Here is a 288,358-nt window from a genome sequence, read left to right as displayed (position 1 = left end):
TTATAGTATAATTAAGAGCAGAATATGTGTGTATAAAGATATTTTATAATTTTTTTTCTTTATATTATACTACACTCACTGTTATGTTATAGTGACTTTTTAAATTTAATATAATTATAATATTATATAAAATTAATGCCAGTTAATTATTACGCTATTCGCAATTATAATATTATAATTTACAAATAAAATAAAGTTTAAATTATATATCAGAGTTGAATTTTGCTGTTTTAATGCCGCACATTGTCGGAGCAATTGCGTAGCACGCGTTGCCGGTGAAACAAAATTTATCGGGGTCCTTGCTTCGAAGTCGAAGACCAATTAATGCTATGCGAGACACTTGTGTAAACCCGTCAGCGTCGGTGGTATGCACTTGTGATCCCGTGACGACGCGTGGACGAGCTATCCAAATTCGAATTTTTTGGCCGTACCGCTACGACTGTTTAAATAATCTTAATGTAAAACCCCGACGAGCTGTTCCACTTTTTGAGACTCCAGTGGTCGCTCAATAAGCGAAAAAAAAATCGTTTTCTTCTTATAATACTATTAGACAATTTATTCCCGTACGAATATGTGTCTATATTTATTTTTTTATACATATTTGTTTAAAAAAATTAAATAAAATAATAAATTAAATAAAATAATAAATTAAATTAAATATTTAATTGTTTTAATATTAAATATTTAATTACTCTTAACTGCACCTGAAAATGGAGTCTTGGTTTTGCGGAGAAATTACATGTCCGAAATGAACATTTTTTGTTATTTTATTTTTAGCATCGTGTGCTTTCTTTATATCCTCTCGTCTAAACCTTGACTATAAAACGATCTCGTTTTAACAGACAGATATTTTTTTATATATTTGCCAATAGGATTATTCATCGCGTATCGCTATGTGAATTACAGCGTAATAAAACGTTACGTAAGCGTACGTTTGGAAAGGGAGATATACTGTTTCTTCGTTTGTAATAGTTTATATCTCTAATACGTTTAACGAACCACCTTGTTATATAGAACGTGAAATCATTGGCGAAATGTCTTGACGCTCTTAAGGGTCGTAGTTTTCGTTTCCATAAATAACACGCTTTACATATAACATGTAATGATATTACACTTATCCATGGATTTCATTATCGTACATATGGGATGTCTCTATAAATTCTTGATACACAAAACTAAATTACTTTACACAAATCTACAAGCAGTAAGGACCTCTGCTCCGTTATTTTCAAAATTTTTATTTTATATAATATTGATAACGTCACTTAAAGCGAAAACAAAATGTTTCATTTCATTTATTTAATGTAAATCGGAAAATTCGCTAATGTAAATCAGTAGGAATAAAATAATTCAAACGAGAAAGGATAATTTTTTTTCTCGAAATAAAGTCGCGTCGACGTTTTCGGTCCACCCTGTATACACAGTCTCGCGACATACGTACATCGTCGCTAAATGTATCAGCCTTACGTACTTCGCGATATCTATCCTCTAGGTTCATATCCCACCCCATAAATACATTACCTGATAACGCACGTTGCGTCGCGCCGGCGATAAGATATCCCGGCGACGAAACATTCCGTGCGCCGCTCTAAAATAAAATTCGTTTCACAACGCGAGAGACGCGGGAATTTACATTCGCGGGCGGCATCGCGCGAACAACCGAGGTCCAGTCCTCTGTGCGTCCGGGATTTATTACACTTCGCGAAATTGTTTTTCTTCATTCCGTAATAACAGGCGCGCCGGATTTCCATGTCGGATGGAGAATTTACCGCCGAGATATTGCAGACATCCCTCGGCGCACGAAATTTATTACTTCGGAAAACAATTCCCGGATTTTTTTTTTTTTTTTTTGCTCCCCCTTCTCCCTCAAACGACAGCGCATATTACACTTTGCCAGGAATTTCGCGTGTTATCGCGATCGAACTTTATTTCAGGATGAAATTGATTTTTGGAGAATCTCCATGTAATTCGGGCTTTCGGGTATTTCCAATGGAAACTGGATTATGGAAGAGATGATTCGGGATTTTGTAATTGCGAATTAAATTTTTTTAAATCGATAGATTTAGTGCATTCGTACATTTTGTCCCGTAAAATGAATTATTCATGACGAGATATGTTACAATGCACATGTAATGATAGATATACGAGATATTCTCCGCATCTCTCATCTTTTTAATAATTTTAAGGAGTTTATTTAATTAAAATCAGGAAATAATAGAGAATTAAGTAAACGAGCGTGAATCGATTCTAATGAAATAATCAAGGATGAGAATCAATGGTCGTGGAAAAGCGGCTAATAGAAAAGATGAAGAGACACTAAGGAGAAGGGATTGGGGAAGGGCGAGGGGGAGGATTGCACGGCTTCAGAGGGCCGGGGTAGCTTCTTCGTTAATTTAAGAATTTGCCTCGTTAGTCAAATCACGTCCACCTCGTTGCCTCCATGGCAGTTGATACAATTAATTAGAAGCAGTCGCTAGATGTGCGCCGGTGGAGCAGGTCTCGCAAGATTCGATTAGGAAACTGCTCGAAAACTTCTTTTTCGCCCGTAGACATCGTTCCTTCCGGATATCGATGACGATTAATTAGCGTCGCAATTACTAAACACTTAGTCAAGACTTTACAAAATTGTCCCGATAAGTCTACAGGAAGACCTCGTGGTTTTATGGATATTCAAAAATGTTTTATTTCGAAATTAGATTTTTCTATTTTCCTATTTATTAGCTTCGTTAAGATAATGTTTTTGTTAATCTAAATTGTTAAAATATTTATTTTTATTTTTCTTACTTATTTATTTATATTTTTCTTACATGATTTAAAATCAATAAATATTTTTTTTGAAAAAACATTTGAATAATAGATAAAAATAATTTAATTATAAGAAATAAATTTTGTCGAGCAAACATTTAATTGATATTTTTATTAAGATATTTTGTTAAGAAATTAAATGTTTTTTTTTTTTTTATAGCTAAAGCTGAGCTGACGAAACGTCAATGTTCTTTAGTCGTGTTTAATTTTCCGCGACAAAATTCACGCCTGGCTTTCACGAGATACTGATAGGCAAGAAGAGATATGAAAGCTGCGGACTGATATTATAATCTCGTCAAGGCATAAACTGTTGTGAATCATCCTGGCGGGTCGTGGCTCTTTCTCTTTTCTTACGTACAAACGACACAACATTACGTTCCCTTAATCATAAAAAGTTCTTCCAGAATCGCTATCTATATCCCACGTATTTAACGTATCTACCTATATTTGCGCATTCGAAATAGTTCTAAATATGTAGATTCATTCTTTCGTATATATCTATTTACTATTGATAGAAAAAAATTGATATGAAACAGATATATATTGAGCAATTGATGAAGTTAATTGGAAAAATCTAATACAGATTATGAAAAAATTGTTGCATTTTCCGATTACTTTTTTTATCTCTGTCGGTATCACGTGTAGCTTTTGTGTTTCACAGATACATCGACATGCACACATGAATCGAGCTAAAGGGTATAAATCGCGGAACGCACTGCAAAATTAGCGATTCGTTCCGAATTGAAATAATGGCAGCATATTCGAGAATGCACATTCCAAACGTCCTTAAGCGTGTCTTGTGCGAAACGTCAGATCTTCGACCTTTCTTCTCTCATTTTTATTTAAATATTAAAGTATCAAGATAAATTTTTTTTTAATTATATACATATATAAACACATTCTAATAATTTATTTAATGAACAGAAATAGAAAAAACAAGAAAGAATAAATAATAATGAATAAAATATAACATTTTTTTTAATAATATTGTGAAAAAGAATTACATATTTTAACTCTCTCTTAAAATACAAAAAATATATTATAGTTTTATTAAAATTAAATTTATGTTTATATATATACTAAATTGAGTAAATTAATGTATTATAATTATTTATCGTTAGTGAAATTATTTATTAAATTTATTAATTGAACTTTTGTTTAATTATTATTTAAATTTCTTTGATCAAGTCGACATAATTTTTTTTTCCGTCAGTTGAGCCATGTCGACATAGTCTCTATGCAACGTGGAGGAAGACGGAGGATCGCGCCTTGTTGTCGACTTTTTTTCGCATTCTCATTACGTCCGGTCGTCGAGTGCGTGGTAAGAGCACCTAATTACACGGGGCTCAGCGATCGATTCTTCGGGTGAGTAATGAATTTTTTACGACGTTAGTCTCCGCGCCGGGAGGAAGATTCATCCGCGGACGATGAGGGCCGTAGCCGATCGGTCCGAATTGAAATGACGTTACATACGTGAACCCGCCTCGTGCCGAGGCTCCTCTCGCTCGATTTTTCATTCACCCGCAAAAGCGAACTCGCCAAGGTCTCGTTTTTAAGAGATTCGTAAAGTAAAATTTATCTTAAAATTTGATTGAGGAAATAGGAAGAGAGAGATATAGTGTTTATTAAAATGTCGACAGAGCGTGGAAAGTGATGAATTTGCTGAAAAATAATTTCTAATTAGCCAAAAATAAAGTTTTGATTTAATTACAATTTAAACAGCTGTTTTATAAAAATGTAATTATAAAGAGAGATATGTATCCTAAAAATATATATTTTTTAAGAGTGGAGCTTAATTTGTGTTTTTGATTTCTTTATTCAAGAACCATTTATAATAAAATTCTAACGTAACACAAACAAAACTAATTAATTTTCAGTTTGTAAAATGTAACTGCTACTTGCTCAACAATGCTTCTTCGTAAAAATTAATTTTGTTTATGTAAAATTAAAAAAAAAACATTCCTCTCTTTTTTTTTTCTTTTTTATAGTTAACCGCATTTAAATCGCGATTGTGAAACGTACGAGATCACGAGAGACGTGATTTTAAAATAAATGAATTCAAATAATCTTCCCGCAATCACGCGTAACGGCAAAGCTTGCAAGTTCACGCGTTTAATTTCGCGACCATTAGATTCTTACGCTTCTTCACGTGGGCCCGTGCGAAAATGATGCTCAACGGCAAGCAATCGATAACCAGGCTGGTGTACTCAATAATCGAGGAGGCAGCTTTCTCATTCTCTCTCTCTCTCTCTCTCTCCCCCTTTCTTTCTCTCTCTTTTGAATGCCGTACCGCCGCGATCGTGTCGAGAAAATTCAGAGGAGTCCCTTCTGCGCTATAAACGCCCTGTTTGCTCAATCTATACCACCTACCTACCGACTACCCCTTACTCAGTCTTATTCGCCCTTACACGCGCCCTTACACCTTGAACCAGTCGAGCGGAGAGGGACGCAGAGATGAGGAATAGTATGTACATGAGAGAGAAGGGGAACAAGAGGGAGAGAGATCTTATGTACGTATATACAATATATGTGTATACGCGACCAGTCAGTCATCCAGCCAACCAACCGAGCGACTATTATCGATTGGACCTTATCGGTCCGCTCTAATATGCGTTTATCGTTTCATCGGCTAAGGAGAGCTCAGCCAAACCAAAAGAAGAATGGAACTCCGCGACCTCTTGATATATCTTGATATATCTTTTCTGAGATATTAGAAGATTCTTTTTTCTTTTTTTTACAGCGGGAATAATTCTTTTTGAGCAGTCGCGTCTCTTATTTTTCGAAATTATTTTTAACGTATGTTTAAATATATAAAGATAATTTATTATAAATTATATGAAATTTTAATAGTTGATTTTAATCGTTAATTTTCATAGTGTGTATTTAACGAATAGAGAAGCAAATTGAGATTATATATATTTAAAAAATTTTTTGATGTGAGAGAGAGAGAGATTTGTTCAATTTGCATATGACATTTTTAAAAGTTTGACACATTTAAAATTAAATGCGTGATGAGTTCAATTCCTGTTTACTAGATCTCAATATAAAACATCGACATCGGAATTAATTCTCGCTGTTTTTAGATTGCGTGTTAATTCTTTCATGTTATCATCAGCTGTTCGTAGAATTGTATAATATTTTTGAGAGCCTATTTTTCCTTTTCCCGTATTAAGTTTTGAACGCAAACAAAAGTTGTTGAAGGCATCGGTCTGCTTTCGGACGTTTCAATTCTTACGTCATTTCGTGAGCGGTTGAAGCGTTAACCCTTCACGCTGGCATCTCGATCGTTTTGTGTACCCGCGTTACACACGATGTTGACCCCTTATCGCTTCAGGAATAATCGAAACGCAAGCAACTCACAGATTGGTGCATGCCTCGAGGCATATGGCGCGAGAGACGCGATGTTGGCGTTCGCCAGGTTGACACGCCAAGGTACCTTGTGTACCTGCCAACCTTTTTTACGACCTTACGTGGCGCACGAAAGCTCGTCACGTTGTGCATAAGTTAGATGGGCGACACGCCGGATTATTTAACCCCGAGGACGCGGCATATGTTGTGTCACGACCCCCTCGGCTGCTACGAGGCAGGTTATCGCAATTAAGCCACGTTGCGATCGATATCGCGATCGCGTATATGAAAGGTCATTTTATTTCGTTTCTATCCGGCCGAATCATCGAGCGCGAGTCGAGAGCGATGCCTGTTGTGTCCCGTGAAAGCGGCAATTTCCAGCTGGCAGCGTGAAATATTTGTTATGAACAGAAACGTCAAAATATCCGAAAGCCCAGCGACGCATTGATGGAGAATGAAAAAAGTTCGCCGCATCTCGTGAATCATTAATGACGTGGATCCCAATATTTCGATCGAGCCAATTGTCACTTGGCGATAATAAACAATAATCGTAAGAAGCGCGAAAATATTTGATTCGTGAAACTTGGAGCAGCGATATCGTGCGTTCGATGATGAAATATCTCACTTTTGTTTAAATAGCACGTTTAACGGCAAAGCAGGGGATATTTGTTAAAATGTTTGTGGTACAGAACTCGATCAATTTGAAACTCTTGACGTAATATTGACCGTTGCTCCTGGCGCGAGTAACAAAAAAATCGTATTTGCCCGCACGCTACTTTTCTTGCGGAAAGTATCGATTTACGTTCATTAAGCCGACTGCACCAGCAATCGTTGAAATAAGAAGGCGAGGATCTCGTTGGTTCGATCCTTTTTCGCGACGATTTCTTCTTTAATAAGCTGCATCTCGCAAACGTACTTGTGAACGTTTCACGGGATGCTTGTTGCTTTATTTCTTTACAAGCTGTACATAACGTGAAAAAAAGTGCTTCTCGTTTTAGATGGAAACATTTTATTAAGCTTTATCTTTTTGTGTTATTTTAGCTTATAATATTAAATATTAAGATTAGCGAGATACATCTGTTAAATGAAGCTCTTCATCGTTTTTATTCCAAACACGCTTCAAATTTTTCTTTATTTCAAACTTCAGCTCAAAACTTACTGTATACAAAATTATTTTTATTACTTACGAATATTTGAGCACTCTGTAAATTGCAATAATTATGGTGTATCGTAAAAGAATGCATGCATTGCATGCAGGATGCTGCTCTGACATTTGACAGAGAGGTAAATCGCATATTTTTACATCTCATAGAAATAATAAATGTTATCTATTAGTTTACACGTATTAAGATTTTTATTTCTGGCATTTTATATATCGACATTTAGTACAGTTCTTTTTCATGTCAGATAAAAAAGAACCGCTCTTATTATAGGAGCTGAAAATTGAGGAATGAAGATAGAACTCGACGGAAGAGAGTTAACGAAATGACAGTTAAAAATGACAGTTTAAATTACCGAAAATTACCGGACATCTCGTTCTCGCACATTTTTTCCTATTTATCGAAGCCGATCGAGCGCGTACACGCCCATTATGTTCTAATACCGAGGAATTGATTGGCGCCTGGTACTCACGTCCGGTATTCGTGTTGCCCTCGCAAATGGTCCTCCCTCGTGCACGGAAGGACGGAAAATCCCGTAGCCTCGGCGTTGCACGCAAGTTTCAGCAGTTATGGAGGGCGCATGCCTGCATATTTCATGAGCAAACAGACTTCAGTCCCCGTGGCATGCGCTGCAACCAACCCCGTTGCGCTGCCATTCGGTGTGACTAGTGAAGCTTGCACGAGTCGGCTTCGGAAAGATTTCACGCGAATATTCCGATTTCAAGTTGTAGTATCCTTTACTTTCGAAAAAAAAAAACGATTTTGAAAAATTAAATCTTTCTAGGCATTTGGAGAATTAATTACTTCTCAAACTTTTCAATTACAGTTTAATTATTTTTTTCTTGCAATATGATATGCACGATTAATATTAGAAAATTATAGAAAAATATGTGAATTATTTTTAATTTATATGCAATATTTATACATATAAATTATAGCAAATAAAAGATAGATTTTCTTTTTCTGCGATTTTTTTTATTCTGCGAACTATATTTTCAGTTTGATAACACGAGATGATAAGAGAGAAAGGAACTTTCCATCATGCAGAGGGATTTAATCCCAGTCAGTAGTAAGGAGCAATGAACAATTATTTGCTTTACAATGTTAGTCCATTATCATCGAGATTGCACGCAAGAGTGACCGATAACATTACGATTTGCAGTTTAAACATTATGATATTTAGGTTACATACATATGCAAACACTTTGTTTTTATATATCTTTTTTTTTTATATTGATTTTTTAATTTTTTTTTATTCCCGATATTATTTGCTCATGAAAAATTATCAGTAAATTATTATAATTTGTTTGTCTAAATTTCAATTAATTATTTTTAATAATGTCGAAAAAATTCTAAACGTAAAATAGACGCAATTGATTTTTCTTAATAGAAATTTCTCTCAATAAATTTTTAATTCGATATTTTCCCGGAAACCAGCAGCCATAACATTTTGAGTGCAATCACAAGGAAGTACATATATCGATAAAAAAATCTACACTGAATAATTTCAATAACGGCGTTTGTGTACATATACGAACGTATTTTTTACAGCAGATGATTTATTAACTGAATATTACGTCAATATGCCTAGTGTACATTTTATGGATGATAAATTTGCGCGACTTCGGTGAATTTTGCGTAGATCCGGGAGCGATATTTCGTAGATTGCAGATAAAATAAAATTTCATTCACATTTGTGAATATTCTCTTACGGAAAAAAGCTATTGGCAAACATTTGCGAACAAATGCCACTAATATTTCTCAAATGTTTCTCTAAAACTATCGATACAATTCATCAGCTAATTATTTATGACTGATGATAAACTAACGAACTAATTAAATATTTTCCTATAATAATAATAATTTATGTTTAATTCTGCAAACATTCTATTCCCTTTTTTAATTGCTTATAAGTGAATAAGTATATTAATAAATCTAATTAGCTTTGTATTAATAAATCTAATTAAATACTTTGTACGATATTTATAATCTATTATCTTTTCTTTGATATGAAGAAATCGTCATATAAACAATGAATGACGTGATGACGCGATGGTGAAAGAAAATATAAGAAAGAAATATTATTCTAAAATGATTACATGTGTAAATTTCAAATTTGCAACTTTATTGCATCATATATTACGTAATAATTATTATAATTATTAACTAAGAAATATCGTTTATTTAAAAAATTTAAAAAAAGATCATCGAATATTAGGTATAATATTGATAAATTTGTATCGATAAATTCGTCCCGTTCCGTTTAGTGACGTCAAGGATCGGAATTTAGGGTCGATGGATGGTGAGTGTATTTTTCATTCTCGTTTCCTATCAACGTTAATTATCGTCGTAAGACTCCGAACGAGTTTGATTCACGGCGCTCGCGGTGAGCCGCGCGGCAATTTCTTGTTTGTCTATTTGTCCCGTGTAAATAAGCGCTCGCGCGTCCGCGGGTCCCTACTTTCGTCGCGCAAACAATAGGGACACGTAGCCGTCACGTTTCCGCTTCTCGTCAGGGATACTGCCTACCACCCCTTTCGTTGCGTGACGATTTGCGATACTCCACGAATTACGTACTAGCAGTCGCGAACTGCTTTGGTCCGCGCGAATCGCGCAGATTATACGCTCCTATCATCCTGCTTATCATGCTGACCGATTCTAAAATTTGCCCCTTGTTCCCGAGCAATATCTTTGTTTTTTTTTTTTTTTATATTCTCATTAGACGCGATGTAAGCCAGGATAACATAAAATGTCATTTATTTTAAGTATTTGATTTTAGGCTTTAAGAAAATTAGGAAAATATATCTAACAAGAAAATAATATAAAATAATATACAATCTAAAAGAAAATAATTTTGGTTCTGAAGACAATTTTTTAAAGCTGTATATTGCCGAAACTGATTGCTTGAAAATTTAACGCATTAATAAATTTACTCATTATGTTTTATGAAAAAAATAATTTAATTTTTCTTTTTTGTATGGATTTAAGTAAGAAGTAAATATAAAAAGAATTTGATTTTATAATTTTTGGAAAGTTTAAAGATGTCTTTATAAATTATGAAGACTTAAAATATCGCTTTTTCTTAAATATGCGGAATCGATTTTTTTCATATTTCATTAAATATAGAAGATATGAAGTCTTAAAAATACAAAAATATTTTTTTATTTTAATATTGTTTATTAAGAAATATATCCTATATATTAATAACTATATATTTAAATCTAAAATCTACAAATGTCGTGAAACAAATAATTATCACACCTATAAATATCGCAATAAAAAAAAAGTATATGATAATTTTTATTTCTTATCATCTATCGTCTTAATAAGCATTACAAATTTTTAATGGTCAAGTTATAAATATTTCTTAAATGAAGTTTCAATTTGAATGTATCGTACATTGCTTTGAATTTTTTTCTGCGATATATATATATATATATATATATATATATATATATCGCAGAAAAAATTCAAAGCAGCATAAAAATTTATAAATTATATATATAATTTATAAATTACTTTCCAGTTGAGTGCTCAATAATATACGAACAGACGAGGAAAATGAATAAGAGAAAATGACATGTTACGTTATTCGTTTATTGATAATATAATTAAAGTTCAAGAATATTCAGAGATAGAATATTCCCTATTAATTTAAATACATATATAGTTCATAATACGCTAAATATTTCATGATATCGACGAAAGAAACATCACCCGATATACGTACGACCCTTGTTTTTGCGACGTATACATACCACGTTATTGTTTATACGCAGTCACCTTGTTGTCATTCGCGCGGTGAGAGTCGAACGGGAAAGACGTATCGTGAACCGCTCCATACTTCGTATTATTCCTTGAGGAAAACACAATTATTCCAATCTATGCCTGTTACAATTAGCGATATAATATTTCGTGGGCGTATTGTAGGAAGTATCTCGCGGAATTAATGCGTCCGAAATATGTCTTACGATACTCAATTTTGACTATATTTTTTCGCACGATCGATTGTCTTAAATTACGTCTTAAACTAATCATTAATTCGATTTGCGTAATATCCGACGGTATATCGAAGTAAAGTTACCGATATCATTTATATGCGACGGTATTTTAATGTTTATCAGTCGCGTACCTTAAGTTCAATATTTGTATATCATTTTTAAAACGCGCATATATTTCGCGACGTTTATTCGGATTGAAATCGGTCATGCGAACAGTCGGCAAACCTAATTACGCCTCCGAACATTAAACAGTTCATGAATATTGGTTTATAAATCATATATTTATTCACACTTATATTATAATACACAAGATAGTAATTAGTAATCGTCCTAAAATTAGATTGTATACCATTTGTTAGCAATCCATGAATGTCAAGGAATGATTGACGTTTTCTCCTATATCGTAATAATATAATTAATAAACTAACAAAATAACATAATAAAACAATAAAATAAGTACACATGCGCGAATGACATCGGGAGTGCTGTGATAAGTGTCGTGGATAACTAATCGTTAATTCTACTGATTAATTTCGTTCATAATTAACCGTGTTTTCGCGAGTTAGTGTGCAAGTGCCATATTGGAGCAACCGAAGTTGAACAAGAGAGAAAGAGGAAGCTCAGAAAAGTATCGGAGCAACCTGCGAGGTAAATAATTTATAATTTATTTAATTCATTTTTTTGTTACTTCTCTTTTTGTTATTTCTCTGTTATATGCATTATATTGTGCAATGATATAATGCATATAAAATATTATCTAGAAATTTTTTTTTTTTTAAACGAAATATTTTTAATGAAATACAAAAATTTAATTAATTATATATATATATATATATATATATATATATATATATGAAATTAATTAAATTTTTGTATTTTATTAATACACATATATACATATATTTAGAATCTTTTAAAATTATATATATTTTTAAAAATATTTATGCAAAGGCAATGAAAAAATTCAAGGAATTACGTGCAATGTATAATAATTATTTTTTAAAATATTACAATTATACTTTACTTAATATACTTAAGCGCGCGCGCAAACACGGATTTATAATTTATTTTCAACATAAAATTTGATGATAAAGTTCGCTATTTTCTCTAACGCGTTTCCCGAGAGGCAAGACAAAACGGCTTGTCATTAGTCCGATCCTTCGTTCCCAAAAACTGCATCCGCTGCACTTGGGTAATTTCCCAGTGCCGTCCCGAGAAAAACGAAGGGCGGCACGTGTCTTACCCCATCAGCGTGGCACACCGGCACGGCTGCGGCGGTCGCTCGGAATGTTTTGACAGGGGGTGGGTGCGTCGCGTGGCGCATAGCTGTTTGTAAAACATCGCCGTCTCCTTTATCGGCGTCGATATTAAGCGGCGCACGGCTCGCCTCGGCCATTGTTCGCATTGTCGCGACTCGATTGCCGAGGAAGAAGGGCAGCAACGTGTGTACGAGAGGGTGGGCATTGTCGATCGAGGCGAGGCGCCCGCCGTGATTTCTCTGTATCCCGTACGCGCGCGCACGATAATCTAATTGAAAATAAATCCCCGGTAACTGAGACGTGACAGCGATAATCGCGGCGAATGACTGACTAGGATTCTTTGGTACAGGTCGCTACGCAGCCAGCATGCTTGTGAAATTTAAACGGGAACCGGTGAAGACTCCAGTTGTTTTTGTTTTGTTTTTATTCTAAATTTATTTAATTATCAAATTTATTTAATTTTATTAATAATAATATTAATAAATTTTACGTATATTGTGTCTTATGTAGATAAAATATTTTGTTCAGAATTAAATTTTCTTTAAAATCTCAAAATCTGGCTAGAGCCTATATATTACATGTAAAAAAATTGCGACCAAAGAATATATATTGCGTATCTTATATTTAAATTCAATGAGTCTAGTCTATCCTTTTCGATTTAGAACGTGCAATTTGTAGAATCGGGCGAAAATTTATGATATATTATTTGTTTAATAATAACTACTATAAAATAGTAAGCAACGATATCGATATGCGCACGTCTTTGTTTACATACATTAGTTTACATTTTACATACTCGGTATGTCGAAGCAACGTACTGGAACTCACTCTATAATGAAAAAAGATATTGAAGAAAAGAGAAAGACATAAAGACTGAGAGAGACGATAAGATTATTATTATTCGATCAACGTTCGAAGAGCAAGTGTATCATATATTGTTCATTAATAAAGCTCTTCTATCGTGACAGAGTCTTCATATTCTGATAATTTCATCTATCGTAAAATTAGTTTTTTTTTTTTACAAAAACCAAATGTTTTGCATACACTTGATTTATTCAATATTTAATATTTTAATATTTTGTTGAGGTAACGAATTATAATTTTGTCTCATATGACATTTGGCGGCTGTAGCAAAGTTATCTACATTTTTTGATAAACACTCGATATATAGATAGAATTATAGTTAGCAGAAATAAAATATAATATGAATTGAACTTTGATATTTAAGAATAAAATATTTATAGAAGATATTTTGGAATGATTTTTTCTAGTTTATCTCTTTTCAAAGTTAAATATTATTAATTGGTGCATGAAAAAAACACTGTACATTATCAGAGATTTTTTTAATATGCTCATGCTCAAGCATAAATACATAAGATAGTTATATTAATATTAATTATTTCATTATTACATAGCATATTTTAAATAACGCGTTAATCATAAATAATTTTATTTACTTTAACGTTATCTTTATAATTATAATTTTTTTTATAGTCTGCTCACGTTTACCAGTAACTTAACGTAATTCTTTATGCTATTTTAAACGAAAAGTTACGCGAAATTGAATGGATAATTTGTCGAAGCATGCGCGATAAAAATTTTCTATATAATTTTTTATATAAATATATTAATTATACATATATATATATATATATATATATATATATATATATATTGAAATACTTATTATTTACATTTAATATATATAAAAGACTTATATGTAATACTTATTAATATATTAATACTATAAATGTATTATAACAAATATCTTTAAACGCGAAATATCAAGATTACAAGAAATAATATAAAAAAAATAATACATAAATTTTTTATTTATTTGATAAATATAAAATAAAATTCTGTAACGTGATTTTTTCAAACGTAGAAAGGAAATAAATGTTAAAATGCAAAAACACGAAAATTTTTAAACATATATTTAAATACCTTTGAGTATTTTAATTTGAATGCAATTTTTTAAGGCTTTGACTATCGCTAAATTATTTATCTTCAATCTTTTTAACGAAATCTTAATTTTCATCTATTGTAAAAGAAAATTCTCTTAATTCGTAATGTACCGAATGATTAAAGGCATAATTGATTCGCGGGCAAAAACCGCAAGCTCGAGATATAATTTTATCGATCATAGAAGTGTTCCGACCCCAACGAAGACCCCATGAAAGACACGCCGGCGTAAAGCGTATGGGAAATTGTGGGAATGATGGGGGACAAGAGCCGGTCGCCTCGGGGAATTGGTTTGTAATATCCGCAGGACTTGGAGAAGCATCATCGAAGGATAGTTTACATCGACTAGTGCCGTGTCGCGATTAATTTCGCCGTGCTTGAAGGCGATTGCTTTTTTCGGACGCGAACCAAGGGAGAGTGACTTGTTAAACGCATAGATTATTGCGTGGGAACGCTTCAAACTCTCGAAAACATGGCGCGTGCACGCGCCTTTAAAGCCCCATCACCAATTGTGTATAAAGCTAAAAAATTCAATCATGCCTCTCTTGGTTTATCTTTATGATGATTATTAGAATTAACATATTTGCACAATATATAGAATTTGATTCATCAACATTTGCGTGTTTACTGACATGGCTGTAGTGGCTTGTCAGTTCGGTAAAGAGACGATAGTGTCAATAAATATTCGAATATGTTCGTATTATGCAACAAGTTTATACGTAAAATATTTTCTCTTTTATCTTTTAATAAATTGTTATTACATTATGTCATAATAAAATTTGTTGCATTTTACGAGATTTTCGAGCGTTCTGTTAAGGACGATAATTCGAATCGAATAAAATCGGCCTGTCAAGCATTTTTTTTCATGACGTCATCGGAACGCTGCAGTACAAACAACAACTGTTATCGGCAGGATAATAGTTGATAAATGATCAACAATTTTAGTGTTCGCAAGATTTGTTAAGTACACAGGCTGCCTGCTTCGCCGCAACGCGTCGCCAAACAAGCGTGGCGCCATGTCAAAATGCTGACACTCGATTTTGATAATGCCGATTTACGATGCGCTTAACGGCCGCTAATTATCTGATTTATGCAATGTTACGCTAATGCGATTAACATCGTAGCCAGTCTACGTCTATTTCGCGGCGATGCCGATTTGAAGTCTCCCGGTGCTGTGATTGCGCTAATTGAGATGATTTTTAGAGAGAGTATAAATGCGACTTTCAGCCTTAACACTCGCAAGCCCGATAAAGACTTTATGTAACATTACGTAAAAATTCAAAGTTGGAAAAAATTGTGTTATTTAGCATATATGTATATCGTATGTCCTAAAAGGTTCACACATTTTTGTGTTAATTTAACATAATATGGATATGTTGAATAGTGATAATAATATTATGTTAATATTTCAACGCAAAATGAATGCAAATTTCCAAGTAATTTGAAATAAATTTTTTATAAAATCAACACATTTTTAATGATAATATTAATTTAGAAAAAAAAAATATTTTTATAGATCTCACTCCTATTATGAAATAAAATCTCTGTAAATTTTAATAAATAAATCCTGTCACTAATAATACGGAACATATCTATTGTAAATTTAAAAATATCTGCACATTGTGTTATTTTTGCACTTTTTTTCTGCTGTTTTAATAATTTAACATTTGAATTTTAATCAACACAACAGCGATATGTTAAATTAACACACGAATGTGTTAAATATTTGACAAAAATTTTAACCGGCATATCGTTTAACAAGAAAACATAAATTCTCCAACTGTGTAGTTACAATATATTAATCTCACACACATACACACCCAGATTTTTTCACTTCTCTATTATCCATAAATCTTTTATCATCTTTTATCCATAAATTTAATTTTTTCTTTAACAAAGATTTAATTTTTTAATAATTCTTGCAATGGAAAAATGGCATTGAAATTATAGAATGTTTTATATAAATTTTGGGATGTATTAATTCATAACAAAATTTTATTCTTTATTCATATAAATTCAGGTTGACTTTAAGAAAAATCGTGATGATATAGAGACAATAAATATGATGAAAGATGATGTTCAATATCTGCATCAATTTCAAGGTCTTAAAAAAAAATCTAAGCGAAAAAGAAAATTATATGACAATATTTTGATTTTCATTGATAATGTTTTTATCGAAAAATGTCGCGTTAAAAAAAATATTCTAAATACGTGCTGCGCGGCACACATTTAGTACAAATATTTGCACAGTATTCTCTTTATTCGCATGTGTAAATAAATTCATAATACTTTCAAGGGAATATTTCCAGAGGCTGAACAATTTTCAGTTCCATAATACATGTAAATGCATAAATAAATCTGTAAATATTAATTGAGAGAGAACGAAACGTCAGACAAAGAGAGAGAGAGAGAGAGGGAGAGAGGGAGAGAGAATACACCGAAAAGGTTAATCTCCCGATCAACTTTAATCCGGCGTTATGTTCCGATTACATCAATAATTTTCCAAATACTTGTTTCTATGGTAATATCGCATTTAACCTTGTACACCGCAGATACACACGTAAGCGCGCCATTATCGCTGTACACTGTGTATATATTTGCGTGTGCGTCGACTACGGATTCGCACACATCCACACGCTGTGTTGATTCAAAATATTGTCGCTATGCATTCAACAATCTTCATTTATTCGGTTCGAATTATTAAGATTGCACCGCATTACGCACAATGATTTATCAGCATTTGCCCGGCAAATATTCTTTTAATGTTTAAAGACCCCCGACGATCCCCGCCCCGCCCCGCGCGCGGTGAGTAATTACAATGTAAATGTGTAAATATGTACAAAACATGTATCCTACAGAGAGCGTGGAAATGCGAAACAATTACACGGTTTCCGGAAATAAATACCGCGCGAGTAATATCACACGTGTTTGCGCATCGCGCGTATTCAGATTCAAGCTGCAGGTCACGGGCGAAAGGCGATTGCAGCTGCAGAAATGACGTCTCGATTCTTTGATGGTCAAATATTTTAACTAACTTCGCACAACCCGCGACAGATTATTTACTCGGGTTTGACATATGTAAGCAATCTTCTTCCCCCCAATTTCAACATCAGATTAATTGTCGCGTGTCATGTATTATGCATGAAAGACAATGTTATTAATTGTTATATATAATATATTTTTATTTTTATAATACAATTGAGAGAGAGAGAGAGAGAGATTAATGATATTATTAATGAACTGTTATTTATACGTAATACATTTTTTGACATATTATACAGGGCGAGTCTTTTTAATCTTACCAGGCAAATATTTGACGTAGACAAAAAATTAAAAAAGCATTTTGTAGCTTAAAGTTTCAGCTTTAACACGCTATCGGTAATTTTTAAATTTTTTTTACTTTTTTGTTCCGTATTTTTAAAAAGACTACATTGCTTTGTTCCTTAAAATTACGTATTTTCGACACTTTATATAAAAATTATCGAGATACCATAGATATTTGAATTTGCTCAATCTGAAAATGTAATGAAAAATATGGATTTTTATTTGAAAAATATTTTCGAAATATTTCCTCGTTAAAATTAAAAAAACATCCTGCATATTGCTCTCTTTGTCTTTCTATTCTAAAAAAAAAAAGAAAAAATTTTTTCAAAAATTTGAACTCCCATCTCATTTCGATAATCAGACCCTCAAATAATCGTAAGACGTCAACTGTCTAGCACGTATCTCTCTCGGTAGAGCCGCGAATCCCCGTAGATCCTAGTAAACGCGTTAAGAGTCCCACAAAGGTCCGCCGGCAAGAGGATCCCGAGGCCGCGTTCGCCGCAGGGGTTGCGTGTCTTTTTTTCGAGTAGCCCATACGGGAGATGCAGTTGAGAAGCGTTGGAGGGGTGAGTAGCCGGGCATTTAGCACGGTGCCCAGCTGTGACCCCATGGTGCCCCACAGTGGTGTTGTACACCCGCGGTGTTCTCTTAGAGATGGGGGCGGCTTTTGGGCGCGTGCTTACCCCATGCTGCGCGCTTGCCACCTGTTTCTCGACGGAGCAAAGGGTAGCGAAGTTTGTGGGTCTCTCCCGTCGTTTCTATTGTCTAATATACAGCCGCCGATAGACAGATACGACGCCAATAGAGACGATCTGATAAAACGATGTCTTGCTCGACGCCGACCTGGACAAGGGTCAGTGATAATCGGACGTGTTGCTTCTCGTCCCTGACTCGACATCGTTGTAGAGTTTAGATAAGATTATTTTTAGATAGATGTAAGTGTGTGATGAGAATTATTTTTGATATATAGTTGATTTAAAAAATGAAAATGTAGATGAAATAAATGGACGGTTTTCCGAAGCGGCAAAAATATTTTAATTTTCTTTAAGCAGAGCTTTCTTGAGCCACACATAAAATCTTTTTAAATACATGTCTTTTAATCGTTGACAATTAATATGTTACTTATATTTTTATTGTTATTCTCTAATTGCTGTGTTGCTTTGTGTAAAAAGTTAAATAAAATAAAAGCGAATCGTGAATTAGCATTTCTTCTTGTAAGAAAATTAATATAAATATATTTAAAAAATTTTAAATGATGTGAATGATGAGAATTTAATGTTATATTGCTTCACTAATTTTTTTATGCATTCTAATGGATAGAAAAATATGTGTTATGTCATATTTTGTCATATACATATAATTGTAAAGAAACAAAGACTGTTGATATCTGTTTATTTTATTCTACATTTATAATGAAATTACAGCGTGCAAAATATAAACGTAATAAGCTTGTAAATATTTTAATTAAAAGTAAAAACATATATTTTACCTACTAATTATAAAAAAAAAGTATAAAATTAAATAAGATTGAGATAGTCAAGTTTTAATAAAAGAAAATAGGGAAGAAGTCATTTCTACAAAATGAAAGAGAGAGAGACGCATGTGTGCAAATTAAAATTTCTATGTTTGATAAAATAAATTTGTCAACGGATGTGTAAAATAGAAATTGCAGAGCACGTGAGAGAATCAATCAAGCGTATCCCTCACGAAAGTGTGAACATTCAAAATGATGAAAGGAATCGTACGATTTACCTCACGTCGCGACACGTCGATATAATTTTATGCATCGCGCATCATGGATCATTCGCATCCGATCTTTTTTCGAGGCTTCGAGTCGCTGATGCGCGACTACAACAAGCAGAGTCACGCATCGCGCCATCTTCCGCGACGTCGCGTACATTTTATTCCCGTTCGGTGGAATTTTTCGTCACGGCGACACCTCGATCAATATTTGCGCAGCCGGGACTGGGGACGTTCACGTCACTCGACCTTCCGCGACCATATGCGAACGCGGCCACGTACGCCACGACGGCTCACGCGTGCTCGACACGGGGACACTCGGCAGTCCGGAGTCTGTGGCCTATGTGGCACATCATTTGTCCCGGTCTCCTAATATTCGATAAATTGAATAATTAATAGTCGATTCTTTTGTTTTTAATTTTTTTTTTTTATATATATGCCATATTTTTAATTATATAATTATTTATAATTATTTATCAACGGCTTATTTTATACTATTTATTTCTTTTAAGTGTAAAAAAAATATTTTTAATTATTTTTATTTTTAATTGATTAAAAATTCATGTATATAACTTAAATATATTTGAAAACATTCAATTTATTAAGAATACGCGGATGATTCATCGCGTTATAATTTATCGTCATAATTAATTATATGAAAATGAATGCGCGCTAAAAGGGATTAGTCATAAAACTGAATTTTATTTAAAACATTTCAGCGATCGTTTCTTCGTTCAATCGTTTCAGTTATATCATAGCATATCCTTTTTCTCGATTCAATGGTGATTCAATCGAAAATAAACGATAATCCGTCCGATTGCTTCGCAGTCTGCAATTTCCAGCATTACGTCCTAATTTTTGAAATTCGTTTGCCTCCGATAGGCGATTACGTAAAACCGATAGTACGACATCAAACACTCGGCGATAGATTTAACGAGTCGTTAATGATCGCCGCAGATTAATACCGCGGAACAATTAATAATGGATCAATAAAGCTTAATGACACGAGGTGGACGGAGGAGCGTTCATCGTTTTGATGCCTTGATCGACACAGATTTGTAAATGTTTATCGTGTATGTAAATACTGTATTTATCCACTTTCTTTCTGCCGCATGCAGATGTTGTCCTCGGAAGGGGAGTACGTTTATTCAATCGCTACGAATGAGGGTGGGGGGAGACATTTAGATACCTGAATATCTCACTGAGATCAGAGGAGAATCACGAGGCTCCGAAGCAAACAGAATGCAAATCATGACCGTGACTTAATAATTTTATAGAGTAATTTTAAGAGTCCGATGATTTAAATTTGCAAGATCCGTTAATATAATACCTTTGTTCTTTCAACGTAAAAGTTTAAGAGCAAAGATATTAACGCGAAATGTATCATTCTACTAATTATAATAAAGACGGGATGTATCGCAGAAAAAGAATTTATCAGTCGTACTAATTATGTTAATTTCATGAATCCCATGCTTATTCAAGAGCGAACCGTTAATTAGTAATTAGGCGAGACATAGTATCTCCTATCTCTACATGTGCTGAGTAAATAGACACGTGCGGACAAATTTAGCGTAACAGTATTGACAGAGCAATATGACAAGAAATATTATCGCTAATTTGATCATTAATAAATCATTAACTAAGTGTGTTTATCATTAGCCAATCTCACATTTCGACACAATGATTACATTAATCAAGCGAGATCTCGTCATCGGGATGACTCTTTCTCTTCTATCAGATAATAAACAAATATATTGTGGAAATTGTAATTGATGTATCTTAACCGATCATTTACGCATTAATTGTAATAATACTAACATGTATATATATATATATATTAGGGTGGTCGTTAAAAAAAAAAAAAATATTGCTGCTGCCTCCTAAAAGAGTAATAATTGATAAAAAAAAAGTTCTGTAAAACTCCAAGTCTGTAAATTAAAGGGAACAGGTGTCTCATGAAAATACAAGTTTAATAATTTATTTCTTTCCCATTTTTCTCAATTTTTCAAGATTATGTTTATCATTTTGAGTATGATAAATAGATGTAATTTTACAAGTTTCAATTTGTTAAATAACGTATGAATATTTATAATTACTAATTATTTGATTAATATAATTGATATAACAATTATTTTTTATTGAATAAAATTATATTTTGTGTGATTGACAAAAAAATTCATTAACATTCGATTGTCTTGTCACACTGTAAAAAAAGAATTTCTTAGCTGCTGATACAGCTGATTAACGAAATAACAAAAATAAAAAAACGTCTTCCAAACTTCTCTTTTCAAGATGCACTTGTTCACTTTAATTTACAGACTTGAAGTTTTACAGAATCTTTTTTAATTAATTATTACTCTTTTAGGAGGCGGCAGCAATATTTTTTTTTTTTTAACGATCACCCTAATATATATATATATATATATATATATATATATATATATATATATATGTATATTGTATAAATTTGATCTTTTTACAAAAATCTAGATTTTTTATAAATGCCAGTCTACATAGAAATTTAATTTTATAAACAGCTGATTGTTCAAAGAATTTGTGCAACATATATATTATTTTTAATATGTTGTTTTAATTCGTTTCTGCTTATTACCCTGCCCTATGATTTGTTGAATTATCTTTTCACTTATTATTAGATTTCCATTTATAAGTGAGACTTTTGATCGCGACGATTTAAACTCTATTCCGATCCATTTGTACGATTCCGTTTTATATAAGACACACGGAAATATCACCGTAGAAGTAGAGGCGCAATTACGTTTCTCTCTCGGAGAGCGTTCAGAAACAGAAAAGACGAAATAGATCGCGGTACTAACTAGAACGACCCGTTTGCGTGTTTGCGGTACGCGTTACTTCCACGTTACCGTAGAGCCAATGGGAAAAGATTGGCGACGCTAGACCTCGCTACACGGCCACGCTAAATGCTCGTAATGAGTGATTATCTCGGTTAGTCTGGTTAACACGTGGTACCAAGGTAGCGGCAAGTGCACACCGTCTATTTGCTCGCGACGACACGTGCCCGCGTAAGGATAGGACGCACTTACGCAATTGCTCGCGAGTCGAGTTATCCTCGTTCTCGCAATAACACGCCGCGCGACATGAGACGAGAAAAATATTTTTTGAAATCGACTGCTTTTATTCATTGGATCATATATTACGAGATCTCGCGAGGATTTTATGTCGAGGATCGCTCTGTAAAAAAGAATGTAGTTATAGGGTATAGTATAAGAGAGAGAGAGAGAGAGAGAGAGAAAGAAGGACGAGGGAATTATAGCTTACATCTACATTTTTTGCACTCGGTACTTTGTATAATTCGCGCATGAGTTTAATTTGTTTTTTAATTTTACGTGGAAAATGAAGATTGTGGAGAAAACGAGAATGGTATAGATAACGGATGTGAATAGATTATTTAAGAGAAGAAACATTGAAACTGTCACTTGTATTTATTGCAAGGTGTAAGAAATCTGCAAAATCATAATTTAGTAATTTCGAAAATACTATTAATGATAAATAATCATATTATAATGACAGATAATAAAACATGACACAAAAAAAGAGAGAAAACATGAAAAAAACCTAATTAATGATATTCTACATCAGACCTTTTAAATTAAACGCAGCTGTCGTACATTATCATCGCTTTTCTCGTTACACAATAGATTCTCGTGTATGTCACTATAGGTATTCAAAATTCATGTGTGCCAAATTTCTGAAAAATAACAATTCTTCAATTTTGTTTTCCAACATAATTTTAGAATTTTATTTGCAACAAATACATCTTCAATTTAATCACATTAATTTAAAAAACCATTTAAGTTTCTATCAAGATCTAAATCGATGAAAGAATTTCGCTAAACAGTGAGCGCTATTTATGCATGTTACGTGAAAAGTATTGCGCTGCAAACCCTGTGGCAATTGTCGGAAATGAATGTAAAGTTCATTCCGGTATGCCTACGCTATCGAAGTCTGAATTCCCCGGAATTATAACGGTTTCAATTCTCTCGGGTATTAAGTCAGGGGTGGCGTCGCGTTTAATTTCACGGCGTTGTTGTCATTCGCGGCGCAGAGAGAGAGAGAGAGAGAGAAGGAGAGAAATACTTGCTGAAATCCGCGTCGCGGCGCCGCGACTGGATGTGGCATAGGGGACTTCCAGGACCCGGGTGCTGTTTGAACGACAAATATTTTGTCGTCAAACTTCTGTCGCGCGGAATGAACGTGTCTATATGTGCAGGGCTAATACAAAGCATTTCGCGGGCGTCTGCTAAAACCAGATTACATGCTCGACCTCCGGATAAGCGATCTCGATCTTCCGTATGAATCGCGAATTGTGCCGTCGACGAGCTCTCGCGTCGTCGAACTCTTCATCCTCGTTACATCCTTACAGTATCTTTTGATTTTCATTTAACATCGCCGCATCTTCTATCTTGACGCGTGCGATGCTTTGAAATAATTAGCCTTCTGCGAAATGTCAATAATGTTTTTTCTCATTTAATTTTTATGTTATTTATCGATATAACGACTTGTTTGAGGAAAGACGCAGAAGTTTCGTAGGAAAATATCTTCAGCAGAAGAAGATATCGAATTTTAAATGATGATGTGATTTCTTCTCAGTTTGTTATTTTTTAAATAATTTATCTCGCGATTAGCTTTCGTCACTCGCTGAGTTTCCCGCGAGTACCTCGACATATGTTTAATTATATGCAAGGATATGTAGGTTGAGAGAACGCGGCTTTATACATGGATCATGTATCGTCGACTACTTCAGCGACGCGAGAGAAAAAGAAGCGAATGTGATAAATAAAGATACGCTGTTAATTTTAAAGTCGAGAAAACGGTAAATTAATTCACATCTAGTCCCGCATCTCGCAAGATCTACGTCGATGCCATAAAATCGACGGGCATTGCCGGATTTTTGAAGAGAGAATCACGTAACTTACTCACTCCGCGTTGTATTGCGGTTACTTGATCTCGACGTTATTATTTTTATAAATAAAAATTTATTTTCTAAATTATATATAAGAATAATAAATATGTTTTTTTGGATTGCGTAATGAATTTAAAATCGATTTTCTTATATAATTTTCTTTTACAATTTTATTCGAAGCTAAGAAGTAATTATTTCTTTTTAATGTTCATTATATGTCTAATTATAAATATGTATATTTTAAAACATTTCATCTAATAGAAAAAAATGTGCTCCTTAATCGTTTACCATTTTACTGTTAGTGGAGCTATCGGTGATAGATACACATAATACATTGTCGCGTGCAAGTTAATATTAATGCTCGCAAATGGTTCGCTGTAATGACAGAAATAGTGCAAGTACGGTAATGCATTACAAATATGAATTAGCTCGTCTGGCGCGTCAAAATATGCATATTTGCGGTGTTATGATCGTCACCGATTTATGTTATCACGATCAACAGTGGTATTCTTTTAGTTTTATCAAGAATGAAGAGTGTTTGTATGTATACGTCCCCTGTGGATACAGAGTATACAGAGACTGCGAGTGTCTATATAAGTAAAATTTCGAGACTGTTAACACGCGTCGTTTTGTTTATCGCTAATTATGCCTGATACCTTGCGAACACAATGTATTTGTTAATGATAGGTGAGATTCTGAATTATTACACTATCCACCATTACGATGTTTGACGCTCGTAGTTATTGATTTTACGCGTTTAGGCAATCGAGAGAAATTAACACAAAACATTGTCATTAAATCTATTATTGTCAAACAATGCCATCAAAACAGAAATCATATAAATACGGGTATTATTACATGAAAGGAGGAATTTATTTAAAAAATTAAATTTATTTTTTCCACTTATTAGACAGTATTTGATAATGACGTGTCAAAAAAGTGCGATTAGGCACAGAGAGGTAAAAATAGATGGCATAAGAATCATGCCATTCAAATATCCCACCATTCGTCTTATAAGCTTGAAAATAACTACGTCATTTACTTCTGTGGAATATTTTATCTCGCATTCCGGCGTGCGAAGGCCCGCGACTTTATTCCGTCCGACGATATACCACGCGCCGCGCGTCTCCTTTTATTTTTCGCGTCGACACTAATGGCGCGAGGTGTCGGCATTAATATTTCATTAATATTTCTACGGGATTCCTGGAAAAGCGCGCGACTCTCGGTACTGCGTTTTATTGATGCCGTTGCCGTGCCGTGTGCGTAGGATGTTTTTTTCGAGGCTCGACGATGAGGTATACGAGCGAGAGGAGATTTCTCGTCTCATCTCCGGAGACTGGTCGGGCCGGTGGTAAGTTAATTAAGTGCTAACAAGGAGAGAAGTCCGCGCCAAGACGGAGTAAAATCGTATGACGGACTTGGCTAAAAACTCGGACGCGCTGTGCCCGTTCGATCGTAGCCTCGTTTTAATCCTTAAAAGGTACCTTCGTCTCATGCGAGATTTTCGAAGCCAGTTTTTATTCTCGCGGAATGATTATATATGAATATGTCTGAAATCATTTATTTATCATTGTTTAATTGACACTGATTATTTTGCAGTAACTTTAAATAAAATTAATACAATTTTTTTATTTGTGAGAAGATATTTATTTTGAAAATATTTCATTTTTTATAATATTCTAATTTTATTATCTTTATAATAAAATTAATATTAATTTTTTATTTGTGAGAAAACATTTATTTTGAAGGTGTTTAATTTTTCACAATAATATAATTTCATTATCTTTTTATATTTACATTTTATATTTATCTTTTTCTATTTCGTTATCTTTTTATATTTGATAGTATTTTGATTTTATCTGGCTTTACGTAAACTAAATAAAATTAATTCATATCAAATAGACATACTCTTGTAATTGTATGATAAATAAGACAAAATATATATATGGACTGCTAATGTACACGAATCTATTTCCTCACATACGTGCGGACGTATCAGATTCTAAGACATGAATCATCTCCAGATAGCGATGATTATTTTACTCGAGATTTCGCCAATATTTATTATTTGTCCAAGACCCGACACGCCGCGGGCACGAATGGAGAAAAAGAGGCGAGAGTAACGCTGTTCTCTCCGTTGAACGATACTCGACCCTTCGTGGCCTCCCATCTCGTGCCTGTCTGCGAGATTTCACGAATACTTTGAGTGAACGAATTCCGGTCTCATCGGACCTCGAAAGCGGTTTACGCTGTTTTACAGTAATATAATTAGCGAATGCATATATGCCTTTAATTATAAAACGATTGCAATTACGAGAAGTGGTCTGCCGATCGTGAAAGAGACATTTTCTTAAGTATCTCAAGAAAGATTTGCCTCACGTATAAAAGAGAATATTATCACAATGTATTTGTTAAAATAAAAATTGCAAAACTAAAGACTGACATTTGACGTCTGTGACATTTTGTATAATTAAATCTGTCATCAAGGAAGATATTATCATTGTAATCTTTGCGAGATTTGTTTACAAAAGTGTGTTTATGATACAATTAATATAAATCCAGATAGAAATTTAACGTGAAGATAATGCTGACTTAAGCAATGGCACTTAATTAACGATGAACACGACAGACGGAAGCACTTTGTTGGTCGGCGATTGCAGTAACAGAGGCACCGTAGGCCATGGCATAGATCCAACCGGTTTTCGGATGGTAATCAAGTGGCTTCTGGACCAAGAGAGTCTTCTCTGCGCGATCTGAGGTAGCGATCCTCAGATCATTCGAGGATCAATCAACTCGTCGATGAGGCGGGCGGAGGCAGAATTTAGGGAACTATGAAATATATCGGGATGTAGAAATTAAAAATAAGAAAGAAATTGACAGAGTTAAATGTAGGAAATGAGAGATTATTGTAGTCCGTGGAAAGTGCCATAAGCTTTGAACGTGAAAGGATGCCGGTAGAAAGCCAGGCCGCGACCGCGAAACTCTCGCCGTGAATGACTCTCGCGGGTAACGCGTATATACCTAACTCGAGTCGCACGCCTTTGTTTTCGAGGAGCCGGCGATAATTCCGCCATGAATTTTAATTCGACGCCGCTCGAAGCGTTCATGAATTTTAATTTCCCTCTTCTCGCTGATTCTCCAACGAGCGTTTTCACCCACTCTCGCACTCACTCTTCCCGCGGCGGAGGGCTTACCTTCTCTCGGTTTTTCCGGCGCGTCTACACTTCCTTCCCACCGTCGTGAATCGCGTGAAAGGGGAAAATTGAGCTATACGAGGTCCAGTCGTGGAAAAGATGCTTTTCAGAAGCGTGCAAATACCTGTGGCAGGTTTTCGAAGTTTCGCGATAACGAATGCTTTATGAAAGACGCTTCAAGCGATTATAAAATATACATATATATATTTTTTTTTTCTTTTGCGCTATTTATATTTATATAATCGCGAATGTTACGTAAAAGATACGATCTTTACGTTAATAAAAATTTAATACTTTAATATTGAAGAGATAAAACTCGATTAAAGAATGCATTTAAAATGCAATGAAAAATTATGACATTGGACATCGAATAATTTGCCAAAACACTTAAGTTAGACATTTGATGCATTTCTATTTAAACATAAAATGATATAGGTTTATTGAGTGCTCATCCCCTTGATCTGATTTTCCTCATAATAAAATACAATCCTGCGGCAACGAAGGACGTGAGCGAAAAAAGATTCACGATTCGCGTGTCCCCCGGGCGAAAACAATCGTCCAGATTGGCGGTCTTGAAGGCGAGGGGAATCCCTGGTGTGGGTCGCGCGTGTTGCCCCCCCTCCCCCTCCCCCTCATGGGGGCGAGAGGGGGTGGGGATTGCAGCGGTTTCGCGGGGGTCCCGGAAGCAGAACCGACAACGAAAGCTCGCCATGATATTCGACGAGCAAATCAAAGCTGGTAATCCTGAGCGACAGCGAGGCTTAGCGCCCTTCCTGAAAATGGTACCGCGCTGCGAAAGGGAGGGAGAGCGAGAGACAGACAGACAGACAGAGCCGCAAAGAGGGAGGGAGGGGGAGGGTCGGCCGCGTTAAATGCGCACCGACGACCGACGTAGGGTGCTTCATACCCCGCTGGATCTCATTGTACCCGCTCCTCGTACCGATCATTGTGGCGAGAGAGAGAGAGAGAGAGAAAAATAGAAAGACACCGCGCCAGGGAGGGGGGAGCGGGAAGTTGGTTGTTCCATCCTCGGCGTCGGCTAGCCCCCGACGCGATCAAGGGTCGCGAATAATACCGGCTAAACGCTACATATTGCTCGGTTCACCCCCAATTTATCCGGGGATTTGAATAACGATTTGCGCCGTCGGTTTCCTACAACGCGATACGGACGTCGGACCTTGATAACGATCGCTTATGAGGGTGTATGAAAGTTTGAGCGTGCTGATAGTATTATTGTGCGAGTTTTATGACAACACGAAGGCTTAGCGCAAGCTTGAGAGAATATCGTTCTAATTAATTTTATATAGAAATTTATTTGTAGCGAATGTACGAGATGCTTAAAATAATTGCATATTTTTCTCTCTAATTGTCTATATAAAAATTATATATAAAATTATAATTTAATGCCGTTAATGTATCAATTAATATTAATGTCGATAAGAATATTTAATGTACACTTTGTTACATTAATAATTTTTTTAAATATAAATAATTTTTATATATCATTTTCATTTGACAGAAAATTAAGTAAGACAGTTTCTTATCTATACTTTAAATTATTATATAAAAATATATTGTTATGGATATGCATTGAAGGTATCTCGTATTAACTAAATTAAAACATTCGTTATTTTTAGAAAATAAAATAAATTTTCAGAAGATAAAAGAATATAAATATTGTAAATGTGCAGAAATATTATCAATATTGCGGGACATTTTGGTGAAAATGCACGAGGAATTGCGCGTATCGGCGGGAGATAGAGGGACGCTCGCGCGCTATAATGGCGACCAAAGTGTATCAATGGGACACTCCAGTTTCGATGTAAAACCGCAGCTTGGCGTGACACCGAATTACTTTAGGGCTCTCGAGTCCCCGAAACTCTAACGGGTCGTGTATGCGAGCGTTGTGCGTGACCCAGAGTGCAGCGAGGAACGGAAGGAGGCGGACGTCCCACGTGACGGGTCGAGGACCCTCGACGTCATCGCTACAGAGGCGTTACTTCGGTTTCCGATCACTCGAAAACATTTCGAAAAGAAAGACGAGGAGCTCGCACCTAAGCGTCAATGTTATGTGAATTTTGGACGAGCGCGATTTTAACGGACACACCTTTTTTATAGTGTCTTCTTAACTGAAAGATCATATATGTGTCTATTCTATTCTCGATTTAGCGCCGATTTAAAGCCCACTGTGTGAATTATTTGCATGGAAAGTATAAATAATTTTCATAAAATAAGAAAATATGTGATAGTTATTTGATGATAAATACTTTTAAATATAATATTTTATTTATGGTTTCTTTTTTTTTTTAAAGTAATTAATTTTCTGTTAAGTGAAAATGTTAATTTAAAAATCGGCATTTATATTTTAAAAAATAATTAATGTAACTAATTACTTTGCATTATTTATTAATTCGCTCTTTCTCTCTATTACTATAGCCTTCAAGATTATATTTATTACATTAAAAGGGAATATAATTAGTTTTATTTCTAAAAACCTTTATGGAGAAAGGACTTATTTGTCATCTATGTAGTTGTCTCTTCAAACAGAAATCTCAATAACAGCTACTCCACAGCATCAAACTTGCAGATAAGTGGAATAGAATAGCAAGACCGAGGGAAGTTTTGAATTATCGGCAAACTGTCATCGACAGAATGAAAGAATAAATGTGAAGCGAGAAGTCTGAGAGTTACGTCTATAGATGTTACATGATTCTTCGTTTTAACAAAATAATTTAGTTTGATTTTAGGTTCCATAAAATTTTAGGCAAGCAAAAAATTTAGAAAGCCAAATAAATCTCTTTATTGAAAATTGAAATGTTAACAAATATAGCATGATCTTGTCTTTATCTTTAGTTTTTCAATATAATATGTAATTATAATAGAACTGATATTGTTATGTCATTAATATGAATGTTTAATATATTTTTTTATTAATAAATTCTTATTAACATTCTTATTTTTTTAATATATTCTGTTTAATACAATCTATGCTTTATGTATATATTTTTTAAATATTTTAATTGATGTATGACGAGATGTATAATTATTTTCAGGTTGCAATAGAGAAAGGTCATTTTAATAATTATTATATTTAATAAATATGTTTTGTATATTAAAGTTATACATCAACTTCGTATCTATACAATTTTGGATAGGACATACTATGAATGACAAGATTCTAGAAAGAAATTAATGCGCGAATTTCTTTTTGAAAGAGACTCGTCGATAGAGTTTTATTCGCATTAAATTGGTAAATTCTGAATCTGCTTGCTTCTCTTTTTCGCTTTTCTCGCGAATCCTCCCCTTCAAAAGGATCCTCCCCACTATCTCTCGCGAAATTCCCCCTTGGCCTACCCTTGGCGTTCGTTCTTCCTGGGAGCAACCCCCTTATCCAACCTTCTCTACGTTTCTTCCTTGAACTCTCCTTTCTAAGGATGTAAGGTTTTACTTCCAAGAGTAATATAACAAGGGCAGGGAAGGTAGGTAGGGACGGGTAAAACGGAACGCGCAGACGAAGTTTTATTAATTTCGAAAGTTCCCAAACTGATAATTAGATCCCCGTGGACTCGGGTGCCAAAGGCGAAGGAACTTAATTTCCGAAACGACCGACGGCGGGGCGGTTTTCTGTTTGGCTTTTACAAGATTCCACCGGGACGATCTTGTCATCGGAGCGGGGATTACCATATTGTTGATTAAATCAAGTCAGCGATATTCTTCCGGCGAACGATTGTTGATATCAAAACTAGTTTTCTTCCAGTTGTATTGTCAAATAATTGCTAGATTTGATTTTGACCTGAAAAAATGAATAGATTTTCACAGATATTTTTAATATAAAAACGTTGCATTTTTTTTTTACTTTGCTCTTATTATTTTTATTATTTCACAAAATATATGTGTAAAATAGTTTTTTTTTTACATATACAGGGTGAGCTTTTTAAAATTGAGACATGTAAAAATTTCAAAAAAAAAAAAAAAAACGCACTTTTGAAAAGAAAGTTTGAAATAAAAGTTGTTTGATTTTGGGGGACAAACATATCAGCATTATTTATTTCTGATTTGGTGGATGTGTAAAAAGTTAATTTTATTTTTTTTTTTTAATGGAAACTTTTATTTTTTCTTATATTCTTATAGTTCTTCTTGAGGCCTTCTCAAAACATAATAAGATATTTTTTTATTAAGTATTTTTCGAGTCATTTTGTATCTTAATCTCACATATTTCGATATAAAATATAAAATATCTCTTAAAATATTTAGTTTTCAATAATCTCACCGTAACACTTTTATGTACAAAATAAAGAGATGAATTGATGTAAAAAAAAAAACAAAAAACAAATAATTGCTTAAAAAATACATTATAAATAATTACGTACTTTTTTTTCTAAAAACAATTATTTTTCTTTATACCAAATCTTTTAATTCGAACAGCAAAGAATGTTAGATTTCGAGGAATACCGTCGCTTTAATTCTCATTACACACGGCTCTTGGAGCCGTCGTCGCGATTCGACGACGTGCGGATGAGCATAATGCCGCGTACATACACAGGCATGCACGTCGAATCGCGTCTGTCTTTCTTTCACCCCCGTTCTAGCAGCAGAGAACACAATCAGACGTAGCTGTATTCGGTATTGCGAATGTTGACTCGGAGCATATTTGTCTAGCAATGGAGGAGCGTAGCCTGCAGGGGGTCGGATGCGCGCGCGCGCACGTGCGGGGGGAGGAGGGGGTGGCTCAAATATTGTGCCGTTTCATTGAGCACACCGTGGCGATCACAGTCGCATTATCTTGACGCCGTAAAAGAGAGAAAAAGGACGGCGCGGGATCGATGTCAAGATGAATGGCCTCTTTTCATCCCCCGAGTCGCGTCGCGCCGCGCTTTTCGCACGCTTTCCGCTCTCGCGCGGTTCTCGACATCGCCGTGACTCCCCCCGACGATTTCATTTTTTTTTTCTTTTTTTTCATTACACCCGGCATTAAAATTCTCCCGAATCAGAAAAATAATCACTATCAAATAATAATCAATCACGAGAGTAAATTACTTACAGGGAAATGAGTGTATAAATATTTAAGCGCGATATTCATAAATGACTCACCTTGACAAATATGCACCGCGAACGTGTTCGTAAATATGCTTGATAAAAACGATCGTGTAATATTTTGCGCGAAAAGTTATCGTTCGGTTGCCTGGAAAATTGTGACTTCGCTTGTGGCGCGATGTAATTTAAATTATGCCTGTTTAACTCGCGATACGCATATAATGTAGCTACACGATAATTTTGTGAGGGCAACAAATCGGCCACCGAATTAAATAATATTTAATAATATTAAGAGGAATATAAATCTTAATAAAAGAATGTTAACTCTTAAATCATAAATATTTCTCCACGATTAAAACCACGTTCAAGTTCATCCTCTTGTCTCGAAAATGCAGTCGTCAAATAGGGGGGAAATTTTAAAAATTTAATTTAAAAAAATAAAAGACTTTTTAAAATATATTTTAATTTTTTTTTCGCGTTTCTTGGAACGCTATTGTTGCAGTGATCGTTGAGTAATTTTATTTCAGTATCGTATGCATTTAAGGATCTTGAAAGAAGATGACAAGGTGCGAAATTATAGACGCCCGATTTGAAAATTTAAAATAGAGACGTTAGACGCGGCTGCCTTTAAGCTCGAATTAGATTCTGCGAATAGGTGTGCGTTTCGATTTGTTTCAGATTGCCGTCGTGTAATCCCGTCGTTAGGAACTTACGAGACGCCGCGGATTATACACCGCTAGGCAAACCCATAACGCAAGCCTGAATTCCGGGGCGCTACCAAAACGGCGAAGAGGACGACGCTGACGGAGGGGAAAGGGGAGAGCCCACTATTATGGGGTCCCGCGATTCTCAGCAGCGGCAAGCAGCAGCATACCCAGCTAGGTATACGTATCTGCTTAAACACCACATAGTGTAACGCACGGTAGTTCGCTCCGGGGCAAGGACGAAAGGCGGATCCAGCCGGATTCAACCAACCAGCGGCGAGAATTTCCATTTTAGCTTCTCTCGCAGGACCAAACGTTACGCCGGAGCGTTTCCTGCACCTCCGTAAAAGTCCTGCAGCTACCATAAATCCGTCACGGCTGCTTGCGCATTACGTCGCATCTCCCTGAATTCCACTGCGACTTCAGCTTCAGCAACTTTGGAGAAGAAGCGTAGCTCTTTGCGCGATGATTGCCAAGTATAAGTAAATTTGACGGATAATTTGATAAAGTAGCCTCTTTCTATTTTTCTGCGAATTATTTGAAATAGATGGAATAGAGTTAATTATAATTGTGTACCAATACGAATTTATTTATTTATTTTAAATCGTCTAAATATTAATATTGTTATTTATTTAATTTATATGCTAATTTATCGTATATGTATCTAATTAGATTATTTTAGTATTGCATACAATTTTATTATATATGTTTGTATGCCATATTGTTTATCTTTGTCTATTATTGAAATTATTTTGTTTAATTGCAAATTTACGGAATTAAAATTTAGCTTTACATCGAAATTGTTTCCAAGCTTTATTTGAGTGATTTCAGGCTGCGTCGAAATGTCGACAGATTCACGAAAAAGGTAAGATCCACGATGACATCGAATTTTCCCGCAATTATGTAGCGTTTGAAGGCAATATCGCGAATTCACGCTCGACGAAGCATACGCTCGTCTTCCCTTTCTAGAACCCCACTTCCTGGCGTCTACTTGTGCCTCTACCTCTTCCGACAAGAATCCACCGACTCAAGTCGTCCCGATGATTCAACTCGATGCGTCAATGTGTCGAGTTTTCTCCCGGGAATTCCGCCATCTTATGCAATCCTTTCGAAATAAAATGGCAAGGAAAGAATATATTTTGTGTAGAGTCTCTTCGTGAAATTCGAAAATTTTTAAAAATTTATTATGGCGGACAATTATTGGTGAAAGATGATGAATATTGAAAAGACGTCAATAAAAAACTAAGCGATTAAAAATTAATTGACAGGATTGATCATAAATGGAAATCTATTATATGAAATTTAATATTACATGTATGTGTATTAAACATTTTTTACATGTGTTCTTTTTACAGCTCTTACGCGAAATTTTATTTTAATTTTGAAAAAAAAAAATTAACATTACGAAATATTCATTTTTTTCTTCCTACGATTTTAAGCTAATTAATCAATATTGTATATATATATATATTGCACACATACATATATGTATTTCTTATATACTGGAGAGGAATTTTTGAGAAAGATTCGACTCGGCGTTTTCCGAAAGGTATAAGGCGCGAATGCGCACAGGGCATTATCATCAGGCACAGCCTGGTAACGTCGGAACTGTTGGCGGATGGAGGGGCCCAATCTCGCGCAAAAACCGGCCGACAGCTGAGTGTACACAGGGGCCCGCGTTGTGGCGTTCTCTTTCGTTCCTCGCACGATTCGGGTTCTGGGGATCCCCGATCTCTCGTTTCTCGTCGTCGGCGTCCTCCTCGTATCCTTCCACACATGTCGGCGCACCTCGGACCTATGCAAACAGCCGGCATTCATTGGCCAGTATTCACATATATATTGCCAGCATGCGATATTTCTCGTGCCGGGTACGTGATTTAATGGAAGGCACTGAGGCTGCGCTGCCGAATTATCTCTGTAATAAAATATAGGCGCCTTCGTTTAGATTGTCTTTCGTTTCAGTGATAAAATTTGACTGACAGGGCAAGAATGGAACACTACGCTCAGATATCATATCATTTTGGAATGTAAATAAAAAAAAAAAAAAAACTAATGATATTTTATTTAATGATGTTTTGTTAAATAAAAAATATTTGCAAGGCTTTTAATGACAATTAAAATACTTGTTTTATAGAATATTTTTATATAACACAAAATTCCATAACATTCACCATAAACTAATTCGAAAGAATTGTTGGCCGTAAACGGCAAGAAGCATAAACTTATATTTTGATCAACCCCTTTTACAGACGTGAATTTCGGTTGGAAACTCGACAGCGATACTTTATGGCGCTTTGCTGCGACGCGGGATAAAGCACCGCTTTTCGGGGTTGTAGGGGCAGAAGAGCGTATATAGGGTGGAGGCCGGGTTATACGAAGGGGTGACGGGGGCGCCGCGCGGCTATAGCTTGTAAGTGAATTTTATTGCGCGATTATATTGAATCCCTCCGAGCCACCAGTCGCTGTCAAGCCACCCCCTCGCTCTCGCAACCCCTGGAGAGGTTCCTGAGCGCGCGGTGCTCAAACATGAAGCACGGTTAATTCGAGATTTCGTCCGCGTCACTTCCTCGCACCGGCGTAAGACGGTGTTTTACTTCTCTACTTTGTGTTACGCGGTTACGCGGTTCCTTGGAAATGCGTTTCGCAGACTTTGTCGGAGATGAAGTGACGTCGCGTCTTCAAGAGGTTCGCGTAGTTCCTTAATTAGACCGTGGAATATTAGTTTGCGAAATTTATGAATTGCGAACGCGTAAAAAATATTGCTTTAACGTGTTTTACACATGCAATAATGCTGATAATTGCCAGATTCTGTTATCTCACTTTGCTTTTTAAAGAAACAAGAATTATTATTAATTAAAATTAATTTGCCCAGCTTTTTTTTCACAAAGAAATGATATATTCTCTCTTTGGTATCGATCTTTCTCTCTCTGGTAATATTATTTTCAAAACTATATGATATTTATTACGCATAGGAACGATATACAAGCTTGTTATTTTGTTTTGAAAAATACCGCCAATAATTTTCACAAAAAAAAAAACATAAACTACAGCCGAAAACATCGTTATGAGAGGAGTCGCGACCCGTTATTTCGTACACCATATCTCGGGGCTTTATTTCGACGAAGCGGTGAGCACCGCTTTTGCGCCCCGGGGGATGCACGATAGTCGACATTGGCGGATACCAAATCGAAGCTTCTGCCCATAGGGCTGTTTGCACGTTGGATCACGACCTCCATGGCAAAATTCACCATTGCCAAACCACGGAATTCCCAGCGGTACACGGGCTCCTCCTTACCACGTCACAGAGATTTCTCCTTCACGAGCGAGCACACTTCTTGCGATTCGCCTTGCCATCCGGCAAAAACGCCGCACAATTTCCACACATATTGTAATTTAGTAAAAGAAAAAAAAAACGGGATATGTATAACACACTACGTGCATATTTAATGATAATTCTTGAGCACTCTATAGGATAAATTGATATTTATACAAGTTTTACTTGGTTTTTTTTTTTTTTTTAATCAATTTTTCTATTATTGTATTAATTTTTTATTTTTTTTATTAATTTAAAATCTATTCTTCTTTAACGAAATATATTACATTTTTTTATAATTTCTTACATTTGACATTTTGATCTTTAGTATAAGAAAAGTATATATTTTTGTTACATGTATTTGTTCGTTTTGAATTAAATCGATAAAAAAATCTATTTTAATGTATTTTTGAGAAAGAATATTTTCTTTTAGAAAACGTATAGAAGACATCCATGTGGAAGGCGAAATCGTGTAATATCGCGTCGCGGTTATCTCGAAGGTTGAATTTATACCGAAATCAAAACTTGAGAAGGGATGGTCGGAGAATTAACTCTCCCGCCCCGCTTTGTGCTACCCCATCTTTCCGGGGGAGCAAGCTGCTGCCTCTTTCAAGAAAGACCAATAAAATCGTCGCAGGAAGCTTCTTCCTCCCATGTTGTAAGGATGAAGCTGACACTCCTCTCCGAGCTAAACTTTTAGCTCTTTTGGCGAATAGCTTCGCTAAAGCGATGTGATACATTTCGTTCGTGATTCATGCCATAAGTTTTGCATTCGACTTTGGTTCCTCCTGTGTTTTTGTATGTGTGTGTGTGTGTGTGTGTCTGCTCGGATCATTTCAGAGTTGGCTGCGATTGTTGGATGAACGCCCGTCTGTACACTGACTATTTGCTTTGTACAAGTGTTGGTAAGTATGCGCGAATATTGCTTTGTTTGTGACTTTACCTTCTTTGGATTGAATCATATAGAGGAAACAAAAATAGCTCATTTATTATTATTATCGTGTATTAAAAATTAAAAATTTTTATTATTAGTTTATTTTAAATTATTAAAGTTTATTTTATATATTTTATATATATTTATAAGTTTATTTTTATTTTTTATTTGCAAAAAAAATATTTGACAATGCTTTGGTATCTCAAATTTTTATTATATATTTTTCTTTTCCTTTTCGTATGTTTTTTTTTTTTGTATATATAGGTATTATTTTATAAATTATAGCCTTTTTTCAATATTGTATTAGCACTAACATGAATTTATTTTTAATGGAAAATAATGGAAATTAAGAATATATAGTAGTATTTATATGCACACACATACACGTAGTCTCTTTGATATCAAGTCTTTATTCGGTGGTTAACGGCCGCATCTAAGCGCAGCAAATCGGATGTGCGGGCGATTATAGTTCCGTATGATTTTTAATAAACACCGATCAGACAGCCAGATGTACCGTACGATGCTTGACTTGACCCGGTACGAAGGGCCACTCGTTCGGCTTATACCCGCTGCCACTCGTAACGTAGAAAACTTGACGGATGGACAGACGTGCTCTGTGCGTCGAACACATATTACGCGCGGGAGCGCGCCGAACAAAGCTACGCCATTGTTTCGTGCCGTCAATAATCCACTTGCCGCGACTTGGAGGACTTCACCGGGGGTGGCACAATTGGAAAAAGGCACGGAGGAAGCCGGGAAACCGGGACGCTTACCCTCCGCGAGGAAAGAGAAGACAAACCGACGGGGTTTTGAGGTCAACCTCGTTCAAGGATCGCGTTGCTCCTCGAACATCGCTGTCGCGTTTCATTCAAGTCACAGCAATAGTTTGATGTTCTCAAAACATATATTATTTGACGTTTAAATCAGTTTGAAGGATAATCTGTATTTGCACATTTTATTATATAATAATTTGTAATAATTTATTATATAATAATATATAATTTTATTTATTATATAATATAATATATTATATTTTTATATAAATATATTGTTAGCATAATTTTTTTCTATATGCTCTTTTAATAATTAATAGCAAAATAATAGCAAGATTTTTTTAGATAATACAACTTGAAGAAAAAATAAAACTTGAAATAAAAATGTAACTGTGTGTGATAAAAATGGATGGGCTTAATTATATGTTTTAAATTACTTTATTTTATAATTTATAGATTTTATTTTCTAGACGAAAAACTCAGGTTAACTCCGTTTGAAACTGCCAGCGTTCGTAATTATGAAAATAGAATGCAGTTATAGCGCCCTTTTAAAGGAGTCGATGTTTCCGCACCAATTTTCTTGGAAAGAACTTGCCGGAAAAATTGAGAGAAATCCTCGATCTTCCAGCAGAAAACTTCACGGGCTACTCAACGGGACGGAAAAAAGTAGTAATTTAGACCTAATATTTAACAATCTGCGCAAATATATGTATTTTACAGACGCTGCTAATACAATAAGGTCATCGTTTCCTTTTTGTTCTTAATTCTGCTACGTAACATTCAGTTGGTAGAAGAAAAGAAGGGAATTGGGAAACAGGAATGATCTTTGACATTTCGTTTTTCATATAAAAATATTTTCATTTCTCGCAATTATTTGCAATTAGAAAGTTTGCACTTTACAATTTAGTCACTTTTAAAAACGTTCACGATTTATAAATTAATAATTCATTAAAAATATTGTGCTATCAATATATTATCGGACAACGAAGGATCTTAGTCGGATTATAACAACTGTTTATTTTTGAAAAAATTAGGAAAAATTGATGCCAAAATTCTCTCTCGTCAAATTTCTATCTCGTGATACATCCGACGGTTTTTGATACATCTTGCAAAAGATCGCAATAAACGCTCGCTGGTGCCGAATGCGAATCTCCGCTCTCGGCAAAACATCGCGGATTAATCCGCCGCGACGTCCAATCGTCAGAATGATAAGCAAACAGTCAGCGCTCGCGGATGCCGCCGTATATCCTGGATATCGGCACCGTCGATGGACGGCGAGTGGATGGATCTCTCCGCGAGCGTCGGCAATCGAATGATTAAAGGCGGCCTCGGTTGTTCCGCTTCGATAGGGCGAAACTCCCGACGGAAATCAGAATCGACGACCATCTCCGAGCGGATTCTCTCTTTCTAGATAACGCGAGATCGCTCTTTTCTCCTCTTTCTCCGGCTTAGGCCTCAACCCTCCTTGCCTCAACCCCGAGCTCCTTCTAAACTCTCCGCAGCCCTCTTGGCAAATAGCGGGCTGTTCCAAGCACTGGAGAGTTTCAGAAGATGTGTATTATATATATATATATATATATATATATATATATATATATATATATGTATATATGTAAATACATATCATGTATGTGTGCACATATTATGAATTTTATATAAAACATATATATGTGTTCTGAGAACGAGTGTGTTACACACGGACGAAGGATATATTGATTTATATATAAAAACTCTCTGGCAAATACGCAGATCGATACACAAACGTCGCCATTTGGACATTACACACGATGCACGTGACGGAAATAATGATGATGGTCAATAGGAATTACGCTACTAATGACACATGACATTTAACGTTAATTAATTTTTCAAAGGTCCTTTTTATTCCTTTTATCACTTCATAAGATTCGCGTTAATCGAGCGAATTATTTTTCGACTTTTTTATAATATTTTTAATTTTAATAAATATAAGGATGAGTTAAAAATATTAATTTAAATAAAAATAAGGATGAATTAAAAAAAAATATATAAAAAAAGTCGAAAAATAATTTGCTCGATTAACGCGAATCTCATGAAGTAATAAAAGGAAAAAAGAACCATTAAAAAATTAATTACCGCTTTATTAGCAGAACTTAAATGTCACTTATATATAAAATTATGCTTTTCACATATATATGTGTGCGTGTTTTCGCGAACTTTGTCATTTATGACAGATGCATCAAACTTCAACGAGCTTCGAGCTTTTTATCTTTATTATGAATCGACTGGTTATGTCCGGTTGTTGCAAATATTCTCGTGATAAGTTACGCCGATAGCAAGAATGGTGCGTCGATCTGTCCTCGTTTACGATCTGCTTCGCACCGAGCAACCAGCCGCTGGCTTTTCTCAGAAAGAGATTATAACGCACATCAGTGAGAATTATAACATTGCGGCCGGCAAAACTCTTGAGAGAGACGTCGCCGTCGCTCTGCGCTGTGGTCTGGATTTCGGAATACTCGTTAAAAAGCGAAATAAATTCAGGTACCTTCGTCCACGCGAAAGTTTCAGTGGCAAATGATTTAAATAAAGGGAAAAATCTACAAGCGAAATTTATATAATTACGTTTACGAAAGGAGCTACAATTCTTTAATAAATTCCATCACGTGATGAAATTAATTCTTTATAATTCTTTAATAATTTTATTGTGAGTGCAAATTAAACTCGAGTAGTGTAATCATATGAAAAATCATGTTAGTATAGGAAACAATAATTTTCACATTACAAAAATAGTACATAAATTATTATTCTTAAAAATTAAAATTATTAAAAAGTTTTATTATATAAATTATTATAGAAAGAGACATTACTTTGTGTATGCGACAGCTAATTTATTGCGATATTTGCGCAAAAATTAAATCTCAATTTTGAATAATTTAAAATATCATTTCTTTTTTCAGCATTTTATATATGCACATTATTTTGATAGATTTGATCCCGTTTTTCATCAGACTACAAACTTGAGACACAATATTGCTAGGAGAAATACGAGGACAAAGAAGAAAAAGAAGAGTAGTAGGAAAAGGACGTCTAGCAGATCGAGCGCAACTAAAGGACGACGAAGGCAACGAAGACGATCTTCGACCCGTGGTAGAAATCGCAAACAATCGAATCCGGTACCGCGACCTAAATTGCCCGGACCGACTTCGTGGTCGCCGAAAAGACGATATCTTGCCGACGAACCCATACCGAAAGTCATTAGGCATTCTTAAATTAGAATGTGACAAGATTTTCTCTCTTTCTCTCTCTTTCTCTGCCATTCTCTTTATATAATTTTTAGAGACATAAATGAACAATAATCATGTGAAATGTATGAATATATTATATTGCAAATTGATAAAATATTTTTATATTTCTATTTTCATTTGTGACGTTTTGTATTTGTGACATTTGTCGTTGACACTGTACATTTGTTGCTGATATAAATTGTAATATAAAAATATGCTTGTATAAATAATTTTTTCTTCTTTCATATATTTTGATCAGTTTTCGTTTGCGAAGAAACTCTATCGGAATTAATATAATATCGTTTTTAACATAGAATTGTTTTTGACATAGTCACAATCGATAAAAAGAAGAGGGAAGATGAACTAGGGAGACGTATAATTATAAAGCTGCGATAAAACATCTGCTTTAAAAAATAATTTTTACTCCCACGCGATTGGTCACGCCGACTTCTTCTTCTTCTTCCACCATGTGAATCCAGTGCAACGTAATGCGTTGCAAAAGTGACCGGATAAAAGGCGTCGGTGCGAACAACCCCGAAAATCTCGTCGGGGAGAACCTAGAGGCTAGTTCACCGGTCCTTTAAATCCGAAACGATGCACCGGCCGTGGCTAATCGACGGACAAAGATTCTCGCAATACGCGGGTGCGCTTCCTCCCTGGATCATCCCCCACGAGATTACGAGATCCAGAATCGTGGTTTTAGTCGCATCGTTTGAAGCAGTCTCGCTCCTTAACAGGATCGCCATCTCGGCCGGCCGGAAGATTAATTTCATGGGAACGGATTTGTCGATCTCGTAAAGGAATCGGAATCGACGATATCCCGTTAATTGTATCTAACGTTTTGATTTTCTTTACAGATGAAGCGGGAGATCGGAATTTTTTCGCCGACACATCCGGCCCTGCCGTCATAATTGATTGCAGAAATAAAAAGGTATGGATTATTTTTGTTAAGTAATTATTATTTCGTAATTATGCGTATTAGAAATGACATTACCGTTTTTAATGAGCTTGATATATGTTGTCAAGGACACGCTCTTGGCTTTCCAAAATTTTTAGCTATCGTTTATTTATTAAAAAGTTATTAAAATAAGTTTAACGAATAAAATAATTTTTTGATTAATATTAAGAAGTATATACACAATCTATGGCATGTGTGTGTGTGTGTGTATTACGGGGAGGATCTTTGTCCGTTAAAATTATTTTGTTAATAACTTTTCAATAAAAAATGATCGATAGATAAAACTTTTTAAAAATTATTCAGAGCCTGATGTTTTTGACAACATATGTCAAAGTCATTGAAATCGTCCCTAATATAATTACCTATTATTTTTCTATTAATGCGTTTTTAATGCCGATAATTGTAGCTTTATAAATCTGATCGATGCAATAGACGTAATTTGTCGGATTTATGCAATAATTTTATATCGATCGATGTTTAATAATTCTTCAATCAACGAATACCTACCAACTCGCATTTTGATTTCCATTTATGTACGGCTCGCGTTTACGGTGTCCGATTCATCAGTAAGTAATCAGCCACTGTAATTTCTCACGTTCGCCTAACACCGTCGGCTCATAGAATAGTAATCCCAATGACGATGAATATTTCACCTAGCCGGTCGTATACTACCACGTCAAGAGCCGATGCATTGTTGTCGCACAACAATGAGCTGGTATATCATAAGCAGCGGCACAACAACGCGTTCTTTTGTTCGCAAATTACACGTTGCGTAATACACAAAGGTAGACGCGGTGAGGAGGGGGAGAAGGAAGGGTGAGGGAGGGGGGAGCCTTGCTCCCGTTTCGGACCCTGCGCGGATTAAGGGCGAGGCGAGGCGAGCTCTCGTGTAAAATCGTAAAGATGACCAACATATGTTCGACGACTGTCCTAAACTAATCAATTAGCGACAGGATAATGACACGCTGCGTCTGACGACGTGCGTGGGTTCGCTTTCGATCGAAGATATATCGACGGGGAAGGAAATCCATCGTCGATCCATCGGTCGGCCTTGCGTGTGGTTCCGATCCTTTCAGGGATTAATTTTGTAATCTTTCATGAGGATTACGTCTCCCCGAGAATTAAATTGGAATCCTGCAAAAGCTATTAACTACTTTGCTCGATAGAGAAAGGAATATCGCGGTGACGGAACGGTTCGTCTTCGATTTTCTAACGAGAAAATAATTCGACACGAAGGATAAAAATTTGGAAAATAATAATTAAGTTTCAAAATTTCAAGATTAACGTAATCGCGCGCTTAGTTAGCTTCCCTCCGGCTGATAAAAGAATTTGTACCGCTGTCACGCATTACAATGGCCCGGTAAACTATCCGTAAACTCTTTACAGTTATCACAACTTTAATATGCGCGAATAAATGAAATTCAATAGAAGAGGCGTGTGTAATGAATAAATGAGGCTTGACAGGACGGTGAGTCCGCCGGGGTTAACAACCCCGTGCCCCTCGTGCTTTCGATCTTGCGAGATGGAAAAGGTGAAACACAAAGGACAGTGTCGATGTAACGTCTTTCTGCCCTGCATTATCTCACCGGTTCGGTCTGTTATAAATATTTCAATGAAACAAGTGCATCTCGTGAATGGGACCGAACTCGAGAACGACGGAAGAATGCGGCTCATATTGTTCGCCAATCAGGCGCCATTTAAGGCATGCTTTCCGCCGTTTCTTTCGTCATCCGATCACCCGCGTGCGTATGGAATTATTATCTTTGTTGCTCTCCTCTCGATGCATTTCTCATGTCATCGCAACTCGGTAAAGGGGGCGGAAGGGGGAGGAAGGGGAGGAAAGGCGACGCCGCACGTGTGGATGCGTCGCGTTTCGAACGTCCGGGCGTGTGCCGCAGGTGTTTTTTCGATTCATATCGAGATGCTCTCGCGATCGTTCTTTATCGCGACACTCGTGTGGGTGTCGGCTTTCGACACGTGTCACGAGGCGGCGGCCACTTCCGGCGTGGGCGCTGACGAGCGATCTCGTCGCGAGATCTGTTTCTTCCAGCTGCTTTTTTACCTTATTACAGTCGACGTTTACGTTTCCACGTGAAACGCATGCTGATGGAGAAATAAATAAGGTAGAAGTCTGACGAGAGAGAAATATTTTACTCCGCTATGTGTAATAATTCGTAGGAAACTTAATCTGGGGGAACGTTAATTGATTCTAGTCTGTGCTAAATGACAGCGCAATAAATATCTATATTAAAAATAATTACATCAAACGGAAGAGGATTTTTCAAAATTGTGCTAGTTTAAAATTCACGATGAATGCCCGAAGCTCCCGAAATTCTTCAATATTTGAATGCCCTTGTGTCGAGAGCTTAACGAAACAACGGACGTGAGGTCGTCGATCGTAAAGGCCGATAATTGTCACGCTAAAGCCACCGTATGTATGTGTCACAGTGGGTCAGTCAGAGGAGACCGAGTGAAGGGTCGCGCAACAAAGAGCGGGCCCGCGCTTGTCTCGAACCAATTAGAGATCCATTGTTACGTAGAAGGTCGACTCGTTCTATTGGTGTCGACACATGATATATATCGCGAGATATATATCATGCCGCCCTCCCTCCGTTTTGGGACTTATGTGCGCGCGCGTCGCATTCCGTGGGAGTTAGATCTCGCCGCGTTTAACGGCCTCGTTAACGTGAATAAACGCTACGCGAGCTATGCGCAAACCCGCGCAAACCTATCGGCATCGTTAGCATCCACGGCGGGTAAATATCGAAGCGCCAGCCTGAAATCGGAATCAGAATCGCGTGCGAATCGCCATCCGCGAGTCAAGAGCATCGACGCGCGTCACGCATTCTGATGCATCGACGAATGTATCATCCAGTTCCTCGATGAATCATCGAGTTTATCAGTTCATTTCTATGTGACTAGGATGATTGAAAATAAGATAGAAAACATGATAAATGATAATTAAGGATATTTGACAGCTTTTGGCTACAAAATAGTAGCCAAAAGCTGTCAAAATTAAAAAAAGGATATATAATTTTTACGTTTATATTGTTTGGAAAATCAAATAAATAAATCTAGATTATAAAAAGAATTAAACTATCACATAATAACATAGTGTTTAACATCTTCATAAAATAAAACTCTCTTACTCGTAATTAATTTTTTTTTTAATTTATGATAAAAATTTTTGATCGTGAATGCCCTCCAAAATCATCTGCTAAAAATGAAAAAAAGAATAATTTATTATATGAAAAAGCAGGTAACAAATCGTTCATTACCTTTTTTCAACGAAATAATCGTGGAGCCTAACTATAAATGACAAGTATAATATTATAATCTTTTGTTTGTCCGATGGTCAGTGTGAATTTGACGACAACATGTTTCTTGTAACGGTCTCTTCTCACGTCCGGACTGACGTTATCTCTCCGCGTTATCGTACGAGATTAGCCTTCGTAGTCATGTGTTTATTCTGCACCGTGATACTTTTCCTGTCTACCCTTTGCGTCTTTCTCTCTTTGATCGCACCGAACTTCTTTTAAAGAATTTGTATAATATCTCAGAAACGCAAATAGTTTCTCAGTTTTCTTTTTTTTTTTTTTGATGACTTTATTTTTTCGATAATTTTTATATATATATTATTTTTATATCATATTATTTTTTTACATATATATTATTTTTATATTATATTATAATTTTATATATATTATTATATTATTTTTTATCGAAATTATTTTTCTGATCAATCCTTATTTTTATTCTAATTAAGTTAAGAGATGTTTCTATTGCTTATTGAGAAGTAATTTAAGCATTGCTTATGTTAAAAAAATATTACTTGAGATTAAAATAACAGGTTACGCTTCCTTATTTATAGAAATCAGATCAGATAAACTTGATAGATCGTTTCGTTTAAAATATATACTGTTATATCATTGAAAATATTGTTAAACGTCGACTCGAATGTGAAGTAAGCTTAATGATGGAAGTAAGATACCGCAAACGTGCACGGTCGCAACTGAAACCAAGGCTGAGGAAGACTATCTAGAAGATTTCTCGGCGTTGAGGAGGCGATAACGCGCGCCTGAATAAATAGTAACGCCTTTACTTACCTTAAGTTCTGGGATAACACCAATTAATGTTGAGTATGTATCTCTGGAATACTAGCTATGTGTTAGCAATATTAACCGCTTTAATATATCATGTATTTAGCCGGTTATAAACGGTGGCGAGCGATTATATAACGATATAGCATCCAACGATAACAATGCAATTATTACAGGTATTATATAATTATAATATACCGAATGCAAAAGATCTCTTAATAAAGAAGCAAGTAAGTTTTCGAGGATTAGTAACTATATAAATAAAAATGTCTCATCTAGTTGCCTTTTAAATATTCAAGAAGTAAACTTTATATTTTTGTTTAAATAAACTTTTAATTTTTTTATTATATATGTCATTATATTTTTACTCTGATGAATTAATTACGTTATTGTTAACATAACATTATAAAGAAATTTCTAACTTTTTCATCTGAAGACTAATCATTCGTGAATATATATTAACGAAGGGGTGTTTTTTCATAACTATAATTTTATGAAGCGAGATAATGTCACGAGAGGATGTTTGGTCTCATTCTTACATTATATTGGCAAGAAAACGATTGGCGGCATACGCGGTGGAAGATGAGATAAAGTGCGCGGGGCCCGATGCGAGAATGAGGGGGAGAGAGAGACAGAGAGAGAGAGAGAGAGAGAGTGAATGTACGCGTGGCCAGAAGAGCGAGATGACAAGGAGGTGTAGAGAAAGAGAAAGAGCGACACGGATCAAGGATAGATAGTCTTTGCCAAATACCAATATTTGCGACCGCCCTGTTGGTACCTCTGCTCGACTCGACCTAACTCAACCGACTTAACTCAACCGATCCGGCCACAACTCACCCCTCTCCGCCACCCCCTTTTCTTCTCTCCTCCTCCTCCTCTTCCTCCTCCTCCTCATCTCTTCATGAACTGTCCGCGGATTGTTTCGGAAATCCGCGATTGACGCTCGATTTCCAAAAATTTCGTAGTCTTAGCTCGTCAATAGGGAGAACTGAAGGAGAGTACAAAGTGACAATCAGCACATAAAATTTATAAGCTATCTTTAAAATCTCAGAGCCAATCATTCTCTTTTAGCTCGGGCTTTAAGCTTTAGGTAAATGCCAGAAAGAGAGAGAGAGAGAAAAGAGAGAGATGCAGGATGTAAAAAAAATTCAAGTTATGTCAGAAATGTCAAGTTAATGTAGAAAATTGATATTTCTTTTTTTTTGAAGATATGAATATGAGATTTTTGGCTCGAGTCAGGTGAAGAGGATACTAGAAGAGCGGGTAAAGGGATAAATGATCGCGCAGACCTATCGTAATCGGCTCTCTTCTGAACACCGCGCGGCGAACGTGGAGCTGCGAGATTGTCCGCTCGTTCAGCATTGACAACCCAGATTGATTTCGGGCGTGTGCCGGAATCGCGTACCCTGGCCCCGATTGGCTTTTCGCCCGAGGGCAACCAGGCGGAGAGTAGTGCCGGTCATATTACGTGGTATGTCGCAACGGTCGGCGTTGCGGCGTGTGGGCATCGGGGGGCGGGAGGGGGGAGGAACGCGGGGAGGAAGCGGGCAGGCAGGTAAAGGGGGTTGGGGAGGGTGAGTCGCGGGTCCGATGCAATAAATAATAATTAGACGCTAATTAGCGGCGGCCATGTTGGCCGCCGGCAGTTGTCGACGAGTGAGCGCGCGCCGCCGGGGAGAATAGCAGGGGGCAGGGGAGGAGGTGGCGGTGGTGGAGGAGGAGGAGGTTGGTGGCGAGAGAGGGTGGCAGAGAGGAACCGGGGGCAGCTGATGCGGCGAGAGCGGGCGAGGGTGGTTGCTCCCTGCGAGCGGCAGAGGGTAGGAAGGGCAGAGGGTAGAAAGGGGGAGGCAGGGAGGGAGGGAGGGTAGAAACGGGCGGTTTAATCACGTCACACACCGACGCGGTACATTCGCCTGGGCGATAGTACTCTCTCGCGTACCCCGAAGCATACGCTATCGCACACAATCATGCGCGCCTTCGTCGTGTTCGCCGGCGTTTGTTGTGTGTGTGTGTGTGTGTGTGTGTGTGTGTGTGTGTGTGTGTGTGTGTGTATGTATGTGTGTGGGATTGCGCTTGCTTGTTCCGGACATGTTGACGATGTAGGGGCTAGCCTGTGCGGCCGTACGATAATACAACGAGCACGAGGGTGGATAGTGGAATCGCAGGGAGGAACGGCGGCGACAGGAGAGTTAGTAGCGGAGAGGGAATCTCGCAGGAGGGTGATATGCGGAGGAAGAGGATGGAGCGGGGTGGAGGGTGGAAGAGTAGTGCGAGGTGGTCGATTTCACGCGGTCGATCGCTGGACCTGCAGCTCCACCCCCGGTGAAGGCCGCTTTTGGCCATTCGCCGGCATACGCTCCCAGCGTCGTCGTCTTGCCGTTTCGCCAAGAAGATTTCCGGATGGTCCGACCATATGCGCGCGCGCGATGATGATGTTGCGCATTTGTAGGATAAGCACGTGTTTATCTGATAAAAAAAGATTCATTAATTCTTAGAGATTCTTCAGCGATTTTTAGCCACGAGATCCGAAAAAATTATCATTTTTAAATGCTAGTTTGGAAAGTCGAGAAATCTAGATGAAAAAAAAATGCAAAACATATAAATATATACATAAAAAAGACATGCTCTTTAATAATTTTTAAGCAAAAGCGTGATCAAACGAGGAAGTGTCAAACGAGAAGAGAAGACTCTAAGACTAAGAAAAACGTCAGTCTCTGTCATTTTATGCGAAAGATGACTTTAAACAATTGACAGACTCTTCAATAGAATTTGTTTGAGTTTCATTATTTTCTATTCGCATTTGCAAGTAAGATATTGCACCAACAATATCGAATATTAGGCATTATCTGCACGCATGTCACTTGCTATGCGTGGGTCCTATTCTCGCGGCGCGTTGAAGAAATCGTTAAATCAACGCGGACGTTTCTGCTTTTACCTGTAAATCGTGTGAAACTTTCGTCGCCAGAGTTTCTGTAAATATTGGAATTGGCCGCGGTGCCCGATGCGTGCTGCATTTTTCTCGGAGGAAACGTTCGAGGTCTCACGTAAAGACGGGATGACGCCATTTGCGCGAATCCACGGTCCTCGCTTTTGCGTCGTCGTCGCGACAAGGAGCTACATAAAAAGTATCGAACATTGCTTGTGTGTAAGCAAAAATTATATAATATCATAAAGCGATTGATACGCGCGCGATTAAATTAAATGTAGCACTTGTGATTTTCATCTATTTAAAAAAAGTTATTCGAAAGTAATTAATCACGTATAGTCTCGATATCGCCATATTTTTAACATCGAAATAAATAAAAATATCACAATATTAACTCTATGTAAAAATTAACTTTATATCAAGATAGCCATCACAACTATTATCAGCAGCACAACTAACGTAAGTGTTAATGATTTGCCAGCATCCCTAAAAAACATTATTCCTCTGTAATATTTCTCTTTGTCTTGTCTCTTTTTTACTGCAAATTTAGCTTTAAATAATCGAGCTCATCAGAAATTTGACATCCTTTGCACGCTCGGAAACGGGTACACATTTTTACGAGCGGAAAACGTTTATTAACGCGTCCGCGATGACAATACGATGAGAAAAAAGGGGGTAGCGGGGAGATTGTGGATGCGTCGATGGACTAGGAAGGTTTACGGAGAGTGGCGTTGAGAGGGGGTGGGAGGGGAGGGGGGAGGGAGGAAAGCGAACAACTACCGGCCGCGTATCGTAATTCTGTCGCATTACCATTTAGATTAGTTAGATTTGCAGGTAAACAGGACGCGAGCGACGATCGCGGAGCACAAACAAGAGCGAGCTCGCCGTTCCCGTTGACATTTTAATTTCATCGCGATAATTACTTTCAAACGGATGGCTTTTTAAGTAGATTAAAATATTCCCGTACCACGCGCACGTCCACATTCGTATAATTAATGCACTTTCGGGTAGCGAGGCGGGGGCGCGGATCGGGCGACGGTGGGCGAGAGGGAGGGGGTGGGGTGGAAGGGGGGGGGCGCGAGGCCAGGGGTATGAGTTCGGGTCAAAACAGGATCGGGACGATATATCGTTATTCGTTGGACGAGTTTTAACGAACGCGCGAGTGATTTTAACTCGATTTTAATTTGGCGCCATATAGTTGGTCGCGCGAATTTCATTATCGTTTTTGTAGTCGCGAGATAAAATCATCTGGCACACGCGCGCCGCTGAACGCTTCTGACATTTCTCATATAATCTGGCAGATCTAGTTTGCAAAGGTAGAATGCGCAGAACGCGTGATTTTTTTATATTCTAAATACAGATTGAATTTTATAGATTAGGGGATATATATTTTTTTATTAAATTTATTAAATTATTATTTTATTAAATTTTTATTAAATTTATTGTAAGAAAATTAAATATTTTAAATATATTTTGATATATTCCAGTCTTTAAACATAGTTGTCATGAGGAATCTTTTTTTCATTTAATTTGATCGATAAAGAGAGTGTATTTTTAATGCGGAATATCCGATTGAGATAATACTCGCAGCGAATATTAGACACCGAATCATAGGTGGCTTGCCTGCTAGGAAATATGAGACAATTATTGCGTTTACCGGTAAACAGTTTTGTTTATTCAATCGCTGCTGTTTCCGCACTTCAACGATCTCCATACTCATCCACCGGGATTTGTATCTATTTTTTCACCGCTACCTTTTTTTCGCTTTGATGACCACGCAATGAAATGGGCTAGTGAGAGAGAGAGAAAGAGAGAGAGAGAGAGGAAGAGGAAAAAAATGAGAGAGAGAGAGAGAAAAGAGAGAAGAGAACTGCTTGATAAATATGCGCTTTTCGTCATGCGATTCTGTTAATGAAGATTGTTCGTTCATCAGCGAAAACATTCATCAGATTAAAAAAATATATTTTTTTATTAATCGTCATTAGATCGATCCACATTGTTTTCAACACTTTGATCACTAGGCTCTGTTCGAAAAAAAAGATTTAGAAAAATTTATTAACATTAATAAGGACAATTGATAATAATGCGATCTGCCTGCTTTTCGTGAAAGGCCCTCACACGCAAACTCGACAACTCGGCAATATCGTGGGCGATCAATTCGTCGCTAGCTATGATTCAAATCCGACAAATTGATGTCGTCGGTCGTGTGGCGGCCGTCGAACAGGGGTGGTTTAAAGCCAGCTCCCCCTCCTATCCCCCTCTCCACCCTCGTCGTCCTTCTCAACCCCAAGGGATATGGCGGAGGATGGTCGGAAGAGGTTTCGCGACAGACGGGCTGCAGCTCGTGTAAACAATGGCACCACCTCCTTCAGGGAGGCTAGGCGTAGGTGGACGGGCACGCGGTGTATACGTGAGTGTGTGTATGCGTGAGGTGCTTATTGGGTCCGTTCTGAGGGGTGGGGCGGAGGGGGAGGAATGGGGTGCGCAGAAACAACCCTCTGACCAAACATCGCAACATCAATCAGCACCAGTCACTCGAGCGCGGACCATTGGCGCCAACATTGCGATATTGCCTGCATTTACATTCGACGGGGAAAAAGATAATGACACAAGGCCGATGGTATTGCACGACGCGTTGGCTGTCATCGGGGATTCGATGTCGCGCTGGAAACGATCGGGCCCCGCCGTGGTGCCTGATTATATATCGGACAGAAGCGACGGGAAGAAGGAGATGTCATTGCGAAGAATTTATCGTTCGCGATAAATCGGATTGTATCGAAATTGCGAAACGCGACAAAGCGGCTCGCGTGCGAGAATGTAATTTTCCGTTCGCTTTTTATTCGCTTAATGGAGGAATAATGCGATCGACGTACGATGCGCGGCTATGAAGAATGTAAATAATGCGTATTTACCGAATGCAGGGAAAATGATACAACAACTAATTACGGATCGCGCGGCGTAAAGGACGTTACGTGGAACGGTAACAAATTGATATTATACGACACGCCTCCGTGTCGAGTTGACATTTACGACTCGAGACATATAGTAACCGCGCCCCAGTTACGCCACTGGCATTTCAAATAGCCTAAGGACATCCTCTGGGTGCCGTACAGATATTCTCCGAGGAATATCCCCGAAACATTAAAAGAGTGAACAATAGCGTGTACTCTTCTGTGCGCTCAAGTGAAATAGATGAGATATCCTGAAATTGCTCGTAATATCCTGGAATATTCTCGTACGGAAGATATATCGCATTTGAAAGAAAATATATGAAAAGTCATTATAAGAGAGTACTTTTATGTAATGAAGGACCCTGAAAATTTATTTGACATTTTTTATTTTTTTTTTTTTTATAAAAGACGCAAATTAAATTATTTAAAAATCGAGGGATCCGCTGAAAGTTTGTATCGGGTGAGAAGTAACCGTGCGACGGCTCTGTTTTGCATAGCATTGGCCCATATTATTGTAAGCCGACACACTTAATTCTCACCCTAACACGCGCCCTAACGATTTAAGCCCCTGCACACCCCTGCTTCGAGGATTCGCGACTGACACGCTACTCTATATGATACATTCTCGCGTAGGATAGATTCTCCATCTTCGGAGAAATTTAAACAATGCTTCGCTATACATATTTTTTACGTAAATGAATATTCTTTTATGATAAAAATATTGTAAGAGCCATTGGGGATATATCATGTTTAAGTTTCTCTCTCTTTCTTTCTTCCTCTCCTCCGTTACTTGATTATACCAGTCGATACATTACTTCGTCTCGCACGTGACAATAAACAATCGGCCGTTTCTTCTCCACGAATGATACCAGGCAATCAGCTGAGCCTTCGACCCCGCCGTTACGACGTAGATGAAGATAGTGGTAGTGATCCGCTGTTGTCGCAGTGAGTCAGTATTTGGACAAGAGCCCCGTGCTCCTTGCCAACGCGATTCAACTTTCACCAGCTTACACCCCAGACACATCGTCCTTTGCAACCGGCGTGCGCCAGATACGAGACAGTCGCATACATCAGATGTGCTCAACTGAAAAACACCGGGATTTTTGCATTAATCTTCGTAATACGAAGACATCGATTGACATGTAAATATGTGATATTCAAAATAATAAGATGCAAAGACTGCATGATGATGAACCTCCTGAGATTAAACAGGGTGAACTCAAACATTCCGGTCAGATTTTGAGCTTTTATAGGAAATTTAATTCTGAACAAAAAATTTCCCATAAACCGAATGTACAAAAAAATGTTTTTTCGATTATCGATGATAGAGCTTTTTAAAAATACTCTTCATTTTTAAAATACTGCCATTTTAATTTAAAAAGAAAAATTACTTAATTTTTATGAAAGAAAAAGATTTTTATTATTTTTTATTGATGCTTTTCAAGAAATTTATTAAGTTTCATTTTCTTTTCACTTTCTGCTCTTTATAAAATCTTTTCTGCTCCTATAAAATCTCAACGTCTAGCCGGAACGTTTGTACTCACCTTGTATAATCACAATCAAAAGTTCAGAAAAGATAAAGATGCATTAAAAAAATAAATTATAGAAGAGATTGTTTGATATATCTACAGTCTGAATTTATATTAACTTTGATGAAATATTGTAATAAAATTTTCTTATGCGCATATTCGGAAACGGAAAAGCATTTTGAAAAAATATACACGAATCGCAGAATTTCAATCTGAAAATTTAATGCATCGTCCACTCAGTATATTACCATTGAAGTCGTTCGAGAGAAGTCAACCGAATTAATATGTGTAACTACTTCCTTGCAAACTTGCATCTATCGTACCGGTTCCCTCTCTCTCTCTCTCTCTCTTCATTGGATATCCTTCAATGCTCCGATCAAAGACCCTCCGGGCCACGGTATAGATGTTGCAGACCGGATCGCGCAAGCTAGAGCTACACAGTCACATGCACAAAGCGCACACACACGCATGCGCAATACACCCACCGTCATCTCGCGTACCTGCCGGGAATAGATTAGCCGTGTGTTGGCGCATTGTCGTAGGGACACATGTAGGCTCTAAGTAGGTTGCGTGTGTTAGTTGCGCAAACATGTCTGCAGCGTTGTCAGGCGGGCAGGAAATTACGTCCGCCTTTAGCCGCTCTCTATATTACGCCACCCCCTGAGTACACCCGCTCACCCGCACACACACACACACACACTTGCCTGTCGTCGTTCTATCGAGGCTTATGTATGCATCTATGTATGTGCGCGGGAGTGCACAACACCACCCGGTCTGAGGACGAGGCGGCCTCGTACGTAGGTACCTCTATCTACCCTACCTACCTACCTACCTACCTACCTACCTGAGCCGGAGATACGTGTGTACACAAGCGGCGTGTGTACCGCGCGGTATGGCAGAGATACCTCGGGCTAACAATAATGCGACTAGTTGCAAATGGGACGGATACCCATATACCTGCCGACGTGTAAGATGACAGCGGCTGTGTGTGACGTCCGCCGCCTCCGAGATCCCGCGAGATCGCGGGCGCGTGGGCGTGAAGCGTCCATTAGCGTTGGATATCATTCCCTGATAAGCGCGAAACTCGCTGTCACGGCATCGAACGTCTCGCATGGAAGATGAATATTAAACGCGATGCCGATAGCGAAAATTAGACAATATCGGGACTCGGCTGGAGTAAGTGTCGTCGTTAAACAAAATGGAGATCGCGTTTTACGGTCTGCAAATAACGCAAGAATGCTAAAGAAATATAAAGAATTGCGTTTCTTTTTTTTTGTATTTATTCGATATCTCCAGTCTCCCCCTTCTTCGTTTTATTCGAATTATATTCGCGGACGTTACGTCTACGGATATTAGATATGCATGTTGTGTGTGAATATCAGATGTCATTATTAATTGCCTCGCACAATCGATAGCGCCACGGAAATTGCAATTTTTTTATTAACGCCCTATATACCTCGTTTTTGTTTTCCGTCATCGTGATATCGATTTATACACACACACGCATATTTTTTTTCAAGATCGATGGAGCTCGAATAAAATAATGTCAATTTAAGCTCGCGATGGCGATTGCAAATCACGGCGAATTTCTGCAGGTGCTCGAAAAGATGGGCATTCTCTCTCTCTCTCTCTCTCTTTCTCTGCGTGGTTCCTTTATATATCCGCCGCTGCCTACCATTCAATCATTGGACACTTATGCGAGCGCGCACGGGCCCGTCCAAACATTTCGGACAGCCTAAGGAAACACATTTGCCTGCGGGCAAACACAGCGCGGCGAGTCGCGTCTTGTCGCAGCAGCCTCCGGCACCAAAATGGAACGCGGAATGTGTCTGGGAGATCGTGTTTGCACTGCAGGACAATATTCCGCGTCTTCCAAAGGACGGTGCAAGAGGAGTGCGGTATTATTGCGCGAACTTCTTTCTTCCCTTTCGACCTATCATCTCCGCTTTATCTCTGCCTCCGCGAATCTAAGCGCGTTAGATGATTCTCGCCATTAATTTTATTGTGCAATCGAAGAGTTTTCTCTCTTCCTCCATTCTAGGTTCACGCGAAATAATTTCGATTGTTTTTTTTTTTTTTTTTCATAGATAAAAGAGAAGAGAAATATTCGATTTTTCACTATATCATGAAAAGTTCAATCGCATGGATGTTCCAAAATTTTATAAATAAGTAAGGACACCGCGACAGCTCGATTTCACGGGGAGAGAGAGAGAGAGAGAGAGAGAGAGAGAGAGAGTCGAGTTTTCATTTTTCATTACTACTACTACTACCACCTAATTTATTCTTGCGCACGCACGTGCGACACCATGTACCACTTGGTCGGTAAGCATACGAATCGCAGCGAGAAGCAGAAGGAGGAGCGCGTATGCAAAATTAAAGAGAGGAAAAGGGAAGGCGAGGGGAAGAGGATGCAGTTTTAACCGACGGCGAGCTTCAACCGGTGACCTCTCTCTCTCTCTCTCTCTCCCGTGACTCGTCGTGAATAATTCCCCTCTCGCCATCTCTCCCTTCCTCACCCACATCCTCTTCCCTTCCATCCACCGGCGACGACGAAATCCATGGTGCGGCGGGAAGTCGTTAGGCGTTTTCCGACACGAAGATAAAATTCTGGGAAGCACGTCGAAACGACTCTCCGCGCTCGCGCGCTACGGGTATTGTTTTAACGTGTTTGAGTCAAATATTGACGCAAGTTGGGCTCGCGAGGCGGCCCGGGAACGAAACGCTCGCCGAACGAGATGAGACGGAACGACCCACATAGTGTCCACGGGTCTCGGGGAGACCGAGAAAACGGAGAACGAGCCGCGCCACCTTCTTCTCTGGTAACGAAGGAAAGGCAGAGAGACGTGTAACGAGGGAAAGAAAAATAGTTCCCCCTCATCTTTTCTTCTCTCTTTTTTTTGTTATTCTCTCTCTCTCTCTCTCTCTCTCTCTCTCCCCCCTTCTCTCTTTCGCTTTCTCTCGACGTTTTCTACTCCATCACCGTGCGAAGTTACTGCCGTCGAGTGTCGTAATGCACACGTTTTCTCGATATCGCTTACGATCGTGTTTGACTTTCTATAAGCGGTAAGACTAAAGCCGAAGACTCTCTCGTGAGAGAGGAGCAATTTTTAATCTCTTATCGCTGTGACTTGGTCTTGTTGCATCGAACTGTATTCGATTATTGGTTCTGTCTTGGGGAATCTTGGGATCAGTCAATTATTTCACATCCTTCCTTGCTCATATCCTGTCAAACATTTGCGTCTTTCCTTCTCTCTCTCTCTCTCTCTCTGTCTTTATGTAATAACACACGACGAAGGGGAAATTACCGCACCTAGAACGACAAATTCCGCGAATGGATTGCACGTGCGCGTCTTTGGAAATTCCATGCGCGAATTCTGTGAGTGAGATCATCTTCCATTTTCAAGATTTTCCTCAAGTTATATGTATTTGTTCAAGTTTATTTAGATTAATTAGGATTTCTTAGTAAATTAATTAAAATTAAGACAAGAACTAGAAAATGTATGTACAATAATTAGGAAAGGAGGGTAAAATCGAGTACTTTTTGAATTTGTCCTCAAAATTAGAAGGCAAGAAAAATTCTATTAACTCTATTAATTATATTAATAATCTTTAGTGAATCTTGAACTATGAAAAAATGAGACTAGTTGCTGAAAAGAAAAATATTTAGTTGCCAAGGACAACAAGATTTTTTGAAGAAGTCAAAATACTCGGCTTTGTAGGGTAAAATTGAGTTTGAAACCCATTGTAAATCACAATGTAATATAAAATCTTGATTTATTTTAATCAAGATTATTCTCTATTTCTTTCTACTTCTCCCGTTTCTTCTTCCATATTATTCTTAAAAATTTTCTATTCTTTCGTATTACATTTCCGCGTAAATTAGAATGTTTCCGTAATAATATACATAATAGGCTTTAAATCTGTATTTCGTGAAATATCGTTATTATTCACGCGTTTCTTTTTCAACGAACTTGTCAATCGGCGTGTCGATGTTATTACTTGTTCAAGCCGCGCAAGTACATACTCTTGCGACAATCATTGCAGTTGAGAGATGAAAAGAAAAGCAGTTCGTATAGGAGATCCAGCGCAGTAAACCGCTTTGGCTCTCATAAAATCTCATAACCCCGGGGCGAGAGCGGCAATGTGTAGCTTCAGATTCGAAATAGAAGAAGGGTCGATAGATACGATGAGGCATCCCCGGGAAGAAAGCCGGAGAAACCTCGCTCTATGGCCACGAAAGGGCAGCAACGTCGTCGACGTTGTTGTAGCCTGCGGTGAATCTTCAATGGTGAACCCCCGTAAGGCCCCCGCGAGAGGGATATTTGTTTGGATTTCGGATCGCGCTCTTTTGCCGGCATCTCGGGCTTCCGTCGCGTGTACGCACGCGTGGAAATGCGTGTATTTGGTGCTTCCGAACAGAAACGGACTATATGAATGAGGCTTAAAATTAGATAAAAGATACAATATTTTATTTAAGCTTCTTCGATTTTTAATATTTTTTACAATTTCGATACAAAGACATTGAAAGCCGGATTGACGTCTCTGAGAAAACGAAATATTTTTCTATGAATTAATTTTGTATTAAAAATTATTTAAGTATCACACACGCAGTGCTACTGTAAGGCGAGATTAATCGGAACAGATGATGAGACGACAATTATATTTTATTTCGAAATTCTTTGTTCGTCGATTAATTCTATAATCGCGACGCGGCGCGTCATTGAATGAACTCATACCTCTGTCAAAGTGAGTAACAAGTTTTATGATGTTTGTTTGACGAGTGGCGCGACGGACGACCTTTGTGAATGAGATCCGACTGAGCAAGGGATACGCACGCCAATGAAATCCCCCGGTCCATTGAGCAATGAGTGCGACGCTAGTCGGCGGTCATTCTCCTCGGCTATTTCTTGACCATTGCATGGCATTTAGGCACCGTTTACCGGCCCGAACGTTTCCCGAGTCTCTGAATGCCCCGTGTAACGCATTGCAAACATTTTGCCGTTGGCAACACGCAGTCGATGAGGAGGGAGGGGGGCGAACGAGGGCAAAAAGGGGAAGGGCGGGGGGAAGGGAACCGGGGGGTGAGTTTTCGATGCAATTCTAAACCGGTAAAGGACATTGTACCTAATGTTTGGACATGTGTTCCGCCCCGGTCACGCCTTTTGTTACCATTTTCCATGCACGTTTTGTCCGCTTAAAATGTTGTTTTAGCGCTCGCGAGACGACGCAGTCATCTGGGGTGGCTGGCAACACGAGTACGACACGAGCCGTCAATGGGAAAGATTCCACCGTCTTGTCGCTGCTTGCGCAAGGAATGTCTCTTATCTAACATTGATCTTCTTTCGTAGTATTCGTTCCGGGGCATTTCGTGCTTCTTTTTCCCAAAGTGACACGGCAAGTTTTCATTTTGCTGAAAAGGAAAATTTCACACTGGATACTCTATTAGAATGTCCCGAATTGTGTCAATGTACGAATTGTGTCAAATTTTTAAATATATATTATAGAATTTTAGTTTTTTTTTTTTTTTTGGGAGGGAGATATTGACAAGGGCTGAAATTATAATTTTATTTCTCTTTAATTTTATTTTTCCCTCTTACTCTCTCTCTCTCTCTCTTCAAATTATTTAAGCCTTAAAAAAAAATATGTATAAAGAGAAAATCTTTTTTATTTTTCGGGAGAAAATTTAATTAGATATGCTACATGAAAAAGTTAGCACGTTAATAAGGTATGATAATATAATTAATTGGATACGTATTTTGCACATCACCTACACCATATCTACTTATCTATTTAAATATTTTGCAAGTTGTTTAGTTCGAGGAAACATTAAAAGAAAGTTAAATTAAAGTTGTACTCTTTATGCGTGACATATATAGCTTTTAAGAGTATTAAAAGTCTGCTCGCAATGATCGGAAGTGGACTAGAATTCTCATAGGTTTGCTCATTTTCTGCGTACTATTGCAGCATCGACGTCGATATATCATTTCGTAACGTACACATGCTTTCAGCCACTACGCCCCAACAATATACGATCGACATTAGTCTCGTAAGAGCGTTGGCGACGAAATTGCACGATCAGGGGCTGGTAGAGGCGTTATGCTTTGAATACCGACGTTTCCTGGGGGACGATTTGGGCGGCGTAAGGGTATTCACCGAATGGCAGACGGCAACGACAAATTGGCTGGGAAAGACTCTATAGATCGATTTTCAGTAACATCGCAATTTCCCATCGAACAAGCTGATCAAATTGTATCGAGAATTTCTATGTTGAAATTTATGTTGAAATATTTTCATAATCGTCCATATGTAACATTTTACGTATTATTTAATTATTATTTAATTATCTTTGGTTATTATTATAATTTGTGTATTATTATTAGTATTTAATTTTATGTTAATTTAATTTCATTATTTAATTATCTTTGATTATTATTTAATTTTATGTATTATTATTATTAATTAATTTTATTATTATTTAATTATTTTATCATGTGATAATGTTAATAAATTTCAGAATATGTCTTTGCAATCATTAATTACAATTAAACTATTTATTATGATATCATGATATTTATTACATATTTCACAATAAATTTTTTTAAACTTATATATATATAATGTTTTTTTTTTAGATAAATGCAGGTTAGTACTCATGACATTTGATTTGGGATTTTTAAATTTAAAACACTTTTTGGTTTTTCGGAAAAAATATAAGTTTACATTCTTTATTCCGCTCTCTTTCATCTCGAAGTTGCTAATTGCCGATCAAATTTGTTCAGGAAATCTTTTCGAAGCCCCGAGCTCCTTAGATGGGATGCGGCACATTTTTCGTCGGAAATAAATATTTTTCGCACAGGTACGATCACGTGGTTTCTCACAATCGATCACCGTTCTCATACAAACCTCGTACAAGACTCGCCCCCTCCTCAAAGGTCACCTTCTTGCCTCTCCCTCATTTATCTCGCGAGGAAGGTCCGAGGAGGACGCGCCCAGTCACGTTTATTGAAAGAAAATATGTCAAAGGAATTTACGAAAAAGGCACAACATGTATTTCATTCGGCGATTCAATCGCGCACAATGTGATCCTGTATCCGGACGCTTTGACTTTTGTCCGAGCTTCGACTATTAAGGTTTCCGCCGCTCTTTTCGCCCCCGTGCATCTTACGTTACAGGACATTCACATCGCCGGACGATCCTGATCTCGAAGACGCTTCCTATTTGCCATTCACGACGGAAAGTCGACCGGAAAATTCAACGTGTCCCAGAAGAGCTTTACATCGACAACGGAAACTGTCAAGTGGATTACAAGGGATAGTAAGCTTTTTAAAACATTATTATTTCGGTGCATTTCAACGTTTACACTTTTGCATGATGTAATTTGGGATAAAAAGTTTGCAGTTTTTAATTATAATAATTAATTATTAGATTGAAAGTAATGCAATATTTCATAGTAACATAGAAACATTAGAGAGAGAGAGAGAGAGAGAGAGAAAAAGAATAATTTTTTATAAAATTAATTTTTTTAAAACTCTCTTACTCTAGATTAATTTATCCATTTATAAATGTTATTCACTTTTTATTTATTATTAATTTTTTTAAATTTATATTTCTTCTTTTTTTCGGTTTACATACACAATTAGAAAATTTGCTTCCTTGTTAAAAAATATGCTGGTTAAAACTTTTGTGTTAAATATTTAACAAATTTATGTTTTAATTTAAATATTGTGTTAATTGAACTCAAATGTTAAATTATTAAAACAATTAAAAAAAGTGTAAAAATAGCACAATGTGCACATATTTTTCATTCTACACAGCAAATATGTTCCGTATTATTAGTGACAGAATTTATCTGTCAAAATTTACAGAAAAGAATGTTGATTTTATTTTAAAATAGGAGTGAGAGTGACTAGAGAGATCATCGATAACTTTTCTCTAAATTAATTTTATTATTAAAAATATCTTGATTTTACACAAAATTTATTTTAAATTATTATAAAGTTTGTATTTGTCATTTTGCGTTAAAGTATTAATGTTACTATAATATTAATATCATCATTTAACATATCAATATTATGTTAAATTAATACAAAAATTTATATGGATTGTTTGAGACATGCAATATTAAATTTGAGCCAAATTTTCTAACTGTATTATTTTTGCATATTGTGTTCGACATCAGAAATATAGACAACATGCATAAACGCGTATTATCTCTAGCGTTTCTAAATTTATGAAATATAAAGCATAATCTCCGCAAAAATTCATTTCGCATCTGTGACGAATCGCGGGGTCAGAATCGACGGATGTGAGCTTGATCGATAGGTCTCGACCTAGTGGCTGGCCAAGAATCTCGGTTTCTAATCCTATCGTTAAGCGTATCTCTCGTAGCCTTAAGTTGCTTTGCGCGTGTATGTAGACGTGTATCGAGATGTAGCGAGCGTTTCACCCTAAAGTTTTCGGCAGAAAGGGCAGAAAAGGGGCCGCCTGCCTCAGAGTGCGGATTGGATTGGATCAGCTTAACGTTGATTTAAGCCAATCAGCAAACAGCCAGTCACCAGTGCCCGAACCTCAGCATTGATCTCGTTAGCTCTTACAACTTCAATGTTGCGTTCCACGCACCGCTAGACATCGCCATTCAATTCGCAACGCTGCGCACCGTTCCTTCCTTTGGCCCTTCCTGCCCTTCCTTCGTCTGCCGTCTTTCCTCGGGCCAACTACACTTTACCTTAATTGCAAAACCTCCGAGCTACTAACCCTTTGTAGCTTTGAGTTACTTTCGTAAGATTGGAAAGCGCGATTAATAGTCGAGCTCTCTTTTGCCGCTTTAATAAAATTTACGAGAAAAATTATATAAATTGTTATATAAAGCTCGAGATGAGCGATGATTATAAATTAGATGAGAAAACAGTCAGTTTTTTAATAATTAGAAAAATAATCTCTCACACAGAGGGTATACTTTATCTATACAATTAAATAATATTTTATTTACACGAGAGAGAAAGAGAGAGCACACTCTCGTATCTTTTTTTTTTTAATAAAAACAAACAGACAGATTTATAGTATAGAATGTTTATGTATAGAATATCGGTTTACTTATCAGTATATTGTCGAGCTTCCTCAAACAAGGACGTAAAGAAAAATGGGTAGATGACTTGTTAAGTGGTTGTGGGGGCGATCGTATAATTCGGACGAGTATTTCCACACTAGAGCGACGTAAGGATACGCGCTCTTATAAAGTCGCATACATCGCGCGGATAATTCACGCAGCGGCGGAGGAGGCGAGATGGATGTTAGTATTTTAAGCCTATTTAAGTGTGTTTGTCGTATAATATTGACATCGTACACACAAGCAAAGAGAGCACGCGTACACCCTTGTTCGCGCGAGCGCCATTTATCTCCCTCTCTCTTTTTCTCGCTCTATCCGCCTGTTTATTCCTCTTTCGCTTCTTCCTCATGCCCGCGTGCGCGACACTATGACTCGTATTACTCACACATATACGTATATGCATAGCGCGCGCGCGCGCGCACACACACACACACACACACACACACACACACACACACACACACACACACACACACACACACACACACATATTATATATATATACAAATACGCGCGCGCGAAAACAGGAAGAAGCCGAGAGAGCGAGTGAATCAAATCGCGTTGTATGCTCGGCAAACGACGCTTGGCGTCGCGACACTTTTCTCCCAGCAACGAAGAATGAACGCAAAAGTTTCTTACTGTAGAAGTTCGCGAATTCGTCGACTCGCCGACTGGCTCGTCGCGATCGCGATTTTCCATGCAGAGCTATCTTGTCCATTAGAGACAGTACTGCTTAGGACGAAAGTTTTTTGAAATCATCGAAAGAAAGATTCAAGAATGCACTTTCTTTTTTTTTGGTTTTTGAAAGTACAAAATGTGTTTTTATCAATTTATATTTTTACTCGCAAGAAAATAAATGTTGTCAATTGTAAGGCAATTTTTATAATTAATTTTTAAGCATAGAATTTTTTGAATTATTTTATTATTTTTTGTAAGTAGTAAGTAATCATCATAGATATTCAAAACAAACTTTGAATTCCAGTGATTACATATTTTAAAATTAAAATATATAATGCAGCGCATATATCCTAAGAAAAAATTATTATCAAAATATTTAATTTCTAAAAATATTTAATATTTCTAAAATATTTAATTTCTTTAAAGAAAGAATTATATCGAAACATTTAATATAGCATGATGTAACTCGGATCTTTAAATAATTACTCCGATTTCTCCGAGTGAAAAACTGTCAAAATTTCGTGACGATTTTAAACATTTCAAATACATATATTACATATTACTAATTAAATCCGGTAATTAAATACTGAAATGTTAAATATGTTCGACCGCCTTCGCAATAAGTCATCTGTTTTCGCTTTTTCGATCCGCGGTGAGAGATGATCAGCGTGACATCCCTTTAATCCGTCGCAAGATCACGGATTTAACTCAAAGGGAGGAGTAGCAGCCGCGCTTGTAAACGGTAGCCAAAAGGCTGTCAACGACACCGATAATCTCCGGATAGTCATGACAAATTATGGACGTAGTTATGGGCCCGGCACGATCCTGCGCCAGGACCCGCCGGGATAAATGGGCGACCTGGTGCCAGGTGGGGCGTGCCCGTCCCATGCTGCGAGGCGAACAATTACGTAACACCACGAAACGCAGCGGGGATTCCCCTGGATGAGCCTCGGGTCGATTCGCACGAAAGGTATCTGTGTGCAGTTGGTATATCATTCATTTTATACACATAAGTATATCAAAAATTGTGTGAGAACTAGAACGAGAACCATCTGAAAAGGACATAAACGCTTTCGATTGAAATATTATTCTATAATTTATAACATAATTTTATTGCGGCGTTATTAATATTTTCGTGGCCGAAAGAGAGATTGAAGGAGTAAAAAAAAAAAAAACAGTAATAATTCGGCGCAATAACATTTTCATTAAAGTACGATAATATTTATATAATATGCATCCGCGCATAATGACAATAATAAAAACGGAATTAAAGTTTAGTTTTATTCGGCCGAGAGAGTGTGACGTGCACATGCACTTGGCGTAATGTTTTAAATAAATCCATGAGTGGAAATTTCTGGACCATGCTGATGCGATTTGATACGTCGAGCTTGCTTTTTGTTTGGCACAAATATTTGCGCGCTGCAAAATCGCACGGCAAAAATCGCGGTCCGATCCGATCCGAACCGGATCGGATCGGAAATCGGGCTCGTTCGTTTGTACCCGGGATCTGAAACTGTGCGTCGCGGCGGGTCGCAAATTACCGTGCGTCGCCGTGCCGATGTTTAGGTAAGATATTCGTCCTCGCAAATATTTGGAGATTGTCTACAGCCTCTAACCACTCGCGCACCACTCTATCGGCTCTTACATTTAATTAATGACGTGCACTAACGTCCGGGGCGTTAATGCGCCTTAACGCAAACGTCACTTTAGCCGCGCTGTTTACGCTCCGCGGATGTCGCTGACTTTATTACGATTATTCTTTCGATAATCCGCGAGGCGAAATGTCCATTTAAATCGTTCCATGTAAATCGCGCGTTTCAATATTGTGACGATTTGTGGTTTGCACTATAAGAAATCATTATTAACTTGTGCCAATAATATATAAAATAAATTATATAAAATAAATAATATATAAAAATATAATATAAATATATAAAAATAGAAATATTAGATAAGTAAATTTATTCATCTAGATTGACAAAAAACAAAAAAATTTGTAGCGAAAATTGTTGGAAAGGAATGATTGAAAGTTGATTAAAGTTTTTCAAAATTACTAAATATAATATTAATGGAGAAACATTAAAATTTACTAAATATAATATTAATATTAATAGAAGGTTGAAATAACATAAGCTATAATGCAATTATAACATTTAATAAAATAATAAATGCAATAAATTACATTAATACGTTATTTGAAAAACAATCATTAATTATAAATTATAATGAATACTTTTCTATTAAAAAAATATTTTTATTAATTCGTATAAAAATCAAGAAAAACAGCAATTTTTTTTGATGAATTATATTAATATCGAGAACTGAATTCTCTTAATGAGTTTTCTTATTAAAAAAACATATAAATATAGTTAACATTTTAATATCTTTATCATAAAAACTAATATAAGCAAAATAGACATAAAGACACACAAAGGAGATTTTAGTTTTCGGGTTAGTCATGCGTGATCGTAAACCGCAATCCTTCCGGGTAGATAGAGGCTTCATAAAAAGCCGCAAGTCCTTCCGTGGTTAACCATTAACCGGTTAGGGCTCTATCGAGAGCTATTATTATATATTTCTACGCCGATTGTCAGTGTATAATTTAATCACGTAGTAGCATTCAATACATTAATTAACTACAACAGATATATTCAATTTATTATTAAATCTATCTGCGACAAAATCAATAAAAAAAGGAAAAAGATAGAGAAAAAGTTCTTTCTTTAATTTACGTCGGTTGTGTGTGTTTTTGATTTAACCCTTCAATATTCCACAATAAATTTCTCTGACTTGTTTTTATTTATAAAATGCTATTTATCCGTGTACATATACATATACTTTGAATTTTTATCACAGAGTCGATTGCGTCGATCGATCTCGGTCTTTGAGAAATACGTGGAAATACGCGAAATCACAATTAATCCAAATTCACGCGCGGTTACACGGCACGTCGCGAAACGTAAATCGAAACCGTTACGACTAGGTAGATATATGTATACGGTTTTCCATTTCGGCGTGACTGATCACGGTTTTTGCTGGAAACGGAGTTTCCAGTTTTGGTCGGATGGAGATCGTGCGCGAAAGTAAACGTGACGCATGGTAGATGAACATCAAGCACAAGCGTATTAATTATATTAACCCTTTGATATATTAATTACGGAAAGAGAGTTAAGTAACGCAGATATTTTGAATTTACGAAGGATATGTAATTTAAATTTTTGAGAGATAAAAGGTGAGAATAAAGCATCAGATGAAAATCTGAAATGCACATTTAGAACATCACGTACGTATTTCGTGGAAGAAGAGGTCGTTGATTAAAACGATCGGATTTATCGGGGCTTATCTCCCAAGTTTACTACAGGGGGTCGTTTATTGGAATCGAGCGAGGAGGTAACGGCAGAAATAAATAGTTGATTAGCGCATTACGTACGTAATGCCGCGACGCGGACCGGTATCCGGTCGCTTATAATGTATGGCCCAGGCAAGTTTGGCGCGGTCCGGTAGGGGGTTCGGTTGACAAATCATTAACTATGCATCGAGCCGGCCTGCAAATACTCGTTACTAGTGCTTCTCCGTACTGGCCCAATCCCTTCTACCTCACACCCCTTGCCACGATACACCGTCGTCCTATTCCTGCCTGCCCAATTCGAGCCCTTGCTTCCCCTGATCGTTCCGCCACCGTCACTGACCTCCGAGTGCAATCGCTCGATCGTTGCGTCGGTACTTGAGCTTGGCAACCCTAATTGATAACGTAGTATCGTGGAGAAATTGATTAAGAAAAGATGATCTTTATTTATTAAGAAAAGAATGATCTTTATTTTTACGATCAGGAATTTATCACGTGATAAAATGTGAAGATCAAAATTTTGATAATTGCCTGAGCATCCTTCCTTCTATTTCTCTCTATCGTCATATTAGATTTTTAAATCAAAACGAATAAAAATACTTGTGTTTTTCTAAGTTGATATATTGCGAACAACTCTTTCTAACTTATTTATTTTTTAGTGAAATTGACATGAAAATTGATTGATATGCTTCTGAAACAGCTGTTTCCAGATCCATAAATAATTTGTAAATAATTTTGATGTTTCTAATCATGAAAGTGATAACTTTACTTTATATAAAATATATAGATATAATTATAAATATTATAGAGATGATATATATATATATATATATATATATTTAAAAACAAAATAATAAAAAAAATGCTGTTAAAAATTAGAGATCGTTTAAAGTGAATTTAAATATTAAAACTTATGTGTGTTCTCTCTTTCCTAAACAAAAGGAAAACTCAATTGCTCTTTTGTCTAAAGCTGCTTTTTCTCTTTCATTTTTTTTAAAATCAAGTCTCAATATATACGCGAACGGAAAATCAGTGTCGCGACGAATCGACGCGGTTGCGATTGATTGGGATTTCCCCCGCGGGCTTTCATCTCGCTAATGACGCGCTGCAATTTGTCGGCCAAAAGCACAATCGTGGTCGGGTCTCGCGAAAGAAAGAAAGAAAGAAAGAATAAAAAAGAGACACGTTAAAAGCGCACCGTTTGACTGCGATCGGCATAGGTCGATTAGCGCGGCGGTGAGAGATTAACGGGAATAAACAGGGATAAAATAGGATCCGCGGGGGATGTGCAGCGGGGGGTGGAGGGGGAAGGTGGGGTGGGACGCGAAGCCGCGGGGCTCGCACCACGGGGGCGACTGATGATGCGGTTTGAAGCCACGTGTATACGGGAATTTGTTGTACGTTATGCGACCCTTCCAGGTACGAGGGGGGGAAGGACCACGGGGGTGGAGGGGGAGGAGGAAAGAGAGGGAGAGAGGACGGGGATACGAAGGGACAGGAGGACGATGGAAGAGGAGAAGAATCGGTGGAGGACGAGACCGGGCCGGGGTTTAGAGTCGGGTTTTCCGGGGTTGCTCCCGCGCTCACGGGATACCAGAGGGTGCGCCGCGGGAACGAGGGTGGCGAAACCCCCCTCGGCGAGGGTGAGAGCGAATTCGTGGCATTAAACATGGTGGACTCGCGCATTGGTTGCGCAGTAGCTGGGCGTTACGGGCCGCACCATCGACCAGCAGGGCGCACTATACCGGTCTGCTGTGTACCAACCATCTCACGGTATGTTTATCCCCTCTCATTCCATAGAGAAGAGAGAGAGAGAGAGAGAGAGAGAGAGAGAGAGGGGAGAGGGAGAGAGAAATAGATAGGTAGAAAGAGAGTTGACTCTTCGTCTCCTCTGTAGCTCTTAAGGTGATTTTGCGCGGTGTGCTTTTGGCGATCAATCCGGATACATCTTTTGGGAGATTTAGTGTAGTGCGAGAAAAATGTAGTAATCTTATATTTAGATCTCTAAAAATAGTCAGAGCTATGATAAAAAAATTAGATATTAAATAAAGGATTTAAAGTCGTACATACACAGAGAAAGAGAGAAAGAGAGAGAGAGAGATAAATTACTGTAAATTATAAAAATAAACTGGAGAATACATTGCAACGAGAGAGAAAATATTTAAAAAAATATAAACTGTATTAAATGTAAGAATTCTTTATTTTCTCTTGAACTGTGTATGTTTCTTATACGATTAAATCGATATAAATTTTATACATGAAGAAAATATCATAATTAAATTGTATGTTGTTAGAGAAGGCATTTTCTTTGTCACTTTAAATTCCTTTCACGAATGCCTATGTAGAGAAAAGCATCTAAACGTTTGTCTCTCTCTTTCTCTTCTGATATCAAATTTAAATGACTTATCGGATGACATTAGGAACACACAGTAGAAACTCGCTTTTACTTTGTGTAAATGATGTCTTTATACACTTGAGACAAAGGAGAATGTGAATAAATCTCTTCTAAGATGTATTCTTCATCAGATTCTGACGAATCTTATTAGCTCTAATTATTCAGGCCAGCCAAGCTGGGCTGTGTTTGAAGCATGGCGTTAAACTTAGCTTGGTTCGATAATACTCGAGATCGATTGTAATCGGTTTGGGAGGACATCTAATTGTGCGATACATATTAATAGGATCGCGTGCCTTGAATAGGGCGGCGTAGGGTTATCGGCCACTTAAGAAATATTTCGTTTCTCATTGGGAAATTAATGTCAGATATTAAATTATAAATAATGTATGCATGCATGATTGTAATTCTTTTCTGTCATTAATTTTTATATAGGAAATGTAAACTACAATTGACATTTGTATATACACACATACACACACACACACACACACAATTACATACTGAAATTGAGATTTACACGTGTGCACGTGTATGTTCTCATCGAAGGTGCGTCGTAGGCAACGAGCAACAGTACGTTTTAAACGTAATTCAAACAATATTCGCGTACAATTGATATAGCTAAGCGCGATATTCAATAAAGCGCGTAACTGGAAATATTTACTTTAGAAAGAGTTAGGAAATCGAATAAATGGCCAAAAATTAACTTGCAAATTTGCTTTGCAGTCTAGATATCCGTGCCATATAATGATTGACATAATAATAAATTGAAGACGTTATTGCAAAATGTAACATTGAAAAAAGATGCAAATTATGAAAAAGTCTGATTGTTTAATATTGAAATAATCAAATTTGAAGTTATAATTTATGGCATAAGACTGAATTAATTAATATTTAATTATTAAAGATATATTTTTATATAATTTAGATTTTTTGAGCAGAGAGGGATATATTAAATTTTACATTATATTTTATATTAAAATTTTACTTCTTTCCTTAGCAAAAGAAAAGAAATTTATTACAAGGATTATAATATTCCTTAAACATTAATTTATTTAAAAATTCGCAAAATATTTGTAATTGCTTATAAATAGCTTAGGAAAATTAAATCAAATTTTTTCGAATAAATGAGAACTTGATAACAAAAGGCTTGATACGAGAAATATTTCAGTTCCGTTTACATAGGATACCGTCTTTGCGGAAGAGCGGCGCAAAAGCTATAATGAGAACAGAAAGACGATAAAATGTGCATGGAAAAATTTGCGACCGACGAGAGAGATTCAGAGAGAGAGAGAAAGGCGACTCAAGAGGGTCCGATAGTCCAATCGAAGAGGACGAGGGCTCGGAGGAGAGAGAGAAAGAGAGAGGTGATGCGCGAGTATAATAAAGGGTAAACACATTCACCGGAGCAGCGGAGAGTCCTTCGCGATTTCGTGAGATTTTCAGTTAATTTTCTGGTTCCTCTCTCTCTCTCTCTCTCTCTCACGGACCACTCCATCAAGCGCCATCCCCTTCCAAGCTTCCTGGGCTATCTCCCGTCCACCATTCGGATCCTCGGCCCGCCGAACCCTACCCTTCCGTAAGAGTTTCCAACCCTTCCAGCGAGGTAGCCTGGTATAATATTCAATTACATAGCTGCAAGTAAAGTCAAACAAGCCCATAGGGCCTGCAAATCTTTCTCCTTCTCCTTCTCCTCTCTCTCTCTCTCTCTCTCTCTCTCTCTCTCTCTCTCTGTCGCTCTTTCTCTTCTTGTCTCTCCCTTTCTCGTTCCCTCTCGCCTCTTTCTGGGTTGAACGAGAGCCTGTGGAGAGTGGGAGGATGTATACATCCACCCGGTGTATATACGCCGCGTTACTCCACGTTACTTTATCGCAACGTTCGCGCAGTTTGCAGAGACGCCTGGCCGTCGTAACGAAGAGAGTGCAAATTCTTGTTTGGAAAAGGAGGGACTGTAGGCTACTCTCGGTCCTCGTTCGTTTCATCCCGTCGTCGCGCCGCGAAGGAGAAACGCAATGCCCGGCCTCGTGCTGCCGTTCGCGAGAGCCGCATCGTCTCGAACGTTAATTATGAGGCGGCATCCCTTTTCCCAAGTGCATGCTAATGCGACTGAACGATTGCTAGGTTGAGGAAGAAAAACATTAGGTTTTCTATGCTTTATATGATACTATGTGATGTGCCTGTTTGCGTGAAATACATGTAACTCTAGTCTCCCGTCTTTTATAATTCAAAAATAATTAAAAATCTTATAATTATTTTAAAATTAAAATTATTTTTAAAATTTATTTAATTTTAAAATTAAAATTAATATTATAATTGTTTTTAAATTTTTTAAATTATGTATATATATATATATATATATATATATATATATATATATTTTATGTATTGATTAATTTTTTATTAGTTACAAATTTGATTTTAATCGATTTTTAGTGTCATATAATTGTAGAGATTTTCATGAGCGGATTTTTATAATAATCTCTAGATTGTTTAAGAGAGATCATAGCTGAATATTTTTTTTAATTGATTAAAAAACTACTTAATATAAAATTCAGCCAATGACGTGTAAAATTAAATTATTTTGTTATTCAAAATAATTATTAAATTTATTAAATTTATTATTAATAAAAAACACGAGCGTACTTTTAATTTTTATGGGGAGGAAAGAAGGACTTGTGTCGTGAGAAATAAAAAAAAAAAGCCGACAATTATACGCAACATCGATTAAACAATGATAGTGCTATAATAGCGTTATACATTGAAACACGAGAGATGCCGAGGATTTCGAAGATCAATACTACAATCTACTTAAACAAGTAAAACACGTAAGTCCCGCGTTATACTAATTCGCAAACGAGGAGGGTGGTTTATACCTCGCTCCTGCCCTTCAATTATCGACAATGATGCGACAACAATGGAGCGAAGTCGCCCGGAAACGTGGTATAATATCTCACGTTTAACCGTGGCGAACCCCTACGCGATCGACGCCCGTAACTACCCCCTTGACGTACCGGGTGAATAAAATATGAATAGACAGAACACGCCGAGCGACTGAACGATTCTCATGGCTCGCCCGACCGATGAGACAAATGGTCATTTAATGGCGCTCGTATGAGGTAATTGGAAGAGAATCATCGTGCTCGACCCACGTTCGTCTGCGTGATGCGTTTTCAGGCGCACCTGTAATTCGATCCTGTGATCAAATAGATAAAACAATCATTCGATATAATACAAAAAGGCAATGTATGCAATGTGTATGTGAAGGTTGATTAAAAATGCACATTGATATATTAACGTAATATTTGTGTAACATATACAGGGCGGGCCCAAACTTCTGTCAGACTTTTGAGATTTTATAGGAAATTTAATTTTGAACAAAACGTTTACTACCAATAATTGGATATATAATATATATAATAAAATAATTCCCAATAGTTGCAAATTAGGCTTGTAATAATACAAATTCTTCAAGATGTGTGCAAATAAAATTAGCTCGACGAGAACAACGCATGCACGTGTTAGTAATCCACTCTTACGCGTCTTTATGCTGCTTCAACTAAAAGAAATCGTAATTATATCTCGAATATCGAGATAGTTGATCGAGAGTCGATCCGAGATTATCGGCGAGAAATAAAGGTTGTCTCGATTTCTTGTTCTTGCGTCTCTTCTCTCTCTCTCTCTCTCTCTCTCTCTCTCGCCTTTCGCCTTGATGAGAAATTCTCGCTGGCATTCACGAACCAGCCGCCGCTTAATTCCAGCTAATTAATAAACTTTTACCATCTCCGTGTTTGTGCCCACCCCCGCGAGCGCACTTGCCCACTTTCCTTCTCTTTCCTCTTCCGTAAAGAGAGAGAGAGAGAGAGAGAGAGAGAGAGCGAAAGCGTTCGAATTCATCTACTAACCAGTTCGCTTCAAAGGGTGGCTTTACTGTTCGTTCGCTCGGCCCTTTCCATCACATTCACCATCATCCTTTCCCGTCTCTCTCGCTCTTTCCTCTTCCTCCTTCTTCTCCTCCTCTTCCTCCTTCTCTTTTACTCCTCTTCTCTCTCGCAACTTCACCCTCTCGAGAGCGAATTCAATCCGCTTCAAAGACACCGTATAATCATCCGCCTTCTGGTATCCGACATTCAACCTCGAGATTTTCCACTCCTTCCCCGGGCCCTTCGTTTCGCTGTAAAAGAACCGGCTATTGTAGCCGCAACATCTCCAATCCGTTCGTCGAGTGTTTTTTAACTATGTATCATAGAGATGATCCTCATACATACACACACACACACACATACTTGCCGCGCGTGGTAATTGTTTCCGGTGATAGCAATGGAATTATGGAAAGTAATGTCAATACGTATGTGTGTCTATGAATAGAAACAAGAGAGACGGAAGTACATCTAAATATATATCCACTTGTTATTTTTTAATTTTCTTTAATTCTTTGCATTCTGTAGATTTTTGCATGACGTTGGTAATTATTTATAAGCAAATGTGTTTATAATATTATAGATTCCATATTTTGTTTATATTTATACTACATTTATATTCATTTACTATGTTAATATTATTTTCTCTGTTAAAATAAGTCAAAATTAATTAAATTATTATATATCGATTTTTGAGAACTTTTAGCCAGTAGGAGTACAATACGAGCGTAAAGAATTAATATAAAAAATATGACAGTTATGGAAATTTTTTAACAGAAATTTAAAGAAAGTAATTTTTTTTTGAATTTCATTATTTACACACATATATATGATATATAGAATATCTGAATAATAATTATTATTTAATTATTTAAATATTTAAAATTATTTTATTTCATTTTAATTAATTAATTAATTTTATTTTAATTATTTTATTATTTAATTATTTAAAAGTAAAAGAATGGTAGTTTGTTATTTTCGTCAATAGAAAAGTTAAGTAGTTAAAGACGAGCAAAAGTGAAACATATTAGCGACTAATATAACGAATTCGCTCTGTCTTTCATCCACACTCGCGATATCATTAGGCAAGCAAGAGCGGACGAATTCTGCGGTATAAACGTGCTTTATCTGCCGACCGAGCACAACGAAGGCTCCTCGGAGAGGCCTTTATTGGGGCATAATTTCTCTCGACACACAGCGCGACAGTTATTGCAGCGCGACTTTTGGGGGAGGTAAGGGGATGGGAGATCTTTAAGTTTCCGCCGTTGTGTCCTGGTTCCTTCGCTCATCTTGTGCCCCTTACCTTCCTTTACCCCTCGCTCTCTGTACATCGTCCTATTGTAGGGCAAACATTGCCAGTCGCTGGATCGCTAATAAACCCGGCTTTGGGAGACGTGATTTACACCATCCTCGCTATGAGAGAAAGAGAGAGGAAGAGAGAGAGAGAGAGAGAGAGAGATTGTACACTTACACGGTGCAAATTACATGCGTGCGTGTTTACGATCCGCTCTGACTACCTGACTGTGTGTATGCACGTGCGTAACGTATGTGTGTACTCGGTTATGCGGAGAGCGGCGCGAAAAAGTGCTGCGCAGCCGCTATTTGTTTTTCGGTTCAATCGAGCCGCCGGTTATGATCATCGGTGCGATGTAATTATCCGCGTGTTAGCTTTGAATTTGTTTACTATACGGATATACCTTAGCAAGATCTGGTCGCAATGTTCCTCGATACACGATGCCCAAAATGATCGCGATCCTCTTATCTGTGAAAAACGAGATAATTCATAATTTCCCTTTGATGAGTGAAGGTGCAATTTTTATTCAGATAAAAAGCATAGTTTAAAAGCTTTAATTCAGTTGTTTTTATTATAAATTGATGATATTATTAGAAACATTAATAAATATATAAGTTGTATTGAAATATTTACTTATTTGAAGCAATAAAAGAATGATTTAGCACTTTCTATATTTTATAACTACTTAAACAAGACTGTACTAGTAAATATTGTTGATACAATAAAAGAATTAAAAATAATGAGACATACAAATAAATGAGATAGTCCATCTTTTTAATTGGAACAAAAAAAAGAGACCGTGCTGTGCCGATCTTGTGCTGTGAATGTGAGATAAATTTCTTTAAATTTCTTTTTTATTATTTGTGCATTGTAGTACTATTATCAATTTTATTAATTTTATTTTGTGTCTTATGTAGTCATACACTATATGTGTAAAAATCTTTGTGGTACATGAATGCGTTTTATATGAAAAAAATGTGACCAAATGGTAAAAAAATAATTTCTCGTGATTTTTGAAAAATCAGACCTCAGAATGTATTTTTTAATATATGATATTAAAATTTAAAAAATATATTTGTATTTTCTAAGGCACCTCATATTTTCTATATTTATTAAGATATAAAAAAGAATCGATTTTTCGCATTTAAAAAAGAAAAGCAAACTTTTGAGCCAATTCAAGGCCTTGTGGCCACCCATCCTTTGAAAGATTTTTAATCCCTATTATTTATTCTAAATGTATATTGTGGACAGGAATAAAAATATAAATCGTCATTTTTTTCTTTCCGTCGCGATTTCCCCTTTCCCCTCATTCACTTGGCGCCTTAACGCGATATTTAATTATTGCGTAGCGTCGCTCGCGTTCCACGTGGCTGCGATGTCCTCGATGCTCGTCGTTTCGCTTCCGGTCACGTGGCCACCGCGGGAAAAAAGAGGGTCAAATGAGTGAAGGACCACCCTCATTAGGCGCCGTATATCAGGACATCGGCGCGTGGCGGTGACGCGTAATTGCGCGCCTCACCTGAAGCTACGTGGCGGTGGATCTCGAACATGGCATTTCGTGTCACTCGGTGTGTTATAGGCGGTTACACTTGGTCGGCCGTGGACGACGGACGTGTCGTTCGCGAGCATTAATTGCGCGGGACCGGGCCGCTTAATTTATTTGCCTCTTCGTGTGTCTCCTCCTCCCTCACCGACGTGTGTAAACCGCTCGCGACGGAATCTTTTGCGTTCCCACGCGACACGGTCCTGCTTCATTTGCCCAGCGCAAATATTTTGCTCGACTGGCATCTCCCAGGTTACGCCGTGACGCCACCCTTACGTGAACGCCGTGAAAAAAAAAAAGAAAGAAAAGAAAAAAGATATACAGGCCAAAATGGCTGTACGAGAGTGTTGGTGTGAATATACATTTCCACCCTTCACAATAAATATGACGGCTGATCGAATTATAAATTTGTAAACTATATAATGTTAATGTAAACTCGATAAATTAAATCATTATATTAATTTATATTTCATAATAATTTACATGTATGAGCAACGCGTCGATCGGTACTTAATATTGAATGAGAATATATATTCCGCTGTGATGATGTGTTAATAATTACGGGCTTTATAGTAAAATATAAACAATCAGATAATTATAATGTAAAGCTATTTTCACACATTTTCTTTAGAATATATTTTGCAATTTTAGGGGTGTTAAAGAGTTGTGATCTCCATCCACGAATATATGTGTAACAAAGTGATTACATCGATAATTTTAACGAAAAATTTTAATAAAACAATTGATAAATTATGTGCAAAGAGGTTGCAAAACATATGGGAGAAAAAAAAGCAATTAAAACACGTCTCTAGTATCAATGACACTTTCTTTTCAACGCTATGCAATTTTCATTTTATTATATTTTTATTATCTTCTGTGAACAAGACAAACTTTGAATTTACGTCATCGTTCGCAAAAGCCGCGAATTTTTTTTTTCCCCGGAAAATTTGTCAACTCTCTCAATCGGCCAATACATTATTCAATTCCATCCTCAAACACTATAATTAGCTGGAGTATCTTTGCGGAGCAATAAAACGATGGCACACAGTGGACCGGTTATACGAGCGAGAAAAAAAAGAAAAAAAAAAAAAGAAAAGAGCAAAAGAGCGAAAAGTGGAGCTCGCTCGCCCGATGTCTCGCTTTAAATCGACACGCGGATGTCTATGTGTATATCTAACGCGACAACTATGTATATTTGCCAGACATAAACGGAATGGCGCGGCGGAGGCACCATGGGGGTTGCCGCCACGGGTATCTATGCCGCGCCACTACCCTGTAATAATAGGCACTCAAATATTTCCCGATTAAATATTTGATCTCGTTTTTATGCCATTTATTAAAAGCCACAAGAGTGAAACCCGCGAGTGAGACCGCGCGTGCGATCAAAATTCGCGACATCGCGATTCCTTGATTTCGACGGAATTCGGTTATCAAAATTCGGATTAGGCCAGTCGCGCGATGAGATAGAGGGCCCGAATTTTGTATCAATCGATTGTATTTGAATTTTTTCTTTAATTTCTTTCCCCCCCTCACCGTCCGTCCTTCTTCCCTGCCATTTTCCCTCTCGTATACACGAGCATGCAAAATCATTCCTTACAAGACTCGGTCGAACGCGAAAGTTAAACTTAGGAAGTACACGATTAATGCACAAATTTGTTGAACGTTAAAGATTCTGCTAATTTTTTTTTTTTTTTGTCGACGACAGCGTTCAATATCAATATTTTTATTATCGCGCCAATACAAATATTCCATACGTTCCACTAATTCGCGATTAATAAAAACCGCAATTGATTGACCAGCCGCAATTTTTTTTTTCTTAACCATCCCTCTCCCCGCCGCAGTCGATATATACGGTGATTTCTCGATAAGTGACCTCGTGTGTATTATCTAGATTACCATTGAATTTTCTGCTCTTTCTTTCTCTCTCTATCTATCTACCTCGTTATCCGTGCGGATATTCTTGATGGTCAGAGTCAGTCAATATATTCGGGACGATAAAGAAGGGGATGAGAGAGATTCTTGGTAAAGGGATGACAGAGAAGGGTGCAAAACGGGTCGCAAGGGGGGAATGGGGGAGGGTGGCGAATGGCGAAGGGAATAGGAAGTGGCGGCTCCGAAGATGGAGAAGGAGGAAGAACAGGAGAGAGACGGGTTGTACGATCGAGGGGGAGTGGCGCAAACATTTGCCTGCCGCCCGGTAAATTAAAAGCACACAGAGAGGAGAGAGAATAGAAACGAGAGAGGAGAGTGAGTAAGTGAATGAACGAGCGAGCGAGGAACGGATCGTAGGTGGCCATCGTTTTCCCTCCCTCTCTCTCTCTCTCCCTCCCTCCCTCCCTCCCTCCCCTTCCTCCCCTCGCATCTTTCTCTCTATCTCTTCTTTCTCATCCGTGTCACTCGCTCCTCTCCTCGTCCAAAAGGATCTACGTGAATGAAGAGACTCACTCTCTTCCTACCTACGCGAATACTTTCCGTTCCCGTCAATAGCGAACGGGTTGTTTTTGGACACCGAGTTTGTCATGCATCTTTTATAGAATCTTTTTGTATTGTTATAGTTATAATTTTAATAATGAAATTTAAGATATAATTACATTGATGAGTGATATTAAACAAGGTATCTCTTTATGTAATGGAGATATTTTGTAGATTGCAGATATTGATGGATAAAAAAAAATTGGAGGGCGAATGAATGAATAGGATCTGTGCTTAACTTTAAATTGAACAAAAAATAAAACAATAAACAAAAAAAAATATATTTGCAATATTTGACAACTTTTAGAAGTATCTGCCATCGAACTTTTTATTCACAATTATTTCATCTATATGTCATTTATTTATTTAAATTTTGCAGAACAGAGATAAGTTAAAACTCTGAAGTATTCTGTACAACGTAATTACGATTGATAATGCAATCTAACTCTCTCATGATTTCTTATCCTTTCCACGATGTTCTGTTCTTGCCACTCAGCCACCAGCAACGCAAACATCCCGCTTATCGCGACGCTTTAGTACTCTGATAAACTGTCGCGATCGGGTCGGCGAACGCCGAGAATCGAGAATTCTTCGTCTTCTTATCTAGCGTCTCACCATCCCCTTCTTCACCCTTTTCGCACCGCTTTGTCTCTCAATCGGGCCCTTTTATGATTCGTTTGGTCGTCGTTCTCCCTCACCTCCCGTCAAACGGAACCTTCCTCCCTCGGCTATGCATGTCGTTTGCGGCGCGCACAAGGGATAGAGCGCGGGATTGTAGCGCGAGCCTCTCTGTGTTGACAGGCAAATATTTGTCGCGGCATACACCACCACCGTCAACCACCTCCGCCACCGCCTCCGTCTCGTCAACGTCATCCAACCCTTTCTCGCTCCTCCCGCTTAGAGTCGCGTTTTCGCACGACGACCCTGAAGATGTTATGCTCGGAAGACGCGCTGAAAATTCCTCGGTAATGCAACGATGACGTTTCGCTTTGAGAATCTCGGGTCCTTCGCTTCTGCCGCACGCACAACCAGGTCAAAAGTATTTCGGAACTTGAATATTTCATTACGCGCTTTGAGATCTCAAGAGAAAGGGTTAAAATGATTTGTCTCATAAAAATGTTGACAGTAATAAAAAAGAATGATGTGACATATTTTTTATATTTTTTTAATGATACTTCTCGCAAATAGAAAATTTAAATTGTATTATCGAAGAAAACGAAATTTTGAGATTAATTAGTATTGTTTATTTTTATTTCATGTTTGAAATGATTTAAAAAATGACGCGGTTCTTGCATGAGAGATTCCGCATAACACAATGGATATTGAATATATACGGAACCTTTCTCACAAGGAAACGCAGTGAATGAGATCAAAGCGACCAGGCACAAGCACTTTAAGCAGAAGGTTAAGCACCGTTTTAGGCTCCCTCAGGTACGCTCTCATATATTTATATCTATCTACTTGGATCAAGAGGGAAGGACTGGCGCCATATGTAAATTTCATCGTAATATACCAAGTCCATTAACATATAAAAATAATAATATTTTTATATGCTACACATACATGTAAGATTTTATATTTGCGACGAATTACTTTGCATATTTTTTCACTTTTATAAATTTTTTTTATAATGAACTCAGTGGACACATGTAAAAAACACTGGAATCCAATTTTTGTATTTATTTAAAAAGATATTTTACAAAATATTCTAAATATTTTCTAAAAGAGTATAATATTGTGTTTTCACATGTTAGAAAATTTTATACATAAAAGAGCCTATTTTATATCGATCAGTTATAAAAGCTATAAGATTCTGCGAGAGAAAGAAAATAGACAGATTATTTTCTGTTATTTTCTCTGGTTTTCCTAGTAGAATGTATACGGTTTACGAGATATTTCGGGGCAACATGTACAACGTAGATTGAGATGAGAAATCAAGTGTTTGAGATCCATTATGACACTCCCGTGCAGTCGATAACAATATTGTGATAGCGTGAAGTAATTTGATAGAAGGGTAAATGTGTTCGAAATAAGGATCAATAGAATGATTATCGAATATATGTTTTAATACATAAATAATTATTTTATAGTAACAAATTAATATTTCTGATTTTTTATAGCGCTCTTTTAATGAACTAATTGAATGATTACATTTAAAAAATAATAAACAGAATATAATCTCTTTTTTGAGTAAATTTTTATTAAGATTTTTATTTAAATGGATATTAATATATTAAATTATTATTATATATATATATATATATATGTGTGTTTTTGACATATAGTTTATATCTATTATATACAAATTATATAATTTTAAAAAATCGAAGCTTTTTGAAGTTGAATGTAATTTTTTTACGGTCACGCACCATCTCACGTAAATCTTCGAAATTTGCAAACTGAACCAGGACAATCGGTCGGCGGCGCTTTATCATTCGATTAGCGAGCGTGCGTGGGGGAGAAGGGGGGAAGGAGAAAACTGGGCCAGAAAAAAGAGAATTCCACGCGCACGGGTGGAAACGAAATGCAATTGAGTCTTTGTTGCGCTTTTGACCCCGAAGTCGACTAGACCGGCTAGTGTCTGCCCGTGTTTGTCCCGCGCAAACTTTGTTTTTGCAAATAGAACCACGTGTTCCTCCGTTCACCCTCTATTCCTCTCTTCCTCCTCTCCCTTGCACTTCTACCCCCCACTTTCTCCCTTCGTTCTCTGTGTCTCTTCTCTGCCCCTTCGCCCTCTCTTTCCCTCTTTCTCCTTCTCTCTCACATTCTCCATCTCCACACCCCTTTGCGCACACACGCGACAGGTGCCCGACCGGTAAACTATAACAAAAAAGCAAGCTCATTCAGACGATTTGCGCACGATTGGCTTCGCTGTTTGATTAAAGAGTTTATCCGCCATTGGAATCCACGGCGATTTCGCCGCCTCGATGTTCATTCTCGTTCGAGCTGTTCTCGTGCGTGCGAAATGGAGCTAATAAAATTCTCCTAATATAAGTATTGGCTATTAACTTTTATGAACATTTATGGAAAAGTAAATAGTCAATTAGGAGATAGTTTAATTGATCTTCATACTTTGGAAATTGCAGAAATTGATAATAACGTTGTTATTACAATTTATGAACGAGAGAAAAAAATGTATTGATCTTTTCAGTTATATATTTTACGCTTTATTATAAAAATAAATATCCAAAGATGTATCTAGTTAGATTTAGCAGCTAAATTTTCATCTCAGCGTGACTGTCATATATTTTTAATTTTTTTTTTTTTATTCTAAAATTCTGTGCTCGATGAGACGGAGACTCTGCATCACGTGATTCGAAACATGTGGCATATACTAATTGAAGGGCCGGTCAGAGGCAACACGGTAGCGAGCCAGGCGATTAGCACCTCCTGAAGACCACACGCATTTCGAGTTTCGTGTATTAGAAAGTCGTTCCTGCTTGAGAAAAAGTTGGATTCGGTTGCGACAGATTGAACGAAACGTATATCAGATACAATTGTCGCTTATTATATTCAATGTTTTATTTTTATCTGTCAAATCACACACGTGGATATTATTTTAACTAAGGTGTCTCCCAAAAATATTCCGCTTGAAGATTCACATAATTGGATTTATCAAGGTAAGGTAAGGTCTTTGGCTTTTAGGCTCTCGTTAAGACTCCTCTCGTCTATTGACCTACGTGAATTTATAAACTTTTACTGATATTGTTACTCATACTCAAAGTGCGCACGCTTCGAGAGTGCACGAAACGATCGTGCCGAGGATGGGAACGACAGCGAAAACGTGAAAAAGCGACGACTTTCGGAAGTTCATGAAAGTTCGTTTACACAACTCTTTCCCTCGCTGCAATGCATTATGCTCTCGAGACGTAGTGACCTGAAATCTTCGACCTCTGCCGCACTTCTCAGGAACAGCAGCGCGTCTCGTTATTCAGATGTACTTTCTACAGGTTTGCGTTATACAACGTGTTTCGAAAATTGTATGGAACGGGTGGGACTATTCATTGTTGGCGAGCGTTGATTCTAGAAAGTGTTTTTTGTTCTTTGGCGAAAGTACTGTGTTTTTGATGCATCAAAAAATTTATACTTGAAATACCGTAACGATGTAGTTGTATAAAAAATTTTATTATCATCGTTATTATCCGTGTGATGACGTTGAGAAACTATAGATGTTAAGCACTTTATGTGTCGGGTCTTTTTTCTATAAGTCAACTCTAAGATCAAATTATATATATATATATATATATATATATATATATATATATATATATATATATTAATAGCAAAATTTAATTATAAACAGATATAAGATTATTATATAAATTTCATTACACACGCTATTATTTTGTTATATACATTGTAGATAAAACTTCCATCAAATGCAGGTCGAAATAAACGCTCGTCGTTTACGTGAAAAGTATATATATTATCGCAAAAATGCGAAAAGGGAAAACGCGGTTGGCGTTTGGAGAAAAATTCGAGAGTTCGATCCGAAACGTGCATCTCGAGACTGGTGTCATTTTCTACCCGGTATGCTGTCCGGCCGACTACTTCTCCTGATGGAGTGCTTCGTCCGCGCGCGCAACCCCGGAGAGCACTCGAGGCCGAGTCGAGAGAGAGAGACCTCTCTACATGGGTGGTCCATTCTTCTTACGCATGCATTATATAAGTCTTGTAAAGTTCACACTAAGGACAACAGCAGCCGGCCAGACGGTAGGATATTCGTTAATTGTACCCGGTGGCCGACCCGCGAGGAATGCGGGGAATGAGTCCGAAGCAAAAATGCGAGATAAGAATTGAAGTCTTTTGTAACGCTTGGTTATATATTAACACGATCCGCTGAACGAACAAAGTGATGAAAAAATTTTTTTTTTTTTTTTTGGAGATTCTATCACGATCGCATTCACGAATGAAATACGAATAAATCTCATTCGAATTGTAAAGCGGACGAATTGTTGGGAAAAGATACGATTAAGAGTAGAGATAAAATGAAAACGTGATATTTTCGAGACACTCTGTATATACCGTGCAGCGCGGACGAATATGAAATCCGTTGGTTGTGGTCATAACTGATGCTAAAGCATGACTCGAGAATATAAAAGATACATATTCTCAGGGAATCGGTTTCCATGCGAGGTCGTCACGTTCGTATAGCTACTGATAAGGTGATTTGTCATTTTCTTACGATAAGAATCGCAATAATATTATAATTCTAAAAATTGCAAAATTTTCTTATCTTGTCAGACTTGATAGCTGTATGTTGGAAAAATATTTAAATTTGCAATGTAATTTTATGATAAAACTAATCAATCTTTTTTCCGAATTTTAATTCAAGTTTTACGAGTTTCAGTAATTTATTTTACTCGACACAGATTTGTTTTTAGAAAACGCTTATCATATATATATATATAAAATATAAACAATTTAAAGAAATAAAAGCTGAAAAGGTAGACTCTTCCCGAATATTTTTAAAATTAAATCAATCTTATCTAAAATCTTGCTGTCAAATAAATGATGCGATATTTTATTGTTAAATTTACTGTGAGATCTTTTTATTCACTAAAGACAAGAAGCGAGAATATATATGTGACAAAATAACAGTGAACAAGCAGGATTAACCCTCTTTCGAGAAACGGTCCAGGGCAATATGGCCGATTCATCATGGCGTATCCTATTCGCTCTCCTCTCCTGGACTTAGGACAACGAACACGAGGGACATCGAGTAAAAGAGAGTGGGGAGACATTGCCTGTATTTCGCAGATAAGAACAGACCCTATATCGTAACGCTGACAACCACCCCGACTCTTTCGGTGCGATCAGATTCACCCCGCTTCGCCCTTGAGTTTTCGCCCTGTCTTCGTCCTCCCGTTGGAATTTCACACGGCAACGGTCCATCCCGTGTAGATGTGATATATGAGACGCTTATATGGTCGATAACAAATCTCGATTTAACCAGGGCACACTTGACTTAGTCCATATTCGGTGAAATATTAACTGTCATGAATGTAGCGGTAATATCGGTTATTAATTTGTGCAAATTTATAAGTTTTTAATATAATTCTTTAACTATATAAGAAAAAATTATTTACATAAGTGAGAAAGAATTCCACTTATGTCAAATAATTTTGTTTTTGAAAAATGTGGATATTAACTTTGTATAAATTAAAAATAATTAACATATGTAATATTAGCTGATGCTAATATTAATCTTTATCAAAAAATTAATTTATTGTGTTGAGATTATATAATGTTTGTAATTGTAGTAAGATTATGTAAAGTTTGAGTAGAGCTACGAGCATCATGTATTTGAAAATGCGGAGTCATCTGTTGGCGGATTTCGTAAAGGATAATATGATGTGCAAGTCAGATTTTATATATACATTAACAATTATATATATATATATATATATATATATATATATATATAAAGACAATTTGCACAAAAATAATTATAAATACATAATTATAAGAAAAATTAAAAAATATAATATGTATATTGTATCTTGGCTAATCATCTAAATTTATAAAAGTTACATATTTAGCAATGACAAAGAATTGTCAAAAAATTTTCTAATAATATTATATATATTTTATTATTACATTATCAATAAATAGAGTTATTATCAGTCGGCAAATTTATCATATTTATCGAATATCTTGAGTTCACATCTCCTCTTATCACCGACGAGCATTGGATCAATAGTTTCACTAAAGTTGTTACCTTCGGTCGACGAATAACCAGCAGCTATTAATTTCTTGATATCATAAATTGATAAAAAACAAGATATATAGTACTGTTATATGTTATATAACAGTAGTATAAAATGAAATAAATTTTCTTAATAATACTTTTCTTAATTTTTAATCCATTAAAATTATTCTCAAAAATTATTTTCTAAAATAAAACATAAATGTTTCAGTTTTTAGTTTTTATTACATAAAATTTTTTAAATATTATAAATAAATTATTATAAATAAGTGAAGGTCTCTCTCTCTCTCTCTCTCTCTCTCTCTCTCTCTCTGATGTGTTATCAAAAACGAGAAAGAATGAAAGAGAGAGTGAGTAAAGAGCAACCGAGATGACATATCGTCAAAGAGAGATTTCAAAATTTTGTTAGGATGCGAGGGGCTTATTTCTTTATAATATTTTACGAATATATATATATATATATATATATATATATATATATATATATATATATATATATATGTATGTCACATTATCATAGAAAATAAAATATTTTATAAAATATTTTATATTTTACATTTTACCTGTTTGACAATAATTTTTATAGTTTAATGATTTTTTACGATTAAAATAATATCAAACATAAGGATAATTCTTAAATATGTAATCAAAATTTTTATTATTAATTTAGTATAATTTAAAAATTATTCGATTTATATGTTGCATTTGATGTCAATTTAATCACAAAAATCTCATTAATCCATTAAAATTATTCTTAAACCGATAAAATACAGTAAGTAAGAATTTCTCTTAAAGTAAGAATTGAAGTGACAGAAATCTAAATTATAAATTATTGTTTTATGTTGCGATCAATACGAAAAGAAAAACTATTTTTCTATCGATATTTAGAGTAAAGATATTTTGTCCCATTCTTTATCATATGATTATTTAAATTTAATTTAGATTAAAAACGCGCAATTAAACAATCGAGTTGCAGGATTGAGTAATTAGTATATCGAAAAAGGCCTCATGATACATTAATCATTTAATAAATAATTGATCTAAAATTTAAAGTATTTTTATACATTAATATTCCACTTGTATTTATATTTTATAGTACGCAAAATATTTTCAGCTATAAATTATCAATAACATGGCATTCGGCCTTGGCGACATAAATATCAACACGCTATTGCTAACGTCTTACGAGCCTTATCATTCGCATAACGACACTTGAACAGTAATGTAGTAGTGCGAGACGCTCCGTTAAATTTCTTTTCAAAACGCGATCACAAGTATCGGGAAATAAAATTTGATATAATTAATAAATAATTATCTCTCTCTCTTTTTCTTTCTCTCACTCTGTAGGCAACAATAATTAAAAAATATTTAAAATTAAATATATCATTCGCACAGTAACGCTCGAGTAAGGGAGTATAGCGCGAGACACTCCGTCAAATTCTTTTTCGAAACGCGATCGTGACAAGTATCAGGAAATAATTTGACATAATAATAAATAATTAATTATCTTTTACATAACTTAAATAATACTAATTAATCGCGTAATTTAGTTTAATACGTAATTATATCGCAATAATAAATCTCAAGACAAAATTTTTCTTTATAAACGAAAATTATTTTTTTTTTAAATACTTGAAGTTTAATTTTATTTTGTTAATTTTATTAATCCGATGCTTTATCGTTTGACTTCTCGATAATTTATATATATATATATATATATATATATATATATATATATATATATATATATATATTTGAATTGAGAACGCAAAATAAAATAATCAAATCTCAGGTTCGAATAATTAACATAATAATAAGTAATATATTAATCGTTTATTAAATAATTGATCAATAATTTAAAATGTATAATTTAATATTTTGCTTATATATATGTCATAATACGCAAAATAATTTCGACTGCGAATTATCAATAACATGGTATGCGGCCTTGGCGGCGTAAACATTAACGCGCTTTTGTTTACGTGTTACGGCTTTTTTTATTATTCGCACGGCGACCGGCGACTTGAACAGTGGGATGGTATTAGTGGGAGACGCTACGTCACGAATTCCTTTCTCAATATTTATTATCATTCACGCGACGACACTCGAACAGAAAAGTAATGCGAGATACTTTCTTAAAATCCTTTCTTAAATGCGATCGCACCAATTATCGGAGAATAATTTGATATGATTAATATGGTTAATAATTAATTATCCTTAACATACGTTACATCATACGTTAATTATATTGCGACAATTAATTTCGAAGCGCGTATTTCGCGTAATTAATTTTTTAAATTTAATTTTATTTATTTAAATAAGAGAAATGTAATGATAACAGTCCAAAATTTTAAGTTATACTTTTGTTGCTACTTCTCTTTGTGAGCAAAGTTATAGTTACTTCTTTAATAATATTTATTTAAACATAATATAAATTTAATTAAATTTAAATTAAATATTATAAAGTTAAATTATTATTTTTTCCTGAATCTTATTATTCGACTTTACGACAATCTAAATATAGTTCACATCGGGAATACATAATTAAATAATCGAATCTCAGGATCGAGTAATTAGCTTAAACGAAAGGTTTTGTAATGCACATTGATTAATAAATAATTAATTTATAATTGTGCGGAAATATCTTTTAATAAAAGTGCGGGAGTGCCGTTTAAAGTATCGCGCGTGTGAAACAACCTGAGAGGAGGAGGAAGCTTAGGAAAGGCATCTTGCATCGGCGGAGCAACCCTAGGGTGAGTATTTATTATTTATAACAATTATTAAAAATCACGTGCGCGCATTAATTCAGTCTTTTTATTGGAATGAACTAAACAAGAGAAAATTAAAAAGAAAGATTTTTACATAAATCCTATAAAAGTTTTTATTTGAAAAAAAAATCTTTATAATTTATAAAATTGTTACATCTTTATATAGTATTGCATGCATCGGATATAAGATATTCCGCACCAAATATTAATTATATTTCGTTGTTATAATTTGATTATATATTTTTATGTAATTATTTCTTTAAAAATATTTAAAATTAAATATATTTTGTCTGATGTTTCATCGACTTTTCGATGGTTTAAACATGATTTGAATTGAGAACACGTAATAAAAGTCAAAACGCAGATCCGAATAATTAAATCTTCAAATCTTATTTGTATCCTTTGGCGACAAAAAGAAATAAAATTACCATATCTTTAAGGGTAACGTACGTATGTAAAATATATATTACTAAAAATTAAAATATATATTACTAAAAATTATAAAACGTGTTTGACATTTCAAAATAATTATTTAATAAGAAATGCTTTTCTTAAATAATTTTTGTTCCATTCTGAGTGTTTCTCGTAAATTGCCATGAGAAAAAAAAATTATAAAATATTTTTAACAAAAATCAAGTCACCTTTTAGATAAAAAAATTTGAATAGATTATAAATGTACTTTTTTGGCGCGTTAATAGTTTAATCGCAAGCTACAGTAAAACCGTGAAACTCGGTGGTAATCAGAATTTTCTAATTTGCACGATGCTCTTATAGAAAAGGAACTCGTGTGTTAGTAACGCAATGTTTCATTCATGCATTACGTGATATATTAATTGTTAATTCAAATAATTGATCTATAATTTAAAATTCCTGTGTAATTTAATATAATTCCGTTTTGTATATACGTCACAGTACGGAAAATATTTCGGCAGCGATATTAACAATAACATGACGGCCTTGGTAACATAAACATTGGAAACTATTATTTACGTATCAACGGCGACACTGGAATAGAATTGTAGTGGGGTGAGAAGCTCGAATTCCTTTCCTACGTGTTATCATTCGCGCGACAACACTCAAAAAGTAAAGTAGCAGTGCGAGAGACGCTCCGTTAAATTCATTTCCTAAACGCGATCGCGACAAGTATCGTAACATAATTTGATAGGATTAATAATTAGTTATCTTTTGCTTATATTAAATGATAATTATAATTTAATATTAACTAAACGTAATTATATTGCTACGATAATTTTTTTAGCGCGTATTTCGAGTCATGTATATATATATTTAATCAAGACCGGAATCAAAATTATGAATTATTGTTTTGTTGCGTCCTATAAGCAATAATTATTTCTTCAAAAATATTTAAAGTTAAATATATTTCGTCTAATGCTTTATCCTTCGGCATGGTTCGAATTAAGATTATCGCGCAATTAAATAATCAAATCGTAAAATTGAGTAATTAACATAACAAAAGACTTTGTGATACATCAATTGTTTAATTAATAATTAATCTTAATATTAGATATAATTTATACACTTTAATACTCCGCGTATACATATAATATGATAGGACGTAAAATATTTCGGCAACAACTTTTCAATAACATAGTGTTTGGCCTTTGCCTGTTTATGTTTACATACATGGTCTTATCATTCGTACGGCGACACTCGAACAGTAACGTTGTGGTACGAAACACTGCGCATACTCTTAAATACTTTTCCTAAATGATAATCTATGATTATTACAATTAATGATTTACTTTGAATAAAAAAAGGAAACTGTATTGCGTATAGAAATAATTGTAAATATAAGTCTTTTTCAAATTCTTAATCATTCATTAGTGTGAATAAAAATCGAATTAACAGGGATAAAAATTGTGAATTTCGTTACGATCTTTTGATCATCGGTCGTATAATAATTATTTATTTAATTAATTCTTACAGTCAAATATATTTCGTCCGATAATTTTTTTCTAAAATGTGATCATAAAATAATGATTAATTAAAAGATTGCTATATTATTTTTGTAGCAATGCGCATAATTTTGGTCTTGTATAAATGTCAAGCGGCAATCGTATCTTCTATATTACTCTCTAATATAATAAAATGTATATCTCGTGTAATTGTTTCTCGATCGTGAGTGCCTTGCAAAGTGTTCTGCGATCGTGTGTGATACGATTATAAACCTTAATTAATTATGTTTTTGAAAGTGGCTGTGAGTGTTACGATTAAACAGCAAAGGATAAATAAGAGAGGAAAAAAGAGCCTAGAAAGGAATCGAGCGATGTACGGAGCAACAGTATACAGTGAGTAATTTATTATATATTCTTTTATTTTTTTTAACAACACATATCAAAGTAAATATTTCACGCAATTTATTTATTCAAAATCAAAACGATAGAAGTTGAAAATTATTAATAAAATTTTTTTAATGATTTTTCTCTACATTTCTTATTCTCAAATATAATAATCTCACGTTATATGTATATAATTTTGTAATACGATATATATCATATTGCAAAATTATATACGTATAATACCCTCCTAGGGTGTAACCTTGGCGTGGTGGGAGGGCATAGTACCCGGATGGTACCTTAAGGGCCTTAAAGGCCTCCTGAGGTTACTGAGAAGGGGAAACCAAGCACCCAACGCCGTCGTCGCTGTCATCGTGCCGCGGACGGCTCGTCGTATCGTTAATGCTGTCATCGTGCCGCGGACGGCTTTTCGCGGCGTCGGTTCCGTCAACGTGTCGCGGACGGTTTTCGCGTCGCGACGCCGATCCCGTGTCCCGTCATCGTGCCGCGGACGGTTTTCGCGTCGTCGCGTGTCCATACTGCATTGCCACGAGTCGTACAATGACTCATATGTGGCACGCACATCTGTGGAGGACTTAGTGCGTTGCCTTGTTGCTCGTCATCGGAGCGTACGAGCAACGAGAGAGTCGCGTAACCGCATAACCGCGTTTTCGCGTCGTCGCGTCTTCGCGTCGTACTTCTATCCCGTTTTCACGATTCGAGGATCGTACTTCGTTGCCGACTAACTGGGATATCTCTCAGCGTTGCTATCGGTAATATATTAATACCCTATTAATATAATTAATTTTATATAATATTAGGTAACGTTAATACAATATTAATGTTATATATATTATATAAATATTTATGTATTAATAAATTTAATATATTAATGGAGACGCAACGTTAAAACGCCTCAGTATCGCGGCTGAGGTGAATGCCGGCCGCGTAGTAACGTATGATCATGCATAGTATAGATGCGATGATCGCGCGGTTAATCAAGAACTTCGGTTCGAGAATTGGCTGTTGGGGGCACGCTCTGCTTCGACGAACGGTTCGGCCTGAATCGGTTAGAATTCGATCGATTTTTGAATCGTCGTTCTCTCATCTTGTACCGTCTATCAGCTGTACTGTATCGCATTGAGGACAGTTGGCTGTGTTTTATTAGGTTCGATCTTCGCTCGCTAGAGAAGCTGATTTCTCATCTTCTAAGTGATCTAAATTGTGAACACTTAGGACTTGGGTATCTTCATTCTCGACCCGTCTCTCAGCCTTATGATAAGCGTAAGTTTCAGTCTGTATGATAGAAACTTGGTGGTTCTCTGTGATCGTTCCTAATAAAGTTCGAGTCGGCCCTCGGTGAGAACAAGCGCGGACAAGAATTGAGCGTCGATTCCATCAATCGATTTCGTCTTCTTCCTTTGCTCGCTTAACCCTAGCTCGGAGTAATCGTGAATTCCCGACTTGTCGACTCGCAGTATGATTCTCGAGTGAAACGGGGTTCGATCGTGCCGAAATTCGAAAGTGCGGGAGTTTCGTTTAAAGTATCGCGCGTAAAAGTGCGGGAGTATTTTTAATAAAAGTGCGGGAGTGCCGTTTAAAGTATCGCGCGTGTGAATCTACCTGAGAGGAGGAGGAGGCCTAGGAGAGGCATCGGGCACCGGTGGAGCAACTCTGTGGTAAGTAATTTTTTATTTTTATATTAATTATCTATTAAATATCTATTAATTGTATTTAATTATTAATTGCAAACGTGCAATTTAAATTAAGCAATTAATCGCGTAATTTAATTTTTTTACTTATATAATTTAAATAAGAGAAAATTAGAGAAAAAGATATTTATATATAAAAGCTATAATCTTGTAAAAGTTTCTACTTTTAGCTAATAGCTTTTGTATGAAATTATTACAGTTATTAGTAGATTTTTCAAAATTTATAAAAGTATTTTATTAATCTGCTTATTATTACATGCATCAAATATAAAATTCAATGCATATAATAAATTTTTGGAAATATTAATTATTTTGAGCATTACTATAATTTGCATCTCCTATTTGTATGTTCAGATCAACGTAGCGACCCTGACATCCTGAGAGGAGGAGGAGGCCTAGGAGAGGCATCCTGCACCGGCGGAGCAACCCAAGGGTGAGTATTTATTATTTATATCAATTTTTAAAAATTACGTACGCTCATTAATTCAGTCTCACAAACAAGAAAAAATTAAAAGAAAGATTTCTACATAAATCCTATAAAAGTCTTTATTTGGAAAAAAGTTTTTTATAGTTTATAAAATTGTTTCATATTTATATAGAGCTTTTTAGTATTGTACATATCATAAGGATAAGATATTCCGCACAAAATATTAATTATATTTTGCTGCTATAATTGGATTTTATATTTGTATGTTGCAGACAACGTAGCCTCAAGACCAAATCTCCGCTGTTGCGCATCAGTGCCGGTGAGTGAGAAATTTTTATTTAATTTTAAAGTAACGGATTTGTAGAAATTGTAGATATAAATTGTAGCTTATAGATTGTAGATAAATCCGTTACTTTTAAATGGATGAGCTAAAATGGACTAGTTGAATACTTTTTGATAAGTTTAATATTTAATATACATTAATATACATACATTTAATATACATTACATCCATTGCAAAAGTAAATTAAAGTCGAAATTAAAAAGGAAGATTAGAAAATTAGAAAATATTTTTTTCAATTTGTCAGATTTTACCTAAGTTATTGAATAAAGAAGGCTACTAATTTTATCAGATACATGATGATAATTTATTCTTATGACGCGCGCCTACTTTAGCCTAATTTTTTGTAGCTCATTCATCGTAGAATTTGTTTGTAGATTGTTCTTAAACTTTGTTTTAATTGATGTAAGGCCAAATGCTCAATCAATTAAATTACTTGTAATGTAATAATAAATATTAATAAATGTTGTGGCATAAATGTTGTGTAAATTAATCTTATTTTATTATAAATTATATATTATTATATGAATTAATTTTATATATTATATTTTATATATTCTATATTATTATTATATAAATTTTATAATAATAGAAATTTTAATTCAATTTATATATTTATCATTATCTATTATAATATTTTAATTAAATTTTTGATTGATAATTTGGCTTTGTCTCAGTCAAAATAAAGTTACATTAAAATGAATATTCAACGAACAATCATCATACGATCATCAACAAGCGTGAAATATTTGCGCTTATCTGCCGGCGACAATAATTAGCCGCCAAAAGAGTTTATCTCTTTACAAACGCAAGAAAAATCTTGCATATTCAGCGGCTAATAAATATGAAGCCGTGATAAAAGGAGTATGTATCTCCTTTTTCCATCTCTCGTTCGAGATCAACTCAGCAAATGGCCAGGAGCAACGAAAGGTAGGTCCAACTGGCCCGAAGAATGGATATGCAAAATAAGCGACCAATACTGCTCAAAATGCGGGAGGTACATAAAGTAAATTTAGGATACGCGATTAGGACACGCGAGTAGGACACTCGGTTAGGAAACGCGAGTAGGGCACGCGATTAGGGAACGCGAGTAAGGTACGCGGTTAGGGCACGCGAGTAGGGTACGCGGTTAGGGCACGCGGTTAGGTCATGCTCTCCAAAATTTTGTTGATCCTGGATTCTCGCTGGCTTAGCCAGCAAAAGTAGGATTGTTGGAACTATCTTAACTTAAAATAATTATTGAATTTCTTAAGAATTTAATTTCTTAAAATTCTTGCGGAATTAAATGTTTACTAGAAATTAAAAGATTATTAAAACTTTAAATTTATTAAAATATTAAACAGATAAAAAAATAAAATATAAATAATTTAATTTAATTAAATTTAAATTTAAAGTTATTTGTATATCAGACAAATTTTAATAATAAAATTGAAATTAGTTTTAAGGATAATAAAATAAAATTTATTTTTAAGAAAATTAAAAGAGTGAGAATTAATAATAAAAATTCTATTATAAATTCTATTTTTTAATACAATTGTACAACATTTAATTGTAATTATAATTATGTTATGATTGTAATTCTATATAATTATTGTATACATATTATAATCGTATATATAGTATTTATAATTATATTAATAATATATAAATTATAATTTCCTTTTTTTTGGAAATTACACGAAAATTTATCGAAAGAACATGTATAATAAAAAAACAATATAATTAAAATGTTTAAATTAATATATTTATTAAATATTAGTTTTGATATTATTTATTTTAAAAATATTTATAAACATAAGAGCTTTGTGTTTTTATATCAAATAATTGCTAATCAATTCGGGAAATTATATTTTACATTTTATAAATATCACGAATATCGCTAATTCTTCAAGTATTTAATAGAAAAATTATTGAATAAAAGTAAAGATTCGATGTTAAACTAACGATTAAATATTAGTTTTTCACGAAATTTGACGATTGTTTTCAACATTGCAGAATCGCGAGTAAATTATTTTAAATTTTATGATATAATTTTGATTTGATTGATATTTATGAATTTTGTGTCGGAATATTTGCTAAATTAATTATCTACGTTGCAAAAACATCGCGTTCTTTCCACGTTCTTGGACGCGATCGCTGTCTTAACTAAGAGGTCTTATCATTGTCCCTGTCGTCAGATAAACGTTAATAAAGTTGTGTGATTCGTACCGGCGAGGAGTCGAAACAATCTTCATCGTGGAGAATTATTTCTTGTCGGTTCTTGTAAGATCCATCCGTGATGTCTAGTTCGGTGTTCTGTTGAAAATTAGGGACGTTTGTTGCAGGATTGGAATTAAATCCAGATTTTTCTGGCGGTTTCTGAAAGCAATGATTTCGGAAATAACTCAACGACAACTGCCTTTTCAAAATCAAAAATTAATTTAAATAGTATATTTGAAGAAAAAATATATTTCTTTTTCTTCGTTAAAAGTATTCTTTTATTATTATTAATATTAATATTATTTTTGTGTTAATGCTGAAAAGACTTAATAGATTAAATAGTAGGTTGAACATGAATATAACTACTGTGTATTGGTAACTTTTCACTTTGCAAGCAATTTCAAATTGTAATCAATTTATTCATTTTTAACTTTTTTGATACAAATATTATGGTTACGAACAAATGTATTTTATTAATTAATTTTTAATTAATATAATGTTTTTAGGATCTGAGAATATTAACATTAATTTTAGTTTCTTTTAAGAAATTATTTGCAGGTGTTGGACATCCCGCCATTTTAGGAAAATTCTGGATATTTATTTTTAGATATATCATTCTGTAGATATAATAAAGTACATGCGCAAATTAACATATTATTTTAAAAAAGTTTTATACCTTTTTATATATTTTGTTATAAAATATATATGAACGTAACATAAAGTGTGCGGATACTTAAAAACTTCGAGACAAATCTAATGGGTACCTCAATATCAGTAAAATATTGATAAATTAATTTATTTAAACGCTACAGAAAAATAGCTTAAAATTAATTAATTAATTAAAATTATGTTGATTTTTATTTTACCTTGCAAAGTGTTTGAAATGAAATTTTGCTGTTATTGGGTTCGATTTGTCTCGAACAGTTGGTACCCGAGAATTATTTGTACTCGCACATTTAATACCAGCTATAATAATGATGCATGTATTTTATTATCCATAAATATAATCGTTCGTAACCACATTTTCATAAAATCGTTATATTCATTTATTTTTCAATATAGAGATATATTTTTTTTAATAATAGAAGAACACATTTTCTCGCGAAAATATGAATTGAAAATGATGACAATGGTAACTGTAATTGATTCATTACTGAAATCATTGCTATTGGGAGCAGTCTGGAAGATCCGGGATTCGTTACTTCCTACAGTGAAGTCCTTGATATTCAACGGATCACTTAACTTTTCTTTGCGGATTGATTTTGTGCAAGATCTGATGTAGAAGTAAGAAGTTGATCGTTCTCCATCTTTAGGATTGTTCTTGTCTTTGTCGGATATTAATCGACGTGTTATTTGACGGAGGGACTTTGATCAAATTCGTTAAGCCAGTTATCCTCTACTGAACGATAACGCACAATTCTTTTTATATCGGTATTTTAAGACTTACATGGTTTTATTTTGTTTAGTCAATTCTTCGCGAAACGGCACATATATCTTATTCTCAATCGTGAAAGTTAATTTAATTTAATTTAATAAAATTACGCATTTAAAAACAAATCGCGCATTAGATTTTATATTTACAAATGTTCTATATTACAGATGCGATTATAAAAAGCGCTCCAAATGTCCGTCGAAACATTTTTGTTTAAATATGTAGTAACTGTATCATTTCTTCGATTGCATGTACATTGGAATCGCGAATATCGTCGATTTATTTATTTATCGCGTTTTTTTGCAAATAAATTGCGGTTTATCTTGTGATGTAATCGTTGATTTACATCGAAGCTTTATCTATCTGTTTTCGCGTTTTAAATTTTTTTCTTTGAAAATATGCGCAAAATATGCCAGTAGTTTTTTCTTTTACAATTAAAAAACGATTAATTACTTTATTAATGACTCTTTTCGGTCGCAATTATTCATATTATATAAAACTATAAAGCTCTTATATAAAAATATTAAACTCTATAATTGTATGTCGATTATTAATAATAAATATTGCATAATAAATTGCTAAAAAGCTTTGTTTTTTTTTTAAAAAGTTTAGTATTTTATTTTTATTTTTTATTATTTTTTATATTTTTATTTTTTATTATACGCATTTTTTGATATTTTCGTATAATTTCATATAATAAATTATTTTGTATTAAATTTCACATTAAATACATTTTGTAAAAGGCGAAAGATTTATATGTTATTTGAATGGAAATCAGAATAGATTATATTTTGTGTATTAAATTTATTTTGCAAATTATATTTATCATTCTATTTATATTAGAATAAAAATAAAAACAAAATAAATATTCTATTCTGAGAAATAAGAAAGAGGAAAAAGCTTATCCTCACACGTGAAATGAAAAAGAGGAAAAAGCCTATCCTCACACATTTTTCCTCCTCGATAGTATCTCCACCTTAACGAAGGCATTTGCCGGGTGAGGAGGTTTGAGTGCTCTAATGAACCTGAGAGCTATGCCGGCGGTAATGTATAGCGTTTTCGAGTGAAACAAGTTTTGATTGATTAGAAACATCATATATTCCGTCTTGGGTTATTAAGGGTACTTGAATTGTTAAATAGATTAAAATACTTTGAGTATGAATGAAATATTTTGAGTAATCGTTCAATTGATTAATCAGGGCAAAAAATCTTGTACTTTAAAAACAAAATAGCATAAGAACCGCAGAACGTACCTTATATTATTTATATTAATCAGATTCTTTCAAAACTTATTTTTTGTCATATATTCATGTGATAAATTGGGTTTAATCGCTCTTAAAGCGATTAATCTTGTTTCACTCGAAAATGTTAATAGTTACCGGTAGGGTCACCCATGCCGGACAGGTCAAAGGGGAAGAGTCAGACTAAAAGAGATACTATAGTTATATTTTTTTATATTAACGTTTTTAAATAAAATAAAAGTAAAAGACAATAATAGAAAAAAAGAGCTTTAATCGTTATTTTTTTTTTTAAATCAATGTCGTACAAATACTTATCTCCCGAGAAAAGTATTATTTTCATGGATAAATCCATTTACAATAGAATTTATAATTAGATATATTAAAATTTTTTATTTAAACTTTAACGTTTTTATGTAATAGATAAATTAAATATATGTATAATTTATAAATTATATATAATTATAAATAATGTATAAAATCAAGATTAAAAATTTTTATTTGTGTTAACATGTTATTAGGTTTTATGCTTTTTTATATATAAAAAATATTTTAATTAATTTATCATGAAAATATTAAAGCAAATGACTTCACTTACTGCAGTTGCACATCGTTTTCTGCTTATAATATACTTCAACAGATGTAGGATTAAGTAGTAAAAATAAATAGTAGGGATAATAGTAAAAATTAACAGTAGGGAAATATAAATACAACTTTTATTGCAGGCAACAGTTACTAACTGACTTATGAATATATTCTAAGGAAATTCAAATGATCATAAAGAAGAAGAAAAGATAAATATGGATATAATTTTGCATATAAATGGTACAATTATTTTAAACGATCAAATATTTTTATTCTTCTCTGACTTTACTTACTAACAATATCATTTTACATGACTTTATTTTCACAAAATTTTATGTCATAAAAGCAATATCTGAGAAAACTTTGCTTTTTATGATTGATGTAGAGAATATTATATCAGAGAAAAATAATTGCAGCCTGAATAATGAAAATCGTTATCAAAGAAGACTTTGTCGAGAAATCGCGTGACTATAGACATTTGTCAGTCTCTTAGAAAATTCTGTAGCGGGTTATACTACTATATAAAAACGATTCTCTAAATTTTCGCGATCAAAGACGTGTAAAATAAAATTGTTGACTATTGGCTAAGTGTTTCAATCCTTAATTTATACACAAAGTGGGGCATAATTTGTCTATAAAATTTATTTATGATTATAAAGTGTATATATTTGCAATCTGGTCTGTAATCTAAAAGAAGGAAACTATCGTAAGTTGAATAATTTATTTTTCATCAAAATTGAAAAATAGACAGTAAGAACTCAAAATTACAATGCGCGTATTAGAATTTACATTGAAATTTTAACGATCTGTGGTTACTGGACACCGGATTCTTGGACATCTTTCTACAAACGTCTCCTGTATCATGTATATGCAATTTTTATATTTGCATTAATTAGTACGTTTACACTGTCGCAATTCTTGGATCTAATATTAATCGTGGATAATCCAGACGATTTTACTGACAATTTCTATATGCTTCTTGCCATGATCGTTTCCTGCTTTAAAATGTCTAGTTTGTTAGTAAATCGCGGTAATATCGCGATGCTAACAGATATTCTTATGAAAAAACCGTGTAGACCAATCGATCCGGACGAGATAGAAATTCGACAGAAATTCGATAGACTTATCGAGTAAGTATTTGGCATAACTTTTTAATTATTATACATGTAATAATAATTTCTCGTATTCTTTGATCTAAAAATTTTACAAATTTGTTAGCAATTTTCATTTAATAAGATTATTAAAAAGAACAATGATTATTACAAAAATTAATATTATAATAAATATATAATAATATTAATATTATAATAATTAATATTAAGAAGAATACTAAACAACAATTGTAAAAGCAAATAAATAGAGAATGTAAAATTGCCAATAGTCAATTACAGAGTGAACACGCTGCATTATGCGATTCTAGTTGAATTCTCAGGCTTATACGCGGTGATACAATCATTATTCACGGACTATTGGGAAGGGAAGTTAACATTCAGAGCCTGGTTGCCATTTGATTACTCCTCGACAGTATTTTTTCATTTTATGTATTTTCATCAATTAATAGGCTTACTTGTTGGGGCTCTTCTACATGTTGCTTGCGACAGTCTGATATGTGGATTAATATTGCACATATGCTGTCAAATAGAGATACTGAATTTTCGCTTGAAAAGAGTCATACATGATCCAAAAGTTCTTCGTGATTACGTCGTTCAACATAATCTCATAATCAAGTTTGTTTCATATAATTAGTATCTTATTATTAGAATTATATATGTCTTTTGTTCTAATATATTTCTTTAAATTTAATATGATAACACACATATAATAGTATTTTTATTAGTAAGCTAAAAGATAAAATATAAAGGAAATTTTAAAATAATATTATGATTAACAATTTTGGATGTTAATATTTTATTTTTAATTTTTTGGAGTATAAGATTTTAAAAATTCTTTTTGAAAACATCACACATTTATACTTATAGTGAGAAAAATAATAACAATTTAATGCATTTAAAATTTATTTTAGGTTTGCCTTTATGATAAATGAGAAATTCAGATTAACAATTACCTTTCAATTTATAGTAAGTACATTAGTAGTATGTGTTACTTTATATCAACTGACCAAGACAAATGCAAACGTCATTGAATTAGGATTGTACATGTCATGCATGTTGACACAAATCTTTTTGTATTGTTGGTACGGGAACGAAGTTAAATTAAAGGTATGCTATTAAAATAAATTTTGCTTTTTATATTGTGCTCAAATATTTTCATTTTGTCATATTATATAAATTAAATATTTGTTAATATTTCTTTTATATTTTAATATATATATATATACATATAATTAATACACACTAATATAAACAAATTTTTTTCGGGAAATATTTATATTTATTACGTCAAAGAACGTATAGAAAATATTAAAACTAATTTATTTAGATTAATATCTTTCTTTCCTTTTTATATTTAAAATTAATATGAAGAAATATTTTGCATTTTTTTGGATGTAGAGTATACAATTGATCAATAACATATTTAAAATAGAATGGCTTATGCTGGAGGAAGATGTAAAGAAAGATTTATTGACAGTCACAAGGTGCGGTATCATTCCGATCGAATTTACGAGCGCTTATATTGTCCCCATGAATCTTGATTCGTTTGTGGGTGTTAGTATATGATTTATTTTTACAGTGTAATAACAGTCCGTAACATACTATTGACTATTGTCTGTAACATGATCCGAAAATATAAAAATTATAAACTCGATAAAATTAAACTTATAAAAAAATAAGATATAATTTGCTTATTTTAGTTGCTCAAGACATCATATTCGGCTTATAACATACTTCAGCGAATGCGAGATGAAAGTGTCGAAGATGAATACATGATCGTTATTTAATATTGTCATATATCTTATCATAAAAAATAACGCGATGAGAAAACACAGAGATTAAAATAATATTTTTTCAACATTGTAACAATGCTGTGCAATTAATATATATTTTATGTCATATAATATTACATATATATGTACAATATATAATAGGAAAACGATTTAAATGACAAATTTGCATTATATGTTTTTGTACATTATCTTTACTTACATTTTATAGTACATCCGTACCTAAATTGAGTTAGTTAATATATATATGTATAAATAGGAAGATGTTGCTCCATATTACATGATTTTTTTCAATGTGTATGTGAAGCTGAGAATGTTAAAATAAATTGTTTTATTAATAATATATATATATATATATATATATATATATATATATATATATATATATATAATTAGATAAAAAACAAATTATACAATTTATTGCTTTTTTTAGTATATGCAAAAATTTCTTTATTTACATCTTTTATTTTTTATTTACTTATATCTTTTATTTTTGTATGATTTTTATGTTATTACACACACACACACACACACACACACACACACACACACACACACACACACATGTATATATATATATATATTCGAGATTCTATATACATACAATGTGACTACATGTTAGAATGTTCGATTAGAAACTGATGTTGCAAGAATGAATAGAAAAAAGCAATAAATTAAATATTTTATATTAGCAGAGAATATGTGTGATACATTATCAAGGATTTTTAAATATTTTAATTTTTTTATTCTTTACACGGTTTAGTTTTCTAATATTTAATTTGATGAAGTATTTTCAGTTAACATCATTATGTCATCGCATACATCGTAGTTTATCATTAAATCTATATTTAACGACTACACTTGATGAAGGGTCGTTGATGTATGGAAAGGATATAGATTGCAATCTAAATAATAAAAATTTTGCATATGAAGGGGGAAGTTGTACGAACGTATTATTGTGGGACGATCGCGTGGCTATACGCATTCTATGATTGTCAGTCTTTTTCAAGATTTCTTTATAATATTTTCCAGAAAAACATTTTTATTATTCTGTTCTATCTGAGTTTGTGTGAGTGGAGAAAATTGCCGACTATATAATTTAACTATCGGCTCACTGTCATATGAATAAATCTGAAAACTTATTTATGTATAATTATTGTATTATACAATACTGTGACACATTTAATTATTTAAAAAAAGGAAATTAGACGCTGTAATCTCTGAGACACACACAATGCTTCATGATTAGTGCTTTTTCTGGAGAACGGATATCGATAACCTCGACAGAGAAGTAAATTAAAAATTAATGATGCACGTTTTAGATTTTACGTTTAAGATATTAATAATTTGCGGATGTTGGATACCGGATTCCTGGAGGACACCGTACAAACGATTAATTTATCACGCGTATACAATTTTCATAATGCTACTGATACACACGTTTATGCTATCGCAATTGCTGGATCTAATTTTAACCGTGGACAATGCGGATGATTTTACTGATAATTTCTACATGCTTCTCGCTATGATTGTCTCGTGCTGTAAGATGTTCACTCTGCTAATGAACCGTAGTAATATCGTGATGCTTATCGATATTCTCGTAAGGAAACCGTGTAGACCGGATCAATCTGACGAAATCGAGATTCAGCAGAAATTCGATAGACTTATACAGTGAGTATAAGTAGTATATTTATATGAGATTTAATTAAAATGTGTTATATATAAAGCTACAATAATTTATAATAAATGATAATATTTATGACTTTGAATATGTAATTTTTTTTATTATAAATAAATTATTATATTTTAAAAATTGATTAATATTACAACAAGCATTTGATTGAAAAGAGATATAAAGCAAAGCTAACGTCAAAGCAAAAGTTGAATGAAAATTGAAACAGGAAAATCTCTACAGTCATCTTACAGGACAAACACACTTTACTATGCAATCCTGGTGGAGACAACGTGTGTATGCATTGTCGTAACGTCATTGTTGACAGAATTCAGTAAAGGAAGATTGACATTCAGAGCATGGTTACCATTCAACTACACGTCGCCGTCACTGTTTCGTATTGCATACATACACCAGCTGATAGGTTTAACAGCCGGCTCTGTTCTCCATGTGGCTTGTGACAGTCTTATATGTGGTCTGCTGGTGCATGTTTGCTGTCAAATTGAAATAATGGAATGTCGTTTGAGAAAAATTACTCGCAACCGAGATATCCTTCGCAAATCCCTTCTTCAGCATAATACTGTATTCAAGTTAGCGTTTTGCAGTTAATATTATATATATATATATATATATATATATATATATATATATATATAAATATATATATAACATATATATATAAATATTTCACAATTTTTTTGGTATTAATACATTTTATATGACTCTTGTATTTGTATTATTCAGGAGAAAAAAAGACCAAGAGAACAGAGAATAAGAAATGTAAAAATATATTCTAGAATTTGAGAACTTTCGGTTAATTACAGAACCTTTGATTATTTTATTTATTTATGACTTTATTTTTTTAATGTAATATATTATTCATACAATTTTAATTAATAAATTATTATAAATGTTGAAATATTTTAAATATTTAAATATTTTCAAATTTCTAAAATAAATTTTATATTTATAATTTCAGATTCGCTGGCTTGGTAAATGAAAAATTTAGCTTGACTATCCTCATACAGTTTATTGTGAGTACATTGGTAGTGTGCTTTAATCTATATCAATTTACCAAGTCAACTGCGTTAAGAGCGAAATATATGCAATTAATTATGTATATGGGTTGCATGCTATCGCAAATTTTTTTATATTGCTGGTACGGGAACGAAGTTAAGTTGAAGGTGTGTATTTTTGAAACAGGCATATATAGATATATATGTATCTGTTATTTGTTATTATTTAAACATTTTATTGAAACATTTGATACAATATATTGCGCATAAGTTAAATAAATAATAAAATGTAAATTGTTAAACATTTAGAGTCGTCAATTGGTCAATAATATATTTGAAATGGAATGGTTTGAATTGGATAATTATACTAAACAATCATTATTAATGATCATGAGACGTTGTACGATACCAATCGAGCTTACCAGTGCCTATGTTATCTCTATGAACCTCGATTCATTTGTTAATGTTAGTATTAAAAATTGTGTTATGATATAATTAACAGTCGAGATCTAAAATAATGTTGTAATGTCAAATATGTTTTAATTAATTTTTCTTTTAATAAAAAGAAATCACAATTAAAAATAAAATATTTTGTTCATATCGAGATGTTTCATATTTGATAAAAGAAATTCTCCATTACATATTGGATATGAATTTAGACCTACGGATTATTTTTTGTTTTTTAAAAGCTTACTTTTCAAAAGCTTTAATATAATAGAATTAATAAAAAATTAGATACATATATTTAACTTATTTTGAATAACATTATTAATAATTTTAATTGCAGTTACTTAAGACATCGTATTCAGCTTATAACATACTTCAGCAAATGTAAAAATTTTAATGCAAAGACAAAATAAGAAAAAAAATTGTTGTTTATATTTTGCAATCAGAATAGTGTGAATTTATGATGCATGTATAAAGAAAGGTAGAGGCGGAAGAGAGAGAGAGAAAAAAGAGATTTAAAAAAATTGAAATAAATCGTTTTATGTGTGTGCGTGTATATAGACATGGTTGTTGCATTATTATCATTTTTTAAATATAAAAAAAACATTATATGAAAGAAAGTGAAATTTAAATTACTTTACATTACATAATAATGATATATACAATATTAAACACTTTATTGATGTTGCGATATTTTTACTTACATATTTTGCACGCTAATTCAGTTATATTTATATCATTTAGACATTTTTTTGCCGCCCGTTATATACGCATATTACATGTGTTAGGTCATATAGACCAATATTTAAAAATCAATACTAGATGGAAAAAAACTGTCATTCATGGTACGCTATGAAAATCTCACTCCTACATAAAATAAACATATTTTGATGAAGTATAAGATATCGACATAGTGCTCGATTTGATATTCAAGAGTTATTATTTTTTTGTAACGTATAATTTTATAAAGCAGAATTCTAGCGAAGCATTATTATGCCATAATATCGCAATATCAAGTTTGTGTTTAGGCGATTGCATAAAAATAATACTATCCGAGAAACATAATTACACAATCTGAATAATAAAAGATGTCAAAGAGGGAGAAGTTGAACGTAGTATATTATTATATGCCGGAAGATATCGTGAAGCTATAGACATTCCATGGTCAGTTTGTCATAAGATTTTTTACCTAAGTGCATCAAATTGCTTTACGAAAAAATATTTTTATTTTCATAACACTACTATTTGATACCGTAATTTCAGAAAATTGTCGTTTGAGATGTAATTTGGCCAACTTAAATTGTCGTCCACATAGATTTTTGAAAAATTGATTAAATAATTATATTGTATTATTAAATGCTTAAAATTTATTCTAATTAATTTTAAAAAAAAGATATGTATATATATAAATGTATTTTCAAAAATTTTTAAAAATCTTGAATGAAGATTGATACGCATGTATGTATATAGAGTATAGAATCTATCTCAATTTTTCTCAAAATATAGGCGAACAGATATAACATCGAGAAAGATACTTTATAAAAATGCGCATATTAGACTTTACATTTAAAATATTGACGATCTGCGGCTGCGGGCGACCGGAATCCTGGACAACGCCGTACAAACGGTTAGTCTATTACGTGTACACAATTTTCATATTGCTACTAATACACACGTTTATGCTATCGCAATTGATGGATTTGATTATAACCGTGGACAATTCCGACGATTTTACCGATAATTTTTACATGCTACTCGCAATGATTGTATCTTGCTGCAAGATGTTTGCTCTGTTAATGAATCGCAACAATATTGAGATGTTAATTAATACTCTTACGAAAAAACCGCTTCAGCCGATTGAATCTGACGAAATTGAGATTCAACAGAAATACGAAAGATTAATACAGTAGGTATCGCGAGCTAATCTCAATCTGTTTTATTTGATATATAATATTTGATGATCTTTGATTCTAATATATAGAATTTAAATTTAGATCAAAATTATCAATCAAAAGAATTTTTTTAAGTTTTTTTTTTATTTATGCAATAAATAAGATGCAATGCTTTAAGAAAAAAAAAGCATTAAATGAAATGCGAAAATGTCCATAGTCGTCTTACAGATCAAATACATTTCACTACGTTATTCTGGTCGAGACAACATGTCTATGCGTTACGGTAACGTCGCTATTGACAGAATTCAAAAAAGGCAAATTGACATTTCGAGCGTGGCTACCGTTCGACTATTCGTCACCGCTACTGTTTCTCTTCGCATACGCTCATCAATTGATAAGTTTTACAGTCGGATCTGTTCATCACGTAGCTTGCGACAGTCTCATATGCGGATTATTAGTGCACATTTGCTGTCAACTAGAGATATTGGAATGCCGTATAAGAAAAGGCACACATAATCCGAAAATTCTTCGCGATTGTGTTTTTCAGCACAATCATATATTTAAGTTCGTTTCCATAGAATTAGCGTTACGAATAAAAATACTTTTTATCATTAATATTTGCATAAAAAATTTATAGCACGAATAAAAATATTTTTTATTATTAATATTTGCGTAAAAAATTTATAGCACAGTTTTTTTTTGTATAAATTTAGAAGAAAGGAAATTCGTATGTTATTTTTTGGCAATATGAAATTATTTCTATCAAGTATATTCTACTGTATATATTGCATATTTTTATATACATTTATGTATTTTTATATTTTTCCAATATTCGAGAATCACGTTTGCGATTAATTCTAGGTTTGCTCATATGGTGAATGATAAATTCAGGATAACTATTTTTATTCAATTTGTTGTAAGTACGCTGGTAGTGTGTTTCAATCTGTATCAATTTACCAAATCAACTGCATTAAGAGCAAAATATGTGCAACTAATACTATATATGTGCTCCATGCTATCGCAAATCTTTTTTTATTGCTGGTGCGGAAATGAAGTTAAATTGAGGGTATGTGCTTTTTTTAAATGGCTATCTTTTTACATAAACATTTAGTATATTATATACGTAGATTAAATAAATAGTAAAAGATCTTGAATTATATACAGAGTCGACAATTGGTAGATAATGTGTTTGAGATGGAGTGGTTTAAACTGAATGAAGATGCTAAGAAAGTTCTATTACTGATTATGAGACGCGGTACAATACCAATCGAATTTACCAGTGCCTCTGTTATTTCTATGAACCTCGATTCTTTTGTGGGTGTTAGTATCGAAATTTATTGTTGCTTTAAATAATAGCGGAGATCTCGTATACAAAATTTTAATATCAGACCTGCTTTAATTCAGTTTTATTCGAATCAAAATTATTTTTTTTATTTTATTTTAGTTATTTATTCAGAGCAACTTTAATATTTAATATATTTAATAAAAAAAAAAAATATTAACGTATATTTGCATAAATATGTATTTTAATTTTGCTCTTAAGATTAAGAAATTACTTTTTATAAAATTTTCAAATGTATTTTTTTATATTGTGTAATAAAACTTAATCATATACACACCTGTAACTGATTTTACAATATAATATTAATAATTTTAATTGCAGCTACTGAAAACGTCGTACTCTGCTTACAATATACTTCAGCAAACACAAGATTCATAATATTAGACATAAAATAAAAAAAAAAGAATTGGTAATATCTAATATAAACATTGTAGAGTATGTTTTATACCGGTATTATAATACTGCTAATTTACTATATTGTAGTGTATATCACTAATGCTGCACAAATAGAAAAATTATAATTAAAAAATTGTTATATATGTATCATATGTTTTGTTAAAATATGGGTTTTACTTACATTGCATGCTGTGATTATATCAATTGAAGATTACATACATGTGAGAGTGTTAAACTAGAAATTATAAACGGATCAATATGACAACCAAATCAGTCATCTATCATTCAATACGGTAAATTTACAGCATTATTAAAGACCACGTGTAAGCGACATTTGAAAGTTATTTTTTTTTCTTTGACAACTTTTGCTAACATATAATTTATTTTGAATTTGTATCGACATACACTCACCTTCCTCGATAAGACAAACACTTTGTATTGAATATCCGTGTTGCACGATTATTTTATAAAAATATTATTTTATATATAGGAATATATAATTGCAATTTTAATAATAAAAATTATATATGGAGGGAGAAGTAGAATTGTAACTGTATTCGTTAAAAAATCGTGGATTTATAGATATTTCACGATTATTATTTTAGAAAATTTATTGTACAATTATTCGTTTATTGTATTGATTATTATTCGTTTAAGAATAATATCGCGCTTTTAGAATTTTATTCGAAAAAGTGGTATTGATAACTTTTTTATACATGTCTTAACACAGACATGTCTTAACACAGACAAAAAAATTAATTAAGCGAATTATATATATTTAGTTGACATATATTTAAATATAATTTTATAATTAAAACTAGCAATAATCGAGTAGTTTGGATGGATGAATAAAAGCGAATTAAATATAAACATTTCTTTAAATCTTTCTTTCTCTCTTTGTCACTCTCATTTTTTTTTTTTTTTTAATTACATTTTATATACTTTAAACACATTCTTTATTTACGTGTTATGGTAATAATCAAATAATTGTTTAATAGAGAGCTTAATATTTTGCAAAATTATTTTATTATATTGTATAGGCCTAGCTTATAATTATAAAATCTTATTGATTATATATATCCATGCACTTTGAATTATTTTAATAGAAATTGTAAGAATCAATATAGGAGAAAGAAAGATTTAATGCAATGTGACATGAAATTGTTAAAAAAATATTCTTATTCAAAAGAGAGAGTATATTTTGCCTATATGATTATTAAAATGACTTACATAAGTGGCTGTTTAATATTTAAACGTTTCCTCTTTTATTTCCTCCACGCTCCGCCTTGAAGGGACATGCGTTCAGAAACTGTCATTGAAAACATTGCAGCTGTACGCTGCATTTTTGATTCATGGGAATATTGCGCAAAAGACGTTGTTGCAAAATGAATATTGAAACTAATAATTACGAGGGGAAAGCTGAGCGAAAATATCACCCGAAGAAAAAAGAGCAGCGAAGATATAAACTTTCATCAGTCGTTATGTAAGGGTCGTATTGCGCGTTATACTTTTTTAAATTTACGTATCAAGAATTTTGACTATAATATCATTCATATTATTCTTTTATTTAAGATTGTTTAAATAATATCTCCTTAATAAAAATTTATATGTATACATATATTGTATATATTATCTCATATATAGTTTATAATTAATTAAAATCATAAAATATAAAAATATAAAAATATGAAAATTGTTTATTAGTATATAATATGTGTAACACACATGTATAGACAATCACTGATTATATTTTTGCAAGATGAATTAAATTGTTGCATTTAATACAATTAATAATAACATACTACGCAGAGTACAATTGATTATTTTACGAAAAATTTGATGATGCAAGTACTGGAATTTACCTTTAAAGTGTTGACAATATGCGGTTGTTGGAGACCGGAATCGTGGACGTCGATGTATAAGCGCATAATATATCGAGTTTACACAGTTTTAGTAATTTTCTTAGTAAATAGTTTCACACTGTCGCAATTTATGGATATAATTCTTATCGCAGACAATACCGACGATATTTCTGATAATTTTTGCATAATGCTCCCTATGTTTATTTCCTGTTACAAAATGCTTAGTCTATTGGTAAATCATAAAACCATTGTCAAACTGACTGATATTTTGACAAAGGAACCGTGCAAAGCATCGAGACCAAATGAAATAAAAATTTACTATAAATTCGATAAAGGCATACAGTAAGTATACTTAACAAACAATAATCATTACAATATTGACTGTTTGCTAAAAATAATCGTTGTAATGAGTTATAAAAATTTTCTGAATTTTACAATTTTTATATTTTTATATACTAGTCTTTTCCATTTATTTTATTTTAATAAGATTTTATTAATAAAATTTTCTCTCTTTGGTTTAATAAAATTTAATAATCTTTTTCTTAATTTTGAAAATATTATTGCAATTTTCGAAAAAAAAAAAGTACGGAGAAACATAAATTTGCAGTCACTTTACAGAGTTAACACTTTTCATTATGCAACTCTGGGCTTAGTGGCATGCGCCACTATTACGTTCATATCTTTGTTGACGGATTTCGGTGAAAGAAAATTAACGTACAGAGCATGGATGCCGTTCGAATATTCATCTACATCCGTATTTTATATATTATACGCTCATCAATTAATATGTTTAAATATAGCTGCTCTGTTGAACGTTGCTTGCGACGGTCTCATTTGCGGATTATTAGTGCACATTTGTTGTCAATTTGAAATCTTGGCGTATCGTTTGAGAAAAATCATGCTTTATTCAGATACTCTTCGTAATTGCGTGCGACAACATTGCAATATTTTCAGGTTAGTATAATACCATGTTTATGATACATGATAATATTTTATTTAGAATGATATATCAAGGCATGTAGAAAATAATATATAATAATTAGTTTTAGCGTGATATAATTAAAAATAAATAAGAGAGACATTCTATTTATTTCTCTACTTCAGAGGTAGAAAAATTATTTATTATCAATTTTTTTCTTTAGATTAGCTTTTATTGTTAATGCGACATTTAGAATGGTCATTACTATACAATTTCTAATGAGTATGTTAGTGGTATGCTTCAATCTCTATCAATTAACGCAATTGAAAATAGGCCCAAGATATATTCGATTAGCAATGCTCATGTCTTGCATGCTGACACAAATTTTCGTTTACTGCTGGTATGGCAACGAAGTCAAATTAAAGGTGCAAGTGCTTAATATATATTTATATTTATATTAACATATTAAATGTACAAAATACAAAAAAAAATTAATTTAAATTTTTCTATATTTTTTTAAATTAGAATGTTTGCAGAAAAATCGATATTTATATTTGTAAGCCTTAGATCGTTATTTTAATTTTTCTTAATTTTTTTAATTGGTTTATAAGACTGATTATAGCTGATAGACTTAAAATGTAATAAGACATATGTATGAACATATTTTTTATAAAAATTTTTTATAAAAACTTATATATAGATATGTATATATTTATATAAGTAAATATTTATAAGCAAAATATTCTATACATATTCAAATAGAGTCGCCAGTTCGTTGATGACATTTTTCAAATTGAATGGTTAGAGATGAACGAAAATTTAAAAAAATCATTAATATTAATAATGAAACGTACAGCAATACCTATCGAAATTACCAGCGCCTATACTATCTCTATGAATCTTGATTCTTTTATGGGTGTAAGTACAAAAATATTAGCTGTATGATTAAAGCTGATTATATCAACGCACTTTAGATTCGATTTTGCATAAAATTGACGATTTATATTTATAATAATATAATGTGTTAATCAGTTTGGAAAAAAAGGTTAAACAAAGAAAAATATTTAAAAGTAAAACATTATTGTATTCATTGTATTGTACATTTATTATATTCAAAATAATTATATTAATTGTATCAAATACAAAAAAATTTATTTAATTTAAATTTAAAATTTAATTATATTAAGGCTAATAAAGAGAAATATTGTGTAAAAATGTCACATTTTATATTTATTTTTATCGAATTTTATCATTATACTAAATCATCAAATATACTAATGTATAAATATAAATTGAGATTACATCTATATTTGTTGTAGATACTTAAAACGTCATATTCGGCTTACAATTTGCTTGTGCAAATGGAATAATAGAATAAAAATAGATGTGTTTATATACTGACATTATTGTTTTATTCAGCTGTTAATATCATGAATATAACAATCAATTATAAATCACGTATAACAATGACTAAATAAATAAAAAATCAAATTAAACTATCTAAAATGCTATATTTTCCATTACATTAATCTATCCCATCAGAAAGTGTAATCATAATTATAAAAAAATTTCTTTAGCGTTTGTGTATAAAGAATGTTTTATAATCTCCATACAATACTTAATTATTAGCCTTCTAGAGGTAAAATGGAGTTAAAAATTCTAATACACAAATTTTGAGCAATAGTTTTTAAGTTATAAACGATCAAAGTTTGCCAATGATATCACGTAAAACTCGCGCGCTCAGGCTCTACACGTATACTGATCTGTCATCGATTATTGATTTTTTCAAAACAAGAAGACAGAAAATATTCTGTTTAAATATATATTACAAAATATTAAATATATTTATTATTTAATTAAATAAATAATTAATTTGGAATTTATGAAGCAGAATATTTTTTCACATTTTGAAGAGATGTCTTTAATAATAATGATGGCACGTACAATAATGTCTATTGAAATCATTATCATACTTTGTAGGTGTAAATATTAAATATGTGCGACAGATTTTACTAACATAATTCTAATTTCAAATGTGTGCATATATAAAATTAATATTATATTTTAATAAAAATGTATTAAAATAATTAAAAACAGATGCAACAGTGATTAAATTTAATATAACTGATTTAATTATCAAATTTAATTAGATCAAGTTAATTTAAATATACTTACATTATAACAATAAAAAATTAAAATATTGCAAATTTCACTTGTTTTTGCATGTCATAATCGGATAGATATTAATATATCGATGCATACGTTTAAATTAGAATTAACTTTTTTGATTTATTGTAGGTACTTAAGATATCATACTCGGCTTGTAACTTATTTCAACAAATGAATGAGTAATGCAGAATAAAAGTCGTATTATGTAGAAATTAAGTATTATAGAAGTATAATTTATCTCTATCAATATTTGATAAAGATAGATTATAGAGCTAGTTATTCAATATTTAATGATTTTGCTTTATATTTTCTCCGCTCTGATTCTAGAAGGCATTGTTAAAGATATAATTACGCTATATGAATTTTGCTACTGAGTTGCATATTCGACTCATGAAAAAATTATTTGGCGAGAAGTACATTGCGAAGAATAGGGTTGCAAAATGAATAATAAAATTACCAGCTATGGTGGGCGGGATTGTGGCCAAGAATACCCACATCTAATAAATTCTATCCGCAAAGCTATAGACTGCGAATACTCAGTCTCCCTAAAGATTTTGTTACGTATTGTGTGCTTATCGATTATTATCCCGTCAAGCATTTCTTAGTTATAATTTAATTAAACTTATATAACAAAAATGTTTCTTTATAATTAATTAGAAGCTTTTTTAGCTAATATGGGATTTAAATAATATATATGAAAATAAAAATAGAAGCAATGCTGCTAATGACATTTTCCCAAAATATGTATAATTGATGCTATTTCAATTTAATTAAAAAACTTACAAGAAGTTATCAATTTTTGATGACAGACGTATGTAGCGTGATTCACAAAACAATATCGAGAATAATCTTTTAAAAAATGCGTATCCTTGATTTTACTTTTAAACTCCTAACAATATTTGGATGCTGGCGACCGGATTCTTGGACGTCGCTATATAAACGCATAATGTATTATATATATTCAGGCATAATGATTTTATTACTAAATACTTTTATGTTATCGCAATTAATGGACATAATTCTGGTTGTGGATAATGCCGACGATTTTTCTGATAACTTTTTTGTATTTGTTCCTATGGTTATTACTTGCTCTAAATTGTTCATTTTACTGTTAAGTCGTAAAAGAATTGTTATGTTGATTAATATATTGATGGAAAAACCATGCAGACCGTCGACATCGAGTGAAATGAAGATTCTTTATAAATTTGATAAAAGTATACAGTAAGTATTAGCAAATAATAATTATCGTAATGTGGTATTCTGTCATTGATTATAAATTATAATATTATAAAATTTTTCTAAATTGTATTAATTGTATTTATTAAATGTTTTTTATGAATTATATCAAGCATCAATTCTTATATTTTTGTTAAATTATAAATTAATAAATATAAGATTGGTTTAAATATCTAAATATAATAATCTTAATGTATTTTCTTTTTTATATTTTTTTCATATCTTTTGTGAAATGAAGACAAACAAAAACATATCATCAAAGTTAAACTGTTGAATTAATAAAATAATATAAATTAATAATATAAATTAATAATATAATATAAAAGAATAATATAAATTAAAAAATATATATATAAAATTTCAAGATTCATTTCAAGATCATTTTGAGATTATTGGGAAATCATGTTTATCATATGTATATACCTGTAATTATTTTACAGAACTAATACTCGGCGTTATGCATGTCTTGCACTGATAACAGGCTTATTTATAGTGTTGACATCTTCATCTATAAATTTCAAAAAAAGAAAATTAACGTACAGAGCATGGTTCCCTTTTGATTACTCATCGACGATATTATTTTTTCTGCTATACATTCATCAACTGATAAGCTTATTAGCCGCAGGTTTCTTAAATATTGCTTGCGATACTCTCATTTGTGGATTATTGGTCCACATTTGCTGTCAAATCGAGATTTTGTCTTATCGTTTGAAAAAAATTATATTTTATTCAGACATTTTTCGCGAGTGCATACACCAACATTACCATATCTTCAGGTTGGTTTTAATAATTTCGCAAATTTTTTGGTGTTTTATTTAATATGTTGTTAAAATAATTAGTGTATATTACTATAGAAAGATATGCAATAATTATTTTCATATGGTAATATTTGATGCATTAGTTTTACATGATCAAAATAAATTTTTATAAAAGCAAGATTATTAACTTTTAGACTTGCTTTTATTGTAAATGCGAAATTTAGGCTAACTTTTACCATTCAATTTACCCTAAGTATGTTGGTGATATGCTTCAGTCTTTATCAATTAAGTAACACAACAGCAAAAGCCAAATACGTTGAAATGATATTGTACATGACTTGCATGTTAACACAAATCTTCTTCTACTGCTGGTACGGAAACGAAGTAAAGTTAAAGGTACAGGTCTTCCATTTTTATATAAAATAATATTTTTAATATATTTCAATATTATATATTTCTTATAAAATAGTTATATATATATATATATATATATATATATATATATATATATATATATTACTTATTATAATCATATAAATATAATGCAAAATATAAATATTCAAGCTTTTATTTTTTGGCCATGTACAATATATAACAATAATACAAGTATTATAAAAATGTTTACGTTTTTAAATAATATCTTGTATTAATTTAATAGAATTTTCCTTCACAGTAAAATTCTGATAAAATATTTATTGTTAAAATACATTAATAATTAAGACGTGTCACAATAATACAAATATCTTTCCTGTACAAGCAATCGATAAATATGTTTTGTACATTTTAGTAGAGTCGTCAATTGATCGATGAAATTTTCAATATGGAATGGCTAACATTGGACAAAAATGTGAAAAAATCTCTAATAATAATAATGATGCGAGCAGTTTTTCCTATTCAAATTACCAGTGCCTACATTATTCCCATGAATCTCGATTCTTTCATGGGCGTTAGTATCAAAAATTTTGCCAATTACTGTCATATACGCTTAAATTAGCTTTGCATTTTAACAAAAATTTAAAAATCAAAAATATTTTATTAAGTCTAAGAAAATTACACACACACACATATATATAAGCAATACATGCGCGCGACACAATATATAAATATTTATATTAACTCTAGTTACTTAAGACGTCATACTCTACTTACAATTTACTTCAACAAATGCGGAAGACAGCGTAAAGAAAATAAATGCTCCATCCACATTATAAAATTAAACCTAGAAAACTGCGCAAAAAGGAGAAAAAGTCATCAAGAAATATTTGATGCAGTTAATATCGATAAATAATATCTCACATTATTAGAAGAACGTAGTTATTAGTGTTATTAGAAAAACGAAGAAAAATTATTTATATACACGATACATGCGTTATTTATTTTATTAACATTTTATTTATGTTAGAAAAGCTTATATTGTATAAGTTTTTACTTATCCTGTCTTTTATGACACTTTGCACTTGTATTGTAAATCGAAACGTTTCTTATGGGTCAGAAGTCGCAATGTCTTAAATCGATACAGAGAAAAGAGGAGAACTGTGCAGCGACCATTTAATAACACGCAAAACAGCAATGATAGATTTTTAAGGGAAGTATAATAACGAGTTGCTTAAGATTTCATGAAGATAAAGTAACCGATGATATTTAGTTCTTTCAGTTCCTATCATATTCGTCTCTAGAAACGATATTATCATGGAAATAAAAGTTAAATTTTCGAAGACTTACAATGGAAGTATTTTTACGGGATCAATAATGCAAGTCCTATATTATAATAATGATGTAATAATATAGATAAAGGAATATAGGGAGAATAGAAAAAGAAGAAGATTTTTGAAATGCTACAAACATTCTATGCGACTATCAATCATCCGTAAGTCATCTTACTATTTGTTTCTCAATTTATTTTAAAGATCGTGTTCTATATTGCAGCAATTTAATATTCGTAAAAAATTTCTTTTTAGCAATTATAAATAAAAAAATTTAGATAAAATTATAGATATAAAAATCACGAATTAAAATTTGGGATCGTAATATATGATAAGGCATATACAATGATATAAAAGTAAATTAATATAATAATCTTTCTCTATTTTAGGCAATTACAGCTCAGTCTTTTTAATGGAATATTAACTGTGAATATGCTATTCCATCAAAAGTAAAATATGTACATTAACTGTTTATATACTTATATACAGGGTGTCCGGCGACAATCGCATCACCCGTCGTGTGCAGGTAGAGCTGAGAAGAGAAGTCCTGTACTATTTTTTTCAATAACGTTTAATAAAAGAGTTATTATTGAGTTAAATCTGACAATTCAGCGCCGACCTTCAGCTGGACGCACGTCAATGAGCCGCGCGCCTAGCATGTGTGCGTGAGCGTTCAGCTGTCACAGCGTTTCACTGACGTGCATCTGGCTAAAGATCGGCGATGATTGGCCAGACTTTACTCAATAATAACTCTCTTATTAGGCGTTATAATAAAAAATGCTACAGGGCTTTTCTCCTCAGCTTTATTTGCATACGACGGGTGATGCGATTGACGCCGGACACCCTGTATGTAATAATTAATATTGTGTTTCTCTATAACTACAAATTTACAGATTATTATAATAATGACTATATATGTATATATATATATATATATTTTTTTTTTCTTATATAACCAATACATTTTCTCGTTTCTAAATGTATTTAGCATACTTAAAAGATGCATGTTCTACAATTTACTTTTAAAATTTTGACAATTGTTGGATGTTGGCGACCGGAGTCATGGTCATCACTGAGTATGCATATAGTATATGACGCGTATACAGTTTTTATGATTATATTACTGTATACATTTTTGGTATCTCAATTTTTGGACATTATTTGGAATGTCGATAATGCCGAAGAGTTCACTGAAAATTTCTACGCTACATTGGCGTCGGTCGTCTCGTGCTCCAAAATACTCAGTCTCTTAGTAAATCGGAATAATATCAATACGTTAACCAACATACTTGTCGAAGAACCGTATAGACCGTTAGACATCGACGAAATGAAAATTCAATTTAAATTTGACAGACTCATATAGTAAGTGTTACTGCATAAGAATACAGATTAACTTCAAAAAAAAATTAATTTCTCTTTAACATAAAAAAAAATCTTCCTTTTTAAATTAAAATAAAATCTCTATAATATTATTATAGAAGAAACAAGTATATGTATTTTATATAACAAAACAAAATTTCTTTGACATGTGGTATAATTATAAGAAATTTTATATTACGGACAGACTTTTCTTTGATAACGTGTCATTAAATATTAAGAGTTTAATTATTCAAATGAGCGTTACACATCTCCACAGCATCATTTTGCAGCACCAACACAGTTTGCTATACGATTTTGGTAGAAACGACTTGTGTATGCATCACCATGACGTCTTTACTGACAGAATTTAGAAAAAGGAGCTTGACGTATCGAGCATGGCTACCATATGATTACAATTCATCTACTATCGTGTTTTGTCTCACATACGCTCATCAACTTATTAGCTTAACAGCCGGCTCGCTCGTCAACGTGGCCTGCGACAGTCTTATTTGTGGATTATTAGTGCAAATTTGCTGTCAGATCGAGATTTTGGAATATCGACTCAGCAAAATATCCAATAATCATAATAATCTTCGCGACTGTGTATGTCACCATAACTATATATTAAAGTTAGTTATTTTATTAATTAGAAAACATCTTTGTAGATGTGTGTGTGTGTGTGTGCAATTTATTAAAAAATTTGTTTCCTTTATTTTTATATATTTGCATATTTATATATATATATATATATATATATATATATATATATTATTTATATTTTTTATTTTTAAATATAAAACTTTTTTATTTATATACTTTAATTTAATAATTTTTTTATATGTACATTTTTAAATATAAAATTTTTTTGGTGGAAAAGTGTTTAGTAAAGATCACAGTTTAACGTTTTATTGCAGATATGCATTCAGATTGAACAATAAGTTCAGAATGACTATCGCTATGCAATTCATCGTAAGTACGTTGGTGGTATGCTCCAATTTGTATCAGATGACGAAATCATCAACTGTAAATGCTAGTTATCTTCCCTTACTATTGTATATGTCTTGTATGTTAACACAAATTTTTATTTATTGTTGGTACGGAAACGAAGTAAAGTTAAAGGTGCGCGTAATCATTGTTTTATATATTTGCTTTCAAATCACAAAGTAATATTCATGCAGATCAATATAATGAACCTTTGTATAAAAAAAAAACAAATTTAAAAAATTGAATAATTTTAATAAGACTTTTTAAAAATAGAGCACTCAACTAATGTACAATATTTTTGGAATGAATTGGCTATCACTGGACAGAAATCTTAAAGAAAGTCTATTAATCATTATGAATCGCGCAATAATACCAATAGAATTTACGAGTGCTTATGTTCTTTCCATGAATCTTGATTCTTTCGTTGGGGTTAGTAAACAGATTTATTTATATATAATTTTCAAATTTTTCCTTAATGTGTGAAAATATGTTTTTATTTTTTTTTTCACAAAATATAATAATATAAATTATTAAACATTAAAAAATAAGGAAATGTACAATTGTTAGGATTATAAGATGAGATATAACGCACGAATATATTTTTGTTGCAGTTACTTAAGACGTCATACTCGGTTTATAATTTATTAAAACAAGTGTAGAAATATTGTAAGCAAAAAATCAATAAAATAGAGACGAATTATTACAATGCTTTCTGGGTTTTTTTTGGCTAATTACTAGATTTCATAATTAATATTTGTGTAATATATATATATATATATATATATATATATATATATATATATATATATATATATATAATATAATAATATATAACACTATACATATTAATGTATAATTATATATATTAATATATAATATGTTATTAATAAACAAAAATTAGGTACAACATATTCAATATTAGAAACGGAATTGACTAAAATATAAAGATGAATAACAGTTATAGCTAGATAAAAATTATAGTTACAGCAATGCTAAATATTTACTGATTGAATAAATTGATGAATTACTTGTATATACACACACATTTTTATAGAAGTAAAACGTAACTTATTGTTCCAGCGGGACTTTAGTATCCTGTATTTTTCTCGATACGTTATTTATATCGTAATATTCAATTGTCGCATAAAATTTGCATTTAAAAATTGGTCTCGTATTGTAGCATGAAAGAAAGGAGAAATAACATTACGACTTTGATATAATGATAATTATATAGTTGCGAAACGCGGAGGGGAAGCTAGACGAACAATAGTCGTGACATGTGGCTATAGACATTCTGAGGTTGGTCGAAGTTTCGCGAAATAGGTTTACGATATTATTGATAGAAAAGCAACAAAGGAAGCAGAGTGCTTCGTATGCGTATTTTATATATAACAAGGTATGGAGTTTTTAATTCTGATATTCATGGCATTATAATTACGATTCAATACTGTTTATGATTATACGTGGAATCTCTTATTTATCTATTCCATTTGAGATTATTTATATATATTATATTTTGTACATTTATCTGTGCATTGAAAATTGTATCAGAAATTTGAAATTAATTAAATGTAATTATAAAGCAAATATTGCGACGGTAATTTAACTTGGTAATTTTTGCTAGTTTTTTTTTAATAATTTTATTGGTCGAGAAAAAAATCTTTGAATTATTATTTAAATTAATGTGATTAAATATATTATTTATTAAATTATATTAAATAAAATAAAATTATATTAAATAAAATAAAAAATTCAATATATAATATATATTATCAATGTTTTGTTTGATTTAATCGAGGATGTAATTAAGAACTCGGAAGATGCAGGTTCTTGAATTTACATTAAAAGTTCTTATGGTTGCGGGATGCTGGCCGCCAAGTTCTTGGACATCATTCTATAAACGTACTGTATATAACATATATACAGTTTTTATAACATTATTGTTATTCACCTTTATGTTGTCTCAACTTATGGATATCATTTTGAACATCGATAATACCGACGATTTTACGGATACTTTCTACATCATGCTCGCCATGGTCATGTCTATTTGTAAAATGCTCGGTCTCTTGATAAATCGCAAGAATATAGAGACATTAACTAATACCCTTATTCAGAAACCGTTTATGTCGCTGGAAGCGGACGAAATAGAAATTCGACACAGATTCGAGAAGACAATACAGTGGGTATCTAATATATCATTTTCTTTCTGCAAATATATATAAAATGTTAAAAAAAATTCTTTGTGACAATAATGAAATTAGAACTCATAGCGAGGAAAAATGTTCATAACGAAACGCTCAGTCATTTTATAGAACCAATACTTTATGGTACACGATCCTGATCGAGACGACGTGTGCGTGCACCGTGCTGACGTCATTATTTACAAATTTTCGAAAAGGCAATCTAACGTATAGAGAGTGGACACCGAACAACTATTCCGAAAGGGTGTTTTGCGTGTTATACGCTCGCCAGTTAATAAGCTCGACGTTCGGGTCTCTGGTGAATGTAGCCTGCGACACTCTGATCTGTGGCTTACTGATGCATGTGTGTTGTCAAATCGAGATACTCGAGTGTCGGTTGAAAAAGATATCGCTCGGTCGGAATAATATGCGTGAATGTGTACATCAACATAACAGTATATTTAAGTTAGATTTTTTTTTAAATACAATCTCGCAAATTGTGTAAATTAAGAATAGAAATATTATAAAAAGCAGGACTTACGTGGTCGTTCTTTTAAATGATATGACGAATATATTATTATTAATTATCTATATATATTGGCATTAATTATATATTGGCATTAATTATCTTCAAAATGGAAAACTTGCACAAATATTTTTAGATAAACATGTTTTTCTCAAGATACTTTCCTTTTGCAGTTTCGCGCTTATGGTAGACAAGAAATTCAAGATGATTATTGGCATTCAATTTGTAGTGAGCACACTAGTGGTTTGCTCCAACTTATATCAATTGGCGAAGATAACGTTGAGCGCGCAAGCTTTTCCATTGATATTATATACATGCTCCATGTTGACGCAGATTCTTATCTATTGTTGGTACGGGAACGAAGTTAAGCTGAAAGTACGACATATGAGTATATTCCTTATCATATATAATATTTAAAAATCTGTTAGACAAAAAAAAGACTAAAAAAAAAATTAATATATTTAACAAAAAACTCAAATTGAAATAAGAAAGAAAGCTGTAATTTTTTTTCGCAGAAATTGCATATAATATTTTAATTTATGCACATGTCAAATTTTTTATATAGAGCATTGAACTAGCTGCTAATATCTTTAAAATGAAATGGCTGACACTGGATCAAAGCGGAAAACGGAGTTTATTAATTATTATGAATCGCTCATTAGTACCTATTGAATTTTCTTGTGCATATATTCTCACGATGAATCTCGACTCTTTCGTAAGCGTTAGTATCTTAAATTATTGTGTCACGTAGATAGATCATAATTATCATCATTTTTAGAAAAATTAATGAAATACATATAAAATCTTTTTGATGCATATATTTTTAATTAAATTATATTAGATAGATTTATATAAAAAAAAAATTAATTTTTTTATAAAATATTTTCCTTTTTTGTTATGGTAGAAATAATTATAATATTAATATTTTATGAAAGAAAAAAAAAGATTAATCTAAAAAGAAAATTAAAAATATCGATCACTTTATTTCAGTTACTTAAAACATCATATTCAGCCTATAATATAATGCAGCAAATGCGTACAACATAAGTATAATGTTTAATTAAAGTAGAAAATATATTTTAAAATGGAAAATATATTTTAAAGTGGAAAATATAGTTTAAGTGGAAAATATAGTTTAAGTGGAAAATAGTGTAACGGTTAGCCATAGTATTTTCCAATTAAATTACATATAATGTTAATTAATGGTTAATTAATATTAATTACTTGAAAGTTTTATCAGTTATCATATAATATTATAATACAAATAAATAATAATTAATTAATATGCATGATTATTTTAACAATGTGATAACGAAACAAGAAAATTTGATCTAAATAATCGTGAGAGAAAAGTCAATATTTTCACAATATTTGTTTCTGAAATATTTAATATACCACAGTACATACAATTTATATAATATAATTATAGATATAGAAATAAATTATAATATTAAATTTTTTTTTCAAAACGTACATTCCATATCTAAGAAATATAAATAATTACATATAATCTAGAAAAGTTTTTACTTTATTTTAATATTACTTACAGAAACTCACAATACATATAAATTTGAATGTGATTCTCTCCAAAGATAATAAATAAAATGCATTTTTGTCCAATATGATATTTTGTTAACATTGAAATAGCGACTGAATATGTATCACCGGATATATATTCTTGACGCACTAGATTTACTCTATCTATATTGTATATATATTTCATGAATTCTTGGAATTGCTTGTATTCAGACAGAATTGCGTACAGATCGATATAAGGGACAGAATTAACAATGATAGTCGAACATAAAACGCAATTGATGACAGTAACAAACTCCGTATTTTCTAAGTATATATTACCTGCATCAAGATTTCATGGCGATCGTAATGCATAGTTTATCAAGACTTTAGTTGTCCATAGGCTTTTCCTTACTTCTCTTTTTTACATTTTAATATTATATCGTTGGGTATCATGTAAAGCCAGTGAAAGAAAAGGAACACATAGCTATGCATATTATTTGATAAGGTTATTGTATTACCAATCGAAATATATTGCAAGAGTTCGGTATTACTATAATTATACGTCTATCCACGAAGAGTAAAGTTAGACGAGCAACTGAGTAAAGAACATCGCTATAGACATTGTGAGATTCTTCGGAATTTCGTAAAATTGTTTTAAAAAATATCGGTCTATATACAAGATCTATGAGACTTTGATATCTATCATATATGATTTTTTTGATATTATTGCACACAATATAACAATTAAATTATATTTATTTGACATCTTGTTTATTGAATTGAAATAAAAATAAAATCTAAATTTTCAACGGAGTGCAATATTTTTATATAATAATAATTATAACGTTAAAAGCTGCATTTTTTAATAATGTGAAATTTTTCAAAGCAATAAATTTATATAGATCTACAATATTTAAAAATTTCATGTATTGTTTTGTCTTTTATAATTTTTATAGCGTATGAATTATAGAAATACAATATAAAGCATTATAGGCATTTAATTTAATACAAGAAAAATCGAGTAAGAAATTATAAGAAATGCAAGTCATGCAAGTTCCATTGAAAATTCTTACGGTGGCGGGATGTTGGCCACCAATCTCCTGGTCCTCGCTATGCAAACAAACAGTATACAACGCATATACAATTTTCATAAGTTTATTACTGTTCACCTTTATGCTGCCGCAACTCTTGGATATTATTCTGAATGTTAAAAATCCCGATGATTTCACGGATACTCTTTACATAATGCTGGCTCTGGTGATCGCTTGCGGCAAGATGCTTAGTCTGCTAATGAATCGCAAAAATATCGAAATGTTAACAAATGCGTTAATCGAGAAACCATTTGGTCCATTGGAATCGGATGAGATCGAGATTCGACAAAAATTTGACAACATCATACAGTAAGTAACTGAAAGATTTGATGCATTTAAATGCTATGTGTTTATTTTTATTATTATTATTATTTTATCAAAGAAATACATTTTAATTTTTTAATGTATTTTATGACTGCATCAATTTCGTAATAAATTTGACATGTACTTAGAATCAATAAATAATATGGCAAAAAGAAATACAAAACATGATATTTTTAATAAAAGAAAAATAATATTAAATAAAAATAATAATAAAGTAATAAAAATATTTTTTTTTTGCTATTGAAATAAATAAGAATATATTTCTTCTTGCTTTAATTAAAGGAAAATACAAAGCAAAATCGTCGCGAATTATTTCAGCCCCTACAGTCATTTTACAGGACCAATACTATATGCTATACTATCATGATCGAGACGACGTGTGCGTGTATGACTCTAACATCCTTATTTACGGATTTCCGGAAAGGAGATTTAGCATACAGGGAGTGGATACCATATGAGTATTCATCCGGTATAATGTATTATATTATTTACTTTCGTCAATTAATAAGCCTGACGGCTGCATCCATCGTGAACGTTGCCTGCGACTGTCTGATCTGCGGATTGTTGTTGCATATTTATTGTCAGATAGAGATCTTGGAATGTCGGTTGAAGAAATGCTTACGCGATCGGGGCAATTTGAGTGAATGTGTACAGCAACACGACCGTATTTATAAGTCAGTTTTTTTATACAGTATATTTTAAATATATAATTTAATTACGCGGCGCATAATTTAAATACTTTTGGATATTAAAATATAATAATATTAAAAAATATTTTAACTGTTTTATAGCATTTATTTTTTAAATTATTATATTGTTATGAAATATAATGTGCATTTCTTAAAAAAGTATAGCAAGTCGGAATTGATTAAGATTATTATAAAATTAAAACATGAACTGTATAAACAATAGATTAATATATTTTTAAAATAATACTCTAATTTAATCAATTATTACTTATATCTTATCGTAAGTTTTGCAATAATATAATAATTAAAAAAATTAATTATTATATGATATTTTTTTTTCGTAGATTTGCATACATGGTAAATAAAAAATTCAGGACTATAATTGCCGTCCAGTTCACAGTGAGCATGCTAGTGGTGTGCTCCAATTTGTATCAATTGGCGAAGACGACGTTAAACGCGGAATATATTCCATTAATGCTGTATACATTTTGTATGGCTTTTCAAATTCTTATTTATTGTTGGTACGGGAACGAAGTAAGACTAAAGGTATTGATTAAATGCATAATCGCGTAAGCATTGAGAATATTTTGTCAAGGTATTTATGTGTGCAATAGAAAAATTGTAAAAGATTAAAGATTTATAATAAAAATACGAACTAATTTTTAAAACGTTACATAATGTTGCATATATGATAATTAAATTAATTTTTTATAGATATAAAGCCAAAAAACTTTGCACTGTATGTATTATTCCGATTTATGTTTATCTAACAATTTCCCTTGCAGAGCATTCAATTTTCCGATGAGATTTTTGGAATGGATTGGATAAAGCTAGACAAGAAAATGAAAGAGAGTCTTATAATGATTATGAATCGGTCTTTGAGGCCCATCGAATTTTCTAGCGTACATATTATTACAGTGAATCTAGACTCTTTTGTAAAGGTCAGAAATAAATTTACTTTTATGTAATAGTTTTTAATAATGTTATTTAAAAATTGACATCTCTTCCAGTTGCTTAAGACATCGTACTCGGCGTATAATATACTTCAGCATATGTAGAAAAAAATAATAATGTTTTTAAAGATAGAGACAGAGAGAGAGAGAGAGAGAGAGAGAAAGGAAAAGAGAAATAAAGAAAAAGTAGTATCCGAAATGTGAGCATACAGAACGTGTCGAAAAATATTAAATAATAAATGTAAAATACCTGCGATGATGGAGTTGTAGTTTCTTGCGCGATTGCATACATATATATAATCTATCTATATATATAATCTATATATATATATATATATATATATATATATATATATATATATAATATAAATAAAAAATATTATTAGTTTGTATTTTTCATATGATGTCTTTTATTTATATTTTTTATCAAAATGCTTTGATTGCTTAAAAATCGAAGTGATAACTGCGATTAAATGTATGTTGACCTTAAGTATAGCTAGATTTTATTTGTATTTAATACGATATTAATACAACATACATTAAAAAATACATTTCTAAAAAAATCAAAAATTAGAATGAATTATTAATAAAATAGAATTCCGCAGATATGAACAAGTATCAGGAACTGCAATGCTTTTTGTCATGACGGTTATAAAAATATGAATACATTTTTTTTTTAAGTATGTTTATTAGACATTCATTATATACAGATATGTCTTTCTATTTGTGCTTATCTTGTCTTAGTAAATGTGGAAATCAATATGAGGAGCAGAATAGATTGCGACTTGCAGCAGTACAAGATAATACTGAGCAAATATTTTCAGTAAAAGAGAAATAAAATAATTTTTAGCAGATATGTTACCTTCATTAAGATTGCATGGAGACAAACGATCGACAGCGATCTATAAGCCATACAGGAATGCGTTCGTCTTCTATCATATTTCGCGATATATTTCCCTCTTTCGCATCGAGTATTGCATTATACATTATTGTCGCATGAAATCTACATTCAACAAAAATTTCTTCCGACATGTCAATCTGAAATAAAAATGTTCTCTCAATAAATGCAATATTGCTAATTTCTATATTACGATAATGACATAACAATCAAATAGGGAATATGGACTGTAAAATGTTGTCTTAGGATTTCTATAGACACTGTCTATAGAAATTCTAAGATGGCCAGTCTTGTATAAAATACTGTTCGTTATAATTCATCACGCGACTGAAACTTGTTTATACTATTTTTTACAAAACCTTTCTCAATTCATTGTGTGACATGATTTTCTTTGACAAGTCACAGCAAATTTTCGTTCTTTTTCATAGCTTTTAAATGACAATGTATTTTACGTTACTGATGTGAATAGAAAAGATCAGTTTCTCACAACTTTATAGAAAGATTTCCTTTCTTTGTATCTGGCATCAGTCACTTTAGGCAAATGTTAATTTCCGATGATACTGGCGTTCAGAAGAAACTTGGCGTTACTCGGCACGATAAAGCCGAAGATAGAGCTAAAATGGATTTGTTAAAGATCACTCTTGTATTTTTGACATTCGCCGGATGCTGGCGACCAGTGTCATGGACGTCTTTGTACAAGTACAGACTCTACGATATTTACACGATAATACTGATGCTTTTATTGTACACATTCGCGATTTCCCAATTCATGGACATTGTGTTAAACGGCGGCAATCCCGAGGAATTTACTAGCGTTTTATACATAATGATGACTGTCTGTGTCGCTTCTTTTAAGATATCCAATATATTCATGAATCGTAGAAATGTAGTGGAGATTATTAATACTCTCACCGACAAACCGTTTAAACCGATGGTAACCGGCGAAATAAAAATTCGCCAAAATTTCGACAAAATGATACAGTAAGTATTATTTAATTACATTTTTATATATAAAATTATTAAGATACATATTTTTTAATTTATATATATATATAACAATCAAAAAAAATTGTCGGAAAAAATAGCAATGTGTCAATGAACTGTCAATTAAATCCTCGAAATAAATGTTGATTACATTCTTGGAACAAACGAAATGAGAGTGATCGGATTTCTCTAATAGATTTCAAAATATATTTTATGATCTGATTATTGATGATATTATTTTAGGAACAACACGTTATACTGTTTCGTTCTGGTCGGATCGACATGTGTATGTATAGCTCTGACTTCTCTGTTCACAAACTTCAGAAGAGGAAACCTAACGTACAAGGCATGGTTGCCGTTCAATTATACGTCCCCCGTGTTATTCTCCCTCACGTATGCTCATCAACTGATGAGCATGGCAACGTGCGCCTTGGTCAACCTCGCTTGCGATTGCTTCATCTGCGGGCTCCTGCTGCACATTTGCTGCCAGATCGAGATATTGGAACACCGGCTGAACAACAAGTCACATACTCGGAAAACCTTGCGTGACTGCGTACGTCACCACGACCTTATATTTGAGTTAGTTTCGTAAGCGGTTTGAGCTTTATGAATCATAGGCAAAGATCATGCTAATTCATATGGGACCTATTTTAACTTATTTTTTTTTTTTTTTTGATATTTAAAATGATCTTATATTAATTATTACATTTTTAATATTATTTATAATTTAATTTTTTAATGAACAGTATTTTCTGCAATTAAATTAATTCTTAATAAATTAATATTAATTCTTGGGATTAATTCTCTTGGAAAATATTTTTTTTATTATTAGTGTAACGGGAAAATTGTGAATGAAAAAATAGAGAATGCTTAACACATTGTTTATTTTTTAAATAAATTTTTTAATTTTTAAATATACAGAATGTCCGACAAGTAAGTGATCAAACAAAAAGTGAAAGTAGATTGGGTCAAATTGAGTTGAAAAGTTATGAACAATTTTTTTTGTATAACGCTTAATAAAGGAGTTATTATTGAATAAAGTCTAGTCGCTGATCCTTAACTGGGCGCATGTCGGTGAGCCGCGCGTCTGGTAGTGTACGTGAGCGATCAGCTATTTACGGCGGCGTACCACTACCAATCTATCTTCATCAATCTTTCTTTCACTTATTGGACACTCTGTATATTTCCGACAAAAAAAAAAGTGAAAAATACTTTGTTACCATATATGCAGATAGTTCATGATTATTTTTTTGCAAAATACAGTTTATTTACTAAATTGCAGCTTCGCCTCCGTGGTAAACGAAAGATTCGCAAAAATAATTGCTATTCAATTCATAACGAGCACACTAGTGGTATGTTCCAATTTGTATCAACTGGCCCAATCAACACTGAGCGCAGAATATCTTCCACTAGTATTATATACAATCTGTATGCTGATAGAAATTTTCATCTATTGTTGGTTTGGAAATGAAGTCAAATTAAAGGTATACGCACACAATCACACACAAACAAATATATATATATATATATACATACAATATATACACACATATATAAGAATTATTGAAATATTTAACAAAAGAAAATTTCAATAATTTTTTGAAAGGTCTTATAGGTCAATATAGTAAATAAGTATTGTCTTGTCATTTTCTTATATTTATAGAGTCTCCAATTGACCGATTGTATTTTTGAAATGAATTGGTCAAAATTGAATAATAGCTTCAAAAAAACTCTTTTAATGATTATGAATCGAGCAACAATACCTATCGAGTTTACTAGCGCCTATCTGTTTTCCATGAATCTTGAATCTTTTGTAGGGGTTAGTATTGAGAAAATTTATAATCTTCGTAGCCGATTATGTTCATGAAACATTGCTTATATTATTTTTCTTTTTTCTCCTTCAACACACATATGCATTTAACAATAATAATTAGAGATTTTAAGTTTTAATTTATATTGCATTTATATTGCTAAGAAAATTTATTTTGTGACTCTAAAAAATATTTTCTTTTTTTTTAGAATAATTCTAAATATATTTATTTATTGCAGATACTTAGAACATCGTATTCTGTTTACACGTTGTTACAACAGCTATAAAATCAATATAAAAAAAATGACGTATAAATGCGCAATATATGCTAAATATATAAATAGTATTTAAAATGTATTAATAAGCAAATTAAAATTAATAATGTACCTGTGAAAAAAATAGTTTATCATAAAATTATACGGAATTACAAATAATATAATAAAACCCTACATTTTTTAAATATTTTATATATTAGTTATGAAGTATTATGTGTCGTAAAGATCACGTATGATAGAGCAGATTATCCGATCTATTTGCTCCAAATATTATTTATGTGTTATTATTAATATTGTAGAAACGCTTACAACCAATTAAAAGTATATAAAGGTTTCTAGAAGAAAAAAGCCAAATAATATCAGATTGAGGTAAAGTAAAGTCACACAGCGACAGTAATGACTAAAACATTTTGCAATGAATGTGCACATACGACGTACGTATTAAGATTGTATATGTTTGAATTCTCATCTTTGAATTCTGTTTACAGCCTACATCATAATATACAATATGTATAGATTGGATTTTTACAGAAAGATGCAAGTTTGCATTGGAAAATACTCGCTTCTAGCTCGAGAATAATGCTACAGTATTAAAAGTTAGGCGCGCTTATTTTTTATTTCTTGCACAAAAATATATCACTATATAAAATACAAAATAGCATTCATACACTTTTTTTGATAACTATATCTTTTTATTTTTAAATGCAGAATGATTAGAAGAAAGACGTGAAAAAAAATCATATGGATTAAAAGACGAGAGTGTGGTTGGATCACTGTACCTACGGACACATAATGTCATAAGAAGTCGAGAATTATTAAGTCTTCATTTTTCTTCTCTTTATCATTCTTATCATTCTTTTTAGCAATATATTGTACGATAAAATCCGTTTATATTATAGAACCTAAAATTATCATGCATGTTTTATTGCAATTTTTCATGCGAAACTCTCGTATGATATTTCTTTGTCTCTATTGTGCGTAAGAACGGATAATGACCGCGTTAAGTTCTAGGTAGAGATAATAATAAATAAAATATTTCGCGTCGTATATCGTGAAGTGACATATATATATATGTCACTGTATATAGAGATAATTCGCATCTCGTGCTTTATTGATTGAATACTTTCCTTCGGAGAATTTTTCTTTCGTTTTCACTGTATTATAATATTATTTTTTATATAAATGTTATATGAATATAGAGTACACGAAAGTTACATGGCAAAGTAATCTTTTCAGTTAATTGACGTCAAGATTATTTTAGAGACAATTACTGTCAATATTAGAAAGATAGGTAGATATGCGGCAGAGAAAAGAGAAAATATCGCCGATGAAAAAACTGCCTGAATAGCATCACAAGTCTATAGACAGTTCCAAGTGCCTCCCCTTCTGAGGCCATTATGCTTATCTGATCTCACTTTCCGTGCAACGGAAATTCTGTCAGTTTAAAATTTTTTCTTAAAATCGATACATATACATTGTTTAAAGATTACCAAAATTATACAAAAAATATTACCAGAATTTATAATACACGTTTTACAATTGGATGCGAGTGTGTCTCTAAATATCTGTAAATTAAATTAGAATTGAAAATGCAAGTTCTGAAATTGACATGTACAATTGTCATAATCGCTGGATGTTTTCGACCACTATCCTGGAAATCTTTGTTTAAACGAACAGTTTACAACATTTACAGACTATACGTAATTAGTATGCTATTTCTTTTTTCAATGTCGCAGTTTATAGACATTGTTCTGAACGTTGATAATGCTGACGCTTTTACTGATAATTTAAATATGATGTTAACGACATCTGCTGCATGCTATAAAATATTTGTCATGTGGTTCAATTATGAGAGAATTTCAACTTTAATTAATTATCTTATTAAAGAACCGTTCAAGCCATTAGATCCAGGTGAGATGGAAATTCGACAGCGATTTGACAGAATAATACGGTAAATATATCTTATATTTAAATTCTTATTTAAAAAACATATTTAGGTATTTCAGTTTTTGTTTTAATTACAAATGTATTCTTAAAAAATACATTCAAGATTATAGCTTGATGTTTTTTCAATATTTGTCTTATCAATTAAATATATTTTATATTTTAAAATATAAAGGAAATTATAAATATATGTATATTTTAAATAACAAACATATAAACTATGTCTTCTTTAGTTTATTATAAAATAAAGTTTAATTGACGCTATTGTGTTAATAATACATATTATCTATTTTATAAGTAAGAAAAATTATGTTGAAAAATTCATATCAAAGTTCCTATTAAAAATAACACTAATATAACAATCTTTTTTCAATTTTTTAGAAATAATACGTTACGTTACACACTCTTGATCGAAACGACGTGCTCGTTCATCGCTTTAACATCATTGTTAACTGACTTTAGACATAGAAGGTTAACGTATAGGGAATGGGTACCGTATGATTATTCGTCTTTCTTGACATTTTGTTTTACATACGCTCAGCAAATGTCAACTACTTTCCACGTCGCCACCGTGAATGTCGCTTGCGATTCCCTTATATGCAGTTTCTTAATGCATGTTTGTTGCCAAATCGCGATCTTAGAATATCGCTTGAAGAAGCTTACGAGAAATCAAATTACTCTGGGCTATTGCGTACGCCATCACGATTTGATTTATGAGTTAGTTATCACATTAAAAAATTATTTGTCAGCTAGTATTGTTATTAAATGTGAATTATTGAATAATACTATGATAAAAGTTATATTTTCTTCTTTAACTTATGTAATTTTTGTGCCGCAATTATGAAGAAAAAAATATATATAAAGTTTCATGTGTAACAAAGCATAACTAGATATAAATTTTTTTAAATACGCATTATTGACTTTTATCATTATTTCATTTATTATATTTTATTAGCGTTTTATTAATGCGTTAATTTTTTTTCCTTAATCTGTTAGATATTTTATAATCTTGTTTATAATTTGGAAAATTGCAACAAATAATAATAATTAATAGGTGAATTTTTTTTAATTAAAAATTTTAATCATAAAAATAATAATGGCATTCTAAAAGCGAAAATGAATTACAGGTTTGCGCGTTTGGTGAATACAAGATTTACACATATAATTGGATTTCAGTTTACGGCGAGCATGATGGTAATTTGCTCCAATTTGTATCAACTGACCAAGTCGCCTTTGGACGCAGACCATATTCCATTAGTTATGTACACAACCTGCATGTTGACGCAGATATTTATCTATTGCTGGTTTGGAAATAAAGTCAAAACAGAGGTACATATATCAAGTAAAATAAGAATTGTTAAATATTATAAATAAAATGTTGTATTATATATATATATATATATATATATATATATATATATATATATATATATTACTACAGAGTATTCAACTCACGGATAAAATATTTCAAATAAATTGGCCAATCTTGAATAATAATGTTAAAAAAAGCCTTTTGATAATGATGAAACGTTCGACAATACCTATCGAAATTTGTACCGCATATATCATTACTTTGAATTTGGAATCCTTCGTAGGGGTTAGTATGTAATTGACTTATATAATTTATATAATTTCAATAATTTCAATAATTTATATAATTTATTAATTTATTTATAAATATAAGCGTATTTTTAATGGTCACAAAAATATTTTTTATCATTTCAGTTGCTTAAAACATCGTATTCTGCTTGTAATTTATTGATACAAGCATAATAAGAAGAATAAAAGTAGAAATACAAATAAAATAAAAAAAATTTTTATTTAGTAATGCATAATTAGAAAAAGAATTGTAATGTTTCAGTAATAATAACCAAAAACATATTGTTAATAGTCCTAATGTGTTCAATGTACATATATATATATATATATATATATATATATATATATATATATTTATTTATTAATATATATGTATATAATAATAGTAAAATATATATACATATATATATGTATGTATATTTTTTAACAATTATTTATCTTATAAAGGTATATATTTTTATATATATATATATATTAAGTTTAATATTAAAAAAAGCAATTGCCAACATATAATATATATTCTGACGTTAGATTTCTCTGATACAAAGCGTAAAATATTTCGAAAAGTATATTCATGATTTTACTTTAATACTTTCATAAGCAGAATGATTAAAAGTTTTGTGGAAAAAAGAAGTCATATAATACTATTTTTATTTAAAAAAATGCATCTATTTTAATTTTGTTACTGCATATGCATTTTGTAATGTAATGTCAAAAAAAGTTAAAAATTATTATGTCTCTCTTTCTTTTACTATTCTTCTATCTACTTGACAATAATTTATAAGTATACGTATACGTTACGATTTTTCATCTTGCTTGTGTTACGTAAACATCAATATTGAATAATGTCTTTCTAGGTCTTCTAGTCTTCAGCAATAATAAGTAAAATATTTTATCGTTGATATATAAAAGTAGACATACGTCAAGAACTTATGAAAAGCATCTCATATTTTATTGATCAATCTGTGGAAATTTTATTATTTTCTCTCTCTCTCTCTCTCTCTCTCTCTTTATTGTTTCATATTATTCTCGATTTGAGTGTCGAATATAACATATGATATTACATTTTCCGTATATAATAAAAATTGCATGCATACTATAGGCCTCTTATTGTTAGCTAATTTGCATAACAATTGGATTGGAGACAATTACTAAATAGGTATATCACATAAAGATAGAGATATTAAATATGTAGAAGAGAAAAGAGGAAATATCGTCAACGAAAAATACTTTCGAAAAGCCTTCTTGTAGAATTGTCACAAGTCTATAGACAATTCTAAGTGCATTTTCTCTTGTAAAATAATGTTATTTAATCTTATTTTCCGTATGATAAAAATTCTATCAAGTAAAGTAATCTCGAGAACAGTAAATATTCTTTAAAATTTTGTTAAAATTATTTAAACAGTACAAAAATTTATTAACCAACGCAATTGTATGTATTTTTTCTTTAATTAAACAAAAAAATGCATGTTCTAAACTTGACATTTTTTATTGTTACGTTTGTGGGATGCTTTCGACCGCTATCGTGGACATCATTGTTTAAACGTGCTGTTTACAATCTCTACAGATTATTTATAATTATCATTTTATATACTTTTGCATTTTTACAATTTATGGATATCGTTCTGAACGTTGACAATCCCGATGACTTCACTAACAATCTGTATATGATGTTAAATGTATCCGTTTCGGGATACAAGTTATTGATCATGTGGATTAACTATACGAACGTTGCAACATTAATCAACAAACTTAACGAAGAGCCATTTAAACCAATGGATTCAGGCGAACTGGAAATTCGTCGGAAATTTGATAAATTAATACGGTCTGATCTTAATTTAATATAATATTTAAATTTTTCTTTAGTAGTAATTGCTTTTAAATCTGTATATTTTAATTAAGTTGCAAGTAATTAAATATTTTTAAAAAAATATTTTGATTATTTAATTTTATGTGTATAATGTGTCTTTTAATTTTATCGACTGAGATTTTTAAAATCCTACGTAAATGTGTAATCGTAAATAGAAACTTTTGAATTGTTTTATAAAAGGCATAATTAAATGGCATAATTAAATGGTCATTCAATTTATAAATAAATAAGTTAAATATTAACAAAAAAATTTTAATCAATAGTTGTATTATCAAACATTAAAAATCTTTTATAAAGAAAAGAGATATATAAAAAGAATGCTTTATATCAAAGCTTATTTAGAAATAATAAAAATATTTGATCATATTTTAGGATGAACACGTTACGTTATACGATCTTAATCGAGACATCATGGTCATGTTCCGGCTTGACGTCATTGCTCGCCGATTTTAGGCATAGAAGATTAACATATAGAGAATGGGTACCATACGATTATTCGTCTTACATGGTATTTTTGTGTTACGTATGCTCATCAATTTCTAAGTACATTCTATTACGCTACTGTGAATGTCGCTTGCGATACTCTCATATGCGGCCTGTTAATGCACGTATGCTGCCAAATCGAGATCTTGGAGTATCGCATAAAAAAACTCGTGAACAAGCAAGATACTCTGGGCTACTGTATACGTCATCACAACAGTATTTTTGAGTTAGTTATTCTAATAATAACTATTGAAAAAAACATTTATTTTACCCAAATTTTTATGATATATGCTATGATATATACAAGATGTCCGACAAGTAAGATCATCCGAAGGATGCAGATAGATTGGGTCAAACTGAAAAAAAAAAATCCGGTATCATTTTTTTTCTTCTATAAATTAGCTTAATAAAGAAGTTATTATTAAGTAAAATCTGGCTAATCAGCGATCGGCTAAAGTTCGGCGATGATTAACCGGACTTTATTCAATAATAATTTCTTTATTAAGCGTTACACAAAGAAAAAACGATTCAGAACTTTTCGATTCAGTTTGACCCAATCTGCCTCCCTTTCGGTTGGTTATTTACTTGTCAGACACCCTATATATTTGATTCTTGTGTCTTAGGGATGGAGAACAGTGGTATAAGATAAATCTTGTTTCTGTAATTATAAAAAAATAAAATTTAAAATTGTCTTTCTTTTTCTAAATCAAAATAAATCAAGTTCCTTCAATTTATAACATATTATTTATTATTACTGACTTGTATACTACTGTTCTGTTAAATAATTTTCTTTTATATGACAAAACGCGCGTGCTTTTCGGTTCAATATGCAACTATTATGACATTAAAAGAATAAAAATTTGATTGTAGTTTTGCGAGTTTAATAAATGAAAGATTCTCGCAAATAATCGGATTCCAATTTATAACGAGTACATTGATAATATTTTCCAATTTGTTTCAACTGAGCAAGTCGTCAATGAGCGCAGACAATGTTGCGTTAATCCTATATACATGCTGCATGTTGACACAAATATTTATTTATTGCTGGTTTGGAAACCAAGTCAAATCAAAGGTATATATATATATATATATATATATATATATATATACTAATAAAATTGATTATTTTATAATCTTTTGCATAAAAATACGAGAAATCTTAATGAAACATCTTATCATAATGTTTTAATATTTTCATGATTAAGTGCATCCATTATTAAGTGCATCATAAATAAACAGATAATAAATGGCATTACAGGTCTAATGTAAATATTTCATAATATATAATTTAAATATTTAATAATATTTAATAATATATAATTTAAATATTTAATATTATTTAATAATATTTAATAATATATATTTAATAATATTTAAGAATATATTTTACACAATCATAATGCACACAAGAAAGAGAAAAAATTGCATATTAATTTATAGAGCGTTCAACTAGCGGATAGTGTTTTTCAAGTGGAATGGCCAATGCTAAGTAATAGCCTTAAAAAGGATCTTCTTATAATTATGAAACGCGCGATAACCCTACCTATTGAGTTTACTACTGCACATATCATTAGCTTGAATTTAGACTCTTTTGTAGCGGTTAGTATAGAAAATTCTATCATATTATGTATTTACAGTTGACTAATGAAATCTCACCTGTCTTTATCACATTTTATTATTCTAGTTGCTTAAAACATCATACTCTGCTTATAATTTATTAGTACAAGTACAAGAAGAAGAAGAATAATATACATGATTCCTTCATTATCTTGGAGTTGATGTTTTTGTAAATTAATAATTTGTAAGCAAGAGTAATAAACAGATTATCGATAACAATTTTAATATCTATTAAGCCTTTATATAATAATTATCTGCTAATATAATAAATTCTTAGTATTATTTTATGATGATGCTTTTATTAGACACATAGTAATTTGTTAACAAAAGCAATAATATGCAAAAAGTACGATTTATATAAAGATTCAATGTTTATTCATAAATAATAGTTAAAAAAAATAAAAATAATATTCTAAAAAAAGATAAAAATATATTTTTATCATGCATTACAAAAAGATTATTAAAAAAATGTTAATAGTTTCAATTTTAGGTGCTCTGCTCTAATTTTTATTTTAATACACATATAAAAAAAAAACTGATAATGCCTCAATATTGAATGTCTCGCATGAAATTATATACATACATATACTTGCTTGATTGCGTAAACCTATAGTATAAAAAGACAATATTCAACTTTTTACGAGTGGCAGATCCAAGAATTAATATGTGCACTCTAATAACATTCCAATATTATAGATACGACAAAAGAAAATAATGGCAGCAGCTTATAACCGAGTCTATGGACTAGCTATGTATTAAGGTTTTATACAGATATACACTACAGTCGTTAACATTTGAGAAATATATTTTTTCGTACGTCCGTAGCATGGCTGCGAAACATTGTCAATGAATAAGATATTTTATAAAAGGCATATAAGACAATAGAATTGGATGTAAGTATCTTAGAAATAATTCGAGACTACTGATCTATTAATGGCCATTTCAAGAATTTATTTTCTGTATACTTAACTATACACCAAGTTTCTCTTCTTTTTTCTTATTCCATTCTTCTCAGTGAAAATAACGATACATTACTTATTACATTTTGTAATAAAAGTTTTATTTTGAAAGAATATTACTTCTCGATTCATCAGAATATTATTTTACGAGAAATATGATTGCAAAGCTATCGTGATAGCAACAAAGATTCTTTATACAAAGAGAGGAGAATTGAACAAATAATATTATTAATATCAAGTCGGGAAACTTAGTCGGGAAAGATAGACATCAATAGATTGTTTCCTCGTTACATCATTCAATTTGTCACAGAAAACATCTAACCAAATTTTTCAAAGTATTCAGCGGACTATTCGAATTGATCGGAATATTTTCGTAAGTTTAATGTATAGAAAAAGAGTGAAACATTTTTAATGTATATTATAATAGAAATAATATATAACGCACGTCTCTCGATATTTTTTTCATTATTCTCATTATTAGTAAGTAACTAGCTTTGTACTTAACTATTAATTTATGGGGGTAAGAAATTAATTGCGAATTATTTATAAAAATAAAAAATAAAAAATTATAAAAATAAACAATTATAAAAATATTTCTTATAACTACTAATATCGTAATCATTATACATATTTTCTTCCATCTGTCATCGGTACATTATCATATAATAATCAAAATTTATAATAAATAAGTCAATATTTCAATCGACACAGTTATTGATGTTGGGCAAATGGATGTTGGGAAGTAATGTTGGGAGGAAAAACGAAATGCCTGTGTTGAAATTTTCGCTCACGGTTTTAGCGGTCGCAGGATGCTGGCGACCAACATCGTGGACGTCGCTGTTTAGAAACATAATGTATAACGCTTACACATTATTAGTAGTTCTAACACTATCCACATTTGCGATCACTCAATTTATGGAGCTCTTATTGAACATCGACGACGCTGACACATTCGGCGACGCCTTGTTCAATGTTATTATTTCGCTTCTGGCGTCTTACAAGACGATTGTTCTACGAAAAAATCATGAGAGTATTATAATGATAATTAATAACCTTACCGAAACGCCATTCAAACCGTTGGATGTAAACGAAAATATGATTCGAGAGAAATTTGACAAGAGAATAACGTAAGTATCGTGCTTAATATTTTATTAAAAACTGTTTATAATTAAATTAAAACACATGTAATTAAATAATTGCATGCGTATATTATAAACAATGTAATTTATCTCTTCAAAAAAAAAAAAAAAAATGTTTAACAATAATTTGTAAAACAAGGAAATTTCATAATCCTGATTTTATAGGAATAATGCGTTATATTATCTAGTCCTTGTCCTTATAAGCGCTTTATATATGATTTTACTTTCGTTATTCACGGATTTCAAGAATGGAACGTTAATGTATAAAGCATGGATACCGTTTGACTATTCAATCTCCGCGCTATTCTATCTCGCATATGTTCATCAGATAATGACTTTAATATTTATCGGTCTCGTACATCCCACATGTGACACTTTCATTTGCGGATTGTTATTACATATTTGCTGTCAAATCGAGATTTTAGAATACCGCCTGTCAAACATCGCTCAAGGAAGCTTGCGCGATTGCGTACGTCATCATATACGTATATATGAGTAAGTCCTTTTAATAAGTAAGTCTAGTGTGCTATCTATACACACGCATACGTCTTTGAGATTTATATACATTTTATTGGATTTTCTCGTTGATTCAATGGAAATTAAAAAAAAAATTGTTATTTATCAATGAGAAAAAGAAAGAAGCCAAAATAATTTTGTTTTAGATTTTTTGTTTTAGAATTAATTAACATTCATATATGCAATATTGAAATGGAATAATTTAATTTGAAGCATTTTTCCGTGTAATTTTTTCTCATTTTTTTCAGATATATGCTTCAAAGACATATGTTATCTTATATCTTTTATTGTTTATAAACAATTTTATCGTTTATAAACAACAGAAAAAAAGATTCTATAGTTAAGCAATTTTATTGTTCTTTGGGCTACGTATTTATTTAAATTTTTTTAGAAAACACAAAAATACCAATAATGTTGCATTGTAAAAACAATATATTAATTTTTAATATTATATTTATAATTAAAAATTTTATATTAAAAATGAATGTTTAAGCTATCTTATTATTTTCTATATAAAAGCGTAAAATATCCTCGCATTAATCTTTAAAAATCATAAAATCTATTAAAATATTTCTCAAGCCAAAAGAAATAAATTTCTCATCGTTCCATTTGTTCAAATATATTAAATCCGTCACAATTTATATTGATTAAATGTCTTGAAAAATCGATATAATAAATTAAAAATATTCTGTTTAATTTTAGGTACTCATATCTGGTGAATGAGAAGTTTGCCAGAATAGTTCCTAGTGAGTTTATAATGATCACGGTAGTAATGTGCTACAGTTTGATTCATATGGCTTTGACGTCGTCCACTATCACTTTTTATGTACAAAATGCCATGGTTATAGCTTGCACATTGGCACCAATTTTTTACTACTGTTGGTTTGGCAATGAAGTCAAGCTAAAGGTAATTTGTAACTAATTTTAATTTTGTAGCCAATAATCACAGTTTACGTGGAAAGAAGTATATAAAAAATGTTATATTATCATCTTTCTCTCTCTCTCTCTCTCTCTCTCTCTCTCTCTCTTTCACTCCCTCTCTTTTTATTGTCATGTATACATGTATATAAAATACATAGAGAATTTGATTACGCTTTTATTTACAGAGTTTGCAATTGTCGGATAATGTTTATAATATAGAATGGACAATACTTAACAACAACGTGAAGAAAGGTCTCTTAATGATCATGAATCGTGCGAGGATACCAATCGAATTTACTAGCGCAAACATTCTATCAATGAATCTCGAATCATTCGTGATGGTTTGTATGAGAAAACTATTTTTCATATAATAATTTATTTTAATTTATTTATTAATTATATAATTATTTAGGTGCTCAAGACATCATATTCGCTTTTTAATGTATTGGTAAATTCGCAGAAACAGTAATATGTAAAACAAAATTAGAAATTGTTATTTATATTTAATCTGTTACATTCATATAATTGAAAGAGAGAGAGAGAGAGAGAGAGAGACATAAAAAATAACGATAGTTAATTAATTACTACCAATAAGACATTATTGAGAAAATATATCACAAAGTTGTTAAGATATGTTAACTAAAAAGTTAACTAAAAAGTTAAAAGTTGAAACACTTAAGCTAGAATATAAAATTATAGAGAATGTAAATGTGACAACGTAAGAATATATAAATAGAATTATTGCAGATATTTTTGCTGCATTTTCATATTTTCTCTCATATATAATTTTGATCAATATATTAGTTATCTATTCTTTAATAATATTATATTACGAAAAAATATCATATATAATTAATTTAATACAGCGGTTAATATTTTTATCTAATATGAACTTACGCGTTACATTTTCGACGTATCTGACACTTTTCAAAGAAAGATTTAATATTTCTACGTAATGTTGAATTATTTTTATCATTTTGACTTTTAAAAAGAATTTTTAGGCAGGAATTATCAACTTAAATATATATGCAAATATGAATAAAATAGATGAACAAATCAAAATATTATTGCGCAATAGAGACGCCATTGTAATAAAGTATCTCTAGTGTCTCTACATTTCAATAATAATGCAAACATTTTATATGAAAAAAAAAAGATTAGTCAAGAATCGTCAAAAAATGGATATTGAGTGGTTACACATATCTTTAAATAAGATATCTCCAACTTTCATCATGCAATAATAATTTAGTCAGATATTATGATATATAATCGTTCGAGCAAGGTGACGGAAAAATTTCCGTAAGTTTAATATATGTTAAATTAAAAAAACAGGTATTTAAAAACAATGTTATAATGTGTTTGATTCTTTTTATTCACAGACATCAAGAGTAACGTTTTGTTGAAGATGGACTACTTAATCTCAATAAAAAATCTCAGGATATTTTATATCACGTATATATATTTTACATTACTTACCAGCTGATAGATACCATTATTCATTCTCTCCGTTTTTCTTGTTGATTGCTTCATTTTAGGTACTGTTGCACGTTTTTACTTTCAGATTGACATCCCGGGTGTTGGTTATTCGAGATCGCTAGTAATATGAAAATAAATAGAATTGCATAATTATAATTTACATAATTAAAATTTGCATATATATTTTTTCATATATATATTTCATATATATATATATATATATATATATATATATATATATATATTTATATTTATATATATTTTGCATATATATATTCCTTCTTAATACTTTTTTTTTGTATCATTGCCAGTGAAGATATTAAAACGTCATGATTAGATTATAAAATTAGTTTTATCCCGTTATTTTAATTTTTAAATGACGTATTGCAACTGGCGCGCACTAAGGGTATATTAATACTTACGTTTCTCTTTATTTAGGTCAACGATAATCTTCACAATATTCTTTTAATTTTTATAATAATCATTTAAGGAAAGAGACGATGTGTTTAAAAGCTAGTATAGCCAGCGACTTCTACAAACTCAGCGTTTGTGTTCAACCGACAATCACGAATAGAATCGATATGCAAAGCATAGTATGCGATAGCATGTCATTTAGATTGCGATCCGATATTTACTGTGAATATCGGAATGCAACTATAGTGAATAGCGAAAGTAATAAATAAAACATTTTCAAGTCAACAACTCATTTCTTTGTGAATATTTTATGAGAACAAGTTCAGCATAGATAATTTTCATATTGACGAAGTCACATCCACTCTGCTTTCCGCTTTATGAAAATATTATTCATCGCGTGAGAAAAATTGCTACTAAGCTTATCTACATATATATTGTCATGAAAAGAATATTCCGCATCGTTGCACAATCGATATGATAATGGTAATAATAGAGATGGATAAGAAGGGGTTCGATAGATAGCGCAGTTATCAAAAGATTGTATTATCAGGCTATATCTCAGTTGTGTCCCGCTTTCGAATAAAATTTGCTTCTTTTATTTAGTTTGCAATTATAAAATAATCGCATAAATTGTCCAAGATTTATTTGAACTATAATTATACGATAGTAATAAATTACTTTCGAAGACATTTGTGACAGATAAATGCAAAATTAAATGCAACGTTAAATAAACGTGGATGAGGAAATTTGTGATAAAAACCGTAAATACTTACAACAAATAATATAATCATATATTATATATTAGGATTTTTTAACATTAAAACTCGAATTATACAATTATATTGACCTAAAAATTTAATCTTTAATTAATCATTGTGCTTTACGAAACAAGGTCTTTAATTAATTTGATGATAATAATATTATAAATAAAATAAATAAAGGAAAAAATAAAATTAAAATTATTTTCTTAATGGGAATTATTTTACCAATATGTCTAATATATTAAACATACTAATAATTCATTTTTAAAATAATTTTTTTTTATTTTTTACATAACATTTGAATTAATAATAAATAGAAATGTAACACAAAAAATGATTTGTTTAGAGAAAATTAAATTAGAGAAAGCAAATGCAGGCGTTGAAATTCACACTTACTCTCTGCGCGATCAGTGGATGCTGGCAACCACTTTCGTGGACATCACCATCAAAACATATAATGTATAACGGTTACAGATTGTTATTAATCTGCTTAATAAGTGCATTTACAATATCACAATTTATGAATATTATATTAAACATTAATAACTCCGATGAAATCAGCGACAGCATATATATGACATTAACGGTATTCATTGCGACTTATAAATTAATTATTATGTGGAAAAATGATAACAATGTTATAGCAATAATCAATGCCATTGCGGAAAAACCTTTTAGTCCGTTGGAATCACAGGAAGTAATAATTCGACAAAAATATGAGAAAATGATAAAGTGAGTTATTTGTTCAAATTACGTGTATCGATTGTGATTCAATTAATTGTCGAATAATTATATTTTAGTTCTTTTATTACGTTTTATAATATTATAAAAATGGACATGATTTTTTAGACATTAGATATATATATGAAGTGTCCCATGCTACGTCACTTGCTAATGATTGTTGAAATTGCAGATTGTTAAAATCATTTAGAGAAATGTTTTTCAGCAAAATTGTCATCAATAATTTTATAGGAAATTAAAAAAAAGAGCTTTTCGCAAATTTTATAAAGTTAAAAAATTACCAACATCCTTCAGTTAATTTCAGATAGAGTTTATTTTAATTATTTTAATGGACTTTTAATTTTTGAAGCTTAGCTACAAGGATAAATAATAAGCATAAATTGGAAGCTTGCCAAAAATGATGATCTTCCTTGATATTTTCACTAAGTCATCTCCAAATGATTTCAGGAATCTGCCATTAGCAAATGGTGCGATGACTTTGGAACACTCTGTATAATAAGAAATATTTTGTAGGAAGTACGCATTCTCTTATTATCTCCTTGTGCAAATAACGGTTATATGCATAATTTTAAATTCTGTCTTCATGGATCTTCCGAAAGAAAACTTAACGTACAGAGCATGGCTACCATTCGATTATACGCTACCTTCTGTATTTTATCTCGTGTTCACTCACCAATTGATAGGCATGATGATCACTGCGGCCGTGAATGTTGCCTGCGACAGTTTGGTATCCGGATTCCTTCAGCAGATTTGCTGTCAATTAGAAATTCTGAAGTATCGTTTGACAAAAGTCTTACACGATCATCATATCTTGCGTGATTGTATACATCATCACAATCGTATATATGAGTTAGTTCCTAAAGCAATGTTATCTTAGCAGTTTCAATCAAATTAATATTATGTGTGTTTGTGTATGTTTTTTTTTTCATACACACAAAATTATTTCTTCTTAAAATATAATATATAAAAATTATTATATAAATCAGTGCTCAAGAAAAAAATTTTTATATAAAATATCTCAGATGAATAATAAATAATTTTAAAAATAATACACAAGAAAACTAAAATCTTTTGTCCAATTGTAGATATGCATATACAGTAAATCGCAGATTTAAGATGATAATTGCTCTCCAATTTGCAGTGAGCATGCTAGTGGTATGTGCTAATTTATACAAACTGGCTTCCATTACTGAATTGAAGATCAATGGAGGTCTTATTACATTGATATTGTATACGGCCTGTATGTTGTCGCAAATATTTATCTATTGTTGGTTTGGAAACGAACTCAAGTTAAAAGTATGTAATTTAATTTAACATTATGTATTTTATATTTATATATAATATTTTACAAATTATTAATTTTATACAATCCTAAACGTCAAAATTTAATATGTTAACTTTAAACTAAATTAAAAATATTATTTTTAAAAATAATAAAATTATATTTGTTTTGTAATTAATAAAAAAAATAACACAAATATAATTATAAAATTAATATTAATTGATAGCAAAATGTATTTTGTACAAAATATGCAATATTTTTTTTTTTTACAGAGCCTTACGGTAGCTGATGGCATATATAATATGGAGTGGCAAATGCTTAACAATAGTAGCCAAAAAGCTCTCTTATTAATTATGAGACGTTCAGTAATTCCAATTGAATTTAATAGTATAGTCATCATCACATTGAATCTTGATTCGTTTGTGTCTGTCAGTATCAATCAGTATGATTTTACTCTCTTAATTATTGTAAATATTTCAAATAATATTAAATGTTTTTATAGTTACTTAAAGCATCATACTCGGCTTACAATGTGCTTAAACGCACATCATAGAAACAAGATTGATAAATCAAACTGTTATTATTTATATATTTTGTTATTTACGGTGTAACATAGCAAGGTACATTAGAGTAAAAAAATAAATAATATGTAATAGCTTTATGTAACATGATGTTAAACGTATATTAAATAATAAATTTTTAACATCATAAAATATCAATTGATAAAACTAAAATATTTTATGCAGTCGTTTCCGCGCACGGTATCACATTTTTGAGTTAATTTTTAAATAATTATATTTTTAAATAATAATTTTTAAATAATTTTATTAAAATTGGATGTATGGTGCGCATGTGCATTGCAAAAATATTTGCGTGAACAATATGTATCCGTAAAAATTATAATTTATTTTCTAAATTCAATATTCTCTCTTTTTTTTCATTAATAAAGATAATCGAAACCGACTGTTTTATGTTAATGAATCAACCTATAGGCTCGTTTACTTTCCGAAAACGTTTTAAATTTTACGGCTACTCATCGAGAATAAACGCGAGATGAGAATAAGAGAAAATGAAAAAAAAAATAAATAAATAAAAATGAATAATTTCCAGCATCAAAACGTGAGTGATGTCAGATATCGGAAAGAAAGTGCACACAAGCATAGAAATAAATGCATAAACATTGATAAGAAAAGTTTGATTTGCTTTATATTATATTATAAGAGTTAAAATTGTTTTCCTTACCCGTAATATTTGATAAGAAGAAAAGAGAGCTCGAGAAAAACTGATTCTAAACAAAGTTCTAGCTATAATAATTCCTGGTATATCCCGACTTACTGTCAATATGAAATATAATGATAAAAATGTCCAAGCGAATATATAGACAACCAACATTGACTTCATCGAAGTAAATTACAGCTAATGATTCGTTACATTATACTAATGATTCTTAACATTAAATATATATCCGATAAAATTATGGGCAATACAGTAGATAATAAATATAATATCTTAATATATAGATATACGACGAGAAAGATGTATCAACGTTTCCTCATTGAATAATATAATAATCCATGTTAAGAAATTTATTTTCCCTTTTTTCTGTCTCATTGATTTCGTGAAAATATTATTACGTGAAGTAATTTTTGCAAGTTGTATAAATATTACAATAAGACAGATATTTAAACCACAAATAGACGAGTACGAGAATAATAATATCATTATCAGAAAATCACATCGTGAGTCTTTAGACATTTTCAGTGTTCTTTTCATTTCTGATGTTAACTTATCTATTGTCATTTAAGACGCGAGAAGGGAAAAGATAGATAATGTTTTTAAAAATTATACAATCAATTTAAATTAGCTTTCACAATAGAGAACTAAATTAAATATAAATAGTTTATGCAAGTGGATCAAAAATAAATGTAAGTATAATGTATATTATATGTTAAAAAATTTAACATTAAAATATACAACACTAAATAATAAAATGGTTTAGAAAATGCCATATATTCCACATACAATAATAAATGACATAAAGATGATAATTTTCCAACAGAAAAGCTTTTTAAAAATTTTTCTTATATAATGCCAAGTACAAATAATGTACAATTTTCACTATCATAATAAAAACATTTCATATAATTATAAGTTTAAATTAAATCAATAAATTTAAAACGAATAAATTTAAAAAGAATATATTTTGTGTTTTTTGTTCTTATATATATATTTGTGTGTGTAAGATACGGAAAATATATTTAAAACTAATCTGATAAAAGAATACTTTATTAAACGCATAAATATAATAGAATTTCTACTTTTATTAAAAGATTTTTTAATGCGTTTTAATAGATTTATATCATTTTCTGTATATAATTTCTATCTTTAAGGAAAAGATATTTGATGAGAATAAAATATAATTAATAAACATATAATATAATTAATAAACATATTAATAGCAATTATATAGGTAAAATTGCATTAAAGAACTTCTCAAATGCATGTGTTGAAATTTACACTTATAATCTGCGCGCTCGCCGGATGCTGGCAGCCGCTTTCATGGACATCATTGTTTAAGCATATAATTTACAAAGCTTACGCAACATTTCTGATCTCCTCATTATATGCATTTCTGATGTCCCAATTCGTGGACATTGTGCTAAATGTTGGTAATTCTGATGAATTTGTCAATGCCTTATATATGATGTTGACTGTGCTTGTAGCGGGCTATAAACAAGCTCATATGTGGATAGATCGCAAGAATATCATAGTGATAATAAATATTCTTACTAAAAAACCATTTGCGCCATATGAAACACACGAAGTGATAATTCAAGAAAAATTTGAAAAATTGACAACGTAAGTATATCTTGTTTTTCTTTTTTTTTTAGATTATGCATAAAGCATTATTATTATATTTTCTAAAAAACGGAATATTTTATTTTATGTTCTTCAATATTTTATAATAGCAATGCATTAATTTCTCTACATGAGATATATTACATTATGTGATAATTTTATAGAAATAACTAATTATATCTTACAAAATTTAATTCAAATTAAAAAAAAAAAATATTTCTACGCATATAAATAAAAAACTATTAAATAAAAAAATTATTATAAATAATAATCTGAGAGATACAATAAAAATATAACAAAAAATTAATTTTATAAAATACATAGCCGTAATAAATTCTTATTGTATTTTATAGGAACAATACACGGCGGTATTTAATCATTGTTACAATGTCAATCTTATCGATAATTTCGACATCTGTCTCTACAGATTTAATGAAAAGAAATCTGACGTATAAGGCTTGGTTGCCTTTTGACTATTCATCCTCAGCTACATACTTTTTTGTATATATTCATCAAACGATAGCCACGTCGACCTCGGGTATAGTTAATGTCGCTTGTGAAAGTTTAATTTGTGGATTTTTGCTACATATTTGTGGCCAGTTTGAAATTTTGGAGTATCGATTGTCAAAACTCTCACACGATCAAAACATTTTAGGCGACTGTGTTCGTCATCACAATCTTCTTTTCGAGTTAGTTTCTTAAATTATCTTGTCAAAATTGTTACAAAAATATTTGATCAGCACAAGTAATAATTTGTTTTACAAATGATAAAAATAATGAAACGCTCAATAAATAAAGAAGTACAAAATGTCGCAAATTTTCGCTCGTTTTTCTTTCCACTTGCGGATTCTTGAACCCTTATCAATCTTTAATAATAAATTTCAACGCTCAGATTAATTAGTTTTTACATAACAGTTGGAGAAATAGCAATAATTTCCAAAAACAAATAAAAAACGGAGGCAATTAGAAGATTTTTTAAAATTAAATATTAACATAAGTAAAGTTAGATTCCAAAGAAATTAGATAATGATGAGAATAGATTAATGCTTCGAATTAATTGAAGAATTCGTAACTATAAAACGTGCGAAAAAAATCTGCAATATTTTATATTTGTACGGAATTATTAAATCTAATAGTGCGTCCGCGCATGCAAATAAATTCAACAATTTATAAATAATAAAACAATAATAAATAATAAAACAATTTATAAATAATATCACAATTTATAAATAATATCACAATTTATTTGCGGGGATATCAATTCATTGTATCTTTTAATCACAGATATGCATATACAATAAACAATATATTTGCGAAAATAATTGCTATTCAGTTTGCGGTGAGCATGTTGGTAGTATGCTCAAATATGTATCGAATAGCTATGGCGACAGATTATTTCAGCCTCATTCCATTGATAATGTATACGAGTGCTATATTAATGCAAATTTTTATTTATTGCTGGTTTGGAAACGAAATCAAGTTAAAAGTATATATATGTTACTTAAATTGATCCCACTTAAATATTAAATATTATTAAAAAAAAAAAAATTAACTCATTAGATGACAATTAATAAAAGATGGTTAAAATTACTAAGAAAAATATGGCATTTTCTGCAAATAATATATATTATATAATAATTTATTGTGTTATATATTTTCATTTGTAGAGTCTTCAATTGGTGAATAACATTTATAATATGGAGTGGGTCGCACTTAGCAATAGCAACAAAAAAGCTCTGTTATTAATTATGAAGCGCGCAATGATTCCCATTCAATTTAGTAGTGCTCATATAGTTACGATGAATGTCGATTCATTTGTAGCTGTCAGTATTACTAAAGACGATACTAATTTTTTGTTACTGATTATTTAAATATTTTAAATAATATTATATATATTCATGTATTTTTACAGTTGCTTAAGATGTCGTACTCGATTTTCAATTTGCTGCATCAAACGCAAGAAAAGTAACGTGTATAATAACGGAAATTATTACTGTTCACATTTGTTATGCCATCACATTCGACGGATGTTATGTGCAAAATTAAATGCAGAAATAAATATATTAATCTCTCTCTTTCTCTCTTATTTTAATATGACTAAATAATTTTTTTAATATCTATAAAACTTTTGAAAGATTTTTTTACTAATTATTTAAATTTAAAAATTGCAACGCATAAGAACAAGTTTGACAATATATAAGAACGTCAACGCGAATATGAGCCATTGAGCATAAGCGTTCATGTTATAAAGTTTTACAAACAAAACAATATTATTTTTACATTTTTAAATTTTCTTTTATTTCTTTAATATTTTTCTATCGCGTAACAAACATACTTTGTGCTAAAATTATTAATTTTTTATTTAAGTATTTTGGACAGCTATTGTATTGTATTGTAATGTCGAACACAGTAATAATTATTAGTAGTGATATAATAAAAAAGGCGCACATACACATATATATAAATAAATATATCGATAAAAAAAATTTGAATTGCATTATATATGATTTTAGTATGACGTTTTTTGAAACACATTAATATTAAGAGTTAGAATTTTTCCTTAACCTGTTTATGTCCAATGAGAAACAAGATAAGAATTGATACTATAATCGAAGGAATATTTGTAATATGTTATTATATTCCGACATATGCCAGTACATATATATGATATAATCATAAAAATATTGTTGTATCCAGCGAATATATGAGCTAGTATTAAGGTTCCATAAGCTAATGATTCGTTATTTAACATTAAAAGAATATATTCGACGAAATTATGAACAATACAGTGGATAATAAATATAATATTTTGATGTACATATACAATGAGAAAGCTGTATCAGTATTTCTTATACAATAGACCAATGGTCTATTTCAAGAAATTTAATTTGTCGTATAACTCTTTTCTGTCTCATTGCCTTCATGAAAATAACGATACATTATGCAATTTTCTAATAAAACAGATATCTCGAAACAATTTCGCTTTGCGGTTCATGAAAATATTATTACACAAGGACTGTCTCGTAAGTTCGTCGATATGAGAATAAGAGAGAGAAAAAAATAGAGATAGACATAACTGGATGCGACGAGTAACATTATTATCAGAAAGCCATATTGCGCGGCTATAGACATTTTCAGAGTTTTTTTTCTCTTACGATATTAATAAATCCATCAACATTTAAGGCGTGAAGAGTTTAAACAAATGTTTCATAAAAATTATTAAATTAATTTAGTTTTAATAAAAAAACTGAATAAACGCAAGTAATTAGTGCAAGTGGGTAGAAAAGTTTTTGTAAGCCTAATGTGTATATTATATACGTTTAAAAATTAAATATTAAAAATATAATGTTAAACAATTAATTTTTGGGTAGATATCTGCTTCATATAATGTGAATAATATTTTCAAAAATAATATAAAAACATAAAATAATTTTTTCTTAATATAAATTTTATTTGCACTTTTACAATGTGCAAAATAAAGTAAAGTATATATTTATATTTATAAAAAATAAGTAAAATGTGTATACTTGAAACTTATCGAAGGAAAAAAGATATGATTAAACAAATAATAAGATAGTATCGTTTTATTATAAGCTTTTTCTCTTAACTCATTTTTTTCCGTAAATTAATTTTATTCCTTTAACATATAAATCTCTATTTTTGAAAGAAATATTTTAATCGTAAAATAATAATTAATGTAATTAATAAATAATAGCTATTAATAGGCAAAATTGCATTAGAGAATGCGCGTGCTGAAATTTACATTCCTAATTTGTGCATTTGCTGGATGCTGGCAACCATCTTCATGGACGTCATTATTTAAACATATAATATATAAAACTCACGCCATGTTTCTCTTCTCTGCATTATGTACATTTGCGATGTCGCAATTTATGAACATCATGTTTAATGTTGATAATTCTGATGATTTCACCGATTCTTTATATATGATGCTGACCGTATTCGTCGCAGGCTATAAACAAGTTTATATGTGGATAGATCGAAAGAAAATCATGGACGTAATCAACGTTCTTACCGAGAAACCTTTTGTAATATGTGAAACACGCGAAGCAATGATTCAACAAAAATTTGAAAAGATGGTAGAGTACGTATCATTATATCATTTTAAGTTTGCGTCAGTCAAATTATGTAATATCAAGTAAAGTGCATTAGTCATTTTTTGATCATTAACTTTTTAAAATATATTTACATTTATATGCTCGTATACTTTTACACGATAATTTTATATAAATAGTATCTCACGTGTATAATAAATATTCAAAAAGAGAAGAGAAGAGAAAGAAAGAAAGAAATACCAATAATTAAATCTTACAAGAAAATAAATTAAAATAATCTTTATTTTATAGGAATAATATGTTACGATATTTGTTTCTCGTCCTGATGGCCATCATATCGATAGTTTTGACGTCTGTTTTCACAGTGTTTACGAAAAGAAGCTTGACTTACAAAGCATGGATGCCGTTCGATTATTCATCATTTGCAGTATATTTTCCTGTGTACATTTATCAATTGATAGGCATGGCAACCTCGGGTATAGTAAATGTCGCTTGTGAGAGTGTAATTTGCGGACTAATGTTGTATATCTGCTGCCAGCTTGAAATTTTGGAGTATCGATTGACAAAATGCACGCATAGTCAACACGTCCTGCACGACTGTGTTCGTCATCATAATCATATTTTTGAGTTAGTTTCTTTAAGTATAATTTTATTATACTCTAAAAAATTTGAACTACGCACAAAACGAAATCGCGCCTTTATAACAATCGCTAATTGTTCGTTAAAAAATATTTAAAAAATAATAAGAACGATTATAATTTTATCTATAGATTTTTTAATCAAACTGATTCGTTTTTAAATGAAATAAGAAAAAAAAAAAACAAAAAGCTTATATATATTTTTGTCTTTAATATGTTAATAATGCGAACTTAATAATTTGCTGATCAATTTTGAGGCTACTCGCAGAGAAATCGATTAAAAATTGTTTATTCAATCGTAGATATGCGTACACGGTAAACGCAATGTTCTCGAAAATAATTGCTCTACAGTTTGCGGTGAGCATGTTGGTGCTATGCTCGAATTTATATCGAATAGCAACGACATCGAACTTTGTAGTCTTCGTTTCATTGATGATATATATGGGAGCTATATTGGCGCAAATTTTCATCTATTGTTGGTTCGGAAATGAAGTCAAGACAAAAGTATATAATTTATCTAAAATAAATTTTTAATACAATAACAAATATAAAAGAAAATTAAAAAAAGATTAAGATAAATTGATATTTTTTTTTACATTGTGCAATATTGCAAAATATCTTTATTTATAGAGTCTTCATTTGGCGAATAACATTTATAACAAAGTGGAATGGCCGACACTTAGCAATAACTGCAAGAAAGATCTTATACTCATTATGAAACGTTCAACGATCCCCATCGAATTTAGTAGCATGTACATACTGACATTAAATCTTGACTCATTTGTAGCAGTTCGTATCAATCAACATAAAATAAAAATTATTATTATCAATCACATACAAATTTTAAATAACTTTAAATAATTTCTTACAGTTGCTTAAATTGTCATACTCAGCTTTCAACTTGCTGCATCAAACTCAAGATTAGTAACATAATTAGATGTTATTAAATTGCTTTTACATTTAATTTGTTAAAATCGCATGCTTTAAAATATAAAAATTAATAGGTTAATTTTTTATTAATATTAATCAAAAATACTTTTTAAGATATAAATTTTACTAGAATTTTTTTTTTTAAATATAAGTTTTACTAGAAATTTTTTTTTCTCATATTAAGTAAAAAAAAAATTGACATGTCAAAAGAATATTATAATTGCAAGTAGAGATGTATAAATTAAAACATTATGTTAATATCACAAATAGCATAAAGATAACATATGATAATACATTAGTAAATTTTAGTAGTGAAAAATGTAGATAAAAAATTGTTAAAAGAGTTTTTAATATGTTTCCCTTCTTCCTCTCTGTATTTCTCCATTATAAACCGATTTCTCCGTTATAAACAGATTTTGTATTAAAATTATTAATTTTTTATTTGAATGCTTTGGGTTGTGAACAAATTATGTATTTTAATAGCAAAATCACATAAACATATTAAAACATATAAATCGATTATTAATGTGACTAATGAACTAGTTTTAATGAGTTAAAAAAAAAAAGTTGTTTCTAGAGTAAGATTATTTATTTAGCACAAAATTTTTTTAATACCATCGATTTTTAATTTGAGTAATTCTGATATCAGATCTTGTAGTAAGATTGACATCGTATAATATAATTTTGTATCAATATTCGCCACATATTTTTATTTTATAAATTATTGTATAAATACATATGATATTTTTTTAATTTCCGTATTATTTTACTAAATACAATTAATATATGTAATGTATAAAATATAATGTAAATATCTTAATATTACATTAATTCAAAAGTCTGAGGTACTTGTTTCATTTATAAGCTTTAGTCTTAATATAAATAAAAAAATATCTTAGATAAAAAAATTAGTATGTAGTCTTTGTTCGTTTTAGTAAATTCCTTTCAGTTGGAAGACAAACGCACTGTCGGATGCACGCACACATAAATACACACATTAAGATTAAACAAATACTGAGCCTCCGCGTAATAAAAAATGAGCGCTAATTATCGAGTCTAAAATTGTTTTTTCACCACATAGTGATCCATTATTGTATCGCATTTCAATCGTATCATTATAATTATCATTATTATTTTATTAATGATTAATAATAAATATATATACACTTACACTTTTTTAAATCTTGGATTTTCGATTATGAGAACGATTTTTTTTTTTCAAATATTTATTATGTCACTTTCTGCAAAATTTCCAATTTGTTATCCAGTATGAAGTGACGAAGAGCTCGTCGATTAAAATTTTTCTACTCTCATATCTTTGTATAAAATATGTTTCTTCTTCTCGTTTGTGCATCAGAGCAATTGTTTTTATTATCTTATTTATCGGAATGGTTTTGCCTGTCAATGCGAAACAAGATTTATCGTTCATAATCATTCATGTTCATCATATATGTAATGTTGTATTGATCAATCCCAGGATCATAAAGAACGATGTTGATGGATCACAAAAATGGAAGCATTTCAATCATTATAGCATCTGCAAGCGTCATCGCTCTTCCAACTTCGGGTTGTAGATTGGTCTATTACTGAGCGTAGTATTGTTCGTAGACATATTGTTAGTCCTGACTTGTATATACTTTGGCCTCTTATATCGCGTGCTCCAATGGAGGTAACTATAACATCCAGCTAACAAGATGCCTAATCCGTTGCAAGTACACGAGAAGATGAGGAGGATCGTCAAGATATCTTCTACCTCGGGACAATTAAGGTCCATATATCTGGTGAGATATAAAAAAATATCTTTTTATATGCATATCGTCGCAATATTAAACTTGTTGTGTTACACGATGTAATATGGCTGTTACGTTGTTTCTTTTGGAAAATGAAAGCGCATATTAAACTCTTCTCTTCTCTTTCAAAATTTTTAATAAGAAAGGTGATAATCGAAAAAGAGATATATAACTTAAAATATTTTTAAAATATAAAAAATATCTTATATTGTATTTAAAAAATTTAAAGTTTAATTATTCAGATTCCTGATATTGAAATGAGCAAAAATCTCTGAAGATTAAAATGAAAAAGGTTCTATGAGAGTGACAGTAATGTCCCCAAAAATAATTCGCGTATATCACATACATATTATAACTTTTCATAAATTTTTGGATGCTTTAAAAAATGTTATACAATTTACCAATATTGAAGACCCTAATTTTACGTGACATACCTGACTGCACCTTCGAGTGAATCAGGCGGTTCGCCGCGTGGTCTGCATACACACGTGGCGTTTAGTACTCGTGCCGGAGTGCATTCCTGTCCCATGAGTCGCGACAAGTGCATTGCGGAGAATACGCACGCGCTCACGCACGCAATAGTCGCCAGAACTGCCAAAAATACGCTAACAACCTGTTTGGCGTAGCAAAACAGGATATAGGTGCGATAACACAAAAGAAAAAGAGAAAGAGGGAAATATGTACACTATATATTATCCGATAATATGTTGTCATAAAAATCATAAGTTATTATTAATAAAATTAATAAATTATTAAATTTAATTAATTAATTAATTAATTAAAAATAAAACTAGAATTAAACTACTTTTTTTTATAATTAAGATTCTTGTAACTGACACAAAACATATATATATATATATATATATATATATATATATATATATATATATATATAATACATAATATATAATAATATTATATATAAAATAAATGCATATTGTATTTTAAACTATACTAAGAGAGTAAGAAATATCATTAAAGAAGCTGAGAATATCAATAAGACAGATTTTGCCTTGAATTTTTTTTTCGTACAGATCTACAGTGAATTATAAAGAATTCTTACATACCTTTGTGGCGGAAAGACAAAACCCAGGACTCATACCCGGATATTCTTTCTTGAAACAGCACAGAAGACCAATTCCGAAACTGCCCGACATCAAGAGCTAAAGATATCCAAAATTAAAAATATTAAATCGTAAATATATTATACGTAAACACACGTACAAAGAAAGTACTGTGAAGAAACATTACAAGATGTTAACATATACTTACGTGTTAGTAACAGATATAATTATACATATGCATATACATATATGTATATACATATATAATATATTAAATAAAAAGATATATATTATTGGATCATAAAATTGAAAAATATTGTCAATAAAATTTTATTGCCAGATATAATCTTTATTGCATACTTACCTTTAACTATAGTTAAAGAATAAAAATTGTTAAAAGTTGTTAACATATAATAGATACAACTAATAAATGATTATTAACTTAAAAAAATAATAATTGCTCTGATTTATAAAATTATATATATCATTTAAAAATGATAATTGTTTAAAATATATATCATGTTACTTTATATGATATATGTATAAGCATAATTATAGTATGGTCACGCGTTAGCGTATCTATTCCAGCAAAGAGTTAGCTTGTTAAATAAATTAAAAGAATTGCTATTATATATATCATTTTTGCATCGTCATGATGAAAAATGCATATCTAATTACTGTGCGAAATTATGACACTTACAGAGATGCCGCTCCAATAGGGATTGTCCGTGATGGGAAGATGCGGTGCCCAAAGCAGCAACCACAACGACAAAAAAGTTATCGCGATACCGAGAATGGTCTGCAGCGCCGCCAAACATCTTGCTAATTGTCGATGATAGATCAAAGGAGGTAAAAACTTTTCTCGATCTAAAAATAAATCAGGTTTTCAACTTTCGTATGTTAGAAGATATAATTTATATACTGCATGATTATAAAAAATTATAGAAATTATATAAAATTGTCTTTTATAACTGTCACTGATAGTTCAATACAAATTTCGGCAGAATTTACACTTGCATGTGTGTGTGTGTGCGTATGTGTGTAGAGATTTATTATAATTATATCCAAAATAATTAATATTAAATAAAAGAGTCAGGATATGTATGTAATATACATGCATCAAAGATTATTTTAAATATATAAATTTGATATCATTCTTACATCATCATGGTGAAAAATGCATATCTAATCACTGGCAAAACGAAAAAGCTAAGCTAAACTTTGCATTTTGCAGAAATCTTGCAATAAATGTAATACGAATTCGAATACGCGAAACACAGAGAACCTATTACCCTCTTTATTTTCCCCACGATTAATATTCCGCCTTAGTCATCGTGGAATTATTTCACGCCAAAGGGAAAAAGTCGATGTTTTCGCAATGCAACTCGCTACGTCATATTCTGAACAATCCTATAGATCTCCTAGGCTCAAAGCAATCGGTCATCTATTAGATAATTCGACATTGCGAAGCAGGCATGCGCTCTATTCGTCCTTCGTCGTGACACACATTTCCTCTGTGGCGTGAAACGGTCGATAACCCACGGTATCAAGAAACCTGTGTTGGTCCGATAGAAAGGAGAATTTCCTGCAATGCAAGACGGCCTCGTCGCCGTCCCTCCATACAAGGTGATCTAACCGAATGATCGAATGTATCGTCCTTGCCATAGTGAACGCAATTAAACACCACCCACTACCCGAGATTTGCAAGACTACTATATCCTTTCGAATAGAAACGCGAACAATCGCCTAAACCATAACAATATTTTGCAACGACATACAACGTTGCATTTCGTAGGCCCCTTAGTTCGTAGTTGAATATGATTATTTTTAAATTATAAAAAAAAAATAAAACTCTATTCCGTATATTGCAATTATTTTATATAAGAAAAAATGGAAATAGAAATAGAAATTCTTTCTTGACAGAAGCTTGTCAATTACATACAACTATGGTTCGGACGCCCTCGGTTCTTGATCAACGATTTTTAAACCCACGCTTTATCACCTTATTGTTAGATTTCTATTGGAAGTTAAAAAGTTTCCGGGGTAATGGTATATTGGAAAAAATGGGATCACACAGAGCGATTCAGAGTCGAGTGTATAGACAAAACTCTGTGATCTCTTTTTGTTGCGAGATCGATTGAGAAAAGAGATATTGTTGCAGACAATCTTTCCGGGCTTTTCAATCTTTTTTCTGGCTTGGAAAGCACAAAGGACTCCGCACGCTTTTTATGGGAAATAGCTGCCGGTGGATTCTATTTGAACTTTAGGATTTTGTATTTTATGTGATTCTGAAAAATCTCAATGGACACAACCTATAGTTTAGCCTGCAGAGAATATTAAAAGTTAATAATTTATAGAATTTTTTGACGAATCACATAAAATGATCATGATTTGCAGTTTTCTCTTAATATATTGAATAGTAAATGCAAATTTGTTTAGACAATTAAAATTATTGTATCTGTAAGTTTTATACCTAAAAATATCGATCAGAAATTAAAAGATCATTATATAATTATTTGGGATATAATTATGTCTTTTCAAATAATGGAATTAATTATGATATAAAAAATCTAACATTATTATCATGGCAAATCCATATAAATAAAATCCAACAGACACTGAATAAATTCAAAATCATAAATGAATTAGATAAATATTGCATGTGCGTGATTTTCTTTATGCAATAAATATAGTTTCTTCATAACATGATGACATTGGGATGGCAATTTAATATTTATGATAATTTTTCGAAAGATAAAAACTGGTGAAAATTTTGAAGAATACCATGAAGAGAACGCAAAGAAAGCGAAGTATATAGCCGTTATTGAAAAACCGCAAGATCCATAATGCAAGGATGAGTATATATACTATGTTTGCTGAATATATCGCGATTCAAATTGAAAGAATATAGTGTGCAAACTTGACTTGATCAAACATAAGTAAATTAAAGAACATTTTGCTCAAACAGAAGCTGCAAAATATTCAGCAGTAAAAAGAAAATAATAAAAAAAAACATTTTCTGATAATAGACTTGACTATTAACGATTTAGTAAAAGCACATCATTAAATCACTGTTATTTGTGCAAAAATTTTTACATTTCTAAAATCTTAAATAAAAATAGTACGAGGAAGTTATTCTCTTAAAAAGCATCAATGTATTACTGTGCGTTATTCATCGAAAACAGTCACTGATAATTTTAATTACAAGTTACATTTCAATCTCAATTACATTTCATAATTAAATAAAATTTGACACACAAATCATAATATTTTATATGCCGAATTCTATGGAATCTCATTATTGCGATGTGTAAATAATATGTACGCACCTGAGATAATCATGTTCTATAGGTATAAATCAGTGTTTCTCAATCATTTCAATGTTGAGGAATATTATTAAATGAAAAAAATGAGACAAAGCAATGTATATAAATAGATAATAATTATCTACTCTAATAGATATAATAATTATTGCAAGAGAATATTTTTCATTTATTCCTTTATATGTCTTTAAGAGAAGACAAATATCTCGTTTATTGATTTATTGGCTGATCTTGCTCGAGGCATATATCCATTTTAAGAGCAGTAAAAAGAAATTAAAGAAGATTTTCCAATTATAAAAATTATTGACTATATTTTGTAATCGAAGGGAACATTTTTTTATAGCATTTGCCATATTATATTGTCCCCTTTTTCTTTCACATTTTCCGTAAAACTATAAAGAATGTATGCATAAAAAAAATGCGAGAAATCTATTATGGAATCTGACTTTATAGAAATTACACACTAATACTTATGAATATTAAACCGAGAGCTATCAAATCAAGATATACAATGCCACATCGTAATTCAAAGTTCATACTCTCGTACTCTCGCTCTTATATGATTAACTGATCAGGAACTGTTTGCGAATGCATCTTACGTTACGTGCTTATACAGGAGAAATTCTTTTGCCACGTGATACTCGCACGGAATTTTAACGTCTCGTGATCATCGTCAAACGTCAAACCGTGAAAGGTGCGATAATTTCTCAGTCGGATATGAAAAAACTATTTTCACTTGCGCAAACGCAATGCACGCACTTGCCGCGCGAGAATTGCATCTCGCAGGAGCTCTAACTGTACTGGCAGATACATAAGCTATAACTAACGAGTAAAGGCAACAAGGTGCACAGCGCGGAACATAAGTGGTCTGTAGATGGATGGACCGTAAGTCAATGAAAATAAGAGTTGGACACAAACAGTTATAGTTATAGTTTCCGTGAGTAATTACTTTGAGGTGTAATATACAATAAAATTGTTTACTCTTTTTTAAGAACCATATACATTTTTTTAACTTTAACACACATACTATTATATTAATTCTAAAAATATGAATTATAATTAAAAAAAGTTTTTTTATAATAATATAAAATATAAAATAATATATAATAAAATATAAAATATATAAAAATATATAATGTAAAATATAAAAATATATAATATAAAATATGAAAAAAAACATAATATAAAAAAATATAATATAAAAAAATTAATGCTTTCTTTTAGTCATTATTAAATAAACATGTCATTATATTCTTCTATGTTAATGCTATTAAGAAATATTATTAAGAAATTTTGAAATAATGATATTTTAATTAATGCTCAGGAAAAACGAAAATTTCTTATTTCCCAGCGCGATTATCTGAAATTATCAATTATATTACTTATCAATTTATATTAAGATTAATAACTTAATTTTATCTTATCGTATTAATAATAAATGATTCAATATTATAAATCATATCTCATTTAAAAGTGTCTTTAATTAATTATTATGTGTTATTTTTCTCAACAATTATTAGTAATGTTACACGGATTTAAAACAGGTAGATAATGAGAGAATTATGCTAATTTTGTTCACAGGGCAGTAGGAACATATAATTAATTAATATATTAATATATTAATATATTAATACACACAGTGTGATTGATTTTTTTCGTTCGATTCACAATCATAAAAAGGATTTAAAAGACATGTAAATTATGTCTGCAAAAGCAAAACGTCATTTAGACACGCCTTTTAAATATGCGAGATGTATAGAGACATTATAAATACCCAATGTTTTCGCAAAAATAAAAAGAAATAAATTTCTGTTGTCATCAAAGAAAAAAGATTATTTTCTCATGATTCTTTCTCGTATTTTCAATATAACGAATAAATGGACACTACAGTTAAACGACAGATATTGCTGCTTCTTTGAGGAGTGGTTCGCACGATGCAAGAATGCGGGACATGAATACGTATCATTCGCATTGTGTACTGCCTCACCATATGTATGTATTTATTGCACAATGCGAAGATATACCGGTGCGAATATAAAAGGAGAAAGGGCCGTCTCAAGAGGTCAAATAGAGCGACAAAACGACCGACGAAACAAGCATCTATTACCTTTAATTTAATACTAACTTGCGCCGTTAATATATTCTCGTTGCAAAAATGCTCGGCGATCAAATGCATTTGACATTCTTACTGTTTCGGCGGCGATAAATAAAAATTATGGATGTTAACATTAGAAAAAATCATGTATTATTCATTATTAAAGTTGTTCGTTATAAAAGCCAAGTATCAGAATCATTTGACATCAATTACACTTGTAAAGATTTAAAGATAAAATTATTTGACACATACAACACGCATTACACATACATTCGTCGTGTAAATTCGATGTAATTATCTGTAATTTTTCTTCATTTCCATCAAGTACATGGCGCACATTGGCGTGAATGGTGACGCTTATGTGTGGGTGCGAATGTAAATGCATACGTTATAGGAGATAACAATAAGTAACGTAGTAGGTCGCGTTGTTACGTCCGGCAAATTCGCCGCAAAATATTACAACCCACATACACGCATACATGGAAACATAATGGATGGTACGTTTTCATTATCCGCTGGCCGTGTTGCATAGATAATGCCAATTACGTAGCTTGCGCAAGAAGAAATTGCAGGTAATTGAATAATTATGTGTTACGCCGATAAGTGAAATGACAATTGAATGACTCCGATCTGCCTCTTATTAATTATTCTCATTAATTATTATTATCGACAATTATTTTTCATCTTTGACACTTTAGCGGTAAAAAATTTGCTAATATACAAAAAAATAAGTATATTATGCATGTAAATTATTGTACAGTATCTAAAGAATTATCATAAATATATTTTGCGATTTTAGAAGAGAGGAAAGAGAGAAAATGATTAAACGTTAACTGCTTTTAGTGTAACAAAAAAATTAACATCGTTTGACTGTTCGAGGTTCTTAGATGAAAATTAAAGGCAGATTAACCGTGCGTAAGGATGCTGAAAATTGGGCGTAAGAATAGCGGTTCCATTTGTAAGTCTGTTCCGCCGCTCTCAAAATAGAGTTAGGGCCATGTTAAACGCGTGAGCGGCCCTTGAACAGAACAGAACGGAATCACGGTACGTTTCATCAATTTCGACCCTTCGGCGCTCACACGTGCCGCTTGTATTTCCTCGCAAGGGCACGAAAAAATGATTTTCATTGTTAACTTAATACGCTATTTCTTTGTCTTAATTAGTATTAGAGTATTATTATTATTATGTAAAAGTAGAATATAATGCAGTTTATATGTTTTAGATTTTTGAAATAATGGAAATTTTTTTTATAATTTTATCAGTATATACATCCTTTTTTGGCAAGAAAGTCTTACTTTTTGAAATTGTATTTATATTTGTCATATATTTATCGTATCTAATAAGTAAAGAGAAGTATTTTAAACTCAAGCATATGACAATTTGACAACTATAATACAATTATGAAAATGGCATTAATTGCGATGCAATACATGAGACAATTTAAAAAATATAATAAATTTTCCTTCCATTTTTGCCTCAAGCTGAAAATGTTTATTTCAAACACATACTAAGAAAATCACATAATATATTTCCGGCCCGATACTTCCGCTATCTGCGGAGAACCATGTGCATCCACTTTAAAGTATGTACGGTGACCAGCGAAGCAAGAAGCGTTTAAAACTCACAATCAGTGAAATATTTACGCGAGGATGACTCAAGAAGAAAGAGAAGAATGGATTTCTTTCCTAGCTATAGACAAAATAATATGTTATATATTAAAATATATAATGTCAAATGTCCCATAATTTATTTTGTATATCTATTTTATATTTAAAATATCAAATAAAGAATTGTTAGTATACTGCAATAATTTTAATGCAATAATTATTTATATTATATATATATATATATATATATATATATATATATATATATATATATATATAGTTTGTGTTATGACTTTAAATACAAAAAATCATCATTTTACATGTATTTCAAATAAAAAAAAATATCTATAATATTTAACACAATAATCTATCTCTCTCTATCCGTTGAGAAACATCATTAAAATTTATTTAATATTATATATGCAATTTTTAATTTAAAAAACTCTTTTTTCCTATTACACTTTGAATATTTTTTAAACACATTTTTTAAAATATTATAACGTAAACGTTATTTCAATGTAACGGCTATCCTTTTTAAGGATATTATCATTTTACACATCGCACTTTTGTCATCTCCGACGTCTCTCATTAGCTGCCATTTGCCGCGTGCACTTTAAGCTATCTAATTACCGTGGTGATAAAGAACCACCGCACTTTCCTGTGTCTACAATGTAGCACTAATTATAATCTCCTTGTCTGCCTTGGCAGCAACCTCAATCCTGCCAACCGACACGGTGCAGCGTGCATTAAGAGTGACGCTAATTAGCACAGGAAGCGTAATATGTTGCGCGAAGCAGCAACGAAACGATTATTAAACGAAATCGAGAAAATCGAGTAGATAGCGACCTGACCGGTCGCATTCCACGGCCAAGAAATGAAATTTCTGAGCGCTCCATTCCAATCTCGCTCTCAAGAGAAATCGATTGCAAAAAAACGTATAATCACATACGCAAGATTTCATCGACCGAGTGGAAGAAATGCAATTACCGGTGCTCACTTTACGATACTTTGCCAAGTGCATATGTTCTTAAACAGACCCAAAAGGCCTGTTTTGATCAAATACTTGTTACTTTCTTGTGATCGTATTTTCGATAATATGAGAGATAAGCGTTTTCTATTAATTGAAAATCGTCAAATTGTTCGGCCAGATGCATCCTTTATCGCGCACCGCAAAAATACTCACAGTTTGTAAATTACTTGGAATGGAATTAAGCAGAGTTTTTTTTTTCAAGGCTATCGAAAAGTATAAAAAAAAGATACAAGAAGATCAGGTAATAGTTTACTCACGATGACCGGTCCGATGCATCACGATCATCCTGCTATGCCTCAAAGAATTTCTTGTAGGCGTATGTCGACCGGCTATTTGAGATGCTGCCAGGTTGACAGGAACCGTGGTTGACAAGCAGTTGGCCATCGATGGTGCTCGACCAAGCTCCTTTTCTTTATCGCCGCGGGAGATTCGTCCGATGTTCCCGGTTGATACGGCACCTGTTAAAATGTCTAGTAAAATATCTAACAAAGAATTCTGCCTGCATTTTTTTTTCTTTATTAAATTTCTTTATTATTCTATATAAAACTTAACATTTTGGAATTACATTTGTTTATAAGAAAAATAATATTGTGCAAGTGTAGTTAAATTTGTTTTTATATATAACATAAATAATTATAAAAATAATTATAAAAGACAAGTTTTATACATATATATATATATATATATATATATATATATATATATATATATAATCATAAAAATTTTAAAAGACTTTTATAAATTTTTAATGCAAAGCTCTAGGATATTTAAAGCTAGAAATCAGAGTTAATATTTAATTTAATTTAATTTAATTTTACTTGTCACTAATTGTGTTAAAAAGGGACAATCAATTTATAATGTTTTAATTACATACTTATATATTATAAAGAAATATATATTAAGATTATAAGGAAATAAAAGCAAATACTTTTTCTTTTGATTAAAATTTTTTTTTAATTAAATCCAAAAAATTTTAAATAAATATTGCATTATGCACAAGCTATGAAATCATAGCATATACAATATATCTTTTTTCTTCTTCTTAGAGAAAGTTCATATTGTCTCGTTTTCAAAGTTTAAATTTTGTTTCTTCGATTTAACTTTATCAAATTTTTTAGAATTGATATCACATTTTCGACAAGAATACTCATTTCTGTAGAAATATAAAGATAATAGATTTATGACAGTTCAGTCATAGTTCTAACATGTGTCACGATATTTTTCGTTTATCTTTCTTTACTATGTAAGCAATTTTAAAAAATATAATTCACTTTATCGTAATATTGATTTTAATGCTTCAAGCCATCAAATGTTCGGTTTGATTTTGTATATAATATATATTACTCTCACATCCGTATTTTTTAAACATCAGCTATTACTACAAATTATTATTTACATTCCTTTTATTTTCCAAGAAAATTTTTATGGCAAGAAGTTTTTTAAAGTTTTTTAAAGTTTTTTAAAAGAAGCGTGGTATCTGTCTAACATAATATGTGTGTGCAATTTCTAACTCTATATGTATGTGTATAAATTATAAGATATATTTATATAAAATAATATATGTTATATAAAAAAATATTTGCAATTTTCCGTAGAAAAATGTATCATTATTAAAATAAACAAAATTACTGCAACTGTTGCACATTTCTTATCTGTTTCAAAATATGCAATTTGCTTAATTGCACACATGATTTTGGCACACTTGAGTATCATTTCTATGAAAAGCTAGCACCGCGGTTTATAGAATTTAGAACGATGAGATTTCGCGGTGCTAAAAACACCTGAAGTAGAACGAACAGGTGAACCTGTCTCGAAAAAGATTAATACTATACAATGTAGATAGGCAAATATAGGGAGGCAAATTTAATTCAAATTATTCAAAAGTCTATTTTTGTTTGTAATTATGTTTAATTTTTTAGATTTAAGAGATAAATCAAACTCGCGATCACCGTCTCGATAATATCATTCAGCAACAATACAAAATTAAAGTTTGTATGGTAATGATTATTATATATGCAAATTACATATAATAGCGTTTAAGAGTAATGCTTATGTTTATGAAAATGCAAGTAAGAAAAGAGGCGGAAGCAAGTCGTTTGCGATCGCAAGAATTATCTTATTCCATTTTTATCATCACGGATTAAAACATTTAATTAAAACATGCAATTAAAAAGTGAACACCGTATACATAAACACACCCAAAAGCACACATAGAAAGTACATTTAACTCACCGGTGACTTTGGCAGTATGAATCTTCGATACGTTGCCCGCGCTGACGGCGCTACTGACCCTGTTATTGTTGTTAATGTTACTATTATTAATGTTATTGTTGTTGTTGTTGTTGCTCTGAGGCGCGGCGGACGTGCCATTTCCGTCACGGACCTGATTCAGATTGCCCACGCTCATGGCGGAAGTGACGCAAGGCGGCATTACCGGTACGACCTGTGGAGTTGAAAAAAAAAAAGAGGTGAGTTATTTTGCCAAATGTTTCTGATCATTTTAAAGAGAGGCACAACTGGATTTAGGTGTCCGAAAAATACGATAAGACAGTGTATAAGAACTACTCTTAATGTTCTTAATATTAATATATGATTCTTTGAATAAGTGATTAGTTTTGTGTGAAATTGTCTTTTTCTGGAATTTAAAATTAGAACTATTTATAGACTATTGTAAGTGATGTAATTTGACTAGAGTTGATCAATAATTAAATGTACTTAAAATTTATGAATATAAAATATTCTCTCTGCGTATAAAGTTAATTGCAAAGAATTTCTTTTCTGCTTCTAGAAATATAAAAGATGTTTCTTATTTTTGAAAACATGGAATGTACTAATAGTATTTTATATTTTACAGAATAGCATTTTATTAATATTTTTTAAATATTATACAAAGTTCTTTAAAACACACAAAAATTATCGGCTCGATGATTAATCACTGCTAGTCATATCGCGTTGTCACGCAAAATTTCTTCATAATATAAAAGGAGACAAGACACGCACATATAAACAAAGCCACGTGGATAAAACCGTACCTTATAGTTGTCGTAAAAGCTCACCGGCCGGCTTCTCGGCGCGTACTGAATATCCTCGTCGAGTTGCATCGTGACCGCACCGCGCGAGTGTCCCTAAGGAATGCGTGCGCAGCTCGTAGGACATTCACTCCGCAAATCACCCTCCTGTCTTCCTCCACTTCCGGCGGATCTGCTAAGGTGAATACAGACGGCATGACCACACGTAGCGAGAACATAACTAAGCATCGTAAATTAGCGATATAATTACGCGGTACTTGACAGGACGTGAAAACCGATTTGTAACTATGAGTAATCATGTCTCGAATCTTTCAGAAAAATAATGTTACATAAAAACTATGTTATATAAAAACTTTACATTATTTTTCAGCTTTTTTAACTATTAAACTATTTGTGTATAAATAGGTAAATAATTAGAAATAGAAATAGAAATAAATAAATAGATATAAAAATAAAAAAATTAAGTAATATACATATATATATATATATATATATATATATATATATATATATCACACATTTTTATAAATTTAGTCTTAAAAGCCTTTCTATCTCTAAATTTTTAATATTGGTAGAATTTTTCTTCTTGCATAAAGAAATAAATTTAAATAAATAAATGCTTAATGTATATTTTATGCATTTACATTGTATATATATATATATATATTTATTTATTTATTTATATTAACATCGTTTATTTATACCTGAATATTTTCGTGTCAATTAAAACGATGATCTATGATTCTTATCAGAATGTCATTTGGATATGTTGTATATTGTATATGTTTTCTTGTATTGCGCATAAGTTCCTTCACTTCTTCTGCGAAAGCGTATCTAAGTTTCATTATCGATATACATCTTCCATATTGGATGTGGTTGATGACTCACGGCTTGCCAATCTGCCGGCAATTTCGACAGAGAATTTTCTCCTAATCCTATCCGACACGTCGTAAGTCACGTTCGAGGGATGCTTTGATGCATAAAATAGGGATGATCAGACGTCTCGCGAGACGATAGATCGGCGATTTCCCTGGCGTCAGCGTCCACGTGTTCGCACACGTGCGCTGCGCATCCGTCACTCCATAAATGTCTGGAAAATTGAAAAAGATTGCCTGCGTGAGGATAGCTTTGATCGGCATCGTTTATTTGAACAGATCATTCATCCGAAGCATGACTGAGCTCTGCTCTGAAAATATCTCAATTACTTTCCTCGATATATTTAGAATAAAAATCTCTTTGAAGATAGAATCAGATTACATAACGATTGACATATCGTTAAATAAGAACGAAAATATTCTATTCAACAGTATGTTATAAAAATAAAACAGAGCCGTAAAGAAAGCGCATATGAAGTAAAATGAGAAAAAAATCCATGTGAAATTCGTGAAGATCATCTCAATTTTATGGAGATCCGCCGTTCCCGAGCCATTCCATCGTTCTCGCAAAAAATGGAACGAGTTTTCTCATGGAAACTTCGACGCGAATTATGTTAAGGCAGTCTCGACATTATGGTTTCTTCGGTCTCGCGAGACGCTTAAGTGCTGATAAAACTTTGATTCCAACTTAGCCGTATGATTTCCCAAGCCATTAACGCGAGTGATATCACTCCATGTGTGGTTAATGCATTATTGAGAGCTGCTACTTTAATTTAAAAATACGACTTTAAAATAATTATAAAGAAAAATCAATTAAAAAAATATTTTAGAAATTGTTTTATGTCTGTGCTTATTTTTTTAGGATTTTAAGAAAAGATATAATATTTTTTTTTATTCATATCGGAATATCAATAGAAAATCTGGTATCAGTTTAATTATAAAAATAAACCGGAACAAATGTTTTTGTTTTTATCTATTAAGAAGAATATTCCGTGAAATAATTGATTTTTATACTCTATATTGTGATAAATTTTGTATTTCTTCTGTTAGATCGGGAAAGAGTGAATCTTAAAACTTTTTCTGCCTACCGATTCATACGTAAAAGAAAGTAAAAGTGCGCCACGTAAGAACTCCGGCTTTATGGCGTCATACTTTGGAATACAACAACTCAACACTCGATTACATTCATAGCTAAAAGTCTGTCTATTTTAATGTATTCAGCTCGTTTTCCTACAATTAAATGCAAAACAATTGTCCTCGACGAAACACAATGTCGATGATACTTGATGAAGGTATTCAGGATTTCACTTCCGCAAGAATATTGAAAAGGATTGGAATTATTAAAAGTCGGATTTTATAGCAATTGTTGTTACGCAATGAAAAAAATAAAAAGAAAAAAAAAATTTTTCCATTGATTTTTACATAGTTAACAGTCTTTACCATTACAGTGTAACACGAAGATATCTTATGTAATGTATTACTTTTATTCAACAATTACGTGAAGAATAGTAATGCAAGTTTACAAATGTCAAAAAAAATCTATTAAATATATAATCTGTTAAATATATAAAATCTGTTAAATATATAGAAAAAAAAAACATTTATTAATACATGTCCATTTTATCCGAAAGCTCGAAGCTGCAATTAATTATTATTCATTAAATATCTAATTTATGTAGACAATGACATTGATAATTTATGTATACATATTTAACTTCCATTATGTTCTAAACTGTGAAATCTAACGAAGATATTTTTGCACGAGAAAAACTTGCAAATATATTTTAGTGTGCTAACAATAAGCATGGAGAAACAGAACGGAAAGAAATAGATTAAAACTTGAATGACATGAAAGCCTGATGTGAGCGTTGCCTAAGAGGATCTAATGGAGAAATGACTTATTTCCAGCTGTGTAATACGAACACGCGTCTATCGTAGGTAGGTCACCGTGCGTGCAAAAATCTAAAGAACCTCTCACACTATTATTGTCAGCATTATCCGACTTACTGCCGATGTGAAAATTCTGTTAATGATACAAAAAACCACGACAATGACAGTATTTGCATGGTTATTAATAGAGATCGTATGAGAGCTGACTTAATCTCCGCTATGTGACTTTATTGCCTTGCATATATTGCGCATTGGCGCATTTATTTCAGATCTTGCAAGCTGTGTGCGAAAGTAAAACCATGCTCATGCAGCTTCGACAAGTATGACGACGTTCGATGATCAGGAAAATGAAGAAAAAAGAAAGAGAATCTTGACGTAATCGCATGCTGCTGCATGTCGGGTGTCACCTGTCGATTATTTACTGCCAGATATGCAAAAATATGATTCAAAACATGACTATCACGATGACATGTCTGAAAACTCATATCGAACATGATTCAAGTATAAATTAAATAAATATATAAATTATATTAATTAAAAATATAATTAAATAAATATATTATGTTATAGGTGGTTTAAATAATTTTAAATGTATATTTTTTTTAAATAAATTTAAAATTATATTAAAATGTGCATAAGTAAACTTCCATATAAAGAAGATAAAATTTAGAGAGTTTGTATTTAATGTATACAGAGATTTTATTTTTACGATATGATTATCTTTAACCTTATTTTAAAAATAACTTACGTTTGTAAGAATTAATTTTTTTATTCACTAACGATTGTCTGCCAACTTCAAATATACCTTAAAGTTCTATTTCTGTATTACACGGCACCATAAATCTGAGTGCCAAACTAAAATTTACCCGAAACTAAGAGCTAGCAAGATCGCAAAATTACGTAACAGAGATATAATTTTTATTTGAAATTAAATGAAAATGAGATCAAATAAAATTTGATTAAATAAAACAGAGTCATAAATGATTAATTTATTTGGCGCATAAAAGTTTGAAAATATTTGGCATTTCTTGCATCATATGATCATTATGTGTAAACTAGACATGTAGATTACTAACATAATTATAGCGTTTGTTGCAAACATACATTTCCGATGACGCGAGATTCATAAGAAGAACAATTACGTAAGAAAAGTTTAATAGATTAAATATAGCATAAAGAGAACGACTCTTCATATATATGCGCGAAAGCAGCAAGAAATAATTGTGACAAAAATAATAGTCATTAAAATTATAAAGCATTGAGTGCCATTTTTTAGAGAACATACATGTTCTGAAGACGTAATTGTGACAGAACCATTATGTTTTCAATGTCATTGTTATGTGATATAACAGTCACGCACATGTCGTGACACTTGTCTATCATTACCTTTAATTTCGAAAAAAAGAGATTAAGAATGCAATTTAATTTTTCTCGCAGATATTGATGATTATTATTTGATAAAATGAAGCATTTATTTATAGGAACAAGAATATACAAATATTATATCTAACGTAAAAACAATTTTTTTTACTTTTTTATAATTTAATAACACGTCAATATATTATGGAAATGTGATCTTGAAATAATTGTCTTGAATATTATTCGTAATTTGCATTAACATGCAATGAAATTATGTTTGTCGAAGCGTTTCATGTGAATAATGCGTAGCACCTAAAAAATCTCGATAATATTAATTAAAAACCATTTAAAATATCGATCTTATCGTATCAGGCTAAGATTGTAAATTATTATGACGAAACGGAATTGACGCAATCAAATTAATTCATGATATGATAAATTTTTATATCTCTCTTAATTTTTTTAATAGATATCGATAAATTCATGATTAAAAAATTAAATCCTATATCCTTCTTTTAAATATTACAAAAAGTAATATTATTGTATCGTGTGTATTATAAAAAGGGAAGTAATATGAATAAGTTTTAAAAGAATTGTGTAATCAACATGTACAGGGTAACAAATTCTGTTGTGATATTTTTTAATGCAAGTAAAATTGCATGCGTTGCATGTACACATTAATCCGCATTAAATTGTTAGTAATTGTAGCTGCAATTAGCGGCTGCGAGAAAGTAGCAGTCGCATTTTATCACGCTCGATTTTCATTAAATATCCATTAAGCAATCATACTTTTCGCATTCACTCCAATCATTTGCGCGCGCGTAATTAATGTGCGAGCAAACTAATGAATATTTTATAATTCAACACATGTAGAACATGTGCGTCTACTAACCCAAATAGCACACGGCTTTCCTATTTCATCGTAAAACTAAATCAAATAATTCTTTCAGATATATTCTTTTTATATTCCACTTGTTCTATATGGAATTTAACATATATATAAAATAGAAAAATTATTTATTTTATATATAAGATATATAATTATATATATATATATATATATATATATATATATATATATATATATATATATATTTAGACGGTGATTATCAAAACAAGCCAAATATTGATAAAGCAATTTCCATTTATGTTTATCTAAGAAAATAAAGCGTGTTATTTAAACACTATAAACTATTATGAAAAAGAATAAAAGAGAATGAAAAGAAAATTATATGTAAAAATAGAATCATTGATTTTTTAACTATCCAAAACTAAGATAAACATATTGCTCACAATTATTTTACATTCATACTAAAATAATCAAAAATGCATATCAAACTACTTATGCATGTATTAATGATAACGGCACATTACGCGCGTTTATCTTTTAGTCTATGCCATTGTAGCAGGAAAGAATTAGATTTCAAGCTTACTTTTTCTCTATACTTTTTTTATTTTCTGATATTTTAAAAATTAAATAGATTTGCAGTAAATCTATATTATTATTATTGTAATACTGTAGTCTACAATATAAAAATTTATTTAAAAATAAAATATTTTTTTTTCAACTTTTTATAAACGTATTTCTTTCAATTATTTATGAAAAATTCTAATTATTATTAAAAGATATTTAAAAATGTTACAACACGGAAAAATATATGTTCAATGTATATATGTCTAGGTTAAAGCATCTATAAGATAATATCCGCAAAGTAAAATTTTGGTCTTGTCTCATATATTAACATGATGGAATGTCTTTTTCAAATTAATTACACAATTATGCAAAAATAATTATGAATTGTGAAATATCAAAGCAGAAAAATTTTTTCATTAAGAATATAAATGTGATCACACGTACTTTGCGATTTCTCTCATATTTCTCGGTTATAAACGATTTATTTAGCAAATACGCTGTCACGTTGTGAAAAATTATCATACTACTTTATTATATGTTTCATCAAATTTATCAAGTTTTGTTCAAGGTAAACTCCAAATGGCAATGTCGAAAATAATCGGTTTATCAAATTTCATTCGTTTACATTACAAGATCGCTCTTTCAGACGCGTCTATTAAATAGCGAAATCTGATATGTAATCTAATTTTTTTGTATGGTACGTGTAATCATATTTGATAAATAAAATGTCATGTAATGTATGTTACATAATATATTACATTAATTATAGAAAATGGGACATTATATATCAAGAAGTTTAAATTTTATGAATCAAAAAAGTTAATCAAAATTACTTATAATGTTTTTAATTATAATTACATTCTTTCTCAAAGTTTAAATTATAAATATGCATGTAAATATAAAAAAATTTCTGCAGTTTTATTTAATTAATATTCTAATAAAAGTTGTATTTAAACGTAAAACTATATGTTTAACACAATATAATTTTTGTGATACATTGATTAATAAGATATATTAATGTTGAAACAAATAGAAAATATAATTATCGCGATAACATAAACATATGCAGATACTTATTTTCTTTATATTATCAATGTTTTCGAGATATGTCTTTGTCCCAAAATATTTAATTTGAAGATATAAAACAATATCGTCGTAAAATAACACTCTTGGAAAAACATTTCAATCATGTATGTGCAAAAAGTTGTTAATTCAAGTGTGTAACAATGTTATACCCAATAAATAAAATACAGCTATTGTAAATTCTTCCATATAGATTGCTTCTTTCATATATAATGTATCCTCAATAATATATTTAATCTACATTACAATATTTCGACAAAACTATAAATTTTAGTTGGAACAAATTTCAAAAATAAAATCTTTCAATTTATAAGTAAAAACAATCAAAGAACTAAATTCAATTCTTACATGCAATTTATTAAAAATTTTTTATAATCACCGACGTACATGTACACTAAACAGAATTGGTAGCACGTGAAACCGAAATTAGATCTCAGGTTGATGCAGTTTCAATCTCCCAGAATACGTTCCTTCACTATTTTCACACCAAGATACGTTTTGTTTAGACACAAATATCTTTGCGAACAGATCCGTACCACTATAATAATAATAATTGAAACGTTCTCTAAACGTAGACCGGTAGCACGCCGGTTAAATGTACATACACGCAATATGATTCCGCCGACGTCGCGGTGACAACTGAAGGCCCATGTACATAATACATCGAGGCGAGGCCGAAGAGGCCCCACCAAAGCACGTTCGAACCGTAGTCGAGAACACCAGGTGTGTGTCAGACCGGGGAACTCCTGCCGGCAGGTGAGAACGACCAACTGATCTCTGGTCAAGGATAATCATTCGACCGGCAAGGATAGCCGACGTTCCGGATCCGTTTGCATTTCTCGAATAAACACTCGTCACAAAAATGAAGATGGGCAAAATAATAATTATCTCTCTAATAATTATTTACTCTTTACAAAAATTAATTTATTTATATTTATATGATTGATCAAATAAAAAAGAATTTAAGAAAAAATCGGCTTTCCTAAATAATTTTTTTTTATCGAAATAATTATAATAATAAAATAGCTAATATATTTTCCATTCGTCTCCGAATTATTTTCTACATCGATAACTTTAATGTTTAAAGTTTTTTTAACAAAAAATATTTTTTTTTGAATTTATGTATATGGATTTATATATATGTACTATTCATATTATTCTTTTTCATCAAATCTGAAAATATACAAATAGAATTTGAATGCATATTTTGATAATTAAACATTTTTAGCAATTTAAATGGATTTGATAATATTTTAAGTACTTATAGTTACAGTTTGTATAGAGAAACAATATAACAAACTTAAATGTTTTTAGCCAATATAAACTTAAATGCTTTTAGCCTGATATATTTATTATTGAATCCAATGGAATGTTAATAAAATTTTTTAAAGCTAAATACCACACACACACACACACACTGTTGTTTACGTTCACCGTCATCAAACGATTCAGGCCTGATAGAAGAACTTATGAAAAGTAATAAAAGGGACAAGAGAAGAAGGGGTTCTACCCACTGATTCTTGTCTACCTTGAGCGGTGCTCCTTCATTCTATCCTGTTCCTTTTCAAACATTTTTTGCTCCGCTGTTGTTCGGTTCTTTATTTTAGATTACTTAAGTTTTCTTTCTTATAATAGTGATTTTAATAAAAACGTTAATGTAATTTATATAAGATACATTCAATAACGTCCTTTTTTCATCTACGATTTTTTGTTCGATTTAAGATCGACTTCATTCATTATAATATATAATGATTCAAATAATATTATTTAATTCTTAATTATTACACAAATGAAAAAAATCTGTGATATATTTTATCATATCTTTCCGATACATTATGTATCCATCATAATTATGACAGTTATTAATTTCGTTTAAGAATATCCATATTACAAACTAATTGCTAACAAATAAAATAATATTTTTCATTTAAAGCAAAAACAACATTTGAAGCATGTTAAAAGAAAATATTTGTATGTGTAACATGTAAATAAATTTTTTTTATTTATTCAGCATTATATTAGCATGTTAATTTAATCGATCTTATTTATTCTTTCATGAATTTAAAATCATTTTCCTTTTCTTCCTTTCTTCATTGCATTAAATGAATAATAAGTCACAGATTTCGTCGAAAAGCATACTATGCGCGCGCGGTTTTTCCAACGTCATGTTTCACAACTCGTCGCGAGGTCGTCAATGAGAACGAGGATGTTCCTCATGCGACTCATTAGCGTAGTGAATTAGTAACTCCAGTTCAACGAGCCTCGGAGAAACATCCCAAGAGATAGAACGAAAAAACATGCCCGAACGAGCACGCGCGCGCATAAAAGGAATTTTGTCCCTTTTGCCTCATGCAAATGATCACTATTCGAGGGTTGGAGACTGGTTTCTGACGCATTCCAAACGGATATGATCCTACAAGAGAATCATAATTTTTTGTTTTATAAATTGACAGAAAATTTGCGTTCAATAAAACTTTCTTTACAAAAGTATTAATTTTACTGATTTACTGTCTCATTAAATTTATTATAATTATATCAAATTGTTGGACAAAATTCAAATATGTAATTATTATTAAATTTTATTTATATATCTAAATTAAATTTTATTTATATAAAATAAAATAGAATTAAATATAATTAAATTGGAAATTTTAGTATATTTTTTTACATATAATTTGATCGTTTTTTAAAATCCTTCATAAATTATTCATGAGCTTTTCAAATTAGCTTTCGTGTTTTATTAAATAAGCAAATCTTGCTCATCAAAAGTTTAAATTATTTATCTATATATCAAGTAGAAAATCAAATCTTTTTTTGAAATAGACTCAGAAAAAGATCCGCAAAATAATATGTGTTTTTGTAATATATTCCAGTCTTTATCCTTCGTTCTTTCAATATCAAGGATTCTTTAAAAGAAGAAACAAAAATTTGCATAAATACCTGCAGGAAAACCGGTCTAAATGGATATATATATAGAACAATTGCAATCGGCTGATTGGCAAACACTTTGCATGATGATAGCGTGTGGTCCTATTCATTTTTAACACTGGCACTGGTACAATGTCGTCATTGCTACTTTCGAGACGAAACGTCGGACGGTTGATTACTCATCATTGTCAGTTATGCACACGTACTTGTTTCGCATGAACCACACTGCAAAAATTAACTTGCGTTAGTTGTTGATATATTGCCAGTATGAGCTTCGGATTTGTTATTATGATATTTTTATGTAAAGTTCCAACGCATTTTTATGTTTATTCCGAATTTAAGAATATTTTATGCCAGAAAACATATATAGGATATATTCAATTTAATTTTATTTGAAAATCATCTCTACACACATACATCGGCTGTTCACATATATGCATAGATGATACTAATGAGTAACAAAGAGAAAAAATCTGCATATATACACATATAATACACACATATGTATATATTATATATATTATTGTGTGTACGTGTGTATATGTGTAATACTAAAAAAATATGTTCACATATATAAAATACTCTGTTTAAAAAAATAAACTGAAGTTACACGACATTAAAATAGATTAATTGACGAAAAAATAGTAAATATATCAAAAATTAAAGAAGAAAAATTTGGTAAAAGATTTTAAAAATATAGTTAAAGACATAGTTTGTACTTATTTGTTCGTCAATTAAGTGTATCACGCAATAATGATGGTAATTAATGATAAAATAATGACAATATTACTTACCAACAAATTCGACCGCATATTTTCGTTAATTTCTCTCGCGCCTTCTTTTTCGTTCCACTGCTACCAACTGAATTATATTCGTCACTAGGTGACTAGATACGGATTGTTAGCACTTTTCTCTGCCAACAATTTGTTGTTGTTCTAACAACATTGCAGTAGTGTTAAAAAAAATTAACAAAAATGTGTGGTCGAACCTGTTGGTAAATAATTTGTCATTAATTTATTATTAATTTCTACAATTATTGCCTAATAAATTTAATACATTTGAGCTTATTAAAATAAAATTTTGTCATTATTTTATCATTAATTACACTATAATTATTATCTGTGATATATTTAATTGATCAAAACTTTATAATTCATATAAATATCTTGTAAAACATTGTAATTTACAGTTCATTGGATCCAGATACTTTGTGTTATGCGTGTGGATATAAAGATGCCAATGGTAAACAACAGGAACTGACATGGGCTAAAACTGAACTAAAATATACTCCATCATTTAATATGGGCCCACAAGATATTTTGCCTTGTATGGTATCTGGTTCACATTTTGAAGGAGAAAAAGAAAGAGTTCTTTGTGCTATGATATGGGGAATGATACCACCTTGGCATAAGGTAAGTGAATATATTAGAGCTTCAGTATAAAATTTAATATGAAAATTATTTTATATGTTATTTCAGTTTGTTATTTCAATATCTTCTAACAATTTTTTTTTTTTCAGGGGATTACAAGAAACGAATAGATAAATTATCCACTCACAATGGTCGTCTAGAGAGTATACAAACCTCAAAACTATACTCTACATCGCTACGAAATCGACAAAGATGTATTGTGATCTGTGAAGGTTTTTATGAATGGAAAACTGGTATAAATAACAAATCTCCAAAGCAACCATATTACATATATGCAACTCAAGATAAAGGTATAAAAGCAGATGATCCTGCAACATGGGGTAATGACTTTACCAAACTAGATGGATGGAAAGGTTTCAAAGTACTGAAACTGGCTGGAATATTTGGAACATATGAAACTGAAGAGGTATTACAAGCTTTTTTCTATATCCTGTTTTACTATATCAGAAATAATTATTTAAAATATTTGTAATAAACTCTATTATTATTATTATAGGGGAAAATCATACATAGCTGTACAATTATTACAAGAGAGAGTAACAAAGTTTTGTCCTGGCTGCATCATCGCATGCCAGTATATCTGAGCAATGAAGAAGAATGTCAAGTAAGTATAATATCATTACGTATCATTTATAGAAAGATATGAAATTAGTATAAAGATATTGATATTCTTTCTATATTTTTTTTATATATTTTATAAAAATGTATTTTGTTTTCTTAGGCATGGTTAAATAACGATTTACCAACAGATGTAGTGATTAAAAGATTAAATAATATAATATTAGAAGAACAAGCTTTAAGTTGGCATTTAGTATCCACAATTGTTAATAATGTACTCCATAAAACTGCTGATTGTAGAAAAGAGATAAAACCACAGTAAGTACAAATCTTTTAAGTTAAAGATAAATCTTTTCAACTTTATTTCTAATTTGTTTTTAATATTGAATGATAAGATTAAACAAATTATTGATTGAAACAATTTATTGTATAGACAAGAGAAAAAAGACAATCGACAATCTTTTATGGATTCTTGGCTGTTAAAAGGATCAACTACTTTAAATAAAAGAAAAAGTATAGATAATAATAAAAATACGAACAATGAGGAAGATGAAAAAAAGATCTCAAAAATTCAAAAGAAAAATTAAAATTTGTACAAATTGATGCGCATTTTTAATTTGCGCACAGCACATATTTATTGTTAAATATTTATATATATAGAATAATTTATTTCATTCTCCTAACATTTTTTTAAGATATATCCCACTGATGCTCTTAGGAGCGTTGAACATAAGTATTGTTGATTAAAAAAACAAGTTATATTGTAAACACATGAAATTTATATAAGTTAATTATTAATTTAATATTATTTAATTAGCCTTTTTTCAGGAAAGACAACTACCTCACATAATTGTACTTTTTACATTATAATATATTTTTCTAATAATTGTATTTTTAGAATTTGTTCTTAATAAAACATTCGAAACTTTTGTAAAATTAAAGTGTACACGTGTAATTGTAAAATTAATTTAGATATTTATTTAATATATATATATATATATATATATATATATATATATATATATATATATATATATTAATACCATAAAAACTTGATTAGAATTTTTATACATTTTATACATTTTAACATATCTATACCTTTATAAAACATACATATCTTTTGTATAATACTTAAAGTATTAATATTTTATTATATTAATATTTCATTATATATATAATACATACATTAAAAGAAATATGAATAATTCGGATAACTCCTCCCATCATCGAGCAAACATTTCTCCAACGTCTATTCGAAAACTTGAAAATTGCAAGGTTGCCAACATGAAAGCGGTCTTGGGTGAATCTGCAGTTGAGGTGCGTTCAAAAATCATGCAATGAAGTAGCATTAAATTGACCAATGAAGAAGAAATCTTTGCTCCTTCTCTATCCTGATTGGTCAATTAAATACTACTTTATCCCACGGGTAGGATTGCCGAACGTATCTTTGCGCGTGCTACCTACGATGGACCATAGGTTACGTACGCAAGACACAAGTGCGTGTCCTCCGGGAAGAGAACATAGAACCGCTCTTTGAGTTGTGCGATTCTTTTTTGTCATCATTGTGCTTCCGTGGTTCGGCAACGCGGAAACTGCTATTTCGCCGACAAAACAATCGGCACATGGCACGTTAACTCGAGGTGACGTTAAATCGAGTGGCAGGAAAGCGAAAGGGATCGAAAGAGTGTACATATATATATATATATATGTGTGTATGTCCAACGCGCACGGCCCAGCCTCTTAACTGCGTGCGTGCATGCGTGCGTGCGTGCGTGCTTGCTTGCTTGCTTGTTTGCTTGCTTTTATTTCTACGTCCTGTTAGGAGCATCCAGGAAATTTAAGAGTCGTCAGGATGACCAGCAGTGAGCAAACACGCGAGCAAACAATCAGCAACGTCGAGACCGAGTATTACGAGATCAACTCCAAGGGCGCTTGGTCGACGCTTTTTCAGGTAAGAGAAGGAACGAGGGTGAAGAAAGGAAGGAAGGAAGGAAGAAGGGAAGAGAGAGAGAGAGAGAAAGAGAGGAATGCGTCGTTCTTCCGCTCGGCGACAACTCTTCCGCTGTCATTTCCGACGATTTTAATGGACAACGTTGCTCTCCGTTTGACACATCGTGCCGGCTACTCATCGCGCACTTCTTCGTCGCTCTCTTTCTCTCTTTTCCCTTCTCCCAGTCTCTCTCTCTCTCTCTCTCTCTCTATCACGTATACACTCGCTCTCCGCGAACTCTCGTGTCTTGCGTTATCGCTTTTCCGAGATCACTTTTTTCTCAGTCGCAAAATGTTCCTGTTATTGTGCATCGAGACTTGTAGCGACTTAAATGTAGAATATCACCGTGTTAAATCGTGACCGGTCTGCGGACTCGCTTCATTTTTACGTGAGAACGTTGCTGGTTCGAGAACCGCTAGATTGCGTATGAATAGGTAAAATTCCGTAGAAAATGAGGAATATTCAGGAATGTTCACACGCAAAAATTTATCGTACGCATTTTCTAAGGCAACGTTTAATCCGGCAATTTCGAATTGACCCTGTGATCTCATAACGAAAGTTTTATTTATATCCAACTTTTTTTTTGTTTTTGAATATACAATATATATACTTGCGTCTTTGACCTTTGCGATTTTTATATAATATATATAATATATTTGTGTTCTCGATTTATTCATTTAAATATTACATATCACAGTAGCCTTTAATATGCATTAGTATGATGTAGTGCGGCTGATCGAAATTGCTATTAAAATTCATTGGAAAAGCGTGACAATTGGCAACTGTCACACCTGACAAGCGGATTGACAATGTACGATTGTGCTCGGCGTATATACAAGTCGGCGTAATTGTGCTCGTCAAGGTCAAGAGTTTCCAACTCGGAAATATATGATTTCAGTATTTGTAATTAGCGATCGTACGCAATTTCTTCGAAACGAAGATGACGTGAGAAACTCGATGATATATGATACACTTGAATGTTATAATTATTCCGTTGAAGTCGTTATATCTTCCTTAATATCTCTTACTATTATGATTTCCTCTAGGCTCAATGAATTTTATCTCACATGATGTAATCTTTATCTGTGTCAGAAGTTTTACTTTTTATCAAAATCGTATCTCACAATAGCATATATGTATATATATATATATATAAATTTATATATAGAAAGTTATAATAGAAGTCTAAAATTTCTTATTTTTTTGCTTATTTTAATATAATGTGTCTAATTTATATGATTTATATTTAATTAGTTATTCTATTGCAAATCCTATTTGCAAATTTGTAAATCAATGATTTATTGACCTTCCAAGTCAGATTTCGATTTGTGATTGTATTATATATTTTTGGAGCAATTATATTTGGGTGAGAGATAGAAAGATAAGGTATATGATTGTGCTATTTAAATTAATTTATTTAGTCGTGGGATATACATGGAAAATTTAGATTAATAGTAAAAACTTTCAAAAATATGTGTACAGAAATCCATCTATGATATCAATTCATTATATATGATTTTCAAAATCTTTTATAGATTTTTAAATGTGAGATGATAAAAGATTATTTCTTTGTACATGTTTTATTTAATTTATCAATTTTTATCATTAATTACATGTGACTTTGAACATTTTTCAGCATATACGTAATGAATGTGGAAATTATGAGTATACATGCAATGAAGCAAGAAAACCACAGAACAAAATTCTGAATCGCTACAGGGATGTGGCACCATATGATCATACTAGAGTTATTCTTAAAAGAGGTGTATGTGATTATATACACGCCAATCTTATAAAAGTAAATATTAAATTATATAAAATATTATAAAATATATTTGTGTGATATAAAGAGCCAACAAATGATAATGTAATGTAAATGTATTATATCATTTGTTTGTTAGGTGGAACGTGCTAATAGGCAATATATTCTGACGCAAGGCCCTTTGTCAAATACTGCCGGCCACTTTTGGCTAATGGTATGGGAGCAAAATAGTAAAGCTGTATTGATGTTAAATAAGATAATCGAAAAGTATCAAATTAAATGTCATCAATATTGGCCTCTGGATGATTCAAAACCTATTATGACGTTTGAAGATGTTAATTTAGAGGTGGAATATGTCAGCAAAATAGAATCGTCAGACTACACTACTAGAACATTACGGTAAAGAAATACATGTACATATCATAAATTTTAAGTATCATAAACCATTCTCATCAAGCTTTGTTTTATAATTAATAATCATCCTTAATTCTTTTGCAAGCATTATTATAACATTTTCAATGTTTCTAACTTATCTATAGTATAACGGACTTGGAAACTGAAGATAGTAGAGAAATCTTACATTTTCATTATACCACTTGGCCAGACTTTGGAGTACCACAAAGTCCAACGGCCTTTTTACGTTTCTTGGCAGACGTTAGGCAATCAGGAGCATTAGATCAAAATGTTGGTCCACCTGTTGTTCATTGTTCCGCAGGAATAGGAAGATCAGGAACATTGTGCTTGGTTGATTCATGCTTAGTACTGGTATGTTAAATAGAACAAGCATTTTCTGGTCTGGATTTAACAATCATTAACAATCGCTAACTACTTGATTGCAGATCGAGAAAAATGGTTTAAACGCTGTGAATGTGCGCGAAGTATTATTGGAAATGAGAAAATCACGTATGGGTCTGATACAAACGTCGGAACAATTGCGTTTCTCGTATGCTGCCATCATTGAGGGAGCAAAACAATCGCCACTTGGCAACTCGGTAAGTAATTCATAGTAGCAGTAACATTATATAATACTTATATCTATACTTTATATATATTTCTTGCGAAACATATATATGATTTCATTAAACAATACTTTTTAAATAAGAGGATATTTATTTCAACTAAGATAACTTCGTATCTGGTTAAGCTACTATAATAAGATTTAATCACTGATTTTCACGAAATTTTATATTATAGAATACTGAAAACAACGAGATATTAAAGAATTATTATGAGAAGGTGAATAAAAACAACTCTTCGTTAGAAAAAGACGATGACCCTCCTCCTTTGCCTCCGAGAATAGCATCTTTGTCGCATAAAATGAGTGATATAAGCTCGGATGATGTAAGCTTGGATGATAATATAAGCTCGGATGGTACTTTTATCTTTTTCTATTTTTTTTTTATTTATAAAATTTTTTACATTAATAAAAAATAAATTGGCTTTTATAATGTCAATTACAGATGATTCAAGTACACCACCTGATAAGCCGTTACCGAGTGAACCACCGAATCACGCAGAATGGAACACGAAAGACACGGAGATTATATTCATAAATTGTACAACTGAACAAAGCAACAAAGATGTTTTGATACATGAGGAAACCTCTTTCAACGATATTGATAATTCTCTCCAGACAAACAATTCTCCGTCCAAATCAGACACGTAAGTAACACCTCTTAGCAATAGACGCGAATTATTTAAATATTTAATTTATTACGAAATGCATATAAGTTTTGTTTTCTGAACAGGAAAGGAGAAGTACGTCGGCGCAATCGGGAGAAAAACGAACGATTAGCGGCACAAGTGCGCGAGATGAAACGCCGACAGAAGGAAACGGAAGAATGGCAGAAGCTCAAGAGGTCATTATTTACGCCCCTTACAATAGGCATAGGAATTGGGATTGGTGGGGGTATCGTAGCGCTGTATTATTATCTGTATATGCGTAGCTAAATCTACCGTCTCGCGTTTAAGGATATCGTACATACCTATGTACGTACCTACATGTGGATTTTCAGCAACATTTGAATGACAGATCATCAAAAAAGGTTACTCTTAACACATGATATTCTCTAATGCAAGATTAGGTTTAGTTTTTCATAACCTGATCTTGGTTAAAATATCTTTGAGAGAATAATCGAAGAAGAGTGACCCACATTATAATTGCGCATTACCAGCGATATCGCAAACAATCTTGTTTTCACTATGGAAACAATAAGCGAAAACAAAAAACATTCAAAGAAAAAGAATATCGCTAAGAATTAACCAAAATAGTATATTGTTAGAGCACGCTGCTATGTTCGAGCAGTAATAATTGCAGAATCGGAAATCGACTAAGGCAGAAAAAGGAAATAGACTTTCGATTTGTATTTTTATATTGTGATTTATTCGACAAGTACCTAGAATGTTAGGACGTATCATATGTTCTCTTCACAATTTTTTTATTGTCCTTAAAACTACTATCAAGAAGCGAGTAGATTATTTGATATACGCGCTTACGGAAACGTTTTAATGAGAGCATAAGGAGTATATAGAAAGTTATTAGCTTTCTTCATGCTTTTTTTTCTAATTTCTCATAGATAAAAATATTTAGCCCAGAGATTTGCTCTAATTGTACAATAAACCATATATAATTATATATAATTATATGATTAGATTTACAATTCTGATTTATATTAATTCAGTCTTCTTATTCACACATTATAGCAATAATAATAAACTCATATAGCGTTACATATAACCATACTTAAAATTATGGTTATATAAAGTTAATATGAAAAGTCAGTTTTAATTTGAAAGACTATATTCTATATCTTTTGGAGGATGAGTGATATTGATTTCGTCATTTTCTGTAAGTAATACGTGAATGCACATTTTTATATTAGTACTCGATATTTTTCTTGTAATTCAATTAACATAATCGATAAGCAAGTAAGATGCAGATTAAATTTCTGCGATTTTTAATGAATCATTTCTAAATATGTGAATAATTAGGCTTATTATTAATAATATATTTCAGGGTATCAAAATCTTTCTGGTTCATCATCAGATAATTTCCAAATTAGATTGATATTTTTAAATTATAAAGTAATGAATTAAAAAAGCTAAAAAAGCTCGTAATGATAAACTTTTTAATTCATAGTAATGTTCATGTTGAAAAATGTGGGTTTAATTGATTTGGAAATCATTTAATTTCTTTAATAGCATTAAATAGAAGTACACTAATAATAGATCTAGAAAGAAATTGTTAAGAAGTTTTATTCTCTAGTTTCATAGATGTCTTTTTAATTATTTATTAATTGAAGTAGATTCTATTATGTCTTACAAAAACATTAATAAAAAAGTTTAGATTATACATATATATATTGATACTTTATAAACTGATTTTTCAAAGATATTTTTTACTTGATATGGTAATCTCACTTGAATTTTTTATTGTTGATCTATGAGTAAGATATATTTTCTTTCTTATTTGCGATCTTTTTATTTTATTTTTTTTTTTTTTTTGTTACAACAAAAATTTTATATTTGTATTTTGTAAATTAGTGCTGCTCTTTCTACTTGCAACTTTCGGCTAGATTTTGATTCATGCTTATTATTTCCGTACTTATTCATTCGTTGCAATGAGACGCTTGATGCGCGTATGTATTTACATATAATAATATTAACATATTACTATATATATGTGTATATATATATATATATATATATCATATATACATATATACATATATACATATATACATATATACATATATACATATATTGTTAATTATGCGCATCCAACATTTTGTTGCTAACGCGCGAGCAATAAGTGGAAATGTAGTAGAATCACGAAATCGAAAGTTACAAGTAACTAACAGCACTATTGTAAATTATCATCTAAGATGTCGTAACATTTGATCCAGCTATTCGTGTTAGAACTTGCTATTTATACGAATTCTATTATTTTACACGGTAATATAGAATTATAGAAATGATTATTTTACTCTGCAACAAAACATTCCTAATATATGGATATCAGCTTTAAATTTTTCTTACATTTTTAAATGAAATTATTTTGGACTTTAGAAACATGTGAAAAAATTGAATTACGTCATGTTTATCAAAAAATCCTCTCGTTATCACGTCCGATCATTATTATTTATTTATATCGTTAATTGAGTGACAAAGTAGATGTCATAAATTTCGAAATTACAAGAACGATAAATCTTTGCTAGCACAAAAAGAAAATAGACGCGGGAATATATTCTGTATACAGCAAAGTGTTGTTTCAAAGAATTATTAGTGATTTCTGTGTTATAGATTTTCATTTTCTTCGAGCATCGTTTTCGTGCATCTACTTCAATATTCGTATTAAGCTCCAAAAATTCGATAATGAAATTACAATAATCGATAAGAAACGAGGAAAAGTAAAAATCTTAGAAAATGTGTATTTCAGCTCATCGCCCAATAACATATATGTTACAAATTGTACGTTGGGCGTTGGATAAAGACTGAGTATGTCTAATGACTTCTAGAAAGATGAAAGGAGGAGGAAGTAAATGAACGGTAAAATAATGAGAGTTAAGCCCGCGTTTTCTTAAGTCGAGCTTTTATATAGATCATCCTGAGAGAAAGACTTGCCAGATCGTGTTCCATCCAAAGATGAAGCGTAATGAGAGAAGCGTATGCAGTTGCGATATCTTAAAACGCGCGTCAAAGCGTATTTTCTACTTTTGTACGTTACTGCCGTTGGAACACGATCTCCCAACGAGGTTTTAAACACGTCGGATTTGCGTATATTGACATGCTCTTCGCGTGATTATGGAACGGTACGCGGCAAAAGAAATAAAAAAAGAATTGAAATAGAAAACGAAAGAACAAACGAGCAAAAGTACTCCACGCGGAATTCAAGGGAATATGCAGTATTCTTTATTGTCAACAACACGTTTTAACTTTATGCACCTATAATATATAATAATATAATACTATTGTTATCTAATTTTTATCGAGATATTATTTATGTAAGTATATGTAAAACTTCAATCTCTCTTTCTCACTCTTTATCTCTTTCTGCAACGATCCGATCAAGCGGAAACGGTGCGATTAATTTCGCGAGTCGAGTTGAAATGTAATTTCGAGGATGACGCGGTTTCGAAATTCGCATTTATCAATCGCCGTTTTATGCCCGAGAAAGAGCGGAGAGAAATACGATCATAGACACTCATCTCCCCCGTTGTTGACGATCGCGCGAAGCTTCCGGAAGTGAGACATACGCTCACGAAAGTTCACAGATCACGAAGACACGGTGCTAATTGAAAGTTTCAAAACAAATGTGCGCTCCGAAGTGCATGCTTGCGTGTGTGTATGTGTGTATACGTGGATATGAGAAACGTGAAAAGCGCGCGTGAGAGAATGAATGCGTAGGGAGGATGGGAGCGGTCGTCGATGTTGATCGTGCAACTCAATCATTATTTGAGAAAATTGCGAGCGCAACTTTTGCTCATTATTATCGGAAATTGATTTCTTCATACAAAATATTTTCACACATACACACACATAGAATAGTGTATCTCTAATCTTTATTATATAATTTTATTAATTTTATGTCATTTTTACAAAAAGAAAAAAACATTATCTTTTTATCAATTATTAGGAATAATTTTTTTTTTCTTTTATGTACATGATATAATTTATTATTAGCCTCTGAAAGGTCTGACTGAGCTTCGCAATCAGCATCGGACAAGACACGAAAGAGCAGATCCGGCGACACATCCTTTTATATTACTCGTCGTGTGTACAATAGACATAAACGTTATAAAACAAAACAAGCAAAAAACACAGAAACATAGCTAAGTGCCTACTCGTACAAACAAGGGGAAGAAAGTGAAAACACAGCGATCGGTATAAATAAAGTAACGGTATCGATCTCTCCCCTTTTTGAAAGAGCATAGTCACCGTGGAGAAGCGAACCGTTCTTAATATATATCTGACAATATATAAGTAGATAATTATCTAGTAAATCTCTATCACACAGATCGTGTGATTTATTCGAAATGGTATTTTTTAAATGTTCTCATTATATTTTAAGTAATAATAAGATATCGTTCTCTTTTTTTAATTTTTCTCTATTCTTTTGCATATACAATTTTTATATAAATTTTATATAAATTGTTTTTGTAATCAAGAATTTAGTTTCTTTTTGGCAAATTTGTTTTTTAATCGAAAAAGATTAACATATTTCGATACAAATTTTAATAAAAATTTTATTAAATACAATTTTTCCCTATAATTTATCTTACTAAATTAGATATAATTAATTTATTTAGATTAGATTAACTTTTCTTGATATATGTATCGAGAAAGAAAGGCCATTTCGAATTAATCAATTTATCATAATTTCCGGATTGCCGAGCGTTCGTGCTTCAGGGTACATGCGTAAAATTGCGCGAGCAATGATTCTGAGCTTATATATCTCGAGTAGTAGTTTATGTTAAGAAATCGATTAAATGAGCGCGCTCAATTTTGCGCGAAAAAAGTTTGGATTTGAAACTCTTATCTCTTCAATTCAAAGCAATATATACGATTCGATCGATACGCTTGGCAGCCGGATTAATAATAATGGTAAGAATCAAGTGTATGCATTAGGCAGATGTAAGAATGGTAAGACAGGGAAAATTAATGATTCTTGATTCTCTCTCTTAGAAGCGCAATCAACTAGAAACATACACTTTGTAGATCACGCGATATCTTTTAGTCTACGTTATATACGACGGGGCCTTTTTACAGTTACACACTGACGATTAGCCATCGTCGAAATGCGAAAAGACGTGAATTTACCTCAAGATTAAAAAAATAGATAATTGTATGTGAACGTGCTTCGAAAGATTGAGACAAAAGTATGTGAGAGTAGAAAGAACTGGACGCTTATTCGATTAATCGGCTGTCTTTGAACAATTAGACATAAAACGAATGATTTTGCTCTAATTTTTTTAAAATTATATTTTATCAAACATTGCAGAATAAGTAAAAGAAAATCGGTAAAAAGAACAAAAATTCTGACAGAAAAATATAAATAATCTTTTTATTTTACTTGTGTGTATTAAAAGTATTTTGAACATTTGAGAAACAATGGTCGAATAATCGTATAGCATCGGCAAGGATAACATTTCTCTCTAGCCCATTCTGCATCCTGCAACTCGTACTGTAGTTAATTACATTTACGGTGTATCCTTGTAGGATTGTAGCGTTGAATGGTATTTTAATATATACAAGATTGGAATGTGCGCGGTAGAAAAAGGAAAACGGAAATTGGAAGCGTGTTTGAGAGAAAGAACTGGGCGAAGAAAAAAGAAAAATAATAGATGAAGAGAGAGGAGCGAAATACGCAACGACCAAAAGAAAGATTATTGAAAGACAATTGATCGCATAAGAGACTTTAAAAACTTTATCTGAAATTTTACTAACCACCAATAACTTTATTAAATTTCTTTTTTTTTTTTAATATAAAATTCTCATAATCTAATCTCGTCAGAGCTAATGACCACTCGTCATGAATGAGCGCATTTATCGAGAAGGCAAATTATCGAATATCATTTTAATTTTTAGAATTTATTTGCACACGTAATTAGCCAACAGGATGAAGTAATCTTTTTGTAAATGATATCGAATCGCTCTCTCTATCATCGTTTTGCTCCTTCGCCTGAATTTCAGGAGGAACGACAACTCACACGGTTAGGCATTGAACGATATTACGAAAGACTTGCATGCAATAAAATATTATTTATACAGAAATAAGAGAGCAAGATCGATGATCTAGCGAGCATACATATGTATCGGATCGAAATAATCACTTCTTACGAGATATACTTGGCAGATATTTTACGCAGCCGGAAGAAAAGCATTGTGAGAATAGAATAATTCGCATTGTAGATTTCATATCTTTTAATTTTGATTACGAGCCGGAAATACGTAATTCTTACAATATTATGCATTTGTCATCGTAAATTTTATTTTCGCAAAACATATTTTCTCTCTGTGGACAGTTGGGATTCTTGTACTATATGGATTCAGGTAATACAGATGTTTTTTACAAACCATCGATGCAATACTGTAGTGGATCCCAGACAATCACATGAAAAGACGTTTCAAACTATTTAATTGACTGATATTTTTTTGATTTTTATATTTGGCCCCACATAGAAAGAGATAGTTTATACTGAATTAAGATTATAGTGCGATGGATTGGAAATTATTTGTTAAATTAAGAAGGGATTTTATTTTATACTTTTTTAATTTTTTTTACGTCCGGCGTTTTATCAAAAAATTCGATGTTTACCAGGAGTCTTAAAAAAATCTTGATTTTTTATTAATAAAAATTTATACATATTTTACATTTCATTTGGATATATATATATTTTATTCATTAATAATATATTCGTTTTTTCTTTATATTAAAGATTGGCGACTCCTGGTACGCACATTATTTTTTAATTAGATTACACTTTTGACTGTCATTACTACAATAATAGCTGTACTAATATCAGTATATTTGAATATCATTTTTGGATTAAACACGAATCTCATTTTCGAAAATATACAAGTTGCCGATAACTGATGATAGTACATCTGTTGTTGATATCTTTCTCCATTGTAGAACCGATTAAATTGTTTATTTCGAAAATTCTGTAAATACAATATTAAAAGATTTATTTCAAAATATCGTCACATTTTAATAAAATTCACATTTTTGCAGAATTTTGCGAAGTTATATCATTTTCGAAATAAACGATTTGATTCGTGACCTTAATCCTGACCTATCGTAATTTTGAATCGAGAGTCGCATAAACCCTGGAATGTTTATACACACATTCAGCGATGCGAACCGTATATACAGCCGTATATTAAACTTATTACTTACAATTAGCGAAACTATTTCGAGCCTTATCATCTGTCGTCTTGTACTTAGCCTTTTCCGTCCAATGAAAGCCCGGAGAGATCCTTATCTGATGATTTCTTTCAGATCAAAAAAAACGAAAGTACGAATCAAGCGGCGAATCTGTGCACGAGGACGCCGAGTTCACGATGTAGATCGAAAGAACGAAAGATTCCTGCAATAATCTTTTGTTTTCGTGCCTTATCACGTTTTAAAACCAAGGGAACCAAGGGACGAACATAGAAATCTGTTTTAGTACAGTGGCAATGCTTGACAGAAAAATAAATCAGAATGTCTACACAAAAACCACACGACGTGTATTTGTTTCATATCGAATTCTCGAGTCCTAAATTATAAATTCAAGGGTGAGAGTCTCCCACAATTTTTATCCTCTTCCAATCTTTGACGATCTAGCACACGCTCGCACATACACACAAGCAAAAGATAAAATAAAATTGTTAGATAATTAATTTTAATAATATATTGCATTAAATATTAAATATTAATTTATTATATAAAATAAGAAACACAGAGAAAAGAAATATAATCTGAAATTATAAAAACTAAAAATCTAACAACACAAATGCATTCATTAAACTCTAATCTGGTTTCTTAAATAAATATATTTTATTACGAATTATGATAATTGATGAGAAAAAATAAATTGCTAAAAATAATTTTCTACATCATTATTATTATTATTATTTTATTTATTAAAAGATCAAATTGCATTTTTATTGCACTATTAGCAAGATAAATGTCTTTCTTTGTTTGAATAATGATTTATTATTTACTAATTTATTATTTACTATTAATAAGAACAAGATAAAATTTTCACATAAGCAATGATGTAACAACGTGTAACATCGCACAACGTTCTACAGACAGTTCCCTCTTATGTCATACATCACGTGAAAATCTCGGTTGCACCTTACAATGATTTTGCAACAATATATCTTGTGTATAATATTAGAATTAAATTATAAAATTCATTTTTGTTATTTTTTGATTAAAATTGATAAAAATAATCAATAAGATAAATAATAATCAATAGATAAATAATAATCAATAAAATATAATTAATTTAATTAAATATTAAAATTTTTATTTTGACAATATATATAACAGCTGTTTTCTCTCTTTACATGTGTTTTATATATTTTAATTATTTTGAATATTCTAACAATATTTTCCTATAAATAAAAATTTTTTTATTTGTTATAAAATGAAAAATATGAACTTTCTGGTGAACAAAGGTAAAGTTCAGAGTACTTTAAAATGGAAGAATTTTAATTTGTTCATTAAATGAATTAACGAGTAATTTTGGCAAAGTCAATAGAGTTTACTTGAAATTAAATTTTAATAAAAATATGACAAAGTGTGACAGATTTTAGAAATGTGACAAAGGTAAAAAATTTACTTCCTTACTTAAAGTAGAAGAAATAAATTAGAGAAAACTAAATATATGATAAAAGCTAAATATATACATATAATTTAAATATAATTTACGATCGAAAGCAAAATTCCAAATTTTGTCGCTTTATTTTAATTGATATACATATATATATATATATATATATATATATATATATATATATATATATTCGGAAATTTCGGATTTGCGTGAATTAATGTACCAAATTATCAATATTTTATGCGTAAGCAGAGTATCAAGGGAGCATAATAATATCGTTCGTTTGTACTCGGTAAGTTAACACCTGCGAAATCGGCAACAAAATAAGGAACAACGTAGTACGCCCAGGATAGATCACGATGTGTATCATATGCATTTGGTTTACCAGGTTAATTATCACCTATCGTAGAACGTCATTGTATAATTAGCGTGCTCTGGTTTGACGTCATTGTTTCATATAAATACCGAATGCTCGATCTCGGTCACCATAAAGTCGCGAGAGAGCTATCCTGCCGCGCCTATTATACTCTTATAGGAAACGCTTCGTGTCGGCTTGCTTCGAACAGAAGCGATCGTTATTTCCTTGCGAAGAATCGCCGATAATTCGAGATTTCCAATATAAAATGGTGAGTAGATTTTTTTTTTGCTGTTTGGACAGACCACGTAATTTAGAACCAGATACTGTATTAAGTACGTGATATTGCTTTCCTTCTGTTTTTGTTTTAAAAATCCAATAAATCTTTTCATGTAATTTCTAATATTTAATATTTTCTTTGTAAAAACTAAGCAGGGACAAATTTTTTAAATAAGATTAATTATGTAATATATCATTGTAATATATTTAAGTAATAAGTTCTCTAATTGAATCTGAAATTACTTTTAATATCAAAAAAAATTATTAGAAGTACTTGTTCTCTCTATTCTGTCAAATATATTTTATTTGCGCATTTGCAATGTCAAAATATATTTTTATTTATATCGGGAATTTTTATGTATTTCATACTTTTTTTTATTTTATTAAAAAATTATTTTAACTCTTCAAGTATAAGCTATATTAATTAATTCGCAAGCCTTTGCAGTTTATTGTTGTTAGATATAAAGAAATATGATTTTTTCTTTTTTCTTAGATGCCTGCCAAATTCATTGTCTTCGCTTTACTGTTTGTCACCTGCTCTTATGCCTCACCCCTAAGGATGGCGACGATGTATGGTTCTTTTTTTGCCGTACCAATATTTATTGAGGACTTCGATGCAACTCAGGCGGCGATAGACGAAGAACCAATATATCTATTAAATGACGATTCTAACAATAAGATTGAGAATGACACCGAGAACTCTTTTGACGTTGAAAAACGCAGCATCGAGGAAACAAATGATAATGATAATGATCTCGAAACTGCAGCTGGTACCAATCTTCTTCGTCCTCTATTCGTCTATCGTCAGCAGGTCGCGTATCGACAGCGCGCCAGAGATGCCATTCGACGAGGCAGGCGAATATAAACAAAGTAAGGAAGAATCAATTTGCAAAATAAAGCTTGCTGTTTGAAGATATTTACAAACACGTTCGTGAAAAAAGAACGCAAGTTTAATGACAAAACGGAAGTACGAAAATTTGAAAAGCGGGAACGTATGAAGTTGTACTCTTGCCGGACCAGCGAGATTTACAGTTAAAAAAAAAGAAAATAAAAAATAAAAAAAAAACAAATCAAAAAGAAAGGGGGGAAAAAAAACTCGTCAATGAGAGAAAGAAGCTTTCAATGAGAGAAAAAAAGCGAACGAACCTTTAAACGACGATTTGAGGGATATTGAACTCCTTAGTAATTACGCTAAAAGGTTGTGGACCTTGTTGTTTTATCGGCACGAATTAACGGATGTGTTGACTTAACGAGGTTCTTTTTAACGATGTCGGAAGAGTGACTGGAAGAATCAGGGAAACATTTTTAGTTTTTTTACGATCACGTATGATCTCTTTTATGAACTATATATATATGTTTATATATATATATATATATATATATATATATATATATATATATTTAAGTTAAATTAAAATTCAGTTTTTTAAATAGCTGATAAGTTGAATTTTCTTGTAATTCTAAGTCTAAGTTACTAATTAAAAATAAGATTGAAAAGGCTGTTTACCAAAGTTGCATTGCAGAAGAATGCAAGCAATTGAATTTATAATTTACTTAAATATTTATATAAAAATATTATATTGTGATATGATTTTTTTGATGAAATGTTGCATGTGTAATCGAGCGAAAATATGTGTGTATAAAATTTTATAGAAATATAAAACACCTTATTTATAAATTGTTTATTTTTTTATTCGTGTTTTCGAATATCGACGCATCATTTCATATATTTACAGATTTTATTGTTTTATTTGAGACTTATATAATATTTCATTTTTACACATTGATATTATTTGCAAAATATTATTTTCATTAATTATTCATATCTGTTGGCATTTGAAATAATTAATATTTTATTTTAATATAATGCAATTATTTGCATTTCGCATTACGCTACAAATAATTCTTATATCTAAAAAAGTAATAAATCTGTTGTTAATACAATATACGCAAAAATGTTTGTAAAATTATGTGAACAGAAATTGGTAAGTACGATAATTTATTATTTCATTTTATAAAAAATGTTTTACAATCTTTTCTTTTTTTTAAATAATTCTTTTTAAAAAGCTATTAGTATAAGTACCAGTTTTATAGGAAAAGATATTTTTCTAATTGAAAATCTATATGAAAAAGATGAAACGTAAATTATAAAACGCTATTACAGATTCGCTTTAGAGACAATCTTCTTAATCATCAATAAATATTACAATCGTAGTGCTAACTACAGTATAATAATTAAAAAATTATCTGCCTACATCTATATATTAATACAGTATTTAAAAAAATTCTTCTAAAAAGCTTTTTTTTCCATTACATTATTTTTTAAGATATATCCATCGTAAAAAGTTGACTATGCGAATATAATTTTTTTTTAAAGATCGAGAAAGGAAAGAAAAAAGAAAATTAATTCTATTTATTTTCCTGGAAATACAGGATATCTCAAGTAGTTACGATAAGGCTCTCTCCTATTGTTTGCCCGATACCTTTGATTTGCAAATTGTCCTCGATACCAATAAGGATATTGGTACCGATATCTATCTTCGGCTACGCCAAGATCACTTTCGTCCGAGCTTTTTTGCGAAGAACCCATATTTTCGTTCTCGATCGAGAGCTCGGCGCTGTTCTTGATCGATGAAGGATTAGAATAATCCATGTCACTCTTTTTATTCTGACGTGTCAGACGAGGAGATATTACGTCAAAGGGATTCAGTAATACATCGTGTGACAAGAGATCTACATCCGATCGGTCTTTATGATTCGACGGAGACGCATCGTTTCTTCGGTTCTCAATGCGTTTCGTATATTGTACATCCTTCGTAGAATTGTCCGAGGAACTGACAGTTGGAGTAGTGGATGCATCTGATTTATTATTTAAATACAGACTAGCCGCAGATTGTTCTCCAATTCGGGCCGCACTTTTCAAGTGACTCTGGTTCACCAAAGAACCTTGAGGATCGTTCCTCTTCAGAATATCTGCATGAGGTTTCTCGATGACATTTCTTGCGTCGTATTCATTGCTCCTCAAAATTTCAGTCGTCGTTAACGAGCCGGAGGGTATTGATTCCGTCAAAATTGCGAGAGAGCAGAGACTGAAGCAGAAGATGCTGAGATGTGTCATTCTGTCCTCAGATTTTCCGAATAAGTGTAAAGAGTATAATTCTTCGTCGCAGACTAGCGATTCAGGAAGTTGAAACGAGTCTTTTATAGCTCGTTATCCGGGACTCGTTTTGCTAAGCCGCTCGCTAAACACCACTGGGTCTCGGAGATAGTTAGGAATACGCTAACGATAAGTAAAATATTTGTTCGCTCCGCAGTTGCTGAAGTTACGTTCTCGTATTTGTATATTTCTATCAAAAATATATACAAGAAATTATTTTTCTCTGAAAAAATAAATGAAATAAATGTGTCTAGTTTTTCTTCTGCATTTTTTTCCATTAACTTTAATTGTCGATAAACTATAAGATATTACGGGACATAAGTATATCAATCAAGTAAAAAAAATAGTCATTTTTACGAAAGGAAAATATATGGAAAAGATACAAGTTTATAAATCGTTGGCGAAATTATTTACTGCATAATCGATGATTAATCTTCTTTATGATACAGCATCCGACGAAGGTATCGGTTTATCGCAAGGTTGATACTCACGTATATTAGCGGGGCGACGATAATTATTTCAGCACGTCGAATATAAAGCCAGTACGATCCGTTATACCTTGACAGAGCTGGAAAATCCTTGGCAAGGCAGACTCATCGAAGCAGCAAGAGAAACGTTTCGTCATCGCGATGAAAAACAATTCGCTGGTACGTTCTTACATCAATTGTGTTTGAAAAACCCAATTTTCACGAGACAATTAACATAACGTATATAAATAATGTACATAGAATATGTATATTTCTCTTATACGTCATAGATAATCAATACGAAATTTTCTATTTCAGAAAGATGAGTCATAAAATTACAAGAAACATGAAACATATTACTTACTGAATTTTAAAGCAATTTAATTCGCTCTTTTCAATCTAAAATAATATATTTAAATTAATGCAAATATATAATATCATGAGATATACGCACACATATACAATTAATTTTAATAATATATTAAAAAATATATATTTCACTTTCTTAATATTTTGTATTAAATATCTCGATAATTATTGACAATTAAATTTATATTAAATTGAAATCTTGCGAGAGTAAAATCTATTCGAATTTTAACAAACATAGCGTGTTTTATTTTTTTAATTACACTCGAATTATACATTAGAAGATCACGAATTTATCTAACAAATTAAATGCATTTTTTAGATGGAAGCTGTCATGTGTTCCACTATCCTGCTATTGTTTGTTGGAACATTGAACGCGAAACCTCTGGATTATGAAGACGTGGCGAATTTATTGCCGACGGAACCTCAAACTATAAACGATACGTTGGCTGCCATTGTACAGGATCCGGTGGTACAGGATGCTGTGCAAGACGCGGTCGGCAATGGATCCTTGGAAGGTTTGGTAGTGAAAAAGAAGGTCTTTGTTATGCCCGCCACTGAACCCAATAAGGTTCGTATAAAAACATCCTATACATAATTTTTCAGAAGTGCAATTAAAGAATGTAATTAATATAACATTAATACATATTAATCTAATTTTCATGTATTTTTTTTATTGAGAGGAAGATCATCATGTCTAAGAATGCAAATACTGCTGTTAGCAATTAGTTCGTTAATCATTAGGGTGATTAGAATTGTTAGTTTTCATTAACAATGACAGAATAATTTAAAGCATGATTAATCATTTATGTAACAGCATTTCGGAAATGTTGTTAATTAACTATCCAAATTAATTACATAATTATTCTATTGCAATATTAATTATTACTGCGTCAAATTGTTTTGGCATAGAATTAGATGACATTTGTTTAAGAGAGAAAAAGAAACAGAATAAAATAAACTTAGTACATAAAATATAATCGAACTCTTCGTTGCTGCTGGAAAATAAATTGTAAATCATATTCTTTTTTTTTTTAAGGTGATGTCGCAACGCGAGCAGGTTCTCGTCGTTCCCGTGATGCATTTAGAGGATGTGCGGAAAAATATAACAGAGACTGCAAATGAGGGAGCAGATGTAGATAGTTTGACATTTACAGATATCCAAACCTTTACCGAGAACAATGAAGATGAATATGAAAACTCGGTAAAATATGAAAGAATGCTAAAACTCCACTTTTTTTAATCCTTTTCTATTTTTTAGTATTTAAAATTTTTTTTAATATTTAACATTGTCTCTTCGTAATTAATTGATTTTCAAAAAGTATGATATATATTAAATTTCAAATAAACAAAAAAAACTTGCTTATTATCTCTTATGCTTAATTAGTTAATCAAATTTAATACATTGCAAGAGATTGCAAAAACAGAATTTTTTAAATTCTTGGCATTATATTTTATGTGTGAAATGTGCAATTTATTTTCCTTTCGTATGATACATAAATATAATCATCTTGATTCGACATAGAAAATTTGTTATTGTCAAGGGATTTACGAGTAAGCGTCTGCGATCACTTGCAACATTGCCGAAAATTTAATTTTTCAGAAAAAAGAAAATAATCCGTTCTATCCATCGCAGCACGGTGATTTCTACGAAGCATTAACCGAGATTTCTAGGACCACGCGGAAGCCGATATTTCCTATCGATAAAATACCGCAAGAAATTCCATATCTCGTGGCAAATCCGATTCAGGAAATAACGCTTCCGGAACATTCATCGCCCACGATATCGGTGCCTATCATAGCATTTCTTGATCCCGCAAAGGTCTCTGATGATAGAATTGACATGCCGATCGTGACAACATTATCAAGAGATGATGCCTTGAAGAATCAATTGGAGAAGGAACGCGACGAAATTCAACGGAACGTTCAAGATTACATTGATGAAAACTCGTGGAGCGTGGATCCCAATAACTGGCAGCTCACTTCTTCCCCTTTAAAGGTAAATCGTTTTTCGCTATTTTATTTTTTTTTAATGTAAAATTTTGAAGTAAACAAAAAATTGTAAAAAAAATGATAACTTTATGTATGTGTGTGTAATGATTTTTCTATTAAACCATTTCGCTAAAATAATTATAAATTCAAGTATAATAAATAAATATAGCATTTTTCTTATATTTTATATTAATATAAGTAAGAAAATATAACATTGAATAAAATAAAAATTTAAAATTATATCATTAAGATACTAAAATTTTTGCGATACGCTGTTATATGACATTTCAGAATTTTAATAAAATATAATTATTATTATATAATTAATTATCATTTACAAAATTCATTACATTAAAGATAGAAAAATAAAAATTAAGAAGATTAAAGAAAATTAAAAGATTAAAAAAATTAATATTTCCTCATCTAGATGCAAGTGTCTTCATTATATGAACCGCGTGCAATAAAGACTGAACACATAAACGAAAATCCATTACCAATTGCAATGCCTAGTCTTGATATTGCAACACCACTCTTTTGGACCTCTGATGCGGATACGAATTATCCTAAAGATCCATATGACATGGATGCCGCTGCAGATATCGTTTTCAGACCGCTTTTTAGATACCGACAGGAGGCGCAGCAGAAATCTTATAGAAGATCGACTTATCGAAGATACAATTCCTATGATTCTTATCCGAGACGCAATTATCGATATAGATCTCGATATTCGAACGATTATTATTAGCGTATTAATATTCTTAATAAATATTTTTGTTATCTGATATTATATACGCTTATTGTTATAAATATTTTATTAATATTAATATTGTTAAGTTAAGCTGTGTAAGTTGCGCTATGTAAAGCTAACATTTATTATATAAATATATCATTTATGTCAATTTTTAGATTTTTAAACCGATTTTCTCAAGTATGTAAAAAAAATTTAATACGATAAAAATAATAAAATATATACACGAATATTTTAACTGTTAAATAATTATTATCAATATTTATGTAGTATATACATTGACATTGTACAATACATTTTAATTAAATTAGTATGTACATACATATATGTATAAAATGCGCACTATATGCGCACGTTTTATTATTTTAATTATTAATTATTTTTATTATTATTTATCAGTTTTTACGAAATAATACATCAGCTGTGCTCACATTATTTTTTGTATGATAAAAAAATTTTTCTATTGAACTACAAAATATAAAAAATTCGTAATTTTAAGAATCAAGATAATATATATATATTTTTTTAAGCACAGAACAAAAAAGATAAAAAAATTTAAATTAAATAAAATAAAAAATTGAAAAAATTGAAAGCGCGTTGAAGTAAAAACTTCAAGTTTTAAAATGCTTTTTTAATTTATTCTCAGAAATTTATCAGCATAAATGTTAAAATTGTTAAATAGCATCTTTCAAAATGTACCATAATTATTACAGTACTAATTCTCCACATAGAAATAAAATATTTATTTTGTTAGTAGCGGTAGCGAGTTATTATTATTTCATCTGTATTTTCCAAAATAACACTCACTGTAATAATTAACGCAGTTAATTATACTCTATTTGCACATTACAATGAGCAAGCTAGAAATATCATTATTTAAACACTATTCATTTCTTCATTTAATAATAATTTATTTAGCATTAAACGTGTTTGTATAGCAGAAAGATCTTGTATGGAGTATAAAGTACAAGTTTCTGACGTTAAACGGTAATGAAATTGCGAATATTAGTTAAACAAGTCGCTTTTATTAGACGAATAATTCGATGAACGAACATTAGCGTTTCTACTGAGAATACGATCGCAGAAATTATTGCAATCTGTAGTAAACGTGTCATCGTTAATATCCTTGAGGGAAACAGTCACTAGTCCTTTCAGTCATCTATTCATTCATACGACGTAAGATAGCGGTTATCTAACTTTCCATGATGCTTCGAAACCTTCGGATTCGCGTGAATAAAATGTGTTTCCTGCTATAACTTTCTTCGATTAAAATTCATAAAATTCATAAAATTTTATGCTGCGCATAAAATTTTGCTGAAAAGAGATGAAAAAAATATAATTTATTGTTTCATAATTTTTATACCTTGCTAGTATAGCTTATTCAGTATCCATGTATGACAAAATTATCTTCAAACTTTGAGAAACACTGTTACGAATCATCGACATTAGGAGAACGGGAAAGCCGCTGGCGTGTGCGACATGTGTGAGTCGTACGTGCGAATGTTTAGCGATCATTAAATGGATGGTTAACATCTGCACAATTCACTGTCAACTAACAAGGACGGAAATATCAATGATTCTTCATTTACGCACAGATCAGAGATAGTCTTGCTATTTCTCAATCATCGCAAAATGATCAATTATTAATTAAATTTGCTTCTGAGGGAGCTCTCCCTCTTTCTAATTATTATTTTTGTTATAATAAGTAATTATGATATTATTATATATTATGCTCATGTACAACTTATTTGTAAAAGTTTTATATTCAATTTATTTATCACCATAAATTAATCCAGAACATATATAGTTTTTAATTTATTTAATTAATATAATTTAATAATACAATTTTCTTAAGATAACCACAGCATGCTCAGATCCTTCACAGAATGAAGTGCAACCAAAAGTCTGTTTCCTCCGACACATCCTTTTTTATTGAGGGCTTTCACTCGTGTCCATCTCGGAATAAAAAAAGCATTGCGATTTTTCGAGTTTCTTAACCCATTCGGTACGGTTCGTTTACAAAGATGACTCATTGCAAGTAACCCAAAGCAACGGCATCTTTACCAGGAATTAGACCGCGCTCCCGCTCCACAGTGAATCTGCATATCACAGACTCATGTGTGAGAGTAGCTTAAATGTGCGCGTTCTTTGAGATTGCTGGCCGCTTTAGGTATATAACCGGTGTGCGGTCGATCTTTTGCCTCAAACATCGCTTAAGAGTCCGAGCAGGAGCTAGAAAGTATCACAAGCAGGATATCCACGACAGGAGAGAAGAAAGCTACACGATGAGATTAATGTTGATGGTAAGAAAAAAATTGATATAATTTATGTATATACATAATTAATTTTCTTGTATTAGTTTCTATTTTTTCTCACCACTTTAAAAAAATTTTTTTAATTAGATGTTATTCGAAACGTTCTATAGTTCGAATATATTACGTCAAAATTTGTAATCTTTATTAAAACATTTATTCAATTCTTTATGTTTGCTTTAATAGAAAGAGCTTAATTTAATGTAATTATTATGTTAAGAGATAAGATTAATCTACGGTATAAATATAACTGTTTTTTGTCAAAAATATAACATATTAATTTCGATATCAAAATCTTGCTTTTAATTTTAATTATTTTTTTATTAATTGTCTATATTTTTTTATTAAATCTTGATTTCAATTTTCCGCTTGCTTCCATAAAGATTTTAAGTGTTTTTTAAAATTTAATTTGATTAATAACTTCCTGAACTATAAAGTCGAGAAACATTTTGACTTTGTCAATCATCAATAAAAGCAGAAATCATAAACGTTGATGAAATGTTGTTTTATTATTATTGTTGAAACATTGAGCAAACAAGTTATCATTGAATCTCATTAAAAGGCTTTTTCGTGAAATTTCGGACACGATATTTTATTCCAATTAAGTAAATGCCATTGGGACGCATAAAAAACACGTAATCTTCTGCGTTTTTATTAAGATGATGATTATCGTGGCAGACCACGAAAGATAACAAAAGAAAATATGTATATGTTCCGTTATATAGCAGAAATAGTTATCAAAGTCTACATAGAAGAATCTAAATACATAACAACTTCCTTAACTTAATATACAATACTAATTTATAAAGGTATCAATATTTTTTATTTATTTTTTTTCCATTAAAATTTATTTTTGTAGGAATAATGTCATAATATATTTAAAGATAAAAACATTGTTAAATTTAACATTTTTTTAAATGGTTAAAGCTAATCATAGTTAATATTGTCTAATATTATTATTAATTTACTTTTCAGTTATTTTTACTAACTGTCTTGCTGAGTTTGAGCACGGCTCGAGTTGGACACAGCACAAATGTTTTATCAGATTCCACTGTTCGAACAATCGGCGAGGTAGAATCCACTGTTCGAACAATCGACGAACCTGATTGCCCGCAATCACACAAATCTTCGGATAATAGTAAAAGCATCAAACGCCTGCAGATCCGCAGTTATGGAATAAACGGTAAGGTGCGAAGAATTCATTCGGGATCCAACGAGGAGGATAAACCTGGTATTCATGCATACGGTTTGCCGAAAAAAAGCTTACAAGATAATGGTGTTATCGAGAGAGTGAATCTTGGAGAAGATCGTATCGATGATGCCTCAAAAAATGGTCGATTGGTGAATATTTTCTTTGATTGGTCAATGTAACATATGCTTCTGAATAATTTAAATTCTCGACATTTTCTTGATATTTATTTCTTAATGCAATACGTAATAGAAATCATAAAAATAGTTCAATAAATATCATTTTAGAAATTATTCTATTATATTATCACAATAAAAATAGATATTAATTTAAATCAATCTGAAAATCTATTTTTATTTTACAAAGAAATACAATAAAATATTTCACATTGTGTGAGTGCATTATGCCTAACAAATGTCATTTCTGACAAACGTCATCTCTGACAAATATTATATTTTTTCAGGTGGAGGCCTATGGAATACCGAAGAATAATATGGAGACCAATGGCTTTATCGAAAGACTACCGTTTCCAAGCGCAGGTCGTCAGCCTGTCACCTTGGGGTCACGACGCGATAACGTCAGAATAAGGAGATCCGTTCGCACGGGATCAGAAAACAAGGTCGATGAAAATATCGTGAGCGAGGCAGAGGATATGGAAGCACAGGACGCGAAGGTCTTCAGGCCGCTATTTGTTTACAGGCAACAAGCAGCCGCCAGAGAAAGACGGAAGCACGCAAGGAACGCAGCGCACAAAAATCATTGGCACGCGATTCATCAACCTTGCAATCATGGATGAATAATCTATTGATTTTTTCAAGGAGAACATAAACATGACACGTTCTTTATTCTGTAGAAGTTGAGCTAAACTTGCATTAGATTTCCTAAATATAATGCAAAAGAGTGTGCCTTTATATAAAATATTTTTATTACAAAATCTGCACATTAATTTTTTTTAAAGATTTAGATTTAGCTTATATATTGTTAAGCTTATGTATTATCAACTGTACTTAAGTAGTTGCTTTAATTATAAATTGTTCTCCATCACTAGAATAATAAGATATTTATATTTTTTAAAAAGGAATTTTGCAATCAATATATTTCGTATCTAAACATGTGGTTGGAACTGATTTTGTTCTTTCCAAAAGACAATACCAAAAAGTATTATAGAAATAGTATTAATTTTTGATAGTTTATTTTTTTTGGCATATTTATATGTGTATGAAATTAGTACGTTTATTTTACACAAAGTCACGTATAAATTTACTATTGTTACTACAGCATATACCTAATCCTAATTATTAAACATATAAAAATAAATAAAAACACGTTTTTAATGCCACATAAATGATGTCTATTTACTTACAAGGTTTAAAATAATTAGATTGTTTATATTCAATTAAAAAAATAAGTTATATATAAATTTGTCAGAAAATGTCTATTAAAATCAAAATTAATAATGTAAATTAAAGTCACAATTAGAATCGGGCAAAATGGTAAATTTCGATGTTCAGCCATTGCTAATAAATTTGTACAATGTTTGACAGCATTTGACAGTTGTATAATAAATGGACAACAAATCGCACGTGTTATAATACTCGCTTGATAATATTTGCTTAGCCTCCAAAATTAAAAAGTTGATGAAAAGCAATTGTGCGATTTTAAAGACAAAAATGCTGTGAATTACTTTTAAATTATCACATCCAATTTCTCGATCATTATTTGACACAATATAGGCTAGAATTCAAGAGATCGCAATTTTACAAAATTGAAGATTGTATATTTAAGAGGCAAACGCATGTTAAGGAAAAAAGTACGAAGTGGAAGATACTTTATTTAAAAACTGTACGATTAGAAGAAATTAATAATCGCGTGAGTCTTTATTTTGTTATCTTTTAACGTAATAAATTACCTTTTTATACTTATACCAAACACGAATATAATTATAAATGTTTATTACTGTATTTAAATTACAAGATTATTTATATTTAAAATATTATAATTAATTCGATATAATTAATTTTATTTTGTATAATGTTTGTTCTATAATGCATTAGCATGCATAAAAAGGTACAGAGCATGTTTGATATAAGCAAAATCGTCTCTATGATTGTCATACATGTACTCGACTTATTATTACTCCTTGTGTTACTGCCATTCATGGTTTGGAAATGGATCTCGGCAAGGCATCATATAATAGCAATCTTGAGAGCAATTACTGAAGTAAGTTTAATAATAATTATTAAATATTACGGAAATATTAAAAATATCAAATGTAATTGCTATTTCTTATTTTTTTTAATTTGTAAATATTTTAATTTATATATATATATATATATATATATATATATATATATATATATATATCAATGTTTTAAATTTATTTAATTAATTTATATTTTTTATAGATTACATTAGAGATGATTATGTGGATCATCTTTGCTGGTGTGTCAATATTTATGACTGTGTTTTTCATATTTGACGATGTATATTGCAGCAAGATACATAACGAAAATCAAGAAAAATATTTACACGTTATGTTGCCTGATAATGATGATAAAAGTTCTCATATATCATAAAGTCTTTAAAATTTTATAGAAAAGATGAATATAATTAGAACTTTGTAAAATATAAATTGTTTTATGTTATATTGCAATATATTGTATTTATAGCGATAGAATTGATTTCTAAAAACGGCTGTTTTATGTTTTTTTATCAAAATTAAACCAGATATATAAACTGCAAATAAAATAGTGAAAAATGACACAAGAATGATGAAGTTTTTAACTAGAAAATAATAAAGCAGCAAATATATCTCGAGCAAGCCCACAATATATTCAAATAATTGTAAAATTTTGACAGCACTCTTAGATTTGTAAATATTGTTTCGAGATAAAAAAATTTGAAAAAATGTCATTATGAAGTAGATTAATGATACATAAAGTCAACTTTTTTTGGATGAATTTTGATACTATTTTTTAGATTTGACACATTATTTTGAAAGAAATCAAGTGAACAAAGTTACTTGTCGTCTCCGTAAGTTCTTATAAATTAAAATATTTTTTAATAGCGTATTTTACAATCAAAATAAAATTATGTAATAATACGGAAAAGAAGCAACAATAAACTTTAAACTACGGTATTCGAAGCACGCCTTACATTACGATTAATATACGTCGCTCTTTGTAAATTGGGTTGCTACAACAGAGGCGTACGCATGCTATTTAATCTTCAGTAACGTAACAAGAAATGACAAATTAAATAAATATTTGTATAGAGGACTCTCTCTTGTATATTATTCTAAATATATATTATTATAAAAATAGTTTTTATAATAAACTTTTTATTTCATACATCTATTTTAATTAAACAAAAAAAAATTTAATATCATTTAGAAACAATTAATTTTTGGACACATATATTTGCTATTTATATATTTATTTTAATAAGTACATATGAGGGTAAAATTCAAATTTTTTAAGATTTTATAATTTATGTTTAATGTAAATGATCAAATAATAATTTAACATTATTATTTATTATCTTTCATTATCTTTTATTGTATCCAAAAAATTGCTGCCTAAAAAATTAAATAATATGTTAAATTTTGAAATAACATATATTCATATGTAAATAGATCTTTAAAATTTTTTCAATTTTGTCCATGCACAATAATACTAATTAGCAAGCGTGTTATGTCAGACAGCATTTATCAGATATATATATATATATATGTACGTGACATCTGTTACATCATCTCCCATGTGAATAACAAACGTCATGCAAGAATTAAAGATCTAGTCTAGTAAAAGGCAAATTAAACTGATCTTGTTTTATAGATACTGAAGAACATAGCATAAGATGTGTATGCTATGCTCTTTTTCTTGAAGTTTTTTAAATTTAGAGCAGACTTTTTTAGAATATTCGATATTAAATATTTTTAATACTCAAAAAATCTTATATAAAAAGCATTACATCTGAATTATGATTAGATAATAATTATGTTCGCATCGAACAAAATCTATATTGATGATTAGATAAAATTACTATTGTAGTTTTTATATCCTTGTAAAACAAAGCTTCCACGAACAGTATATAAAAACGGCTTTTATCATAGAAGTAAAATCAATCATAATCGTGATATCTATGACTGCAGTAGTCGCTGCTTCTAATGATCAGATAGAAGATCGCATGGTAGGAGAAATCGATGATCAACGCAAATAAATCTTTTCGTATAATTTTTTAAAGGTGTGTTTCAGCCATAATGATCGACAAGACGTAGGCCCAACTGATATAGCGTACGCTCTGATAATGTGTCTCACGCCCCACTCAGTGCGGGCAAAATTGTCGGGAGTGTATCGCTTCATTATATGATGCCTGTTGAAGTCTCGATAAAGACCTCTTGCTAGAGCATGCGTGATGTATTACGCATCCAAGGACTGTTGTGTTACCATAAGCTAGCGCGTCCAAGTAGCATAAATTTTTTGTTATCGCGAGTCTAAGTGTGTTCCTTCTTTTTTCTCTTGTTATCGTTGTTGAACTCGAGGTACAAAGTACACAGCTGGTATTAATCGATATTAGTCGCTGCCGTACGCCGCGATCTAACGTTTAGTATTTCAAATTGGATTCGATCAAATTGGATTTGATAACGAGTTAAGAAAAGTGTGAGTGCGTATATAAATTAGCGCCGAAATTTTCAAATTTGCTGGAAAAAAGTGCAAATTAATACCATGAAGTACGTCGCGGCGCTCGACGTCGGTACCTCCACGGTACGCTTTCACATTCTGGATGAAAAAGCGGTCACGGTAGCTTCCTCGGCGGAGAAGGTTTGTCGCAACTTAATTTTTATGTTTTTTAAAAGTCACTTGCAAATCAATTTAAATCTGCGAGCGGAAGATCCAAAGGTATGATGTAACTAAAATTAAAAATCGTTACAGCAATGATTAATGCATAAAACTTTTTTTAATCTCGTCAGAGATTGTAAGATATAAAAAAAATAATTAAGATGCTATTATTGGAGAAAATTGCAAAAATTATGTACAAAATTCTTTTCTGCGATATATAGTATACTTTAAAAAAAAAGAAAACAATATTTTACTCGCGGGAGAGAGTAGAAATTATTGAAAGATGAAAATTTTTGTTGTTCTAATGATGCTACTGAAAAGATTTATAAGGCAGAGAAAATATTAAATTAAAGACCAAGCATTAATAACATGAGATAGAATAAAAATCATAATGACATTGTTGTATATTTTTAGAGATCGAGAAATAACACACGAGTCGACTTATCTAGTTTTTATATATAGTTGATATTGATCGAATTAGATACTCGATGTAGAAAAAGTGTGACTAAGCGAGTTAGATAACGTTTTATACTTTAAATTTATGAAGGACATACAATGAAATATCTTGGAGTAAGTTTATTGAATTTTAATAAATCATAAGGATCTAATTATTTTTTTTTAGTTAATTGAAAGAAACAATCTTGAGTCAAACATAAATAAACAAAAATGTCAAAATTACGACTATACAAAAAACATTTACTGTAATTAGCTATAATGACATATTTCTATAAGAAAGATTTAATTATTTAATTATTGTGATTCGTGTTTTACATTGCGTATAATAACATACTATGTAAATCAACGTGTTTGCAGCTTCATTAAAAGCTGTCATTAATGATTTTAATTAATAATTGTGATTAATGAAATCTATATATATGTAAAGAAGTTTTCGCACTTGTATCTTCATAATGCTACAATAGTCTTTGATATTTTACATAGTTTCAACATTTATGCATGCATTATTAAAGTTAATAGCATATTTTCCAAAGAATTGCACATTTTTATTTTTCAAACAAGAAATTACGAAACAAACGATGAGATGGCTTTTATAAAGAATATGTTTTGCAATGATATTAATATATAAATAATAACAGAATATAATAATGAACATATAATGTCATAATCAACATAAATAATAATAAAATAGAATTTGCATATGTATTTTCAAAAGCTGAAAAACGAAATTATAAATTTAATTTTGCTAATTGCTTATCTGTTTAATTAAGAAAAGTAGTAATATTTAGCGTTGAGCATCTATGAAAAACGCTATTTTACATTTTTTTCCGTAATCAGCTGATTATAATTTTTCTCAAAGCGTAGGAAAATTTAATCAACGTTGCGGATACAAAAAGAAACAGAAAGAAATAGTCGAGATCAGAGAGCCGTCTATAGAACACCTTGAAGTCGAGGTAATCAAGTTAACGTAAAGGTGCTTTCCAACTCGCGGATTAATAAACTCAGAAATAAGTTACTAGGACACTTTATACCGCAGACTGTATCCGTCGTGTACACTAATAAGCGCTGAACATCGATTTAACTATGACGATGCAAAAGTTGCATGACAATTACTTTTTATTTCGCACACATGCGTTATCTAAAATCTTGACTCGCAATTTTTTAATTTGACTTTTAATTTAATTTTTTTTAATTTGAAAAATTAAAAAAAAAATAGATATATTTAGACATTTACATTTTTTTCTATTATTAAAAAAGAGAGAAAAATGTGCTGCAATATTTTACGTTCAAAAATATTAATTAATATTAATTCAATATTATTATTTTATTCAATATTATTATTGCTTTAATAATATAGTTAATAAATTAAATTTAGTAGTTAGTATTTATAAGATTAGAAAAAATATAATTATTTTTATTAAAACTGCTTGCATTAATATTTTTTATTAATGTCCTTTTGCCACTAGCATTGAAATGGATTTATTAATTAAATACAGTTAAATTTTTAAAATTGAGTACAAACATTTCAAAATTGTTTAAAACAGAACCTTGTGTATAATATGTTAAACATATAAAATATATCTAATATATAAAAATGTTGTATAAGAACAAATTGATTACATTTAATCAACGTAAAAATACATATTTAATAAAGTTGTTTTTAATTATTACACAGGAGAAGATTAAACAAAAAGAGTTTAATCAAGCTATTTATTCCTATTTTTCCAATCGCTATTTATCATAAATAAATTCAAAACGTTTTATGTCTACATGTATGTGTCATTGAAACAAATTTATCTGGCCTTAAATTCTTCCATTACAGACTACATTTAATTTAAATTTATTGACAAAAATATTTTATATTTGTTTTGTTTCCTCTGTATTTATTATCGTTATCGATAAGATTCAAGCGATATTCATGTTATTTGTAATAATTTGCTTTTTATTTACATATCCACATGGCATTACACAAAAACATCTTTTTATTTTTTGAATTTTAAAAAATTTGAATTTTTAGTATTTTTATATAATATACATATAACAATATATTTTTTATATGATATATAATAGTAGTATTTTTATATAATAGTATATATACATAATATATTTTAATTAAAAAAAAAAAAATAATAATAAAATTATTTATAAAATTTATGTCTTACAGATTATTTTAATTTTCATGTATGTATATTAGAGTTATATAAATTCTACATTATATAAAAGTTCTGAAGATATAGCTCTTTAAATTATTTTTATTTTATCTAGAAACTTATGAAACTCTGAAAATAAATATTTCCGTGACGCATATTCTTTTTCATACAAAACAAGAAAGTCTATTGTCTATTTACTGTATGACACAAAATCATTTGCATATTATTTCCATTATTTTATACGGAAAATAAATTGTGCATAAAGAACACTTACTGGAAAGTATGAGATAGACCCAAAAGTTCAAATGTGAAAATGCATTGTAATTCGAAAATTGTCGAAATCGAAAAGGGAACGGAATACGAATAAAAATAATAATAAACTTTATTTTTTTTTTTTTTAATTTAGGTTAAACTGATTTATCCAGAGCCAGGATTTGTCGAGATAGATCCGGATCATTTATGGCAGACTATAGTAAAAGTAATCAAGGATACATTAAAAAGTAAGTTCTTAAAATGTTTTTCTAATCATAAAATATTAAATACTAAATTGTTTTTTATTTTAATGATGATAGGCAGAGTAAACTTTATATATAAGTTTATACAGCTTTGAAATATATGCATACATGTGTTTTGCGATCATGCATACATGTGTTATCTATAATTCTGCACGATAAGAATTAAAATGATAAGAGGGAACAAATATACAGAAGTATAAACATAACTGTGTGCAAAGCATGCGAATCTTTCTTCCGTAATCTGGAATGGATAAACGCAGAAAATTTTGGTTTCACGCATTTTCAATAGACATTTAAAGCTTCAGTTGAAACCGCGCTTGATCTTAATTTATTAATCATTTTGATAAATAAATAATCGATAACATTAAAAAATGTACTGATGCTAATGTGCTAATTTATTTTTAATTATACTCGATTTAATGGACTTTATTTTGATAAAAAAAATTATTGATAAAAAATTTGATTAATTTTTCCACATCGAAAGATCAGTATCAGTTTGAATTGAATCTTTGGTTACCCATTAAATGTGTGTCAAACCTCATTTCTGTATTTTAATCTGTTCTAGAAATGTTCATCGTAAACCGAGATGACAGCAATCGGACGTATCGAAAGTAAGCAATCATACATTCTGCTTGCGACACCCGATGCAATTAAATGCTTATTGTTTATATATTATTTCGCCGATTAAATCGTATTTTCAGGCCTTATGAAGCACCCAATTTGATTAAATGAAACAGTTTTTGCTTTATATATATATAAAAGCTTTACGAGTGACAGAATGATTTCTTTTTTTTTATAAAAAAAAAAGAACATACGGTTATTACAGATATCACGTATAAATATGTATCCAGATCATCTTGAATTTGTTATCTTTCTTCACAAAAAGAAGTTTAAAAATAAATATTGAGAAAAGAAAAAGGATAGATATTTTTAATTTCAGGAATTTTGCCGCTTATTGATTGATATCTTTTTTTATGTTTAGTTTGCCATTCGTGTAATTTATGTTATATAACTTATCTCGGGTTTAGACTAATTTGTTTCGTTTTCTGATTGCAGACAGCGAGATCGATCCGAAGTTTATCGCTTGTCTTGGAATCTCATCGCAACGAGCCAGTTTTATTACCTGGGATTTAAAGACTGGAAGGCACTATCACAGGTGAGAGCAACAAAGATGACGAAAGTATTTCGGTTAGAATATAGTTTCATGTGTGATATTGCCATTTCAGATTTATAACGTGGAAGGATCAACGCGCGGCTGCTCTAGTCGATGAATGGAATCGATCGATGACGATGGGAGGATTGCGAATAGCTTCGAGTATTTTGTACACTCTTACGAGAAGCAAACGCTTTCTGTCCGGTAGCGTGTTTAAGTTTATGAATATGCAGGTTGAAATGTTTTATCATTTATATTTTACACTATCATCTACATATAAATATTTATATCATCAATGGATGTTTTATCGTTCAATGATCGTTTCAATGATCTCTAAATCGTTCTTTTCTCGTCAAAAATAAATCACCGAGCACAATTTCGCTTTATAAAATTTTACGGAGCTTTCTAGCTTTCTCTGCTAATTGTTCTCTCAACTAGTATTCCTCTCGGGAGCTTAATCTCGGCTTTGTTCCCAGGTCACCTTGAAATTAGTATGGGTTCTCCAGAATATACCCGGTCTTCGAGAAGCAGCATCTAAGGGAGAAGCAGCATTTGGAGGCATAGATTGTTGGCTTTTATACAAATTAACAGGTAAAACAATTTTTAATTAAATATATTTTTTTTCTATATTTATTTTAAAATATTCATAACATTGTTAAAAGTATAAAATATTCCTTTATATATCTGTTGGCATCACAATGTGTGTAGTAATAAGTATTCGTTATATTGTTAATAGCCATGCTGATTAATACGTTTTTCATTCATTGCAGGAAAACATATAATGGATGTTTCATGTGCCTCAGCCACTGGTATATTCGACCCATTTACAATGGGATGGGCTAATTGGGCGTTACATATTTTAAAATTACCACGCAATATTCTTCCTGAAGTAGTCGATACAGTGGGCAACTTTGGAACTATACCCGAAAGCGTATTGGGGGCTGAAATTCCCATTTATTGCTCAGTGAGTAATGAAATTACAAAGTATTTTGACAAACAAACTGCCATTTAATTTGACGATTAATTATACAACAATTAGAATTACCCACGCGATAAATATTATAAGTATTATATGCGAAGCTTTATGAGAGTTGATCTTGCAATTAACAAACGTTTCTATTTTTAATAATAATGTTAAAATTAGATGGCCGATCAAGCAGCTTCCTTATTCGGTTCAGGATGCTTCAAGCCCAGTGATCTTAAAATTACTATGGGGACAGGTACTTTTGTGAATGTTAATACAGGAGGAGAACCACATGCATCAGTTGCTGGTAATTTTGCGAATTTATATTATTTATTTAATACGACTTTTCTATTTAATAAATCATAATTAATTAATAAATAAATATATGTATATAGAATATATTGAATGAAATAAATAATATATATAATAAACTTAAAAAATATATATATTCTAAACAGAGATATAAATTATCAAAATTATTTATAGGACTTTATCCAGTTGTTGGATGGCGAATCGGAAAAGAACTAATATATGTTGCAGAAGGATCTTCAAGTGATACCGGTATACTAATAGAATGGGCTAAGTCACTAGGTAATTTATTAGCTCTTAAATTGTTTTATAAAACAATAAAAATTTGAAAATTTTATATTATATATGAAATTTATGAATTTGTTCAAAAAAGAAGGAGAGAAGAAGACAAATTAAATTATCTGACTATATCTTTAATTATGTACATATTAATATTTTATCACATGATATGTAATGTAATCTAGTTTTACATGTATATTCATTTTGTACAAATCTAAATGTACTCTGTAAAAGTACTTTTTTTGAAAGAAAAAAAGAGAAATTTTATTTTTAGAAACAATTCAATACTTTATTGTCATATGCCAATTTCGATCATATGATTGCCGTAGGAATTGTAAACGACGTTATAGAAACAGCTGATATGGCGAACTCAGTTAATGACACTGATGGGGTATATTTTGTTCCGGCATTCAGCGGATTACAGGTATGTACGATTTATTACAACAAATAATTTCTTTCGATGTCCAGATATAGTAAAATTATTTTTTTTTCCGTAAAAAAGGCAAACATTTGTAATAATAAAATTTAAAAAATTATTTATGAATCTTTCTTATTTTTACTGACTTTTTATATATGTACAAAAATAAAAAACAAAGTAAAAATACTGCCTTCTCCATGGAAAATATTTATAAAATACAAATTTGCTTTAAAAATTTCTTTTAAAATCGATGTTTAAGGAATATCATTTTTACATATTTAAAAAATATTTTGTTTTTATTTTTTGTTTAAGATTTTAAAGAAAAAAAAAACATGAATTATTTGCAGTCCAAAAAGATAATACATTACTCAAAAATACACATATAACATATGTGCGTCTTTTATTGTTTCAGGCGCCTATAAATGATTATACAGCCGCAACCGGTTTCTTAGGAGTAAAGCCAACCACAAAGAAAGAGCATATCATTCGGTCTTTATTAGAGAGTCTCGTTTTTAGAATACAGCTACTTTACGAATGTTTGTGCAAAGAAACTTCTTTTACATATCAAAGAATAAAGTAAATATTATACAATAACACTGTTCACAATATATACTTAACAATTTATAGTTTACAATATTTGTGGCCATTAACAATGCAAGGGCTGATAACAATATTATAAAAAAAAAAGATTATTAATTTTTCTGTGTACTCAATTTCTACTTTTTACGCGATAATCAAACTTTAATATTGCAGTATCAAGAAAAAAAAACAAAAAAACATCAATTGACGCAAATATATTGTTTTTTTAGAGTCGACGGTGGAGTTTCCAAAAATGATTTTATTATGCAATCATTGGCTGACTTAACGGGGTTAGAAGTGGAACGTCCAGTATCTGTCGAGATGTCCATTCTAGGGGTAGCATTCCTCGCTGGTTTACAATGTGGTATGAACCAATTTTACTATTTATTATTATAAATTATTTTACATTTTTCACACAGCTAATAATTTAAAGAATTTTTTTTTAAATATTATATATAAAATATAAGTATTTTTATTATTTTTTTTATTCTTTATTTTATTTAATTTTATAAGATGCATAAAGTAAAAAAATCGATTAGGATAAGAGATTATTTTTTATCTGTGCTGATATAAGATTATATAATAACTATTAATGTTATACAATCAATATATGTGTTTATTAAATAATTATGCTTAGTAATTGGGATAATTTTGAATGTATCATTTAATCTTAGGATTGTGGAAGAGCAGAGAAGAGGTATCGATGCTACGTCAAGTAGATAGAATATTTAAGCCAAACAAAGAATCGCAATCATCTTATCAGCATGCGTTTCGTCAATGGAAACGCGCAATGGAGCGCTTCAAAAATTGGTACTGACAATAATTTCTGAATAAAAGACACATTTTTTATGAATAAATGTATATTAAATTTTAAAAACAATGTATTTATGCCATTTAACATCGCAATGATGATTAATATATTTTAAGTATAAATATATTTATAATTAATTAAACAATTTTGTTTTATATTAGGTTTTATAAATATAGAAAATTATTTGTGCATATATGTGTGTATATGTTTGTGTGTATGTGTGTGTATATATATATGTGTGTGTGTGTGTGTGTGTGTGTGTGTGTGTGTGTGTGTGTGTGTGTGTGTGTGTATGTGTGTGAAATTGTATTTTAATTTAAATATTATGAGAGAATGTACACCGATGTATTCGGATTACACAAGTAAACATGATATGTTTGTCTTTTATCGTTGATACTACGATATGATCTGACATTAAAGCGCGTTAAGACTTTCATTTTAATTGAGAGTCATGTTCAAACGCTACGCGTTTATATGTAATACGATGATACAACGATGCGTTAATACTGTATATATATTTCGTATTAGAAAAAAACTGTACTCTAATAAAATTATTTGTAATTTTTAATATTTAATTTTGATAGATATATAATATTTTTATATATTTAATTTCATATTTAATATATTAAAAGAAAGTAATTATTTTCTTGGAAATGAGATATAGCTATCATCGATAATAGTTTGCACATAATCAATTTGTATCGTTTTTCATTACCATGTTATTATTAATTTATATTTTCGCGGCGTGTAATCAATAAAAATTCTATGTAGATAACCCAAAAATAATATTGGATATTTGTACTTTTTTTTTTTTAATCAAGATCAAGACCGAGAGGGATATAATCATTTTATCGGGAACAGTTGCATTATAATAAAATGCGAAGAATGAAGTAACCGTCGGCTGCATTATTTATGGGTGTTAATAGTTAAACTCTTATAACTTCTTGGTAGCGTGAGAAAAGGTCGAAAGGCAAGCTATCATTACGAAACAAGTAATCGAAAGCGTTGGATGAATATTAGCGGCATGAGACACGTGTAATAAGTGAAATTGCATGACCTACGCAGGTTGTCCGGACGTATCGCAAAATAGCACGCGAGATCGTTTATCAGCTGTTTGTTGCCAGGTATAGAGTTCATTAACGATAACAGACAGGACTAGCGCCTCGTTCAAGTCAAATTTAGTCTTTGCAGATATCGAACACGTATAACACCTTTTTTTTCCAGTTCCCTACAATTTAATCGCTTGTAGTCGAAGAAAGGCGATTTTCTGACGTCTATTTTAGTAACATTTTGAGACTCATTGTGTATGTGGTTTATTGTTTTAATAAAATAAATCGTTTTGAATTGCGTGTAAAATAAAAAAAAAAACGTAAGTTTATTTATAATCTATTAATGATGCAATTAACACAAATACTTACTCTGTTTAGATTTATAAAAAGCGAATCCAAAATGACAACAGGTGTGAGAAGTTTAAAACAGGCATTGATGCCTATCATATGGCTTAATTGCATATTTTGCATGGGAATCTTCGAAATACCTACGAATCGCCCACGATTTTTACTAAGTGCTCTTTACGTTGTCTCGATGATAAGTGCATACTTCGCGCTGCTTTATAAAGAAATTAGCTTCTTTCACGAAAAGCTCTCTAACGACTTTTTCCTATACTATTGCGTCTTAACGGTCAATATTTTAGTTGCCATTATAGCTATAATTTTGTTCTGGCTCAAATCAGAGGTATGTCTATATATAATGCGTAACTATATTTCGCGTAGAATCAATACAAATAGCAAACAAAAGTTTTACAAAAATTAAAGAGAGATAATTTTTTGTTTTACATATTAAAAAAAAATTATTTTTTTGTAATTTTTGTAAAACTTTTGTTTAGAGGCAACTAAGATCTCTCTCGTCTTTCCAAGTGATTACCTTTGAACAAATTTATTAATTTATTAATTTAATTTTGATATTTCAAGAATATAAATAGCATAATTAAGAGATTCAGTGTAGTTGACAATACTATAGAAGTATTGGGCATAAAAAGGGATTACCAGAGAACTCACCGCAATATTCTATATATTCTGGCTCTTTGGATAATAGGCATGCTATTATTGAACCTCATGCATATAGTATGGATGTATGAAGATACTGCTCAAATGGGACATTTGGGCACTTTATATACTGATTTATGTTTTTGCATTCCGATTTTGGCAAATTCCGTAGTGGATGTCACCTTCGCCTCATTTATCAGGCAAGTAATAATTAATAATATGTTTCCCAAACAATATATTTTCTAAATTAATGATCAAATAGTAAGAAATTTTGTTTAATTAAAGTGTTATTTTAAAAGTTATCTTGTTAATTTCTAAATTATATATTAATTACATAGCGACTTTTTTTAATTAATTGGATTAAATAAAGAAATATATATCTTTGATTATACATATGAAAACAACGTGTGTGATGGAAAATTGCAGATGTCTTCAAATAAAATTTCAGAATACAAATATTCTGATTAACAATGTAGTAGTTTGTGCAAATAAATCAAATATCTTTAAGATTCATGAGCAACGCGAAAATAAACAACTTGCAATTGTTACAATAAACTATGAAAATCAAAAGGAGAAGATACTGCATCTCATACAGACGTTGAGGTAATATTAATAATAATTCTTATTTTCTATTGTATAATAGTCAGTAAAATTTTTTAACATTTGAATAGAATCTTATAACAATCTATAACAGTTAGAATTTTTTAAAATAATTATTTTTAACATTATACATCTTTTTGTGATATTTTACCATGTAGTATATTAATATAATTTATAATTGCCTTAGTATTAATAACTACATTTACTTTATACATAATTTGTCACAGAATTACATGTACACAGAATACATTTAAAAAATTAGAATGTAGAATATATAAGATGTATAGATTAGGCCAGAATATGTGATACCTAAAATAGTATGTTCTGTGGCAAATTAAAAAAGAATTTTTTAAAATTTTAATAATTAGTAATAATTAGTTATTTAAATATTATTTAAATAATTATTAAATTATTATTAATAATTATTATAATTATTTAAATAATTTAATAATTATTTAAATAATTACTAATTAATTAATATTTTTATCTCAAAGACATTTACACTTAGAAGTCACCAGAATAGCACGACAAATCAATCATACTTATTGTCTGCAACTTTTACTCGAATTGGCTGTTCATTTTACGGTAGTAACTACATGCGTTTACTGTATGTATGGTGCACTTACCGGCCAGGTTAAGGTGACAGTTCACAGTGAAAAACTCGTTGCCATGATAGTTTGGGCAGGAATTTATTCACTCAAAATTATGTTTGTCAACTCTCTTTGTACGGGTGTATCAGAGGAGGTATATTAATTTTTTTATTAAAATAAAATTTAATTGAATAAACATATCATGATAAACTCAGAATTTATTCCAGGGTACAGTTAAATATTTTACTAGAATTACATAATATTTATATGTTACTAAATTTGTTTATTACATAGTTAAGATTTATTTCAGGCATATAGAACTGGTGAAATTATGCAATCTTTTGATGGATCCGCTACCGACGATGATATGAGAGAAGAAGTAAGTCCCGTCAATGCGTAGTCGATGATAACATATTAATCAAATTTGATTTTTTTTTTTTTCTTGAAAGAAGACATTGACATTGTTCATATAAAATAATTAATTTTTTAAAAAAACATTGTGTTTGTCTATAAATAGTTTATTTATGTATATAATTTAATTAGAAAAAAAAAATAAATATGTGTCTTTATGTTGCAGATTAGGCAATTTACGCAACAGATAGTGCTTAATTCTTTACAGTTTACCGCTTCCGGTTTCTTTTCAATTGATAATACTCTTACTGGCAAGGTATGTATATTTAATTTATTTGTTTAAATTATGCAATTAATGAAAATTATACAATCTATTTAGAGTATTACTAATTTTTTATTTAATTATTTATTACAATAATATAGGCATAATTATTTATTATAATTGTAAAATTTGAAAAGAAAAAATAGAACATTATATTTATGTGTTTGTATTTCAGTTTTTCGCCACGGTCACGACGTATGTGGTTATTCTAATTCAAATGAACACGCCATTATAATATGATAATTCATAAAAGAGTTCGATCATATTGTAGATGAGTAATGCTATTTATTGAACCAAAAAAAAGTTACAAATAAATTAATAAAAACTCATTAAAATTATCTTTATAAAAATGGTGTAATTAATAGCATTTAAAAAAATTTTTTTATTAATAAATTTTTAGAAATTTCATCTATAAAATAAACAATTAGCTTGAAATGCTAGAAATACGAATAAACAAAAAATATAACTCTTTTAAATTTAATAAATAAGTGATCATATTTTTTCCAATATGGTTTATTTAAAACATTTATTTATATTATTTATAAACTAAACACAAAAACAATGATAAATTAAATTTATATATAAATATAATTAAATTTTAATTATTTTTATTGCCTATAATCTGATTGCAAAATCGTTGCAAATAGTAAAAATTTTAATTGTTTTGCTTAAAAATTAATATTAATATTGATGATAACGTATTATATAAATGTATTATATATATATTTATATCTAACAAGAAAGTGACAGAGAAAATATTGAAAATAATTGCTGACGCATTGTGCGAATATCGATTATCTCATGTACATTTATGTTATTATTTAATATTTTAACGCTGCTAAAGTAACGATCTAATCAAACATCTTATTACGCCGATATGTAATATTTAGCATGCTATATTACCTTCAACTCGGGTTCTAATAAATAGTTATAACACATGAAATTGTGACAGCTTGTGATCATGGTCAGCACTATAGACAAGGCTTTAAATCCTTTGTACTTACTCACTTGTTATCTTGGTTTTGGAATTTTCAAGAATAGCTTGGGTTATTCAAGACTATGCTTCAGCATCTTTTACATATTGACTGTGTGGAGTGTTTATGTCTGCGCTTATTATTATATGATGACTGTTTTTGCACCACATCGTATATTTACAGGCTTTTTGATCTTTTTTGTAGTAATGACAAATTTATTTGTGACCATAATGTCTATAATCATCATCACTCGCAAACACGAGGTATTTTTTCTTTGTGAGTGTTTCATTATAACTTTATCGGTGTGATCTCCGCCAAATAAATAGCACTACTATTTTTCTAAATTAGAAACTATATAATTTTTTGGTGAAATTAAATTTACTGATAAAATCACATTTAATTAAATATGAATAAAATAGTCTAATTTTTATTAATGTAAAATAAACTTTTATGTGTCTAAAATACTTTCGTTTATTTTCAATCCTTGGATTTTGTTTATTTTTAATCCTTGGATTAGAAAAATTAAAATTTTATTAATTTTGTTAATAAATTTTATTTTGTATCTTATACATATTATATAAAAAATAAATATATTTGAAAGATTTTTGAGAAAATTTTTATTATAAATTATTACATTATTATTATGCACATTGATATATGTTTATGTATTTATATTACGAAAGATATTTATAGCATTATAAATTTTATTGTTAGTGTCATTTTCTTAGAAATTCTTTAGCTGTATAAGAAATCTCAGTCTCATAGATGATACATTGGAACAGCTTGGAACATTCAAGGAATATTATAAAATGCGAAACTCGACAAAATGGATAGTGGTTATATGGTTTATGATAATGTGCTTAACATGGATAATCGATTATTTCTTTTATGTGGAAAAGTTACAGGACACAACAAAAGTCATAGTTATCCCTATCATTATAAATTACTCTTTTCACATCAACACTTTAATGGATATAATGTTTACATTTCTTTTAAGGTTTGCAAAATATATTTCGTTTTATTAAATTATATAAGCATTATTGAAAAATCTGAATAATTTATTTTTATCGATTTTTAAATTTATGAGTTATAAGTTTATGCCATGTTTAAAATATTATTTCTACAAAATAATTTATTAAGTAAATTAAATGAAAATTAATAACATGCTCTTAATTTGCGACATAAATAAAAAAGTTCAATAAACACTTCTAATGTCTTTTTGTTTCTCTAAATTACAGATACATTGGTACTAGATTCGATAAAATTAACGATCATATCGAACAGCTATCAGAGACTGAAGAGTATGGATTGAGAAGCACTTGGAAAAAATCTCTTGTTACTCGCTACTATATCCGAAGCGTTCGAAATCGTGAGCATGTATTGTGGACTGCAATGTAAATTGTAATGTAACTTGCAATGTAACTGCGGTTTTAAATATATTTACCCATTAATTTAATATTTTTTAGGCATCTTCATTTGGAACTTTGCCGAATAGCTCGCAAAATGAATAGTTTTTTCGGAATGCAAATGACTTTGCAGATGGTATCCTATTTTATTCTTTTAACAGGAGTAATTTATTTTCAATATCATACGATGTTATGTTTTAATAAAACTTCTAATGGTAATGGAGAAAATCAATTAATATTTTTAATTCATACCGATATCTGGTGTAGTATATATTTAACAAAATTCATAGCATTGAATTATATCTGCGAAAGCGTTAGCACTAAGGTGAGTTTTTAGATGGATGTTTTTAGATGATTTTTAGGTGGATTAAAAAAAAATTGATTTTTACAATATGCGTGTGGGATTTGTCTGGTATAATATAATAATTTAATCTATTTAATAAGAAAACTACAATAATTTTTCTCAAATTAAAAAAAAGTAAAAGATAAATATTTTTGATTTTTCTAAAAAAAGAACCTGAGAATTCTTTTTTTGTAATAATTGTACTTTTGTTTATATAAATGTACAACTCTCAAAACTCATATAATTATTATAAATAAAGATCAAATTGTTAGTTATTATAATTGTAAAATTAATTTTTTTTATCATTTCAGGCGGAGAAAACTAAGGACATGATCTATAAATTAACAAACCTTGTCTATTTTAACCAAATCCGGGAAGATGTACGATAATCTTCTTTTAAATAGTTTCTATTATTAATTTTAATTTCTATTAATAATTTTTTAAATAACATTTATGTTGTACAATGCAGATTTTCCAGTTTGTTTTGCAAATATCATTTCAGCCGTTAAAGTTTAACGGGATGGGCTTGTTTAACTTTGGTTACAAATTTATTCTCAAGGTTAGTTTTTGATATTACTAATATCTATATAATACAATTTAGAAATAATTTAAAAGTTAGACTTATGCAAGAAAATATTAAATAGCGAGATAATTATATTTAATATTTATTTTTAGTTTATCGTAGGAATTCTTAGTGTTATGATTTTTATGGTGCAAATGGATACTTCTCCCCTATCCCGAATTTTAATTTCTAGCGGAAATAATGCATCATGTTACCAGTAAACGAAGAGTTCTACGTAAGTGAAGAGTTCTACATAATCCTTCTAGTTTATTTAATATAACTTTCTAACAAATTTTTAATTATATATTAGAAAGTTGGTTGTACACACAATTACTGTTAATGATTTCATAAACAATAATTTAATATTAATTGTATTAATTGCATTATTATATTTATTGATTTATTTTATTATTTATATTATTTTAATATTTTTTATATTTATGTTTTAAAAATAAAATTTTTTTTAACATTTATAAATTATACTTTTATTCACTAATTATATATTATGTGTATAAAAATCATTATTTTTAGAAGAATTTTATTTAAAAAACGTAAATACCAAATTTTCAATATCATTTTTTAATTCATTAAAAAATATTGCTTATTTAATGATTTTTCACTTATCACAATTCTACTATCAAATATTAACTGATTGTTGTCTTAAGCTAAAAGCTGTTTGCCATCATCGGCGCTAATATCATCCAGCGATATCGATCAACTACTTTATTATATATGTTTATGAAAATAAATGATACATAACGCTAATGCATTAGTTCTATTATTATTTTAACAAATGAATAATATGTCAGATAAATGAATCCAAAGAGATATGTCAATTTACTTTAAGAATGCCAAGATTAATAAACTCATGGTGACTACCATAAAATAGGCCTTACAATCTTTACTTCCGACTTATTTTGTTCTCGACTGTTATATTTATAAATGTATTATATGGATAAATTTTGTACCTAATAAATAGATGGTAGAGAAAGTACAAAAATTGATGACACATTGTGCAAATATCGATTATCTCAACTGTCTTAGTGTTTAATATTTTAACAATGCAACGATCCAATCAAGTGTCATTATACTAATAAATGTTAGCATGCTATACCACCTTCAACTCTATCTAATAGTTAACATATGGAATTGCAAGAGTTCGCAATCATGGTCGACAGTATAGAAAAGGCTCTAAATTCTTTTTATTTAATTACTTGTTTACTTGGTTGCGGAATTTTTAGAGATAATTTGAATCATTCAAAACTTTGCTTAAGTATCTTTTATATATTAACTGTGTGGAGTGCTTATGCCTGCGCCTTTTGTTATGTAGTGATTATTTTTACACCAAACAGAATATTTGTAGGTTTTTTGATCCTTTTCGTAATGATCATAAATTTATCTACGACCATAATATCTGTAATCGTCATCGTTCGCCAACACGAGGTACATTTTTTTCTTTATAAATGTTTTATAATAACATTAATGGTGTGATATCTAAAGCGAAATAAATAGCATGAAACACAAATTCTCCAAATTAGAAATTATTTTACTTTTATATTTATTTGTCAAAGTCAAATTTAATTAAATATAAATTAAATAATCTAGTTTTATTTATGTATGTAAAATGAAATTTTATGTTTCTAAAATGTATTTTGCTTTCAATGTATATAAAAAAGAATGTTTAATGTATATAAAAAAATAATATTATATATTTTTTATATGTTGTTATTCTTAGAAATTTCTTATGTGTATAAGAAATCTCAGTCTCGTAGACGATACATTGGAACAGCTTGGAATACCCAAGGAATATTATAAAATGCGAAAATCGCTAAAATGGATATTGATTATATGGTTTATAATAATTTGTATAACATGTGCAATTGATGGTTATTGGGCCATAAAAAAGTTTAAAGTTATAAAGGCTGTAATTATCCCCCTTATTTTGAATTATCCCTTCCACATCGATACTCTCATGGAAATAATGTTTATATTTCTTTTAAGGTTTGTAAAATCTATTATTTTTTAATTGTATGAGCATTATTGAAAAGTCTAAATATAATTCAGATCAATAAATTTTTATATCTGTAAATTAGAAAAATGCTATGTTAAATATACACATATACATATACAAGGTGGACCATTTTAATCAATCCACGGAAATATCTCGAAAAATATGGAAGATATGGAAAAATATTGCAGACAAAAAGTTGCATGGTGTAAAAAGGACTTGATCTTGAGTGATTTTTTCAAGGCCAGATCAATGTGATCGATGTTTTTTTAAATCATACTCTCTTTTTTATTGCATATTCTTGTAGCCCTCAAAACGTTTTCAAAACACTATGATAACGTATTTTTTTATTAAGTATTTTTCGAGTTATTTTATATCTTGACCTGACATATTTTGATATAAAATATAAAATATTTAGTTTCTGACAATTTTACCGCAATACTTTTATATAAAAGATATTGAGATAAATCAATTGGTAGAAAGAAAATAATTATTTTTTTTTAAAAAGTATGTAATTATTTACAATGTATTTTATAATAATTATTTGCTTTTTTTACATCAATTGAATCATCTCATTATTACATGTTCCAAATATATTTTATTTTAGCGTTTTCTTCTTTTTCAAAATTACAGTTGTATCGGTACTAGATTCAATGAAATCAATGACTACATTGGACAACTATCAGAGACTAAAGAATATGGATTGAAATACACTTGGAAAAAGTCTCATGTTACTCGTTACTGTGTCCAAAGCGCTGAAAATCGTGAGCATATATTGTGGACTGCAATGTAAATTGATATATATCTTAAGATAAAAACGGCCAAATTGAAAATCTTATTTTAATAAAAAAGACAATTTTATTAATCTAAAAATGTATAAATATATTTTTTTTATTGTATTAAAATCTTATTCACAATGTTTCTACATTAATTTTTGTGTAAATTGATTATCTATCTATAAAAAAGATCTGTTTTTTTTTACAGATTTATTTAATTGCAAATTTTCAAATTTCATCTCACGGCGATACTCGAACAGTAAGGAAGCGAGAACGCGAGACACTCCATCAAATTTCTCTACTCAACGCGATCGCGACAAGTATCGGAAAATAATTTGATATCATAAATAATTAATTATCTTTTACACACTTTAAATTTTGAATAATACGTAATTATATCATAATGGATAAATTCCGAAGCGCGTATTTTGCGTGACGTTTTAATCAAGAATCGAAATGATTAGAATCAAAATTGTAAATTATTGTTTTATTGCGATCTTTCTCTCTCTTTCTCTCTTTATAAACAATAATTATTTCTTTAAAAATACTTGATTTTTAATTATATTTCATATTTTATCGTTATTCGATTTTTTGATAATTTAAATATGATTTGGCTTGAGAACGCGTAATAAAATAGTCAAATCACAGGTTCAAATAATGATTAATATAATAATCCATGATATATTAATCGTTTATTAAATAATTAATCTATAATTTAAAATACTTGTATTATTTAATATTCGACACCATATATACGTCACAGTACGCAACATATTTTCGGTCGCGAAAACAATAACATTGTATTCGGCCTTGGCGATGTAAACATTAGCGCGCTACTGTTAACGTCTTACGGCTTATAGCCTTGTTATCATTCCTACAGCAACGCTCGAGCAGTAAAGTAATACTTTTCGACTCGCAGTACGATTTTCGTGTAAAACGGGGTTTGATCATGCCGAAAGTGCGGGAGTGTCTTTCAAAATAACGCGCGTACAAGTGCGGAAGTATCTTTTAATAAAAATGCGGGTGTGCCGTTTAAAATATCGCGCGTGTGAATCAACCTGAGAGGAGGAGGAGGCCTAGAAGAGGCATCCTGCACCGGCGGAGCCATCCAAGGGTGAGTATTATTATTTTTATATTAATTATTATAAATCCCGCACACGCATTAATTCGATTCGATCATTGTTTGAATAGTTCAAACACGAGAGACTCATACTATAAAAGTTTTTATTTAAAATAGTTTTCTTTTTTAGAATTTATAAAATTATTTCATATTTATATACCTTCTTATTATTGTACGCATCGAATATAAAATTCGATGCGCACAATAATTTTTTGAAATATTAATAATTATTTTAAACGTTGCTATAATTTGAATTTTATATTTGTGTGTTGCAGACAACGTAGCGTCAACGTCAAATCTCCGCTGTTGCGCATCAGTGCCGGTGAGTGATAAATTTTATTTTATTTTGAAGTGACGGATCCATAGATATTGTAGATGCAAATGTAGATTGTAGATTGAAAATAAATCCGTTGCCTCAAAATGGATGGGCTAGAATAAATGCAATCAAATAACTTTTAATAGACTTTTTAAATATATATTAAAACATATTAGAAATATAATTTAAAATATAAATTAAAAGAAAAATTGAAAAAAATATTTTATATTTTTTTCAATAGAAATTTTATTTAATTTATTTAATGTAGAAGACGTTAATAACTTTATTCTTTATATGAAATATTGATGTTATGCCAATTTTGTCATAATTTTTCATAGCCCATCCATCTTTATTATCATAGCAATAAAAGCTTAGACAGTTTGTCACGCATCGTTTTAATTATAATTTTACTTTAGTCAATCTAATGCAGTTATCAATCAAATTTAATAATTGTTTGAAGTAATAATATTTAATCTTATAATAATATATAATATTTATAATATGTAATTTATATTAAAATAAATTAATAAAACATTTATGTATCATATAATTTGAATAATTTGACTTTTTGTCAAATTATTCATATATCAAATTTTGCAATTTATTGAAACGATGCATGACAAACTGTCATGTCATAAATGAGCATAAAATTATGCTTGTGTACCCCGGCGACAATAATTAGCCGGCAACGAAAGGAATTTTTTTCCTTCATTGATCTCTGATAGGGGGTCGAAGCTACATCTCTGGCTAGACGTAGCCAGAATTAATATGGCCAGGATCAACGATAAGTAAGTCCAACTGGCCCAACGGAAGCAGCTTACGGTGTATTATATTAGGGCATTCTATTAGGGCACGTGAGTAGGGCACGCATCTATTATAAAATACATATAACTATTATAAAATTAGTTATATGTAATATAATAATATATATAACTAATATGTATTATCTGTTTTTTCAAAATCAATTAAATCAAAATTATATATATATATATATATATATATATATATATATATATATATATATAATAACTTAACTAATACATATCAATTACTTAAAGTCTATTTTATATTATTAATTCTTATATGATGTATGCTTGTATTAATTTTTGACAATTTTCTTTTAAATGTCCGTCTCTTTTTTCGGTACAGTAGCCATCTGCATTATGAAGATTAAAAATGCTAAAATTGTCATGAAAAACTAAAATAAAATATATAAATTAATTTTTTTTTTATATAAATAAAAAATTATATATATGATACACTATTTTAAATCTACATTTTTACGTCATACGTCATCTAATTTCCATTACACAAAAGATACAATAATAACAATGTTATATGAAAGATGTAATTAATGTGCATATATAAAATTATATTTAATTGTTTATAACATAATATAAAAATGAAAAAATACAAAAAGATAAATATAAGAACCAACCTTTCGTAGAAGATCATTGCCAAAATAAAAGAGACCCAGTCCTGTGAATTTTAGCGGATGACATATTATTTGTAAAGAAAATTGATAAATCTGCATATAAATAGAATAATTTAAAATGCAAAAAATCTTAACTGCTTTATTTTTATTATTGAAATATATTTTTTACCTCGTCACGAACATCAGCATATCGAAGAAAGTCTGTCAATTGGTGAATTATTTGTTTTATTTCGTTAGCCTAAAATCAATAATTTATTATTATTAAACAAAAGAAATAAATAAATATGTATATATATTCAAGTTTATGTTGAAATGTGCATTAGCACTGACGTTTTCGCAGACGTAATTCAAACAGAAGAGTCTAGCTACGTGCAAAGTTATCCAAAAACACAACTGAAACCAGTTTAACATCGAAAATATATAGCGATCTTCCGTTCCTATGTATATAACAATATAATTACATAATCTTGTCAAATATATTAAATAGGCTACTATTTCCACAGTCAATTGGGGTCCAAACATTACGTTTAATTCACAAGCGATTTGACACAATTCCAGATGGACATGCCTATCAAAGAATAAAATTTGTTAATGAGAAAACAAAAAGACAAACACGACTACAATTTGTATGGAAAAATCATTTCTTTATTATTTAAATAAATTAAATTTCTTCTATATTGAATGCATTAATTTTTTTGATAGATATTTCAATGATATTTCAATCAATCCAAGCATATATTTTTTTATTCGGATTTACATTGACGTCCACAGTATAAGCTTGTATTTATCAGTATACATGATGCATTTACGAGTAGTCAGCAGAGACTTTTTCCATGCATATCTCAGTCCATACTCTTTCTTGATCAATAGACATTTCATGTGCTCGTTTACCTTGTCAAATCTAGTACCAATGTACCTGTTATAAAGAAAGAACAATTGTACAATAATTACATTATATTAAAAAATTGATCACACATAATTACTATAAAAAATAAAAATGATTTATTGTAAAATTTTTTTGTCTGCACAATAAATATGAAAAACATTTCTCTTTTTTCGAGACAATTACAAAAAAATGTTAAATTTTTTTTTCTTTTAATTTAATCTTCCTTAGCGTATTGATTTTTTTTTTTTTTTTCACGAATAACAACGATTTTGTAAAATACATATGTATTAAGACAATAAAAAATAAATGTATTAACAAAAAAATTATAATGTATATTTAGGTATACTGCGTAATATAATACAAACCACAAAAAAATTATAAATAATAAATCTTCAAACATGTTGACATGATGAAAGTGATTTATAATGAAAGGTAGAATCATGCACCGACGGTCTTCCACTGCAGAGAACCACCAAAAGCAATCCAATGTATTTGCTATATGAGTGCACACGAACCATCCAATTAACACTCTTATCACATATGTATGTAATTGTCGATATACCTTGGGAGTGCCTAATTCTTTTAACGTATCGTCCACAGTAGCAAGTCTTTTCATGAATATTCGAAATCTCTAAACAATATTCAATAGCACAACTCAATAATTAAATGTTATAATAAATAATATTAAATTTTATAATAAATAAATTATGAATATATTAAATTTTATAACATATAATAATAAATAATAAATTTTTTAAATCTAAAATTATGAAAGCTTTGGAAAAACGATGTATCTTTATTACGTAAAGTATTATATTTTTTTATTACAAATTGAAGATGTGCAAATAAACCTTATAAATACCTTATCTTGATATACACGCGTAATAATAGATACAATAGTAGTAAAAATACCAGTTTGTATATGAATCATATTAGAAGTTGATTGAAATATTTCTGCTTTAAGCGTTGTCACTAAATAATAATAAAGACATCCATAAGCGGTCCATATTGTTATAATATAAAAAATACTTAAATAAAATTTCTTTGGAGAATAAACACTTAAACCGAGAATAGAAGCGGTTAGAAGTAAAGGATATACAGCCTTTTCTATGATATATGCCATAGTCATCACTCTCACAATTTCTGCCATAAACTAACATTGAATGTCCATTCGAACTCATTTGATTAAATTTATTCATTAAAGTGATGGAATAATGCATAGTTGAATTATCAAATACATTAACATTTTGTATTATTTAATTCTTTAATACACAATGACATAATCGATTGATGTCATCAGGCTTAATGTATTAGTGTCGATAATATACAAACGGAATAATCGTTGTAATGTTGTTTAATTGTTTAATTAATATTATATTTATATTATATTAAAATAATTAATTATATTTAATAAAATCCGTAAATAATTTTGATGCATTGTCGGTTTAATGAGATGCTAGTTATGTTGCTTTTTAAACATAATTATAAATTAATTCACATTTTAAATTTCTATTTTGAATTGCACCATAATGATCAGGAAGTTTACAATCGCCATGAAAAACTGAAACAAGACTTTAATCAATAATTTTTATTAAATATAAAAATAATATTTTATTGGAAAGATCAATAAATAAATGTAAAATAAGTTAGAGCAACTGGAAACTATCACACTCCATATGATAGTAAAGTAAGAAAATATTAAAAAAGAAATGTGCTGAATTCTTATAAGTAATGTTACAAAAAAATGATAGAAAAAAAGATAGATGCAAAGATATACCTTTCGAAGGTAGTCATTGCCAAGGTAGAACAAACCCATTGCAGTTAGTTTCAGTGGATGATGCATTATTTGCAAAGTAAATTGATAAATCTGCGCAAGAGATATTATTTTATTTTAAACATTTTATTTTTACTTTACTTACTTATCACTATATGTATAATATTTTTTACCTCCTCCCAAACGTCTGCATATCGAATAGAATTTGTCAGTTGATGAATTAATTTGTTAATTTCATTAGCCTAAAATTTAAATAAAATTTATTACATTAAATATATATTATTATTGAGAAATTTGCATCATTTTACCTTAACTGTAATACTCTCACAGATATAATTTACAGCACACAGCTTTATTAAAAATAGCAAGATCCATAGGCTGAGATACAACCATGAATATAAACGTATTTCTTTTTGAATTCCCTTTATTAGCATTATGCAAAAATAATAGCATAATGTTATTAAAAACAAAAGATAGGTTGTCATTTCTAAAAATATTTGTGTTCCAAATATGGAGTTCAATTCGCGAGTAAGACGACATAATTCTGAATGAAGATGCCTGTTGAAGAACATATTTTTTTTTTTTTACGAAAAAATGTAAAGGTTATCATTTTGCCGATTCGATAATTTAGCTAAATATATGCATGTATGTAAATTTACATTGTAGTCCATAGTGTTTGCTTGCAATTATCAATACATAAAGTATCTCGACGAATAGCTGCTACAGATTTTTTCCATGTACATCTCAGTCCATGCTCTTCTTTCACCAATAAACATCGTACATGCTCATTTATTTTGTCAAATCTGGTACCGATATACCTATATTGCACAAAATCTTGCAAAAATTATGTAATACATAACAAAATCTTCAATTTAAATGCATATTTGAGAAACAAATTTTTTTTTATAAATGTAATTTTTTTATAAAAAGTTTTGAAGCGGTTATAAAATCAACTATTTTTGTTAAAAATGCATCAAAAAATGTCATTTTAATAAAATAATCATATTTATAATCATATTAATAAGCAAGCAAAATGCAAGAAAAACGGCATTGATTCATAAAGATATTAGTTCAGTTTATACATGTGTATATTCATATTTGTTTTCTTTTATCACTATGCCTACATCAAAAGTATGTATATTATAAAACTTGTATGCAATAAATAAAGTTAATATATATATATATATATATATATATATGTACATTGTAAAAACTATACATACCATAGAAGAAAGATAAAAAATAAATCCAGAAATGTATTGATATGAATAGAGTAATTTAATATGTGAGATAAAAATAATCCCCAAGAAGCAGTTTTTTCTTTGCTCAACCAAAATAACATGTCATAAAAATTTAAAACAAGGCTGTATACGATCCAGCCGATTATTAATCTTTTTCCTAATCTATGTATCTTTTGATATATCTTTGGAGTGCCGAGCTCTTCCAAAGTATCATCCACTCCAGCAAGTTTTATTATACATGTTTCAAATTTCTAAAACGATAATAGAGACAATTGAAAATTTACGCATTTATGAGACAATTATGTTCTTATGATTTAAAAATAATCATGTAAAGACTTTTAAAATATTTGAATGTGTTTAGTTTTTTTTTTTTTTTAATTTTAATTAATACATAATCGCGACATACATACCATACATATACACATTGACACTCTCTACACATGTATACATATATACATATTAGGAGAATTAAAATAAAAATCACAGAACCACTCAGAAACAAAGATATAATTAATATTATAAAGTATATAAATTTAATATAAATATTTGAATGAAATTGCATGTCTACGTACCTTATGATAACAAAAATTCATAATTATGGACATAAACACTGATAAGATGTTCATCACCATAACAATCATATTAAGAGGGTTAGAATATATTACTTTTAATGTAAAAAATTTTAATATATAGAAAAGGATATAAGAGTAAGAAACCCAGATTATTAAAGAATATAGAAAGCTTAAGTATATGATCCATTGTATCTTGAATTTTGATCGTTTCATAGGATAAATACCTAAGCCCATAATAAAACATATTATAAAAAAAGGACATAAAGCTTGTTGAATAGTGGTTGTCACCATAATCATCACTGCACATGATCAAACTAACACTGTTTGTTCGAACTCATTTGTTAAATGTTTTGTGCTGAATAAGATAACTAATTTTCATAATTGTAACATACTTATGTTTTTCCAGTACTTATAATATTAAAATGATCGATTTGCTCTAACAAGCAAAAGAGATAGGAACTTCATAACATAAATGATTAAAATAACGCTGATAATTTAATTTTTGTGCGTTTTGCTGTACAAAAAACAAACTGAATATTATTTTTCATAATATCCTTTTACGTAGAGTGGTTTTTAATATCGCGTCTTATATCTTGTGCACATAAAATAATATTAACACATATAATATAGTAAAATAAAAAATGGCAGAATAATCCTTTCAATTTTAATATCAATTTGATTTAAACTAATAATGTAATAATATATAGAAAAAGGAAAACAGACAAAATTGTGTGTAACATTTTTGGATATATAAAAATTTATTTCTGTTTACAGAAATAAATGTACATTGCGTTTCTAAATTGTCTTATAGTAAGCTATACAATATTAAAGATTAAGAGAAAGAATAATAAATTTTCGTATATTATGAAGTATTAAGAAAAATTAAAGACACAATTTTTTGTTTTTCTTAGATTCTTCTATTATTAATGTTTTAAGTGTAAAATAGATATGTTTATTGTATTTTTGAATCTAATGCACACAAATATTTATATAATATTTGTTAATTGTGCGTTTGCTTTTAATTATGACATATTAGCTTAAGTGCCGCATCTAATAGATATTAAGAACAATATAATTAATGCATTCTTATACAAAATATTAAGTTAAATGTTGTATTATTATAGATTAGTTTATAGTTTTCGAGGACAAATTTTCAGTCTCCTGACATTTGCAGTATAATGATCATAAATGTTACAATTTTCATGCAGAACTGGAAAAAAACAAACATTAATTTTAATTAATTTTTACTACACAATCGGGTTATGAATATAATTATTAAAATTTTTTATGATTATTTTCATGAGTACTTTATACTTTCGCAAAGTTTGCAATATAAATTTTAAATTTTATTTTGCAAATAAAGCAGTTTTTCAAATTTCTGTAATTTTTCGATTTTAAATACAATAAAAAAAAAAAATAATAGAAAAAGATGTGAGTGCAAAAACCTTTCGAAGAAAGTTGTTGCCAAAGTAGAAAAGACCCATTCCAGTAAATCTCAACGGACGATGCATTATTTGCAAAGCAAATAGATATATCTGTGTGCAAATCATCATTAAACTTTAAATAATTTGCTTCAATATTTACTTATCGTTATTAAAAAAATATCTTACCTCTTTTCTAATATTAGTATATCGGAAAATACTTATAAGTTGGTAAATTATTTTGCTAATTTCGTTAGTCTAAAATATTTACAATTTATTAGAATTAAATATATTTTTTTAAAATCTATGCGATTTTACCTTAACACTGATACTCTCACAAAAATAATTTATAACGCAGAGCCTTGATATAAAAATTACAGCCCAAAGAATGTTGCCAAACCAAGCAGTCACTTGTGCTTCCTCCTGTACTTTTTCTGTTATCATTGCATATAGATAGTGACACAGTGATGTCAAGAAAAATAGATAGGATGCCATTTCCAAAGCCATCTGCATTCCGAACATTCTATTCAATTCGCGAGCAATGTGACATAATTCTAAATGAAGATGCCTGTTGTCAAATTTTTTTACTTAAAAATTGAAAATTTATCAAAGATTTTTATAATAATTTATTGTTTTTTTATTTTATTATTAAGTTTCTATCAAATCACTAATCTACGCAAATAGGTAAGGACGATTTACATTAAGGTCCATAACACTTGCTTATCAGTATGTGAGGTATTTCGATAACCGTTGATTATTAGTTTCTTCCATTTATTCCTCAATCCATGCTGTTCTTTCATTAGCAGATATTGCATATGCTCGTTTACCTTGTCAAATCTGTTGTTTATATACCTGTATCATATAAAAAATACTTTAGAAATAGCAAAATCTTCAACTTTTATTTAAATGTAATTTTTTTAAATAAATAAATAAGGTTAAGATATAACCATAAAAAGGTGACAAATATTATATCGACAAATTCGTTGGCGTGAATACAATAATTTCCTATATAAGGAAAAATAAATATCCAGAAAGCTATTTTTTCTCTGTTAATCCACCATAATGTATCGTAAGAATTCGAGGCGAGGATGTAAACAATCCACGCAATCACCACTCTTTTTGACCAGATATGCATTTTTTGATATATCTTTGAGGTTCCCAACTCTTCCAATGTATCATCCACAGCAGCAAGTTTCTTCATAAATATCTGAAATCTCTAAAATAATATTAAACAATAAATTAAAAAACACGTACAATGTTATCATTTTTTATATAAAATACGTATATATGTAGACTGTTTAAAAAATGAGAAAAAGTCTATAAAATAGAATGTATTAATGTCAAATCAAAAAGTTCTATGTCGGAAATTACGGAAACTTAATTATTACACGCACCCATACTTTAAAATATTATAATGTAATTAATATAATTATATAGACAATTTTATATATATGTGTGTGTGTGTGTGTGTGTGTACCTCATAATGATATATATTAAGAATCACTGATGTGATTGCAACTATCGTGTTAATTTGCATAACAATTATCATAATATTTGTCCGATATATTGATATTAGTGAAAAAGAAGTCAGTATACAGTATATATAATACCAATAAATAATCCATATCATTAAAGTATAAAGAATACTTAAATATATAAACCACTTAATCTTCGGTCTAGATTCTTTTAGAGGGTAGACACCTAAACCGATAATAAAGCACGTAAGGAAAAAAGGCCGTACGGCTTGCTGGATCGTGTTTATCATTGTCATTGCTAAATAGCACTGTTGACCAACCAAACTTTTTTTCTCAAACTCATTTCTGGTATTCGTGCGCACTGCAATTATGACAATTTACAGTTGTTAGTTTTATTTTTTATAATCATAATATATACTTTTTCCAGCACTTACGCATATTAAAATAATCGACCCGCTCTGATCAATGTGAAAGATAATTATTAAACATGTGACAATTAAAACTATCTCGATTTTGTAATAAGGTAATATAATAACGAAATTAAAAAGAGGAGAGAATAAAAGAAAGAAAGAAAGGGAAGAGAAAGAGAAAGAGAGAGAGAGAGAGAGACAGACAGACAGACAGAGACAGAGATGAGAGAGAGAAGTGAAACAAAATATTTGTAAAATTTAAGAAGATATAAATAATATCTTTATTGAAGTGAGAGATATTATACATGTCATTACAGCATAGAAATATATATATAAAATTTTATATGTGCCATGTTACGTTTACTTTCGTCGTGTGCTAATTCTAATAAGATTTCATTTCTTTATATATGTCCTATTAACGTGATATAACGTATTTAAATTCATTCATAAGCATGTGTGTCTAATAATGATATAATTGCATTCTTCGCAAAATGTCCATAGAATATCATCGTAACACCTAATCAGAATAATTATAAAGAATATGTTATTTTTTTTCAACATTAGTTTAGTCATTATAAGGTTTGAGATTATTCTTTCTTGAGAAAAAATTCTCAGATTTTTATCATCTGCATCACGATAATTAATAATGTTACAACTGTCTCAGGCAAAACTGAAAGAAACATACGTTAAATATTTTCAATTAACTTTTGCTATGTAGAAAAATAACATTTTATTCAAACGCAATGTAAACTAAAAAGATAGTGTTATATATAATAGAAAAAGAAATAGTAATAACAAATCTCATAATTTTATAGAAGCATACAATTAAAATTTCGAAACAATAAAGGCTCTTACAAATATATGGAATAAAGATAAGGGAAGGCAATTAAAGAATCAGCGCGGTAATTTGTGCGCAAATTTTATAACAAACAATAGAGATTTAGTTATAAAAAGCATGCGTTTTGATCCTTTTTTTGATCATCTTTAGCACAATTATAAAATAAGTGAGGAGCAGAAACCGAGCTGTTTAAGCGTGATGTTAAAAACGAGTCGCAAACATAAGATCACAAAAAATCACAAATGATTACGAACAAGAGTGAACCGCACATATTGTTAAAAGGCCACAACAAACGTTCGAGATAGAACACTAACTGCAAACTTTTTCATGCACGTCCATCTGAAATCTCTAAGATTAAGGAACAATTTAAAAAGCATCATGTTTGACAATATTTCTCTCGATGACACTAAATACATCTATCATCATATATAAAATAATCAATAATTATTTATTATGCAAAACAATTTTAAGATAAGATAGAAATATTAACTATATTGATATAATACTACATTGATATAAATCACGGAAACATAATTACAACATTTAATGTTTTTTATAATATAATAGTAATATATTCTTGAAAGAGAAATTGAAATGCACATAAATGTAATATAAAACTAATTAAAATATCGTACATATTGTAATAATACCTTATCGTAATATAGAATATACTAAGAATCGTGGATGTAATTGCAACTATATTAAATTCCGTTACAATTAAAGTAATAGATCAAAATATTGGCATCGGTGAAAGAAGGGCCAAATAATATAAAAAAAGCAATAAATAAATCACACTTTTAAAGAATATAAAATACTTAAATTCACAATATCAAATGAGTTTTCAATGTAGATTTGTTTACATAAACACCTAAGCCAATAATAAAATAGATTATTGAGACAAGTAAGGCCTGCTGAATCGTGATCGTCATGATCATTCCCATCGCAAACTAAGACTGAATATTCCTTTCAAACTCATTGTCGTGCATATTGTAATTATCGATCTACGATGATTCTTTTTATAATCCAAATGTACCTATTGTAGCACTTACCAATATTAAAGAGATTGATCTGTTCTAATGAATGAGAAAAAAGTAAGTTAATAATTTTTATGTATTGTACATTATTAAAATGATTAAAAACTGTTAAATATTTCGCGTTTCTCTGTTTAAAGCGTGAAATTTCAGCAGCTCAGAAAAATAAAAAAAGATTAGCAAGAAACTCATATATATATATATGAATATATAAATTACTTTAAATATTTATTTATATTTAAATATATATTTTTGATTCTTATAATCGGCAATTCTTTCATGTAATCTTATTAACGAGATATGATAGTTATGTTTTTCTCTCTTGTAAAGTACTTGTATACGCCTTCCGTATGGATCGTGGTCATTTGTATTACGATAATCACAAATGTTATTACACTTATGATCAACTGAAAGAAAATATATATATTAATATATCTATATATCTATATATTTATACATTAAGAAATCAAGAACATCATAGTAATGATTATAAATTAATTGTTCTAAAAAAAAGAGAAAAAGAGAAAGAAAAAGAAATCAACATCTCTAAACATCAATTTATAAAATATAAATTTCCGTTATCGAATTAAATAAAATAATAAAATATTCTGTGAAATGTGATAAAAAGGTATAAAACTTATAATTTAGGCATGATAATTTAAGGCATAATAATTTTTGATTTGATAAAATATAAAATATATAAAAAAAATTAAACATAAAGAAAAACTCTTACTCTTCGCAGAAGGCCGTTGCCAAAATAGAAGAAACCCAATCCAGTAAATTTTAATGGACGATGTATCATTTGTAATGTAAACTGATAAATCTGCACATAGAGAATTATTATTATTTAGATAGCTTATTTAAAATATTTCCTATTTACTATGAAAATTTATTTTATACCTCGTCACGAATATCAGCATATCGAAGAAAATCTGTCAGTTGATGAATAATTTTTTCCATTTCATTAGCCTAAAAAAAATAATAGATAATTATATATATATAATTATTTTTTTTAATATAAACATATTTATTAAAATTTATACAGAAATTCACCTTTGCGCTGACACTTTGACAAGCATAATTTAAACAAAAGATCCTACTTCCATTTAAGAGCATCCACATTTGGATGTCAAGCCAACTAAATGGCGTGATTATTAAGAATGTTTTTGTTCGTACATGTATATAAAGGAACCAACAGTGTCTCATAACACATATTATACAGTTTATCATTTCCAGAGTCATCTGTATTCCGAATATTTTATTTAATTCGCGAGAAATTTGACACAATTCTAAATGAAGATGCCTATTAAAAATAAGATTTATATTACCAAAAAAACATAGAAAAATATGTATGTAAACAAAAAAAAAAATTATGGTATAATATTCGTATTAATTGCTATTTTCAAATGCAATCAAATTAGGTTTAATTAAAACACAAATTAAAAATTCATTCGACTAAATTTGTATACCGATTTACATTGACATGTATAGCACGCGTTTATGACAGCTAGTATGCATGATATTTCTATGAATGGGCAATACAGTTTTTCTCCATGTATATCGCAATCCATATTCCTCTTTTACCAATAGACATCTTGTGTACTCGTTTATTTTATCAAATCTGGTACCAATGTACCTGTGTTACAATAAAAAAGTACTTACAAATATGCACAAAATATTAATTATTTAATATAGTTAGTAGTGATATAGTTAGTTTAGAGTAAAATTTTTATATAAATTGACTATATTATTTTGACATTAGAAATTGTAAAAATTATCCACGAGAAATCGTGTTTTAGTTTGCAAATCATCCATAAATTATTATCTTTTTAAAATTATTTTTACTAATATTAATAATATCAAGAAAATAATAAAATCTATCTAATAAAAAATTTTATATTCTATTAATATCGTTTATTTCATAAAATATATATACAACCAAAATATTAATTATTTTGATTATTAAAACCATCATAAAATATACTTACATATTTTGAATATAATACTAACCACAGAAAAGTCACAAGTAATAATTCCATAAATATGTTGACATGAATGTGACAGTTTCCAATACAGGGAAAAATCAAGATCCGATATTCTTTTCTAAGATCCCACCACCATTTCATATCATTTATATTCACTAAATTTATAATCACTAACCATGCAATTAACACTCGTTTTACATACGTATGCAGTTTGTGATATATTTTTTCAATGCCCAGTTTTTCCAACGTATTGTCTACAGCAGCCAGCCTTTTTATAAATATTCGAAATCTCTAAATAATATATTAAAAAAACAATTTAGGATATATACTTATTTTTTTTTATATAACATAAAACATGCATAAAGCCTGTGTATAAAAATTTAATTGTCAAGTGTCACAATTTTTATCAAGTATTACAATTTGACTATTTTTATTATTAATTAACCTCAATATCGTGAATATGTATATATGCACCTTCTTATAATAAATATTCATGATAACAGATGTGATAATGACGAAAATCGAAATCAGTACATTGATTATAGTAGAGGTTTCAAAAAATAATTTTTCTGCTTTAAACTCGATTGCTGCGTAATAAAGCAGACAAACATAAACGATCCAAATTGTCACATCATAGAAAATATTTAAGTAAGCCTTTTTGGGAAAGTAAACACCGAAACCAAGGATAGAAAATGTCAGGAGCAATGGGTGTAAAGCTTGTTCTATGGTAATCACCATAACTACGTCACTCCGAAGCAATTTCTGAAACAAACTGACATTGCATGTTTGTACGAACTCATTTAACAAGTATCTCACTTAATAAAACGGGGATGAGATAGTTGAATCAATACATTAATGCTATGAATTACTTCATTCTTTCATAAACATACAGAAAATGATAAAGCCGATTAATCTCATTAAACAATATTAGCGCTAATAATAGTAAATTTAATTGTACAGATAGCTAAAATCTCTTAAATTTAGCTAATAAAATTGTGTGTGTATAACAGACAAAAATTATATCCTAAACATTCTACGCCTCAAAAATAATCAATTATCTATTTATTAAATATAAAAGTAAATTTAAATTTATATGATAAAATATATTCTTTTATTCTTTTATCTTTAAGCATTTGAAGTTATTAAACGTCAAGCATATATTAATATCAAGAAAGCGTTATATTACTTAAACAATTAAATTTTAATTTTATTAATGTTTTTTAATATGTTATATTAATATAATAAAACAAATAATATAATGATATAATAAAACAAATAAAAATTTATGTTATACACAGCAATTTTAAAAATCAATATCATTTATGAATATTTGCATCGTACGAAAAAAAAAATACACAGAAAATAAATTAATAGTATTATTTCAATACTTTGCAACATGTAAAATTTACTTGTTTGCTCAGAAAAATAAATCGATGGTTTTAATACACGCAAGTGCTGCAGAAAATTTACATTACAATTACAAAGATATATCATTGCTACAATTTATCATAATTGCGATATGCATAACAAATGAATTTAAACAGACAGTCAATGTTAGTTCGCAATACTCGATGATTATGGTAACTACTATCCAACACGCCTTGCGACCTTTTTTTGTTACATACTTTATTATGGGATTCAGCTGGTATCCTATAAAACAATCAAAATCTAGAATTTCGAGAATTACGTACTTAAGAATCTTATATTCTGTGATAATTTGGTTCGCTTATGCTTATCTCTATTCCTACACAGTGATTTGATTTACGTGAAAGAAGATATATGTAACCACGATATATATGGTCTCTGGCATGACTGACATTTTTGTCACGATTTTATCCGTGAGTTTCTATCATCAAGAGGTACAAAAGATCATATTTTTAGTATACATTTTTATTATATAAATTAATGAAATTACACATCTATATTTATACACTATATAAACAATAATTACACTTGATGTTGACTTGTAAAGTCTTTAATATATATACTCTCTGTAGATATGTAATTCTCTGTAGAATTCCTTAATAGCAAAATTTTTTACACTTTTTGATAAAAACATAATATATTTACAGTTTCTAAAAAAACATAATATATTCATAAACACATTTTAAAATATCGTCTAAGTATCCCAAATCGTTTTAGAAACTTAGGATGTGTATAAAAAGGCCTGCCGCTGTAAATGATACTTTGAAACAATTGGGCACTCCAAAAGTGTATCAAAAAATGTACACGTATTCGAAACAAATAGTACTTTTATATATTATATAATAATATAATAGTACTTTATATAATAGTACTTTTATAGTATACTTTTATATAATAGTACTTTAATATTTACTTTTGCGAAGATTTTCTTTCAGTACTTAATTTTTATATCATATATTAAATCATATTATTAAATCATAAAATATAATTCTAAAATATATTCTATAGATTAACCTAATATTGTTTTTATGAAAAGTCTTGTATTACTATTTTTTTCTCACATTTCTTCTTCTCTTGTTCAATTTCTAATTTTAAATTTATCTTATATTTCAATAAATTGTTTCAATAATTGTTATTTTTACATGCAGCAGAATTAAATTAAATTAAATTAAATTAAATTAAAACTTAATTGATATGCTTTCTTTCAGCTCTGTTCGACGGTTTTAATGTGCGTGATTATTATGATACAAATGAAAATACCCATTAGTTAAACATGTAATAATTTGCTTTTAAAGGAGACAATAAAATAAATAGCATCATATATAATATATCATAATATTATCAAATTTATTTTTTGCATATAATTATATCAAAATTAATTGTTATTTAATTTTATTAATTATATGTAATAAACGGCGGAATATTCTATTTTTTTGATAAATTTAACATGTAACTATTTATTAGTAAACAAATATTATTTATAAGATTCTTTGGAAACTTTATAAAATTTGATAAATCACATATATATAAAAATGTACACACACACACACACACACACACACACACACACATATATATATATACATACATACATACATACATACAATATATTTTAATTATATATATATTCTAAATATTCTACGATTTAATGATAACCTTTTATTTATAAAATATAAAAATAAATAAAAAACAAATTTTATGTGTTAATATTATTGCTCAAACAATTATATTTGATAATTTTGTTTACTACATTGTTATATGATAAAACAAATAAAAATTTATATTATACATAGCAATTTTGACAATCAGTATTGCTTATCAATATTTGTTCCATACAAGAAAAAAATAGGCAAAAAATTAATTAATAGTACCTTATTAATAGTACTTTATAGTTACTTTATTATTTTGCAACATGTAAAATTTAAAGATGAACTCCTTCACTCATAAAAAATAATCAATAGTTTTAATACGCACAAGTGCTGCAGGAAGCACATTGCAATTAGATCCACTATTGTTATAATACATCGTAATTGCGATCTAACAAATGAGTACAAACAGTCAACGTTAGTTTGCAATATTCAATGATCATGGTAACTGCTATCCAACAAGCCTTGCGCCCTTTTTTTATTACGTTCTTCATTATGGGATTGAGCTCCTACCCTATAAGACAACCAACGTCTAGAATTTCATGGATTACGTGCTTAAATATCTTATATTCTATGATAATTTGGTTTACCTATGTTTATCTTTTTTACTACTCAGTGACTTCATTTTCATGCAAGATAGTATATCCATCCACGATACATGTGGTCACTGTCATGATCAACATCTTTACCACGATTGTGTCCGTGATTATGAGTTTCTATCATCAAGAGGTACAAAGAATCATTTTTTTATACATTTTTATTATAAAAATTAATAAAATTACACATATATATTTATACACTATATAAATAATAATTACATTTAAAATTCACTTGTGAATTCTTTAATATCCTCCGCACATAATTCTAATTTGCACGTAATTCTTTGTAAAATTCTTAAAAAAAACAGTACTTTCTAAGCTTCTTTAAATATTGTACACAAATATATATTTATAATTGTAATGTATATGTATAAATGTATAATTATGTTTTGCACATGATAAAAACAATAGAAATATATGTATATATATATATATATATATATATATATATATATATTTTTTTATATTTTCTTTGAATGTCTCAAATTGTTATAGAAACTTAGGATATGTATAAAAAGGCTTGCTATTGTAAATGATACTTTGGAACAATTGGGCTCTCCAAAGGCATATCGAAAGATGTACACATATTCAAAACAAATACTTATTGGATGGATTGTGTGTAGTATTATTATAAATCTTACGGATTCACTAGAGTGTTTGAAAGAGCAAGAGATTATCTGGACATTATTTCAACCTTATATATTAAATCATTTTTTGCATATTAATGCATTTGTGGATTTATTATTTATCTTTTTCTTATGGTTAGTATTTATATATGTAATCATATATGAAGTTCATATAACCATATATAGGCTGAGTCAGCAGGAGAGAAAAATATTTTGGGAGACAAGTAAAATGGATCACTGTAAAAAAAAAAATTATATGAATATGATTATTATTTTTAATAATTTCAGAGATAGAGCTGTTTGAATTTTGTAGAAATAGAATGATAATGAATGATTCATATGTTACGTTTACAACAAATTGAATGATAAACGTCAATACACTTTACAACTCGTATCCTAAGATTGCCTGTCGTTTTTTTGACAATGAGTGCCGTGCATCTTTATTTACATAAAGCATCCAGAATGCCAATTATATGAATCATGTTTATATAAACTTCTTTTATATAATGAATCATATTATCGTCTCTCAAAATATTTCCATCTCCTTTTGACTCGATCTGTATAAAATCATCTATTTGTAATATATTCTTGTAATCTATTTATATTCGTACTTACAATTAGCCTTTACCTTTTAAATCTACATAAACTCCGTCTCTTTCTCTTTTTCTCTCTTGCAAAATTTGATGTTATTTAATTAAAAAAATTTTTTTAAATTGATATATTATTTTGCAGCATTCACAATACATGTGTAATATTTTTAGATATTATAAAATTAAATTATGATATTATAAAATTAGATTATTAAAAATATTTATTATCTATTATAAAATCATATCAAGAGTTTTATTAAAAATGAGATATTTATTATATTACACAGGTATATTGGTACTAGATTTGACAAAATAAATGAGCATATGCATTTTTTATTGATGAACAACAAACGCATATCGAATGGAAAGAAACCTGTAGTCATTTTTCATCGACATGTTATCCGCACTAATGATTACAAACGGATATTGTGGACCTTAATGTAAAATAAAACATGCCATATTTGGTAGATCATTTCGTGTTAATTTTATAATAAAATAAAAACTTTATGATTACAAATAATCAACAATAAATAAGAAAAGCTAATTTTTTATAATAATAATATTTATAAAAATAATTTATTTATTTTTGTAGAAAAAAATTTATATTTATTTGTAAAACAAAGTATGTTTCTTAACAGTCATCTTCATTTAGAATTATGTCGCATTACTCGTGAATTGAACTTAATATTTGGAACGCAAATGACTTTTGAAATGGCGTCTTATATTATGAACATAACAGTTATGTGTTTTCTTTTAAAAATATCGCTAACGGAAATTCGAGAAACAATATCATTATTTCAATGGTTTGGAATAAGCTATTGGACCATGTCATTTATAGTGAGGCTTTATGTGATACATTATATTTGCGAATCAGTTAAGGTTAAGGTAAAATCACGTAGATTTCAATAAAACAAATATTAATATTTGTCGAAAGTATATTAAAGTTATATTATTAAAGTTAAAATTTCAGGCCAAACAAATTGATAAAATATTCCATCAACTAACAAATATTATTCGATATGCTGACATTTGGAAAGAGGTAAGCAATATTTTAATAGCCAAAAGGCAAATAATAAAAATAAGATAAAATTTGAACAATAGTTATTTATCTACAGATTAATCAGTTTATTTTACAAGCGATGCAGCATCCGTTAAAATTTACTGGAATGGGTCTCTTCTATTTTGGCAATGACTTTCTTCGAAAGGTTCACTTTTACAAAAATTTTCTTTTATTATTTAATTTTTATACCATATACTAAATGATATTATTAAATCATAATTCTAACGTTTTTATCCAAACTCTTATATTATTATTTTTTTATAACATACCTTTTTTCTTATTCAATTTCTAATTTCTAATTTATTAGATTTTAATAAATGTTATGCAGCAGAATTTAATTGATTTGCTTTCTTTTAGCTCTGCACGACGGTTTTAATGTACGTGATTATTATGATACAAATGAAAATACCCCTTTATTAATAATAATTGTGTATTAATTTGCTTTTAAAAGAGACGATAAAAAAATTAGTATATTGTCAAGTATAATATCTCATAGTAATTAATCAAAGTTTTTTTCTTACATGTAATAATATCCAGAGATATTAACTGTTATTCAGTTTTATAAACTATATTATAGCATAATACATTATTTTCTTGACAAATAAATCATGTAAATATTTTGGCAATGATTTTCAAATATTATTAAACACAAACATCATATTCCTCTATTGTTTTACTATTAACTATTTTCAGTTATTAATCAAGCATACAATAATATATGTTAAGAAAGCGTTAATATTACTTAAACAATCAAATATTTGTTAATCTTTTTTTACATGTTATATTGTAATATAATAATAAAACAAATAAAAATTAACGTTATGCAAAGCAATTTTCGCAATCCATATTATATAGCTTATCAATATTTGCTTTGTATGAAAAAAAAAAGCAAAAAATTAATCAATAGCATTATTTCAATATTTTGCAACATGTAAAATTTAAAGATGAATTGACTCCTTTGCTCGTAAAAAAATCGATATTTTTAATACGCGCAAGTGCTGCAGAAAGCACATTGCAATTACAAAAATCTATTATTGTTATAATTCATCATAATTGCAATACATTTAACAAATGAGTATAAACAGACAGTCAATGTTAGTTTGCAATATTCGATGATCATGGTAACTACTATCCAACAAGCCTTGCGCCCTTTTCTTCTTACATACTTTATTATGGGATTCAGCGCCTATCCTATAAAACAATCAAAATCTAGAATTTTGCGGATTACGTGCTTAAGTATCTTATATTCTCTAATAATTTGGTTCATCTATGCTTATCTCTATTGCAACACAGTGACATTATTTACATGGAAGAAAATATATCCATCTGCGGTGTACATCTTTGGCACGATTACCAACTCTACCACCATTGTATCCGTGATTATGAGTTTCTATTATCGAGAGGTGCAAGAGATCATATTTTTAGTGAACATTTTTATTATGTAAAGTAATGAAATTACACATATATATTTATATAAACAATAATTACACTTGAAATTGACTTGTGAAATCTTTAATATATGTATTTTTTAAAGTGTACTTCTTTGGAAAGTTGTTATACGAGTATTTTTTAAACTTTTTTAAATATATTATACGCAAAATAATTTGCTGATAGAAACATAATATATTTATAAATACATTTTATAATGTTGTCTTAATGTCTCACATATTTCAGAAATTTAGGATGTGCATAAAAAGGCTTGATGCTGTAAATGATACTTTGGAACAATTGGGCACTCCAAAGGCGTATCAAAAGACGTATACATATTCGAAACAAGTAGTAATTGGATGGATTATATATTGTGTTATTGTAAACTTATTTAATTCACTGGAGCACTTAGACAAAAATCAAAAGATTATTTGGATATTATTACGACCTTATATAGTAAATCACAGTCTTCATATTAATACGTTTGTGGATTTATTATTTATCTTTTTCTTATGGTTGGTACTTACATGCGTCTTTATATATAGGGTTCATATATATAATTAACCATTTATTTGTATAATGCATATCTTTTTATATTTGCACTTTTTAGATGTACATAAGCTCTGTCTTTTTCTCTTCTTTTCTCACAAAATTTTGCATCACTAATATAGAAAGAATATGAAAAATATATTTTATCATAAAAAAAATAACATTTTCTGGCATTTTTAAAAAAAACATAGAAAAATTATTTTCAAATTGTTTCATTATTTTGCGGCATTTACATGTATATACAATACATATATAATCTTTTTAGATATTATAAAATTAGATTATAATTATTAAAAAATTTATCATATTATCCAAATGTATATCAAAAATTAAGAAAGTATTTATTATATGATACAGGTATATTGGTACTAGATTTGACAAAGTCAACGAGCATATGCATCTATTGACGAATAACAAACGCATGCCGAATGGGAAGAAACCTGTAGTCATCCTTCATCGACATGTTATCCGCACTAATGATTACAAACGGATATTGTGGACCTTAATGTAAAATAAAACATGCCATATTTAGTGGATTAATTCATTTCATGTTAATTTTATAATAAAATATGAACTTTATGATTACGAATAATCAACAATAAATAAAAGAAAAGCTAATTATTTATATGTTTTTATAACATAAAAGAAATTTATATTTATTTATGTAACAAAGTACATTTCTTGACAGGCATCTTCATTTAGAATTATGTCGCATTACTCGTGAATTGAACTTAATGTTTGGAACGCAAATGACTTTTGAAGTGGTGTCTCTTATTACATGTATAACGATCACATGTTTTGGTTTAAGCACATTGCTAGTGAAATGTGAGATATCATTATATATCTGGTTTAATTTAATCTACTGTGCCTCGATGTTTATAGTGAAGCTTTATATGATAAATTATATTTGCGAATGTATTAAAGTTAAGGTAAAAAGCACGCAAATTTCAATCAAATATATATTAAATTAATATTTGTCGAATATATATATTCCATAATATTAAAGTCGAAATTTTAGGCCAAAAAAATTGATAAAATATTCCATCAACTGACAAATATTATTCAATATGCCGACATTTCGAAAGAGGTAAGTAATTTAATTAGCCAAAAAGAAAATAAAATAAGACAAAATTTGAACAACAATTATTTCTCAACAGATTTATCAATTTATTTTGCAAGCTATACAACATCCTTTAAAATTTACTGGAATGGGTCTGTTCCATTTTGGCAATGACTTTCTTCGAAAGGTTTACTTTTACATAGATTTTCTTTTAGTACTTAATTTTTACATCACATTATTAAATTATAAATTAAAATTGCAAATTGATCTAATGTTGTTTTTATCAAAATTTTTGTATTACGTTTTTTTTTATCACATTTTATCACTTCTTCTCTTGTTCAATTTCTAATTTATTAGATTTCAATAAATAATTATTTAACAGAATTTAACTGATTTGTCTTCTTTCAGCTCTTCACGACAGTTTTAATGTACTTGGTTATTATAATACAATTGAAATTACCCCTTTTTTAAGTATTTAAATATGTAATAATTTAATTTTAAGTATGTAATAATTTGAGAAAAACGATATAAAAATTAGCATGTTGTCAAGTATAATATCTTAAATAATAAAATCTCTAATAAAATATCAAGGTTATTCTTTATATATAATTATATCAAGATTAACTGTTATTCAATTGTATAAATATATTATAGCGTTATTTTATTTTCTCAACAAATCAATCATGTAATTACTTATTATTAAACACAAACATTGTATTTAATAATAATAATAAATTCTTTTACTTTTAATCATTTTAAATTATAAAACATCAAGCATCTATTAATATATGTCAAGAAAGCGTTATTATTACTTAACAATTAAATATTTATTAATTTTTTTTTACATACGAAATTGCAATATGTTAAAATATATAAAATATTGACTAATTACATAGAGTAATTTTGAAAATCAATATTTGCTTCAAACGAAAAAAATTAATTAATAATAATAGCATTACTTCAATTTTCAGCATGTAAAATTTAAAAATGAATTAACTCCTTTACTTATAAAAAAAATCGATAATTTTAATACGCGCAAGTGCAGCAAAATAGCAGTTACAAACGTCTATTATTGTTACAACTCATCATAATAGCAATACGCCTAACAAATGAGTATAAACAGTCAACGTTAGTTTGCAATATTCAATGATCATGGTAACTACTATCCAACAAGCCTTACGCCCTATTTTTATTACGTATTTCATTATGGGATTGAGCTCGTATCCTACAAAGCAACCAACATCCAGGATTACGTGTTTTAGTATCTTATATTCTTTAATAATTTGGTGCGTCTATGTTTATTTATGTTACTACATAGTGACAATATTTACATGGAAGATAATATATCCATCTACGATTCATGTCATCTATGTTACGATTAGCATCTTTTCGGTGATTATATCCGTGATTATGAATTTCTGTTATCAAGAGGTACAAGAAATCATATAGTTTTAATAAACATTTTTATAATATAAAATAATAAAATTACACATATATTTATATATCATATAAACAATAATTACGTTTGATATTGTCTTGCAAAGTCTTTAATATGTGTATTCTATGGAGATAAAAAATTCTTTGCAGAATTATTACAAAGCAGTATTTTTTAAACTTTTTTAAATATTGTATTCAAATATACATAATTATGTTTTGAGCATAATAAAAACAAAATAAAAACATAATATATTTACAAATACATTTTAAAGTGTCTTCTAAATGTCTTTTCAAATTATTTTAGAAACTTAGAATGTGCATAAAAAGGCTTGCTGCTGTAGATGATACTTTAGAACAATTGGGGACTCCAAAAACATATCGAAAGATGCACATGTATTCGAAACAAGGAGTAATTGGATGGATTGTTTTTATTAATATTTTAAACTTTGCTTCACTAGAGATCTTCTCGAACATAAAGCTAGAGATTACCTGGATAATATTACGAGTTTATATACAAAATCATAGTTTTAATATTAATTCTTTTATGGACTTCTTATTTATTATTTTTTTATGGTTGGTATTTATGTTTTTATATATGGAGTTCTATTAATCAAAAATATTATATAATGCATACCTATTTTTATACCTCTTCTTTTTTAATCTACATAAATTCTCTCTCTCTCTCTCTCTCTTTCTCTCTCTCTCTCTCTCTCTCTCTCTTTCTCTTTCTCTTTCTCTCTCTCTCTTTCTCTTTCTCTCTCTCTCTTTCTCTCGCTCTCTCTCTTCCTCTCTTTCTTTGTCTTGCAAAATTTTGATTAAAAAATAATAACGAAAAAATTAAATAATATAAAAAAATATATTTACCATTAAAAAATAGCATTTTCTGACATTTGTAATAAAAACATAGAAAAGTTCTTTTTGAATTAATATATCATTTTGCGCCATTCACAATACAAGTATAATCTTTTTAAATATTATAAAATTAAATTACGATTTTTAGAAAATTTGTCATTCAATTATATATCGAGAATTCTAACAAAAATTAATGAGACATTTACTATATGACACAGGTATATTGGTACTAGATTTGACAAAATAAACGAACATATGCGATATTTATTGATGAGCAAGAAACGTATATCGAATGGAAAAAAGCCTGTTGTTGCCCTTCATCGATATGTTATCTGTACTGATGATTGCAAACAAATGTTGTGGACCTTAATGTAAAATAAAACATGCCATACTTTGATAACTGATTTATTTTATGTTAATTTTGTGTTTTATAATAAAATATAAATTTTGTGTTTTATAATAAAATATAAATTCTACGTTTAATAATAATCAACAATAAATATAGAAAAATTAATTTTGTATAAATTTTTACATTTGAAAATCTTTTATATTTATGTGTGTAATAAAGTACGCTTCTTGACAGGCATCTTCATTTAGAATTATGTCGCATTACTCGCGAATTGAACTTAATATTTGGAACGCAAATGACTCTCGAAATGGTGTCTTCTATTACAAATATAATATTCATCTGTTTTTCTTTAAATGCATTTCTAATGGAATATCAAGAGATAATACCATTATATGTCCAGCTTATCACATGTTTCTCGTTCTTGATATTAATAGTAAAATTTTGTGTGATACATTATATCTGCGAATGTGTTAAGGTTAAGGTAAAAGAACGCAAATCTCAATAAAATATATATATTTAATTATTTGTAGTATATTTGTAGTATTTGTAGAACGTATATTCCATAATATTAAAGTGAAAATTTTAGGCCAAAAAAATTGATAAAATATTTCATCAACTAACAAATATTATTCGATATGCTGATATTTGGAAAGAGGTAAGCAATGTTTTAATAGCAAAATAAAATAAATAAAATAAATAAGATAAAATTTAAATAACAGTTATTTATCTACAGATTTATCAGTTTATTTTGCAAGCGATACATCATCCGTTAAAACTTACTGGAATGGGTCTGTTCCATTTTGGCAATGACTTTCTTCGAAAGGTTTACTTTTACATTGTTTTTTTCTTATTTTTTAATTTTTTCACCATGTATTATATTATAAATTGTAATTCTGTAAATTAATTTAATATTGTTTTTTTCAAAATTCTTATATTATTATTTTCCTATCAGCCTTTTTCTCTTGTCCAATTACTAATATCAAATTTGTGATAGATTTCAATTGTTATGCAGTAGAATTTAATTAATATATTTTTTTTTTTCAGCTTTTCACGACAGTTTTAATGTACGTGATTATTATGATACAATTGAAAATACCTCTTTATTAAGTATGTAACAATTTGATTTCAGAAAATAATATCAAAGCTATCATCAAGTATAACATCTTGCAATAACATATTAAAGATATTTTTCATAATTATATTAAGATTAATTGTTTGTTATAAATTATATTGTATATATTTTATTTTCTTCACAAACCAATCATGTAATTATTTCTTATTCAACACAAACATCTTGTACAAAATTTTTTGAAAAATTTATAAATATTTTTAAGTATTAAATTACATATATATAAATGTATATAAATGTATATATATATATATATATATATATATATATATATATACACACCTACATATTGTATAAGCTTAAAAATTTTAGAAATAATAATTAAAAAATAATATTTTAAACTACAATTGTGTAAAATACATATAATTACATTAAAAAAAAATAAATAAATATTTGTCTTAAAAAAACAAAAATAAAAGTTTTTATTAATTATAATAAAGGTTTTAAAAATCTATTTGTTCTAAACTCAATTATTGCATAAAATAAAACAAACAAACAAACAATACGAATTGTCACACCATAAAAAATATTTAAGTAAGCTTTTTAAAAATCACCATATCCAAAATCACATAATTTTAATCTATTAACAATCAAATTTCATATATAACAAAATCAATCAATTAGAGTAAAATTTATAAATATTAAAAACATGACATTACCGCTATATAATTTTTCAATATTTTCTAACAACTCCTAAATATTCTACGTCTTCATGATAACCTGTTATTTAAAATTTGGAATTAAAAAACAATTTCATGTATTAAAATGTGTTTCCCTAATTTTTACTTTTAATCATTTTAAGTTATAAAAATATTATTTATAAAATGTCAAACATACATTAATATCATAAAACTATTGTTATTACTTCAACAATTAGATATTTTTAAATATTTTTTACTATATTGTAATATAATGAAACAAATAAAAATTTATCTTATACAGAACAATTTTAACAATCAGTAATGCTTATCGATATTTGCGTCGTACAAAAAAATAAGCCGTAAAAAAAAATTAATTAATAGCATTACTTCAATATTTTGCAACATGTAAAATTTAAAGATGAATTAATTCATTTTCTTCTAAAACCATCGATAATAATACTTTTAATACGCATAAGTGCTGCAAAAAGCACATTACAATTACAAAAATCTATTATTGTTACAATTCATCATAATTGCGATACGCCTAACCAATGAGTATAAACAGTCAACGTTAGTTTGCAATATTCAATGATCATGGTAACTACTATCCTACAAGCCTTGCGCCCTTTTTTTGTTACATACTTTATTATGGGATTCAGCTTCTATCCTACAAAACAACCAGCGTCTAGGATTCCATGGATTACGTACTTAAGTATCTTATATTCTTTGATCATTTGGTTCATCTTTGCTTATCTTTGTTACCATATAATGACTTTTACATGGGCAGAAATATATAAATCTAAGATTTCTTTCATTCAAACAATAATTATCATCTGTACCACGATTGTATCCTTGATTATGAGTTTCTATCATCGAAAGGTACAAGAGATCATATATTTAATAAACATTTTTCTTATGTAAACTTAATAAAATTACATATATATATTTATACACAATAATTACGGTTAATATTGATTTGTGAAGTCTTTCATATATATATATATATATATATATATATATATATATATATATATATATTGTCTGGAAATAAATATATAATAATATATAGTTTTGTGAAAAATTTTTCAAATCAAAGTAATAGTTTCTAAACTTTTTTAAATATTGTAGGCAAATGTGTATAATTATATTATGCATATACTAGAAATGTGATATAATTATAAATACATTTTAAAATGTCGTCTTAATGCCTTAAATTATTTTAGAAATTAAAAATGTGCATAAAAAGCCTTGCTGCTGTAAATGATACTTTGGAACAATTGGGCACTCCAAAGGCGTATCGAAAGCTGCACATGTATACGAAACGAATAATAATTGGATGGATTGTATATTGTATTATTATAAACTTTAATGATTTAAAAAGCCTGCATAAAAATCAAGATATTATTTGGATATTATTACGACCATGTATATTAAATTATTGTTATCTCGTTAATACGTTTGTGGAGTTATTATTTATCTTTTTCTTATGGTTGGTTCTATTTGTATGTATTTATATATGGGGTTCATATATATAATCAAACATATTTATTTATAATGCTTATCTTTTCGTATTTGTATTTGGACTTTTTAGATTGACATAAACTCTTTTTCTTTTTCCTCTCTCTTTTTTTCAAAATTTTGTTTTATTAATATAAAGAATATATCATTAAAAAATAGGATTTTGCGGCATTTTTAACAAAAACTTAGAAAAATTCTTTTTGAATTAATATATTATTTTGCGGCATTCACAATATACATATATATATATATAAACATATATAATTTAAATATTACAAAATTATTATCATCATTAAAAATACAATTATTAGAAAATTTGTCATTTAAATGCATATCGGAAATTCTATAAAACTAATGAGACGTTTGACACAGGTATATTGGTACTCGATTTGACAAAATAAATGAACATATGCGATATCTATTGATGGACAAGAAACGTGTATCAAATGGGAAAAAACTTATAATCACCCTTCATCGATCTGTTATCTGTACTAATGATTACAAACGAATATTGTGGACTTTAATGTAAAATATGTAAAACGTGCCATATTTTAGTAGATTTATCTTGTGTTAATTCTATAATAAAATATAAACTTTACATTCACGAATAATCAACAATAAATAAGAGAAATTAATCTTTTTATTTAACAAATTTTTATAAAATATAAAAAAAACGTTTATATTTATTTGTATAATAAAGTACATTTTTTTGCAGGCATCTTCATTTAGAATTATGTCGAATTACTCGCGAATTAAACTTAATATTCAGTACGCAAATAACTTTTGAAGTGGCATATTATATTGCAAACATTACAATGATATGTTTTGGTTTTAATGTATTGTTAATGAAATATCGAAACATTATGTCATTACCTTTCGGTTTTCTGATATGCTTGTCAGTCTTGATACTTATAGTGAGGCTTTACATAATACATTATATCTGCGAATGTGTTAAAGTTAAGGTAAATTTATTTATTATTTACTACGTAAATCTTAAAATGTATATTAAATTAGTGTATATGTCGAATGTTTATTCCATAATGTTAAAGTCGAAATTTTAGGCCAAACAAATTGATAAAATATTTCATGAATTAACAAATATTACTCAATATGCTGACATATGGAAAGAGGTAAGCAATAATATTTAATTTAAGCCAAAAAGTAAATAAAATAAATAAAATTAAAATTTGAACAATAATTATTTATCTACAGATTTATCAATTTATTTTGCAAGCAATACGACACCCGTTAAAATTTACTGGAATGGGTTCTATCTATTTTGGCAATGACTTTCTTCGAAAGGTTTACTTTTACACAGATTTTCATCTTCTATTTAATTTTTTTATTAATGCATTAAATAATATTATTAAATCACACATTATAATTTACAAATTCATCTAATATTGTTTTCATAAAAGTTCTGCATTACTATTTTTTATATTTCTCCTCAATTTCTTTACTCAACTTTTAATTTATTTTAGATTTCAATAAATTATTATTTTTACATGCAGCAGATCTAATCGATATGTTTTCTTTCAGATCTGCACGACGATTTTAATGTACGTGATTATTATGATACAAATGAAAATATCTATTTTTTAAGTATATAATAATTTGTTTTAAAAAAAGTGATATAAAATTAGCTTGCTATCCAGTGTAATATCTAGCAATAATTTATTATCAAAGTTATTTTATATATAATTAAATTAAAATAATCTATTATTCAGTTTCACAAATTATATTATGAATATTTAATGTTATAATATATTTTATTTTTTTGACAATCATATAACTACTTATTATTGAACACATCATATATTCTTTAGAAAATTTATAAATGTTTTTAAATATTAAATAATATCACATATAAAAATCTCTCTCTCTCTCTCTCTCTCATATATATATATATATATATATATATATATATATATATATATATATATATATATTTAATATATATAAATTTATAAATTATTTAATAAAAGCTTTATTGATGAATCATTTCCATGACTCATTAAAATGAATCCGTATAACTCAGAACATTGCAATAACATTGCGATAATGTTCTGTGCTGTAATCGATCATTTTAATATAAGTAAGTGCTATAAAAATATATACCTGTATGCATACATATTGCAAAAATCCATTATCACGTTGCAAATTGGTATAATTGTGATATATTCAACAAATGAATTTGAACAGACAGTCAGTGTTATTTTAATCGAGCAACAGTGATGACCATGACAACCACAATCCAACAGACCTTGCGTCCTTTGTTCGTTACGAGCTTTATTATAGGTTTAGGAGTTTATCCTATAAAACATTCAAATTCAAGAATTTGGTGGATTTTTTATTTAAGTATTTTATATTCATTAATAATCTGGTTTACTTATGGTTATCTTCTCTACTACGCAATCACTCTTTTTACATGGAAAGTATTATTTAAATCTGACATTATTGCTTTCAATACGGAGATTAATGTCTTTATCACCGTCATATCTGTGATTATGTCTTTCTATTATCAAAAGGTACAATTATATATTTTTTATATTTAAATTTTATATTTAAAATATATTTCTTTATAAATTTATATTTAAATTATATATATATATATATATATATATATATATGTGATATTAATTATCACATTGTATAATTATAGTTTTATATATAGCGCCCACGCGCAATTTTGTGGCAAATATACATTAAAATTCTTTTCAAATAATATTCCTAAATTTTTTCAATGGTTGTACATAATTATTATACTTTATATTACAAAAAAAGAAAAACGAAAAAATAACGTGTAAAATAATTATGTCACAAATCATCTTAATGTAAATTATTGTGTGTGCTTATGATATTTTTTAGAGATTTGAAATATGCCTGAAAAAGTTTGCTATTGTGGATGATACGTTGGAAGAATTGGGCACTCCAAAATTGTATCAAAAGATGTATGCGCGATCGAAACAAGTCATAATTGGATGGATTGCATACAGTCTTAGTATAAACTTTTACGATACATTATGGTGGTTTAGTGTAAAACGAGACATTTGGGGATTTCTTGTAGCTCACATAATAAATCATTGTGTCAATATAAACGCGTTTGTGGACTTATTTTTTATTTTTATTTTATGGTTCGTAAAAGTGTTTTGTAATATTTTTTGCAATAATGTATTATGTGTAATCTGTGTAAAATGTTGTAATATAGGTATGTCGGTAACAGATTTGACAAAATAAACGAGCATATGCAATGTTTATTGGTAAAAGAGGAACACGAATTTAAAAGTACATGGAAAAAACCTGCCGAACTGCATCGATATACTTTACATATTTACAATTACAAGACAACGTTGTGGGTCTTAATGTAAATCGATTATATATTATTATATACCATATATTAGCAAAGATTCTCGAAATGTTCTGTTCATGATGAAATTTCATAGAGCTTTGTATTTCCAAAAATAATTAATGAAGAAATTTATTTTTATATGAACTCTCGCAATTCATAATACTTTGTAGAAATAAAATATAGCTTTCTAGTAATAAAATACATATATCTTTCAATAGGCATCTTCATTTAGAATTACGTCGTATCGCTCGCGAATTGAATTCGATGTTTGGAATACAAATAACTTTAGAGATGACATCCTACTTTGTAAGCATATCAACAATGTGTTACGGCATATTCGTAATGCTAATGCAGGAACATCAAGAACAAATATCAGTATACGTATGGACTAATATTATTTTCTGGGTTTCCAGCTTAATAATGAGACTTTATCTCATAAATCACATTTATGAGAGTGTTAAAGTTAAGGTAAAACATCGCACTCATATAATCCTCATAAAAATACATGTTCTCAATTTTTATTTAAAACATATTAATAGTAAAATTTGTAAGTAATTGTAGTAAATTCTGAATTTTTCAGGCTAAAAAAATTGACAAAACATTTCATCAACTAACGAATATTCTTCAATATGCTGATATTTGGAAGGAGGTAACAAATATTCTAATTGCGTACAAAATAAGAAAAATAAAATTAATTAATTAATATTTATAAAATAACAGTTATCGATTTATATAGATTTATCAATTTTCATTGCAAGCAATGTATCATCCATTGGAGTTTACTGCAATGAATCTTTTCTATTTGGGCAATGACTTTCTTCGAAAGGTTTATATTATTTTCATATTTTATCGTTTCTATTACATATTTTAAAATATATTATAAATTATTAGAATTCAAAGAAAATTAATTTCAAAATTATTTTTATCAAATTGTTATTACTATTTATATTAATTGTTATTTTTCTATACTACATATACTTTCTTTTTTGGCTTTTCTTGTGCATTCTGATAAATTGCTTTTATTTATTCAATGAAAGTTAATTGATGATATGATTTTTTTCTAGTTTTGCACGACGGTTGTAACATATGTCATTATCATGGTGCAAATGGCTGTGTCAATGTTAGACTAATAATTTTTAAAAAATAGAGCAAAAAAACTAGTACAGCTCATATTGAGTTCAATATTATAACAATGCATCAAGACTTTCTATGCAGTTGTATATTAATTAAATATTATTCAAAAAACTTGAAAAATAGTTGTAATATGGAATTATAATGCAATTTTATAATGCAAACATATTTTATTTCCTTAATAAATTAATTATGCAAATATTTCTGAACACAATCATGTATCCAATTGTTTTAACAAGATGCATCAATATTTTTCAGCATTAAAAATTAAATTATATATTTATAATTTACATACTTATATTTTAATATTTAATATTTATATTAATAATAACATTTTAATTAAAAGATTATAAATTATTAATTTTTACAATTTAAATTTTATTTAAACATTACTTTTTATACATATTATGGAATATTCTTCAATATTCATACGAAAGTATAATATAGCAAAACTTTTTAATTATAATTTTCCTCTTTTAAAATAATACATAGATAATTGTGCGTGCAAACAGGCATGTAATTTAGATTATCCATCTGTTTGTTCTACGGTTCGATATTCATCGGTCAAATGGTAGTATATTTCGCAGTATAATTCTTGCAAAGTTTCCTGCAGGATGTGTGAAAAGACAGTGAAACAATTTTTAAATTTTCGCGAATATTATCAAATGATATCTCACGTATTCGTACCTCGCACAAAAAAATGTAACTTAAATTTATGATGTCGAAAACTATGACAAGATCAATTCAGGCAGCGCTGTCACCACTATTGATCGTCGGATCATTCTACGGCTTGGGCTTTTTCGAATATCCTCTTGGACGACCCAGGCCATATCTCACTTGTCTGTATTTCTTAATCGCATGGAGTTTTTATGCGTATCTGTTTTATTATTTAATTTATACTAATTATACCACTATACACATATACATGTTATCCTGGACTAACATAATAATAATATTTAGCGCCATTCTGTCAATATTTGTCAGCTTATTTCATTATAAGGTAGGAATTATAAATTATATAGGAATTATAAATTATATTGTCTAAATTTGTTACGTTTAAAACTTTGTAAAATATTTTTTATTGAAAGCATTATAATCTCAATCTTTATGAATAGATAAATATCAATGTTTAAGTAATTTTTTTAATAAATCAGTTCAATAGTTGTATTATCATCACGGATCAAAAAAATATAATCTACAAATTATATTGTTTTCTACGTTTTAAATTAATCAAATTATATTATTCTTTAAGAAATTGAAAGCGTGTTTATGTAAACTTTCTATCGTGGATAATACGCTGGAAGTGCTTGGAATATCAAAGGAATACCAAAAGTTCTATAAACGGACTATTCGAATAACAATAGGATGGATTTTATTAACTTTTTTTATGAATGTATGCGATAATTTATGGATAAATTATGAGCATTTCAGCATCAGAAATATTTGTATTCCGTTTGTAGCAAATCATATGTTCCACGTAAATGTCCTTAATAGTTTAATTTGGGGAGTTATTCTCAGGTCAGTATAAATGTACAATTTCATAAAGCTTTTTTATAAACAATATATAATAGGAAGTAATAAAAAGTATATATAACAAAAAGATTTTTAAAAGCCTAGATCTTTCAACTCTTTTAATATTATTATTCTCTCTCTTTATCTTTTAGATTTCTTTTAATATTTAAAAATTTTTTTTTCATATTGTCTAAAAAATAAAATTTTCTTAATTAGCACTGTTAATTTAATAAGTGCAGTATAATATAAAATTGTCAAAAAATTATATGGATAATAAATAATAAACAGTTAAAGAAAGATATAAAAGAGAAAAGAAAATTTTATACTTTATAAATAATATATTTAATTAAATAATTATAATTTAATAATTTAATAATTTAATTTAATAATTTAATTTAATTATAAATTTAATAATTTAATTTAATTATAATTAAATAATAATTTAATTAAATAAATTAAATAATATATTTAATATATTTAATATATATATATATATATATATATATATATATATATATATTGTATATAGATGTATCTAGATTTTAGTTTAAAATTATAACACATTCCTTTTTAATTTTAGTTTTTTATTAAATTTAGGTACGTAAGCTCGAGATTTCATCAAATCAACGAGCACATATATAATCTGCTTAAAAATGACGCAATGTACACTAGAAGACAAAATAAATTAATCTTAGGTAGTCAGCAAAATGCAGAAAAGCAAAAAAAATGTAGACAATACATGTGGATTATAATGTAATTGCAAAATACATATTAACTTTATATTAAAACTTTGATATTGTATATTTAAAAAATTAATTTTGTTTTACATCAAAAATATCTTTAGTCAATCTCGAACATATTTATAGTTTAATTTGATTGTAACAATTACAATTTGATTACAGGCATGTTCACCTGGAATTGTGCTTTATATCACGAGAGTTGAACGAAGTGTTCAGTATACCAATGACAATGCAAATGGCATCTTATTTCGCGTTCTTTGTGGAATTGTGTTGCGAGTTTTACGCGACATATATAGATAAAAATAAAAATACATTTGAACATTTTCTAAGTAACTTTATTATTTATGTCTGGGCCGTTACATATACTATAAAACTTCTCGCATTAAATCATATTTGTCAAATAATTTCCGATGAGGTATAATAGAATAGAATTATTAATCACTAACAATTAATTATTAATCATTAAAAAAAAAATTAATTAAAAACAACAATAATAGATTTTACAAATTTTTCAGCATTGAAAATTATTAGCAAATAACGTTGGCATTGAATAATTTTCATTAATTTATTTTTGATTTTATTTTTTTATTAAAAACTTTTGATGTGATTTGCAAACCACAATTTTATATCAGTATAATTTCAGACAAATGAGACAGTAGCGATTCTTTATAAATTGTCCAACGACAATTCGGATAAAGGCTTACAAGTCCAGGTAAATTATTGCCGCATAATTTCATAGAGCATCTTGTATGATATCTCTTGTATTTATATCCAATTATTTATTTAAATTCAGATTCTACAATTTATATTACAAATAAAACGGAGGGAAGTAAAATTTTATGGTATGGGACTTTTCTATTTTGGTTATGATTTTGTTCGTAAGGTATGTTGAATATTTTGCAAGAATATAAAATAACATACGTCAACTTTAATAAAAGACAAAATATAGTATTTAATCTGTTGTATGTTTATAATAAGCGCAATATTTTTTTCATATTATATTACATATCTTCTTTTTAATTTATGCAAGCTTATCCTTGTCATGTAAAAAAGAACATATTTTTCAGTTCTATGCAGCAATTACGACTGTATTGGTGATTGTAATACAAATGCGTATAACTGATGAAGATTTATTACCGTATGATGATGTAATTGATGAAACTTAATTGATCGAATAAGCTGTGAAAACGCTTACTAACACTATGCATCATATCTATGCGCGCGAAGAAAATATATATATTTTATTGATAAATTTTTATATCATGTCTTCACTCATATCAATTATTTTAATATAAATAAGTGCTACGAGAAATGTATATTAAAATTATCTATAATAGAGAATCTATACTATCGTTGTATACCGGCGCAGTCGTGATGCGTCTTGCCAGGTTTGAACAGAGAGTCAGTGTTTGTTCGTGACGATAGGAATGATTATGACTATCCGACAAGTCTTGCGTCCTCTTCTTGTCATATGTTTCATTATGGGTATAGGTTGCTACCCTACGAAACAAGAAAAGCCAGGGATTCGATGCAGCACATATTTAAGTATTTTATATTCTTTAACAATCTGGTTTAGCTACGCTTACATTTTTTATTATACGACAAATCTTTTTACATGGAAACTTTTATTTGGATCCATCATCGGTATAGTCGTTATAAACATTAACATCTTTATTATCATCATATCCATAATTAGAAATTTCTACTATCAAAAGGTACAATTATATTTCCTTTATTTTTGTAGAGCACATTACATTTATACACACACACATATATATCTTCTCTGATCAATTTCTTCTAAATTTCTTAACAATTTATAAGCGTAATTATTTATTTTACATCATAAAAACATAATTGTATCATATATACATTTTAAAATATTGCTTTTTTTTAGATATTTGAAATAATAATGAAAAGATTTAATGCTGTGGACGATACTTTGGAAGAGCTTGGCACTCCAAAAATGTATCAAGATATGCATATGTGGTCATTGCGAATAATAATTGGATGGATTATATATAGCATTGTGATAAATTTTTGCGATGCTATCTATTTTAAGTTACTTTTCAAACAAACCATTCTTCAAGAATTTCTTCTAGCTAGTATATTAAATCATTTTGTACACATCAATACATTCATGGATTTATTATTTATTTTCTTATTATGGTTCGTATATTATTTATATTTGCAAAATAATCTTATCAAATAGAAATTAATTTATATATTTAATAAAATATTTCTCATCTTCAAATATACAAAACGCATATTTTTTATATGTATATATTCCATGTGTCTAAGATATTCTTCTTGTAATGCAGGTATATTGGCAACAGATTTGATAAAATAAATGAAAATATGCAATGTTTGTTAGTGAAAGCAGAGAATAGGCTCAGATGTACACGAAAGAAACGTGTAGCTGTCCTTCATCGATATAATTATAAGCGAACGATATGGACTTCAATGTAAATCGATACATCGACACATGTTTAGATAAATTATCGGCTGGGTGCTAACTTGATAATAAAATTTGATGAAACTTTATTTTACTCAGAAATAATAACAATTGAAAAAAATTGAAAAAATTTTTACAAATTATAGATGGAAACAATTTTAACGTTTTTATAGTAACAAAATACATTTTTTTGTAGACATCTTCATTTAGAATTATGTCGCATTGCTCGCCAATTAAATTTGATGTTTGGAACACAAATGACACTCGAAATGACGGCTCATTTTATATACTTAACTGGTTTCTGTTATGGTATGAGCGTGCTATTGCAAGAACAACGAAATAATGTAGCAGTAATTGTTTGGATTGATGCTGGTTGTTGGTTATTCACATTATCAGTAAGGCTCTATGTTGTAAATTATATATGTGAGAGTGTCAAAATAAAGGTAAAATTGTGTAATTTTTTATAAAAGGATATATATTTATACTAAATTATTTTCTTAAATATATTTGATAATAATAAATTACAAATTTTAGGCTAACAAAATTGAACAAATAGTTTATCAACTGACGAATATTCTTGAATATGCTGATATGTGGAAGGAGGTAAAAATATTTTAATAATAAAAAAAAAAATTAATTACAAGTTATAATTGAAAGACGGTTATTTAATTACAGATTTATCAGTTTACTTTGCAAGCAATACATCATCCAATGAAGTTCACGGGAATGGGTCTCTTTGGCTTTGGAAATAATTTTCTCCGAAAGGTTTATTTTTGTATTTAGATTTTTCCTGGCTTATTTTTCTACTGTGTTTTAAATTATAGAATTATAAAAAACTCAGGAACTTTTTTTTAAGATTTCTTGTGACTATCAAAATTATTATTAGTATTTTCTATCACATATAAAAGTTTTTATTTTTTTATGTTTCTTTTTTTTATTTTAATAAGTTAATAAATTAAATTAATTTTTATATAATAAATTATTTTATTATTTAATAAAAATTAATTGATACTTTTTCTTTCAGTTTTGCATGACAATTGTAACATACGTCATTATTATGTATCAAATGATAATTTCTATTCAATAAAAAAGAAGAGAAAGTCTACCGATTACTATTTTTTAAAAATTTAACGTTATAAGGACACAATGAGAATATTTTATATAATTATATCAATTAAATATCTTAAAATGTTATAAAATATTAATTAAGTAGATATGCAAAAAAGTTGTAATAAATTTATTATATTTTATATTATAATATTTTATTCGCCCTATATATAAAAACTATAAAATTAATGTATATATTGTTAAATATTTCTATATGCGTTGTTATTTAAAGAATCTATAAAAATTTTAGAAAATTTATTGTATGTTAGAAACTCTATAACATGAAGTACATATATCGGAAAGATAAATAAAAAAATCTTAATTGGTCCACAATAATAAAAATCAAGAAATACAAGCAACAAATCAGCAACCAAAGATGCAAATAAATTGTAACGTAATTTTGTACAATTACTATGACAAAATTTGTGTTTATTATATAGAATTATTAAAAAAATTTAATTTGCAAGAATAAACAAATTTTATACTTTAAATTTTAATTAATATTTAATTAAATGTTAGATACATTTTAATTAAAAGTTAAAAAATTGGTAATAGTTTTACACCAAAAATATATTCTGTTTTTTTTTTATATACATAGCTGTAACTAATTTAATTACAATTATTTTATTTATTTAATTTATATTGGCGATAAAATATAACAAAATCAAACACATTATTTAACATAATTGTTAACTAACCATAGCTAACAGCAAATTAGCAAAGATAGTTATAGTTTTGTTATACATAGCAATAAAGTTGCTTAATATTGTTAATTAAAGATATAACAAATTGCTTTAAGATTGCTCATTTGAATTATAATATTTTGCATTAAATAAATCGCAATGACATTATATTAAAAAATATATATTATATATTACATTAATATGTGTATTATATTATACACTTATATTCTGTTTTTCAAATATTATAAAAGAAATTAGATAGCCCTTCTATTCTTTTAGCAAAGTAATATGTACGTCACTTAATAAACTTAATACATTAAGTTCCACAAAAAACGGGAACATCGTAATAATTATTTACAATCATTTATGTCTTGTAAAATTGTATGCCTATAAGGACAATTATACATATACAATTCCACGAAGCTAAAGCCATTTAATTTAGATACGAAATCTTTCAGTTTATTCTGTCGCTCAATATCTGCTTATCGAATAGCAATTCTCATATATCTCGAATAATTTTCTCAATATTTTCTAACAAATCTATAAAAAGAAAGTGAAAATTTTTTAGAGATTTTTGTGAAAAATATTGCAATGTGTATTTTTATATTTACGTTAAAAGAATTTAAAATTTAGTTCACAATAGAGTTCAGTTTAAACTATATCTATAATTTGATATATATTTTTTATGATCTATCTCTTTTAATTTAAAAGGTAAAACATAAAAAAAACATATATACAATAATTATTTTTTTCAGTCAGAAGCACTGTCTTCATCATAATAATGGTAATTATTTGCAAACCAATAGAAGTATCAAAAAAATATTTTGTTGTGACAAAGAAGAAGACAAAATAATATGTATCTATAAACGCAAATATATGCTACCTTTTATATTTGTTCCGCTTCTTTCATTACAATTCAAAATGCTTGAGCTGCTTCACTCGCAAGAATAATTTTTTGCAACAGATCGATTTTTTTAATCTACTTAAGTGCTAACGCAAATTGATAAAATTAAAAAAAAATAGTTTATTTTCCAAGTATACACTTAACATATAACATACACAATATAATAAATTTAATTATCTCATATGAATACGACAAATGCTTATAATTTTCCTTCATAAAGAAGGTTCTTAGTTGAATCGCAAAGAGATGGCTATACAGAATGTTCGAGCCGCTCTATCTCCACTTTTAATTATATTGTGTTTATGCGGGACCGGAGTGTTTGAATATCCTCAAGATCATCGAAGATTATATTTCAGCATTTTTTTTAGTTTTATATCGTGGTTGTTTAATATTTTTCTCATCATTAAAACAAAGATATTTTTGCAAGCATATTTGAAATATAAATTCGATTTACCTATACCTGTTTCAACTAATTTAATTTTTGGAGTATTGAACATGCTGCTTGCTATCTATTATGATAAGGTATATATATGATGTAAATATCAAAAAAGTGATTTATTCATATTTTTTCATAATCTAATATGAAGAAAAATATTTGCGACTGTATTATGTGAGACTTTTGAAAATATTTCAAATTCATGTGCAAAAGTTGATTTCACACATTTCATGCAACATAATATTTTAATATTAAATTTTATAATAAAATAAAATTTTAAATTTTATAATATAAACGACAAAATATTTTTCTACACATATTATATAAATGTAATTATACGTCTCTTTATGTTATAATATATTTCTTTTAGAAATTTAAGAGTTGTCTAAATAGATTAAGCATTGTGGACGAGACATTGGAGAAGCTTGGAACGTTAAAGAATTATATGAAATTACGCAAACAGATTATATGGCTGATCATTGGATGGATTGTCTCGATCTTTTTCATGAATATAATCGATAGTCTATGGATATTTATGCACATGAGAACATATCGAATCGTAGTTGTATGCGTGTCATCAATTTTTAATCATTCGTATCATATCAATGTAATTCATGATTTAAAGTATATGATGCTGCTGGGGTTTGTACATAACATTATAATGTAATAAAAATTGTTTTTAATACAACACAAAATTATTGAATTGATCTCGAAGTGTTATTAACGAATCGGACAAGTCATGCAAATTTAATTTGTAAATTAATTATTATAAATTATATTTTATTTTATATTCCGCAGATATATAAAAAATCAATTTGAACATGTCAATCAGCATATTCAGAAATTACCAGAATTGAAGAAACGGCAAGTGAGACATGCCTGGACGACATCCACTTTGTCTCTGATGAGCCGCCACATGGCTGGCGATGAAACATCTAAGCGAATTATATGGATCTTAATGTAAGAATAATCGAAAGCATTGAAATAGCATTAATAAGCTAGCAATATACGGATATTGCCCACAGCAATAATTATATAATTGTATATAATAAGATTGTACATAGTAAGAGATTTATATACATACATATATTATTTACATACTTGGAGAAAATAATATTTATTATTATTATTATTATTATTATTATTATTATTATTATTATTATGTATAAAAAACAAATAAATATGTTTGCATAATTTGATAATATTTAGTTGCTTCTTAAATATAGAAAAATTCAATAGAAAAATATATAGTTTGCTATGGAAACTGCAAAATTTAATTTCATAAAGAGAACAAGCATAAAGTTTGAGAGTTTCACAGAGACAAACACACATATAAAGTTAAATGTTTATTATATTTTATTATATATGCATTGTCTACGCGATAATTAAAAAAATGTCGTTCATCAAGTATTTTGCAGGCACATTCATCGCGAATTGTGCTCGATATCGTATGAATTGAACACAATATTTGGATTACAAATGGTAATGCAAACTGTTCTATTTCAAGTTTATGGAATCCAGCTTATTTACGAATTTTATGAATATGATTTAGTCACGAAGATAAGTGATACACCTATGCTTGCAGCGATTAATTTTTTAAATACTTACGCTTGGGCCTTAGTTATCATTGTCAAAATGATTGTTTTCAATTATATCTGCGAGGGACTTTGCACTAAGGTACATATATTTATATGAAAATAATATAACAATTAAAAAATTATAATAAAATAATAATAGAAGATTTGTTTATATATATATATATATATATATATATATATATATATATATTTATTTTGAAAAATGTGCTTTCTTTAGTCTTATTTTAAACTTATTTTAAAATGTAGTTACTCAAAAACTACTGCAAATTTTATATTATTTGAGAAATACAATAAATCTTCGATAGTTTATATATTTTAATTTATATAATAGAATTAACATAATAAAACATAATAATCTAGATAACAATTTACATTAACATAATAATCTACATAATAGAATTATGTAAATTTTAGGCAAATAGAACCGAATTATTTCTCAACAGATTAACAAATCTTACTTTTGACGTCGAGACGCAGAAAAATGTAAATATAAAATAATTTAAATAAATATATATTTACGCAACATTTAGCGATTTAATTATTTAGCGTCGTAATTATTTATTTACAGATTATGCAGTTTCTATTGCAAATATTACAAAAACCACTAAGAATCTCCGGACTTGGATTTTTCTATTTTGGTTATAAATTTATCCTAAAGGTAGTTATTTTTCTGTAAATATGATTATCACTTTAAGAAAATTTAATTTTAATAATAAATACATGAAAAATAAAATCTTTATTATAATGAATATAATATTTTAATTTAGACAATCAATCAATGTTATACAATATTAGAAAGCAATATAATATTTAAATAATATTTAAAAAATAACAATTTTTTTCCAGTGTGTAAATTATATTGGGGCAATCATAATATATATGCTACAATTACATTCCTAAAGAGATATTATAAAATAAAAAGTAGAATATAATTTATATAGTTAGTTTTATGTAATTGCTATAACAAAAAAGTAGTTGTGATTATTTTTTGTACTTGTATATATATTATTTAATTATTACATCTTTTAATAATAATTAAGATATGCGCTATATCTTGTTATTATATAAATTATCTTAGATATCTATATAATAGTACAAACTCTTATGAATAAATAAATGAAGAAGTGTCATTTGTATTGATGTTATAAATATATTTATTCTATAAAAACAAAGCAAAATTACCTGTTTTTTTTTTTTTTAATAGATTGACCTAAGCTTCAGTGAAGCAATTATTTCAATACCCATAAGTACTTTAATTGAAATTACTGCTACTACCATGATGGCACTAGAGCAATCATCAGTTCATAATCGACACGGTATATGCAATGATTAGGAATTTCCGAGCGGTTCTAGCACCTCTTCTGATAATTAGTTATGTGTGCGGTTTAAGGATTGTCGAGTATCCGACAGGTCTTCCAAGATTATGGTTCAGTTTGTTGTATATATTATTATTTTGGTCAGCTTATTTTCTCCTCCTAATATGTACAGTAATTTCTTATATTAAGAAATATTATTCCATTCCTTATCACATTTGCTTTGCACTAAACATTTTTACAATGTTAATAACAATTGCGTGTGGCATATACTATGATAAGGTAAGAGTAATAGGATATAAAATTATTAATCTGTAAAATTCTATAATTAAGCTCTTACAATTAAATAAACTATTATCTATTTACTTACTATTTTCTATTTACATATCTATTGTGCATTTTCTTACGACAGAAATTTAGAATCTGTTTAAAGAGAATCGCTATTGTTGATGATACTTTGGAGCAACTTGGAATAACGTCAGATTATAAAAAGCTATATACAAGAACAGTATGGTTAGTTGTAGGATGGTTCGCAATTATCATATCAATGATTTATGGAGAAGTTGTATGTCTAAGATATGAACATGGTCTTGACACATTAACAGCCATCTATCTTTCTTTTGTATTAAATTTTTGCTCTCACATGAATCTTATTGATGACCTAATTGTTGCTAATATTCTTGGGTGAGTACATGCATTCCTTCGTACATATCAAAATTGCTCTCAAACATCATACGTGCATAAATATTAATAAAACACATATATTATCATACATAAAATTTTTTACATAAACTTTTTTTAAATATGTTTAAAAATTCTATTCTAAAATGCCTTTACCTGTATATGAATATCTGTAAAGGATATCACTACAATCATTATTTTATATATATATATATATATATATATATATATATATATATATATATATATATAGGTATTTAGGACTAAAATTTGATCAAATTAATGAAAATCTTGTAAAAGTAGCAATAGATAATAAAAATGGAATAATACAAATTTGGAACAGCCATGTGTTACAACCACGTCAACGCCGATTTTTGAAAACTTCAAATAGTAAATACATAACACGAATTGTGATGTAAGAGATCATGCAAATTTGACAAATTACAACGATCTTGAAGCATAATTTATTAATATTCTATTTAACAGACATCTTCATTCGGAGTTGCGTAAAATATCTTGCGAAATAAACTCAGTATTTGGAATACAGTTGACTCTTAAAATGGGATTGTACTTTGGTTTTATAGCAATATGTTTTCGTGAAGGATTTAATACAATATTAATCAATAATTATATGATTAATATAAGTAAAGAATATTTTTCCGTTAATCTCTTTTGGATTGCGTTATATGTTTTCAAACTTTTTCTGATTAATTTCATGTGCGAAAGAGTCAGCGCTAAGGTAACAATTATATATATATATAAGTTCAAAATGCATCTTTATAAATAACTTAAATAATTTCTTGATTTTTAATTTTACAATTATTAATTAATTTTTAATTTACAATAATATTACTATATCATAAAAAATTTCAGCTCTGTTTTGCATTTTAGGCAAATATGACAGGAAAAGTTGTAAGTACAATATTCTACTCCATTCGGGATGATGAGATTCGTGAAAACGTAAGTTTTAATATTTTAATATTTTTTGCTAAAAATTTTTATTAAAATAAACCTTGAATTTTTTTTTTTTAAATTTAAGACATGGAATCATAAATATATGTAGATTAAATAATATATTATATATAATATATATATATATATATATATATACTATATTATATATAATATATATTGTTTTAATATAGATATTGCAGTTTTTATTGCAAACGTATTACGCTCCAGTCAAATTCTATGGGCTTAAACTTTTCCAATTTGGTTTCAAATTTTTTCTAAGGGTATATTCCAATTATCTTATAATAATCGAATTATAAGAATTAATTTAAAATCTGTAACAAATATTAAAAAATAAAAATATCTTTTGTTTTACAGTTTATAACATCTGTTGCAACCGTTATAGTTATTTTGATACAGTCGCACACAAATAATTAAATATTTTAATGAATATAATATATAAAAATTATTAAAATAATGGAACATTATTTAATATGCATAATTCTTAATCTTCTCTAAAATAAAGGTATGTTTTTCATAATTACTTATATTTTGTATAAATCAATATAAGTTCTTGTACGAATTAAGATTATTTTTCTTCTTGTAAGAAAATATTTGTGTTGAACGCAAGAAGAAATTATCTTTTATTTTATTAGTATTCATTATATTTATAACAGCAGTTATATTATAATAGTATATTACTTCTTGTAACTATTTTATAACTAATTTGTTATTACATTATTATTATTATTTAATACAAGCAATAACCGTACAAATGTCAAAATGATAAAGGTTTCAAAATAATATCGATAATCGTAAATATATTTACTTAGGTAAAAACAGATAAGATATTAATCATGAAACTCTTTTTGATAGCAATATTTAAAATTTAACAAATCGATAATTGTAATACGCAAGTGTAGCAATTACGAATATACCATCGTATTCCATGTTCGACCGACAGTAATAGTTTGGTTTGCAATCGTGACGATATCCGCTATGACTAAAAACGTTTGGACAGTTCTCTCGCCGCTTCTGATAATCAATTATGTATTTGGTTTAAAAATTATGGAACTTCCGATAGGTCATCCAAGACTATGGCTCAGCTTCTTATACATATTGTTTTCGTGGTCGTTATATTTTTTTCTCATATGGTATACAACAACGTCTTTTTCAAATCGCTTTTCAAGCTTAAGTAATATTTCCCAATATCTAAATTACTCTACAGCAATATTATCAATTATATTTGGAATATATTATGATAAGGTAAGAAAATATTAACATAATATGCACTTTATCAATAAATAATTTCGATAGTTTTTAAACAGTCTGTTAGTACTTTGAGCAAATAGCTAAAAAATAAATTTTTTTATCTAGAAATAAAGTACTGCATCCTAGGCAACATAAATTATTAAACAAAATTCTTTGCAGATTTAATAAAATTATTCCTAGCAAAAATGTCAGATATATATTTCTTAATATAACTATTATTAGAAAGCATAATTACATTACTATAGAATAAAGTCAACGTTCTGGATGAACGCTAATTACTTATTTGTGTTCAAAATGTATTGTATTCTTTTTCAGAAATTTAGAAACTGTCTGAGAAAACTTACTGTTGTGGACATCACATTAGAAAAATTAGGAATAACGATAAATTATCAACAGCTACATAAGAGAATAGTACGCCTTGTCTTAGGATGGTTCGCGATAACGATATTAATAAATTATATAACCATTATATTTTATGAACATTGTGTTAAATATAATCTAGCGACAGCTATTTATTTTACTTCTATGTTTAACCATTGCTATCATATTAATCTTATTGGCGATCTAACTTTGATAAGTATTCTTGGGTTAGTACAAGTTTTATGCATAATCAGTACATAATCATTGTTTATTAATTACTTCTTTTAATATATAGATACATAGGGACAAAGTTTGATCAAATCAACAAATATATTCAAGATATGACAAATAATGACAATCGTAAAATAGCTTGGGGAAATTCTATATTGCATCAATCTAGATTTTTAAGAACTTCGAGCAATAAATGGATGATATGAATTATAATGTAAGGAAATTGTACGTAACTTAAGTAAATCATAACATGTTTATATAACATTTAATATTGTATTACAGGCATCTCCATTTAGAATTATGTAAAATATCTCGCGAAATAGACTGCATATTTGCAGTACAAATGACTATCAAAATGGGAAGTTACTTTGTCTTTATGGCTGTAGATATTAGTAACTTTTTTGATCAGATATTTTTTTAAAAATATATCATAAATTTAAACAATATATTGCTTACAAGTATAATTCTAATCTGGTTTTTCCATAACGTTTTTAAACTCTTCATCATTAATTACGTGTGCGAAAAAGTTAGCGCCAAGGTATGATTTCCTTTCAGGATAGGTATGATTCAAGTTCAAAATATATTTATTAAAAATTCAGATTCAACGACTAATTTCTTTCAGGCAAATTCCACAAAAAATTTTATAAATAGAATATCGTGTTTCACATGCAACGTTGAAATGTGTGAAGACGTGAGTATTAATACAAGTTTTGTTGGCGTAGTTTTTAAAATCCAACAAAAATGTGTATATTAAATAGTCTATTATAATAATATAGATATTACAATTATTGTTACAATTGACTCAATCGCCGCTACGATTTTATGGCCTTGGACTTTTCCAGTTTGGCTTCAAATTTCTTCAAAGGGTACGTGCAACTAATATTACATTACAAATATTTAAATCCATAAATATTAAAAACAAACAGAAATACTTTGTTTTCTATCTTTACAGTTTGTCACACATGTTATGACAGTTGTAGTTATATTAATACAGTCAGAGATTGATAAAAAACCGTATTAAAAAAATTGTATATAAAATAATATAATATATAAAAAGCTTTAAATGGTGGAACTTTAAAATTAATATGGTATGTAATACAAATTCATCTAAGTATATAATTATATACAACTATATATTATATTAAATATTAAAAAATATTTGCCACCTTTTTAGAGGACATTACGATAAAATAAAACTATTTATTTTATTTTTATGTCAAAAATGTCTTATTCGTTGTCATAAGAATTACTTTTTGCATAAAATTAATTTTGTGTAGGCGACATATCTATCATCTCTTTCCTATTTCAATAAGTCACGATAGAACTAATAGTAACAGTAAATTGATTATTCCATTCTATATGAATGTCTCAAATGAAATTACAAAGATCCACTATCGTTACTGTCCGATGCAACTAGTACAAATACATCTGGTTGACAAATTTCTTGCAACGCAGTTTGCAACGGTATGCGCAATGATCAACAACATTCAAATTGTTTTAGCACCGCTTTTAATAACCAGTTTTTTATGTGGTTTAAGAACTATCGAGTTTCCTGCAAATCATTCAAGACCGTGGTTCAGTTTCATATACATACTGTTATTATGGTCGATTTACTATTTCCTCTTCAGTTATACAATAACTTACATTCCTTATAATTCCGTGTATTTTATTTGTCTTTACCTAGACTTTTTTGTAATATTAATGTCAATTGTTTTTGGAATGTATTACAATAAGGTAAGAAAACCTTAGGTGTTTAGCAATTTTGATTATATTAAAAAATAGTATAAGTTTCAATCATCTAAAATTGTAATTGCATTTTTAATTTATAATTTTTTCCGTTATTTTTGTCTTGCGTAAAATGTAATAAAAACATAAAAATATTTTAAATCTACATATTTATACGTTATAATTTATTTAAAAAATTTCTTTTCTTGATATATTTAGCAAATTATTTCTTAAAATAAAAAATAACATTTATATTTTATTGTATATATCTTTTTTAATATTTTTTATGTCTATAAATAAAATAGAATAAAGTTACGTTAGATATAAGAGAGCTGTACTTTTTGGAGTAGCATTAATTATTTCTCCATTGTACATTTGTTTTTTCTCACATTAGAAATTCAAAAATTGTCTAAAAAAACTTACTATTATGGACGATACGCTGAAAAAACTTGGAACAACAACAGATTATCACAAGCTGCATACGAAAATAATACGACTTGTCTTAGGATGGTCCCTGTTAGTCATGTTACTGACTTATATAGAGGTCATATGGATGAAAAATGAGTATAATTATAACAATGCAAAAGCTATTTATACGAGTGTTATGATAAATTATTGCAGCCATATTAATTTTATCAACAATCTGATTTTTATCACTCTTCTTGGGTTGGTACATCTTTCTTTCTTTCCTTTTATATTTAGAAAAATTATTCTACAGCAGATTTAAAAAAGTTTCTAAATTAATAAAAATATACTATTATATGTATAAAAGTATAAAAATATTAATCTTATTTTAAATCTTAAAAAAATTTTATACATATATTCATATACTTGCTAATAATAATTAAAGTATCTAATATACAAACATGTTAATCTATTCTATATCTAGATATGTAGGATTAAAGTTTGATCAAGTTAACCAATATCTTCTGGATTTAACAGAAGATAACAAACGCGGATTAAAACGAGTTTGGGAAAATCCTGCATCGCTTTCACAGAAACGCAAATTCCTAAAGACTCGAAATAGCGAATGGATGATATGGATTATAATGTAAGAGAATTTATGTAAATTCTATTAATTTTGCGGTTATAACATTGTAGATTTAATATTAAGATTTAATATTACATTTATATAGACAACTTCATTTAGAGTTACGCAAAATATGTCGTGAGATAGATTCGATATTCGGAATTGGGTTAACAATGTCCACAGGATGTTACTGTTGTTGGTTGGCGTATACACTTCGTGAAACTTTTTACGTGACACTCTTCGACAATTACATAAATGATAAAATACAGTTTCTTATCTCAACTTTAGCCTGGTTTTTCATTTTCTTCTTCAAACTTCTCTTCATTAATTTCATATGTGAGAGCATCAGCGTTAAGGTATTGATGATATTCGTATATTTAAATTTAAAATACTTATTTAGAATTTTAATTTTACATATACATATTTAAATGTGCTGCATAATATTTTAAGTTTTACGCGACTAGATTATATATAAAATAAATTTTAATTTTACTTTTCTGCACTAATTTTAGGTAAATACAACAGGAAACTTAATCAACAGAATATCTTATTCCATTTGTGATGTTGAAATCCGTGAAAATGTAAGTCTTAAAATATATGTTTATTGAACGTTATTAAAGTAAACGTTAATTTAATTTAAAGTAAAAACCTTGAAAATATATATGATATGTATATTAAATAATATAGTATATTAACATAGATTTTGCAGTTTCTATTGCAAATAACTCAAGCGCCAGTTAGATTCTACGGGATTGGACTTTTTCAATTTGGTTACAAGTTCCTATACGGGGTATGATCATATTTATATATTTATTATTTGAATACTTATTTACAATAAATGTAGTCACAATAGTATAATATTGTTTTATTCTAGTTTTTCAAATATATTGCGACCGTTTTAGTTATATTAGCACAAGATTATACGAACAAGTGAGCATTTTTAAAAAGTCAAGCCTAACAAAATCAGTCAATAACTATTAAACAGATAAGTTGTTCTAATTATAACATGATTTGTTCAATTCTGTATTAGCACTGCAAATTAATATTTATCATTTTTATATGAATTGCTTTAAATTAAAAGAAATTGGTTTTTGTACTTTCTATTCTTATGTCTCTATATTATTGTAATCTGTATTGCTCTCTTTCTTTGTTCTTCTACATAAAAATTATTTCTTGCATAAAAATAATTTTATATATCAAATTTTATAAAAAAATCTTTCTCTCTTTTTTCTTCTTTTTTTTCATTTACGTTGTTTTATTGTTTGTATATTATTAGTTCATAAACTAAAATCAACATTATTTTATTTGTTATTTGATGACATTTTTAATCACGCATAATAGCATCGCATTATATTGTACAAGTCCAAAAATAAAGGATAAATGTGTCAAAAAAACATCAATGTTTGCGTTATAAATATGATTGCTTTGTGTCACTTGACGTTCGACCAGCCTCTTTTCAATAATTCAAGGTGTGTAAAATTCAATATATTGATTATTTTATTATGCATAAGTGTTGCAATTGAAATTACAAAGATCGCTATCATTACGTTTCAGCTTAATAACAAAAAATTGCAATTCGCAATTGAAACGGCGTCGCGATGAAGAGCATTCGGGAAGTTTTAGCGCCGCTCTTAATAATTAGTTACGTGTGTGGTTTAAGATTATGGAATATTAAACCTCTTACAAGTCGATTAAGATCGTGGTTCAGTGTTTCGTATATGCTGCTTTTTTGGTTAATTTATTTTTTCTTCTTAAAATTTACAGTATTACCTTATATAAATGATATAACTGATATATTTAATTCTATTGAATACGTTATTTATTATTGGCTAGAGGTTTTTATAACATTATTGTCAGTTGTGCTTGGAATATACCAAAATAAGGTAAGAAAATTTTGGCATATATACTTATTACATAATAATAATAATTATGAAAAAAGCTTTTGTATTTAAAATAGTTATAAAAGTTTTAATTTATAATTCTTTACATACATTATTTCTATTTAATGAAATAAACTGTCATAAAAATATATTATAACATAAATTATCATTATTTAGATATATAAGATCATATTTTTGAGTATCAATTTTGTCCACTTTCTGAACTGTCTTTTCTTTCTATTAGAAATTTAACAATTGTTTAAAAAAGCTCGACATTGTCGATGACACACTATTAAAAGTCGGAATAACGACAGATTACCATAAGCTTCATAAAAAATCAGTGTGGCTCGTCTTAGGATGGTTCATAATAGTTATACTCTTGATCTGTGAAGAAACACTAACCATGATTATTGAATTTAATACCGGCATTTTAATAGCTACATATATTTCTTTCATGAGAAATTATTGCCACTATATTAACATTCTCAATGATTTAATTATTGCAAGTATTTTTGGGTTGGTATATCCTTTTACACATGTATACAAATTATTTCAACAAACTTACGTATATAAATGAATTGATATATATAATGTATGATATTATATTATTATAAAAATAGTTTTCTAATTCAGGATGTTTCAAAATGTTTCTGTATATGATATATAAACAATGCATGTATGTCTGATAATATCGTTACTCATTGGTTTTTTTTTATATTTAGGTACATAAAATTAAAATTTGATCAAGTCAATGGATATCTTCTTAAATTATCGGAAGATAACAAATGCGAAATTAAACGGGCTTCGCAGAATCCAGTGTCACTTTTGCATCAACATAAGTTTCCGAGCAACAAATGGATGACATGGATTTTAATGTAAAAGAGTTTATGTAAATTTCATTAACCGTGATTACTTTGCATAGTAAAATTTAATATTGCATTTGTATACAGACATCTTCATTTGGAATTACGAAGAATATCTTATGAGATAAATTCGATATTTGGAATACAGATGACTTTGAAAATGGGATACTATTTTTTTTCTTTAGCGCTTGACTTGGATGAAATGTTCAACGTGATACTTGACAATAATGTCAAATATAACAGAATCCTGTATTTTATTACAATGGTATCTTGGATTTTTTTGGACGTTTTTAATCTCTTCCTCATTAATTATATATGCGAGATAGTCAGCGCAAAGGTAAACATGTGTTTTCGAAGAATTATTTAGAATTTTTTTTTCAATTATTTAATTTCTTAGAGATTATTATTTATATGACTAAATTAAAAGTTTTAATTTTGTAATCTGTATTTTAAATTTAGGCAAATGCAACAGGAAACTTAATAAATAGGATGCCGTATTTTTCTTATAATGATGAAATTCGTGAGAATGTAAGTTTTAAAATAAGTTTATTAGCTATTACCAAAATAAATATTCATTTTTAAGTTTCAATAAAAATACAGAAACCAAGAAATATTTATATTGTATGGTCTATTAATATAGATATTACAGCTTCTATTGCAAATAGCTCAAATGCCAGTCAGATTTTATGGAATTGGTTTTTTCCAATTTGGCTATAAATTTCTTCAAGGGGTATGTAAATGTAAGGAGTATGTATATGTTATATATGATATTATATATATATACATATATATATATATATATATATATATATATATATATTATTTCATATATCACATAATTATCTATTAAACAATTAAATTTATAATAATTATTTTAAAAAAATTAATGTTAATAAATAATTTAAATAAAATTAATAATTTTTTAGTTTAGCTCGTCTCTTACAACTGTTATAGTTTTATCGATACAGAGGCATACAAATAACCAGACATCTTTATAAAAATGACAGAATATAAATGACAAACAGCTAATAAATATCTTAAATAGGCATCAACAAATAATATTCTAAATGTAAATAAAATAATATTAATAATATATAATAATTATTTTATCATTGTATTAAAGAAAACACGTTATTAAGGCTGTTTCTCTCTTTCTCTCTTCTTTACTTTTCCCTTTTCTTTTCTTTCTTTTTTGCATTTACAATATTTTATTATTATACATTATTAGTTCATATCAAATAAAATTGACATTATTAGATTTGTTATTTGATGATGTTTTTAATCACGCATAATAGCATCGCATTATTGTACAAGTTCAAAAGTAAAGGCTAAAAGTGTCAAAAAGACATCAATGTTTGCATTATAAACATGCTTGCTTCGTGTCGCTTTGACGTTCGACCAGCCTCTTTTCAATAATTCAAGGTATGTAAAATTCAATATATTGATTATTTTATTATGCATAAGTGTTGCAATTGAAATTACAAAGATCCGCTATCATTACGTTTTAACTTAATAACAAAAAGTTGCAATGCGCAATCGACAAGGCGTCGTGATGAAGAGCATTCGGGAAGTTTTAGCGCCGCTCTTAATAATTAGTTATGTGTGTGGTTTAAGATTATGGATTATTGATCTTTCTATAGATCTTTTAAGATCGTTGTTCACTGTTTTGTACGTATTGTTATTTTGGTTAATTTATTTTTTCTTCTTAAAATTCACAGCAATACCTTATGCAAAGACTATAACTGATATATTTGATGATTCTGATTATCTTATTTATATTTGGCTAGAGATTTTTATAACATTATTGTCAGTTGTGCTTGGAATATACCATAATAAGGTAAGAAAATTTTAGCATATATATTTTTATTATATATAATAATAATTGATTTCAATTGTATATTTTAATAGAGAAAAAAAAGTTTTTGTATTTAAAATAGTTATAAAAGTTTCAATTTATTATTTTCTACATACATTATGTCTGTTTGATGAAACAAACAGTCATAAAAACATTATTCCACATAATACAATATAAATTATAAATTATTTTTATATAATAATGTAAGACCATTATATTTTTGAATATTAATTTTGTCCACTTTCCAAACTGTCTTTTCTTTCTATTAGAAATTTAACAATTGTTTAAAAAAGCTCGACATTGTCGATGACACACTGTTGAAAGTCGGAATAACGACAGATTACCATAAGCTTCATAAAAAATCAGTGTGGCTCGTCTTAGGATGGTTCATAATAGTTATACTCTTGATCTGTGAAGAAACACTAACCATGATTATTGAATTTAATACCGGCATTTTAATAGCTACATATATTTCTTTCATGAGAAATTATTGCTATTTTATTAACATTCTCCATGATTTGATTATTGCAAGTGTTTTTGGGTTGGTATATCCTTTTATACATGTGCACATATTACTCTGACAACTTACTTATATAAATCAATTCATGTATATAATTTAAAAGGAAATTATATTATTATAAAAATAGTTTCCTAATTCAGAAGGTTTCAAAATCTCTCTGTATATAATATATAAATAATGCATATATCTGTTCTGATAATATCGTTATTCTTTGATTTCCTTTTATGTTTAGATACATAAAATTAAAATTTGATCAAGTTAATGGATATCTTCTTAATTTATCGAAAGATAACAAATGGGATATTAAATGGGCTTCGCAGAATCCAGTGTCAGTTTCGCATCAATATAAGCTTCCAAAGGCTCCAAGCAACGAATGGATGACATGGATTTTAATGTAAGAGAGTTTATGGAAATTCCATCAATCATGATTATTTTACACAGTAAAATTTAATATTGCGTTTGTATACAGACATCTTCATTTAGAATTACGGAGAATATCTTATGAGATAAATTCAATATTTGGAATACAGATGACTTTGAAAATGGGATACTATTTTCTTTCTTTAGCACTCGACTTGGACGAAATATTCGTCGTGATACTTGACAATGATGTCAAATATAATAATAGAATACTGTTTTTTATTACAAACATATCTTGGATTTTTTTGGAAGTTTTTAATCTCTTCCTCATTAATTATATATGCGAGATAGTCAGCGCAAAGGTATTAAACCTGTGTTTTCGAAGAACTATTTAGAATTTCTTTTCAATTATTTAATATTTCAAGTATTTAACTTTTAAAAGATTATAATTAATATAACTAAATTAAATGTTTTAATTTTATAATCAATATTTTAAATTTAGGCAAATGCAACAGGAAACTTAATAAATATGATGTCGTATTTTATTCATACTGATGAAAGTCGTGAAAATGTAAGTTTTTGAATAAGTTTATTAACTATTACCAAAATAAATATTTATTTTTAAGTTTCATAATAAATATAAAAACCAAGAAATATTTATATTGAATGATCCATTAATATAGATATCACAGTTTCTATTCCAAATGACTCAAATGCCAGTCAGATTTTATGGAATTGGATTTTTCCAATTTGGCTATAAATTTCTTCAAGGAGTATGTATATGTAATATATATATATATATATATATATATATATATATATATCATATATATCACGTAATTATCTATTAAACAATTAAATCTATGATATTTATTAAAAAAAAATTAATGTTTTTTAGTTTACCTCGTCTCTTACAACCGTATTAGTTTTATCGATAGACGAGCATACAAAAAAGACATCTTTAGATGAAGAATGACAAAATATAAATAATAAATAGCTTATAAATAACTTGAATAGGAATTAACAAATAATATTCCAAATGTAATAGAAAAAATATGAACAGTATATAATAATTTTTTATCATTGTATTAAAGAAGAACGTGTTATTAAGCTGTTCTTCTTCTTCTCTCTTTCTCTTTCTCTCTCTATCTCTCTCTCTCTCTTGCAATCATCATTTTATTATTATATTGTCAAAGTTAATGTTAATTAAAATCAATAATAAATTACAATATTGCGGTGTTATTTGATGCTTTTAATTACAACATGTAATATCGTACAATCATATAAGTAGAAAAATGAAAAATTAAAGACAAGATCGATATTTGCGTTGTAAACGTACGTACTTTATTTGAAAATATATAACCCATCATCTTTATATTTATAGCTTGCGGTGTAAAATTCAATATATCGATTATTTCATTATATATAACTGTAATAAGTAAGATTACGAAGATTCGCTAACATTATGTCTTAGTACAATTGTTAACAAACCAAGTGCAGGTCGGAGTCACATACATTATGAGCATTCAAAAAATTTTATCACCATTGTTAATAATCAGTTATGTGTGCGGTTTAAGAGTGATCGAGTTTCCCACACGTGCACTGGGACAATGGTTCGGTCTTCTATACATGCTGTTATTGTGGTCATTATATAATTTTATTTTTATATATGAAGTCGTACCTTATACAATTGATTACCCCATTCTACACCATATTTGGCTTGGAGTAAATATGTTTATAGTTTTATTATCAATTATCATTGGGATATACGATGACAAGGTAGGAGATTTAACGTAAAAAGATATCAGTGCAGTTTAAATATTTGAAACCATTGATTTTATATGAAAAAACATTACTTTTTTATATTTATTTAACAAAAAGATAATGTATCATAAAAATATAAAAGATTTAGCATATGTATATACCGTAAATTATTAACAAATTTTATTTTTTACGTATCTAATAATAACATGTTTAATATAATGTAAATTATTCCTTGAAAGATAATAAACATGAAAAAAATAAACGTAAAATAAATGTAAAAATATATACGCAATATCTTATATTACATCTTTTTTAAGATCAAATGATTAAATTATTAGACATTCAAAGTGTCAATATTTCAAGATACAATTCGATATTATAAATCATTGATTTACTACATACTGTCTTCTTATATCAGGAATTTAGAAATTGTATAAAGAAACTTACTACTGTGAACAATACATTGGAAAAATTGGAAATAGCAATAACAGATCAGAAATTGTATATGAGAACAATATTGCTCATTTTAGGATGGTTTGTACTAGTCATATTAATAATTTATGTGGAAATCCGATTACTCGCAAGTGAGACTCATGACGTTGCGCTAATTATCTGCAGTCTTTATATACACATTTATTGTATTAATGCAAACATTATCGGCGATTTAATTATAACGAGTATGCTTGGGTTAGTTCATTAAAAACATACAAGAATATTTACTTATGTTTGCTAATAATTATCTACTAAATCCTTAATCTTTAGGTACATAGGATCGAAATTTGATCAAATTAACGAACATCTTGAAAAATTAACGAAAGATAGAATAAAGCAATCTTGGAAACATCCCGTATTACATGTTCATCAATCTAGATATGCAAAAGCTCCGAGAAGCGCATATATAATATGGATTGTAATGTAAGAGGATATTGATATAATTAATCATAACTGCGTTTCGCGCGACAAGCTAATATCACGTTTACACAGACATCTTCATTTGGAATTACGTAAAATATCCCGCAAAATAAATTTAATATTCGGAATACAAATGACTATCGAAATGGGGTGTTACTTCGCTTTCATAGCGTTGGGTATTCAAGAAATTTTTAATATGATATTCATCACTAATAATTTCAAATACAGACATATATTTCAAGTCATTCTACTACTATTAGGGCTTTTCCAACACATTTGCAGACTCTTCCTCATTAATTATGAATGTGAGAGAGTTGGCATGAAGGTATCAAGTTTAAAAAATACATTTATTTAAAAATTATTTTTAACAATTATTTGGTTTAGTGATATAATAAGTTATATGTTTAAAAAAAATGATTATATTAATATTATTTTCACACATTCAAATTTAAGGCAAAGGCAACGGGAAATTTTATAAGTAAATTATCATATTCCAATTGCGATGATGAAATTCGTGAAAATGTAAGTCTTAACATTTGTTTATTTATTATTAAAATTTAAACTTTTATTTAAATATAAAAAGGGATGATAATATGTTAAATGTCATTGTATTCACACAGATTCTACAATTTTTACTTATGTCTCGATCACCAATCAGATTCTGTGGGCTTGGACTCTTCCAGTTCGGCTTTAAATTTCTTCAAAGCGTACGTTATAATTACCTATTACAAATAATTAAATCCATGATAAGTGTTTTTAAAAAACTACTATTTCTTTTTCTGTTTATAGTTTACTACATCAGTTGTCACTGTTTTAGTTTTATTACTACAAACGTATACAAATAAGTAAATATTTTAAGAAAATTATAACAAATGTAATATACAAAAACAATAAAATTGACTTTATCGATACATAATATTCAACATGTAACATTTTATAAAATATACTATTTATTGTGTAATATTGTGTAAAAACTTAAATAATTACATGACATGATGTGACGTAACTTGCATATAGTTCAGTTATGCAAAGCAAGCCATTTGATTAAAGAAACGTGAATATATTATTAACCTTTCAATCTATCTAATCTTCGAAGTAAATTTTCTCAAACGTAAAATTGGGTAAAAAAATTTATCGGACATCTTTGACTTTTTTGCAGAAATCATTTCCTTTTCGATTATATTACATTTTTCGACTCATTTTGTATACTTTATGCTCTGCGAAAAGTAATATTAATCCTCTCGTTAGATAAAAGATTGCAAGAGTATTTTCTATTTTATTTTTACATCCATTTTGTACAACCTGTTTTTTTTTTTTCACAAAAATTATTTTTTGCATAAAATCAATTTTACTTATTTAATCCAATAATATTACTCTTATAACTCTAACAAAAACAGAGTTCTGTAATCACTTTTTTGTATTTTCTTATTATTTCGCCTTTAATTAATATTAAATCGATGCCTTATCTATTGTTATTTAATAATATTTTTGAATATATTTTATAATATATTTTATAACATTATACAAACTTTTCAGACAAAAAATAAGGAAGAAGTGTCTCAAGAATAATATTCATATTTGTATTATGTTCCATAAAAGCAGACGCCATATCCATCATATTCATATTATCTGACCT

The 288,358-nt window shown here is 29.7% G+C and overlaps 27 protein-coding genes and 1 long non-coding RNA gene across 41 annotated transcripts in view; 24 read left to right on the top strand and 4 right to left on the bottom strand.

Annotated features, from left to right (window-relative positions):
- Positions 1 to 92,333: 92,333 nt before the first annotated feature.
- LOC126857702 (uncharacterized) lies at positions 92,334 to 93,254 on the top strand. The gene is made up of 3 exons (XR_007688538.1): positions 92,334 to 92,421; positions 92,809 to 92,887; positions 93,154 to 93,254. It is a non-coding gene; the product is annotated as an uncharacterized LOC126857702 (long non-coding RNA).
- Positions 93,255 to 99,444: 6,190 nt separating this feature from the next.
- LOC126857696 (odorant receptor Or1-like) lies at positions 99,445 to 101,655 on the top strand. The gene is given in 6 exon segments (XM_050607366.1): positions 99,445 to 99,469; positions 99,472 to 99,805; positions 100,067 to 100,402; positions 100,699 to 100,894; positions 101,186 to 101,341; positions 101,488 to 101,655. Coding segments are annotated over 6 exon segments (1,134 nt in total). The 3' UTR covers positions 101,575 to 101,655.
- A 2,004-nt stretch (positions 101,656 to 103,659) lies between these two features.
- LOC126857787 (odorant receptor Or1-like) lies at positions 103,660 to 108,373 on the top strand. The gene is made up of 9 exons (XM_050607508.1): positions 103,660 to 103,839; positions 104,229 to 104,433; positions 104,575 to 104,730; positions 105,053 to 105,096; positions 106,244 to 106,618; positions 106,833 to 107,168; positions 107,466 to 107,670; positions 107,769 to 107,924; positions 108,268 to 108,373. The coding sequence occupies exons 1-9, from the start codon at positions 103,760 to 103,762 to the stop codon at positions 108,322 to 108,324; spliced, it is 1,614 nt and encodes a 537-aa protein (XP_050463465.1). The 5' UTR covers positions 103,660 to 103,759; the 3' UTR covers positions 108,325 to 108,373.
- A 1,811-nt stretch (positions 108,374 to 110,184) lies between these two features.
- Positions 110,185 to 112,493, top strand: LOC126857697 (odorant receptor 46a-like). The gene is made up of 5 exons (XM_050607367.1): positions 110,185 to 110,546; positions 110,823 to 111,158; positions 111,347 to 111,548; positions 111,886 to 112,041; positions 112,443 to 112,493. Exons 1-5 carry the CDS (start codon positions 110,185 to 110,187, stop codon positions 112,491 to 112,493), a joined length of 1,107 nt encoding a protein of 368 aa, XP_050463324.1.
- Positions 112,494 to 114,151: 1,658 nt separating this feature from the next.
- LOC126857786 (uncharacterized) lies at positions 114,152 to 126,721 on the top strand. Its single transcript, XM_050607507.1, has 18 exons — positions 114,152 to 114,513; positions 114,969 to 115,304; positions 115,481 to 115,682; positions 116,077 to 116,232; positions 116,409 to 116,464; positions 117,379 to 117,415; positions 117,990 to 118,351; positions 118,639 to 118,977; positions 119,263 to 119,467; positions 119,606 to 119,761; positions 119,944 to 119,985; positions 121,450 to 121,514; positions 122,215 to 122,429; positions 124,596 to 124,959; positions 125,313 to 125,648; positions 126,008 to 126,209; positions 126,449 to 126,604; positions 126,674 to 126,721. Exons 1-18 carry the CDS (start codon positions 114,152 to 114,154, stop codon positions 126,719 to 126,721), a joined length of 3,639 nt encoding a protein of 1,212 aa, XP_050463464.1.
- A 656-nt stretch (positions 126,722 to 127,377) lies between these two features.
- On the top strand, positions 127,378 to 128,499 carry LOC126857785 (uncharacterized). Its single transcript, XM_050607506.1, has 2 exons — positions 127,378 to 127,439; positions 128,043 to 128,499. Exons 1-2 carry the CDS (start codon positions 127,378 to 127,380, stop codon positions 128,497 to 128,499), a joined length of 519 nt encoding a protein of 172 aa, XP_050463463.1.
- Positions 128,500 to 129,420: 921 nt separating this feature from the next.
- LOC126857784 (odorant receptor 22c-like) lies at positions 129,421 to 130,595 on the top strand. Its single transcript, XM_050607505.1, has 4 exons — positions 129,421 to 129,431; positions 129,781 to 129,982; positions 130,162 to 130,317; positions 130,548 to 130,595. Exons 1-4 carry the CDS (start codon positions 129,421 to 129,423, stop codon positions 130,593 to 130,595), a joined length of 417 nt encoding a protein of 138 aa, XP_050463462.1.
- Positions 130,596 to 132,310: 1,715 nt separating this feature from the next.
- LOC126857783 (odorant receptor 94a-like) lies at positions 132,311 to 134,300 on the top strand. Its single transcript, XM_050607503.1, has 5 exons — positions 132,311 to 132,534; positions 132,909 to 133,244; positions 133,655 to 133,856; positions 133,969 to 134,124; positions 134,253 to 134,300. Exons 1-5 carry the CDS (start codon positions 132,311 to 132,313, stop codon positions 134,298 to 134,300), a joined length of 966 nt encoding a protein of 321 aa, XP_050463460.1.
- A 1,289-nt stretch (positions 134,301 to 135,589) lies between these two features.
- On the top strand, positions 135,590 to 138,226 carry LOC126857782 (odorant receptor 49b-like). The gene is given in 6 exon segments (XM_050607502.1): positions 135,590 to 135,951; positions 136,369 to 136,507; positions 136,509 to 136,705; positions 137,350 to 137,551; positions 137,920 to 138,078; positions 138,164 to 138,226. Coding segments are annotated over 6 exon segments (1,122 nt in total).
- A 1,546-nt stretch (positions 138,227 to 139,772) lies between these two features.
- Positions 139,773 to 140,693, top strand: LOC126857701 (uncharacterized). The gene is made up of 2 exons (XM_050607371.1): positions 139,773 to 140,182; positions 140,360 to 140,693. The coding sequence occupies exons 1-2, from the start codon at positions 139,773 to 139,775 to the stop codon at positions 140,691 to 140,693; spliced, it is 744 nt and encodes a 247-aa protein (XP_050463328.1).
- A 428-nt stretch (positions 140,694 to 141,121) lies between these two features.
- On the top strand, positions 141,122 to 142,100 carry LOC126857781 (odorant receptor Or2-like). Its single transcript, XM_050607501.1, has 4 exons — positions 141,122 to 141,126; positions 141,413 to 141,617; positions 141,817 to 141,972; positions 142,044 to 142,100. Exons 1-4 carry the CDS (start codon positions 141,122 to 141,124, stop codon positions 142,098 to 142,100), a joined length of 423 nt encoding a protein of 140 aa, XP_050463458.1.
- A 3,490-nt stretch (positions 142,101 to 145,590) lies between these two features.
- LOC126857780 (odorant receptor 46a-like) lies at positions 145,591 to 151,133 on the top strand. The gene is made up of 10 exons (XM_050607500.1): positions 145,591 to 145,872; positions 146,109 to 146,319; positions 146,578 to 146,733; positions 146,808 to 146,847; positions 146,922 to 146,925; positions 148,793 to 149,164; positions 149,518 to 149,853; positions 150,449 to 150,650; positions 150,832 to 150,987; positions 151,077 to 151,133. Exons 1-10 carry the CDS (start codon positions 145,607 to 145,609, stop codon positions 151,131 to 151,133), a joined length of 1,800 nt encoding a protein of 599 aa, XP_050463457.1. The 5' UTR covers positions 145,591 to 145,606.
- A 927-nt stretch (positions 151,134 to 152,060) lies between these two features.
- LOC126857699 (uncharacterized) lies at positions 152,061 to 154,857 on the top strand. Of its 3 annotated transcripts, none has more exons than XM_050607370.1 (4): positions 152,061 to 152,438; positions 153,137 to 153,269; positions 153,532 to 153,867; positions 154,509 to 154,713. In XM_050607370.1, the coding sequence occupies exons 2-4, from the start codon at positions 153,154 to 153,156 to the stop codon at positions 154,594 to 154,596; spliced, it is 540 nt and encodes a 179-aa protein (XP_050463327.1). In that variant the 5' UTR covers positions 152,061 to 152,438; positions 153,137 to 153,153; the 3' UTR covers positions 154,597 to 154,713. The 3 variants fall into 3 exon arrangements, 2 of the variants coding, with proteins under 2 accessions (XP_050463327.1, XP_050463326.1); XR_007688537.1 differs by lacking the exon at positions 152,061 to 152,438 and adding an exon at positions 154,750 to 154,857 and having other exon boundaries at positions 152,908 to 153,269; positions 154,509 to 154,667; XM_050607369.1 differs by lacking the exon at positions 152,061 to 152,438 and having other exon boundaries at positions 152,908 to 153,269.
- Positions 154,858 to 155,163: 306 nt separating this feature from the next.
- On the bottom strand, positions 155,164 to 181,534 carry LOC126857695 (uncharacterized). 10 transcript variants are annotated; one of them, XM_050607355.1, is made up of 10 exons: positions 181,469 to 181,534; positions 178,308 to 178,520; positions 169,451 to 169,836; positions 168,750 to 168,918; positions 167,950 to 168,160; positions 165,975 to 166,175; positions 158,363 to 158,529; positions 157,666 to 157,761; positions 157,033 to 157,211; positions 155,164 to 156,586 (listed from the first exon to the last, which is right to left on the bottom strand). In XM_050607355.1, the coding sequence occupies exons 4-10, from the start codon at positions 168,816 to 168,818 to the stop codon at positions 156,355 to 156,357; spliced, it is 1,155 nt and encodes a 384-aa protein (XP_050463312.1). In that variant the 5' UTR covers positions 168,819 to 168,918; positions 169,451 to 169,836; positions 178,308 to 178,520; positions 181,469 to 181,534; the 3' UTR covers positions 155,164 to 156,354. The 10 variants fall into 10 exon arrangements, with proteins under 10 accessions (XP_050463312.1, XP_050463317.1, XP_050463315.1 ...); XM_050607360.1 differs by lacking the exon at positions 181,469 to 181,534 and adding an exon at positions 179,483 to 179,561; XM_050607358.1 differs by lacking the exon at positions 181,469 to 181,534 and adding an exon at positions 179,086 to 179,190.
- On the top strand, positions 179,157 to 181,174 carry LOC126857698 (abasic site processing protein HMCES). The gene is made up of 6 exons (XM_050607368.1): positions 179,157 to 179,289; positions 179,485 to 179,708; positions 179,815 to 180,131; positions 180,222 to 180,329; positions 180,447 to 180,601; positions 180,717 to 181,174. The coding sequence occupies exons 1-6, from the start codon at positions 179,270 to 179,272 to the stop codon at positions 180,868 to 180,870; spliced, it is 978 nt and encodes a 325-aa protein (XP_050463325.1). The 5' UTR covers positions 179,157 to 179,269; the 3' UTR covers positions 180,871 to 181,174.
- Positions 181,535 to 181,753: 219 nt separating the features above from the next.
- LOC126857668 (tyrosine-protein phosphatase non-receptor type 1) lies at positions 181,754 to 193,258 on the top strand. Of its 2 annotated transcripts, XM_050607316.1 has the most exons (9): positions 181,754 to 182,234; positions 183,910 to 184,071; positions 184,175 to 184,434; positions 184,575 to 184,800; positions 184,875 to 185,027; positions 185,230 to 185,407; positions 185,496 to 185,697; positions 185,784 to 185,894; positions 193,037 to 193,258. In XM_050607316.1, exons 1-9 carry the CDS (start codon positions 182,136 to 182,138, stop codon positions 193,131 to 193,133), a joined length of 1,488 nt encoding a protein of 495 aa, XP_050463273.1. In that variant the 5' UTR covers positions 181,754 to 182,135; the 3' UTR covers positions 193,134 to 193,258. The 2 variants fall into 2 exon arrangements, with proteins under 2 accessions (XP_050463273.1, XP_050463274.1); XM_050607317.1 differs by lacking the exon at positions 193,037 to 193,258 and having other exon boundaries at positions 185,784 to 192,113.
- Positions 193,259 to 194,678: 1,420 nt separating this feature from the next.
- Positions 194,679 to 196,078, top strand: LOC126857681 (uncharacterized). The gene is made up of 2 exons (XM_050607334.1): positions 194,679 to 194,989; positions 195,491 to 196,078. The coding sequence occupies exons 1-2, from the start codon at positions 194,987 to 194,989 to the stop codon at positions 195,860 to 195,862; spliced, it is 375 nt and encodes a 124-aa protein (XP_050463291.1). The 5' UTR covers positions 194,679 to 194,986; the 3' UTR covers positions 195,863 to 196,078.
- A 1,084-nt stretch (positions 196,079 to 197,162) lies between these two features.
- On the bottom strand, positions 197,163 to 198,167 carry LOC126857679 (uncharacterized). Its single transcript, XM_050607332.1, has one exon. It carries the CDS (start codon positions 198,113 to 198,115, stop codon positions 197,411 to 197,413), a length of 705 nt encoding a protein of 234 aa, XP_050463289.1. The 5' UTR covers positions 198,116 to 198,167; the 3' UTR covers positions 197,163 to 197,410.
- Positions 198,168 to 198,547: 380 nt separating this feature from the next.
- On the top strand, positions 198,548 to 201,940 carry LOC126857672 (uncharacterized). The gene is made up of 5 exons (XM_050607320.1): positions 198,548 to 198,801; positions 199,310 to 199,558; positions 200,027 to 200,191; positions 200,591 to 200,986; positions 201,407 to 201,940. The coding sequence occupies exons 1-5, from the start codon at positions 198,784 to 198,786 to the stop codon at positions 201,722 to 201,724; spliced, it is 1,146 nt and encodes a 381-aa protein (XP_050463277.1). The 5' UTR covers positions 198,548 to 198,783; the 3' UTR covers positions 201,725 to 201,940.
- Positions 201,941 to 203,918: 1,978 nt separating this feature from the next.
- Positions 203,919 to 206,563, top strand: LOC126857677 (uncharacterized). Its single transcript, XM_050607329.1, has 3 exons — positions 203,919 to 204,030; positions 205,015 to 205,380; positions 205,692 to 206,563. The coding sequence occupies exons 1-3, from the start codon at positions 204,013 to 204,015 to the stop codon at positions 206,022 to 206,024; spliced, it is 717 nt and encodes a 238-aa protein (XP_050463286.1). The 5' UTR covers positions 203,919 to 204,012; the 3' UTR covers positions 206,025 to 206,563.
- Positions 206,564 to 209,569: 3,006 nt separating this feature from the next.
- LOC126857667 (putative glycerol kinase 5) lies at positions 209,570 to 218,278 on the top strand. 2 transcript variants are annotated; one of them, XM_050607315.1, is made up of 13 exons: positions 210,008 to 210,051; positions 213,082 to 213,175; positions 213,756 to 213,801; positions 214,247 to 214,346; positions 214,417 to 214,576; positions 214,820 to 214,934; positions 215,114 to 215,307; positions 215,488 to 215,614; positions 215,794 to 215,898; positions 216,225 to 216,319; positions 216,726 to 216,889; positions 217,123 to 217,256; positions 217,567 to 218,278. In XM_050607315.1, exons 3-13 carry the CDS (start codon positions 213,777 to 213,779, stop codon positions 217,707 to 217,709), a joined length of 1,362 nt encoding a protein of 453 aa, XP_050463272.1. In that variant the 5' UTR covers positions 210,008 to 210,051; positions 213,082 to 213,175; positions 213,756 to 213,776; the 3' UTR covers positions 217,710 to 218,278. The 2 variants fall into 2 exon arrangements, with proteins under 2 accessions (XP_050463271.1, XP_050463272.1); XM_050607314.1 differs by lacking the exon at positions 213,756 to 213,801 and having other exon boundaries at positions 209,570 to 210,051.
- Positions 218,279 to 218,416: 138 nt separating this feature from the next.
- Positions 218,417 to 221,898, top strand: LOC126857682 (putative gustatory receptor 28b). The gene is made up of 8 exons (XM_050607335.1): positions 218,417 to 219,007; positions 219,131 to 219,437; positions 219,674 to 219,948; positions 220,175 to 220,351; positions 220,843 to 221,092; positions 221,249 to 221,317; positions 221,516 to 221,605; positions 221,787 to 221,898. Exons 2-8 carry the CDS (start codon positions 219,153 to 219,155, stop codon positions 221,844 to 221,846), a joined length of 1,206 nt encoding a protein of 401 aa, XP_050463292.1. The 5' UTR covers positions 218,417 to 219,007; positions 219,131 to 219,152; the 3' UTR covers positions 221,847 to 221,898.
- Positions 221,899 to 222,815: 917 nt separating this feature from the next.
- LOC126857779 (uncharacterized) lies at positions 222,816 to 225,207 on the top strand. Its single transcript, XM_050607499.1, has 7 exons — positions 222,816 to 222,848; positions 223,314 to 223,582; positions 223,824 to 223,979; positions 224,052 to 224,316; positions 224,646 to 224,714; positions 224,804 to 224,893; positions 225,010 to 225,207. Exons 1-7 carry the CDS (start codon positions 222,816 to 222,818, stop codon positions 225,115 to 225,117), a joined length of 990 nt encoding a protein of 329 aa, XP_050463456.1. The 3' UTR covers positions 225,118 to 225,207.
- Positions 225,208 to 230,236: 5,029 nt separating this feature from the next.
- LOC126857778 (uncharacterized) lies at positions 230,237 to 231,837 on the bottom strand. Its single transcript, XM_050607498.1, has 6 exons — positions 231,803 to 231,837; positions 231,309 to 231,467; positions 230,870 to 231,119; positions 230,721 to 230,789; positions 230,555 to 230,644; positions 230,237 to 230,272 (listed from the first exon to the last, which is right to left on the bottom strand). Exons 1-6 carry the CDS (start codon positions 231,835 to 231,837, stop codon positions 230,237 to 230,239), a joined length of 639 nt encoding a protein of 212 aa, XP_050463455.1.
- A 4,340-nt stretch (positions 231,838 to 236,177) lies between these two features.
- LOC126857777 (uncharacterized) lies at positions 236,178 to 238,216 on the bottom strand. The gene is made up of 7 exons (XM_050607497.1): positions 238,187 to 238,216; positions 237,393 to 237,661; positions 237,145 to 237,297; positions 236,846 to 237,013; positions 236,635 to 236,689; positions 236,470 to 236,559; positions 236,178 to 236,234 (listed from the first exon to the last, which is right to left on the bottom strand). Exons 1-7 carry the CDS (start codon positions 238,214 to 238,216, stop codon positions 236,178 to 236,180), a joined length of 822 nt encoding a protein of 273 aa, XP_050463454.1.
- A 21,384-nt stretch (positions 238,217 to 259,600) lies between these two features.
- LOC126857776 (uncharacterized) lies at positions 259,601 to 261,572 on the top strand. The gene is made up of 7 exons (XM_050607495.1): positions 259,601 to 259,621; positions 259,962 to 260,227; positions 260,302 to 260,457; positions 260,661 to 260,910; positions 261,023 to 261,091; positions 261,179 to 261,268; positions 261,507 to 261,572. The coding sequence occupies exons 1-7, from the start codon at positions 259,601 to 259,603 to the stop codon at positions 261,570 to 261,572; spliced, it is 918 nt and encodes a 305-aa protein (XP_050463452.1).
- Positions 261,573 to 262,977: 1,405 nt separating this feature from the next.
- On the top strand, positions 262,978 to 265,043 carry LOC126857678 (uncharacterized). Its single transcript, XM_050607331.1, has 6 exons — positions 262,978 to 263,091; positions 263,683 to 263,838; positions 263,988 to 264,240; positions 264,469 to 264,537; positions 264,619 to 264,708; positions 264,893 to 265,043. The coding sequence occupies exons 1-6, from the start codon at positions 263,042 to 263,044 to the stop codon at positions 264,989 to 264,991; spliced, it is 717 nt and encodes a 238-aa protein (XP_050463288.1). The 5' UTR covers positions 262,978 to 263,041; the 3' UTR covers positions 264,992 to 265,043.
- Positions 265,044 to 277,965: 12,922 nt separating this feature from the next.
- Positions 277,966 to 288,358, top strand: part of LOC126857775 (uncharacterized) — a 15,995-nt gene continuing 5,602 nt past the window's right edge. The window contains exons 1-6 of the mRNA XM_050607494.1: positions 277,966 to 278,204; positions 278,428 to 278,589; positions 278,675 to 278,924; positions 279,081 to 279,149; positions 279,269 to 279,358; positions 279,443 to 279,498. Of these exons, the coding sequence (XP_050463451.1) occupies positions 277,966 to 278,204; positions 278,428 to 278,589; positions 278,675 to 278,924; positions 279,081 to 279,149; positions 279,269 to 279,358; positions 279,443 to 279,498 (866 nt within the window). The remainder of the gene's footprint in view (positions 278,205 to 278,427; positions 278,590 to 278,674; positions 278,925 to 279,080; positions 279,150 to 279,268; positions 279,359 to 279,442; positions 279,499 to 288,358) is intronic.

This window comes from Cataglyphis hispanica, chromosome 22 (genome assembly GCF_021464435.1).
Source record: "Cataglyphis hispanica isolate Lineage 1 chromosome 22, ULB_Chis1_1.0, whole genome shotgun sequence".
NCBI lineage: Eukaryota > Metazoa > Arthropoda > Insecta > Hymenoptera > Formicidae > Cataglyphis > Cataglyphis hispanica.
Note: the sequence above shows the minus strand (reverse complement) of the source record. Positions and strands in the feature narration are given on the sequence as shown.

Coding starts and splice junctions, on each gene's coding strand:
- LOC126857698 (XM_050607368.1), top strand. CDS start 179,270: ATGTGTGGTCGAACCTGTTG. Junction 180,330..180,446: donor GCAATGAAGAAGAATGTCAA/GTAAGTATAATA, acceptor TTGTTTTCTTAG/GCATGGTTAAATAACGATTT. Junction 180,602..180,716: donor AGAAAAGAGATAAAACCACA/GTAAGTACAAAT, acceptor TTTATTGTATAG/ACAAGAGAAAAAAGACAATC.
- LOC126857784 (XM_050607505.1), top strand. Junction 129,983..130,161: donor GAAATGAAGTCAAATTAAAG/GTATACGCACAC, acceptor TTATATTTATAG/AGTCTCCAATTGACCGATTG. Junction 130,318..130,547: donor ATCTTGAATCTTTTGTAGGG/GTTAGTATTGAG, acceptor TATTTATTGCAG/ATACTTAGAACATCGTATTC.
- LOC126857695 (XM_050607355.1), bottom strand. CDS start 168,818: ATGCAACTCGACGAGGATATTCAGTACGCGCCGAGAAGCCGGCCGGTG. Junction 168,161..168,749: donor GCTTTTACGACAACTATAAG/GTACGGTTTTAT, acceptor TCAACTCCACAG/GTCGTACCGGTAATGCCGCC. Junction 158,530..165,974: donor GATGCATCGGACCGGTCATC/GTGAGTAAACTA, acceptor ATTTATTTTTAG/ATCGAGAAAAGTTTTTACCT.
- LOC126857785 (XM_050607506.1), top strand. CDS start 127,378: ATGAGGAGCAGAATAGATTGCGACTTGCAGCAGTACAAGATAATACTG. Junction 127,440..128,042: donor ATACTGAGCAAATATTTTCA/GTAAAAGAGAAA, acceptor ATCTGGCATCAG/TCACTTTAGGCAAATGTTAA.
- LOC126857780 (XM_050607500.1), top strand. CDS start 145,607: ATGGATCTTCCGAAAGAAAACTTAACGTACAGAGCATGGCTACCATTC. Junction 146,320..146,577: donor GAAACGAACTCAAGTTAAAA/GTATGTAATTTA, acceptor TTTTTTTTACAG/AGCCTTACGGTAGCTGATGG. Junction 149,165..149,517: donor AAATTTGAAAAATTGACAAC/GTAAGTATATCT, acceptor TGTATTTTATAG/GAACAATACACGGCGGTATT.
- LOC126857699 (XM_050607369.1), top strand. CDS start 152,908: ATGCGCGTGCTGAAATTTACATTCCTAATTTGTGCATTTGCTGGATGC. Junction 153,270..153,531: donor AAATTTGAAAAGATGGTAGA/GTACGTATCATT, acceptor TTTATTTTATAG/GAATAATATGTTACGATATT. Junction 153,868..154,508: donor CATCATAATCATATTTTTGA/GTTAGTTTCTTT, acceptor CTTTATTTATAG/AGTCTTCATTTGGCGAATAA.
- LOC126857678 (XM_050607331.1), top strand. CDS start 263,042: ATGTTCCACGTAAATGTCCTTAATAGTTTAATTTGGGGAGTTATTCTC. Junction 263,092..263,682: donor ATTTGGGGAGTTATTCTCAG/GTCAGTATAAAT, acceptor TATTAAATTTAG/GTACGTAAGCTCGAGATTTC. Junction 263,839..263,987: donor CAATACATGTGGATTATAAT/GTAATTGCAAAA, acceptor ATTTGATTACAG/GCATGTTCACCTGGAATTGT.
- LOC126857781 (XM_050607501.1), top strand. Junction 141,618..141,816: donor GCAATGAAGTCAAGCTAAAG/GTAATTTGTAAC, acceptor TTTTATTTACAG/AGTTTGCAATTGTCGGATAA. Junction 141,973..142,043: donor ATCTCGAATCATTCGTGATG/GTTTGTATGAGA, acceptor ATAATTATTTAG/GTGCTCAAGACATCATATTC.
- LOC126857668 (XM_050607316.1), top strand. CDS start 182,136: ATGACCAGCAGTGAGCAAACACGCGAGCAAACAATCAGCAACGTCGAG. Junction 184,072..184,174: donor TACACGCCAATCTTATAAAA/GTAAATATTAAA, acceptor TTTGTTTGTTAG/GTGGAACGTGCTAATAGGCA. Junction 184,435..184,574: donor TACACTACTAGAACATTACG/GTAAAGAAATAC, acceptor ACTTATCTATAG/TATAACGGACTTGGAAACTG.
- LOC126857776 (XM_050607495.1), top strand. CDS start 259,601: ATGTCTTTCTATTATCAAAAG. Junction 260,911..261,022: donor ATGAGAGTGTTAAAGTTAAG/GTAAAACATCGC, acceptor TGAATTTTTCAG/GCTAAAAAAATTGACAAAAC. Junction 261,269..261,506: donor GCAATGACTTTCTTCGAAAG/GTTTATATTATT, acceptor ATTTTTTTCTAG/TTTTGCACGACGGTTGTAAC.
- LOC126857777 (XM_050607497.1), bottom strand. CDS start 238,216: ATGACAATGATAAACACGATCCAGCAAGCC. Junction 237,298..237,392: donor ATATTTGTCACCTTTTTATG/GTTATATCTTAA, acceptor TATATGATACAG/GTATATAAACAACAGATTTG. Junction 237,014..237,144: donor CAAGTGTTATGGACCTTAAT/GTAAATCGTCCT, acceptor ATTTGACAACAG/GCATCTTCATTTAGAATTAT.
- LOC126857677 (XM_050607329.1), top strand. Junction 205,381..205,691: donor CCTCAAAAAATGGTCGATTG/GTGAATATTTTC, acceptor ATATTTTTTCAG/GTGGAGGCCTATGGAATACC.
- LOC126857682 (XM_050607335.1), top strand. CDS start 219,153: ATGACAACAGGTGTGAGAAGTTTAAAACAGGCATTGATGCCTATCATA. Junction 220,352..220,842: donor CATCTCATACAGACGTTGAG/GTAATATTAATA, acceptor TTTATCTCAAAG/ACATTTACACTTAGAAGTCA. Junction 221,606..221,786: donor ATAATACTCTTACTGGCAAG/GTATGTATATTT, acceptor TTTGTATTTCAG/TTTTTCGCCACGGTCACGAC.
- LOC126857783 (XM_050607503.1), top strand. CDS start 132,311: ATGTCGCAGTTTATAGACATTGTTCTGAACGTTGATAATGCTGACGCT. Junction 132,535..132,908: donor CGATTTGACAGAATAATACG/GTAAATATATCT, acceptor TCAATTTTTTAG/AAATAATACGTTACGTTACA. Junction 133,857..133,968: donor GAAATAAAGTCAAAACAGAG/GTACATATATCA, acceptor ATATTACTACAG/AGTATTCAACTCACGGATAA.
- LOC126857778 (XM_050607498.1), bottom strand. CDS start 231,837: ATGTTTGAAGATTTATTATTTATAATTTTTTTGTG. Junction 231,120..231,308: donor CTTATACTGTGGACGTCAAT/GTAAATCCGAAT, acceptor ATTCTTTGATAG/GCATGTCCATCTGGAATTGT. Junction 230,645..230,720: donor ATGCTGATGTTCGTGACGAG/GTAAAAAATATA, acceptor ATTTATATGCAG/ATTTATCAATTTTCTTTACA.
- LOC126857779 (XM_050607499.1), top strand. CDS start 222,816: ATGTCTATAATCATCATCACTCGCAAACACGAG. Junction 224,317..224,645: donor GCGAAAGCGTTAGCACTAAG/GTGAGTTTTTAG, acceptor TTATCATTTCAG/GCGGAGAAAACTAAGGACAT. Junction 224,894..225,009: donor GTTACAAATTTATTCTCAAG/GTTAGTTTTTGA, acceptor ATTTATTTTTAG/TTTATCGTAGGAATTCTTAG.
- LOC126857701 (XM_050607371.1), top strand. CDS start 139,773: ATGTTGGGCAAATGGATGTTGGGAAGTAATGTTGGGAGGAAAAACGAA. Junction 140,183..140,359: donor AAATTTGACAAGAGAATAAC/GTAAGTATCGTG, acceptor CTGATTTTATAG/GAATAATGCGTTATATTATC.
- LOC126857672 (XM_050607320.1), top strand. Junction 199,559..200,026: donor CCGCCACTGAACCCAATAAG/GTTCGTATAAAA, acceptor TTTTTTTTTAAG/GTGATGTCGCAACGCGAGCA. Junction 200,987..201,406: donor TCACTTCTTCCCCTTTAAAG/GTAAATCGTTTT, acceptor TTCCTCATCTAG/ATGCAAGTGTCTTCATTATA.
- LOC126857697 (XM_050607367.1), top strand. CDS start 110,185: ATGCAAGTACTGGAATTTACCTTTAAAGTGTTGACAATATGCGGTTGT. Junction 110,547..110,822: donor AAATTCGATAAAGGCATACA/GTAAGTATACTT, acceptor GTCACTTTACAG/AGTTAACACTTTTCATTATG. Junction 111,549..111,885: donor GCAACGAAGTCAAATTAAAG/GTGCAAGTGCTT, acceptor ATATTCAAATAG/AGTCGCCAGTTCGTTGATGA.
- LOC126857787 (XM_050607508.1), top strand. CDS start 103,760: ATGGAATGTCGTTTGAGAAAAATTACTCGCAACCGAGATATCCTTCGC. Junction 103,840..104,228: donor CAGCATAATACTGTATTCAA/GTTAGCGTTTTG, acceptor TTATAATTTCAG/ATTCGCTGGCTTGGTAAATG. Junction 104,731..105,052: donor ACCTCGATTCATTTGTTAAT/GTTAGTATTAAA, acceptor TTTTAATTGCAG/TTACTTAAGACATCGTATTC.
- LOC126857667 (XM_050607314.1), top strand. CDS start 209,956: ATGAAGTACGTCGCGGCGCTCGACGTCGGTACCTCCACGGTACGCTTT. Junction 215,308..215,487: donor AAATTCCCATTTATTGCTCA/GTGAGTAATGAA, acceptor TGTTAAAATTAG/ATGGCCGATCAAGCAGCTTC. Junction 215,615..215,793: donor ACCACATGCATCAGTTGCTG/GTAATTTTGCGA, acceptor AATTATTTATAG/GACTTTATCCAGTTGTTGGA.
- LOC126857786 (XM_050607507.1), top strand. CDS start 114,152: ATGCGTATCCTTGATTTTACTTTTAAACTCCTAACAATATTTGGATGC. Junction 115,305..115,480: donor CAACATTACCATATCTTCAG/GTTGGTTTTAAT, acceptor ATTAACTTTTAG/ACTTGCTTTTATTGTAAATG. Junction 117,416..117,989: donor TTTTTAATGGAATATTAACT/GTGAATATGCTA, acceptor CATACTTAAAAG/ATGCATGTTCTACAATTTAC.
- LOC126857679 (XM_050607332.1), bottom strand. CDS start 198,115: ATGACACATCTCAGCATCTTCTGCTTCAGTCTCTGCTCTCTCGCAATT.